The sequence below is a fragment of the Perissodus microlepis genome, chromosome 8 (assembly GCF_051167445.1).
Source record: "Perissodus microlepis isolate ML-2025 ecotype Zambia chromosome 8, ASM5116744v1, whole genome shotgun sequence".
Classification (NCBI taxonomy): domain Eukaryota; kingdom Metazoa; phylum Chordata; class Actinopteri; order Cichliformes; family Cichlidae; genus Perissodus; species Perissodus microlepis.
Genome location: NC_140468.1, coordinates 19910471 through 20165843, shown reverse-complemented (window position 1 = coordinate 20165843; position 255373 = coordinate 19910471). Strand labels below are relative to the sequence as shown.

General features: G+C 40.7%; 6 protein-coding genes across 15 annotated transcripts; 3 read left to right on the top strand and 3 right to left on the bottom strand.

Annotated features, from left to right (window-relative positions):
* Positions 1–81654: 81654 nt before the first annotated feature.
* Positions 81655–167011, bottom strand: trrap (transformation/transcription domain-associated protein). 3 transcript variants are annotated; one of them, XM_084938108.1, is made up of 73 exons: positions 166956–167011; positions 166207–166378; positions 165103–165152; positions 162116–162226; positions 161071–161175; positions 160739–160822; positions 159986–160042; positions 159677–159802; positions 159020–159097; positions 158637–158725; positions 157994–158090; positions 157154–157292; positions 156334–156412; positions 155501–155735; positions 155062–155398; positions 154719–154816; positions 154427–154621; positions 154130–154321; positions 153864–154029; positions 153524–153780; positions 153140–153340; positions 151756–151907; positions 150047–150246; positions 149570–149787; positions 149070–149267; positions 148584–148844; positions 148183–148344; positions 147843–147939; positions 147512–147633; positions 145935–146105; positions 145667–145735; positions 144392–144412; positions 143712–143831; positions 143121–143240; positions 142625–142789; positions 142278–142459; positions 141473–141671; positions 137010–137138; positions 135761–136027; positions 134337–134543; positions 130920–131078; positions 130427–130564; positions 129211–129321; positions 128357–128503; positions 126396–126609; positions 122516–122644; positions 121542–121691; positions 120087–120286; positions 119532–119653; positions 118172–118385; positions 117857–118036; positions 117436–117582; positions 117020–117139; positions 114778–115065; positions 114039–114176; positions 113830–113942; positions 113214–113349; positions 110862–111053; positions 108113–108308; positions 107245–107363; positions 106969–107115; positions 106187–106287; positions 103576–103777; positions 102213–102374; positions 97263–97353; positions 96805–97010; positions 95902–96163; positions 90497–90722; positions 89989–90206; positions 88962–89146; positions 87260–87463; positions 84946–85140; positions 81655–82788 (listed from the first exon to the last, which is right to left on the bottom strand). In XM_084938108.1, exons 2-73 carry the CDS (start codon positions 166304–166306, stop codon positions 82504–82506), a joined length of 11553 nt encoding a protein of 3850 aa, XP_084794234.1. In that variant the 5' UTR covers positions 166307–166378; positions 166956–167011; the 3' UTR covers positions 81655–82503. The 3 variants fall into 3 exon arrangements, with proteins under 3 accessions (XP_084794234.1, XP_084794236.1, XP_084794237.1); XM_084938110.1 differs by lacking the exon at positions 166956–167011 and adding an exon at positions 166874–166892; XM_084938111.1 differs by lacking the exon at positions 144392–144412.
* Positions 167012–170782: 3771 nt separating this feature from the next.
* Positions 170783–177109, top strand: nptx2b (neuronal pentraxin IIb). Its single transcript, XM_084938107.1, has 5 exons — positions 170783–171687; positions 172183–172402; positions 172715–172959; positions 173055–173234; positions 175645–177109. Exons 1-5 carry the CDS (start codon positions 171247–171249, stop codon positions 175873–175875), a joined length of 1317 nt encoding a protein of 438 aa, XP_084794233.1. The 5' UTR covers positions 170783–171246; the 3' UTR covers positions 175876–177109.
* Positions 177110–183206: 6097 nt separating this feature from the next.
* tmem130 (transmembrane protein 130) lies at positions 183207–191845 on the bottom strand. The gene is made up of 9 exons (XM_084938106.1): positions 191748–191845; positions 189524–189564; positions 189370–189452; positions 189113–189284; positions 188875–189020; positions 188375–188459; positions 188008–188210; positions 184206–184312; positions 183207–183821 (listed from the first exon to the last, which is right to left on the bottom strand). Exons 2-9 carry the CDS (start codon positions 189529–189531, stop codon positions 183681–183683), a joined length of 945 nt encoding a protein of 314 aa, XP_084794232.1. The 5' UTR covers positions 189532–189564; positions 191748–191845; the 3' UTR covers positions 183207–183680.
* Positions 191846–191867: 22 nt separating this feature from the next.
* Positions 191868–216500, top strand: baiap2l1a (BAR/IMD domain containing adaptor protein 2 like 1a). Of its 2 annotated transcripts, none has more exons than XM_084938105.1 (14): positions 191868–192176; positions 193353–193428; positions 193621–193707; positions 202789–202850; positions 203662–203733; positions 204485–204619; positions 207630–207782; positions 207875–208018; positions 208528–208648; positions 208960–209173; positions 210653–210712; positions 210834–210987; positions 214624–214664; positions 214764–216500. In XM_084938105.1, the coding sequence occupies exons 1-14, from the start codon at positions 192126–192128 to the stop codon at positions 214834–214836; spliced, it is 1443 nt and encodes a 480-aa protein (XP_084794231.1). In that variant the 5' UTR covers positions 191868–192125; the 3' UTR covers positions 214837–216500. The 2 variants fall into 2 exon arrangements, with proteins under 2 accessions (XP_084794231.1, XP_084794230.1); XM_084938104.1 differs by having other exon boundaries at positions 210831–210987.
* Positions 216501–218052: 1552 nt separating this feature from the next.
* On the top strand, positions 218053–233452 carry tecpr1a (tectonin beta-propeller repeat containing 1a). Its single transcript, XM_084938097.1, has 24 exons — positions 218053–218251; positions 221050–221289; positions 221812–221994; positions 222081–222203; positions 222293–222412; positions 222694–222868; positions 222950–223050; positions 223545–223646; positions 223771–223919; positions 224008–224603; positions 224763–224908; positions 224994–225149; positions 225320–225469; positions 225608–225765; positions 225864–226094; positions 228184–228280; positions 228483–228562; positions 228682–228738; positions 229013–229187; positions 229803–229938; positions 230079–230171; positions 230318–230424; positions 230641–230760; positions 231873–233452. The coding sequence occupies exons 2-24, from the start codon at positions 221065–221067 to the stop codon at positions 232014–232016; spliced, it is 3624 nt and encodes a 1207-aa protein (XP_084794223.1). The 5' UTR covers positions 218053–218251; positions 221050–221064; the 3' UTR covers positions 232017–233452.
* Positions 233420–246245, bottom strand: bhlha15 (basic helix-loop-helix family, member a15). Of its 7 annotated transcripts, none has more exons than XM_084938098.1 (4): positions 242289–242764; positions 242045–242138; positions 241200–241391; positions 234671–234760 (listed from the first exon to the last, which is right to left on the bottom strand). In XM_084938098.1, exons 1-3 carry the CDS (start codon positions 242670–242672, stop codon positions 241207–241209), a joined length of 663 nt encoding a protein of 220 aa, XP_084794224.1. In that variant the 5' UTR covers positions 242673–242764; the 3' UTR covers positions 234671–234760; positions 241200–241206. The 7 variants fall into 7 exon arrangements, 6 of the variants coding, with proteins under 6 accessions (XP_084794229.1, XP_084794226.1, XP_084794228.1 ...); XM_084938099.1 differs by lacking the exon at positions 234671–234760 and adding an exon at positions 240649–241035; XM_084938103.1 differs by lacking the exons at positions 241200–241391; positions 242045–242138; positions 242289–242764 and adding an exon at positions 245202–245441 and having other exon boundaries at positions 233420–234760.
* Between the last annotated feature and the right edge of the window lie 9128 nt (positions 246246–255373).

Here is a 255373-nt window from a genome sequence, read left to right as displayed (position 1 = left end):
CTGCTGCCACTCAGCAGCAATCGCATCTTCAATAATGTTTAAAGGCTGCATGAAATGAAAACCACAAAGCACCTTTCAGCGCTGCATTCTGAAGGCAAAGAAATGACTTTGGCAGCAAAGAAAAATGAACAGGCTCCTTGCTTTCCTGCTGCCCTCACCTCAGACCTATATAGCATACCACAAAAAGCCCATTTACTAAATACTGAAATGAGAGATTCTTCTTCTCTCGGCCAAACTATTTGGTCAGCTGGGTAATGTTTCATCCTTATGGCTAATTGGAGTGGCATTAAGGTCCCCCACACCCTTCCCAGTGGCTGTAAATAGGTTCAAAGAAGCAATAAACTACTATATGTCATATATGCATATGTTTATGAGTAACTAATCATGCTGTCCGTGATTACCTCTCTAGATTGGTTTATAATTAAAAAGGGCCCAGAAGACAGAGGGAGGGGGGAGGTTGATGGCAGTGGCTGCTGCACTAACACTGATTCATAAGAATGAAAGTGGAGATGACTTAAGAAAGGCTCTGTACGGGAATTTACCCAGTGGAACAAAGCATTAGTTGTGAATGTTAATGAAGCTGCTATAGAGGCAAAATTAAAACAACAGTGTAGAGATCTCTGCTAATCGGATGTGTGTGTGTGTGTGTGTGTGTGTGTGTGTGTGTGTGTGTGTGTGTGTGTGTGTGTGTGTGTGTGTGTGTGTATGCTGGAGATACATTGAGGAGGAAGCAGGAAGAAAGACACTAACAATGGATTTGTCCACCTATCCCCGCAGCATTGTCTATTGAGTCACATATACGATTGCTGTAATTCCCCTGGAGGACCCTAAGACGGACTTACCCCTATATTAGTGAGTAATGGAGGGTTAGCGAATATAAGATACAATGACCAGCGACATTTTGGGGGCCCCTTTAACAGTGGCTGATTCACAACAAAGCAAAAAGGTCCATCAGATTGGCCTCTGTGGTGTTTGATATCAGTCACGGCGTCAGCACCGAAGACAAAGTGATGCTTGTTGTCCGCCCAGATCTCGTGCCAGCCACTGCAGCCTGTGGCCCACTAGCCTGAGGTGAAACAAGCAGAGATGAATGTGTATCGATGTCAGTCAGACATGGATCACGGCAGTCGATGGGTCAGTGGTTCTTCGCGAGGCCTGTCATGCGCAATCATGGCTGAGCCCTTCAATTGGAATCCAAAGGAATGGTTGATTCTCCCACTTTTTCATTTTGTGTTGGTGTGTAAGGGGGGTGGGGGTGATGTGTCAACACATTTTTCTTTACTTATTTTTGTGCTGTCACAGGACATTAACGCTTCGGCTGTGGTAATAGAAGTGGACTGTTGTGAGATGACAATTTGCAACACCCAATTATTGGCCTCACTCTATTATTGAGCAGAAACACGAGCTTAAACAGAAACGAAGCGCAGCTCAAGAACAAGAAAAAAATCAACAACATAACAATAGCCAGACAAAGACACCTAAGTTTGGGGTTTCCAGTGTCAAATTTCAGCCTTTGTCTGGAACGCCACGCCTGAAAAAAAAACAAAAAAAAAAAACTTGTTTTTGACTGGTGTGCTTTCGGTCACAACCTATGATGCAACAGACTGATTGAGAAACACCATCCACTATCACATGCCATGTGGGAACACTATCAAAAGCACCTAGACCTTGCACAGACAAGATCAGGAGAAGTAGAGGGGCTGGGTATCCTAACAGATAGCTGACTACAGCAAAGGTCGTAAATATATAAGATTTATGTCCTCTACACTTCACAGTGTCTCTCAGCGAGATCACTCAGAAGATACTGAGATAGCGTGAGCCGCGCTCCTATCTGGACTATCGCAGTGAAGAGTGAGCTTCGCTACTGTACAAAGTCTGCCAAATCAATTCAGGGGAGAGGGGATTCAAGTCGAAATGATGTTTTCATTTTCTTAGCAGCCCTACCGTTTTATCGATTTCATGTAAAGAAATAAAAATTAATAAATAAAATAAAACAAAGATCTATATCAAAACAATCTGTGTTGTTAGGTTTTATTGCATTGTAAATAACAGAGACGCTCAAAGAATGCTGAATAGCAAAACAACAGCCAATCAGCTGCCACCTGAGGAAAATTATGAGCATGTCGTGTTGTTGTGCTAACACCTGCATGTTTATGAGGTTTCATTTATCTATTCATCATCTTGCTAAAGATGTTGGCAAGTGTATTTTGTTTTTTTTACCATGGCCTGTGACTTTAACAGAAATAAGCACGGCATTTTGATCTAGATTGAGCAAATTTGCACATTTGTAGTAGCGCTTATGGGTTTGGCACACTTTTTAAGTAGTTTTAAGTGGTATAAGATGGTGTTATGTCTGCCAATATAAAATATGTGTTTCTTTCCGTTCATTTAAGTACAGATTTGGCCTTGATAACCTGAAATAACTGCCCACAGGCGTTGCCAGGATGTCTGCCAGGTGCAAGACTTTCTTCTAGAAAGATTTTGTTCATGGTACACTAGATTAAACGAAAGTATTTTAAAACACTTTTGAAAAGAAGATATGATCCACGCGCCATGCTGGATTATGTCTCACACTCTTACAGAAAAGGGTGTATCAAATGAATGGAGCCATTATAGGCTGGGAACTTTTTTATTTTAATTAATAATTATTATTTTTCTAGATTTCTATACCTGTTAAATCCAGAATCAAATTTAAAATCCTTCTCCTCATATACAAGGTCTTAAATAATCAGGCCATCATAGTACCTTTTGGTACCAAGGGTATTTAGAAGTAGAATGGGAAGCAGAGCCTTCAGCTTTCAGGCCCCTCTTCTGTAAAATCAGCTCCCAGTTTGGATTCGGGAGACAGACACCCTCTCTACTTTAAATATTAGGCTTAAAACTTCCCTTTTTGACAAAGCATATAGTTAGGGATGGATCACGTGACCCTGAATCCTCCCTTAGTTAGGCTGCAAAAGGCCTAGGCTGCTGGAAGCATCCCATGAATCACTGTATATTTTTTCTTCACTCTCTATGTGTTTATACACCACTTTAAATTGAATCATTAGTTATTATTAACCTCTGGTTCTCTTCCACAGCCTGTCTTTGTCCTTTCTTACTCCACTCAATTCTAAGTTGCTCACAGCAGGGCTGCCTCTCCCTCAGGGTCTCTTCCTGTAAAAGGGGGTTTTTCCTTCCCACTTTTGCCTTCCCCAGTGCAAATTAACAGGTTGAATCACAAACTGACAGGCGGATCTCTCAAATCCCACCACTCTTTCAGCCATTCGCACGACCCTCTGTATCATCAGCGTTGCATATGTATTGTCTGCATAAATTCATTTGTCTGATGCGCCCTTGGTGTGACCAGGGCTGAGTGGGGAACAAGACTAATTTCCATCTCTGAGAAGCGCCGCACTCGCTGCATCTGATACGGCACATGTGAATGGATATTATAGATAACAATGCCCTCTGTTGGCCCCAATAAGCCTCACGACATCTTCGCTCCTCTCGCTCCTCAACCCTCCTCCTCATCTTCTTCCCCTCCTCTCAGCCCCCACCCTCCTCATCTTCCATTAACAGTTGCCCAGCTTGGGAGTCCGACGTGTAAACACAAACACTTTTAAACTACTACAATAACATCTTAGGTTAGAAAAAAATCCCAAGAGAGCTGGTGAAATTTTTAAAATAATCAGATAGCTTCTGAATGGCTCACACCCAACGCAGCGCTCTCCTTTCAGTTTCAATACACTTGTGTACTCGGTGCGGGTTGTATTCTTTTGTTATCCCTTTTCATCTATTTCGCTATAATATTTGAATGAATGATGAGCTCTTTGTTTACACAATTATCACTTGTGGGTGTCAGCACAAAGCAAGCTTGACATTTTGCTTGATTGCATATTAAGGGTGTATGCGAGATATGTGTGTCCTCTTTGTGATCATCACTTTGTTCTTAGTTACAGAGGGATGGAAGTTGTTGATAAAAAAAAAAATAATTGGCATCTCATTTGTAAGAAATGTAATATTCATAGAGAATTCATTGTTCCTCAAGATGATGCCTGGGGGCTTTAAAAAAAAGCACATCTTGGCAGCCCTTTACAGATCAGTACCTCTACACAAGCATTAGCGTATTTACAAAATATGCAGTGTATTCCTCCATGAATAATTATGACAAGATGGTAAACTAAAGTGGGCTGGGGTTTTTTTCTTACCCTAACCCTAACCCTAACCCTATCACAGTCACTGACCTGACAGCTAAAGCTACCTGTTGTCCTCCTGTTCCATATACAAAAAGCACCATAAATTAAACTAATAAATGAAGGGCTGTGTTTGTGTGTGTGGTGTGTGTTCATCTTTCCACTTCACACGTGTCATGCGTCTTGCCGGGGACACGAGGAAGTCCAGCACTGGGTTTGAGCTCCTCGCGTAGAGGTGTTCGGTCATGCTTCAATAACAGTCAGATGTGAAAACATTAAGTGACCCTTGAGGGCTGACAGACTTTACAGCTGACCCCAGCCATCTCCAGCTTAATCAACTGATGGAGATTTTTTTTTCCAAAGACGCTGCAGATCACCCTGCACGCTGGCCTGCTCTTGTATGAGATCTTTACCTGTGACTGCCAAGCCATCCATGCAACAAACACCATAAACATTTTTTGCCGAGGGCATTGTTATGCCCTCAATACCAGAAGGAACAAGTGGATCGCAGTGGCAGAAGAAAAGAACCGATCTGAGTCTCCAGCTTTAGATTGCTGGTAGCGAACACCACTGGAGTGCACACAGCTAACAACAAAACCTTTACTTGAATCAAACTTTCATAAGATCTCCTCCTTAATTTCTTCCAATGCACAGCGGAGAGCGTGCCGACTCAGGACATCACTGCACTGGTATACGGCAGCTGCACTAAGCAGGACCACAGGGATTTGCAGTGTGGCGCACAGCTGCCTACAGATGAGGAAATCTACTTGTCTAGATGTCAGAGAAGGGGACTCTAAGATTACTGGAGACCCCACTCATCCCCACTCACCGCCTGCTTTGAACTGATCCCCTCTGGCAGATGTTACAGGACTTTGCACTCACACACCACAAGCATGCTGAGCAGCCCCCCCCCCAAGCTGTTAGGCTCCCGAATCACCCCCCGTGTATTTATGTATTTATAGTTTACTACTGTTCAAATTTTTATTGCTACTTTTAAATCTCTCTTTTTTTTTTTGCCATTTAACTTATGTCTCTTTTTATTTTGTCTGCTTTTGGTTTTTTTTAAACGGAGAACCACGGGATGCCTACCTAATTTTGTGGTCTCTGCACTGCAGTACAACGGCACAAAAGTCTTTTTGAATCTTCAATCTAGAGATAGTGACAGCATGTTCAGTGAGCTGCAGCCAACGTCCTGTTGGTGTGTGTGTGTTCACAGACTGCAGTAAAACTTATTATTGCCCAATGTGAAGTTGTTTTGTACGCTGTCTTGCCTAAATACAGTTTTTTTTTATGTGTTTTTGTAACTGCAGTTGGAGTGGCAAAAAAAAGCAACTAATAAAAGTTGAGCTTTCCCTTAGTGTTTTTAACAATTCATCACACACACACACACACACACACACACACACACACACACACACACACACACACACACACACACACACACACACACACACACACACACACACAAATAATGTTATTTCCTAGAAGAGGACCTATAATAACCCATCACAGAACAGGGCAGGCATCAATAACAACAGACATGAGACAGCATGAAGGGAGGAGCTGGGGTGGGTTGCAAAGCTTGCAGAAGCACAGTGAATGTGAATGAATCAGCCTGTCAGCTGATGTGGATTGGCTGAGCTCAATTTAACTAACGCTTTGCTCACTGTATTTTTCTGATAGCTTTGCTTTAAAATGTCTCTTTTTTGCACTGGAAACTAGACTAGAGCCATGGCAGCAGGTCTGTGAAGCTAAGAATGGACATTGCTTAGATGTTAGCATCTTAGTATTTGCTAATTAAGAGCTCCAGGTTCTTATGTGCGCAAACTTTAATAATTTATTTCACATTACTGAAACCTAACTGAAATTTAGACTGAAGATGATGCACAATGAAAACAGTGAAAGGCTCACCAAAGCTGCCATTGTTGATTCTGAACATCCATACCATGCCAAATGTCACAGTCAAATATCACCACAAACATCTATAGGAATCACTGCGTTTAAACTACTGAAGTACAAAAAATATTGTAAAACATACATGATCTTACAGTGAGATACCAACCAACATCCCAAACACGCCATCACTGTCGTGTTTGTATAAAAGCTTAGAACCCATGAAAGTTTAAAGTCTTTGATTTCTACCTGCACAAACTGCTCAGTGTGAATAATCAATGAGCCTGCAGCTCATTTACTTATCTGACCCCTAAGGGATGAGTCAAAAATGAGAGGAAGAAGAAATAAAAGAAGTCCCTAGCGGGCTAAAAAATCTGGAAAGTAGTAAAGGGAGGATGCTTCTTTCCCCTTTAAGACTGGTAAATGGTGACACCTCTACTCTGGGGGCATCACTTAAAACATCTTAAAAGCCCAGACTGTCTGTGGCTATAATAAGATGTTATTGAAAAGAGATCTCCTGACCCAGTCTACTACCCTCTGCTATCACACTTTGGTACTGACTCTCCTTGCTTGCTCTACCTTTGGGGTTATTTTTAAGTATGTTTAGGAGTCACACAGTCAGCACTATACTTACCAGGTGTATGTCTTGTTTGGTTTGGGTGACTTCAGACTCCCGAGTCCTGTGGAGAGGAGGACAAAAATGGGTAGTGTATAAATGAGTGTTTTGAGGTTAGAGCAGGAGTGTGTGTATGTGTGTGTGCTTGTGGGTGGATACCTGGGTCACTAGGTACAGTGACCTCCAACCAGAGGCCCTCGCTGTGTCCTGCTGGCTGCTCTGTAATCCTATAATTAGAACTTGGGCGGACCACTTTAATGAAGGCTGGCTTGGATGGATTGCTGTTGCTGTTTGGATCATTTTGGTACGAGCGTGTGTTTATTTTAGAGTGTGTGGCTCTGTTGACTGCCAGGCCTCCCCAATATAGAGTTCACTGCTCGGGTCCAGATATAGTAGCGACCCTCGGCACCCTTCCTGCTCCTTGTTAAAAACAGTCATCTGTGGGAAATTTGTTTGTTAGCTTTCGCTCTGATTGCCCGAGGTACTCCTTGACCTTAAGTTTAACCAGTGAAGTTGTGCTGCATTACAAAAGAGACCAGTGCATTTTGCAGGAAATGATCTCTCAGTCTGGGCAATCATGTTTCACTGCTAATGTGGCAAATGCTAGATGAGAAGATTGTCACTGCTTTCATAGACGCTTTCATAGCTTAGCTTAGCTTAAAGACCAGGCCTCCGAAGATAATGAAATTCATTTACTTCTTGTGGTTTTATGGTGATTAGAGTTGAACTCTCAAGAGTCAACAAGGAACCACTGCATCACTTTGCAGGGTTGAATTAAACACCTCTGCTTAGCATTTTCTTCATATTTTTTGAGAAAACAACATGGTGATAACATTTCAGCATCTGGAACTGTGATATTGATAGATGCAGTGATATTATTGGTACAGACAATATCTTATTGCACCTTCTCATATATGATAAGCATTCCCTCTTTATTGGTGGTTCAGCCTCTATTCTTCCATGTTTTGCTCTCTCATAAATCTGGGACTTTAACCCATTTATTTCTACTAAAGTATTACTTTATACAGTCCTGTGCAAATGTTTTAAGCATCTCCAATTTCTTTATATTTTATAACAAATTGGAAATAAGTGCAGCAATTTATTGAAACATGCAAAGATTCACAGAATACTGTATATATACTGAGTTTGAAATTCAATCTTTGGTATGACCACCTTTACTTTTCATCGCAGTCTGAGCTCTTTTCAACAGCTTTCTTGCAATTTCTTTAAGTAGTCTTCAGGAATAGTTCTCCAGGCTTCTTGAAAGACATTCAAAGCTCTTCTTTGGATTTTGGCTGCCCTTTTTTCCCCCATTTTCTGTCAAGATGATAACACACTGCTTCAATAATGATGAGGTCCGGGCTCAAGGGAGGCCAGTACATGACTGATAGTGCTCCACTGAGTGTTTTTCTATCCAGGTATGCTTTTACTGCACTAGCAGTGTGTTTGCGATCATTGTTATGCTGAAAAACGAAGCTGTCGCCAATCATATGGGTTCCACCAGTTTCAACAACATCCACAACAGCACAAACTATGACCGTTGTAACTCTCTCTTGTCCTCCTCTGTCATTCTGACAATTTGAACCAAACCAAAAAAAAATCTAATTAGGTCCATCACTCCATAAAATCTGTTTTCATTACAGTTCTTCGTAATTTTCTCCCTGTTTCTCCTACCTTGAGTGTGTGTGTGTTGGTACATTGAATTTCAGAAGTCAGATATTCGTTTTTCATATTGTTTCAAAATTTAAATAAGAATTTTCTTATTTTTACCTATTTAGAGTTTTGAACAACTTTTCCTAACTTTAATCTTAAATTTAATTTAAAGTTTTAAACATTGCTCAGTATGACTACATTTCCTCTCTGGTACATGGCACTTTTTCCATCTGCGTTAAACTGCTTACCCTCACTCAAATGTCTGTACCTTTCATTCTGAATCTTATTTTTCCACATGCCCACATATTCAATTTCATGCAAATATTTGAATTAATCTCCGTAACTACCACGAGAGTGAAAAACATTCTTATCTTATGACATGCTCTTTTTGATAAACACATTTTTTTTACACTGTGTGCTCTTACGTGACCTCTTTCACAGATACCATCTCCTAAAATCAACATTTATATTACAACATTTTCTGAGTTTAGTGCCGACCGCCTTCACAAGGAGGTGGGCGTGCTCCAAGGGCAAAATTCTCATGTTAGGACATCAAAATAATGTAAACATCCAGATGGCTTTAAAACACTGAACTCTCGCTATTAATCCAGCCTTCAGACACATGTTTGTGTTTCTAATTGCAGCGGGAGTGAAAAAAATGGTTCTGCAGTAAATCTCAACAGTTATGACAGCTGAGCGAAAATAGTGCTAAATGGAGACAGATCCTGGAGTCATTAAGTCAAAATGAGAGAGAAAGAGATATCTCAAAGATTTGACTCGCAGCTACCGTTAGGAGGATGATATATGAACCTATTCGATCTGGGATTTTCACTCATAGTGGATGGTGTACAATGTACCCACAAGCATGTGCGCATACACACTCAACTCGCTGCCAATTCCACCAGCTCCCTGCAGCCCTACCAAGAAGCTTCCACACAATCACCTATCTTCTGACTGCTGACTTTGCAACTCATCCCACCCTCTTCTTAGTTTTTCGCTAACTCTTTATTTTGTTCTTCTCGTTTTGGCACACTCCTATAGACCTGTCATACAACTCCTCTCCTCTCCTCTTTGCTCCTCTCCTCTCCTATCCTCTGACTTCTCCTCTTTGTGCTCATCTCTTCACTGCTGTCGTGGCGTATCAACAAAGTCCCATCACTGTCAGCCAGCGAAACTGCCTCTGCTTTTCAGTGTGTTGCTTGGGTGTGTGTGCACATGTGTACTGCTGAGACACTTGTCTTTGTTTCTCTACAGGAGGTACAATCCTGGCTTTAGACTCACACAGTCTAAAGTTCGTAGGGTTATCGAAATTGGGCTAGCTGCCGTATAATCGTGTGCTACCTAGAGGCTAGCTATAGAGCTATGGCTAGGCTAGCTATGGCTAGGATAATATAAACAAATTAGCAGATCAAAGATGGAGGGCAATGCTAAATTTTTCCCCTCAATAAAAGTCAAAGTTTAGTCAAAAGACGGAAATGATACATAAACAACACAAGGTTAGTCATTAATATGTTGCTCGCTATGAAAAATTCCTCATCCTAAGCTAATAGCCACAGATATTCCACTTAGCCTCAGAGTGATTCTCTGTTCTCAGATTTTGTTTCTTGTCTTTTCTGAAATGTTCAGATATTTTGGTTTCTGGCAAACTGAGCCCATGGTCTGACGTTACATTGGAAGTTTTAAAAACTGAGCTTAAAGACAAGCTGCACATAAATAGTGCTAATAAAAAGCCAGAGAGGCTGACAATGATCACTGATTACTTTTAGGAGCTTGATTCTAATAAACAAAATAAGATACAAAGCCTTACAACATGGTAAACAGACAACAACCCTAATGAATGCAAAGCTTGGACCCAGAAGCAGGGCTGATACGTCATCACTTAACAAGCAAAAGGAACCTTCTACTGGCTGCACCAAGCATCAGCACCCAGGGTTAAGAAAAAAAGTATACTCGGGACGCACAGTGTAGAGTTAGGGTCATCAGTGATGATGACTTAGGCCTCCCAGGGTTAAGAGAAAAATATAAATGAACCAATCAAATGATCTTTGAGTGAGTGCAATTATTCCTTACTAATTACAATGTTTACAAATGAGTAAAGCACCAATCTATGTGATGGGAATTCCTATTAGTAATGAAGAGGGCTTTCATTACACTCTCATTTACCTAAGAGGCCAATTTCATGGAAGCAAGCAAAGTCCTTCTCTCTAGATCGTATCTTGTTTGTTTGTTTGTTTTTCATCATATATTGTCAAGCAAACATTTGGCTGACATAGTTTGGCATGGAGCAGTAATACCTTGGATGCCAGGCATTACTCTGATGTCTGTAAACAGACAGAGGTATCATGTCTGTTCACCACATTATCAGGACCATAACAATGGATTTGACACATTTTTAATTTACAGGAGGAAAAACCATCAGCATTTGTGGGTGTATCTTGTGTCTGTATACACTATGGTGTGAAAAAGTATTTGTTCCTCTCCTGATTTCTTGATTATTATTTTTTTGTCACACTTACTCATATCAGATCATCAAACTAATGTTAATATCAGACAAAGATAACCAGAGTAAATACAAAATGCAATTTTATAAACAGTATTTGTTCTTCTCATTTATTAAGGAAAAACAGTTATCCAAACTTAAATGAATTAAATGTGATTAAACACATTTATTGGAAAGCCGAGTTCAATTTCACGAGCCACACTCGGGTTGGATTACTGTCAGAGTTGCTGAGTCAACAAAGCACTTAAATAGGACCTGGTTGACAAAGTGAAGCAGGCTAAACGATCTCAACAAGCAACACATTGTCACAATCTGAAAAGAAGAAGCTAAGAAACAATGTTACTGGCATTTATTGGTCTAGAAAGGATTACAAAAATGGCATTCATTTGGAGAGTTCCAACATGAAAACCACTGCTGACCAAAAAGAACACAAAGGCTCATTTGCCAAAACACATGCTGATGATCTCCAAGACTTTTGGTTAAATTTTCTGTGGGCTGAAGAAAGAAAAGTTTAACTTTTGAAGGTTTGAGTCCCGTTACATCTGGCGTAAAACTAACATAGCATTTCATAAAAAGATCATCATACTAAACCTCAAACATGGAGGTGGTAGTGTGACGGTCTGGGGCTGCTTTGGTGCTTCAGGACAACTTGCTGTAAGTGATGGAACCATGAATTCTGGGATCTGTCAGAAAATCTTGATGAAGATTTTCAGCTTGTGTGCTGAAGCTCAACAGCACTCAGTTTACAGTGATCCAAAATATACCAGCAAGTTCCCCTCTGAATGACTGAGAGAAAACAAAATGAAGTTATCATGAATGGCTGTATGCAGTTCTTGCTGCCAAAGGTGGCACAGCCAGTTATTAGGTTCAGCAAACAATTACTTTTTCACACAGGGCTGTAGGTTTGGATAGCTTTTTTCCCTTAATAAATGATGTTTGATGATAGGAAACACACACACACACACACACACACACACACACACACACACACACACACACACACACACACACACGCATATATATATACATAGAGAGAGAGAGATACTTAAATGTTAAAATTGAATATGTTACAGAGAGACACGCATGCAGCAATGACACAGTGAAAGGGCACTGTAAATGTGAACGACACAGGTTATATTCCTGACATCAACAGAGTGTTAGATGCCCATCTGTATTCACAGCGATTAAAAGGTCAGAGCGTTGTCCTGACATTCTCTGCACCTCTGGAGCTCATACCCCCCCCCCGCCAGGTCGTGGAAATGTTATTGTAACTGAGATGCTAGCTGGACGGGGGCCAGTACGACACAGGAAGTGTGTATCCTAAATGGAGTTTCCATGAGATTCGGAGCGGCTTGACCTTTCAGTGATGGCCTCAATGTGAAGTACCTTCCCCTCAGGGTAAAAAGAAAAGGTGCGTCTGCTGTTTTCCTTTCCTCAATGGGAGCTTTATTGAATGGGGGAGTGGGAGAAAGAAGGGCAGCTTCCTCCGCTTTCTTTATCGAATGTCGGACAAAATTGTGATAAAGTCTCCTCGCATTTCTCAACCCTGAAAAGCAAAAAGTTGTTTGTTTTTGTCTTCCTTTACAAAAACAGGTCTCTCTGTGCAAATTCAATAGGAACAGAATAGGTATGAAGCCAGAGAGTAGGGGACGTATTGCAACACACTCCTTAATATTGGGATTACTGGCCATGAACCATGCCTGGCTTTATGTCTGCTCTGTCTGCATTTATTATTACATAGCTTTTTGTGATTTGCAGGATTTTGTTTTATGATATCTGTTGCAGCAAAGGCAGTATAGGATATTATCAGTTGTTGTAAAATATCACATACCTTGAAATATTACAACCTCATAAAATATGCTATACATCAAACTCTATTACTGCGAACGCTGTCCAATAGATAGCACACACAAGACCTCTGTCGCCTGTGGTTTTGTCATTTAAAGGATATATTGATTTGGCCTTACGCCAAACCATTTCTGTGTTATTTCCCTTAAGGCTGCAGTGGCAAAAGCACCCGTATTAATTTTGTAGATATTGATACTCTTAATAGGCACACAGGCACTCACCTTTTGGCTTTCTCTACGTAACAACCCATCTGTGAGATGTTTTAAGTTATTGTAGGGTTCTCATATTATTCTCACATTAAACCAAAGGAAAAACAGAGATCATTTAAATGTGTGTGTTTGCATTGGAATTAATTTCTTTCCTTCAATCTAAATTCAGTTGTCCTTTCCCGTAAAAGGTGTTGGTTGGCAGGTGGCTGGCCTTGATTGCATTAGACTGATGACGTGCTTAAAACGGCAAAGAGAGGGAAAAAAGGAGAAGGTCTGTTTTCTTGCCAGAGGTATAACAAAAAAAGGCGAAAACTCTTAAGTATGTGTGATACAGCAATCTGTGAGGGAGAGGATAGAGGTAGGATTAAGGGTGCAGACTGAGTAGAGAGCGAGATATGGCCGTGATAGAAATGATGATGTGAGAGAACACGAGTGGTGGGGGAAAAAGCACCTTCACAAAATATGAAATCAGTATCAGCATCTCCCGATCTCTTATTCCAACATCAAATAGCGGCGTTCCGACACTAATTTTCTGAACACAAAACAAACATTAAAGCCCTGGTTTTCTGTTTCCCTCAGATTATAGTGCCTTGGTGTGTCTCAATGAATTCCCCTCTATCTGATTCCCTGTTGTTCGCGCTCCCACCTGCCTGCCTGGGCTTTTTGCCTGAGCTTTGTTGGGCCCTGAGAGCAGCTTAATACCTGTGGCTGATCTTAAACCAGCAAAAGGCTTTCTCTCAGGCCTCCTGCTGCATCTCATTTCCTTCTACCGGAGGTCGTTTGCAGACGCAGAACACTAAAAGACAGAGGATGAAAACAAGGGATTGCTGTGTGTATAGGTCAGGTGGGTTTTTGTGAGCCAACAAAGGCTGTATTGTTAAAAGACTGATTTGAATCCTAAGCAATCACGTGGGGATGACTGTCGCGTCGATGTCTAAATATCAATGGTCTGACAACTGGTATAGAGCTCCTTGTTCTCAGTCAGCACAGATATGGACAGCAAACAGTGGCCCTGTTTTGTTTGGGTATCACACATTTTCAAAGAGGCTTGAATTCAGAGGAAGTGCCTACAGCGTCCAGTTGGTTTCTTGGCCAGTGGATTTTGTGCCAAGATAAATACAGTAAAAAGCCAGCTGATCTGTAACAGCACTTGCCTAAATGGATACCACTCCAAAGTCTTTGTGACAAATTCAAAGCAAGTACAAATATACTCTGTGGCCAGTGATCAAAATCAAGCCTAAAGATACAGACATAGCCTCTCTCTATCCATCACTTAGCCCACTTAAATTAGGGAAAGCAAAGGAAAATGGTTCCTGGTCTTTTGGTAGATCTTAGTCAAATGTAGGGGGGTATCAATGGGATTAGTGGTCTTCAATCATTCAAGCTTATTGATCCCCAGTCAGAGGAAATATCTGGAGGGCTAGTGCAGTATAGCCAAAGTGGGATTGATTGGGAAAATGGGACGGGTGATTTAGTTGATGCTTTCAATCTCTTTGAAGTTCAACAAACACACAACAGCCTCCATCACAAACACACATAGACACATGCACTACATTTAAAAGTATAGTAGCCATGCTAACAGCTCTCTCTAACAGCAGCAACCACCAGAGGTGAAAAATGAAGATACTGCACTGTATGAAAAAATGGCAGTTCCTCTGATGACCAGCATAGACTTGTTCCAGAAGGTACTCAGTCCGTTTGGACACCCATGGAACAATGGCCAACTATAGTGATTAGAATTAAAACCAAGAATACCAATCACAAAACAGTTTTTCTTTATTTCCCACTTCAACTGTATAACGGGTGAATTTCTTTTACACTCTATTTCGCTAAGACGCTAAGTTAGTGTGAGCCGACACAGGCAGCTCACACTAACAGAAACATCTAAGTGTGACAAAATCTGCAAAAATAAATAAATAAATAGAAAGAAAAATCAGAAAGGCGGCATTTAGTTTTTCACAGCACTGTAGTGCCACTCAATCCTGCCTCCAGCATGAATTACAATGCAAAGATCAATAAAACACCTGCATGCTGAACACTGCGTCGATTTGTTTGTATCACGCCGAACCTGTCTCCAGATTACAGCTCTGACAGCCTCCAAATCAGAAGGATGTCAAGATGCAAGCGAACACACCATCTGTGTGCTTGTTTTTAGCAACTGTGTAGCAGCAAGGGAGTGAAGGGCTGGTGGTAAACACAGGCCTAGTGTGTTTACCACCTCAAAGGTGTTACCACCTTAAAAACCCACCTAAAATTTGATCACAATGCATTATGAATGATACCATTTTCTCCCTTCACATAATTGTCAGCAGAACAGAAAATAATAGTATTTAAACACCTACTATAATTATCTCATCTCACTTTAACTCAAAGGTGGGTTTTTAAGAAATGTACATTAACTCCAAATGTATCCATTCTCAATGACTTGCAGCATACAACACAGAGTACATACAGTGTACAACGTGATTAAAAACATGAATAAAAAATTTGCAATATTGTTCATGCTCATTTAATTTTTTAACTGACATTAGATAATTACAGAACACAGTTTAAACACAGTGATTTTCTGTTCTGTTTACAAGTTTGTGATGGAGAAAAATACAGCTTTCCATAATACATTATAATCATCTTTTCATAGTAATTATAGAATCAGCGCCAATAATAAATATAGTGAATCCTTTCAAGATTTATTGTGGTTTGACCTCCTTCACTTCAGCAACCACCCACAGAACTTATATATAGATTCGTTAGGCCGTGAAATATCAACATGCACAATATGGGCTTCATAACTCTGCCCCACTTTGCTTTTTGGCTGGAGAAGAAAAGCTTCTTAGACTTTGTGGTTGAGCAGTCACTGAGTCACTAGTATTGATCAACAGCCTCTATCGACCTCAGTTCATTTTGTTCTATGGAGCAATAAAAGTCTAACTTGTTAATCCTTTTAAGTGGAACTAAATGATTTCAGGAGGCATCTTGCAGCAGGACAGATCTGCTATTTGTGTCCAAGCATTGCAACTTTAGGTGGTGGGACGAGATGAGCTGCGGCCACTGCAGCCGTCCTTCAGTCTGCCACATAGTGTGTAATGAAGCCCAGATTTTCATTCTTATTTGTCTTAGTTGGACCGCAGCCAGCGAGCAAGTCAAACGTGCATCATGTGTCCGTTGGTTAAGGTGAATAAAGTCTTTAGTATTCCTGGTGTGAGTCTTCTCTGCCTGCACAATTAAGAAAGCTCGGTCCAGTGTTGAAAAGAGAAAAGGCTCAGTAACTTGTCTGATTTGACTGTCAGCATGTTTGTCCAGCAGCTGGAGGGACACAGTGAACAGAGCAACAGAACTTCAAAACGCATATCAGGTTTTATATCATTGGTTAGTCCCTGTTTTATAATTTAATTCAATTTTAAGGCCTCTGTAGCTACCATGTTGTTTACATCGGCCCCTCCATCTTCTGTTCGGTTTGTTTAGACTGGACCTTGGTGAACGCTCTCTTCATCATATAACTGAAGCGAGCCATTTAGCACACATTTGTAAGGTTAATGTAGTCAATGTTCAGTTTTCTTTATTATTTAGAGGGAGAGATTATTACATTTTTCTTCTAAACTTAAAAAAATAGCTTCCAAATCATTATGCTTACTTTCAGGAAAATGGAAAGTAGACACATTAAACCTGTGGCATCTGTTATTTGATAACATACATGAAATATCACCATCATTATTGGCCACCCAGCACATCTGACAGATGGCACCCATCTCAAAATGGCTGTTGTTGTCTTATCTGGGCAGTGGCAGACTGAAATGTTAATGAGGCCTTTTGATCAACAGCAGCCCCGTCTGTCAAGCTAGCCTTTAAACTGATCGGTTTGTTTGTCCAGAAGATTAAGGGAAAAAAAGAAAAATACAACCTTCAGTCCATTGACCTCTTTGCTGAATTAAGAGATACAAATAGTTTTGTCTTTACTGCCAGTGATTGGTTTCATGGCCCCTGCTGTATCCAGGTATTGACTTGGTCTTAAAAAGAAAGACAGAAGAACAAGAAGTACTTTGATGGGAAAAAGGATTTGTACAAGAAATCCCAAATGGAGATGAGTACTGGAGAAAACGCCAACATCAGCAAGCAGAGAGTGACAGAGATTTAAGCCTGAAAGAAAAGCAGAAAGGAGAGAGGAACTGCCAAGAAAGAAAAGGAGGAAATTGAGAAGGGAATGAATATATTCATCTGAAGTTGTGAAAGAACAAAGAACACATCTTTGATGTTGCTCGTTCTCCAATGTGAAGATTATAACTTCATTATGAATCACAATAGAGATAGGGATGAACGGCTCTAGCTACGTGTCTGTCATCATAACTGAAACCCCCAGAGAGAGCATCTGCTGGTCAGTGTTAATATCAGAGATGATAGCAAATTGGTCCCGTGGGACGTTTTTAGAAATCCTGTTTAAGCTGTTCTGTTTAAGCTATTAAGTTTGTAGAGTCAGGTGAAAAAAAAAGCTTTCACAGGACTCTATGCAGTGCAGGGACTCGAGTCAGGATTTTGACAGCAACTTAATTTCTTTTTCAGCCATTCTGTTGATTTGCTGCTGTGTTTGAGATCATTGTCCTGTTTCATGACCAAATTTGGGTCAACGTATGGTTGTTTGACTGATGGCCTCACATTTGACTACAATACTCTACAATACAGAGGAGTTAATGGTTCACTTGAAGTCTTCAAGGTGTCCAGGTCCTGTGGCTGCAAAACAAGCCCAAATTGTCACCCATCCACCATCGTGCTTGACAGTTGGTATGAGGTATTTGTGCTTATATGCTGAATTAATTTTTCTCCATGTGCTGTTGCGCATTACTGCTTTTCATCTCATCCAATGTCCAAAGCACATTGTTCCAAAAGTCACACCAAGGAAAACTAGATCTCTGTGCAGCTGCAAGGGTAATGGACAATATTTTGGGGCTTCCTGCCTGGTTCAAGATATTCTGTTCAGTCCTCCAGCTCATTTAAGAAAAGGTAATAAACTGACAATAGTAGACAGTAGCTAGTGGTTGTGAGACAGCATTTTGGCAAATGCAACTCTTCTAATTCTCTCTGCATGGACTGTTTACCGGCATGCAAACAAACCCTGATCAAATGTGATGGATCTATAAAACTGGGTCTACAAGTAGGCCACATTATAAACAAGAAAGCTTCCATACCAAAATCTTGTCCCTCACCTGTCCCTCACCACATACTCATATGAAAATATCTATTTATAGAAATGAGAAAAACCAAGCAAGATTAAAAGCCAATGCCAAAAAACTAATGAAGAATTTTCAGACATCTGCATAATCTCCAGGAATCGTTAAAGACGCATTTCCAGTAAGAGAATAATAAACTTCCGTGACCAGCTTCCAATTACAACACCCAAGATGTCCTTGTAAACTGAAAACCAAGTCTGGAAATTAAATTAAGAAGAGTATTTGACAAGCTTCTAATTGAATACAAAAATATAGTGGTGGATTGCCTCCAGTGGAGCCAGAAGAACAAAGCCTTTTCAAAGCTTTAACAGGACCTAAACCTCAGAGAGAAAAGAAGATTTTACTGTGGGCAGAATACATTTCCAAAACAAGATTTGACATGTACCCAAGCATTCACCATGATATGCAACAACAGAACGTCACAGGGAGAAAAAGATGGTGCTACTGTCTAAACCACATCATCAACTTAACATCTTCTCTCCAGAAAAACACAAGTATGAACTCGCACTGGAGACACAGTGGAATTGGCTTCGCCTTGCCACGCTATCAGAGAGCTCAGCTGCCCAAGCTGTCATTTGACAACATGCTGAAAAAGAAATTCAGTAAAACCTCTCACTTTGGGTGTAAGGTGAGTTACATACATTTCATTTACAGCTGAAGTCACAATAAATACTGAATGCAATCTTATTTTAACCACCAGACTAGCTGTGGTTCCTATGCATCCATCCATATTATTTTATTTTACAGGCACAGGTTTGCTTCATAGAATCTGATTTGCTTCTTGCAACAGAAATATTACAACATCTTATAAAATAAAATTTAACTTGCGCTAATTGAACCTTAGGTCATATCTCTGTGAACCTCTGTGCTATCTAAATATTTCAGTCATATTTCATCAAGCAGAGTGCATTTTTCTAATTTCATTTAAAGTCCCTTTTGTATATGCATAATGCATGAGCTCCTATCCTTCACTTGCATAGACCGTATACAAAGTCCATGTTCATGTTGCAGGTTTTGAGAGCCCTAGTGTAGTGATTCACATATGAAAAGATACACATTTTGGGAAAAGATCTCACAATTATTCCTATACTAAATAAAAATAAAAAAGGTTTTCTATCTACACTGTTACAAAAAACATCTTTAAAAAAAACAGTAATATTCCAGCAGCTGGGGCGCCAAAATACTACCGTAAAATAACAGAAAATAACTTTCTCATGAAAATACAGTTATTTACAGTAATGAAAATAGAGTTTGTTGCGCTAATTTTACATGGGATTCTGCCTTTTCCAGGTGCTTTTAGACATTAAATTAGGAACATTTTAACGTGATCAAACAATGAAATTACCTATAAACAAGGTCAATGAATGTGGCAATATGAATCATAATACGTAAATGTACAGAAATATACAGTTAACAGTTGGTTTAAATAATAATGGATTGCATGCCCTGGGACAGACAGAGGCAAGGCTGCCATATCGCACCATCGGCCCCTCTGGCCATCACCAGTAGGCGGCAGGTGAAGAGTCTTGACCACGGACACAATACCGAGAGTGTCCGAGCCGGGGCTCGAACCGGCAATCTTCTGAGCACAAGGTGAACTGCTAACTCTTGAGCCACGATCGCCCTAAATCGCAATGATAATAATACTTATGTGATGTAACACAAGCTCATAGGAATCATGTTATATACTTTTCCATAGCATTACATTTGAATTCAACAGTTCAATCTTTCAAATAACGGACAGATATTTGTGAAATCATGATACATTTGTGAATCTATTTTTACAAACTAAATATGCATATGTACAAAAAAATATATTTAAAAAACAAGTAAATTGTGTTTTACTATATGTACAGTGATGTTATGTTATTTTACCTTTGACATGTAAAATCACAGTCTACTTATGTAAATTTCGTGATATTCTAGAAAGACAGTACAAAACTGTAAAATATACAGTAAGATACTTTGACATGACTATTTTTTGGAACAGTGTACATATAAGTGAAGTACATTTTCAAATTCTGTATCCTTCTTTAAATATGTCCTTAAGCTAATGCCTCAGTCAACAATAAAGTACAAGGTTTTCTCAGGTAATTTTACTTATGTCCACTGCAAATTCTTCAACTTCATTTCAGACAAATCCTGTTTTGTCCCTGAACATAGCTGGCTTTATAGATAAAGCCTGTGAGAGGCACGAGGCTGAGCAGCACAGATTAAAAACACTTCGCTGTTGAGTGTGTGAATAAAACACAGTGTCACGGTCGCTGGATTTCACACAAACACAAAAAAAACAGAATCCAGAATTTACTGAAAATACAGGTTGTCATCACTTTTTTCAGCATGGTTATGTTCAGCTTTAACCGCCCCACCCCTCATCTTAAGCTTTCCGTGTTTACATTTTTTGCCAGTCTACATGACAGTGAGTTTAACACATTTAAGCACATTACACATCCCGCTTAGGGTTTTATCCAGTTGCTAACATTTTGCACTAATGATTAAATCAAGAGAGCTTCATTTTAATTAAACTGATACAAGTACTCAGATGACTGGGTTGCACTAGCTTGGCTTGTAAGGTGCATTTATAATTGCTGCAACTTTGGCAGCCGAAATTTAAAACACAATGTAATTACTGGAGATATTGATACACTGACTCTTTGGAGTGCAACTGAACAGCTAAACAACACAATGTCAAGTAATATCATCTATGGAGAAATAAATGGGAATTTTATTTTACGATCAAAAGACCCCCTAAACACTTCCTTCCACTTTGCACTTGTATTGTAGCAAAGTGTAACGATGGTTCTCTTTATTACTTAGATAGACATTTACACATGAGTATCTTAGATAGTATCTGAATAAAACCCATCTGTCATGTTTTATTGATTGATGTTTTCTGTACTTGATTCTTTGCTGGTAGCCTGTCAGTTGGTAGTGATGAAGCTCTGCCCTAGGACTAGAAATATAGATTAGTACAGCAAGTTTGGTAAGGCCAATTGAAAATAATAGTTTTAATACAGTGTTTTAATATTTATGTAGTAAATTACTATACTATACACTTTATAGAATCTACCTACAATAGGAGGCGAAGAGTCTCCAGACATCCTGAAAGGCTTTTACAGGTTCCAGTTATAACAAAGTGTAATTGAGGAGGGGATGGAACGGGCATATCAACCCTTATTTTACATTAAAGGTTGATCAAGGCCAAGTTAGGCAATATTTATTCAATAGTTGTTGCTTTTTCTGCAATCATGATTTAATATTAATAAAGTTTTTTTTATGCAAGCTGTGTGTTAAGTATATCAGTTTAGTTCAGAAAGTAAGTTTTGTTATGGTTTGGTGAATTAACACCCGATGGTCCGCATCTCATCTCTGCCTCCTACTTCAACGAGCCAGTCACTTCAGGATGGGCAGTCGCTACTTTCTTTGTCTTTCTTTGAGTTTTGTTAAAACGAAACAAACCTCAAGTGCTCGCCTTACCACTATGGGGCACAGAGCTTTCAGTCGCTCTTCTCCTTGGCTCTGGAACTCACTTCCTTCAGCCTTAACCCTGGAGAACCCATGGGGTCAGAGCCGACCCCATTGGTTTTCTAGGGAAACCATGGGGTCAAATTTGACCCCATGGGTTCTCCAGGGTTAAGAAATATAGATCACAACACAAGTTACAACTGAAAAGCTACTTTTTAAACTGGCTTACTCTCTTTAATATAGATTTTACTTGCTGTCAACTCTTGTTTATTTGTTTTTTTTTTGGTTTGTTTTTATTCGTTGTTTTTTGTATTTTGCTGTTTTTTATATTTTAATTGATTAGAATCTATTTTAATCTACTGTTTTATTGATATCTTTTTCTCTTTGTAAGGTGACTTTGGGTTTTAAAAAGGCACCCTCAAATAAAATGTATTATTATTATTTTATTATTATTACAAGTGACAGTAAATGCAAACATTAGTAAGAGAAAGCTCATAGCCTTCCTTATTAACTAGTTACATTTTTCAAATGGAGTAAAACAATACTATATACAGTCATGTGAATGAGAAATGTTTGACAAGACTTGCAAAAAGCTAAGTCCACCAACTAAGTAACTAGCAGCCAGGTGTTGATCATCAAATGTACGAGATTAACTGATGATCAGCAAGTATGACACTCTCCATTAGCGTTTTGGCAGTTTGCTGGTGTGGAGCAGGAGACCAGGTATCTGCCACAGTTTTCAGAGGAATCAACATCCCAGGAAATTCACCATAAACTCAGCAACATCGTAGACTCTACAGAATCTAGGTGGCATGTTAAAAAAACGAACATGGCTTAGATTATGCAGAACCTGAACGAATTCTGAGACTTCTAGAGCAATGTCCTTTGACCAGATGAAACCAAACCAAACATAGGCTCTCAGTACAAACACCTCATACCAACTATTAAGCACGGTAGTGGAGGGGTGATAATTTGGGTTCGTTTTACAGTCTCAGGAGCTGGGCGCCGTTCAATCACTGAACTCATCTGTACCACAAAGTAAATGAAGGCCATCTGTCTAATAGCTAAAGCTTTGCCAAAATTGCGTCATGTAACAGGACAGCGATCCCACACATTGAAGCGAAACAGAGTGGCTGAAAAAGTCCAGACCACAACCTGAAATCGGAAATAAAATTCTGTGGAAGGACCTTAAGAAAGCTGAGCATATACGAAAGTCCACAAACATTAATGAACTGAATCAATGTTGTAAAGAAGAGAGGGCCAAAATTTCTCCCTAACAGTGTGACAGACTGGTGAAATCATATAGAAAGTGATTAATCCGAGTTATTTGCTGCTAAAGATGGTTTTACAAGCCACTGAATGATGGAGTGCAATAGAGTCCTGTGAAACCTCCCATTTCACATAACTGTATATGTTGTAAATGGACAGACATCTCAAATTTGCATTATATGAGTCAAGGTTTGAAGGTTTTGAAGGCTGTGTTAATACAGTTTCTTTTTATTTACACCAAAAAACCACTGAGAAGAGAGTCCAACAGTTCTCCAAAGTATTCCCAGCAATAAAATCAAGTGTACACATGCTATTTGTGTCCGCCTGGTGTAGAAACTGGTACTGGGTGTTAGATTAAAGGGTGAGGTGGCAGTGTCACAAGGTTATCAAAACTGACACCATGATTCATTGAATTAGCCACTGATATCCCCCCCGAGGGTGCGACTGTACATTCTGCCGGCCCGGAGCTGCCACTGTCCCTGCTTATTAGACCTAGATTATACTCATCCACCACCTCGGTGACACGCTGCACCTATACATAGCCTCACCATGTGTTTACGCAGTGAGCAACATGACTACCTCGTTGCTGTTGCCCATCACATTTCCTGCAAAGCTAGAGAATGCGCAGAGACATCCATAAATAGTAGCTTTTCATTACTGTGAAAAGCATCGGCCCATTTGACTGCTGTTACTAATGCTGTCGCCAGATGAGTATATTATGACTTAAAATTAAAGTGACATCCAATCTTTTTCACTGTCATTTGGTGACATTCCTGCTGCAGCTGGTGGGTGAAAAACCATGAGGCCATGAAGCTTGAGCTTTACAATTCCTTCAAACTCCACTATATAAATATCTTACGAGCAAGATAAAGAGAGAGTGGGAGAGTTATTTTTACATCGCCGAATCGAACTTTTGAAGCCGAAAGATTTTCTTTTCTCTTGATGGTGACAATCTTTTATGTTTAATTGAAGGACGTTATATTCCCCCGAGGGTCCTGAACTTTGTTGAGCTCTTGGCTTTTGAAAACATTGATTCCCGGGATTGTTTGAAGCATGAGCTGGTTTTCACGATAAACAGAGAAGCGAGTAGGCCACAGTACCTATCGCTCGGGTACAAAGACCTCAGCACTCGGGAAAGGGAAATGATAACCTCTATTATCCCCATTCAAAAAACATTTTTAGCGATACCTCTTCAGTGCTGTTGGGATGGGTGGAGGGGTCATGGGGGAAGCAAATGCATCAAGTGCCCCTCAACTGCACATCTAATGTCACTCTATCATTGTTCCAACATTAGATATACAATGTCTCATTTATCTCACTGTGCACTCCTCATTAACCATAGATTCTGAGATGGTCTCTGGAGGCCTAATAGCTGCAATTAGCAAAAGCTGCTCTGTAGCTTGAGTATCATGGCGCAGAACACCCAGGTCCTCCTCCACGGACACACACACACACTGAGACTGGAAGCCTGTCACTGGGAATTGTAGCCCTGGTGTGTTGAGTGAGAGTAAGACGAGAGCGAGAGACATATCCAGCAAGCTAAGGCAGAGTTTCTTGTGCATTTGCTAATAATGTTGGGCTGAAGGTGCCAAGCTCGATGTCATTGGCTGTCAGGATGAGGAACACCGGGCCTGGATTAGCAGTGGGTGTAGAGGGTAGGAAGAAAAAAAAACTAATGATGAATTAAAGCCTTTTTTTTTAACAAGGGCTTTTAAAATATTCACTTAAGTGGCCCCCATTAAACCGCTTTATCCGTTTATATATAATCTCAGCCCTGATGGATAAACAATTGACTTTGTGAAGGCTGCTGGCACAGATTTTCCACAATTTTAGTTTCATTAGTTAATCCTCATTTCATTAAGTGCTTCTAATTCACAATAAAGGGAAGTGACAGGTCCGGGTGAACAATATAATCCGATTATGGAATCCATGACCTGACTTTTAAGTGATCAGCATAGTTCCAATGTTTGGGATCATTGATTTTTGATGCATTATTGGAGGTCTTTTTTAAAAATGTGAATTTATGTGTTTATTTGTAGATTGATCAACTGAAGAATCGGCTACCAGGCATAGCTCATTTATTTTACCTAAAACTGTGCAGTGAGAAGCACAGCAGTGTTAAACCCACAAACCAGTGTCTAATTAATGTGTTTCTAGCTATAGAAAATATTTACTTGGACAGCATTTGGACAGCATTAGAATTTTTGTAATTTTCCCTATACTACATCACTATAATAGAATTTAATGAAGAACAATGCAGATGGGATTGAAGTGCAGACATTTAGCCTTATTGCGGTGCATTTTGCTCTCTTTGAAGGGAAATATCAGCATGCTCATGTTCACAATCATGATGCATCAGAAGGATACAAAGTGATCTTCCCATACCATCAGAGATGCAGCCTTTTGAACACTAGCGCTGATAAGAAGAGGGACCATCTCCTTAGTGTGGAGGATGTGGCATCCATGCTTTCCAAAAAGAATTTGAAATTTCGATTAATCTGACAGCTCTTCTGCGGTCAGATGAATCATTTTGCCTCAGTCCATTTTAAATGAGCTTTAGCCCAGAGAGGACAGCAGCTTTTCATGTTCACATATGGCTTCTTTGCATGATCGAGCTTTAAACTGCATTTGTGGATGGCACGGTGAGTGTTCTTGAACCCATGACTATATAGAAAAAAGGGAAAAGCATAGTAGGCCCCCTTTAAATTTTTGATTGAAAAGTTGAGCTTTGAAAAAAAACAAACTTTATATGCATTCAGAACATCAGCATCCCAGAATAATTTTACAATATTCTAAGAAGCTTCTTGTGAAGTGCGATGCTAGACCTCCTCAGTTTGAGGTCAAGTGACTGTGGAGGAAAGTTCGTAACAGTCAGCACACGTTGGTGTTCTTTAGGTCTGAAGAAATTCTTGTAAACCTTTGAGGTGGGTGAGAACTCATTATTCTGCACCACAAAGATGCAAACCAAAGGGTGAAGCAAGTCTCTGAGGAATACAGTTCTGGATCTCCTTGATCTGAGTCGGGTCAATTCACTGTAGGTGTCCAACTCCAGAGTCACAAAATCTGAATATTTCCACCACTGCGGTTCGCTGAGAGTTTGCTGCGATATCATTTTCTCTGGTCTTAGTCCCCTTACATACACCTTTCTGTTGCTGCCATGGATTGCAAACATGGATCAGTTGATCATCCTTTTCTCTGGTAATCCACTGTAAAATCCCGTCATGTATAGTCTTATTTCCCCTCCTGAGAAAGTGGCTCGTGCTTTGAGACACTCTCATCTCTTGATTCAAATCTTGGATTGGAATCTTGGGATGTTCTGGGTTTTTTTTTAATTCAGTAAAGTCTGTACCTGTGATGAAGTTGCTTTTCTAACTCTCAGAAAACAAAACCCATCTGCTGATGGTGCCCTCACTTTTGGTCTGCTTGATTGCGCTTTGGATAAAAGTGATCCAGTTTCCACAAAGTCTTTTAGAGGTCCATGCGCTGCCTCCTGAGAAGACCCTCACTTAGCCATGATTTGACACAGACAATAAAATGTTGACTTTTGATACTTTAATGGATGCAATGCCGTGTTTCTCACTGTCACAATGCTACTTAGTGAGCATTGTTCTGCTGGAAACTTGAGGCACAGCCAGGTGAACAATGGCGGTTGATTTATTTGAACAAGCCTTTGATGAGTAGATCTGAACCCCATTAGTCTCAAAATGTGAACTTGTTAACAAAAAAGTCAACATTATCAGTGGCATACATGAAAGTAAATGTGATATTTCTTCTTCATAATACATGTAACTTTCACTTTGTAAGTGTGAGTGTTTGTTTCAAAACTCAGACTAATGGTGTCAAAGCTTGAACTTGAGATGATTATTCATGCTTTTATTTCCTCCCGTTTAGACCACTGTAACGGTCTTTTTACTTGTTTTAACAAATCAGCCTTAAATCGTCTTCAGACTGTGCAGAATGCTGCAGCACGACTCTTAACAGGCACCAAGAGAAGATCTCATATTACTCCAGTTTTAGCCTCCCTTCACTGGTTTCATTCATTTTTTCATTTATTTGTTCATTTTCAGGCACAACAAATACCTATATTGAACATAAAATGCACAAAACAAAAAAACAAAAATTGCCTGAAAAAGGAGTGGGACGAAGAAAACTTATTAAATCCCACCCCTATACTCACTCATCAACAAAAAAAAAACAATAAACTTCCCGCAGCTACGCCCATCATTGCATACAGACCCATCAACAGCCCCGGGCACATACAAGCATCTAAACGGCAGCTCGCAAACAACAATTAGAGCCTTCATAACTGAATACAGAATATATAAATTATAAATTGCATTACCACAGGTAACAGGCAGTAATAATTACAAGTAACAAACACACATACATATACATACATACATATATATCTACACACACATGCACGTATATATACATACATACGCACACTCTTCTTTTTTTTTCTTTTTTTTCCTCTCTTGGAATCCATACCAGCAATGGTAAGAGAACAGACATTACAGAGCACACTAAAACCCATCATTGAGTATACTGTGACCAGACCAAGTGTTTGTAGAGAAATTTAAATCTATGAATATTATTGCATTGTTTCAATTGTAAACTCAGACTGTTCCAGATTTTCACACCACATACAGACACACAAAAACCTTTACGGGTTGTTCGAGTTCTGGGTAATTTGAATTCTCCAAAGCCTCTCACATTATAAACCTTTTCTCGAATTTCAAATCTAGTTTGTAAATTTGCCGGTAAAAGTTTAGTAAAAGCTTTATACAAAATTATGGATGTATTGTAATTAACCAGATCCTGGAATTTAAGTAACTTTGCCTGAAGAAAGAATTTGTGAGTATGATCTAAATAACCAGCCTTGTGAATAATACGCAGTGCTCGTTTCTGTACTGTGACTAAAGGATTAGTTGTATTTTTATATGTATTTCCCCACACTTCCACACAATATGTAAGATATGGAAGAACCAGGGTACAGTACAGAGTACGAAGTGCATCTTTATCAAGGAATTGTTTCACTTTATTCAAAACTGCGAGGCTTCTGGAAATTTTGGTTTTTATGTGTCTGACGTGGGGTTTCCATGAAATTTTATTATCAATTACGACTCCCAAAAATTTGTTTTCACTCACATTATCAATTGGTACACCTTCAATGATAATTGGTAATTCTATATTATATTTTAAATTACCAAAAAACATTGCTTTAGTTTTATTTATATTTAATGATAATTTATTTATGTCCATCCATTTTTTCATTAATTTTAGCTCCCTGTTTACGGTCATTACAAGATCAGTATAATCATCGCTACAGCCTGTAAGTTTTAGGTTTCATTTTAAAATTTTAGTTCTGACCTTTAGGGCCCTACATGGTCAAGGTCCCCAATATTTATCTGACCTGCTGAAACCACATTCATCTTCTCGAGCTTTAAGGTCATTAGATCAGAGACTGCTGGTGGTACCGCGCACTCGTTTTAAAACTCGTGGTAATCGGGCCTTTCAGGCAGTGGCACCACGGTTGTGGAATTCTCTTCCACTGTCTCTCTGCTGCACGGACGTGATTCTTTTAAAAAACAGCTGAAGACATTTTTATTTAGAAAAGCATTTGATTAATTTCCCCTTATGTTGTTTTTTATCATTTTATCTATCTGTTACATTGTTTTATATTTCCATTTCTTGTGTTGTAAAGCACTTTGTGATTTTTATCTGTGAAAAGCGCGATATAAATAAATTTTACTTTACTTACTTTACTTTGTCTGTCTTCCAGATGACAGCTGAGATAGGCTCCAGCTCCACGGTGCCCAAGCTGGATAATGATGGGTGGAAGTCTTCAACCTTTCTGATTATTCTCATCTTTATACGACAGATTGTTGATGTGGTCTCAGACACTATATATGATACCTTGCTTAACTCTCGTAATCACTTTTGTGCACACCATAATATGTAAATGGCCTCCACAAATTAGGGAGAATTACACAAGATTAAAATTAATCTCCTGTCTAAGTACCGTACGGGCTTAGAGGCAGGCACAAGTTAGCTTAGCATAATGCCTGGAAGCAAAGTAACGTGGCTCTTTTCAAGTGTCTTTTAGAGGTGTCTTTTTTTGGTGGTGGTTTTTTAAAAACAAGTGGCTGACTCCTGGGCTGAAAAGTGTAAGTCAGTGTATAAGTGCCAAAAACTGCAGTTCCTAGAGTGGCTCAAAGAGCAAGTCAGTGCCCAGAGACTCAAATATCAAACTGCCTGATTTAACAGCATTAAAAAAAAAAAGCTGTTTGCATGTTCTTAGTACATAAAATGGATTTTGGTCTCTACAGATACTTTACCTCTGCCTGACTTCCTAACGCTATTATAACTTATCTGTTTGATTTTGCAAAGGCTTAATTTAAATTTATCATCGCTTTAATTGACAGCATTTTACTGGGCTCCATCTCTGCTAATTCCAGTCTCTGAATCTTTCAGTCAGGTTTATGACCATGGGAGGGGCAGTTGGGAAGCTCATCTGTAACCGGAAGGTTGCCGGTTCGATCCCCAGCTCTCTCTGTCCTGGTCGTTGTGTCCTTGGGCAAGACACTTTACCCTACCGCCTACTGGTGTTGGCCAGAGGGGCCGATGGCGCGATATGGCAGCCTCGCTTCTGTCAGTCTGCCCCAGGGCAGCTGTGGCTACAACTGTGGTTTGCCTGCACCAGTGAGTGAATGAATAGTGGAATTGTAAAGTGCTTTGGGTGCCTAGAAATAGGCTGCTATTTGTTTCTGCATGTTTCGCTAATCAAGATTGCTAACATTAGCACTACACCCTCTTGTTTTAAGATTAGAAGGTTGGAGTCTTACCAATGTGGAGTCCACAAACCCCTGATGTTACAACCATCTTTTTTATGGAGTCTAGGGTTAAAAGCTGACCACAAATTGTATAAGTTGTTCAGTGTGTTACACAAATACTGAGCTTTTTTTAAGTTGTGCTTTTTAAACTTTAATATGTGAGATAGCAGCAGTGGACATTACCAGACAAGCTATTTCCCTGATCTATTCTCTTCCACTATCCTCCTGTGATATTTGACCCATGCAGCTGTGATCAGTCAGGTGATCTCAGAGTCCATCAGTATGAGTAATATCTTTCACATGTAATTAGTCATGTGACTAACTGAAAATGTAAAATTATGCATTATAACTACTACTTTGCTAGTCTGCTTTTAGAGCATTCTCCAGAGTAGCAATTCATGGGGTCCTTAGACACAAAGTTACCAGCATGTGTATTTGTCTCAGTCTAAGCTGCAGCTCTTTGTATGAGGACAGCAGTCACAGTCTGGCATAAAGGAGAAGGATAGAGGGGGAGCGAAGGGAGAAAGGGATGATAAGAAAAGGCAGAAGAAAAGGAAAAAGATGAGAGACTGATGCCCAATTTCTCTCTATCGGAAACCTTTGCAAGTCTGTACACAAGTCCTGAAACTGGAAGAAGGGAAAACGTGGAAGGGTGAGCAAAGGGAGAAATAAAAATAAAGGCGACAGAGGCAGTGACAGGAAGGGGATTTAATTGCTAGGACAACCGTACCAGTCAGGTTTAAAGCAGGAGCTGGAACAAGAAGAAAAACTAAAAGCTTGATGGGGACAGAACAAGGCCCAGTAATTTTCCATAGAAGCTCCTATTATCTGCCATGCTGTCTCAGAGCCAAGAGTCCAGTCCCTGGGGTATAGCTTGTGCCTCCCTTTAGACACACATGTGCACACACCAGGAGAAAACTCGCAAGCGGACAGACAGATAATCAGAGAAACACATGTGCAGCCATACAGAGAGACAGGCAGGCAGGCAGGTAGAGGCGGGCAGGTGGACAGACAGACAGGAGGGCAGGCCGGCAATGCTCAGGCACCCAATGTCCCCAAGCAGCTAGAGATATTGCTGCTCCACTGAACAGCATAATGACAGTCTCTTCTACTTCACATGGGCTGGCCGATGTGAAAATCTACTCATAGTCGTTCTTTGCTTCAATTCCATCAGGAGAATAGACTGCTGCTGCTGGCCCCTGCAAGGAGCAAATACGGCAGCATATGACTGTATGGCTAAATAGAGGGGAGGGGGGTGCCTAAGTAAACTTATTTGACGGCAGGTTAGTTTGGATGGTATCTAGATTGGGTTAAATGAATAGACAATTTTTGTTTCTGTGTTTGGGCAGTACTGCTGGCTGGGTAGCTAATAAAGGATGAGGGTTTGTGCGGTGCAAATGAGCTCAAGAAGCACACTACTCTCCACGGGGAGCTCAGAAAGCAGAGAGCTGTCTGCTAGTGAGGCCCCGCCACTACACGGCACACACACACTCACTGAAAAAACACAACTCATCCTCGATTAAGACTAATGGGTACTTTGTCAAAGCAGAGGTTTGAATCACGGCTCGAGATTCCTCCTGCATTCCATCGTACACGTGCACACACCCACTCACATTTATGTCAGTCACTTCCTCGTTTCGTTATCCAGATGATTCACAGGGAAATTATATCATCTGGCGCAATGATGCAGACTCCAGGGTGCGATAGCGCGTTTTATTTGGCCTGATAGGGTGGCAATTAGCCGCAAAATTGATGGGCAGCCGATCATACAAGGCTAATTAAACAGGCATTCACAGTATAGAAACTGGGCTTTGAGTTCACAGAGCTACCCAAACTGGTTAGCGCTGGTGCAAGGTGGAGGCTTTCATCATTTTTTTCATGTCCTTTTGCAGTGTTTTTACTTGCGGTGACTTACCTGAATGCAAACTAGTCACGGCAGCCCTGTTTGATTTGCTCCTGCCTGCTGCTGGTTCATGGTAATTTCTGTTTACTTGAACGTATATTTGCTTAGAGTATGTTTCTCCGAAGGTAAGCGTGAACCCGCGAAATGACTGAAGAAGTGTGAAATGAATCAATTAGGCTGCGACCACAGATGGGTAAATGTTACTCTTTCTTTGCCTTGTTTGAAGAAAAAGAAATTTTATGCACACTGCCCGAAGGCCTTTATTTTTCATTTTCAAGATTGCATAGAGGCTATTGTGGTTTTTAAATTACAGGAGTTGCAGGATAGTGTGTGCGTGTGGGTTTTTTTTTTTTTTTTTTTTTTGTGCAGAACAGACTCAAACTTTTAATGCACTATTCATTAATGTGCTTCTTCAGCAGATAGTGCGCTGAAGATAACCTCAGTCACTCACAGCTATGCCTCCTGCTTTTGGGAGGGAACCGAAAAAGACAAGAAAGCAATTATATCAGGTACTCTCTCTCTCTCTCTCTCTCTCTTTGTTCTCCTAGGCTGATGACAAATGGAGGAAGACGAGCAGAGCTGAAGGTGATGGCGTGCATGTGTGTGTGCTTATGTGGGTGATGGTAAGCGGTGGTGGTGGGGATCATGCTTCATTTCAGCTCATGTTATGGTGGGGGGAGTAGTGCTGACCAAGAGCACTGACAGTTTTTAGGGCTTTTAGCTTCCTCTCTTCCCTCTTAAATTCAGACTTAATGGCTACATTTTAGAGTGATGTAATGATGTGGGGGCCGTCTCTGTTTGGTGGTCAAGCTCTGCTTTCTAAGTGAGAACTTTTTCTGGTTATGCCGTGTACCTTTTGTGCCCTGCATCCCTGTAGCTGTGACTGCTTATCCCTGGAAATAAACCAATTAAAAGCAATGCTTGCCGAGAGATTAATATGCACAGTGGATAAGAATTACACACCTACACGTGGTACTTAGGTGACTCCACTGTTGCCAGTTCACAAGACGGCATTACTCAGGCATCGTGTTGCACCTGCCAAACAAGACTGACCAGAATGAAAAAATCTGATGTGTAATCACATGATTGCACAGGGGACACAACCCTGAAACTATTATGACTCTGTTTCCTCTTTTGTTTTCACCTAGTATAAAGCACTTAAGTCAGAACAGGTCACTCAAACATGTGAAGGCTATGCAGTCTTCACAGAGTAAGTCTTATGTTGTGTGCATTGTAATTCCCTCTGAGAGGATCTTGTGATCTGAGCTGCAAAACGCTGACAGGTGATACTGTGTGTGCAAAATGCTAGAAAAGCAGAACAGATAAAAAAATGTTCAATGTTGTTTTCAAGCCTGGAAAAGGTATTTCTTTTTTATTTCTACGTTAAGCAGTTCCTGATACACTTTAAATAACTATTAAAGTCCTTAAAGGTGCAGTGTATAAAATCTCACCACTAGATGGCAGATCTAGTCAACTGATTTCTATCTGGTCTTTAAGTGATGATGTGATGAATCCTGCTTCTGGGCCCAAACTACCCTGCGTTTAATAAGGCTTTGTGTTTTTAACATGTTTTAATGCTTTGTGTCTTGTTCTATTTAATCTCAAAAAGCCTCTAATTACAGTCAGTGATCACTGTCAGCCTCTCTAAGTTCTTACCGCTAATCATTTTAAAGCTCAGTTTTTAAAACCTTGCGATATAACTACAGCCCAGCCCATGCAGCATTATATGAATGACTAACCTCGTATTGTGGATGGATTATCTCAGTTATTCTCCTGACTGAAGTTCAGTCCATTTACAGCATCCTGCGATGCGATGCGATTGCATTTGTCCCTGACCACCGAGAATCCTCACGTTAACTTTTATCGAGTGGTTAGCGTTCATCCGCCAGCTGCACTGTGTTTATTATGCTAACATGGCTGTGTCACTAGCGATCACGTAGCGCATCGTTATATACCAGGTAGCCAAACTTCAGTAACCCTACAAACGTCACTGTTGTTTAGTTTTCTGTCTTTATTTATGTCGGAAGTGATAGCAGAGCTGTACATCTTAATTTGTTTCCAAAATCCCTCAGTCAGGACATGCTATATTGTATTTAGATGAAAGCTAGCGAGCTAACTCCCTGCAAACGTCTAACTTCGTTAAATGTCATAAATTCCATTTTCATGGAGGCCTGGATGTTAAACTTAATTGTTACACCTGTTCATTTTATTACAGATATAAGAATTTAGACAGTTTTTCAACTCTCAGTGATGCCACAGTGATCGCTTGACTTATGGACCTGCAGCAGAGTTTGGGCCCAGGCACGGCTAGTGACGTCAGACTTAAAGACCGGATTGTTTTTACCCCTCTCAATTCAAGAGCATAATCCTAGCTACGGCGACCGCTGTAGCAATATCAGTTGGTGTATTTTAAATAGCTTATGAAGGCTTAAAACAGCTTTTTGTTTTTTCTATAAGCCCACACAGGGTGACTCCTGTAGCCGCAAAAACTTCTCAGTCGATCTATAACCTATGAATTCTCTAATTAAGCGTCCTGTCTCACATCGTAAAACTTTTTGTGCATTATATAAACTATATATAGGTCGATAGATAGATAGATAGATAGATAGATAGATAGATAGATAGATAGATAGATAGATAGATAGATAGATAGATAGATAGAATAGTTTCACTTTGTAGGGTAGGATTAACTGTGATCATCAATGTCAAACACTTCTTCACCTGAAGCTATCAACACTTTAACATGATTTTCTTTCTCTTCTGAATAAACCTGATTTACTGCAAATGTCTAAAAAAAAGTCTTGAGAATTAGTTTTCATTATTTATTGATTTTACTGATCTAAATAGGTCATCACTGCAGGCATACACGATGGAAGTAATGCAACCTTGCAAAATGGTTTAAAATTCACAAAAAGTTGATCCTGACTTCAAAGATTCGGTTAGTTTCATCTGAATTTTGCCCTGGACTGCACTTTTTTAATACAAAATTTACATTTTACAAAATGTCAGCTTGAAACATCTTTAAATTTTGCAACAAATCTGCAAGTTTGAAATTAAATAATAGAATTAGCGCCTAGGTGTTAGCTGATAATGTGTGCCGGTGACAGTTCTCATTTCATGAAACAAATTCCACCATTGTTCGCTAGAAATGAGAACCTTGCTGTCTTTTCAACAACATTCAATGAAAACAGAAAACACTGAAAACGCCCGTGATTGGAGCTTTTGTATACCTTTGCTTCAGAAGCTCTTAAAACCAGAGTCAACAATGTGCTGCTGCTCTTGAATAATTTTCTGGCAGCTTTGGAAACATGAAAGATGCTTGTTGAGCTGCTTTTGTACCCTGACTGAATGCGAGGCTCAGCAGAGAAGAATCAGCTTACTCCGTGCTTAAGATGCGGCACATTTATTTTCACAGATGTCATACGCTAATGCAGCATTCACTCGACGACGATGCCGCATTGTTAGGAACATAAAGAAGATGCAAGATATCATATACTGGTACACGTAAGGGGAGCTGATGGCTTTTCATATCCGGTGTGACAGTGCAGTGATACTCTGCTCTTTGCTCAGAGAAGAGAGACTGAGAGAGAGAGAAAGAGAGATGGCTGGAAGAGTGCCTTTCATCTTGAAAAGATTTAGGGAAGCTTAGACAATGACTAAATTAAAATGATTTTTCTCTCTCTCTGTCTCTTCCACTCACTTCTTCTTTCTCATTTCTATCTTTCCTTCCAATTGTCTTTCAATCTATGTCTCTGTGTGTTTTCTGATTGATACACCCATTTCACAAAGATTTCATGCTTGAGGAATCCCAAATGGGTCTGGTCTCATGACAAACAGATCAATTTTTATAGACTTGAAAGTTGCTGGTCTTGAAAATTGTTTGACTATCTTCAAGACGGCCGCAGAATTTTGCAGCCGAGCTTTCTCGCGCGCTCTCTCTCTGAGTCATGGGCTTCATTTATTGTTCTTGTTGTTGTGTCGTTGTCATAAACCATGTGTGAAGGCGCTAATATCCGGGACTCTGCAGAACCTTTTGTGCTAAAAAGAATTTGCCAAGTTGAACTACAAAATGTATCAGAGGTTGGGGAAAAAATTAAAGGTTTCATTTTGAGGAGTCTGAACCACTGTTAAAAATGCTGATACAAAGACCTGCATGATGTGCTTAATGGTCTGGAGGCTTTTAATGTAAACAGCAGGTGGCAGAGGCTGTGAGCATGGTGGCTGCTCGGGGGTGGGGGAAGATGTTTCGAAGCGATTCACCTGCCTCTTTGATATACCATTGGCAGCCTGGAGTCACACTTCAACTCTGTAACTTATGCACACACACCCATGTGCACCTGCACAGTTACTCACATACTGAATGCTTTTTAAATGTTTTTATATTTTTTTTATAAAAACACATTCATTTGCATGCATGTGTGTGCAAGCACCCGCAAACAATGTAATTAAAATGCCCCGTGTCTCCACCTGCAGTGATATTCTTCGGAGCAGATTTTCACAGTGAGCAGAGCAGTCATGTCTCTAAAAGTGCTTTGATCACAGCAGGGTTTGCAGTGGCAAGGTGAGCAGCACATTTACATCTCAGAGTACACAGCAAGGTGAGCCTCCAAGCCTCACTGCTCCTTTGTGTGTGTGTGTGTGTGTGTGTGTGTGTGTGTGCGTGTCCATGCTGGCTTTTTATACTCTTTATAATGTCTCCTTTCTTTTATTATTTGTATGTGTGTGTCGGGACCATTATATTTTTATTAGGGGGATTTTTACAGTGGGATTTCAAACATATCATCAAGTAGTTCCTCTAGAGTTGACACTTTTCTTTTCTGCTACAGTAGTCCCAAAATTTTCCAGTGCTTCAGACTGCACGCTTTTCGTTTTCCAATCAAATAAAGGACTCAACCAGTGCAAAGAATTCTTGCATTCTTCACCCAGTGGGAACAGATCAACGAGTAACCAAAAAAAAATACAAATTTTAACCTGGACTTTTCCCAAGTGCTTCAACGGCAACAATGTAACTCTTAAACAAAAGGAAACAACAATGAATACACTGCTCAAAAACATAAAAGGAACACTTGATCATCACAGTACAGCACAAAGTGCTGTACTGTAACTGAAGTGATTCCATTGTGATTTACTGTGCAGTTTAACTAGCATTTACCCAAGAAGGTGAAGCAGGTTCACACTGATGGTGCTGGATGACGCCTGGATTTATACCTCCAGACCATCCAGCACAATCAGTTTGGCATGCTGGGTGGTGTGGAGGTATATTCTTGCTGAACGCAAGGATGTAAACCCCTAAAGGCCACCCTCATGAGGTCTGTTTCCATAAGTAGCCTGCTGCAGGTCATTTTGTAGAGCTTTTGCATGGCTCGTCCTTCTTGCACAAAGGAGCAGATACCAGCCCTGCTGCTGGATTGATGCCCTTCTACAGCCCTGCACAGCTCTCCTTATGTAACACCTGGTCTCCTGGTATTTCCCCTACACTCTTGATACTGTGCTGGGAAGAGACAACAAACCTTCTTGAGAAGGCACGTAATGAATGTGCCATCCGGGATAAGCACGACTACCTGTGGAACCGGAATGAACTTCACATACTGCCTCGTGCTTTCAGCAGTGACTAGGTCATTAACAAAAAGCTATATTGAAGAAAAATCAGAAGGAGGGATAAGGAGAGCGTTATGGTCTGTAGTCACCACCCGAAAAAACATTCCAGTTTTGAGGGTTTGTTTGATGTTGCCTCTTCAGTAACCAGCTGTTACTGTCTTTTATATCCAAGCAAGTGAAATGGATTCCTAGCTGGAGAGACCGATTCCCCAGAGTCTTCTCTCAGCTTAATTTTTGACCCTTATAGTTTTTTGGGTTGGGTTTTTTTCCCCAAAATATTAACAGCAATAAAACACTGAAAAAGAACCTTTTAACGTGTTAATGTTTCAACTGTTTCTAATCTAAAGTCTAAAATTCGAAATCGAAACTATTGCAGTGAAAAGATGGAGGAATAGAAGTTAGACAGTTAGTGGCATTTAGGAAAAAGTGTAACATCTGGACCGATCAATTAGTTGTGATTGTATTGATTTGTATTTCTGTACCTCACAACATTTTCATTTGTTCCTCGTGAGCCAAGTGGCAAATCAAATTTTACGTCAATTCCCGACAGTTCATGGAAGATTTTTGCGCCACCTACAAAGTCATGTGGACAATCGTTAAAACGTCCACGGCGACTTGCTCTGCTGCTTACTGGCAAAGAGCAGTCTTTAAGGGGCATTTCTAGCACGACTAATTTCTGGTGTGCTTTTTTTGTTCAGGCTCCGCTCGGAAGCGTGTTCGCAATCTCCAGCGCTGTAATCCTCCATCACTCTCACTAACAAGACTTTTCGACGCGACAAACAACAGAGGCCTTGAGTGTGTGTGCTTGTGTACCGTGGATGACAACATTTACCAGTCTACTAAATCCTAAGCGGGCAGCCACATAAGCAGCCAGAATGGTAGATTGTGCTCCTGAGAGCAATGACTCGTAACACTGATGGGGGGGACAGTAGGTGGAAGGACAAGTTGAGGTTGATTTACTACTCAGTGGAGTTGCTCTCCCTGCTGAGATGCTAGCATTCATTTACAGTGTATGCTTTCATCTTGCTTGCAGTTAGGTAAGTTTTTTTTCTTTCTTTGCTTTCATATAGTGCACAATTTGGACGCAGTGGTAATATTTTAATGATTTTTGAAGGAAGAACAGATTAAAGAGAGACAGAGGTACACAAATGAATCAGCTAACTTGCAAAAATAAAGGAGCAGCAGAAAGTCATAACGCTGGTTTATAGAGCAGAAGAAAACAGGTGCACGGTCCCATGGTGCTGCAACCAACCAGCTCTAATCAGACCTGGTAATCATTCTCTACTTGGTTTGTCCAGTCCCAGTTGGGGCCAAAAACAGGTGAGTCTGATTAATCAGCAAGCAGACGCAATTCATCTATCCCTGCATGACTGTTCTCAGCTGGACGGGATGGAGTTTATTCACCTTGAATCACTTCCATCTCTTTTAGAGTTCAACGATTTGTTGTGGTTGAGATTTTCTCCTTTGTTTGAAACGCTGCACTGTAGACACTTGAGGACATTTTAAATATTTTCCCATCATCCAGGCAAAAATCTCATCAACTGCTTCACAAGCCACTGACATCCAATACTAACCTTCAAGGCCAGTGGCACCACAAAAGTCACACAAATCTAACTTTTAAATACATTTCTTCCAAAAGAATAAGCAACGACATACATACGTTATCGGGGAGAGGTTTTTTCATACTGAGCAGGTCTCCAAAGGCATATCAAAGGTGTAAAATATTGTAACATAATTCTCTGTATGTTCGCTTAATAGAGCCGAGGAAGTGCACAAATATGTATCTTGATATAGAGCAAACATCAATATGCCTAGTGGACATGCTTCCTGATTGATTTTCAGCTGCAGTGGATAGATGTGCACACAGGCACGGAAGGTTATAGTCAGACAACTGAAGGAAACATCAGTCTGATGGCAACTACTTTTAATAGGAAACAAGAAGAAAAATTCTGCAGGTGCTGCTGAGGAGGAGGAGGTGTGCTTTATTTTCTGAATGTCACATGCCAAACAGAAGAATATCCAGATAATAAAATACTGCTTTTAATTAGATGCACTTCATCATAGTAACACCCCATGGACTAATTTTGCAATGCTCTGTCTCCTTATATAAACTACCTAAGCACATATGTCCTCCCTTATGAACCTATATAAGAAAACAAGGTACAATTTATTTCCTTAAAGGTACCATGTGGAGTTCTTGGCCTTTACTTGTGCAGTGGATAAATCTCTTTACAGTGGGTTCCCTGCTTTGTTAATGTTATGCAAGCATATGAGGATATATGTGCGCAACATACTGCCTGATGTTTTCTGTTGGCGGTGGTAATGCACAAAAAAAGTAGCAAAGGAAAACTAAGAAGAGTGCAACTAAACAAGTATGAATAACTATCAGAGCTTCGAAATTTTTGCTTCATATATCAAAAAATGCTCAATATTTTTTATGTGTCCAAACTTTACTACAAAAGTTTTATGTAAAGTGGAGCTGATTGAGCTGAATTCAATTCAATTCAATTTTATTTATATGGCGCCAAATCACAATAACAGTCACCTCAAGGTGCTTTATATTGCAAGGTAGACCCTACAATAATACAAAAAGAGAAAACCCCAACAATCATATGACTCCCTATGAGCAAGCACTTTGGCAACAGCGGGAAGGAAAAACTCCCTTTTAACAGGAAGAAACCTCCAGCAGAACCAGGCTCAGGGAGGGGCGGGGCCATCTGCTGCGACCGGTTGGGGAGACAGAAGGAAGACAGGATAAAGACATGCTGTGGACGAGAGCCAGAGATTAATAACAAGTATGATTCGATGCAGAGAGGTCTATTAACACATAGTGAGTGAGAAAGGTGAGTGAAAAAGAAACACTCAATGCATCATGGGAGTCCCCCAGCAGTCTACACCTATTGCAGCATAACTAAGAGAGGATTCAGGGTAGCCTGATCCAGCCCTAACTATATGCTTTTGCAAAAAGGAAAGTTTTAAGCCTAATCTTAAAAGACTAGTAGAAGGCACATGTTGATCTAAAATGAGCCTTTCTCTGGCAAACCCAGACTCTTTTCATCATATTTTTTTTTAAAATTGTACGCTTTCATCAAAATATTTTTTATATACTTTAATTTTAAGACTTCCTTTTCTGTCATTAGTTGGTCAATTTAAAGCAACAAACACAAACACCAAAGTAAAGTATAAAGAATTATTTTTCCCAAGTGGAACATGCTGGTTACCATGGTTATACATCCCACCTTAATGATGAACAGAGGCCTGTTGGCTGCATTCACATCTACTTTACTACACGACACTACAGGAATCCCCAGTGTATGTTACAATGTGATGCCTAAGAGCGCAATGAGCTACACTCGCTCCAAATTTGGAACCATGTCAGTGCCCTCTTTTCATCATCAGCAACAGTTTCTGTTAAAGATTTGTCTCTGGCATCAAGCTGTAAATTACATACATGCACACAGCAACAATAACATAACCAGGTAGTGTCTCAAGTAGTAAATTGTCCAGATAGTATAGTACACCTCTTTGTCCCTTTAATTTCATGTGTCATACTGTCTTGTGGTGAATAGAGGATGATGAGCAGCCTGGTGTGACAAGTAACAGCACCTGAACTCCCATTACTGCTGTCATGAAGAGCATATTCCACTGTAATGTATGTCATGACATAGTAAACTAGAAAGACTAGATAACTTGGGGCTGTGCCACGGGTAACAACATATTTCATAGGTTGCATCATGTGTTTCAACTCTAAATATATCACTGCTACTGGCAGCAGTGGTGAATTCTCTGCATTGCTGCATATTATATATACATCGCTGCAAAAAAAAGAAAAATGTTGCATTGGGCTTTGATGAAAATGGCTTTTTTTACATGGAATATTTTAGGTTCAAAACTTCCATTGAGCTAAGCATGAAAAAATACAGAAATAGATGCCATGGTCAAAATCACGTAAAGGTAGGATTCAAACACCAGTCATGAGTAATACTGAGGCGCTCGCAGTCCTGCAGAATTTTAAGCTGTCCATAAAGGGATAGGATCATTGTGCGGATATGATCGCTCTCTATTTCCCAAAGATTTTCTGTCCAGGTTGGTGGATAACACAACTCCCATTATCTCCTGAAACTCAAGAGCACCACCATAAACGACAATTTCGCCAATCAATACAGTAATTCCATACAGGAATATACAAAGAGTTACAAATGGGGTTGCAAAGGAGGGGGTGTGCAGGGAGCAATGTCACAATTTATTCCCAAGATGCATCGGATAAAAGCAGACATCAGTGCATCTGTCTGGCAGCGAGTATCAGTAGGAAAATGGACAGTTGGACATTTTTATCTCCTGGCTTTGATGTTGGTGAAGAGGCTGATGGACGTTCAAGGACAACTGCTGCACTGAGGGATGGGAGGGACTGAGAAGGGGTGGGACAGCGTTGGGGGGGGGTTAAAATATGGTGGTGTGTGAGAAGAAAAAGGGGTGGATGAGATAAAAGAGACACATAACAAAGAACGTGAGAAAGGAAGACATGGCTGCCTCAACACCTACTGGTCTTTAAACATTTACCTGTGCCTGCCTGTGCTGAGGGGGAGCAATGGCTGTTTGATTCCATTACACTTCTATTACAGCTGTAGTTAATGGCTGCGTCACAGTCTATTAACTGCATTCATCTTTGCCTCTGATATATAACAGGACATCAGCATTGAACAAAGACAGATGACTGTGGCTCCCTGCTACACCATTACCCTACATCCATGCACATGATGAGGTGGAGGACATGTGCACGCACACACACACACACACACACACACACACACAAGATTTACTACAAACCAAGAGGAAATGCACATAGACCAAACACACATCGTAATATACTGTACACTGTTACAAATGCTGTAATACAGACATTCATCTTTCTGTCCTCTCCTCACTAATGTAGCAGTGACAGCCACGCAGTCTAGTGTGATAACAGGAAATGGAGCGAGGTACTTTGAATCTAAAAGAACTGGCACAGATACGTCTGTATCTGTGAAATCAGAAGACGCCAGTGTAAACATATATTCAGTTTAGCAGATATGGCATGAACAAGAGAGGGGGGAAAAAACAGAAGGTATGCATGAGTGAGCGTGTTAGCGTATGTGGATTTGAGTTTTCATTCACGGCTCAGTTCCAAACTGCTGCCTCTATCTGACTGATCTGAATTACGGGAATGAACGTATCTATTCCAGGGTGTAACCTACTCCATATCACAGCATATTAAAAACATTACAATGCTGATAAGAGGTATGCAGTGAGAGAGTAAAAACACAAATTTAAGCTTTTATTGAACTGAATAGCTGATATTTTCCTCTCAGTTTGCTGCTCTGTGAAATAAACTGAAAATAGATCCGAGCAATACGAGGACAGCCCAGCCTGAAAGAAATCCTGACAATAACACTGTATATGTAAAATCTGATTTCTGATATGACATATATTACATTTCAGCTTTTGCCCTTTATTTTTCATGTACTGAGCCATGAAAAAAGTATTTGCCTCATTCCTGATTTTTTTGTAGTTCATATTCGTAACAGTTAAATGTTTCGGAATAGCAAACAAATTTTAATATTAGACAAAAATAATCTTTTTTTTTCTGCAAAACTCAGCTAAATTTCTGTAGCCACACCCATGCCTGATTGCTGCTGAAGAAACTCAAGAACACCTGACAAACAAAATCACTGAGGGTTACAAAACTATTTGGTGTCCCAAAAGTGGTTTTGGGACTCCAGTGAACTACAAACGGAGAAAACTTGGAACAGTGGTGAACGTTCCCAGGAGTGGCTGGCCTACCAAAATAACTCCAAGAACTTAGGCTACGTTCACACTGCAGGTCTTAATGCTCAATTCCGAATTTTGATCAAATCCGATTTTTTTGTCTGCTTGTTCACACTACAAATAAAATGCGACAGCAAACACTCTCTAGTGTGAACACTCAAAGCGGCCCGCATGTGCAAAAGCAGACTTGACACACAACGCGCTCTGTTTAGACCCAGAGCAAACAATATTGTTTGACTGATGACTTTACGTTTCCCAATTTTTGCTTTAAGTTATTTTGTTATTTACATAATAATGTAAATAACCTAATAATTATCCTTATTGCTGTTTTAGAGGAGCAGTGCTTCAAAGGATAGTTGCAGATTTCTGTCAGAATCTGCAGATTATACAGTACAAATAAAATGTTCACGTTTCTCCAACGATGTCTTCCCAACAGTTTCACTAACATCTACACTGGATGGCCTGGAAGCGTTCGCGATGTCTTATCGGGCGCTTCTCCGGCGCTGATAATTGGCGTCTGTCTTGTGTCAGTGACGTAAAAGACGGATTTAATGCGACCCGACCGTTCAAACAGCAGTCGCTTTCTAAAACATCGGACATGTATCGGATTCAGCACCACATACGAAAGTGACCCAGATCGGATTTGAAAATATCGGATTTGTGCCGTTCACACTGTCATACCATGATCGGATATGGGTCGCATAGGGTCAAAAAAATCGGATTTGATGTGCCTTCTCCTGCAGTGTGAACGTAGCCTTATTGAGGACTCATGCAGGAGGTCACAAACAGCCCAGAACAACATCTAAAGAACTGCAGGACTCACTTCTCTAAGAAAAAGACTGGGCAGAAACTGCATCCGTGGGAGAGATCCAAGGCGAAAACCACTGCTGACCAAAAGGAACACAGAGGCTCATCTCAAGTTTGCCAAAACACATCTTGATGATCTCCAAGACTTATAAAATATTCTGTGTGGACGAAGCAAAAGCTGAACTCTTAAAGAGGTTTGTTACCTTTGATGTAAAACTAACACAGCATTTTATTCAAAGAACATCTACTGCTGGTTAAACATGGCGGTAGATGGCCGCTTCCTGACCTGGATGACTTGCTGTAATTAATGGAACCATGAATTTTGCTCTCTATCAGAAAATACTGAAGGAGAATATCAAGCCATCAGTTTCTGACGCTTAAGGCCATTTTAGACAGTACAATGATCTGAAACACACCAGCAAGTCTACCTCTGAATGGCTTAAAAAAATAAACAAAATAAACATTTTAGAGTTAAAGTCTGGAGATGCTTTGGCCTGACCTTAAACAGACAGAAAAAACAAAAAGCGGGCCAAAATTCCTCCACAGTGATGTGAAAGACTCATTGCCTGTTGCTGCAAACGCTTGATTGCAGGTTTTGCTGCCAGGGTTGCAAAACCAGTCATTAGGTTTAGAGGACAAACAGAGTCAGGTAGGTTTGGATGCCTTCATGAAAAGTGGGCAAACACTTGTTCACGATGATGACTGAAATTATTATAGTTTAAAAACAAGTGGAGCAGTAATTAGTAGCTATCACTGTCAATGCACGAGTACAGCCTTTTGACCCGGCCTGCTAACCAAGCTAGGTTGCATTAGCTGATTACTTAGGCCTCTATTATATCTGCTAAATTTGGAGTTTCAATACCTAAGCCAACAAATCAATAGATTTAAAAAGCTATCGCCATCTTTCATATACAGATTATGATTGCGTGCACATTAAACTTTAATATCAACTATCTTTTTTGCACTGGTGAAAAAAATGTTAAAAATCCAATTAGGAGTCAAATTGAAGCTTTAATTCTTAGTTGACTTAGTAGCAGTGTTCACATCGTACATGTCTGCACTGGGGTGAGACAAAGGTAGATCAGGAGCTCCCTGCACGTTTAGTTAATTTCATAAAGGGATTATTCATGGTCTCAGCAGTGCCTTAACCGAGCCACTCTGAGATGAGACTCTCATTGCTTCTCTCCTCCCTGCTGGTTCTCGCTCTCCAGCATTAACCTATTTAGGGGAGCTTTCAGACCTCTCCATCACCCCTATACTCTTTCACTATTTATGAGGCCTGATCAATACAGAGTGGAGCACCTACATGAAAAATGGTTCTGGAGAAACCGCAGAGGAGAGCACATCAAAGACAGGCCTCCCTTGTTTCCAAGAGATACCACTCTCCAAATTAATATAACCTGATACACAATGTGAAGAGCCCAGACCCCACAATAAGAAAACAGAGCCCGGAGGCTAACACCCTGATAAAGCAGTTTTATATGACCCTTCTTCTTCCCTGCCTTCGTCTACACACCCCCTCATAAAGCTTTATCAAAAGCTAATTAAGCCAAAAACAATGAAATAACTCATAGGATGTCAGGCTCTGCAGAGCTCATTGTACGAGCCTCTTGGCAATAGTACCCCACAAAAATTATATTGTCACTTACCTATTAATGAAGACAAGTTTGCATGCACTCTGTGGTCTATTTTAATTTATATTAATTCTCCGCCAGCCCTCATTATGAGCATTATTAAGCTGCACCCGGAAGCAAAACAAGGCTTTTGACCTGAGCAGGAGTTGGAATAAATCTCTCTTAATCATTTAGCAGCTCTGAGCAGGCAAAATACCTTAACAAACAACCTGACAGAAAGAGGTATGTGAGGAGAATTTAAAGGATAGTGTTTCTATTTATTTATTTAAAAGTAGGTCCAAATGGCAGAGAATGAAGCAGAATCTAGAAGACAGCTATACCAGGGATGATAAGTGAGTTGTGCTAATTTACTGAGAATTTCTGCACAAATTTGGCCAGAAAAAAAGGACTTACTCAGTACATCACCTTTTTGTAAATGCAAGCATGACACACGTGTGGTTCAGAGTCTACAGTATTTATTAGGTCTCAAAGCAAAATTATGCAATCAAAATTACAGCTTTGCTTCAGCATTTATCACATGATGCACACTGGCCTGAAATGCATTTTTCCCTCATACAGAATCACTGGAAGAGGAGCAGTGAAACAGCAAAGCACATTTTCTGAGACTGACAAAAATATTTTCTTTTCATTGTCGGAACTGGGGCCATTCTGTCTGCTGGCATTTGAAATGCCACATGATTTAGGGTGGAATTCCTCTAGAATTAAATAAAATTTCTGCACATTTGATCTGAAATGATGAGGTACAGATAAGCGACTACACCCCTAAAAGTACAGCGTATTTTTATACAAAATGGGAGCAAGTTTGCTTGTTTTTCCACTAAATCATCTAAAAGTTAGAGAATTACTTAACATTACTTACAGTATTTATTTCTTCTTTCCTGTAAAATAGAATTAAATTGTAATTTTTGTAATATTGCCGTTTTACTCACCAGTCTAAACAGAACAGGCAAACTAACATTCATTTTGTCATGTTTCTAGTTAAATCAGCTCTGGTGCAATTACAGCTGGCAGTACAGCTGGCACAGCTGGGTGAAAAAACTGTAAAACATCTGTGCAAATTTTGCAAATGTAACAACTTTTTGTACTAAAGAACTAGTTTGGGGGTGTTTGAATCCCCTATGTGCTAGTAGCCTTAGATCTGCTGCTTCCGTTTCCTTCTAATCTTGCTTCACTGAGGAAGCCTAATATATTTTTTATGAAAGCCTGATAATTAATGTTGTTGACAGTAAGGTCACAGATAATGTCCACACCAGAAACCTTGCATCACAACACAGATTCTAAAAGAATTAATGGGCAACGATTGGCTAATGAGGCTGAAACTGCATCATTCCAGTCAATTTAACCAAACTGCCCTGCCTCTGTTTTGCATTGTGATCACCCAAACTGCAAAATGCACCTCAAAGTGCACTCGAGATTTTCAACAGCCGATTCTTTTCCCTAACCGAGACAAGCCTCGCAGACGCTCTTTTCTCCATCTTTCACAGCAGTCAAATTAGTGAGCCTACCTCCATCCACTACAGGAAGACGAACCTGTTGTTAAATGATCCATTCTCTCTTTGTGGGCGTCTGCTGTTTCCGGTCAGTGAAGAGTGTCTATTCTGCCGTGCTTGAGTCTGTAGGAATGTAACAGGGCTGACTGAATGCGGGTGGTACTCTCTGATTAGAGCGCCTGTATGTCTCTCTGACTGGCACAGATATCCGCACTGCCCACCTAACTGGTGAATTGGCTGACCACCTGTCCGAGCACCTGATTGTGTCTAGTCTGACTGCATCAATGTGGAATTTCCTAAATGTTTGTCTCTCTGTGCAAAAAATTGAATTTCTGCCTGAAGGCAGATGTCTGTGACCTGTCTGTCTGACAGCTTGACTGCTTGACTCCCAAAAATGCCTGAATATTTGACTAGTCGCTTGGTTGCGAACACCTGTCTCACCTCTCGCCTGCCACTCTCAATAGCTGTTTGCCTGCGTGAGCCAGAAAGTCAATCACAACACAATCACATCAAGTGACAGGAAAATTGGGATGCAAGGAACAGCCATTATTGATGGTTTTATTTTTGCGAGTGATTAACACATTCCGCAATCACCCATCAAATGTCAGAAATAAAATATTACGAAGCATCTGACAGCGCATATGCTATATCGCTCCGTTCAAATCGCTTCCAAACTTTTTGTCCTTCAAGCCAAAGTCATTAACTTTTTACATTACCTTTTACTGCAGATACCACTGGACATTCAAGGTTAAAAGCTCAGTGCCACTATGATAATCAGAGCAAGGGTAACTGGCCACAGTGTGGGCTGAAATAGATCTCTTGCTGAGCAAAAAAAAAAAAATGCATATAGTACAGTATTATTTTTTTATCAGGTCAAAAATGCTTTGTAAAGCATTTGCAATGAGAGACAATAGAAGGATGAATTTCTTACTGGGATAATGTGCAGCGGAGCTTCTTCCTCTGCGTGTCGTCTCTATAAATATTCAGAGCCACAGTCCCGGGGTCATGTTTGGTGCTAGGAAAGCAGTGGTTGTTCAAACAGGGTTTTGCTAGCGTGTTGCAAAAGGTTGACAGAGGTCATGTTGACTGAGTGGCCCTCTGGCCTGCCTCATTTCTTCTGTACATAATATTTAAAAGTTTTCCTGTTTCACTGTCTCTCACGCTTTACTTGGCAAAACCCTCTATCTCTTCATCTCTATGCTCATCTTACTGGCTACACGTTTTCTTTTAGATTTCCCCTATTTAATAACCTCTCAGTGCTTATTCCTAGAATTCCACTTTGCCTTATGGGAGAATGCTTGGACAAACCAGAAGCATGTGAGTTTAGCACAAATAGTCACCTTAATACTCTGAGATGTCCCCTTTTCCAGTTTGTTTCTTTTATTAATCTATTAATTAATACGCTTCAGAGGTGCTAGTTGCCATTTTTTTTGCTGGACTGTATATAAAGCATGGATGTAGCCACTGTGATGTGTTCGTGAAATCCTATTCTGAAGCCTCAAGCTGAGAATTTTGGTCATAGACATCCAGTTTGTTTGTTTTTTAAACTTGATGTGAAGAACAAGAGCGTGAAGACACTGCACTCACAGAATTTGTCCATTTCTCTAAAGCGTACTGTGTTCATTATCTATTTCACATGAGATCATAATTTACCAAACAAATATAAAGACAGTTTTAATAAGACTTGAAACTAGAGGTGTAGGACATGAACTCCTCAGAAAAAATATTTACTTATATTGTATAGCAACTGTAAAGTAGAGTAATTTCCCATAGATTTCTATATATCCAGAGGAGTCACCCTCTGCTGGCCATTAGAAGAAGTGCAGATTTAACTCATTTTGACACGGGTCATGTATCTCACCAGGAAGCTTAAGTTTTCTATTGGTTCAAAATGGTAGACGTATCTAAAACATCACCACACATCTATGAAAAAACTTGGACTGTAAAACTGAATTTATGAATTTATGATTCTAGATCAGTGCCTGTTTTAATCACCAGTGTGAACAGAACAGGCAAACTAACATTCATTTTGTCATTTTTCTATTTATGTCAGCTCTGCAGCAGTTACAGCTGGAACAGCTGGGTGCAGATACTGTAAAAGTCTGTGCAAATGCTACAAATGTAACAACTTTCTGTAGCAATAAGCTAGTTTAAGCTAGTGTGTGGTGCAATCTTTAACTTTATTTGTTATCACAGCATCAAGTCATGTTTTTCAGCCAAAACATCTGAATCCCTCACATCACAGCGGCCTCAGATCTGCTTCTATTTCTGTTTAATCTAACTTGACTAAGGAAATAGCTCTGAAGTGGGATTTCTTCCCATGCTATTCACTATATCCAGGGAAGTCGCCCTCTGCTGGCCATTAGAAAAAGCACACTGACACATTGACTCAAGTCTGGCATCTCATCAGGAAGCTAAAGGGCTCGATATGTTCAAAATTGCTCTTTGTCATTGGCTTAATTTTCACTGACCAGAATTCTACGTCCATCTTTTATTTACAGCCTGTTATTAAGCTTCAATTGCTTAGCTATGTGATCCTTCTTAATATTGCTGCTGACTTCCTGTAAAAACCTGCACTCTTCATTCCTTCATTAGTCCTTCATTCCTCCCTTTGGCTATCCTTTGTCCCTCCGCTTCTCTTTTTTTCTTTTTTGTTTTGTTTGTTTGGGTGTTGTTTTTTCCAACCCCTGCTATCTGCCTTCTGAAAGCCTCAGCCCATTCAATTAGCCATCTGGTAGCCTGGCCGACAGCAACAGCAGCAGTGAGACCGGCCGGTTTGATGATGCGACCTCTGGGTTCAGGACAGGTGAATGGTCCACAATCAGCCACTTTGATTACTCCCTTAACCACTGCAGAGCAACCAATTTACCACAGGGTTACCACTGAACCTATTAACCTGTTAGCCCACACAGCCACAGCGAGGAAATTGGATGCTGAAGGAGAGGATGTAATGTGGTGTTTTCTAAAGGAAATCCTGTTTGATTTCCATTAGATTTGCCCTTCAGCTGTAGAAAAATAACAACAGGAGCCAGTTTGTGTCCATGTAATACACGATTATCTGCGCTACAGTCACCAAATTTGCAGTAGGAATCTAATAGGTTACACTCATTCATTCAAACACCACTTTTGCCCTCACGTTAAATGATAAACACGTAGGTAATGTGGAATATCTTCAGCATGGATCAGGACACAGCCCAAGAGTTTACCTCTGTGTAAGCGTGTGTGATATTAAGGTGAGTAAGAACAGGAACCAGTTCGATTATGCTGCTATTTTTTCCAATTTGTTTTTACTTTTCAGTTACATGTTTGAAGGATTATTTTAGTGCTCCTAAGTACAAAATTGAAGATAACACCAATGCCCCCTAATAGCTTTACAATGATAGTTATTATTACTGCGAAGGATAGACTGAGACTGGCACTAGGCCATAGCTTAAGCTGTTATAAGATGAAACATTATAGAGCAACCATTATAAAACATTCCTCAAAAGCTGCAGAGAGCCAGGAAGCACCCACATCAGGGAGCCAAACACACTGTAAAGGAGATGAAATGACCAAAAAAAGAAAAAATAAAGAAAAAGGAAATTAACTTCTGGGCTTTTGCCTGCCTGCAGTAATACTGGAAATTGTAGCTCTACTGTGAACAATTTCGGCTCTACTTTGCACTTGGAGTCAATTACACTAAGCTACACTCCAATAGGATAAATGAGCCCAGAGGGGGGGAAAAAGAAAGCATGTCGGCGGAGATGTGCATGAAAGAAGGGACGGATCTGTTAGTTGTAGCAAGCGATCAGTGCTTTGTGAGAGATCTCACTGAATGCCAGATTAAGCTTCGAATGTTGGAAAACAAAATCCTGCTGTTACACCGATCCAACGGGGTCTGTGAGTGATGCCGTAACTTCAGCGACACATTTTCAGAAATCTCGCACATAAAAGTTTCAAAGCGGCAGAAATATGATTGTTTGAAGCGACGACAGGATTCAGGACAAATTTCAATACAAAGAGGCAATTATTTGGTATTATACTACTGGCTATTGTTTTAATGAAGTCATGTCATGTACCATGCATTTAAATGCCCTGTAACTTCCAAGAACTCCATACAGAATATGATAAGGCGGAGACATGACACATGGATATCCCAATCCCTCAAAGAGTCGGTTGTCTGTTCGGTTCAGATTCAAATGTAAGCCGGTGCACATATCTACTCGTTACCGTAATAAACACGCACATACGTACCCTTACTAATTATCTGTATCCGTAATGTGATGTGGCATTTGTCACATCCTCCGGAGTGTGAGTCACAGAAACGGATATTTTTGGCACTCATAACATCAGTAAGCGGAGGTTTCGTCCTCTTAAAAGGGAGTTTTTCTCCCCACTGTTGCCAAATGTTTACTCATAATGGGGCCATCTAATTGGGTTTTGGCTTTATTACTGTTCACCTAATAATATAAAATACCTTGAGGAGACTGTTGTTGTGATTTGTTGCTATATAAATAAAGTTGAATTGAAGTTAATCTGTGGAGGTGGAAAAAACGTCTTAAATCTTCTTTTTGAGCCCAGGTTGTAAAACCTTTAAGCATTTTTTTTTAACAGATGATGATCAGTGAGGATTCTTCATGACCAGTTTAATGTCCCAGTGACCACTGAAGGTAAAGTTACATTGCTGTCCCCATTCGTTTAGACTGGAGCTTGGTCTTAAAACCCCTAAAGTTTCTGCTCAGCGTCACGAGGGTGGCTGCTGAACAGCCAGACTTGTTTCTAAAAGCCTTTTGATCCAGTCCTCTTTAAAAGTGTCAAATTATTGACTGGAATGACCTCCACTAATATGTATGCAAGTGAACTTCAACACTCCCTAAATATAACTTCAATCTCCTGATCCTAACGATGTGTCTTTGATCTCTAATCAGAAATAGATATTTCAGCGTCCTTAAAACACTCTCATACATATCCTATCTTGGAAAGTTGAACTTATTAACTCTCAGTGTCCTGTTTTTCATATTGGTATAAAATTTAGAACGACACTATCCACTCTGTGCATGTCATGAATCCATAAGTGTCTCTAATTTAGGACGGAGGAAAAGGCGGGCTGCAGGAAGGTGACCCCAGCTGTGCTCTTAATCATCAGCTGGTCCAGATGAGGTTAAGAATGGAAATTGGCTTGGCTCTGTAGTGAATCTATTATCATATCTCCTCACCCTCATCTACCCTTCTTTCTTTGTTTCTCATCTCTGTTAGTCGCTGTTTTACATCTTCACTCCCTCGCCTCGTCTATCTGCCTCCTCATTTTCATTCACTCGTTTTCTTTACTCTCTTTTCCACCTTCATCTTTTTTTTTCTCTTTGATGTTTAAAAAAATGCCTCAGCATATTGATAATGGGATTTATTTAAATAGTCTTTCCTAAAGCGAAGGACATTCTCTGTGACATCTGCAGTAATTACGTTGAATCATGTTGATGATTGTCCCGCTGGCCTGTGTAATCCTAGAGACACTTACCGACCAACAGTCAGACTCTCGTGGTTTACTTTGGCTCCGAGCTGCCGCCAACTGTGGTCGGCATTATGTTGACCATGTGTTTGATACTTCTTCAGGGAATTTTGGCACTAGGAATAATGAAATCTTTAGAATTTGGAAGTTAGAAGGTCAAACTACAAGGACATTGTGACTTCGCACGTTTTTAGTACATTTGCACAAAACATTTGATCAGTGGTCATGAAAATTTGAATATTAATGATCAAGAGACTGACCTCACAGCCCATTGTTCCTTCAGTGGGCTAGTTTCAGTCATTGTGCAAATGTACTGTTTATAAGGTTGGAGAAACGCTACGTCCAGATAAACAGAATCAACCTTTTGGGGACTAACAAAATGATAGTGATAGTTTTTATGGGTAACATATTTTTAGGGTGTAGTGCGTTCTAAGCCTAAATGCAAAACCTTTTTTTCAAAAAGCCTTTTGATTTATTGTATTGTATCTCAGTTGGCCTAAAGAGCTGCTTGTTGTTGTTTTAAGGAAAAAAACAAAGAATGTTTTTTTTTTAAATAGTAAAAGAAAAAGTTTTCTTAACCTCCTAAGACCCGAACTCTTTCATGGCATGCATTCTTAATTTCACTTTGCTATTTGGCCTTATAGAGTTCGATAGAACTTTATAAAGTCACAACTGAGTAATGACCAAAACTCTTTATTTGGTGTCTGAACACAGCAGCATTTTACCTGAGTACAAAAACAAAATGAGAAACAACAATTGTCCTCCTTTGAGCAATATGGCTCATTTGAAAGAACAAAATTTTTTATTGTAGTCTCGACAACCCAAAACATGATCTTCCCATATGTGGACACCAGGTCCTAGGAGGTTAAATCACTGATGATGTAGACGACTAAAAAATGCATGTCTCAAATATAATAGTTTTGGTGTTACAGGTCTAACTGTATGTGCTGCTGTAGCGAATCAACTCGAAGGCTAGATTTTAGGAACGGTTTAGGCACAGGGCTCTAAAGTGCAAGACCACAAGGTAGAAAATGTTCTCTTCTTCCTTTTTCTAACAGCATAATCTTTGCTTATTTTTCAGAAAATTCAGCAAATTTTCCAGAAAGTCACGCCGCTCCCTTCCCCCGCTCAAAGGACTCAGAGAGTATGAGATTTCCTTTCACTATAAACACTTGTTGGTTCATTAGGAACCTGTTGGAATGACTGACTGCAGCTTGTTAGGCTGATTAAAACATCACGTTTAATTAGCGGCTGTATCACGGCTCACTTCACGGCTGCTGTAGCATCAGAAAGATACAGGATACACTGGAAGTGTTAAAGTCCCTGCGCTCTGTCTGCCATGTTGGCATGAAGCCTGACAGTCACGAGAGAAGTGAGTGACAACACACTCTACTCCTTGTTGTATGACTGTGCTAATAATCTATCCAGGGATTCCCAGAAGTCTGGACCTCCGTTTTTTCCTATTTAAGGCTGATTTTTCCCTAAAATTAGCAGTTATTAATCAATTACCAATCTGTAAGAAGTCAATAGGTTCATGTATGAAAAGTTTGATGCTTACAAAGAGGATGAACAATCAGGCATACTCATTATGTTGTAGGTACAAATTTTATTTACTTATTATTTTTTACAAATTCTTATTTTCCAAGAAACTGGAATGTAGGAAACTGCATGTCTGAAAGTCAACTGTAAATCTCAGTTAAACCCTATCTGTCTGCAGCAATGCTGCAGGATACATTTTGATAATACATTAATATTCAACTCATTCCCTGAAGTTCATAGCTGTAGGTCAATCCACTTTATGTAAACACTAAATTATTTTTTTTTAATCAATAAAGAAATGTAATCAAGCAGTGCTAATAATTAGAGAGAGTTAGGGAAATGAGAAGCTTGCTGCAGGAAGTAAATAAAACATTTGATTTAAATAACATTTTAACCTGTGGGGCTGCGTTAATTTGTTCACACCGATTATCCCTATATGCAGCCGGCATAGATTAATGAAAACTGTGGCAGGAAGAATGTGTTGAGCTGGAAGATCAGGCAGATAGCTTGTTATTGTATACTGAAAACACTGAAGGTTTTCAGGAACACAAAACATATCCTGCCATTGCATTCAATATTATTAACTATTGGTTTGTATTTTCCAATACTGATAATAACACACTGTCTTGGTCTGAGCAATCGTTCTCCAAACTTTCTGAAGGTCCTTCTTTGGACATTGGCTATTTATTCAGTCATTTTCAGTCTAGTCCTTGAACCAGACCATTTTCATGGAATGTGTTATCACTGACCTATGAATTATTCAAAAATGTATCTAAGTCAAGGAATGGCATTTTGTAACTAGCAGCCTGTAACAAAACCTATTTGTTTGTTCCCAATTTTTTCATTGAATCTATGAAAAATATCACAGACAACACAGTTTAGCAAACATAAAATACTGTTTTTGCATTAACAAGGAAATTTACAAAGAGCAAATCTCAGCATGGTGTGCAGTGTGTCTTTACACCGCATTCCAAGTTATTATGCAAATTGTGTTTAAGTGTCATAAAGATTAAAAAAGTTGTTTTTCAATTAAACCCATGGATGGAATTGTGTCTCAGGGCTCTTTGGATCACTGAAATCAATCTCGGACACCTATGATCATTAGTTTGCCAGGTGTGTCCAATTAAAGGAAAAACAACTAAAGAAGGATGTTCCACATTATTAAGCAGACCATGATTTTCAAGCAATATAGGAAGGAAAAGGATCTCTCTGCTGCTGAAAAGCGTGAAATAGTTGAATGCCTTGGACACGTAATGAAAACCTTAGATATTTCACAAAAACTTAAGCGTGATCGCCATAATGTTAAGAGATTTGTGGCTGAGTCAGAGCACACATGGGTTCGTGCAGATAAAGGCAAAATGAGGAAGGTTTCTGCCAGACAAATATATTAGATTAAGAGCGCAGCTGCTAAAAGGCCATTACAAAGCAGCAAACAGATATTTGAAGCTGCTGGTGCCTCTGGAGCCCTGCAAACATCAAGGTGTAGGATCCTCCAGAGATGTGCAGTTGTGCATAAACCTTATATTTGGCCACCCATAACCAATGCTCACAAGCAGAAACGACTGCAGTTGGCCCAGAACTACATGAAGACTAATTTTCAAACAGTCCTGTTCACTGATGAGTGCAGTGCAACCCTTGATGGTCCAGATGAATGCAGTGGTGGATGATTGGTGGACGGCCACCATGTCCCAACAAGGCTGCAACGTCAGCAAGGAGGTGGTGGAGTCTTGTTTTGGGTTGGAATCACAAGGAGAGAGCTGGTCGGCTCCTTTAGGGTCCCTGAAGGTGTGAAAATGACCTCTGCAAAGTATGTGGAGTTTCTGACTGACCACTTTCTTCCATGGTAGAAAGAGAAGAAATGTGCCTTCCGCAACAAAACCATCTTCATGCAAGACAATGCACCATCTCATGCTGCAAGGAATACCTCTGCATCATTGGCTGCTATCGACATAAAAGGAGAGAAACTCATGGTGTGGCCCCCATTTTTCCCTAACCTTTGGAGCTTCCTCAAGCAAAAAAATATGAGGGTGGGAGGAAGTTCACATCCAAACAGCAGCTCTGGGAGACTCTTCTGACATCCTGCAAAGACATTTAAGTAGAAACTTTCCAAAAACTCACAAGTTCCATGGATGCAAGAATTGTAAAACTGCTATCAAATAAGGGGTCCTATGTTAATATGTAACTTGACCTGTTAAGATGTTTTTGATTGAAATAGCTTTTGATTTCAGTAAAATTGATCTACTAATGCTGCAAATTCAACAAATGACCATTTTCAATTCTCTACAACCTATAAAATGTTTTGAAACTCTGTGTGCGTAATAATTTGGAACAGTGCATTTTAAGTTTTTTGTTTTTGAAAAACATACTGATTTTCATTGGGAGTTTTGTTCAGTAACATTTGACATGCTGCCAATATTGTAAAAGCATCAATCGATAGAAAATCACACAATACGACACTATCAGTCATGGATTGGCCTCATCAGAGCCCAGACCTCAACATTGTTGAAGCAGTGTGAGATCATCTTGCCAGACACAACAAAAAGCTGCAAACATCCAAAGAAGAGCTTTGAATGTCCTTCAAGAAGCGTGAAATTACAAGAAACCTTCCTAAGAGAGTTTGGGCTGTGTTGAAGAACAAAGGTGGTCATGCCAAAATATTGACTTTATAGTCATCTCAGGCACACAGCTCTGGCTTTGAGCAGAGAAGCCCCGCCCACCGTCAAATGTTCTAATGTGAGGGGCAGCCAATCAGAAGGAAGCTGAGTTAAATAGACAGGTGTTAAGCAGTGCAGTTAAACTAAAGTTTAGTATAGGTTACTCTAGTATTTTTCCTATGATTCCTAAACACATCCATTTCTTTAAAAGCTAAAGGTCAATTTACATAAGTTTTAACTGCTAGTCCTGTGATAGACTGTACCACCTCTTGCCCGGTGACAGCTGAACTAGATTTTAATGCTTGTTCCTAATTATTTATTTGAGGCAATCTTCAGCCCACAAGTAAAACCAACAACAGCAGATGTGCAGAGGATAAAAGATCCTGTTAGGATTAAAACTGCAGGTGATGAGTGAAGAATAGAAAACTGAGTTTTGTGCAGCACCAGTTTCATCTGTAGGAGAAACGGACAGCCCTGTCCAAACTAATGTTCTACTTTAAAACAGCAAAGACATTTTCTGATCTCACCTTCTTTAGAAGTTTGTTTTCCCCACAACATCACAGAAGTTTTCCCCCTAACTTTGCACATGTGATACTCACCTAATCAGACATTTTGAAAGCTCTGTTTTAGTTCACATCTACTGCGCTTGAGCAGTGAGAGGTTTTGCGGTGGTTTCTGAGTAATCGTTCTGGAGTCATAGTGTCAAGTGGATGTGAGATACAACACTGACCTTTCGTGGCCTTTGCAAACACAGTTCTGCAAGGTGAAAAGGTTGCAAAACATAACTCAAAGGCTGTTGGCACGCACACGGCCAAGGTTGTTTTTTGTTTCATTTGGAGTCCTCGGGGGTTTTGACTGTTAGTTCACCTAAAGCCTCGTTTCTGAAACCAACAGGAATCCAAAAACAGCTAAAATTGTTCACATTTCTAGTTTAGAGTACAGCTTTCTACCAGGCCCCTGCAGCATGATAGCCAGTTAATCAATACATGATCTGATGTTAATTGTTACATTATATCCATTGATTTGGTGAGAGTTTCTCAGCCTCTACCAACATCTGATACAAGTGCAGAATTGATTCAAAAGTAAGTCAAAAGCAGCGAGTGAAGCACACAACCTGAACAGCTTCACAGCAGAATGAAACTAAAAGTTCTGCACATACAAAACATCTTTGACTGTTCAGACATGTTATAATCCAGAGACGTCAGATTCATTTTACATAGTGAGCCATATACAGCTCGATCCTAAATGAGCCAGACCAGTGAACTCCCCTTTCTGCCAGCGTAAAGTTTGCCATTTAGAAAAAGATAAAGAAGGGCGAATTCAACAATATTTCTTAGTGTTCTACATGATAAAGAAATCCTCCCATAGTAAATGAAAGAAATGTGTCAGTGATTTAAAATGTAAGAAATAAATGTGTAAAATTACAGAAAAAGAGAAGATTTCTGTTGTTTTTTTTAACTGTATCCACTGTAAAAAAAAAAAAAAAAAAAACTGAACTCAGTAGATCATAAAAAACAGGAACCTTTCTGTCATTTAATTGTTTATCTATTACTTAATTACTTTGGTGTCGGTGGCCATGGGCAGGGATGGACTGGGACAAAAAATCGGCCTTTTGACTAGAGACCGGCCCACCAGGTATTAAAGCCATAAAGCCTTTGAATGAAAACAAATGCTGGTATATGTATGATTTCTATACATTTTACGTCAGATAAAAACTTTGGTTGTAAGATTCAGATAATTATTTCATAATAGCCAGACATTTTAAATGAGAATACGAAAGAAAAGTATTTCTTTGTGCCCCCCTTTCCCTGTCAATGCCCTACCTGCCCCCCTGGAAAAACTTTGCTAGATCCGCCCCTGCACAGTAACCAGCTGTCAGCTGCTTAGAAAAGGATGCTGGTGTTATTTGTCTCTCAGAAACAGTTCATAACTTCCCTTCAACTCATTCATGTCACCTAAAAGGTAAACATGTTTCTCCATCACCTGTTCAGCTCTGATGATTCAGTAAGGACATCTCCTGGTTTCATCTTCATGTTTCCCTCTCACCACATATCCAAACCGATATCCTGACCAGCAGCTTTTACAGCTGTGGCTCCAGCAAACATCAGCTGATACTAGAAATTAATGTTAAATAAATTCTAACAACAGCTGATCAAGTTTATACGTGCTGCTGTCGTTTAGCGCGACATCCGCTGGTTTCTTCTTTCTGGCGCAAAGTGGGCGATAAACAAACAAGAGAGAAAAGCCGATCAGCTGATCACTGATCAGTTTTATGATTGAAGTAGCAACAGGAGAGGGAGGGGGAGAGAATGAGAGAAGAAGAGGCAGCTGACAGCGTAAAGACACAGAATAACTCCAGCTTTGTGTCTTTTTCATTCTAGCTGAAGTCCGGGACAAACTGTGTTCCTTCTCAGCTCACGTAATATTTTCTCTCAATGCGGGACGATTCTGTTTTTTAAGGGGCGGTTGGCAACTCTACTAACTAACCTTATGAATAAAATAAAGTTCACTATCAGTAACATCAAAGCACCCACCCAGCTGTATAGAAACTCCGTTATGCTAGCTAGTACGCAGTACAAGTTATTGTAACTGACTGTAAAAAGTCAGCACAACGAAAATAAACTCCACCTAATCTTGGTTCATATCTGACCCAGATAGACTGCAGGTCATAACTTCTTACCTGATGTTCAGTTCACCTGACACTCGGCGGCCGATTCGGGTCTCTCCTCCTCCTGCCTCCCCTTTCCCTCATCCACCTGCTCGCCTCTGTGGAAGCTCCGCCATAGCCACCACCAAACAACTAACTTATTTTTACACACTGGCCAGCATCTGGCCAATCCTCCATATGTTTCCACTGTGAACAGCAGGATTAACCGGGGACTCAAGATCCGTGCATTTCTTATGTGAAGATGGAAACTCATTACAGGGAACAGACTTACTGGTGAAAAATAGCAGAAGAAAAAGCAAAACTAAAAATAAAACAGCTGATGAAATTTAAACTGAGCTGATAAATATGATCTTAAAGTGGGAAGTGTTTTGATAAAGGCCTGAATGATGGATTAAAAGACAAGTGATTTAGAAAAAGAAGATGCGATGTTTGATCAGAAGCAAATTAATCTGGAAAACATCCATATCTGAAATCTTTTCGCCGTTCATAAGCTTTAAATGTTTTTACTGGTGTATTTATGATCATCTCCATGATCAGATACTATCACACAGAAAGCTCCTGTTAATATGAATGAGCTAGGGCCCCTATAGCTAAAAGGACAAAAGAAATCTTTCCAGCCACAGTCATTTATTCTTCATGGTACGAGCTTGTAGTGGACTTCTCTAACCTTACATATGCATAAGTGGGAAGCTAGAGGTGTGGAGAGTGTTAGTAAACAAAACAGAGCAGGCATCAAATGTACTAACCCGGCATCGTTTAGCACTGCCTTAATTCTTCATGGCACAGATTCAACAAGGTGCTGGAAGCAGTCCTCTGACATTTTGGTCCATATTGACACGATAGCATCAATGTAAATCTCCTGTTCTATCCCACAGGGGCTCTGGATTGAGATCTGATGATTTTAGAGGCCACCGGACTACAGTTAGCTCACTGTCATGTACCAGTCCCCCTGATTTACATTGAGATTGAGCTTTGTGGCATGGTGTGATATGGTTTGAAGCAGACATCAGCAGAATGGCCGATATCGAGACTCATCTGACAACCAGAAGATTTTTCCAAGCGTCTTTTGTCCAATTTTGGTCAACCTGTGTAAACTGTGGGCCCTGTTTCCTGTTCTTGAGCTGCAATAATTCATATTCAGCATTTTTACTCAGCTCCACGAGGTGCTTTAGTACCTTTGAGCATCTCACAGATCTCAGAAGTGTTGTTTTCCCTCACAGTGTGGCAGTTACCAATTAGGTGGTGAATATACTGGAGCAAAACATTTTTTGAGAAGCTGGTGATGGCTTAAAAATAACTTTTAAAACTTTTAACAAATGCACTGATAACAGTTTACATTTTTCTTCTTCTTTAGCATTTAACACAACGGACCATCTGCTTCCGTCTCACCCTATCCCTAGCATCCTCCTCTGTCACACCAACCTTCTTTTTTTCCACCTTCACTACATCCATGAAGCTCCTCTGAGATCTCCTCCTGGCTGACAGCTCCATATTCAGCATCCTTTGTTCAGTATATCCACCATCCCTCCTCCACACATGTCCAAACCACCTCAGCCTTGCCTCTCTAATTTTGTCTCCAAACCGCTTAACCTGAGCTGTCCCTGTATTTCTAATACTGTCCATCCTGGTCACTGTCAATTAAAATATTCTCACAAATTATAATTATAATAATTAATAAATGGTAAACTGATAGCTAACCGAATATTAGAGGAGAGATGAAATAAAACTGTATTAACATTGTGCGATTATGGGGTCATGACTATTTGCTGGGAATGCACACGACAAGGATGAAAAAAAAAGCCATTACTGAACAGTCAAAAAGAGGAGAGGGAAACATTGAGAGCAATAAAACACATAAATGGAGCATCACCAAAATTAAGGACCACACGTGGCAGTAATAGTGAGGCAGATCCCACTCGTTTTTATCTTATAGGGAAGCCCGGCCTAATCTAACCAAGCAGAATGTGAAAGTAAACAAGTCAATACAAAACCAAACAAAAAACCCAGAACACAAACCAACAAACCACAGTATTTTGGTTGAACGTCTTTTAATTTCTAAAGTGGAGACTGATGCCTCCAAACCCATCTCCTTAAACCAACTCCTTCATTAGGTACACATCTTTAGCTGCTCGTTAACACAAGTATCTAATCAGCCAGTTACATGGCAGGAACTCAGTGCATTTAGGCATGTAAACATCGTCAAGATGATGCTTTGAACGTGGCATGGTTGTTAATGCCACAGGCTGGTCTTAGTATTTCAGAAACTGGTGATTTGCTGGGATTTTCACAACCAGCTCTAGAGTTTAAAAAGACTGGTCTGAGAAAAGTAAATGCCCATTGAGCGGTTGTTCTGTGGGTAGTTCTCTGCCTTGTTGACGGCAGAGCGCTTCATGCTGTCAGGAAGGCAACAGCAACTAAAACAACCACCCACTGCAGAAGAGCAGAACTGGATGGACAACACGTCAGGCGATGATATGGCAGCAGAAGACCGCACTTCGTAGCAGTTACATGTGCTTTCAAAACGTCATTTATTACCTTAGAATTTACTGCTTTACTGTTGCATCCAGATAATGTTCACAGACGCCTTACAAACCAAATACAAACAATTAAGGTACATTATTAATTATAATAATGGTGAAATAATTTATCTAAACTGGAGTTTAATCAGCTATGGCAACATTTATTATTAGAAACTGTCACTGATGCATCTACTCGATGACTTTATGTGGTCGCAATAATAGAATAAAAATGTAAACATTTTCACTTTATAATAACACACCGGGCATTTTTAGGTTTGTCACACATCATCCACAAAAAAAAGAGCCAATCAAATGACAGCAATCCCTCTTCTTTCTGCACTTCGTTCTTCCAAATACAATTTTCTTCTCAGGAGTGAATGAGAATGCAATTGCAGCCCATTCACCGCTTCTCATTTCACTTTAGATTCGAGCTCACAGCTAAAAAAAAAGTTGAGCCAAAATTATCCTCGGAGAACACATCACCTCCTCTGGATGATAAAAGGTAAAAGTAAAAAAGGTTCTGAAAGGAATTTTTGAAAAGCAGTCATGAATAGCATGTTTAAAAAAATATAAAATAAAAAATCTCTGGACCACATGGATGCAATCAGAGCCTCTCACACCTCCCATTACTGTGCATTACAGCACAACACATTAGGGAAGCAGCATGAATGCACAGTAAGAAATTATCACAATTAACGCATTCATGTCTAAACCACAGTACAACAGCTTCATTAAAGTGTTTGATGCAAAGTGCTTCTTTTTGCCTTTGAGGGGGATAATTTCCCATTATGCTATCTTGCTAGCATAGCAGCTAAGACACCCTGCCAAAATAGCCACGGTGAAGAAAAAAAAAAGCATGCAGGCTGATAATACAAACAGATGCCACATGAAAGCGATCACATCCCAAACATCAGTTAGACACAATTTACTTGATTTCCTGCAACTGCCTGATTTTGTGAATAAGTCAGTGAGAATGTATCAATAGGAGGAAATAACATGATTCACTGCACTCTAATTAGAGATTCAGTGAGATGAAAAGGGAAGATTTGCTTTTTGACATGGGTCACCCACAGAGAAACACAAATACTATCTAAATGTCATCAGGCTCACTGTAGCCACAGAGCCTTCGCGCGATAATGCGCGCGGTGAATTCATTATTTTCATCTATTTTCATCTATGTCCCATTATAACTCCGTCAAAGGGAAGTGACTCACACGAGAAAGAGAAAGTGGAAAAGCAAAGTAAAAAGCCAGAGTCAAGGAACATCTCTCAAACACGATATGCTCTCCAGAATGAACGGGGTCTAATTTTAATATGTCTCCTCAGACTTTTTCTTTTTTCCAAGTGAGATCAAATGAGACAATCTCTTTACTGCATGTAGCTTGAAAACTATCCGCTCCTAAGACTCGGTGGCTAAAGCTATCGGAGCGCAGATCAGTAATTACTGCAAGTTGTCAACAATTTATCACAGTGGCCCCATGGGGCCCCCGCACGGAGAGGCCTGGACGGTGCTGCACACGCCCGCGTTAACGCTCGCTCGTGCAACGTGGCACAGCAGAGGCACACATGCACCCGCATGCATGGAGCCTCAAAGACACATAGTTGTCAGCGTGACAGGACATTACCTTCTGTCCTTCATGATAACGCCGAGCGCCTTCAGCATGGTTTTGTATGGCTCTTTGAAACACTCACGCTCACACACATAGCAGGAGCCATTCATTCACAGAACAGTTTATAGACCAGGAGGAAAATTGTTTTCTATAGATATCCTTCTTTTTTTCTTCTATTAAGGTTTCATTCTGCAGGTAAACAAAGCTCTCACGTCTCTGCATTATCATAAAAACCAATTAAACAAATATCTTTTGTCCACTGATTTGCTTTTAACCTCGCGGGTTTATTAAGTGTAACACGAGTTTGGCTTTTGTTCCTCAATGAGCAAATCGAGGCATTATTTAGCATCTAGTGGCGCCGTCAATTGTCAGAAACTTATCGCAAACTATATAACAATCCATCATCAAACAGCTAAGGTCATGCTGTAAGTTTACCCCGCTCAGCATGCACACGAAAAACATGAAAATGCATGCTGACACCTGCACGCATAGCCTCCTTCACCAGACTGTTAAATGTGATTTATTAAAAGTGACAACAGCATCAGTGTTTTTAATTATTAATAGGGAAGAGTCCACGGGAGTCATTTCTCAATCCTCCCCACAAAGGTAATAGGGTTATTTGTTGTGGCGGAGGCCCGTATACTATGATTCATTTGACAACCGTCCCTTGTGTCAAGTGGAATAGCAACGGCACATAGATAAGGAGGCTATTCTCGGTGATCCAGTGACATTGACCTGCCTTACAGGAAGGCACGCACAGCTGCACACATCCACATTTACAAACACAAAGCCACACACTCACACACACGCACATTTAAACTGATTTGATCTGCCAGACAGTATTACGCGTCCTCTTACCGAGATAGAGACACTATTACACAAGCTGAAGGTTAACATGTGACCCCTTTTAAATTGCACCTCGGCCGGACGGAATAAAACCAAACACATTAAGAGGTTGAATGAAGGTTAAGTGATGTTAGTCTAACTGTAATATCCGTGTGTGAATCTGAATGCCGATGCCAACGAATTCATATTTATTCAGATTTTAAAATGTGTCCGTGAATGCAATTTTGCATGGTTGCACACGGTGTTTATCATTCAAGACATCTGTCATGCTGCACAGGGGTAGGCACAGCGTTTCAATCTGTGCTAATTACAACCCTCCTGTGAAGGAACACTGTAGTCTGAAACCTTTTCACTGCTCTTTTTGCAGGACTGCAGGAGCCCAGAACAAATTAGTCTAATAGCCAGAAAGTGCCTCCGACGCAGCAGCAGAGGTCAACTAGTTGGGAAACGTAGTCAGCTCAGCTGGACAAGGACAAAGCAGAATGTTGCTCGTGTCACTTCATTTGGATCGGCCTCAAAGATGTTTCTGAACACCGGGCAAATGCAAATTAGAGGCGTAACATAAATATTTCATAAAATCTTTATTTAAAAGAGGAGCTACTATGTTCATTTTCAGATCCATATTTTAATTCTGCATTCTAATAATTCAAATGTTATTTATATAGCACCAAATCAAATGTTTTATATTGTAAGGTAAAGACCCTACAATAAAAGCAAACTACACCATGTGTCTATTCTAAATCTTTCACATATCAGCACATAATTAAAAAAAAAAATCACCAGGCCTTAAAAATGGGTAAATACAATCTGACATGAACTACGACACACATGCAGCAAAAGTTCATGGAAGAAATTCACAAATCGATGGGGCTGCCTTCCCTAATTACCCATGGAAAACTTTGATTTTGGCAACAGTTTGGAGAAGAGGTGTAGCTAAGAAGTCCAGTTAATAGATCCTTTTCATCTCCTACAGCTAACGTCAGTATACAAAATTAAATAAATAATTACATTACTTTCCATCAACTTCCCTCAACCATCAAAGTATAAAATTTCCCATATTTTAAGCTTTAAAATGTAATTGGGATGGTTTTACTGCATGCTACATTAAGAAATCTAAAGTAACCAGGAAATCCATCTGTGCCTGTGTCTAAGATCACGCCCCTGTGTATTTGTTTATCCCTCCAAATCCATCAGCCAACCAAATTAAAACTGATATCTTGGTGCTGCAGGCTTCCCAATATTATATCCAATCAGGGACAAAATTATTCAGCAAAGGTTGTCTGCTATAGTTGGAATAGGTGAGGTTGCATTACTGGGTGGGCACAGTGAGGGCATAATCAACTATAAAATGTGTAGTTATGTAGTTATATATATATCTATATATATATATATTATATTATGTATTGCACATTCATATTTATCTTAGCTGCACGCAGTCTGGACAGGAGTCGTTATTTATCTGTGACAACCTGAAATCAACCCAAAGAATTATCAGCACTAAAATTATTCTGCAGCCAGTTTAAAGTTTAAAGTATTACAGTTATCTCTCATGGAAGCTACAATACATGCTTCTCATGGAACTATACAGTTTAAAAAGAAAGAAAACTATGAATTTTCCTGTGTTTTAAAAAAACAAAATACAAATAAAATTTTAAAAAATAGACTATGAATTAATGAAATAAAACCACATGTATGTATAAATATACATATACAGTTTAAAACTTTCTACTTAAAAAGAGTTTTAAAATGTGGTCACAAATTTAACATGATTTCACGAACATGCAAAGAGCCATTCACAGTCAGAGCAGTACGCACAGTCGTAGACATTGTATCTGCAAGCCAAACACACCAACCTTAATAGCATTAGTTTGATAATTCACCACACTAACTCTACTCCAGCTTGGCACTAAATCTTTATGACCAGACATATTGCATATAGTTAACAGAAGCGACAGCTACTTACTAAACTGTTACCACAATCTTCCCTCTTATAATAGATGAGAATGAGTTTGGTAGCAAAGCTAATGATTGAGGCACCGTCACCTTTTTGCACAATAGTTAGCGTTCAGCACACGTGCTTCTTTGGATGTAGGCAGATTTATTTATTCAGCTGTCAGATAGATTTGGGGTTATTTGTTTGTTTTTCTTCTCTGTAGAGTCATTAAATGATTTATTGGTGACAGGGTTACACAAAAAGACGTACATATTACCACTGTACATGTTGTATTGCATACCATTATCATCTACTGTGTCTCACTGTGAGACTTTGTAGCGACCCTTTATATTTACTGTTATTATACGATTATTGTATAGTATTGGTCTTAACAGGGGTAGTTCATGTGCGGGTTAAGTTCTCCAAATGAGGTATCGGCATTCAAGTAATTACGCTTTATTTATCCAGCAGTCCACATTTATAGCCGAGAAGACCATCGATGCATGTGCAAGTGCAAAAGGCTGTTTACCTAATAAAATGTACAGCTATTACATAGCTCACTCTTAAGTAAATATAATATAATTTCAAGCTACTTTAGAGCTACATAACCTCTTTAGACATGCACACTACTCTGATACTTAGTAACTTACAGACACCGCAAACATGCTGTTCGCCAAAATCTACTATTTTACTGCTTTTATTGTTAATATAGAACATGTCTGTCACAGAGCAGTCCACATTTAACTACTCATTACTGATTGTGTTTGTGTTTTGTATCACAGATTCTTTTTCAAGATAAAATTCAGCAAAGAATCAAAAGTGGAGAAGAAGACTTCCAGAAAGCATCTGGCCATCAGTCTTTACTGGATAACAAAAAATATGTGAACCTGCTCTCATCTGTAAAGATAATGGGGTGCCAGTGGCAGACCAGCTGTATTCTCTGAGGAATGCCAATTGATCTACATGGTGCTGGGCTGTGAGCAAAAGTCCCGCTAAAGGACATCAGACCCTCATGGAACCCTCAGGGAGTCTGTTTCTGGCAGGCCGGTCATAAATACACACATGAGTAGCCCACTAGAGGTCATTTTGCAGTGGCTGTGGATGTTCTGTTCCTGTTTGCACAAAGGACTGGTCCTGCAGCTGGGCTGCTGCCCTTCTACAGCCTCATCCTACTCTCCTCGTGTAACGACCTGTCTCCCAGTACCTCCACCACATTCTTGCTAGTTGCTAATTTTTTTCATTTCATTTTCTGTTCTCTTTATTTGGCTCCTAAAAAGCCACTAAACATTTTCATTTGTATAACAAATTGTACATAATTTTGAATTTTGTCATCAAGAATGTTGAAAGAAGGGGAAATATTTTCTCTTGTGTTCTATTTGTTAACAAGATTAAGTGTTGAGAACAGTGATGGAAGGTGGGATGAGGGTTTGAACCAGGAACCCTTTTGCTGTGACCGTGTGTAACCACGGTAACACAGTGCCATGCAAAAACGCAACAACAACAAAAAAAGTATTTTAAATATTTGAATAATCTTACACTTCACATCATAGGTTTTATGCTCTCAGCTATAACAAGTCTCACTGTCACACTAAAAGAAAGCTGCTTCACATTCATTCAGACATTTTCTAATCATTTCCTATATTTCCTCTCACGCTCATCCTTCAGCATCTTCAAAGTTAAAATGTTTTTTCTTCTGCAAATGTCACGGTGAGGAATATTGTCACCAGCCCTCCTTTCCTTCTACCCTGCCTCTGTCTCCATCTCCCACCACGCTGCTTCGACAGGCAGCTGAGCCAGAATTACACAGGAGGTGAGGACTAATGAGCGGGTTTGGAGCATTTTCTCATATCTACCCAGATGAACCTGCAGGTCTCCTGCTTCTCCAAACCTCTCTTATTCTGTTGTTGTCTCAGGTTTTAAAAGGGGTTTCTTGTTGTCCTTGCTCTCACTCAAACTGAGACCCAAACATCAGACTCTTAATAACATTAATAATAACATAACATAAAATTTTAGGTGTAAAACTAAGAGGCATCTAGGAATCCTGAATCGAGCCGTGACCTTTTAATAATAGAAACAACAGCAGCAATTGTCACAATAAGGTGAGGGGTTTGGAAAGGACTGCTGCCTGATCATAGGTAAATAAATATCAATTTCAGGGTTCCTGCATCTGAACATTCTGATATTAACATTTTTTTATTCTGCCCCACTTAATAAAGACCTACAAACCCCCGTTTCCTCATCAAATGAATCACGCTTTTCTCTTTTACCAGCACTCTTGTGGAAGAGACATCATTGATTTTCAATTACTGAACGCAGGATATAACTGGCCTAATATGGAAATCTTGTAAAACGTTTCACTGGGGATTGCAAAATAGGATTTGTGCTAGATGTGAACATTGGACTTGCAAGGTAATGGAGGATATATCCTTCCGAATATCAGGCAGACAAAAGGATTTGCTTTCACAGAAAATCTTTCCGACCTTGTTCCAAACCCATTTGGAGGTGTAAATTCACCACGTTTCACTCTCACAAGTCAAATTTACCCCTACTCCCTTGATAATTTCTTCCGATCCATCACCCAGCATGCTGATGTGTTGTTAGTGTTTGTAGCTACCGTGCAGCTGTGTCTGCTGCAAAACATACAATCAACCGGAGGCAGACCTAACAGACGCAGAAGAATTTATTTGGTAAACAGGGTTTTATTTGATTTCCCGTTGTGCTGCGGCATACAGTGCAGGGGAACGATATTGTGTTCATTACTTTGTGTGCATTAGCAAAGGCATCTAATGGTTTATGCATACAAGGCCAACAGCGGAGGGCTCGGATGATTTAAGATGATGCTCATTTTATGGAAATCAAAGCAAAAAATAAGAATAATTCTTGTAACGCACAGACGCCTCCCCTCCTTCTAGTTTTGTGTCTTGCGGTTGTCTCTGTCAAGACAATTCTCTGCCTTCCTCACCCTCTTCCTCCCCTGATCCTTCCTCACCTTCCCTCCATCCCTTTTTCTTGTTGCTGTCAGAACGCATTAGGACTTTGCTAACGAGTGACTTAAATTAGGATCCCCCACAGTCCTATCCAGGTGCGGGTAATGAGGTGGGAAGACAGGAGATTGGGGCTACCCCCCTAGTCCCCCCCAACCACCCTTCCACTCTTTCACTTGCTAAACAACAGAATAAGATTTTTCACTGTGTTCCAGCAACACATCAAAATATTCCCCCATGTCCCTTAACAAGGTTATATGCTGGTGATGTGACAGACAAAATGAGCATGCCACAATTTTGGACATAAACTGATGAACAACACAAGCACTGACACTGGCGCATTTGTGACAGCCATTATTTGTTATGTATTGCTGTGGATTTATGGAAACTAGCACGGCAGACAGGCTTAATGATATGGAAATTGAAGTCGTAAGTTTGGGAAATGCAGTCATGAGTTCTCTTCTCAAGGCCATCAGTTAGATCTGAGCTCCGGTGGCTGATTGGCCGTGATCTGTTATCGTCCCTGTGGCCTGGCCTCTCACAGACAGGCTAAATAGGTGGTCTCCCTCCACTGGAGGTGGAAATGAATCTGGCCTCAGATCCCCACTCCTTTTCTGCTCCCTCTAACACCCTGCTTGTCTCCCCGTCTACCTATCTAGGCCATCTCACTTTGTTTGACGTGATGGATCCAAACGGAGAATGTGCATGTCTGTGTGTGTGTGTGTGTGTGTGTACCTCTGAGCCAAAGCTTCAACTTTCTAAAAGTACAGAATGATCGACTACAGCACAATTTTATTGAATCCAATTACCTTCAATTCTTTCTCAGGCTGATCTGATGCTCTGAAGCAGCAGTGTCAGCTAAACATTCAGGGACTCACATTTTTCCTGCTCTTCATCACTGTCCTTCAAGCCGCCGTGACTTATCAGAAGCAGCAGAGGCCTTGACAGAGTGACATAGTCGCAAATGATGGTCATGATCTGCCTTGCATGAAAGTTTTGAGAAAAACTAATCTTATTACCATCTCTCCTCGCTGCCTCAGCATGTTTCTGGTCCAGGAGCTTTTACTGTTTGAGTTACAGCAGGAGAAGAAGAGACGTGGAGCTGGACTTTCCATATATATATATATATATATATACATATATATATACATATATATATAATAAGGTTCACTTGTCTTTCTACTGGGTTGCTAAGCTGTCACTCCATATACACGGCTTTGCCTCTTAGCCTCTGCACTCCTTTATTAAACTTTTTGCAGGAGGTCTGCTGTGTGGGGATAATAATGTTAAGTCAACTTGAGAGCCCTGGATCTGAAGGAAGCTGCAGAGAAGTGGCCAAAAAAAAGGGTTAGCCAGAGAATAGAGTAGTAGATAGAAGCGCACTTGTGCATTTACATTAAGCTAGTTAGCTTGCCTTTCTAGATTCCTAGCTGTATTGTTTCTGTACTGCAGGACCACTTTTTCAGTAATTAGAATTGCTATTGTTTTTGCTTTATTAAATTAAACTAGTGGTTCAGTAACATTTACTCAAGTGTTTTACCAACTGGAGGCATCAGTAATAGGGTTTTTGCAATTTGTGCAACTTTATACTTCTATTCATCAGGCGCCAGGTTATCTTGGAGCTCTTTGCTCTCAGACTGCTGGCTTACTTGTGGTTCCTAAAGTATCTCAAATTAGAATGGGAGGCGGAGCTTTCAGCTTTCAGGCCCCACCCTCAGCCTAGTTCTGCCAGAGGTTTCTGCCTGTTAAAAGGGAGTTTTTCCTTCTCACTGTTGCTAAGTGCTTGCACATAGGGGATCATCTGATTGTTGGGTTATCTCTCATTTATGCCTTACAATATAATGTGGCTTTGAGATAAGTGCTGTTGTTATTTGGTGCTATATTAATTGAATTTTATTCCCAATCACGCCCCTCTAGGTAGCACTGTTGTTGTCCACATGAACGTTGAAGTCTCCCAGTAAGACAACAGAGTTCCCAGATGGAGCCCCCAACCTGAAGGTGCAGGGAACAAACCCTCTTGTCCTCCAGAAAAAAAACCCAACCCTACAGACAGAAAGCTGAGGGTATACTAAGATACCCACCCAAGCCCACCGCCCCACTAGACTGAGACAGAGTCCAGCCCCTCTCCAGGAGACTTGCTCCAGAGCCCAAGCTGTGTGTTGAGGTGAGCCTGATTATATCTAGCTGGTACCTCTCAACCTCACGCCCTAGCTCAGGCTCCTTTCCCACCAGAGAGGTGACGTTCCATATCCCAATAGCTAGTCTCGGTAGATGGGGATCAAGCCGCCAGGGGACGTCATTGGCTGAAAACATGGCACACATTACACCTGACCTCTACAGAGCCTCCTGTGGGTGGGCTAAGCCATATTTGGAATATTATTTAAGCACACAGACGCATGAGTGCTATTAATATCATCAATTTCCATGTAGAGGAAAAAGAAAACGTGAAATTCCAAACAGTGTTTTTTATAATCGGTCTTTAGTGATATTTAAAAATCCTCATAATGGATCTGACTCAACCATGGATAAAAAAAAAATCGATATCTGCTGCCACAGAATGCGAAGCATTGTGGAAATCTGTAAATAAGCCCTCTTGTACATATACTGTGATCTCTAATGCAAAGATTTGGACCTGATCAAATAGATATGAGAAATCTGTCACAGATAGAGGTAGATCTATCTATCTGTCAGGGTCTCACTGGAAGCTGACTGGACATACTGGACAAGCTCCAGCATGCTGTTGTGTAGAGAGTTGGTCCCCAGTAGCACCTGGTGCTTTGTCTTCACTTTCAACAGCTTCCGTCTTTGTAGCTGGCTCCCTTCCTTGACACAAATCTCCCCTGCGGAAAAGAGAGAAGTGAATTGGTGTCTGCCTTCCTCTCAGGTACATCCTTCTCCCACCTACACACTTCTCTTCTCTTCCCTCCTCCTCCACTCTCCTGCAATCCGCTGCCCACTCAAGCAGCTGTCAAGGTGAGGCTGTTTTACATGGTGAGGCTCCAATGCCCTTGTCCAATTTCACTTTAGAGTGAAGCTGGGCTGAACATGCCAATCCTGATATTACCAAACAAATTAAATCACGCGGTTGGGCGCAGAGAAGAGGGAGAGTGCTGAGGATGCCGGGATGAAAGAGGGGAGGGAAGGGAGGGAGGAGGGGGAGCAGTTGTCAACTGAGCTGAGCAGCTTTCTGCCTGCTCTGATCAGGACATCCTATGAGGAGAATCACTAATTGGCTTGGGATGGAGGGAAGCACTGGAGGGAGACTATTCAGGTGCTGCTGGCCTTGTCCTTAACAAATCCATGATGGTCAGCAGTTAAAAAAAAGAGCAAACTATTTCAGCTTGAGGGCCATAATATGCTTTAAATACCCTATTCTATCAAATCTTAAATGTTTACTACATCACGACCTACAAAGGTTGCACTCACATTGCGTGTGCAGTGCACTCTGGGTCCATAACATGAACCGGCTGCACTCCAGAGCTATCATGACAAGTTCTCTAAAAGTCGAGATTATAAAAAGTATGAAAAAATGTCACCGTGCGCTGCTCTTGGCTGAACTTCCAGGTTGAAGGAAACGAGTCCTCATTGCTTTCCTGTCAAGAAGAGCAGAACGGAGCGGGGAAGAACTTGGGGAGGGAGATAACTTTCAGAAAAACTCGTGTCTTCAGACAGCGACTAAACAATGGCTGTAAGAACCATGAATTTGACTAGGATTAAAATTTTTAAATGAAAGTATTAGTAGAGTCCATGCATATTTTGGAATTAGGATGTTTTATCGTTATGTTTATGTTTTGCACAGCGACTGCTAACATCCTGATTCTTTACCAGTCTCGTCTTAGTTTATGTGCTGGCATGCAAACATTTGCTTTGTACTTTTGGCTCAATTACAAAGTGAGCCTTTATATGAGGTTTTGCAAGCATTTCTAGCAACACCACCTAATAATAAAGCAATGAGTGAAGGAGATATAATGAATATCTTCCCCAGGTTCAATGTTAGCTTAGCTAATGGAGGCAAAGCCAGGCAAACCATCGACGGAGATGACCTGATGTTTCCATTTGGGTCATTTTAAGTCCCTACCATGGCTAAAAGGCCACTTTTAAACTTTTGCCATCAAAGCCTTTTAATTCATTCTGAAATCCATTAAGAAACAGGGTTGTCGATTTCCCCACCAGAGTCGCATTCGGTGCAGAGCTTCCTGACTCCAGTCGCGCTGCTTTTTTATTTGAAGTGTCTAACAGGGAGTGAGTTTGAAGAGGAACAGCAGGTGTTTTCTATCTCTTATTAAAGGGCTGATTCTGGGAAAACAACAGGATGCGAAGACAGGCCATCACCACGTCCGAGGCTGTCTCTTGACTGGAAAACACGCTGCTTTGCTCTTACAACTTATCACCTATCATACAGAGTTTGCTGCCTCCTATAAGACACATACCAGGGTTGCTTATGGGAAAGTGGCAAATGTCTAATTTTAACTTGGAAGCAGATAAAACTGACGCACCAAAAAGTATACTAAGACACAGAAGAGCTCGTCTGATGACTCAATTGTAAGCTTGTGTATTTGGGGGTGAAATTTTCTTCAAGTAAATGTGGTGCACTTACTATTTATATATTTAAAGAAGTAAATCTCATCATGGGACCATATCTCAAAGCTGATTATTATGTCTTCTATCCTTCTATTGTCTTTCTGCCATCCTCATTAACCTGCTCTCTCCTCTGATTGATCCCTAATTGGCTGATTGGCTTCAGTAAGTGTATCATTGAGAGGGTCACCGGGTCACTGTATGAGGCCAGACAAGGTGATGAAAGTTAGATCCGACTCGTTTCCTCTCACTTCTCCATCAGCTCTGGCATTATCTTTCTGCTTTTGCATTTTTTTTGTTTATTAGTTAAGAGTTTATTGTTCATTTCCAGCAGTGCTGCTTTCAGTTTTGGTCCTATTAGTTGAGTTAACGAACACTAGTACAGGGAGTGCAGAATTATTAGGCAAATGAGTATTTTGTCCACACCATCCTCTTCATGCATGTTGTCTTACTCCAAGCTGTATAGGCTCGAAAGCCTACTACCAATTAAGCATATTAGGTGATGTGCATCTCTGTAATGAGAAGGGGTGTGGTCTAATGACATCAACACCGTATATCAGGTGTGCATAATTATTAGGCAACGTCCTTTCCTTTGGCAAAATGGGTCAAAAGAAGGACTTGACAGGCTCAGAAAAGTCAAAAATAGTGAGATATCTTGCAGAGGGATGCAGCAGTCTCAAAATGGCAAAGCTTCTGAAGCGTGATCATCGAACAATCAAGCGTTTCATTCAAAATAGTCAACAGGGTCGCAAGAAGCGTGTGGAAAAACCAAGGCGCAAAATAACTGCTCATGAACTGAGAAAAGTCAAGCGTGCAGTTGCCAAGATGCCACTTGCCACCAGTTTGGCCATATTTCAGAGCTGCAACATCACTGGAGTGCCCAAAAGCACAAGGTGTGCAATACTCAGAGACATGGCCAAGGTAAGAAAGGCTGAAAGACGACCACCACTGAACAAGACACACAAGCTGAAACGTCAAGACTGGGCCAAGAAATATCTCAAGACTGATTTTTCTAAGGTTTTATGGACTGATGAAATGAGAGTGAGTCTTGATGGGCCAGATGGATGGGCCCGTGGCTGGATTGGTAAAGGGCAGAGAGCTCCAGTCCGACTCAGACGCCAGCAAGGTGGAGGTGGAGTACTGGTTTGGGCTGGTATCATCAAAGATGAGCTTGTGGGGCCTTTTCGGGTTGAGGATGGAGTCAAGCTCAACTCCCAGTCCTACTGCCAGTTTCTGGAAGACACCTTCTTCAAGCAGTGGTACAGGAAGAAGTCTGCATCCTTCAAGAAAAACATGATTTTCATGCAGGACAATGCTCCATCACACGCGTCCAAGTACTCCACAGCGTGGCTGGCAAGAAAGGGTATAAAAGAAGAAAAACTACTGACATGGCCTCCTTGTTCACCTGATCTGAACCCCATTGAGAACCTGTGGTCCATCATCAAATGTGAGATTTACAAGGAGGGAAAACAGTACACCTCTCTGAACAGTGTCTGGGAGGCTGTGGTTGCTGCTGCACGCAATGTTGATGGTGAACAGATCAAAACACTGACAGAATCCATGGATGGCAGGCTTTTGAGTGTCCTTGCAAAGAAAGGTGGCTATATTGGTCGCTGATTTGTTTTTGTTTTTGAATGTCAGAAATGTATATTTGTGAATGTGGAGATGTTATATTGGTGTCACTGGTAAAAATAAATAATTGAAATGGGTATGTATTTGTTTTTTGTTAAGTTGCCTAATAATTGTGCACAGTAATAGTCACCTGCACACACAGATATCCCCCTAAAATAGCTAAAACTAAAAACAAACTAAAAACTACTTCCAAAAACATTCAGCTTTGATATTAATGAGTTTTGTGGGTTCATTGAGAACATGGGTGTTGTTCAATAATAAAATTATTCCTCAAAAATACAACTTGCCTAATAATTCTGCACTCCCTGTATAGGGCAAAAAACAGAATCCACGACTCACTATGGTTGGTTCTTCTTCTTGTTTTGTTTTCTTTCTATATAACCATGTTTTCATTATTAAAGGTTTGTTGAACCACAGCAGTGTCGTGACATCTTATATGTTAAGTTCCTCTGAGCCATGGATTTAGGGAGTGTAACACTGGAGAAAGTGTGAAGGACTTTAAATTTTATTGGAACATTTCTCATTGCTATAAAAACAACGGGAAGCCGTAGACTTTTCCATTAATTAAAATAATAACTGTGGTATGGAGCAAGAAAGGCGTTCGCAGAATCTGCAGCACTTGTTTGTGAGTATAAATGTGCTCTTTCATAGCACTGTGGAATTTTTAAAAAATAATATTAATAACTAAATAAAACAAGTCTTCTGTTGCCATAAAGTGTACGTCAGCTTTTTTGCTACTGGAGCATTTCAGAGACCTCTCACCCATGGGTTCACACAGTCACCAAATCCATCACCACAACTTGACTTACGGGTTTGAGAGCCTTTCTAGTGCCTTTCATGCCGCATTGCCAAGGGCAAGTACATTTCTAGCTTTGTACCTAATCAATGTGTCCAGCAGGAGCGGGACACCGATCGCTACTGCGCACAAATTGATTTCTGAAGCAGTGTGATGTGCTAAATAGTGTTTGACACCAGGAATCATGTAAACGGCGGTCAGGCAGTCACTTGTGTGATTAAAACAGGCTTGGATTTAAGGAGAAAATGGGCTTTTCTATTAAATGAAACTGAAGGGACACAAGTAAAGACAAACTGAGAGTGAAACAGGATTGAGTTAGAAGAAGCATGTTTAAAGGGAAAAGGCTCAGCGAGGCTCACTTTAGCACTACTACAAGTTCAGACGGTAAAAGAAATAGAACAAGTATAAAACCAGATACAACGCGAAGGAGCGCAAACCTCCACCAGGGCAGCTCTCTCTCTGGGCAGTACTTACTTTTAAGGGAAGTGTAGTATGTTTAGAGATGCTCTTCTGCATACTGCCGTTGTAACTAGTGGTTATTGGAGTTACTGTCGCCTTCCACATCATATTCAGAGCCACTTAGGTCACCTTTCTTAATCATTCTGATGCTCAGCTTGACTTTTAGCAGGTTGTCTTTACTATGTCTACATGCATAAATGCATTGAGCTGTTGCCATGTGATAGGCATGTTAGGTACGTATAGCTAACAAAGTGGGCAGGTACTCTGAATACAATAGAATACAACAGAATCAAATAGAAATATATACAATATATACAAAACAACAGAAAGGCACACATTGAACAAAGTGCTTGAAAGTAGTGCAAAGGAGTATAGAGTCTGTATGTGAGTGGTCCGAGTGATGGGGGTTACTCAGACTATGGCTCAGATGAGGTGGGTGGGCAGAGGTGGGGTGTATGTTAACAGTCTGAATGTAACAGGGGGGAAAGCTGTTTCTGAGTCTGGAGATGTGGGACCTGATTTACCTGCAGCGCCGACCAGAGTCCAGCAGGTCAAACAGGTGGTGGGAGGGGTGCAAGGGGTGACCTGTGATGGTCCTGGTTTTCCTAGGACGGGAGGATTATGCGCTTCATGTCTGAAGTGTACCTTCCCTTCATGCACACTTGTACTAACACCACTGAAGTGTGCTATTCAGGGCCGAGCATACTCCAAAATTAATCATCTTCTACTTCAACACACCAGCCAGAAGGCTTGTCTGTACTCCCTTTTTATTTTCGACTGAATTTTAAAAGAAACTTGATACTGAGGATTCACAATACAGCACGCTGTAAATATAGAGCAACATGAAACACTGCACATGAAAAATTACAGACAGCTTAAATAAAAAACAAGGAATCAAAGAAGGTTTTGGCCCTTAACCTACTTTTAAAAAGCTTGAAATTCCACATACGTGCACCTAAGAGAACCTAGTTGATTTATTTCTTTTTAATCAAAGATGATTTGAGCTTTAAAGCTAATATAATTTTTTTTCTCTCTGAGATGAAGCCAAGTTTGTGCTGATGAAGTTAACTACCTACAGGCTCCCAGTCTCTATGCAATTCTATTGCCAAAAAAAGCACCGTTCACTCCAAAGCCCTCTGCTGTCCCTCTCTGCAAAATATATCAGAGCAAGTTTCATTCACAGAAGTGAGTCGTGGACGGGCCTGCCGGATCACTGTCACCCTGACAGAGAGAGTGACTTTGATTGCGTACCATGCTGCTGTGTGTACAGCTTGTGCAATTAAAATCATAATGGCAGATTTTCGAAACACAACTAATGAGCTCAACTCCTCTGAGTGGAAATGCCATTAGAGGTCCTAATGGGGCTCATTCTCCGAGCAACAAAACAATTCCTCAGCTGTTAGATATGAGCTGAGCTGCTTCCCTGGCTGGAGATCAGCACACAATCGTTTTTTGATTAATACTGTTTGTTTACATGAAGATACAAAGAATCGTCTCCCCCCACTGCGCTGCAAAGCCTTATACATTGTGATATATAATTGAATGCTGGCTGCGAATCCTGTTCTTGAACGATAAATTGTGCAGCGAGGCAAGGAGTGGATTAGGCTGTTTGGTGAAGTACTTTTTCACCTCTGTCTTTTTTTTCTTTTCTTTTTTACGCTCAGTACAGCTTCTCCCCAGACTCAACATCTACTGTACGTTTTCATTACGCCGTATCCAAATGTGTCTCTTGTGAAATATTATAGCGGCTTAGTTGCGACTTTGCTGAAAAATTTCCCTTCTTCCACTTCTCCGTTAAGCTCTTTCCCCTACCCTCCCTTCAGCCATCCTCCACGGGGCTGAGGATCATTGGAGAGGGGAAGATTTCATCATCTGGTCCTGCCAGGATCTATTCCTGCTTTGGCATGTCCTTTGAGAGATCTGTTCTGTGCCAGCACTGATGATGATCCAGGCTCTACACCTCCACTCCCAACGGAGCACATCAATCACCTCCACTCCTCACAGTTCTGGGGAAGGGAGGGAGGCGAGGGAGATTTTGTGTGGTGGCGATGGTGCTGGTGAAGCCTTTGACTCCACTCATATGATGCGCAGGAAAAAGGGAAATAAAGGTGGAGACAGAGGTGTGGGTGCCGTAGCCGTCACCTCTGCTCCTGTGATGTCTGCCTGCACTCGCAGGATGCCGGGAAAAGAGCCCCAGGAGGCATTTTATGACACATCGCAGGGGAGGTGGTGGGGACGGAGGGTGGTGGGTTTTTGTATGTCTGTTGTGGATTTCATATGTCACGTAATCTCTTTAAAATCAGAACAGACACCTGAGGCGTGAAATAGATGCCTGTCCCTACAGAGGACACCCACAACTGCACACACACATAATTGTTCAAAGAGATTGGACCCCCCCACCCCACCCCCCGGGCAAAACCCCCCCCCCCCCCCAAAAAAAACGACTGAATGTGAGCCTGTCTCCACCGAAGTTAATCCTTTCATCATGTTTAGCATCTGAGACTTGACATAAATATCATTTTGTTTTTTGGAGAGTGTGATTTGTTTCAGGTCACTGAGTCCGTGAGTCTGCTGGGAAGTGACACAGCAGCCAGTGAGATGATGCAGCTGATGTTATGAGCTCTTATATCTAGAGATATATATCTTATATTCTTATATAAAATCTTATATCTAGATATAAAACATATCTAGTTGTATATCAAATACAACTGTAATGAATATATATGCTGTGGTTTGTAGATGCACAAAAGCAAACAGTCATTATTAGACCTGCTCAGCTTCTTTTTAATGCAAATATCTGATCAGTCAATCACATGGCTGGAGGTCAAGTATGAACTTATGCATGTAGACATGGTCAAGATGCCCTGTCAGAGTTTAAATTAAGCATCAGAATGGGAGTAAAAAGGGTGATTTAGGAATATTTGAGTGTGCCGTGGTTGTTTGTGCCAAACAAACTGGTGTGAGGATTTTCCCACACAGCTATTTCTAGGGTTTCCAGAGTCAGGAAAAATATCCAGTAATCGTCAGTTTTCTGAGTGAAAAGGTCAGAGCATGACCAGATAGAAAGGCAAACAGAAACTAAAATAACCACTTGTTACAATGAAGAAGAACATCTCTGAATGCACAACACTGACAGCAGAAGAAGACCACACTGGGTGCTGACAACAGGAAAGTTAGGCTACATTTTTTATAGGCCAACCAAAATGGGACAATACAAGATTTGAAAATGTTGCCCATTCTGATAGGTGTTGATTGAAAGTATGGATCCATCCTGCCTGGGGGATCTTTTTGGCAGAGGGAGCAATTTGGGCTCCACAGTACCAACTGAGCCACGACCTACATACAGGATTGTTGCTGACCATGTCCATCCTTTTATAATCAGAGTGTAGCCATCTTCTGATGGCTGTATATAGCAAGATAATGCACAATGTCACACAGCTCAGATCAGCTTACAGTTTTTTTTGTTTACTCTGCTGTGCAAATAGCCTTTGTAGTCACCAGATCTCAATAGAACATCTTTGGGATGTGGTTAAATGAAGATTAACAGCATTAACAACAACTATTTGGGCCTGACTAAGATGTCCTATGGAATTACCTAAAATATTTCAGATTCATGATACCCAAAGGACAAATCCTGTGTACTTAGATGATTGTGGCATACCAGCTCAGTTAGACATTCATGGTTCCATGTGATCTATACTGATAGTGGCTCAGCAACTATTGAATAAAATGCTTATAAAACTTGGTACATATATCCATACTTACCAGATGATACGCCCCCCTTCATCTTATCCAAATGAATTACTCCAGTTTGCATTTTTCCCCTGCAAAACTAATTATGTAAGGATGCTAATTACAGCATGGCAAAGCCGGGTTTTGTAATGTCTGGAAATTCAGGAGCATCAAACATGTTACAGTTATTGTTTGAAAAGGAGAAATGAATTCTTCCTTAAACACGTCCTCTATCATGTTGTTAGCTTAACAAAAACTTAGTCTCATTTGAGGGTTTGTGGGTTTAAGCATGGTTAGGGTTGGGTAGTTGCAGAGCTACATGACTTCAAACATCTGACTCACAATGCGAGGAAAACAAGACGAGCTTCATTTCAGCTCGTCTTGAAAACATTTCCAAGAATGTGCTAAAGCCAAGAGAAATCCAACAGGGGGAGGAAAAAAAATCCAACATTTGTATAAACGATCACAGATGCTTTCTGTATGTACAAAAGCAAGCACCTACCAAAACACTGCAGCCTCTTATCCAAGACACTTACTGAAATGACAGCTACAAAGAAGGATGTTCACGGTGAATGTTGGAAACTAGCAGCTGCTGCGACTCGCAGACCAAACGCTCTTTTCTTTTTCTTGTGTGGATCAGAAACCTTTGGAGGAAGTGTGTAAACACGTTGAGAGGCAGAGACTGTTTCTATAGAGGCAAACAGAGATATAACCTTTGTTTATGAGTGCAGGCGGGCCGGCTGACAGTGTGTATAAGTCAAGCGAGGCCAGCCCACTCGGAGATCTGCTGGCACGAATTAATCAAGCACCGGCGGTGGGACGCCTCGCCACACCTCTGCAGGACTTTCTAACCAAAGCGAAGGGGAATGACCACAAGGTTACTGTACCTCCACGAGACAGAAGGCACGCTCTGATTCAACACTGCTGGGAAGAAATGCCTCCCCATAAACGTCTGCTAACTGTGAACAGCCAGGATGACGACAATAGACTTTTTAAACATCAGAGAACGGTTCGTCTGGAGTCATTTCACAGCAAGAGTTATTACAGCAATAATATCCAAGAGTGCGTCCTTCAGGGTGATTATGGCTGTGACAGTGATGCAATAGATGTGAGGCACAGAGGCACATTACTGGCTCTTATTGCTGTTTTACAACTCGTTTAAAAAAATGGGGAGAAGACTAATTGTTAGTTCTGCTTCATGGTAATTGTGAACACAGTTAAAACTCATTTTTGAGATTCATTGGTTTCTTTACAGTGTAAAGAAAACTGCAGGAGATTACAAGAAAAAGGAGCCAACACAGCTTCTCTATTAAACAATGAGCATTTTATTACAATAAAATGCTTATTTACAAGGCAAGAGAGAATTCTTCTGTTGGAAACGGTACAGTACCTCTAAAAAAATAAAAATAAAAATAAAGGGGTGGGGTGGGGGGTGCGAATAGCATACACAGGCAGCTTGGGAATTACATATTTGCATTACAGTGGTCATATAGCTTATTACAGCGCCAGCTGAATCCAAAAAAAAAAAAAAATGTGGAGAACAGAAGCTTTTTACACAGGAATCCTCTGACATCTTAATACAGTTCAAGCAGTGGATGAAATAAAAATCAAAGAGCAACATCTGTTATTCACAGGGCAACAATACTCCTCATTTAGAAGGTATAGCAAAGAAGCTACAGGTTTGGGAGGACACATGAACATCTGAGAAGAAAACAAATCAAAGTGGAAACGTTCCAAGAACTTGATGCGTGTAAAACACGTTGCAAACAACAAACAAAGTGTTTTAATTAGAAACTTCCACAAGAGTAAATGAGTGGGTACCTAAACAAATCCTTGTAATACCACTTTGTCACAGTAAAGAGAAGGGCCGCTGACATTACGCGGGATCCCTGTCATTCTGATACAAAAATAAATATACAATGAAGGAGGCTTGTGTGTTTTTTCTTCTTTTAAAATAAAAATAAAAACGTAACTGTTGAGAACACAGGCAAGCTCTGACAACCAGGGCTTTTGTCTCAATGCGAATTCACTTTCCAAAGAGCAACATAGATGGTAGCGACCCTTGTCTGTTTTAATCAAACTAAAAAAAAGTGTTTCCCCTTCATCCCGTGAACTCCGCTGTGCCTTTTCTCCTCTCTCGCCTCCGATTTCTCAGAGCCAGGGGTGCCAGGCTGGATCCATGCGACACAGATTGTCGAGGCTGTTTGCTGCAGCCACCAGAGTGTTGACCTTACTCTCGCCTCCCTCGAACTGAGCCAGGTTATGGAGGCGAGTCATGATGGCCGTGACGGCCTTCTGGACCAGCGAGACCAACTGCTGGGAGTCCATGTTCTCTGGCTGCCCGGCTGGGGACAGGGGAATGGATGTGTCCTCCTGGGTCTTTTTGTGCCACGCGATGATCTCATCACGAAGGACGGCCTTCAAGATTCCATCCACCTATGAGAGAAAGGAAATCAGGAGGTCACTTTCAGGAAACAGATTCATTTTTTAAGAAATATACGAGGTCTAGAATTTAAATCAACATCCTGATGATAAAACATTTGATTACTAAGGATTGACCACATCAGGATGCAAACAGACTTTCCCTTTTTATAATGCAATGCAACAAATGATGTAAAAACTGAAGTTTTTATACTGCAAACTACAGTCATAGAGTTTATATGAAGCTCTCAAATATATGATTATATGCCAGTCTCCTGGGCAGTGTGTTCAAACAGTCTGTCGTGGAAATGAGAGCAGTGAAACGTGACAAAAACCTCAGTTTATTTAAAGTCTCTGCTAATTTCAAACATACATATAAAACAAAGCTGTTAACTCCAATTTAGGGCATGGCAGTCATCTGCAGGGAAATCTCTGAGATGTTAACAGCTCATTACGGTGACACAGATCTGAAACGCATAACCATCAAAACCAAGACCTGGCAATCATCGCCTGACTACGTACACGCCGTTCCCTACCCTCACCTAAAGTGTTTATTCGGTTTCAGACGGCACTAGACTGTTTAAATAGTTTATATCTGAGTGGATGATTGTTAAGTGTTTGTGTTTTCCTGTGCTCTGTGGTATACCTCTCTGCTCTGGCCACAAGCAGCACTGGTCTCTGGCATTCGGTCCCAACTAGTTCACATGGTCAAATGTTCTGTTTATTTGCATCTTAAGCGCTTCTGTGTCTGGAACATCAGTCAGACTTTAAGTATGAGCTTGACCCATACGCAGACACTGCAGGCCTGTCATTACTGCCCTGCTTTACATATATTACACAACCCAATGACTGCTACTGTTTTTCACTGCTTTGTTTTTAGTTAAGCCTCAGACCTAAACCCAGAGGAAGTTCACCAAGTTTAAGTGCCAGGCAATATCTGGAGAGCGCCGCAGGAGCTTAAATTTGACAACAAACCGCAACGCTCGAGTCACAGCGAGCAACAGCAATGGCAGCCGACTGACCCCACTTCTTCTAAAAGCTTCCAAGACTCATGTGAATAAATTATATAAATTAAACAAATGTAATTCTTCAAATATATCTGAGATTTAAACGTAAACTCAACATTTTTGACAAGCTCGTGTTACTGAATGTTTTAACGGTGATGTGCTCCTTAATTTTCACGAGCCTAAAACTAACACAATGAGAGAGGTTTACAGTTAAGCCATGGTCTTTTGTGCGACGGTCAGTAGAAGCCAATCCCCTGTGTCATCTTCTGTGTTATCTTATTAACAAACTAAGGCCAACATTGAAGCGACAAAAAGTGCAGTTCCTCAAATGACCACTTGAGGTTTTCTGCAGAAGTGAATAAATCTCCTCAGGCTTGCATTTTAAAACAAACACCTTCAGGGATGAAGTTAACATGTTAGCCTCTGGAGATCATTTTTCACCCTCATAAGAACTGTTTAAGGCATAAAATTAGGGGCATGGCGGCACTAATAAACAGGCCGAGGTTGTAGCCAGAAGCAATGTGATAGACCTCACCTGTGCTGAATCACTGAACTGGATCTCACAAATATTATTCCAAGCTCTGAGGTACAGACCATCCAAAAAGCAACTGTACTGAACCGTTTTCAGCTCATAATTTAGCATTTTATTTGTTTGTCCAAGTACGGTCACTTCCAGCTCCATGGAAAAAAAACAACCTGGTTTGGATATGCATCATAAAAAGTGAAAGAGATTCAAAAGTGTCCCTCCCACCCGTCCACTAAAGTTAAACCTCCAATCAGAGGCTGTAATCAATCCATGTATTACTTGTTAAAGTACAGGATTTCAAAGTGCTGTGATTTTATGGCTGTTCACCTGTAACAATCAAAACACACAGACTGTTAGAAAGAGCGGATTCATGAGTTTCATGTCGTTGGCAGGCAGTGTAACAGCAGCAGTGGCTGCAGTGACTCCAGACATGCTTGCACAAGTATGATTATCGTATGGATGCATGCCGTGCGCCTGGAGGGGGAAACAATGAGCACTAGAGTTTTGTCAACTTCATATTCAGCCATTTAATTTCAAGTTCACTGCAAGCTTCTATGTCTATTACCCATTACTTTAAAAAGCCGTTCTGATACACTATGTAGTGTATTTAAAAAGAAAAAAAGAAAGCAGATGTGGCACCTTAAAGTTTGGCTGTGCAAAGCACCGAGCCACAGCGATCATCGAGGCGGTGAGTGGGCCAGAGACGCCGATGGTGGTCAGGAACTCAGAGATGTTTGGCGTCAAGCGGAATGGAACGGGGCGATTAGCATCCAGGTCACCCGTGGCGTCATTGATGTCGAAGCGGAAGTAAGAAACGTTGAGCTTTCCTGTGTCCTGAAATCAGAGGAGGAAATAAACATAACTTTTATACAATGGCAAAAAACAGAAAATAATCAGGAAATATAATTTTCTGCAGTGTAGTCCACATTCCTTTAACCACATTAGCACCAAGAAAACAACTCCTCGTCTTCAGTAAAGCTGGGAGAGCTACAAAACAAGCTCATGCCAACAAAATGGCTGCAATTATTGATCTTCATGTCCCAGAAACAGTAACATGTCAAACTATCCGCAGCACAACATCTATAATCCTTAACTCACCTCCACTGCCCCCTGTTCCCCTCCCCCTTTGCTCTCTGCTGACTTAAATATATACGGCCGAGTTTCATCTTTTAAGCCTGCATTTATGTGCGAAAAGGCCGCTACACAAGCGACCATTCCAGGAAAGATAAGCTCCCTTATATGAGAAAGTGAGTAGCTCTGACAGCTTTATAGCAGAGCATTTCATTCCAGCTCGTGCTTGCGCTCCTCCTCCTCTGTCTGGCCTCTTCCCTCCCTCCATCTTTCTCCTTAACACCCCCCCCTCTCTCACCTACATTTCATTTGCTCCTCCAAGCCCCAGCAGAGGGCCTAGAGGCAGTGGGCTGAGACACCAGCAACTCCCAGAAGGCACAGATAAGCCTGCAGACTGTTGGCTGTGAAGGCAGCGCTCAGAATGCTAAAGCACCAGACTAGTGGTCAGCGATGGCTTCATTTAGAGGCCGGTGTGAAAGGAATGATGCAACATTACTGTGCAACGTGAAGTGACTCGGGGCTGCGGGCTTGACGGTGAGAAACCTCAGTGGACAAATTCCACAACAAATGAGTGAAGACACTTAACACTGTAAGGAAATTCAACTAATTCTCAAGGCATGATGGGATGCTTTTACTGACCCTTTTTTTCCACAATGGTGTAAAGTATCATACTGGATGTTTTGTGATATTCTGGTGCAAAATGAAGATGAATGTTAAGAAAAGGAGGAGGGTTATTGTTGATATCTGGATACAACCTTTGCCTGCAAACTATAATGATGAAATAATGCCTCAAATGTCATTGAGACTGGCCCATTTTTACGTTGTTCTGTCGTTTAAACGAAGATGTTGGATAAAAATGCTGCCATTGACGTCCATTTCTATCGTCACTGTATGAGCTCAATAATGGCACACGCCCACTGTGCTGCTCTGCACCATCCAGAAAATAATATAATTTCCTTGAGAAGCCCCTGTTCATTTATTGAGCTGTTGGTGTCATGTGTCATTGTGACTGGTGGAGCTGTTCCAGGGTGATGATACAAGTGATCTGACTGACAAATAGCGAATTTATTAAGCACCACGCCCTCCAATTTATATTCAGTGTCAGTGAAGATGCCACTCTGCCTGTGGTGTTTGTACTTGTTGTTGATGTGTAGTTAAATTTGGGCTTATAACTGAATTAAGGACCTATAAACATTGTTTAGCAGTATGCTTGGTGCTGATTCCTAATTGAGCTCTATATGAGTCAACCTTAAGTAAAATACGGTCTTTATTTACTCAGGATGAGGCATTGCCGCGGGTTGTGATGTCCCGTCCTTGCACACACACTCTCAGTTTGTGTGTGTGTTTATATGTGCATACACTCTTCGCACTAAAATCCGCCTGTGTCTAATGGGATCTGTGGAGTGGAACAGGCAGAAAGGGGGCTTAATACTAGTGCTTAGCTGCCCGGAGGAACGCCTGTCAGCAAAGGCCGATTAGGATCAGAGGGGAGGGGTGGCCGACTGACACAATCATCTTTAATAATGACTTTGAGAAAGCCGCCTGCAGACCCTGAGCAGCAGACAGATGTGTGGAAGCGCACACAAACATGGCCTCTTCAAATTGAAACGTCTTTGATAGCTGAGCAGTGGGACTGAATATAACACTCTGTCAAAACATCCTTTGCATTGACAGCGGCTGGCTGACTGATAGGCCTAGCGTGAATGTCATGGGGGAGAATGGTAATTCATACAGCCTGATATGGAGAGGGTAATGGAGATCTATTAATGCATCTAAGAGTGTGTATAGCTATTGAATTTGCCCCTGTCAAACTGATTTCACTTTCTCCTTCACAGGAAGTCCAACACATTGCTGTTTGTGTGTGCTTGCGTGCATTTCCCACCTGTGCTATCTGCAGCATCTCAGGGTTGAGTCTGTTGAGGTGGAGCATGAACTCTGCCAGACCAATGAGGGCCAGCTGGATGGTGAACATCTTTCGGAACGTCCAGTAATCAGTGGCGTTGGGGAACGTGTGGAGAGCCCACTCCTTCAGCATGCTGCGGGGAACCATGTTGCCCTGCACCTCTTTGAGAATGTCCCTCAGGACCTGGAAGTATACCATGAACAAGGATTGGAGGTTAGTTGGGCAGGTTCTTCTTTATTTGATACATCAATTGTCTTTTGCCATCATTATGAATTGCACCAGAGGTTTTGGTGGGTTCTCTTCAATAGCGTTATCTGACTATGGGAACGTCTCCTGTGTGACCCCATCAGCAAGCTCAGCGATGGCCATGTTAGGAGAGGCTGCCCATGTTAGGAACCCCCTCCCTCATTTAACAGAGTGACATAGTGTGGGATCTCATTCGAAAACCACTTCTCAAATCTCAAGAACTCTGTTGGCAACTGGGCACTAAACTCAACTTTCAAAGGTTTTGAGCGCACCAATGGGACACTAGCACTTTGTTTCCAACATTTCAGTTCTACACGAGCTCACAGTACTAATACTATTAGTGCTAGTGTTAAGTGGCAATGCTTGCATCCTGAAGAGCAAAAGATTTCCCAAAGTGAAGAAGCAACACTTCACTAATCATGGCTGCAGCTAACAACCCAAACGGAGGCTAGCTTGCTCGGCTAACCTGTCATCATTTTTCCTCCCTTAGCTGAGAGGGAATGGCCAGTGAGTGGCTCAACTTGTGCACAGCTCAATCAGGATCACAAACCATACTGTTGCAGTTGGTCTGTGGTGATTACTTTATCATTGCTTCAGGTCTTGGCTTAAAACTGTAAAGCCTTCTCAATGTGTATTTGGCAGCTATTTCACAAAGTCACAGTGGTTTTGAGGGAAGGCCATAGGCTAGCATTATGTGATATGGCATTTCATGAATGCTGCATGCCTTAAATTACTCACAGAAACAACCGGCTCCATTGTGAGACCTTCGCGTGATATTAGCTGCCCTCTTCAGTTCCCCATTTGAACCCCTATAATAGGTTGATAAAAATTGCTTTCCTTGAAGACAGCTCTATTGATTACTTTAGCCTCAGCTAAGCGTGTAGGGGGGATCCATGCTCTCTCAGTGCATCAGACATGAATTCATTTCTCCCTAGATAACACAAGGGTCAGCATGCAGCCTAACCCCACCTTTATCTTCAACGTTATAGGCATGCTCCCCTATAGATCTGCCTGCGTTTTAAGTGTGCATTAAGCTCAGCAGGTGTAGGAGAGAGTCAGGCGGAACCCAAGGGCTAACAATCTAATATTTTTGCAATTAGATGACATAACAGCTTGCAAAATCAATTTGTTCTTTTCACTTTATTTCATCACTTTTTAGAGAAAATCCTCCCCATCCAGGGAAAACTGAAATCTCAACAATTGCAGATTTCCAAATTAACTTGGGGTTTGAGGGTTTCTTTTCAGGCTGAGAAATTAGTGCATTTCTTATGCTACATTAATCATTTAATATCAATTATTTAAAAATACCCACAGAGCTGAAAACAATTTTCCCCTTAGATGATTAAAAGTTAAGTTTAGCTCAAGTGTGATGTGAAATTTCAAATCAGACACTCTGGATGCATGTTAATGCAGAACAGTACCACAACACAGTTACCTGGTGGCTAGCTTGTGTGCCTCTAGCCTGCACAGTGGCCAGGCGATCGTAGTACCGGGAGATAGGGTTGTCATGTTCGATGCCCTTCTTGGCACAGCGCTGCTTGTAGATTTCTACCAGTGACAGAGATGAAGGATTGTCCTCAACTAGCCGCATCTGAGGCGACACTGCCACCACTCGGGGCACTGAAGAGATGGAAGAAGGGAGAAGGAAAAAAAGGTGGAAAACAGGCAAAGGAGAGCAGAGGAAGGAAGTAAAATAGAAAGAAGCACAAGAGAGAAAAATAAGTGGGAGGCAGTGATGGGAACACAGCCACATGAGTGACGCAGAAACTGTAAATATTTGTCTCCGCTTGCTAGATAAACTCTGAGTTACCATTGGAAACCTTAAACCTGCAGCTAAAATACTCTGGAGTTTGGGAAAAACAACACTGAAGGCGTGCCTTCAGTCAACACCAAGCAGGGTCAAAGAAGGTAAAAGGCTGTGCACAGGTCACGCAGTAGAAGCAGTCCAGACATTTACATGCAGTGACACCTCAAATCAAATCAATACCAGCCATTCATGTTGGAAGGAACTGGGTTGGTATGGGCTGTTTAATGTTGTGTGCAGATTTCCCCTTAAAGACACCAATGAGCAAATAAATGTGTAAAACAAACATCTGCAGAGAGGCAAACCTCTTATGTAATCTCCTCACATCAAGATACTCAAAGAAATTGGTTAAAAAGCAGTATTTTCCAATATTGGCCATGTTGACTGATAATGATATACTGACAAGACATAGGATTTCATGTTTTTACATCTCTGTTTTCATATGAAGGCCACTTATTTTAATATTGAAGATGTCTTTGTTTTCCTGGCACCAAGGAGGAAAATAACAACTAACAGGAAAAATTATTGGGATTAGTTACCAGCCAAAATACTATTTTAAACATCAGTATCAAGCCACAATTTCACAATCAGCAAATCTCTAAACAAAATCATCCCCTTTCTATTCCTAAAATGCGCCCATGCCTCATTTTAGTCATACCAGTAAAGAAGAGGTGCCTCTTGGTGGTCTCCTTTCTCTTCTCAAGACAAGGGTTTAGGAGCCGGAGAAGCTGCAGGACTCTTTCCTCTCGACGTGACTCAGTCAAGCAGGCATCATTCATCACCAGGTAGGGGTAGATCTTTCCATTGTGGCCGCGGATGTAGAGACGGCGTGCCGCGGTATTGTGTTTCTGAACAATTTCCACTCTGGGCATGAATCTGTACAGCGTTTCAGAGGAACAGAATCAGAGCATTAAACAGTGTGGGAGAGAGGAAGGGTAGAAACAACTGCGATACAAGAATGGCACTGGAGTACATGTGGAAGCCAGAATTTAAAATGAAAGGCTTTAAGATCAGGATAAGATCCCCGGGGGGGGAAGCTCCAGTAAAAGCAGGTCAATCTGACAATCGTTAGCCACTTAAATAATTTACTAAGTACCAACCATGACTACAGCAAATTCCACATGTGCTTATTAGCCCGGCTGCACTCGTGTAGAATAATGATGTACCTTGCAATCTTGATGTAGTAGTGTGTGGGTTTGGGCATTAGGAATTCACCCGGAATCTCAACTTCAGCTGTCTGTGCAGAGAAATTGCTGAGGAAGCGACACTTCTCTTCAATGAGGAAGAACTTGGGCAGCTGTTTGGTTTTCGCCTCCAAAATCTTGATCCACTTCTTTAGCTTGGAGATGAGATTGTGAAGCTTCATGGAGCCTGGCACACTGAAGTCAAAGTCTGTAAGGATGGAGAATAGTTATTTCCTTTACCCATTCATAAAAAACAAAAACAAACAAAAAAACAGAAAAAAAACCTTGACTTGTAGTGAAAGCAGCTTTTAAACAACAGGTCCTTTGACAGTTTGATGTGAAGATAACTGTATAAAACCACATGCAACCTCTGAAAGTGGTCAGATATAATCTGCATGTGTGCATGGGGAAAAAGGAGTATGTTACAGTTGTTCCTCCTAAATGAACTACCCTCAAATTCCCCTTCGGCAAGACATTAATCCCCTAAGTGTTCCAGTGGACCTGCTTTACATCACCAGCAGGACAAGACTGTAAAACTGAGCAGTGTGTGACCTTTAACCACCTATATACAAAAAATGTAAAATCATTTTTAAAAGTTCGCTAAAGCTAGAAACTAGAGACCAATCTGCGCTCTGAGAACGTTCCTACTCAAAGCAACGTAAAACATAACTAAGAATAAAAAAAGAAAATATATTTCAAAGCTTATACATCAAATGACATTTCAGTGTTTGCAAGGTCTCTTTGAAACCACATATTAAGATTAATTGCAGTAAGATCTGGGTGTTGTTCTAATCCAGTAACTAAAAACACCTCGTTTTACTCTTATGGCCTACGGCAAGGCAGCAGTAACACACATTTACATCTGGGAAACGGCCTTTTTAAATATTATGTTGCACTGTTGCCCACTCCACTCCAGCAGTGCCTTGCTTAAGGGAACGTCACAGATAAGTTATTCATGGCAGCACAAGGAGAACTGTTTGCTCTATTGACTTAAAACTCCCTGTCGGAGGCCAGGAGCTGATTAAATTAGTGCCATAAAAATGAGAGTCTTAAAGTATTAAATTCCTGTTTCAAGTCACAACTCATATTGCACATAACATATTGAGATGAGCTGCAGCAATAACAACGGAAGGAGGGGAAGTGAGCCAAACAGGTTTTCCATTTTAGACTAAAGCCCCTAGGACAATTCTGAAACACGAACACACACATACACACACCTAAACACACACACACACACACACACACAGATGTGCACTCGACTACCTCTCCTATTTCAGTACACCCTGTTGTGCCGCCTGTTATAATGAATCCATGAAACTGCAAGGCCTTGCCATTTCAAACCCGTTCAATCTCTCCCAGAGTGAGACCTCCTAATACTTTAAATAAGCCCTTTAAAACAGCCAATGTTCTTTTCGGAGTGGCCCTATTTCGCTATCTGTCCGCCTGCAATTCACCTGCCTTGATAGGAGAGGTAAAATTGAAACAGTCCTGTGAAAATTGCAGCCCGACAACAATTCAGCACCATAAAAGTGTATAATGCTTACAAATAGAAAAGGCGAGGCACGCGCCACTGTTTCAAAGCCATGAGGAAATACAGTAATTTCTTTCCATCTTCATCAAATATAAAACATTCCCTCTGTTTAAAACTGGAGAACCGTCACAATTCATTTAAAAAAAATGAATGAAAAAGCTGTTATCATACATGAGCCATCTAATACTTTTCCTGATAGAATCAGAGATTAAGATCTCACCTTTCATTATAAAATTTAACTGCTTTAATGTGGTAGTCATCTGCATTATGTTTAGGACTCAATGTGTGAACAGAGACTATACGAACAGAGACTATCGATAAAAAAATCGACGCATTACTCATTTTGACTAAGATCCAAATCGGAAAAATTTAGTGTAATTTGCAGGCCGTCATTAAACAACAAGATACAAGTTGTACAAACTGTGATTACGCCAATTTTAAGAGAGTGGACATATTCCCTCCTTTTCATGTATTTAAATCCTGCTCCTCAGATGTGTGCCGACAATGTAAGTAGAGTCTGTTGCTGAGAAAAAATGTCAGGATTGCTCTGTACCGGGTGCAATACTGAACGTGAGTGGATAAGGGAATTATTTTCAGTCCCCCTGAACTTATATTTGACCCCTGCTTGGTGGGGAATAGGATGCTGAGAAAAAGAGTGCAGTGTGGAAAGTAGCCAGGCTGTTCTCTGACCTGTGTGTAGAAGTCAGTGCTGCTATTCTGCCTTACCTGGCTGTGCCAGATGGTCTACACTGCTGAAGCCAGGTTATAGATTGTGGAGCTGGAGGTGGGCCACCTTTCTATACAGAACCATCATTTCTTCATGTACTGTCCTGGCCCTGGCTTGTGCCTGGTTGACTTTTCTGTAGCGAGTAAATTCTGCTTTCTTATGGCAGACTGGTGAGCTAAAGTTTTAAAGGTTTCAGAGGTCACAAACATGCAGTATGTTTACACTTAAGACTTCTCACTAAAGACTATATAAAGTTACACAGGTGCTAAGCCAAACTGTTCAATTTAATTATAACACTTAGATTTAACTCTTTAAGTCTAACCAAGAGGCAAAAAATTCAAAATCCAGGAAATGTGTGTGTTTTTGTTTTAAATATATTAAAAAACAAAACAAAAAACCTTTTATAACAAAGGTCTCTGGAAGAGATCCACTGCTAAAACAGTAACTCATGCAAATAGCATTCTTCGTAATTGGATTTGAATGCCTCCCTGCTGCCAAATGTTATATGTGCACACATAAACCCATATTTTCCGGCCCACAAACCCTGTGAAAGCGAGTGAGCCACTAACGTGGTGCAGGGAATGGGAGCTTGGCTGCTCTGCAGTTCCATAAACCCTGTTTGTTCCACTCTGGAGGGCTTGTGTGGTTTCGGTCTCTGTCGGCCCTGCTCCCGCGTAGCCGTAGGGACAGCTGCCTAGTGACGGTCGGCAGGCACCCTGCGAGGCAGAAGCCCTGGTGACGCCTAGCTGCGTGAGCACAGCTGGCGCCGTAACATCTGGTAAGATTCATCATCAAAGTGCTCATTCTGAGTCTGAGCTCTGTCTTGTTTGTGTTGTTCATTCAATCAGTCTGTACACAGCTCCCGAGCTTTTACCCACCAAAGCCACCACACCTGTCTTCATGGTTTCTCACCGACTTCACATTAGTTTTCTCCTCTCTCTTCTTCCACCATGCATATTAATCTCGGTCATTTTCTATGTTCATCAGGTCTGGTTAACCTGCATTACTACTTCTTATTCTGTTTTAGTAAGAAGACATTTTCCCCCAGCTGCTTTTCATACACTCGCTCTCCTTGTCCTCCGTCTCAGGGCCAAACACATTAGCCGCACTGGCCAGGCTCAGTACTAGTTAAACGGGAATAGCAGATGAGACTAAAGAGCAGGCAGGAGGAGTTGTTTGGAAATGCAACAAATAAAAGGAGGCGCGAGTTTACTGTGGATGCAATTCAGAAAGAAAGCAGAAGAAAACACAAAGGTTTATGTGAACACTGAAACCTGGAGGGGTCTTGCAGATGGTCCATGTTTGAACTGTGTTTCAACTTCCTTATGTAACACGGGAAAACAGACACGTGGCTTCCAAAAAAACAGGAGAATGATTGTTTTGAGGTAACGTCTCAGAGGGGGTCTTGGCTAAAATAAAACAGTACCTGCCTCGCTGCATTCCACAGCTTTCACATGAATCTGAACACGCAGGCCAAAAACTGACCACAGGTTTCATTTACTGCCTTATAAGCATACACAGTGCATGACAGGAATTCGTCTTTTTAAATGTGTTAATCCATAACTGGGAAAAGATCAGAGACTTCCTCTTGTTGCAGAGTCTCATTCAAGCCATTAGTGTCCATGTCTAAGCACTTCAGAGAAAACATCAGGAAAGTAGAACGAATTTTCCAAGGCTCCAGGATATAAAAAAAATAGGGAATTATAAGAAATAAACTACATGCTGTCTAGAATTCAGCTGTTAATGGGCCATCTCAATTATGGCATTCTATTTGACATTAATGTGCCTGACACTGGAGGTCTGCCATCAAGTAAAACAAAATACAGACAAAAAAAACAAAAGATAAACACAAATAAAAGATGCAACTGGACAAATTCAGTAAATTCTTTTCATTGCTGCTGTATCTGAGGACTTTAGTGAATCCACACTGACAGTAGTTATTTATGTTAGTAATTCACAACCAAATCTATTCCTCTGTAGGTTTTCTATAATAACAACAAAAATGCCAACCACTATATATCAGGAAAAATGTTTTATCATTATGCTACAGCAGCAGTTAGTTTTGGCACAGCAGACACCTGGTAAACAATGCTCAACAACAACAACAACAATACAGCCAGTACAAGTTTCAACAACAAAGCACCTGACTACTTATGAAACATTTACATTTCAGTAAAATGCCTCGTTTAACCAACACAATTTTATGGAAAAAATTTTTACTCAACTTTTTGTGGTCTGTAAAACCTGAACTGAAAACCGGCTTCACCCTCATATAAAACCCTCGAAAGTAATAAAGTTGTTTATTACAGGGTATTTCAACAAGTTGATAGAGGGTTTTACAGACTTTTGAAAACCCCCAATGAGACAAGAGAGAACTTGAAATGTTTTGCAGCTTCCAAAAGAGCAGGAGGAAAACAAGTCTTCTGCTTTACATCATCAAACTTTGATGAGTTGTTGATATCATCACCGCAATGCTGCACAAGCTTAGAATAGAAATGCTGCTGCCTTGTGTATAATCAAACCCGGCGTGGGCGTGTGTACACACAGTGTAATAAAGGCACAGACAGACACACATGCAAACACCTCTCTGACCAGTCACCAGCCCCAATCCTTCCCTAAAATCCAATCATCTAGTTGGAAACTTTAATTACATTGTAGAGAACCAGTGCTCCAGCTGCTCCGAGCGACAGCGGCAGCCTGCTCTAGCACAGATATGAACTGCACGAGTGTCTGTGTAGATATAATGTGACCGGTTCAATATACTGTTACAAAAGCCAGCCATACACCTGACTTATCATTTAAATGAGTATAGACGTACAGTCGCACAAGTGCTGCTTTTGTTTGCTGAAGGGCGGCTGGTGTCTGGTGAGGGGCTTCAGTGAGGAGAGCTAGGAGGTGTTGTTGGTTTCACTACGTGGCCACTTGTCACACCTTGTCATACTCTCACAAAACAGCTTCCCCCCCACACACACACACTTTATGTCTTTTCATATTCACTCAATGGCTCTGACAAAGCTTGAAAACTGAAACTGAATGTAAACATGGAGAAACAACCTCAAACAAAAACTTCTTCAATGCTTTGCCTTTCTGTATAGCTCTATTTGACAGTATTTATAAAAGCCAACCAACCTGTTGTGAACTGTCCCTTCATCTTTTGGAAAACAGGATCCTGGGCTGTGGCTTGGGCCCGGCGGGCCAGTGACTCAGAGGCAGCGCTGGAGAACATGTTGGAAACATTGGAAACGTTCTCCAAGCCGACTCCAAAGGTGCTAACGAGCTTCTTGACAAAGTTGAGTGTGTGGGGCGTGATCTTGGCATCAGACACTGCACCACTCTTTTCAAAGGCCACTGAGTAACATTTCGCCAGGCCCTGCTGAAGCTGCCTTAAAACCTGTAGCGAGAAGAAGGAAGAAGAGAGAATAAAGAAATGCTGTAATGATATGGGAATTATTAGAGACATCCTGTCCTTACAGACTTAGACATAAGTCATTTCCTCAGGAAAAAAAAAAAAGATGCAGCAATGTGACCAAATTGAGGGAAAGAAGGAAGGCAATGACTATGTTTCCCCTGCTTGCCCAGTGGAATGATGCATAGAGCCTGCAGCTGCTGCCCAGTGCCCCTGATCATCACAGGTAATCACACAGATACACACTCATAGCATCAAACTTCCAACCCTAAATCCCTTGCCCCATCCTACACGCTCACAGCACCCATCCATCACTTGTCTACTCCCCTCTTACTGCATCACCGTCTGCCAGACTTCCCCTACAGCACAGAATAGCTGCTGTGTGTGGAAGCTGCTTAGCAAGGCTAAAACTATTTAAAAGTGCATCAAGTTCAGTTTGGACAGACGCACCTCATTATGTGATGCATACATGCTTAGCTTTAGAGTATCACATGACCCTTATATACAGAAGATGTTCAAACTGTCATACATGAAAATTCTCAATGGCAGCTGTAATATTTTCTCGCCTTCTGATCTTCTGCTGCAGCAAAATCTGTTCTGCACCTTTTATTACTATTTTTCCTCACCTCTTCATGCCAGTTCTCTCTGAACCACACCATCTGGTCTACGATGCCCTCCAGGGAGGAAAGCAGTGTGGGGTGTAGCTCCCGCTGCATGTGCATTATACGGCTGCAGCGCCACATCGGGGCAGTGGCCCTGATTGGCCCTGGGTCTGAGGCCCCTGAGTGAGGCTGGGCCCCAATTGAACTGGGCTGCTGCTGTCCAGATGAATCTGGGAGAAAAGAGTGGAAAAGAGGAGAAAGCAGTGGAGAATTGATGGATTAGAAGAATGCAGAAAATCAAAAAAGTGGGGAAAACACAAGATGAGGCCAATTCAACACTGTCCTGATAAATTATTAATAGATAAGGACTTGTTAAAAACAACAACAACAACAACAAACCAGAAAAACAAGCAAAAAACCCCACCTTTTATTGTTCAAAGTGTGCTAAATCAGGCAACACACTACACGCACTGTTTACTTACCACTTTTGTAGCGTTCCCTCTGCTCGATCTTGAGAGTCAGGTAAAGGGTGCGGATGGGGAAGTAGACAGCCTGGGGGTACACTCGTCCCACCTAGCAGATAAAAGAGGGTCACAGATTACATTTCAAAGACTCCCCCTAAGGACTGCAAAGGAGAGAGAGAGGGGTGTAGATAGAGGTAAAGAGGGAAGCGATAGAAAGAGAGACAGTGAGAGAGGGACAGAGAGATACTGTATGCCTATATGTGTCAGGGTAAGAGAGTGAAAGAGAGAGATCATACAGATACTGTCAAAGACCTGTGCTCTTACAGAGGGGGTGTTTGAAGCTTTGAGTCAGTGGAGTTAGGGGAGTTAAAAACATGTCATGGCTGAGCTACAAAACTCAATGTGACTGATGATGAAACTGCCTTCAAGACTTCCAAGAAAAGTCACCGACACCACTAGAAGAGTTAATGGTCAAAGTTGGGACATAAGAGGCTATGAGTTTTAAACGCACAGCAAATTTACCTTTAAGTTACTGGGGTGCAAATCCTTTGATAAGTAATACACCAGGTGAATTCAATGATAGTCTTTTATGTATCTGTACTAAGCCACTAAGTCATCCATTCTACCATCAAAGTATTGTGTTTTTAAAAAACAAACAGTCAGTGAACTCAAACTGTTGACATGTGGAATAAATTCTTCTTGATGTTATAGTTTTTTTATATTCTTCCATTTATAATGAAATTGCATGATTGGCTGTTTAAAGTAGCTTTACATTATTCATAATTCAAAATAACCCATTATAATCTTCTACTGGGCCTTGGGGCAGTCCTACAGTTCATCTTCTGTCTGAAACAAGCTGTTTTAGTCCCCTTGCCCCTCCCCCTTTAAGACAACTTTCTTTTAAGTGGCTGCCCCTTGTAAACAGAAGCTTTTAACAGCAGGTCAGTGGGACTATAATTTGGTCATCTAACATAACTGAGATGACCATATTCTAGGTGCTGGCATCATAATTTGACACTGCCCATCTTTAATATGAACATCCACCATGTTATCAGGATACATTGGAGAGAGAATACGCATGACAGATGACAAATTATTGGGGGGGAAAAAACAAGTCAGTGTTTGTGAAAGCTTACGATGTACCAATGTGACTGAGCTTCAGTTAGCTTTTAAAGTTGGTCACACTGATTTTCTTAAGAAGACATTTCCCTCATTTGGTGTTTTAATAACAGTGGTAGGGAATGCTGTCTAAGAAGTTTAAAAAAAACCCCAAACAAACAAAGAAAAGAAAACAAAACAAAACACCAAAGCTGTTAAATAGGGTGTAAGAAAGCATTCAGTGACCCCTCATACCCTATGGATGGGTGACCGTACTCCCATCAGCATAGGAATATTTCATCTTAGGATAAAGGCGATCACTCAGAACAGCTCTGTATTGATTTACTTTGACAACAAGACCCAAACCATGCCAGCAAAACACAATAACAAAGCCACCAGGTGCCCTTACTGCAGGGGTAAAGAATTCAGCCTTTCCTTCAGCCTGTAGTTTGCAAATACAGTTCGCATTAACTTGTGACAGAAGATTCAGGTGAGTCTTCAACTAAAGAATCTTATTTTGTCACAGTTGCCCTTTCTCAGGGAGGAGGTAACACATACATTGTCCACTCACTTGCAGTTAATGCACTGAACCTTTAACTGTACACAGGAATCATCTGACATCGCACAGACGTTGTACTAACAAGCTGGCAGGTTGGACACTTGCGCGGTCACATGCACCTCTGCTGGGTGATGTCTGGAAAAGTTCAGGACTGCGGTGTGAATGTGCAAACAGCATCTGAAAGCTCAGATGGTGATATGAAAAGTGTTTGTTTCGATTCACACTGTTTAAACCCTAAAAGTCTTGAACATGCAGTAAAACCTCTGACCAAACATCCATCCACACATTTTCCCGTGGCTACAGTCTGAATTCAAGTCACATTTCACCAAATAACACCAGAATGAATGACAACCCGTGCAAATTGCAATGTAAAGGAATCTCTCTTTGGATGAGCACCGTAAACTTGACACTGATATATGACACATACTCCCTGTCACAGCACAAAGTGAGTGCTTCAAGGCAGAACATGAGTTGTGACAAACCTCACAGTATTAAAAACTGTATGCCAAAGTAAAACAAGCCTAGCCACAGTTTTGCTGAACATTTCAAATACGGCCAAATTGGAGAATTGTTTTAAAAGTGCAGTGTAGCTGCCTGCAGGGCAGAAAAGAATAAATCCAAAAATCCAACAAAACTAAGCTCAATGTGGCTAACGGTGGGCCGAGGATCAGTGGTTACAGAGAGAGGGCTACAGTAGTGAGACAGAAGACGACTAGAAGACTGAGGATAAATGGATTTTGGAACCTCTACGCTTTCTTTAGCTTGACCCACATTCCTGTGACATCTAGCTGTCTTTAGAAAGATTCTCAGATTGTACAAATCATGATTACATAAAACTGAGTTCAAGTTGAAAATGGATTAGCCTGTGGCTATGTAACACACACTTGTACATCTTCCTTAGGTTACCAAAAGAACCGTTCCAGATCTCAGCTGGTCTGAAAATCTTCAAGAGACGTGGCTCCCAAAAGGAATATAACTCTACACTGGCCCGAAGGTGGGGAAGAGAGAGAGACAGGAATAACAAGGTAGTGAAAGGCTGTGGCCGCTTTGGGTTGAAGCCTAGACATTTCAGTGTCTCATAAAGTCATAAAGGCAAACAAATGATTATTTAATTAGGAAAAACTCTCCACTTCCTCAACTTAATGTGATCCTTGCTCTTAAACAAACACATACATGGGAACTACATATACTATACATATCTAGCAACATTAGTATACCCACTAATATTTACTAACTTTATATGTTGTACAAAGAGTAAATATGCTGTTTTCACATTTTTCTTTTTCAGTGTCCCTAAAACAGAGAAAATGACTTGAAATGAAAAGTACAATATGGAGCTGACAAGTGAGATGTCAAGAGCAAGTGGAAGAGGGCGTGCTAAGTGTCAGCTAACAGCTGTATTAAAGATGAAAGAGGAAGGAAGGCAAAGAGGAAGAGGAGGAACCAGAGATCACCGCACTAATGGGAAGATAAGAAATGTCATAATTTGGCACGGCTGAGGTGAGCTAAGGGGAAGAGGGAGCACGCCAGACACGGTGCAGGCAACGAGGGAGGGAGCATGTGTGGGAAGGGGTGCTGAGATTCTCTGCTAACTTCTGATTCATCTTCCCGCCTGCCCCCAGGCGCTCTTCTCCTCACCTTCATCAATATTTCAACATACGTTTTTTTAAACATCCCGCCGCCACAGAGAAACTCTAAATAATTCAGTCAGGCGAGAGGGATAAAGAATGCCATGCATTAAAATGTGGTTTGTTCTTTACACAAAAAAGGCAGAGAAGAAACGGGTGTCAACCTTTTACACTTCAGTCATAATAGCATGAAAAGGCGGACCAAAAGGAAGCTTTTTATCAGTTATGTGTCATGGTCTAATATATTTTAAAAAGATTTCCAAAAACCTATACAGGAAAATGAGGGTTTAAATACTTGGGATTTCCATCAGTTGTTCTAGAACTGAAGAAGCCTCTTGGATGAGAATCATCTTTAAAAATAAAAAAAAGAACCTCCACAGACACTAAAACAAATGAAAATAATGCAGCAGGTTTCTACAGTTGGGCCTATATTTAACTGTATAATATGTATCACAATTGATACATGGGTTTCTGAGAACTCTATCTCATCAACATGATCAATACTTGCCATAATTTCAAAATGTTATGGACAAAACCGTTTTTTGTTTGTCTAAAATTAACATTGTTGTTAACAAGAAGTTGCCAAAAACACCCAATGTATCAAATGCGATAAAAAAATTTAATAAATATATAATAAAAAATATATTATACTCAACATGATATAGCAAAAACATTTTTGTGGATTTTGTCATAAGGGTTAATAAACATCTCAGTTCCCCAAAAATCTGAATTTTCTGGCTATTTTGTGATGGGTTGGGTCTTACAGGGTTAACGGCTAACTTTCATAAATGCTATTTCTTAATGGGCTTAACAACCAGCCATCAGTGACATGTTTCCTTTTAATCTGCATACTAAAAAAGTAAGAATGACTGCTAAAGTAAAGTAATCTTCGTTTCTTCACACTCACATGGTGATTATGATGCTACTACACACGTGCCCAAGGGCTAGAGGGGGCCTGTCAATGTAGGCCAATTTAAATTTTAATAAAATGCTTGGATATGGGTTTATATATATTTTGTATTATATTTTCCTTCTAATCTCTAAGTATGTTTTTTTTATTCAGCTATCCAATGTGTGACACTTTTTAACTTTATCAAAGTCACTTTAAAACGTCGCCTTTTCACTCTCGTCTTTTTATCCTCCTTCACAGTTTCCCTCACATCCTCCATACAACATTCCAGCTCTGTTGAGAGGATGGCTGTTTGTTATAGCAGACTACTCTTTGAAGATCACCCTCTTCAAATTGTGCAGAAATAATACTCCATTAAGCAAAGCAAATTAGTCCTTGGTTTAATTACTAGCTCTGTTCCTGCAGTGCGGATGCGTTCAATATTAACTTCATAATCATTTCTTGAACAAATAATTTAAAAACCAATTCACCAGGGACTAGTAGAAGCCAATAAATTGCTGTAAAAGGGGACACTAAAAGAATCTGGATGCTTAATTTGGTAAATAGAAAGCAGGAGAGAGACTACTTTGGCGTAAATGCAGTTAATTTATCTTGATTAGAAAGACGTGCATAAGGACTGACGCTTACACACTAAGCCAGATGTGCTGCCCCAAATGCATACAGAGAGCCAAGCAATACTAAGATTGATGGGTGCAGCAAACATCCAGACCCACTGAGAGCTGACCACAAAGATTTTTGACTGAAGCACAAATAGAGTTTTGCAAAAGCCTCACCTGACTTATTAGGTTAAGCAAAGGCTTTCCTTCTGATCCAACCAGGCAGGTCAGAAGCTGTGGTATCCATGCCAACCACTGGATGGGTGGGACTCCAATACAGTACTTGTCAACAGCATCGGCCAGAGTGTTCTTGTCGTCAAAGCTGAGGAGCCACAAGACCTACGGGTGGAAAAAAAAAAGTGTTAGAAGGTGGGATGAAAGTCAAAGATAGTTGGGGAGAAAGGACAGAAGCAGAGAGAGAAGAAACAACAAATGTGAAAAAGGTCACATAAAAGGTCAATAATAACAGTCACAATTATTTACCTACTGCAAAACACCAAATCGCAAGGTGCAACATTGCTACCACTAACCAGGCGATTGCTGTGCAGAGCAATATACGAGTGCATCTTGGCAATACTCAGTATGATCAAAGCTGAGCCATGTGGTGGTGATCTCTCCTCCCCTGGTAAGCTTGTGTGTGTGCATTATGATGAAGACATTATCCCCCCACCCCCCTTCCTGTTTCTGAGTACACAGATTGTGCATAATTACTGATAATGACTGGTCACCTCGCTTCATCCATCAGGAGTAAGCGCTGCCAACCCACTTTGGCAGTACAATACTTATGGGTGGGGTCACCAGAAAAAAAACACAAAACAAAACAAAAAACACCATTTAATATGAAGGTGAAGCTGGCATTAAATTATTTAAACAGAAATCGATAGTAACAGCCGATCTACACACACACCAAGGTGGCTCTGTGCTGTGGTAACTTTTCGAGAGGCTACACTGAATGAGTTAGTGTCCATTTAAGAAGGTAGGATGGTTGTTAGCAAGAGGTTCCATCTCTTTACCTCCTAGGCACTGCCTGCGGAGCTGCTGTATGGGGGAAATCGGTCAGACTGTTAGAGAAAGGTCAATTCATGTAGAGAGTCATGAGATTGGAGTGTCAGGGGATGCCATTAGTCTGTTGACCCCAAGTGCCAGAGGATGGCCTTCACTCCACCATCGATCTACCGTGGGAACCCATCCCTGCTGCTAGACTGTAATCGATCAAATTACTACTCTACTTTTAACCATGGCTGAGCCTGAGAGGTGGAAAAAAGAATGGCTTTCTTCTCATTGGCAACAATAATGTATGGGGTAGATGAGGTCAGGAAACTAGAGAATGAAAAGTGACTCCCTGTTGTAAAAAAACAAAACATGGCTTTAGGCAGGAAGGTTGCTGGTTTTATTATCAAGCAAACAAAACATTGACGACTGAAATCAAGAGATAAACAAGCAACCACAGAAATGTTGCCATTATCAGCATTTTGCAAGGAGTTTTACCAACCAAGATGATCATACAAATCCCTCCCCAGCATCCCACTTCTCTTATCACCTTTGCGAGGTACTTGCGGGACTTGCTCTCATTTTGGTGGCGGCAAGCATGGAGGTAACAGGTGATGGCAGAGACTCCCAAGTGGAGCTGACGATCTTTAACGAAAATGTTCTCTAGGTAGTCGCCCCACATGGCCCAGGCTTTCACCAGAACGTCATGCATCTGTACTGCTGCTGAAAAAGCCTTATTTGCCTCCTCTGACCTAGAACAAGAAAGAAGGGAAAGGAAAAGTGTTAGAGGGTGAAGGGTATATTACCGTTAATGAGTGTCAAGGGCAAGTGAGAAAAGGGAGGTAGCTGGGGGAAAGGAAATAAAATTGAGTGAAAGGTGAATCAGAAGGGAAAAAAGAAAAGGAAATAGGTAGAGATGCTGAAGAGAGCAGCATGTAAGAGGAGAAACGGTGGGAGGTGATCGAACAAGAGAAAAGGAAAAAGAAGGAGTGTGCGAGAAATGTTGATCACATCTTGAAATATTAACTAAACATCAATAAACCACAGATTTTCAGCAGCTGTAATCTTCAGCGTTTTTCATCCCAGTATGAATTAACACTTTTGTTTTACTATGTGGCTGCAGTATCCACAAGCACACAATCGTAATATTCATCCACACTCCGCTTTCATATAAACCAGACACTGAACCAAGGTTTTACGCTCCCACATCGCTGCTACATTTAAGTTCTTTTTGCTGTCACTAAAGTTGTGAAGCAAACAATTAGTTTGATTTATTTAATTCGGTATTATTTGGTGTTTAGTCTGAATTCAAAATCATGACGCATTCAAATTTGGTTTATATTGACTTGAATTTCCCGGTGGCTCCTTAAGCAAAATAGGGCGCTAAGAGGTTTAAATGCAGACGCCAGCCAAAAGGACAGAACCATCTGCTGTATTCACATGAGAAAGAATTGGTCTCTTCATTTAAAAAAAAAAAAAAAAAAAAAAGATAGTTTGGTGGAGTTGTTTGTCATTTGACTTGGTCAGTTTATTGGGTATGGTTTTGTTAATTGTTATTTTTCAGTATAGTTCTGTTAAGGTGACCTCTTTTGCTTATGGGGCCACTTATTTCTTAAAATAGCTTATTTTCTTGATGACGGACTCTTGATACCATCCTTGGGGCTTTTTTTGTGTGGGTAAAATAAAATCCACATTTTATCTGTGTCTGCACTTATATTAACTATTTGGTCTCATGGTATTATATAATATATCTAAAACCTAACTGTACAGATATAACTTCATATCTATCCATCCATCACTCCATCTTAATAAATTCTTGACAACTTCTATTGTGGTATTGCGGTCTAGCAATCACACACTTAAGATTCAATACACAAACTATTGAAACAGACAAGTAGACTCTGGCAACCGACCCAAGTTTTGACTGCAACATTTATGCTGACAGGGAAATATATTCTGAATCATCAGCTATTTTCACCATGCCAAGAAGCTTCTAACTGTTGGCACGCAGTCTGAATAATTTTTACACACCTTTCAGCCTCTGATTAATAAATAAGATGCAAGCGGCACCCTGAGACGCACTACCCTGCAGTCAAAACAAGGAGACAGGCCTGTCAATGAAAAAGTCTTACTGAGCTGAAGTTGGTGAATGGACCTCCATTTCAGGAGTGCTTCCAAAACAGCTCTGCCACTTACTTGCAGTGAAATGTCTCCCAAGCCAATCAATTAAAATGTGTTATTATAAAAGGCATTTGGCATGTGATTAAAAAACGGGAGCTTGATTGCTATGGGAGTCAGAGCCAAAGACCCTCCAGTAATACTTAATGGGGTTTCCTCAGTCGCTTTGTGAGTGTTAAAGTACATTAACGCTTTCTGCTAGCCGGCTCAACAGGAGCACAGTCACCCAACAGACTGTCAAATATTTGACACCCGTTTAATTGACTGATCCCAAAATCCTTAGCACATGTGGTTGCACATGCACACGCACACACATAAGAATCTCTGAACCCCTCACCCCCACTCAGCTGTTAATTCTCCCCTGGTGCAGGGGAAACTTAATGATTGCAATAAACCCTGCTGAGGTGGAGGCAAGTTTTGCTGATCCCAGAGATTCCTGTAAATTGCCTAGAGTTAATTATTGAGCTGCATATACATTTAATAAGCCTTCCTCAATTTGTCTTTCACCCCTCAGGACGCCATGTCATGACAAAATGACGGGCAAAAAAAAAAGAAAGAAAGAAAGAAAAAAAAAAAGCTGGTGCTGAAGAGGAAGGAATGTTAAAGAGTGTGGCTGTGGGTGTGCAAGGCCCAGCTATACATGGAGAGAGCAGTTGTACACTCCACAGCCATCCCTGCAGCGAGAAACAAATTACTGACACCTGATGGCAAAGATCTCATCTAAGCCATGTCACATGGGTTACCTGCTAACAGAGCTTTAGAGGTGGATTACTCTGAGGCAAGAATTGCCAAGTAAACATAACTGCTATGTACTGGCAGGATGAAACACCCACACAGTGTCAAGGGACCACTGACACAGTTTCAGGGCAATGTGATGATGAATAAAGGGAAGGCAGCGCCAGAAATAAAAAAAAAAAAGAAAAAGAAAAAAAAAAGCACAATGCATGAAAGGCCATCAAAGACTAAAAATCTGGTTAACATACTTGTTGATTTGAGCCAAGAACATCCCCTTTAGAGCGTAGAACTCGGCCGTCATCTCCTTGGTGAAGTACTTCAGGTTGGTTGACTCTATCACTTCTAAACCCTGACAGACAGACGCCAGAACAACAAAAGTTTAACTTCAAACAAAATTGCAGCAGGTAAATTTTCATCTACGTTAGGCAGAAGATTTCTCAAGAAGTGCCACAACGTTGTGTTTTAGACAGAGCCATAATCACAGGTGAAGAACAAACAAACTGCTCACTGTTCATTAAGAAGTAAGAGTAGAGGTGTTAAGGGAACTAAACTTCCATTACGGTGAGCCTCTGATTAGGTGTCCCCTATGTACTGCTGTGACAAACGATGTGTAGCAGGAGAAATAGACAGAGAGAACCACAGATGAGATAGAAGAGAGAAAGGGAGAGAGGGAGAGAAGAGTGTCTACTGGCACTTTTAATGACTTGTGGTGTGTTGAACTACTTCTATTAATCAGAGCACTCCATGGGCTTAAGAGCAAGCTCCTGAGTTACACACTCTCTTATAAGTCTCACTGCTATAACTTGTCACCTAGAGCCACGCCAAACACTTATTGCTCTTTCTATAGCTCCCACTCAAAGTACCTCTAACTATGCCTCGAGCTACTGCTGACAGATATCAGCCCAAATACTTAAATTACTAACGCGTCAAATGTTTCCATGAAAGGTGAAAATGATATATGCAGAAGGTAGCAGTCGCTTCAATTTGATATAGAAGCAGAAAGCAGAACACATGGAGCTTTGTATCTCACCTGCATGCACTCATTCTTGCCCATGACACCTGCCAACTGCAGATAACACTTGACCTGCTGCCGGATCTTCTGGAAACAGTCAACAATGGGCACTGTGGGGATGGTATGGATACGACTCAGAATGTCCAGAGCCACATTCACCAAACCCTGGGGGGAAAAAGTGCGATAGGTTACAATTATTTTTCTTTAAAAGATGGATGCTAAACGTGGCATTGATCTTTACAGATTGCATTTATTCATTTTAATAGAAGTCAGTTTGTCGGCTTGAACCAGTACCTGTTTGCGAGCTATCTTGCCGTACTGAATGATAGCAGAAGCTGAGGCATGAACTCCCAACATGGCGTTGTTGTTGTTGGGATCGTGTTGTGTGTTTGTCTCATATGCTGTCACAATGGCTGTGGACAGACAAAAAGACAAAGAAGCATTTTTTTCCCTGCACAATTGATAAAGTTGATAAAGAAAGCTAAAAGAGGGGCGCTTAGGGCAGTCTGAAGGGTGGGGAACTTCTAGCACTCGAAAGGCTCTGCTGTCATAACGCAGTGGAGGGCACTGGGGACACTAAACGTATTGAACAGTAAATGAACCATGGCGATGAATTTCATCAAGAAAATTCCATTTCACTTTAAGTTTGAAGGCTGTCATGTATAAATGAAGTGGATTTTATTGGCATGGTGCTGCAGAACCACCGCTATCATTATTTCAGTGCCTCTCAGTAAGAGTTGAAGCTCAAGTTGCTTGAGACATCACATTTTGCAGTGGCTGCCTTTCTGAATGGTTTCAAAGTCACTGCGGGAGAGAGCTGAGCACTGAGCAAGGTAAACATGTGTGTCTGAGTGAGTGTGTGTGTGTGTGTGTGTGTGTGTGTGTGTGTTGTGTGTGTGTGTGTGTGTTGTGTCCTGCAGTGAAAGAGAGAGTGCTTTAGTGGGCTGACATTTGGCAAGGTACTGAGACCCTGAGGGGGTTCTGCACGTCATGGCCTTTTAAAGAAGAGCCCTTCCTGGAACTAGTGGACACCAAAGCAGCAATGTGAAAGTGTGTCTGCATGAGTTTGGCATCCTGTAACACGTGTACAATGGCTAAATTTATGTTTCAGTATATCATGGTCTTGCATTTAGATGCAGTTGTGTTAGAGCACGTGTCATACCTTGGTAGTGATGTTGGCGCCACATGAATATGCTGCTCCAGTGCGACAGGTCGTCCGAAACAATAGGCAGTCGGTTCCTCCATGTTTTCACCACAGTCTTCATGTCGTGGAGGCTGGTGTTGCGGCCGAGGTTAGCCGTCTGAAGCCCTGCATTAATTTGGGCCGCTTCTTGCAGCTCAATGATCTGCTGTGCAGCCTGGAGAGAAATGATAACTAAAACTTTTTTGTATTTTTGATTCAATATTCATGATAAACTTAAACATGCCTGCCTGATTTCCTGCTGAAAGTTTTATAACTAAGAAGCTTTCAATAGGAACTTCTTTTACTATCTTATGATAAAATAAATGCTGACTGCATGAGAAAGTAAAGTTAAAAGTAGTTGAAAAGCAATACTTATTTATTTAGCAATGACATCAGGGTAAGTAACCCTCGCCTATTGTTAAGACAAAACAAAGCGAAAAATCACATATTCTGATACCATAGGGAGCTAGGGTTACCGCAGAGGGTTCAAATAGAATGAGAAGAGGTTTGAGTGAGGGAGGACTGATGGAGCTGTACATTACCACTTTAAATTGAACATGTAGAATTTTATTTGAGCATCTGAAGTAGCAGAAATATATCAAATGGTTGTCTTGCTTGCAATAACTTTTTCTTTGATGTCGAGTTAAAATTTTGTGTTGCCAGGTCTGCTCCTACAGTCAGCGTTAGAGATTTGGTCCAGAACGTACACCAGCTGATCTTAATCTTGTTAATATTTTGTATACACACCTAAACAAATGTAAACATCCATCCAGACTTCCTTGCTTAGTTTGCTCTGTGAGATATACACATTGTCCATCTGTCATCAATAACCGTCTTGTCAAGAGAATGTTTCAGGGGAGTTTTTCTCGTCTTTTCCTATTTTTTAAAATTTCACTTATTAGCTGTTATAAATGTGATGCTGATGGATCATTAAGTCGGTAATATCAACCCACCAATAAATTAACATTTAGAATTTCGTTAACAGAAAGACACGAGTAGAAGCCATAGCTCGAACAAGAAGGGTGATGGCAAGAAAGATGGCGTGACTGCTGTGTTAACGGAAAGGAGACGCTAATGTAAAAGCATGGAGATTAAAAAGGATGATTTAAAACGCAGCAGAATGAAGGACTGTTAGTCTATTGAGAGATAAGGTTAACAAAAAAAAACAACATCACTTAATCTAACCACATCCAAGTCATTTTCTTGAAACTCATAATCAAGTATGAGGTCTAACAGCTTTGGGGGAAAAAACAGCAATGCCTGCTCAAAACAGTGACACTCTTTATGTAGCAAATATCATCACATTATGAACTTTTACACTATTTATTTGTAGATAATGCTTTCAGGCCAATATGCCTCAATTATTATTGGTCAAAGAAACCTTGTGATCCTGCAGATTGTTAAAATGTCACAGGAACAAGAACAAAAACATACTTTGCAATGGAAATACAATGCAGCAGTTTTTTCTCGTGGCAACAAAATTATTTTGCAGGCAAAATCATTATGCCTTCCTACATTATTCAATAGCTAATCTGCTTGGATGTACCCCCCCCCCCAAAAAAAAAAAGACACGGAGATGGGGAAAATGTGAAAATGATAAGCGAGGGCTTCTATCTCATTCTGTGAAAAGAGGCCTCATTGATTGGCCCAAAGCAGCATTGTGAACATATAATCAATCATTCTATTATAACTACTCATCAATCAATATTAATGCCAGCCCTCGTAATCAATAGTGTGGATGATAATCCATTGATCGTCAGCCACTGCTGAGAGCTGGGATTTGATGATAACTTGATTCAAATAGTAGTTGAACCTCACTGTATTTGCAGAGTCTGGGCTTCTTGGTCTGTAAGGCTCATGGAGTCGTGAATTTGAGATATAGAGTTTGGAATGGAGATTTACAACAGGCCGCTTGGCTGGGCAGAAGAATAAATAGCTTGTTTTCCCTCGGCTAGGCTAAATAATTGGACTCCACATATCCGAGCACATGCACGAGCACGAACACACGAACACACACACACACGAACACACACACACACACTAACGAGGAACATAGTTGCACAATTCAAATACCCATTTTGAAAAGATAAATGTAGTAAATCAGAGCAAGCTGAAGACTTAACCCCCCATTCCGGAATGAAATCTCCCAAAACAAAATAAATTAGGCCGTACAATATTTTTCACAATTATCTGTTAATATCAGCTGATGGCCCATTTCTAACCTTCATTCAGACTATCCCATTCATCATGTAAATGTAATTCTGCTGCAGGTATTTAATCAAATAGTATCTGATGGCAGGGAAGTAATTACAGCCATTCTAAACTAACTCTTTATTCTTCACTCTTTCTCCCCGTGTTCCTCCATTCTGTTCACTCTCCACCTTTTTCAATTTTCAGTCCCTCAGTCTGCCGTCTTTTTTTCCACTCTCCTTTTTCATCTTTGCCTTGTCTATTGTAATCTCTTGTGGTGGAATCAGAGAAGCTTGAAGGGTTTTTGATTTTTTTTTTTAATCATCTGTCTCAATTTTACAAGAACGGAGTGAGAAGGTGGGGAGGGGGCTTATCAGCATTTCTCAACCGCACAATGTCTTAGGGCCACAGACGGTCGCTTGACATGCATCTATTCAAGTGCTTATCACAATAAACTTATTTTCCTCGGTACCATTCTTGGTCATTTGACTACGTCTTTGGTCTAAATCCAAACTCTTTATGTGTTGGGTATACTGACCTGAAGCAATGGCGTGTGCACATGGGAAACAATGTGAGGCAATCTCCTCCACTCACGAATGGCCAGACTGGAGGCCATCTCCACCAGCCGTTCTATGAAGTTGAGCTGCTGCTCCTCTGGGTTGCAGATTGCCAGGTAGCCACGGTGCATGTTCACCTTCCAAGCCATCTCCTTAGGGCAGCTCAGCTCCACCTGGAAATTCATACAGTAAGAAAATGAAATATTTAAACAAAAATTAATGGTAGCAACTTAGTAGAACAATCACAATTTTGATTCAAATTAGCATACTTTTGCTCAATGACAGTTAAAAGATGAGATCAGTCTCGTACAGCAATGGACTTGTGTTTTACTATAATATACCTGCCACGATAATTTACAAGAACAGTGCTGTTGTTGACAATCTATACGTTTCCTTTGTTCATCAGCATAAATGTGTGTTTTGAATCCATCTTATCGTCGTTCTATAATCTACTATCTCTGGAAAATGACAATGAGAAACATATTTCTCTTGCATTTTTTTATGTTGAAAATAAATCTACTTTTCTTTCCCAAAAAAAAAAGAAAATAGAGGGAAAAACACAGGATAAAAAAAATCTTGTGAAAAGTGAGTGTCAATTTCATTTAATGTCATTTTGGTAAAACACAGGCTATGTGAATAACAAGTGCACAACGTTATGCTTCAAATATAAATATACATATGTAATATAAATAGCTTGAAAGAATTAAGAATTTCACACATGAACTTTTGACAATTTTGTGCGTTAGGTTGGGAGGTTTAGCAAACATTTACATTCTCACATGTACTGCTTTTAGGTAAATCCCAGAGGAGTTCATATTGAATTGCCTGTTTGTTTTCCTGTGTGTATTTGTCGCCATAATGTCAAGTAGAACAGCGCACACTCTTCACAGTGCTGTAGCAGTTTTAATTACATGAAAACATCTGAGGGGAAAGGGCCTGTGACATTTTCCTTGTGCAATTTAGTACTTAGACAAATATACAACAATATTGGTTGCGATTTATTTTGTGAATGGGTTCAGCGGAACTTTTGTACTAATGACTAATAAATTTGACACGCCTGACACAGAGGCGAAGAAGCAGAAAGGGCCTTGCTATTGATTAATAAGCTCACCGCATTAGCATCAAACAAATAACACCCGCAGGGAGGCTCCTACGTCACACCTGTGGTCTGCTGTTGTGCGTTTATAAGTGAGCAAGAGACACAGAATGACAGAAGGCCAAAAGGATAAAGAGTGAAAAGAGCAAGAGAGTGAGGAGGTATAGGTGTGTGCATTTGCGAAAGCTCTTCCGATGCTGGAGAAAATTACAGTGATCGGTCAAAGCACACTTATCGGGGGTGACGCTTGATGAATATCCTGGAGACAGGGCCGCCCTTATCAAGAGCCAGCTTTAATTGAAAGCAGGGACATTTGGACTTCGCCTCTGAGCTGGTGAGGAGTGGGCATGCAGGCAACTGAAAGCCTTGCTCCTCTCCTCCACCATAAAACAAATCACCCTGCAGCAGATGCTGGGGTAATTATTCACACACACAGCTGTCGTAAATATTAGCTGTTGCAGCCAGAGCTATGGAGCGAGGGATGAAGAGATGGGGGTGAAAGTAAAAGTAGGGTGGGCAGTAATAGTAGAAAGAAGACCAAGTAAAGAAGAGAGGTTGGGGAGGCATGAGACAAAAGAAAGAGGAATGAGTAAACAGAGGAGGCAAAAGAATGAAACAAGAAGGAGGGGATATAGTGAAGCTGGTGTTGGCATCCAGACAATTTAATTAGATGTCACCTTCGGACAGAGCTGCTCAATGGATTGGTTCCAAGTCTCCTTGAAAGAGCAAAGTAGGAGTATTTGTTATATGTCAAGTACTATCACACGCCCGCCACCCATCTATACTTTGTTTTAGGAAAACATGAGGCCAATAAATTCATGGACTAAACAGCTTAACTGCATTTCCACAGCTTTATGGCCGCCACTCTTATTCTTCCAGGGTGTGTGAGGTTACAGAGAGGTCAGACAGCACCAATATCAAGTTTCTCTACCTCACACTAACATGAGGCCTGGGTTTAATATCCAGGACTGCACTAGTAACAGGAGTAAAATAAAAAAAAAAAAAAAAAAAGAAAAGTTTAGTGGAGTCTGTCTGGTTCACTGGGTTCATGCCTACAGGCTCCACTGTGTCTGTGACTTTGTTAGTGACAACTTGCGGTTACTGTTTCTATTTCCTGTGAAACTGTTATTGGTACCTTTTGAGGACAGTGAGAGAAGAAATCTATGTGAATGTGTGTAGAAAGAAATACACACACATATATATAAATACGTATATATTGGAACTGTGCACCCCTCACCTGCACCAGAGCCTCCTTCATAGCAGCCCAGTTGGAAACCCTCCAAGCACACTCGAGCACCAGATAAGGGTTTGAATGGCCTTTAGACTGGCCGTATTCAGTCAGCGGTTCCCACTGGTTCAGTTCCTTAGAACAGCTAAAGACAAAGGAGATGAGAAGTTTAGCAAAGATTACATTTTCTATACTTGACAATAACATTTCTTCAGGTTTTTTTATTTGCTCAATCTACATTGCTATGCCATTTTTAGGCCATGTTTTTAGCATCAACAGGCTGCTTTGCAACTCACATCCTCGACAGCTCCGCTTTTCCTTCCTGTCTCTCACTTAATCAACATGTCTGCTTTGTTTTCTACAAGTCTTTTTAAAAGTCACAATGTATCATTTAAAACCCTAAACATACTTTCCAAGCGTTACACATTTCTGTGTCCTTTTCATTTTAGGAATGATCTTCATTGTAAAATGCAGCAAACACCAAGTAAATTCACAGCACTTTTTTTTTTTTTTTTTTTAAACAGGCACACATAAAAACACAAGAGACAGCTGGATTTGCAGGGAAGCATGAGGGTCATTTCTTGTCATGACTATCTTGTATGGACTTAAGAAACATAAATCTTACCGTATCCAGTGGTCCTCCCACAGCTGGTACTCTGGGAATACTGCTGGGGAAACATTGCTCCTCTCGTGCTCTTTTCTAGCCTTCTCCATTGCCTTCTCGTAGCTTTCCTGAGCCTGAATGGATATGTTTTGGGTTAACAAAATAGACATTACAGTATAACAGCACCACAAATTACTACCTCAGTGAGTCTACTTTAAGCTTCCTCTCACCTGTTCAAAGAAGCCATGCTGCTCATAGGCAATGGCTGTTGCCGTCTCAGGAAACTTGCACCTCTTTTGCCACAGGCCTGCCCACATGTCCTCCTCTTGGAGTAGAGAGTAGAGCTCTGCCAGAGAGTCCAAAATCTCCTATACGGAAGAAGAACACAATGTGGATAGAAGCAGAACAAATTGGATCATCTGCAGTGATCAAACTGTAAATTTAATGAGAGCAGATTTGCTAATGAGTCTAGTTCAGACAGGATAAGAGGGAGATTTTCCAGCTTCAAAGACGAGGCTGCAGTGACGTGACAAATATATGTTTAAACCCTCCACTGTGGAAAAGAACCACTAATGAAAGGAACAGCAGCAATAAGCATGAAAGAGCCAAGTTCATTTTATTTTGTTTAACGCCTGACTCATATCAGTCCACCAACTATGAGAGAGATATCTGCATATCTGTGACCCTACATAATTATAGACCATAATGCAAAAAAGATGCTTGGGTTAGAAATATACTTTATAGCACAATTTATCCAGCAGAGCAGATATCTTTAGCACATGTAGTAGAGCCTGCACAGCTGAGAAAATGGCAATGACTTCAGGGTTACGTTGATCGTGTTTCGCAATATCGGAGTTTATTTACTCAATAGAATTCCTGATTTTATTGGACTTTTCTTTGTCTTACAGAGTCCTGATTGTTTAAAAAGCCTTAAAAAGTCAACACACAATCTAAATGAAAACCCATTACCTGCTGAGGTGGCGTGATGCTCTCCTGTTCATAGAACTCTGTGCTCTGCTTGGGTTTACTGTGCAGACTAAGACCTTTTTCAAAGGCCTGCTGCTCCAGCATGAGAGTGGAACGTAGCCAGAGGTTGTGAGTCTTGCCCAAGTACTTCAGGACACAGGGACGGATGGGGATAGGAGGTACACACTGGGACATGGCTTCCACAAAGCAGTTTAGGGCACTCGGCTGGCAGTCCCTCTGGGCCTGGTGGCTGCCACTACAAAGGAAAGGACTCATCTCCCCGGACAAAGCCTGGAGAGGAGAAAAGGCGAGATCATCAACTACCCAGTATTACTTTAGCAGCAGTGCTCGATACAACATATTGACAAAAGCATTGAATTGCATGTACGGGATGCAACATGATGCCATTTTCCAGTAAGAGAGTGCTGTTCAAAAACAGGAAAAAAGAGGTAGAGGATAACACATAAGAGGAATGGCAAGGGACAAATGACACAACTGTATGCTGCTTTTCTGTATCACACCACATCATGATCAACAAGTTAGTCAAGACCAATCAGTGAACCATGTTGCACTTTTACATACATATCTACGATATTTTCTGCAATACTGCAAAAACATGGTCACTGCATTAGTAATTAAACCACTTTGTCCAGCTCTTTTTATAAGCTGTCCTTTTTTAAAGTAATGCAACTTTGAAGGATGTATATATTTATTCAATACAATGTGAAAATCAGTGAAAAATGCATAATATGCTAGCTTGAGTTGCATGCTGCCACTCTTTGCAATCAGAGACTCACACATTTGGACAGAATAGACCTTGAGTATGATCATGGGGTTAGTGCTCTGAAAATCATGACTGACACACTCTGATGTATTGGTAATGAATGCAATTTTCGCTGCCCAATGACAGCATAGAGTAATTTATGCCTTAATGGTCACTTTAATTAGACTGGTGGTGAACGCCAACGTGTCATCAAAATCCTTCCGATGGAAAATATACTTTTCTGTCATTCCCTTGTAAGAGTCAACCCAGGGATAGAAAGGCTCAATTGCAGTAATCTTTCCATTTTTACCATAAGTTGGCATAATCGCTACATAAAATGCAGAGACAGGCATCAAAATAAATAACTTAAGTATTTGTGGCTTGAGGTCTGGCATAGGAATAAATTATTCAGAATCTGACTAGTGACTGCATCTCGTTTAAAAGTTGAATCACTTTTAATTATTTTGAGACAGAAATAAGACGCTGCCTGTTTGCACAAGTTATTGAAACAGTACAGAAAGGCACGTGTTTGTATACGATGACCACAAAAAGAAAATGTACACGTTAACTAGAAATAACATCTGTTGGTTTTAAGTCTCTACCTGCTAATCGAGCTGCAGTTTACATCTACTGACATTTAATAATAATGTGAACACTTTAAAGGAATTTCATAGCGGACACAACAAGCTTAAGGGAGCATTTAAATAATATTTCTTTATGTCTTTGGATGAACATATTGCTATTGCTGAAGCTAAAAAGAAATCATCATGTAAATCACAATGCAGCATGCATGTCTTTCTCTTGACTATTCACAGGATATTGGATGGTTTGGTCATGCATGTCACACACTGTTTTTGTCCAATCTTGCTCTGGGAGCAAAAAATAAAAGAAGAAGGAGGAGGAGGAGGAGGAGGAGGAGGAGGAGGAGGAGGAGGAGGAGGAGGAGGAGGAGGAGGAGGAGGAGGAGGAGGAGAAGAAGAAGAAGAAGAAGAAGAAGAAGAAGAAGAAGAAGAAGAAGAAGAAGAAGAAGAAGAAGAAGAAGAAGAAGAAGAAGAGAAGAAGAAGAAGAAGAAGAAGAAGAAGAAGAAGAAGAAGAAGAAGAAGAAGAAGAAGAAGAAGAAGAAGAAGAAGAAGAAGAAGAAGAAGAAGAAGAAGAAGAAGAAGAAGAAGAAGAAGAAGAAGAAGAAGAAGAAGAAGAAGAAGAAGAAGAAGAAGAAGAAGAAGAAGAAGAAGAAGAAGAAGAAGAAGAAGAAGAAGAAGAAGAAGAAGAAGAAGAAGAAGAAGAAGAAGAAGAAGAAGAAGAAGAAGAAGAAGAAGAAGAAGAAGAAGAAGAAGAAGAAGAAGAAGAAGAAGAAGAAGAAGGAGGAGGAGGAGGAGGAGGAGGAGAGGAGGAGGAGGAGGAGGAGGAGGAGGAGGAGGAGGAGGAGGAGGAGGAGGAGGAGGAGGAGGAGGAGGAGGAGGAGGCTAATAAATTATACTTACATGCTGCTGTCTGTCAGACAGGATCTTCCAGAGGCGAGGGAAAAGCTGGACCCAGGTCCTTTCAGCCAGCGGTGTGGAGATGTGACAGAGCTGAACCAAGGCGTTTAAAAGTGCCCCCGTCTAACACAGAAAAGAGAGACAAATGAAAGCTTCTGGCTGCTGATTCTGCAAGGCACTGACTCTTAATTCATGCCTTTAGGGCTCAAGAATATTGCTGACATTTTCATCCTTCTTGGGGGTTAATGAATAATACCACTGGAACATGAAAATGTTTTGAAACTATAATTAATTTAATACATAAAACATTGTTTTTGAACTGCAAGTAGTCAACCTTGGATGATCTCTTTAATTTTGCCTACACTCTATCAAAGTTCAATTCATTTCATCAGCCGGTCAAAACTGAAGGAGTGCCTTACCTTGACTTCCCGTAATGAATCAAGAAACTTGTCATGGCGGTTGGTGAGCATGTGCAGTTGGTTGCCTGTGTCTCTCTCTGCTTGCTCCTTAGTCTTGGGAATGGCTGTCTGGTCACCTGGTGCTAATTCTATGTCAATTTCTACATCCTACCAGGGGGTAAATGAGGAGAGGAAAAACATGTATTGTTGTTCAAGCTTTGACATTTAGTCTTCGTGTTGGGCTGTTTTTGAAAGAACATTTTATCAACAGCTTCTTGATAATGGACGAATGACGACAACAGAGACAATTTTTAAGACGAGCAAAGAGGCACAGCATTACTCTTTTCTTAGACCCACAGTATGTAAAAACTCCTAATGGGGTAATGTGGCAATTTATGTGGGACACGTTGCGAGGCGTTGTGCGCCTGTCTGTGTATCTCACCTCCTCTTTGGTCTCGGTGTTTTCCCTTTCGCGAGGCTCCTGCTTGATGTGCGTTGCCATGGCAAAGGCGGCACGGTCGTGGCTGTCAGCCAGGTTGATGACGTTTGTGATAGATGGCAGCATGGATCCCTGGCAGCTGGTGCCAATGATGGTGTTTCTTTCGCAAACTGCCAGTAACAACTATCAAACACACAAACAGGTGCAAAATACATAAAGGAAGATTGGTGACGGTTGGTGGCAGATAACCAGCACGTAGATACCCGCAGAATAAAAACCTTACGAAGCCTGCAGAAAGACCCGAGACCCACCGCATACCTCTATGCACTGTTTGATCCAGAAATGGCTGCCCATGGCCTCCCAGTTCTGAGAGCAGCAGATGTACAGTAGCCTCTCATAGACGCGCCGCTTCATAGAGGCATCAAACACCTCAAAAAACTTGGCTCTGATCATTGGCTGACTGCAGCGAAGCCCTGAAAGGAAGGCTGGTTCCAACTTTGATGTGATGTCGCTTCCTGAAAGGCTCTCATCCCTAAAGGGGCAAAAGTTTTGTGAGAAAGAATCTGAGATGCCTATTACCAAAAATGTTCTTAAAAATGGGATGTGTGGGGGTGGGGCGATTAGCGCCCGAGTTAGAAAATGTCACCATTAACTTGTAATACAGAGAACTGCACACACAGATAAAACTCGGTGCCCCGTGCAGCTGAGAGCTGTTGGCAAAACATGTATATGCCACTGAAACAATGCAGGAATTTGCAACTTGGAAAATACTCTTGTTTTTACAACTTTTTGAACTATTTCTTACATTTGGTGTGGTTAAAACTGAATATTGGGCAAAAGTCTGCATCTTCGACAATAAGACTGATGTAACATTACCTACCTAACTATTGAAACAACAAATGCAATCGTTTCCACGTCATTCTACAGCACTGAATGTGCTCCGAAGCGATGATTCATAAAACAGAAGCAGCGAGAGAGTAGGTGGGATGAAAAGAATAACACGGTGCCACAGCTGCATGTTGCTCGTATTTACACCGTCCTCATAATCACACTTTGCGCTGGCACAGCTGCTTTATCCTTCCATTATCATTACTTGCTGTCCATCATGGCTTTACTGCTCATTTTAAATCTTTTGGCATCAGGATGCGGATATACTGGGCTGATTAAATGTGTATGTGTAGAAGATGGAAAGGTGATGAGGGCCACAGTTTGATGAATAGCCGGCAGAGGTGGTCTCTCACCTTTGACCACCACCTGCTGGGTGTCCTGTCATCAGCTAGCTGAATACTGATAGTACTGTAATCCTATTATCAATCTTCATCAGTCAATCTTTTCGTGGCCATCTTAAATTTTCCAGCTTTTAATTGTTTTTGTTGTTTTTTTACAGCTACAATGATTCTAAATTAGTTCATCCAGTTCCTGAGTTTAACAATCTTATTATAATTATTACCATCGTTAATAATTAACTTTTAGTCATAAAAAAGGAAAGGTACACTTCTGGTACTTCAAGCTTTTCCTCTTCATCTTTATTTTCCTTTTTTCCCCCTGACCTAACCTTCCGTGTCTTTTCCCCGCCTCAACCGCCCCCGACCTTCACTTCTCACGTTAAGATGGATGCAAGGGCGGTGTGGCGTCAGTGGCGTGGCCATTTAGCCATGTGATGAATGACGGTAATTACCTGTAGACGTAATTAACGAGGTCCAGGAACTGGGCGTTTAACTCAAGTTCATCAGGGAAACGCTTCTCTATGTAGGTCATCATCTTCACCAGCAAGATGGATTTCTCACGCAGGTTTGGCATCTGAAAGGGAAAGAAGAATCGGGTAGAAAGTAAGATAAAGGAAAAAAAATATTATGAACAATAAACAGACAAATAGAAAGGTGTGAGAAAAGAAAAATAATCTATTCTCTATTCAGTTGTTTTTCGCAGCTGCACCTGTCTAGCTCAGCTGTGTGCCCCTTGCTCTTCTTCAGCTTAAAAGAAAATGAAGACCAGAGACTCCTCTGTAGGTATTATGCTAATGCTAACCTTACTAGATTTAGAAAATGTGCTTCGCTTGTTGTTTGTCCAAAGGTTTCACACCTTTCACAACTTTGCTGATTCAGTTCTTAATTTACACCTGTTTTCATAAGAGGAATTATGCCAGGATCTCTTGAATACCACATTTGTTTTTGTTTTTTTCCTCACTTAATACTGTTTTACTGTCTCACACCTGAACAGTCCTCCTCCTTACCTGGTTGGCAGCCATTGGAGAATTGTTTTTCACCCACTCTTCCACGATCTTGACAACAGCACGGAGGATTTTGGGGTCAGGAGACTTCTCAATTAGGGAAGTGAGGATGACCTGGATAAAGTTCTTCCTCATCTCCATGCTCATGACGGACAATCGTGTCTTCACCAGGTCAAGACTGAGCATTATCAGCTCGCTGGTCACTATCAGAACAAACACATGAAAATATTCAAAGGCAGGGCCGAGACAAACTACAGAACAGATGCATTTATCTGTGCATTTATCCATCTTCCTTCTATTGCACATTTTCTGGCCTTCAATAAATTGAAATGACTTATCTATTTTTAAATGGTGGCAGCAGTCAGAACTTCACATTTTCAATACAATCAGGATGGAACTACTACAGTTAAGCTTATTAGATTACTGAAACGTGAATAATCTTTAGAGGAAAAAGCCTAATGGTCAGAAGGCCTTTGGTCTTAGTGACTAACTGTTCACGGTGGACAGTTAATGTCTGTGTTTCCCGATACAGTCATTAGGGACCCATTTAAAGCACTGATAGTATCTTACAGTCATTACCTCCTGTCTGAAGAGTAGCAACAGGAATTATGCACTGCCAGACTTTCTGAAGTTCAGAAAAGTAAATGAACAGGAAACCTAAACAAGTGTTTTTCCCTTTCACCCCCTCACGGATTAATATAAAGGGCAAGTTGTCAAGAGGTTCTGTGTCAAACTGTGACTACCCTTTCAAACCCCACAGCAAAAGAGCACAAGGTGACCATCTGTTGATACAAAAAGAGCAGAAGACAATACAGACTGGGAACTAGAGCTGAGAAACATTCCCCGAGAAAGCATACTATCTGCACAAAGGATCTCTCCTGACCACAAGAGCTATTGAGAACACAGCTGGGGCTATTGATATACAAGTTTTGATACTGTCTTTCTACGGAAAGAGGCACTGGTGGGACACCTGGGATATATGAGCTTTAACAATCTGAGAAAGGCTGTGATGTGAGTCTACATTCATGTCTGTGTTGTGTCCACCTCACACACAGTCAGCTCCTTGTTGGACGTGGGCTGGGGGAAAGTACGAGCAAAAACTTCCCCAATAATGTCAGCCAGGTGTAACTGCAGCCAAGTAGAATAAGTTCAGCTGAAATAGTAGTGGTTATCTGGTGCCAAGTTTGGAGAATAATGGTGACTAATATGTTGTGAACTCAAAATCTGAGTTAAATATTAAGCAACACATAAGAGACTGTGGGCAAGGAATAAAAAGGGATAGAAAGAAAACCTTGCGAATTTGTGAAACTGCATGAATTTGCACAAGAGAGCATGTAACTGTTGCTCATATAAAATCTACTGAATATACATGGCATACTGCACATCTTTCCTATGTGATTACTTTTTAAATTGCATTTGCCACTGGCTTCCTCACATCTTTCCACTGTATTTATGTACCTGTGCTGGTTTCAGTCACCCCTGGGTTAGCCTGCTGGGGGCTCAGGTGTTCCCGCACCATCTTCTGTAGTGAGCGCATGAACACTGAGATGAGACGGTCAATGTAGCTGGCATTGTAACTGCAGGCTGACTTCAGGATCATCAGTGTCCCTGTAAGACAAATGAAGGCAGAGGGATAAGAAGTATGGGAAATGGAACAGTTTGACAAGAAGCTTCACTTCTCTGGGGAGAGGTAACAGACACAGACACCTGCAGTCAGCTTGTGTTCATTCACGCAGCTTGATATATATATTTCCCCCCCTCAAGAGTGTAACAGAGGCAGAAATAAGAATGAGTAATGTTCTTCTTTGTTGCCGTTCCCTGGAGAGGAGACAAATGTTAAAATGTCACCCCCTGGCCAGACGGATGCATCACATCGCTGTGACTTTACTGCAACAGCAGGATACAGAATGCTTTTTTTTATTTTATTGACCACCACTGTAATTTTAGGAAACTGCATAAAGCAGCATTACCTTTGGACTGCTCTCAAATAGCCATTTATCACCTTGAATGGCCTATATTTTGAAACCTACTACATATTTCATCTAAAAGAAAAAAAAATGAAAGTCTCTTTGAAATAAGCTTTAATGAAAGCTTTTTCTATAAATACTCTGACATCTGGGTGGATAACAGTAATGTTTGTACAGGAAGAGTGGCGGAAAGCAGCAATCCTTCCCAAGACAATCTTTCCCAAACCGCTGGACTGTGGCCCCCATTTAAATAGACCAGATGTTAGCCCGAGCAGCAGAGCCCATCGGCTTGCATTTTAACGGCCCACTCAATGGCTTAACTGGTAAAAGTAACCAAGGGGCCGCTTGGTGCTGTAGTGAGAGTAGGAGATTGACTTTTTTTCCCTTCTAAGTATATATACCAACAGAAGAGTAACCAAGGGCAAGAAAGGAGGAAAAAAAACTAAACGTGAGAGCTGGTCTTACCAAAGAGCTGCGTGGGGTTAGTGTTGGTTGTTGCTTTTTCATAGTTGGTAAGTCCCTCGTAGATGACCTTGCCCACAGCAGCATATAGACACTCAAGTTCCTCATACTTAGATGCCACATTTGATGTGCCTAGAAAAACAAAGCAATGTTTGTTTCAAACAAAGAACAGCTGAAAATCGAAATCACTGCCGTGCAAAGTGACGCAGTTATATTGCTGCAAGGAATCAGCATCATAATGTATTGATCACACTATGTTTCAATTCAATTCAATTTCAATTCAATTCAATTTTATTTATATAGCGCCAAATCACAACAAAAGTCGCCTCAAGGCGCTTCAAAGATACAGAGAAAAACCCAACAATCATATGACCCCCTATGAGCAAGCACTTTGGCGACAGTGGGAAGGAAAAACTCCCTTTTAACAGGAAGAAACCTCCGGCAGAACCAGGCTCAGGGAGGGGCGGCCATCTGCTGCGACCGGTTGGGGTGAGAGAAGGAAGACAGGATAAAAGACATGCTGTGGAAGAGAGACAGAGGTTAATAACAGATATGATTCAATGCAGAGAGGTCTATTAATACATAGTGAGTGAGAAAGGTGACTGGAAAGGAAAAACTCAATGCATCATGGGAATCCCCCGGCAGCCTACGTCTATTGCAGCATAACTAAGGGAGGATTCAGGGTCACCTGGTCCAGCCCTAACTATATGCTTTAGCAAAAAGGAAAGTTTTAAGCCTAATCTTAAAAGTAGAGATAGTGTCTGTCTCCCGAATCCAAAATGGAAGCTGGTTCCACAGAAGAGGGGCCTGAAAACTGAAGGCTCTGCCTCCCATTCTACTTTTAAATACTCTAGGAACAACAAGTAGGCCTGCAGAGCGAGAGCGAAGTGCTCTAATAGGGTGATATGGTACTACAAGGTCATTAAGATAAGATGGGGCCTGATTATTTAAGACCTTGTATGTGAGGAGCAGGATTTTGAATTCAATTCTGGACTTAACAGGAAGCCAATGAAGGGAAGCCAAAACAGGAGAAATATGCTCTCTCTTTCTAGTCCCTGTCAGTACTCTTGCTGCAGCATTTTGGATTAGCTGAAGGCTTTTCAGTGAGTTTTTTGGACATCCTGATAATAATGAATTACAGTAGTCCAGCCTGGAAGTAATAAATGCATGAACTAGTTTTTCAGCGTCACTCTGAGACAGGATATTTCTAATTTTAGAGATGTTGCGCAAATGGAAGAAAGCAGTCTTACATATTTGTTTAATATGTGCGTTGAAGGACATGTCCTGGTCAAAAATGACTCCAAGGTTCCTCACAGCGTTACTGGAGGCCAAGGTAATGCCATCCAGAGTATGAATCTGGTTAGATACCATATTTCTAAGATTTTCAGGGCCGAGTACAATAACCTCAGTTTTATCTGAATTAAGAAGCAGAAAGTTAGCGGCCATCCAGGTCTTTATGTCTTTAAGACATTCCTGCAGTTTAACTAATTGGTGTGTGTTATCTGGCTTCATGGACAGATAGAGCTGGGTGTCATCGGCATAGCAGTGAAAATGTATGCTATGTCTTCTAATGATGCTGCCTAAGGGAAGCATGTATAATGTAAACAGAATTGGTCCTAGCACTGAACCCTGTGGAACTCCATAATTAACCTCAGTGTGTGAAGAGGACTCTCCATTTACATGCACAAATTGGAGTCTATTAGATAGATATGATACAAACCACTGCAGTGCAGTACCTGTAATACCTACAGCATGTTCTAATCGCTCTAATAGGATATTATGGTCAACAGTATCGAACGCTGCACTGAGGTCTAGCAGGACAAGCACAGAGATGAGTCCACTGTCAGAGGCCATAAGAAGATCATTTGTAACCTTCACTAAAGCTGTTTCTGTGCTGTGATGAGCTCTGAAACCTGACTGAAACTCTTCAAATAAACCATTCCTCTGCAGATGATCTGTTAGCTGTTTGACAACTACTCTTTCAAGGATTTTTGATATGAAAGGAAGGTTGGAGATTGGCCTATAATTAGCTAAGACTGCTGGGTCTAGAGATGGCTTTTTGAGTAAAGGTTTAACTACAGCCAGCTTGAAGGCCTGTGGTACATAGCCGATTATTAGAGATAGGTTGATCATATTTAAGATCGAAGAATTAATTAATGGCAGGACTTCTTTGAGCAGTTTTGTAGGAATGGGGTCTAAAAGACACGTTGATGGTTTGGAGGAAGTAATTATTGAAGTTAACTCAGAAAGATCAATTGGAGAAAAAGAGTCTAACTTAACATCAATGGTACTAAGAGTAGCTGTAGATAATATTACATCTGTGGGATGATTACTGGTAATTTTTTCTCTAATGATAAAAATTTTATTTGTGAAGAAGTTCATGAAGTCATTACTAGTTAACGTTAAAGGGATGGTTGGCTCAACAGAGCTCTGACTGTTTGTCAGCCTGGCTACAGTGCTGAAGAGAAACCTGGGGTTGTTCTTATTTTCTTCAATCAGTGATGAATAGTAAGATGTTCTGGCTTTGCGGAGGGCTTTCTTATAAAGCAGCAAACTATTTCTCCAGGCTAAATGATGATCCTCTAAATTTGTGACACGCCATTTCCTCTCCAGATTACGAGTCATCTGCTTTAGGGTACGTGTTTGAGAATTATACCACGGAGTCAGGTACTTCTGATTAGAGACCTTAGTTTTCACTGGAGCTACAGCATCCAGAGTCGTACGTAGTGAGGAGGTGAAATTATTAACAAGATAATCGACCTCTGTTGGGGTAGCGTTCAGATAGCTGCTCTGCTCTGTGTTGGTACAGGGCATTGAAGATGATAACAGTGGGTGGATTATATTCTTAAACTTAGTTACAGCGCTTTCAGAAAGACATCTACTTTGATAAAATCTACTCTCCACCACTGTGTAATCAATTATTGTAAATGTAAATGTTATCAGGAAATGATCAGACAGGAGAGGGTTTTCAGGAAACACTGTTAAATGTTCAGTTTCTATGCCATATGTTAAAACAAGATCTAGAGTGTGATTAAAGTGGTGGGTGGGTTCTTTTACATTTTGAGAGAAGCCAATTGAGTCTAATAACAGACTAAATGCCATGTTGAGGCTGTCATTTTTAGCATCTACATGGATGTTAAAATCACCCACAATAATTATTTTATTTGAGCTCAGAACTAGATTAGATATAAAGTCTGAGAAATCAGACAGAAACTCTGTGTAAGGCCCAGGTGGACGATAGATGATAACAAGTAAGACTGGTTTCTGAGTTTCACAGCTGGGGTGGACAATGTTAAGCATCAGGCTTTCAAATGAATTAAAAGTCTGTCTTTAGGCCTTTGTCGAGAGTGCTTTAAAACAATTCATACAATGACCTAAAACAGATGATGCTCTATTCATTTTGCATGGAAAGATGCGGGACAGTTATTCTCCCATAAGCATCTCTCCATATTTCAAAATGACACACAATCAATCACATTAAATTGCACATATATGTTAAAAACACAACCAATTACAACACTACAACAAAACATTAATTTAAACAATTACTTACAGAAATGGCACGTCTTATGAATAAAAATACAGGACTTGCAGCTTTTATAAGTCATAATTTTTTTTGTAATTATGCAAACAATTTTTGTTGGTTGTATCATAATTAGGTTTATAAAATCCCCAAATCCCATGCCAATGAGTCTCATCACTTAATCCTTTTGGGGAAGAAAGTTTGTAAATTATATCACCAGTATAATTCACTTCTATTTATAATTTTATCACAGTGTGGCATGACGATTTCTCAGAAAGGAATCAGATATATAGTGTTTTTTCCTGTGTGCAGCTGGTCTGGCTTCCAGTGAGAATTTAGAAATAAATCATTGCAGCTTACTAGGCTCAGTTGGGAAGATACTCATGAGACGAGAAAGAAGGGAGTGGACAGCACGCAGCACTTTGGTATTGCCGCAGGTCATGCACGCAGCGATGCCCCGCTGGAGCGGCTTGAAGTGAGCCAGGACGGCTGGGGGCTGCAGCACTGTCAACAGGAAGCAGAGAATCTCCAGTCCTGTGCAGATGTTGGAGATGTTCGCTTGGGCTGGCTGCTCCTGAGAGGTCAAAAAGGAGTAGACACTATAAGTGGAAGGTCAATGAAACACATTTTTTTGTATTGCTCTTAAAACAGATAGAAATCCATTTAGACTTTTCAATAAAAGCCTCATATCTAAAAGAAAATATTGATATGTATCTTTTTAGCCAAGCGCCCAATGCTAAAACAAAGCAATATAGACAATAGTGCAATTTCATCTGCAGACAGATGAAACAACTGAGTTTTTTTTATTCGACTCAACTCAGAAATCAATACTGCTCACAAACACACACAAAAACAAGGCATTGTGATGGCTGTTAAACCAAAGATCAATGGGCAGCATCGGTTCCTAATTTTGTCTAAATTGCAAACAAGGTTTACAATGGCAGGGCCAAGAGGGTAATCTGGGACAGATCCATGGCACTGATCTTGCCTAATGAACAAGGTGACTCTGGTGATAAGGCTCCTGCTAGATATTAGGGTAGTATTGATTTGACAGTGCATTAACAGAAAAGGAACTTGTCGCTGCAGGAACCATGCAGATGCAGGCATGCCTGTGAGACTGTACATGTTTTGTGTGTCTCTCAAGTTACACTCCAAATACAACCTCCTCATGCCACTCCCCCAGACTCTTAATCACTGCTGCGCCGAGACAATGAGATGATAAAAGATAATCCGATTTACAGCATTGTTCATTAGTCTGAGTAAGGCGGCTAGGCAGGTAGAGCGAGGTCCCAAGGGGGTGGGCCTGCGTACATCTGCATAAAACCTACAGAAGGCCTTGTTTGTTAGACAATCCCCAAAGGGATATGGAAGGGCCGACTGAGTTTGTGTGAATGTGTGTGTGTGTAGGGAGAGAAAAGGGTGCGGCCGATGAAGTGATCCCCAAAAGAGAACAAGGGCAGTACGTGACAACTGGCAACGCGTGGTGATAACCTTGTCTGAACAGTGACGCCAATCAGACCAGAGAGATGAGGAGGAAAGGAGACATGGATGAAAAGAAAGAAAGAGAATAAAGGCTGCGATAAGAGGCTGGATGGAAAAGAGATGAGAGGAGGAAGTGGTTAGACACAGAGGGAAAGGCGAGGACAGATGAACAGAGTCACAGTGGGGCGATACAGAAAGCAAGGATGAGGGCTTTAGGATGTAGAGGGGTTTTGGGGGGTTTGAATGAGAAGGCACAGGCCAACCCGGATAGAGTGCTGTTATCTCACCACTGTCATTATTTTGTCATTATGGTGGTTGGCGCCTCACTTCATGCATTACTGATAACAGACAAAGGACTCTGAGGTGTTAGAGCAAACACTAAGACGGAGCTTAAGCGGGGACAGGGAAAACTTCTCTGGGAAGCTATTAGTTATCCTCAGCTGTTTGCTGCTTATTGCTTGGAGCTTGAACAACAACACAAAGATTGAATATTTTGATTTTATTCAGACTAGTTTGACTGAAGTACTTTGAAAAATTCTTTTACTAGTAAGTCCAAACAACAAACTTACATGAATACTCTACACAGATATAGGTTTCTTTTTTAAACATACCCAAACAGTAATATTCACCATGGTTAAATAGTAGAAACTTTTAGACCAATTATTACTTAGACGGGTCTGAACACAGTCAATGACAACTGATTACTCAGAAAGGCAGTGAAGAATAACAGCAGTACTGACAGGTTTCACACCTAAATTATCACCTTGTATGGATCTGGCAATATGAACCATGCATGAAGTCTAATGTAACAATCATTCTCAAAGTACATGCCATCTTACCACTGTCATTAGCAGCTTGTCAAACCATTGTAGCTTCAGCTCAGCACGAGGCCACATGTCAGGCCTCAAGGCTGTCTTCATCAGGCTGACACAACGGCGAGACAACAATTCCCCTGGAGATCCAGCCACATTGGTGCTATCGTTCACCTAGAAAAGAAAGGAACATATTTGTCTAGGCACTTAATTCATGCAGCTGGAGTTCAAAAGAGGCACAACCAGGATGGATACCATCTTTCAATCAACATTCCCTCTGCAAACCTTTATAGTGATAAGCATCCACTTTAGAGAGGTATCCTTGAAAAACACACTGAATCCCTATCAGCGCTAGGTGTGATTTCCTTTGGCTGATCACAATCCCTCGGGCCAGTGAGGACATAATTTTTCTACTGGGATCAATTCAGTATCGCACTACACTGTTATCGAGAGGAATACAAAGAAAAGATTATGTTGCTATAGAGTGTTCTGTGAGCACCGAGTGATCCCCAGCGGTTATAGGGAAGGTTATATTCAACAGAGATGCTTGGCTGAACAGTGAGAATGAAACTTGGCCCAAAAAATAAAGTAGGAAAAGTCAAGGTGAGTGAAATCTCAGCAGTCTATTTCAGGCCTAGTAACCAAGGTCGTCAATGACTCTAGAGTGACTCCATGTATGTGTGTGTGTTTGTGTGTGCGTTATCCTCACCCAAACGAGTGGTTAGAATAATTGTGCCTACTTGGAAGGACTAATGGATGGCAAAACACATGTATTGTGTGTGTGTGTGTGTGTGTGTGTGTGTGTGTGTGTGTGTGTGTGTGTGTGTGTGTGTGTGTGTGTGTGTGTGTGTGTGTGTGTGTGTGTGTGGCTGAGGTCTTACCTGGCAAGCAATCCTGATGAGGAAGTTGACCACAGTGTCTGTATGTTGTTTCTCAACAGGTTTGTTGTGCATGCTCTCTGTGCCTGGCATGGACTGGCTGCGGCCAAATACCTACAAACACCAACATTATAATCTGTCAAATATATATAAACTTTTTTCTTTTTTGACAAAAGAATGATTACAGAAAGTTGTCAAAAGCAGAAATGCTGTACAAAGGGTTTTTCGGTCTACAAAAAGGAGGCTCCAGCCACAATAAGTCTGATAACTTTTCTGACAACTTTCTGGGCAAATAATGTTTCCTCAGCTTAAGCAGAAACAAATTCTGACAAGTTAAAAAGACGCATTTTTATCTTGACATCACAAGAAGAGGCACAAAAAACAGAAATTATAACAAGAGCACAAATATTTATTACAATAACCTTTAAGTATTATTTTTATTTTTGTAAGTGTCATTCATCCTTCCATCCTCTTAAAAGTTTTTCCAGTTAAACATTGTAGCTGGGCTGGAGCCTATTCTAGCTGTCACTGAGCGGGAGACAGGTTTTCACTCTGTTGCAGGGCTAATAAATCTGTGATCTGTAAATCGACATACTTTAAAGGATATTTACATTTTGGAATTCATTATGAACACTTTAATACATAAAACAAGCTTTATTTAAAACGTGTAGTTACTGCCCAATTATGCCCTCTAATCTACGACATGCAGACATTAAGCTGATTGTGGCAGAACTCCAGATGTGTCAGGCAACATCACGAGGCAATTTCAGAGTCTTTAATCTAAGTATAAACTGCCTTTTGAAAGATTGGCATTAGCGCAAATTAACAAATTTGATTAAAATTTTGAACAGGCGCTTTTTACAACAAAGGTATCCCAAAAGACCTCAAAACAAAAGACCACTGAGGGATATGATGAAGTATATGTGGCGCTGCCATACTGCTGTAAGACAAGCTGGATAACAGCAACAACTCTGCTGTCAATCCTGTTAGCAATTTTTCCCCCTCAGACTCATTCAATAAATGACTGTGGAGACAAAAAAGTATAACTGGCTGTCTTATTAGTAGCTTTCAAACTGCACAACAAACACCCTTAGAGAAGCAAGTAACACAGGGATATCAAGTGAGAACTCTGAAGGTAAGACATTCTGTCTGGGGCACGAGGGCCCATCAGTCACAGCCACATTCGTCTGGCATCTGACTAATTACTAACTGAGCTCACCGTGGAAGCAGCTCCAGTTGCTGTACGGAATCTCTTGACGTCCTGTCCAGCCCCGGCGGATTCTAGAGAAAGGCCTCTTTTCACAGCAGCCCCACTGGTCCCTTCACCACCAGGACCTACTTCAGCCTCAGATTCTGGCTGTTGTGCCAAAGAAAGGTACACACAAGAAAGGAGGAGACAAATCCAATTGTTAACACAATATAACCACAATATGTCTCTTTCTGTACAATGCAATAAAGCTGAAGTTTGTCACTAGCTCATATCGCAACGTAAGTAATGAGCATTTATGGTACACGGCTCAAGAAACGCTTTAACTGCTATGATGAATAAGGTTTATTTTGTGACTTAATGAGCATCTTCAGTCTGCAGGAAAAAGATTTTTGTGAGAAGTGAGAAACATAATTTGGTGACTCTGTATGTCAAGATCCTAGACGACCATCCCAAACTGGTACTCCTGACATCAACAGAAGTCAGTAAAAACAATGTGGTTTACCTGCTGGTCTTTGATCCTCTGCAACTCCCACTTGATGACCACCTCAGCCAGGTCCACAGCCAGCTTCCTTTGCTCTATAGTCACACTTGGAGTGAAGCCCAAACGCTGCATTGCACTGATCATGTGCTGCACCAGGTGGTGTCGGACAGGGTAATACACCTAGAGGGGGGGGGGGGGAAGCACCAGGTATAACTTTGAAAAAGTATCATAATGCTGAAGTACTATAAACAAGCAATATTTTCATATCCCTTGTTCTGCTAATATTCAATTGACATCATCCACGTTGACATCAGAGCACTCCAGATTATGCAAAACACAGGTTTGTATTGGTTTTGTTTTTTTGGTGCATGTGGGTTTTTTTTTTAAAAATTCTAATTATTTTGTAACTGTTAGAAAACAATTACTTAAGTCGTCCTTAAGTCCAAAAAGCCTCATAAGCCACTATTTCACCACAATACATTTGAAATCCTGCAATTACCATGTGATTGAAGTGGTGACTTAATGCAGTGCATCTGTTAAATCACTTCAACAGTTTAGAAATTGCAGACAATGTTATAAACAGTCACTCCACAGTTTTTAAAGAGCTTAAAGTTGTGTTACTGTTGAATAACCTATGGACGTAACTGTATGATTAAAAGATAGAGTGTCACAAAAGCTTATGTTTAATATTATATACAGAAGCTGTCAGGAGGGACTGGCACATTTTTTTCCACAAAGCACCACAGACAGAGAGCACCAATGGTAGAGTTTAAAAGAGGCACAAAAAGTGATTACAATAGCCCCTAAGGCTAACCAGACGAATTTAAACGTCAGTATAAATTGCACTGTGGCTTGGGGCGTGCGTTCCTTTCATCTGTATCTCTCACAACTTGAACCTTTACTCTGTAAAAACCAGATGAAGTCTGGAAGAGTGGAAAACTAGTGTGGATGACAAGATTACGGGTTTAAAAAAAAAAAAAAAACAAGCTTGTTTTGCATGAAGTGGAACCACTTAAACTCTGTGAGACCAAAAAAACCCCATTACTCATACAAAAACAGTTCTGTCGTACTTGCAGCCCAAAAATGTGAATTCAAAAACACGTTCCTCAAAAAATTCAGAAGATCTTGTCATATTGTGTTATGTTTGATACTTTGCTTAGATTTAATTAAAAAGTTGAGTTAGGTGCCTTTTGCATGCTTGAATATTCACAGGTCAGTGTTAAGAGGCTTTAACTTAAAAAAAAAAAAAAAAAAAAAAAAAGACAACAGAAAAAAGGCAGCCAGTGTTGAAAGAAAAAACCTTCAGAAAGCCTGAGAACTACTGCTCAAGCCCACTTAAAAAAGAAACAGGAAAATCCGGCTCCTTGGAAGCAAAAAAAAAAAAGAAGCAACGACGAATGCCTCGAGACTTCTGCACAGTATTGTACGAGGCCTTCTTCCACTGCATTAGCAACAGAAGAAGCAACCAAACAATGGCCTACATATGTCATTTGCTGCAGTATCTTGTTCCTGTGCTTCTACTAGAATCACACAGAACGACTCCCAGGAAGCTTATCCTTGTGCTAGCTCCATCTACTGCAAAACATCTGGTGTAAACCAGGGTGTCAAACTCCTTTTACATGGCGGATCACATACAGCCCACTTTGATGTTAAAAACGGGCTGTACCAGTGAAGCCCCCTTTTCTATTAGTATAAAAAGTTACATATTTAACTGTTTTTCTATATGATGAAGAAAACCTGCTGCAGCAAAGAAAGTAATCTGTCAGCGCAACTCTCTGAACTTAATTTGTAAGAAATAAAATGACAGAAAAAGTCCTGGTAGCTCATTGCCCAGACTGTACAGATTAGTTTTTTGGTTTTTTCCCTTTCTTTTTTTTTTTTTTTTTTTTTTTTGTTGTTTCGCCGAATGTGGGCAGCGTACGTTTGACACCCCTAGTCTATGCACAATGCACTAATATATGGGAGGTGGACAAAAATAAAGGCAAGTCCACACATGTACAGGAAAGGTTTGTTTTTCTGTACTCCAGACCTTCCGGTTTAGATTTTAGGGTGATAACACATGCAAAGTTAAATGGGGTGCTCAATCACTTTGAGACTTTTAGTCAGAATAGGCAAACTCTGACATCAAATTCTTACTTAGTCTCAAGGACATGATGACACACACTTAGCCCAACTCAAGTGTCACGCTCAAGAGTCACTTAGCTTCCGAAAACTGAACTGGGACTCTCAAACACACATGCAGACAAAGGAGCTAGAGATGAGATGTCTATCTGAGGGCTTTTGTCAGTGTCAAAGAATATTAAAGCTTCTCACTTTGAGGGTAATTATAGTCGATAGAGCAGGACTTCACAGCCCCTTAATGACAGAGTGGCTAAGCCCTGTCCATCACGTGTGCACACAGACAAACACGCACACAATCTCTCCATTTCTTTATCAAACGCACACGCACAAAGTCTCTCATCTGTCTGTCATTATCTCCTCCCCAGTGTAATTATGCTGATGTGATTACATTAGATTAGTCATCTGGCCCAGTGAGAGCGGCCTGTCAGTGAGATAGAGAGGGAAGCTGAGGGAAATGTCAGTCTTCTGCTAAAAGACTGTCGCTCTCTGACTGGTGAGGCGGTGAACATCAGCTGAAGAAGCGAGAGGGCACAAGTGTCTTTCAAGTTTATGGAGGAAAGCGAAAAGCAAGCTCAATGATCATTTGCTTTTGTTGATGACGAGTCCACATGAGCTGCTCTTTGACTCTACTGATCACTGCTGTGAAGGGTGTGTTTAATGCTGTATCTGCATTAAGTCAACTGTGGACACCAGGCGGTTGACATAATTAGACACGAGAGTCCAGCTTTTGACTTGATAACAGAGCAAAGTACAAATGATCTGGCTACAACCAATATAGAACTGAAATTAACAAAAAATCATAAACATTTTTAATTGGTCTACATAAGATCATCTACATTTTAATGAGTATGCTCCTTTCCCATTAGGAAAGATGTGTCATGTAATTCAGGGCACTTAGATAATCAGTAAAATTAGCACCTCAACAGTCTCCCCCCCACGTGGTTCCCTGCAGTGAGCATGCTGAGAGGAGAGCCGGCAGAGACACTAAATGGATGTCTATGTGTGCACTTGAGTGGCACTTAACATCTCAGTATGTGTAGTGGCAGCTTACCTCGAAACACGAGAAATCGTAAAACAGAAAACGCTGATATTTTACTGTCATCCTCAGAAGCATATTACTTTTGCTATTATTAAGTGGTCTAACAAATCTGTCATGGGTAATTTAAATGACAGAAGGCAGTGCTCCATCCATCCCAGGAGGATATCATGGGGACTCAATACTTTTGGTAGTGGTGGTCTGACATATGGAAGTCTGCTGCTGCCTAAGTTGCATTAATGTGTATGCTTTTTTTTTTTTTTTTTTTTTAAACTACTCACCCTGAAGTGTTGCACAATGAGATGCAGTATGTGAACCAGCTGTGGTACAGTATGCCCCTCCTCCACAATGATTTTGCGAGTCCAGTGCGTCAACATCTGGTGGCCGTCCTCCATGCGTGCAGGCACTGCCGGAGTCAGGATGGCCATAGCCTGGCGGACTATGGCCCGGGCCTCCATTGTGTGGGCTTTCAACAGGCTGTGGAAGACCTGTACAGAGCAGAGATCGCATGTCTAATTTAGTAACATACCATATACTTGGCTAAAATTTTACTGCCCCTTAAAAGTGCTGTTTTCCTGCCTACACATTTAGAGAAGATAGAAAAAGCACACAAACCCCTTTCTCACACACACACACACACACACACACACACACACACACACACACACACACACACACACTTTCATCTTCCTTACAGAGTTGGAAAAAAAACGAAAGAAGCTGATGACAGGCATAAATTCAAATGCTTCATCACTTGAGTTGTTAAGCTGGCTCTACAACTGCCCATCAACACCAGATACAAAATTTAAAAGTGGAGTAATCTAAGAAGTGATTTTTCTTGCTGCAAAGGCAACTTAACAGATTCAGTCTACCTTTGACTATTTCAAAAACTCAACATAAAACAAGACACACAACTTATGAATAATAATATGGACTTCTAATCAAACAGGGATTTAACCATCATTCACGCTCATCTGTTAGATGCATGAAAGCAGGCAATACATCCAGCATTATGTTACTTAATATCTAACTCGAAAAACAAAAGAAGATCAGACCATGCAGATGGCACTCACAGCACTCAAGACTGCCATCTGCATGGCCTGTTCCTGCACTTCTTACTCCCTTGCCTCTTTGCTAACCCAGTCCTTTACATTCCCTCTACCTCTAGACGAAGACAGCCTTTGATTAAAATCTCTGTCCATGTCAGCCACAAGCCTGCACAGGATCTCAGAAGTCTGCCGATGAATGGATTTCTTTCTTAGTTCTTTCTAACATCAGTACATCATAATCTTCTGCAGGCTTGCTCTTTAATGTGACTGCATGCAGTTCAAGCTCCTGCAGCACTGAAAGTGATATGTAAATATTACTAAATCTGACGTAGTAAGACCGTCGTCTGAAACTTTTACAGAAAAACCATTGAGGTGCTCATTCGGCCATGAAGCTGACACATTCAGAGGCCGACAGATTAATGGAAGTGCATGGATGAAAGGGGCTTTAGTGAACCAGGGGCACCCAAAATTGTTCCTCTGACTTCACAACTACACAGCATTTTCTTCACAAGTGTGACTCAGAAAGCAAAGGTACCTTTCTAAGTGTACGCCGTTTTCTACTGTGAATTCATCTGCTGTCTTCCATTTTCAAATCCATCTTTTGTCATTTTTCTGTTGTGTCCCTTTTCAGCATTGAAACATTTATTAGCTCTCACCTGCAGGACAATCTTCTTGTGAATGGCAAACTTTGCGATGATGTGGGCCAGCAGTAAGTGACCACTGTATTTACAGGCAGGATCAACGCAGGCTTTGGGCAGAAGGCACGGCCAGGCAAAAGTCATAAGACGACGCAGCTTGCTGTTGCGTGACTTGTTGTTGTCATGAATATGGTGGGGAGCGTGCTCCACTAGCAGGGTGGAGAACTGCAGTAGGCAGATTCGCAGAGAGTCCAGCAGGTCAGCCTGCTTCTCCGGGTCCAGAACCTTGGAGAGGGATAGGAAAGAAGTGGCATTAAAAATTGCTGGGCAATACAGAAAAATGATACTGTTTTTGCAATCTATAGCAGAATTGGCACAGAACATTTTCAGGAACTTGACTTGGTGGGATGTTGTATTAACACTACTAAAAACTTAAAAACACATAAGAAATACTTTAGCCCTGTTATGCTAATTCTTAACAACTCCAGTTGGAGATCAATAAGTCTCCTCATATGTACATAAACAATAAGCCGAAACTCACTCTATTGAATAATCTGTACTTAAATTTCTAGAGTGTAACACAGTTCATTGATTCTGAATGACACTTTACAACAACACAATCTAATTTTACATATACTAAAAACCTTGCATCACTCAAACCACCCAAATACCAATTCCCCAAAGAGAACGTACAGAAGACAGCACAGTACATAGGGAGACAGGGAGGTGAGGTAGGAAATCAGTTTTATCCAGACTGTAGAGGAGCTATTAGCAGCCATTAGGATTGGTGTTAGTCAGTGATGAGATCTGCCACAGTACAAACAAACATGCCGACCTTTAGCATGGTCACAATGTGACATTTACACCAGAAATTATAGTCTGATGAATCAAACGTGATAACAAAACAGAGAGGAGCTTCTGGGAGGAAGAAAGAAAAATCAAAGACATGTAGGGAAAAAAGGAAGAAGAAAGAGATGAAATGGCAGTAATTAAAGTGTAAGGCCATGAGAGAAGAAGATGACTAAATAGGATGTAGCTGATGATGACTCAGAAAGGAGAGATGTTGGGCTGATAGGACATTATGAGAGGAAATGCAGCAGGTAATGAAATCAGAAACAGGAACACAAAGAGACACAAAGTCATGAAATAAACAGACAGCAAGGGTTGTCTGCTGACTGTGAGAAGAAAATGGTAAGAAGAGGAAAAATATGAATAACAAGAAAATAAATCCATGTATTTTATGGATTTAGACAGATAGCATGTGTACCTTGGTGATGAAGACACTGGTAATGCTTTCAGGGTTGTCTCCTTCAGGGTTGGGCGGTCCGAGCAGCTGCTCACCTTCTCCCTTCTCAAAGCTATACAGGAAGGCTGGATTCAAGATGTGCTGCAGCACCTATTAAAGAAGAAAAGTGGAGTTTACAGCTTTGACCCTTTCAAGAGAGATTACAATGAATGATTCCACCGATAGCACACTTTCAAGAAAGGAGAAACTAATCAGTGAAATCACCTAGTGTACCCTTTTCAAACCTACATTAAAGAAAACCCTGCACACAATCAGCCCTCAGTGGCAAATACATAAGTGATGACACGGAAAGGGGCAGGAACAAGAAGAGATTACTTTCAGGACTGATAATAACAGCAAAAAATAAATAATAAAAACAACTGGATTGTAGAGAGAGAGAGAGAAAAAAGACACATTTGACCACAGCAATGTCAAACGTGGCACCAAATGATTGCAATAAATAATTTAAAGAGCAAAAAGAAAACAATTTCCTCTCTGAGGCAAAACTAAAGAAACAATGTATTTCCTTAATTAATCTACAAGCATTTAAAGCAAAAACAAAAGTCAATAAGATTTAGAGTATCTTAACAGGGAATGTGAATGAGGTCTTGATTCGTTTGTAAAATCCGACTAACCCAACCACTATGCAGCTAACGACTGCATTTATTAAAGAAGCTGCTATCTATTAATGAACACCCCTATTCAATCCATCACTGGGAGGACAGGGCATCGCTCAGTGAAGAATGAGCTGTGGTAGCATATGTTCCATCTCCTCCATTAGCACAATATTCGCCCTCTTTCTCACACGCTGAACACACACTGAGCATTACTCTGTTTTTCAGTGTCATCTATTCCTATTAATTCTAAGCTTCTCTGATATCAATCATTGTACGATAACAGCATCATTTTGTAATGCCACTGATGATGTGCTCCTGCAGGAGTTCTGGGCGAGTGGCCTAGATCACATTCTGCAGGTGTCTTAATTATCTTAAATTCCATTTTCAATTCACATATAACAAGTGTGTGTGTGTGTTGCAGTGCCCATAGATTTCCTCTCTGAGCTCAATTAAGGGGAGCTGTGATAACTGGGGTGGTGAGTGGTGGGTGGTTGAAGGGGGGTCTTTTAATGTCTTTATATAAACCAGAAAAAAATGAATGGCTCGATGCCACAATGAATGTGTAATGACGACAATCACTACTAGATGTAAACAGTACATTCATTTTACACATGACTAGATAAAGAGATGCAGTCTCCCTTTGAGTGCACATAACCAAGGAGAGTAGATGAAGTTAAGAACTCGGCTTCAATAACGTGATTCACTTAAAATGGTTTGATTATTTGTTTGAATAATAATTATGTTAACTAAAAGACAATGTATGTTAGTAATAGAGTTGCTCAAGAACAATATTTTGAATGTGAAAAATCAAATTAATTTTTAACAATCGTCTTCCTTCATATAAATGATCTAACTGTCAAGAATCCTTCATCTTCCTCATCGCTGTTTCGATTATTGTGCCAGACAGGGTACAGGTATTAAAAACTTGTACACATGCTTACTGTTTAATGTCTCTACTCGGGGAGGGGGGGATTAATTGTACATACTGTAAAAAAATGTTCTGGAAAATCCTACAACACTCTTTCTCATGTTGGAACAAAGAAGCAGCAGAAAGCGAAACAGATGCACGGCACATCATAAATTTCATATATTTGTTTGTTTGCTCGTCGACTGGAGATGGATTCTGCAAATAACGAAACGCCTTTGAATAGAAGAGCAGTACAAAAATGGTCTTCTATAAGAAGTGTTTGGATAAAACAAAAAGAAGGAACACAGCAGCAGTACCAGCAGCTCGGGGTCAGGCTGCACTACCATAGATGATTCATTGCTGCTGTCCCATTCTGCTGTCTCTCCCCTTCTCTCTCTCTAGACACTCCTCTGTTTGAAATACTCTCCTAGACCTTTCTGATGTTCTATACGAACCTGAATTTCTAACTCCTAGATTTCCTGAGAAACTGCAAGCGCACAGACTCACACACTTTCCTATGATAAATGCTACAGGCAATTATTTAAATGTCAATGGAGGCAACACCCACGCTCATTCTCATGCTCACTACTCGTACACCAATCAACACAAACATATTCGCACAGAAACACATCACGCCTGTCAGTCTGGGTCTCTGCCTCATCTGCTGCACACCAGCGGAGGACAATTAAGGCGGAAAAACAACAATAGGAGCAAAATTTTGCTGGGGGGGTGGGCTGAGCGTGGTGGGGTGCTGCAGCTCTGCTAGCCAAGAGAGTAAACCTTGCTGAAAATTCTAATGCAGCATTTCCACCCAAAAAGAAAAATACAGAGAAATGAGCTGGCTGAACTCTCTCTCCTCTGCCTTTATTCTGCCTCTCATTTTCAGAGCCCGTTTGCAGCGCAAGGAATGCAAACTGAATACAAGCAAAAGGGACAGGTGCAGTGAGCAGCACCAGAAACACAACTGTTTGTCCTTGGATTTTAGTGGTGTGTGTGCACATGGCATGGTGTGCCTGTGAGTCTACAGTTGTGTGTGCCTACCACACAGCCATTTGGATATGTGCTATTGTGTGCCAGGACAGGCCTTCCCCACTGACCCGTTTGTACTTAACAGCAGTGCTGTTGCTTCTCTGTGCCAGGTTATGTGCCATTACAGCTGTTCGAAATATGTGTTTGTGGGTGTGGGTGTGTGTTTGTGCCGATGCCTGCATGCGGGAGAGGGAGCTTAATTAAAATGCAGCCTGAATGACTGTAATGCTTGCAGCAGCAGCAGGTCAGGTAGAGACTACAGAAGCATTCATCTGTGAGCCTCTGAGGTCCTAGAACCAGACAAAATGACCTTCCCCACTCTATCAAAGAACTTCTGGTACAAAACACTAACTATAAAAGTCACACAGATCAGGTCCCTATATGCTGCATGTCCAACAGTTGAGAAGGAAAGTAATCGAGCCGTGGAGATGGGGAGCTTATGATGAATCTGATATTATTAAATCTATCTTTCTACAATGAAAAAAAGCCCAGAACATAAATCTAGTGTTATTTTCAATGTTTTTTTTTAAATGATCATATTTATCAAATGTGTTTTGTTTTATTTTTAATAAGGCTGCTTTATAGTATTAAAATTGCTGCATCAATGACAACAAAATGTCCTTAGAGTCCCGTTTTAAATTGAAACATCTTGTTTTGCAAAATCCAGCTTTTGTGGACATGCAAACCTGAAGAACTCCACTACATAAAACAAAATAAAGTCCATGATTGCTTGTGCAGACACTGCATCATGGAGCAATAAAACCAAAACATGACACATAACATGCTGCAAAATATTTGCATTATGGCTCGATATCATTCATTCTGGATGCGTGCCCACACATAATCTGTGTGTGCTATTCAGCCGTGGTCAGTATGGGCCACAGATGTTAAAGTATCTAACAGGAATGGTATTACATATCCACCATCATAATAATAATCCCTCCACACACACTGCCAAAGCACCTTCCATCCATCAATCGAGTGCCTATTCTACACCAGGCCAAAGGGGAGCTGCAGCCTGTTTCACTTCAGCATGGGGTGGATACATCTGGATGGGTCAGTCTTTCACAGGATTAACATGATGTTTGGTCAACAAATGTATTTAAAATGTGCAAACAGTATGAGATTTCTGGTCAGAGGTGGAGGGATGACTGTTTTAAATAGTCTTAATTGCATTAAACTACACCATTCAAACAAATATCCAATGAATTTCAGTTGATTAATCATTTATTGTCTTACATGTGTGTAACGATGAATACATAAAATTCCAAAATAAGCTTATATTTAAAAATAACATAGTACCAATTTTAAAATCAGATATGCTGTCTTTGCATGATTTTCAGTTAAATAGAGGAATGGACTTATTTGCAAAATATTTCACTTTTTCTTTTCTCTCTTTTTTTTTTTTTTTTTTTTTAAAATTGGGTTGTAGGCATTTATCCCCATGAGGCACAATATGTTGTAAGGAAGCGTAGGCAGAGGTTGGGATACTGTGCGTCGTGCTGATTATAGAGACAGAAGTGCTGACCTGAAAGCATATTTAAGTGCACCATCATCGCTAATGTGAGTTACTACATCTGGCCTTGTGGATGCTGCTCGTGTCATCATAAAAGAGTAGACAACCAGTCAGATACTTTAACTACAAACCAGTATACCAACAGTATAGTGCTTGTTGTCATGTTATACATTTACTGATTGCGCTATTGGATCAGTTTAGGCTGCACTGCTTTTTCAGCATGTCATACGCAAAACTGTATTCTACCTCCAGGCATCATTTCAATGTCAATTTCAAAAGAGGGTAAGAAGAAAGGTACAAGTCAAAGGGAATTTCTAAATATCTGCAGCCTGTAGTTATAAACTAACGTTTTTCGTCCGATTGGACGTGTACATACCTTTGCTTTAAGCTCATCGTTGAAGTGGGGATCATTAAACTCAACGAAACGGAAGAACAGGGCACGTTTCTGAGGAATGGAGTAATTCTTGGGAATTTCCTCCTCCATATACTCCTTCAGGAAGGTCATGTTGCACAGGAAGCGACCCGTAAAGGCCCTCAGCAGCTGGAACAGCAGCTCAATCTCAGAGTAGTTACGCCTATTAAGAGAGAGAGTGGATAAGTTCAGTGCACAGACACAAAGAGATGTGGCTAACGTTAACAACGGGGACACTATAAAACACAACTTTCAAATAACCTTAGAAACCAACGCACTGTTAATTAGCCACTTTTATATTTTTTTTTGTAAGCAGAACTTTGTTTGTCAAAGGAAGGTTGACTGAACTCATTACACTAAGCTAAAATTACTGGCTGAAGTGTTTGGGGGTTAATTGCAAGGTCTGAAATAAACATCTGCTAAATGCCTAGTGCACCAAGTGTGCTAGCACTTTCTCAGTGCTCACACAGAAAGGAAAGGGTCAGAAGGTCATTTGTGATTGGAATGTCACTTGAGTAAAGTTGGAAAATGCAGTAACTTTAAAAATGTGCATTATTAACCTGTAGTGCTCACACTACTGAAACTATCAACTAACACTCTAATGGTCACTAAGTCTTCAACAAAGCTCATTAGCACTGCCTGGTTGCTGTTTTTGGGGTTTCACATCAGTCCACTGACAATATTTCATATCAACAGGCAAATTCAGTGTGCAACATCTATGAAAACTGCAACATTTCATTTTCATTACAATTTCAGCAAATCTACTTACTTGCAGTAGCTTAGCAAGCAATAGGCCAGCAGCTTTGGCTCCTTCCAGTTAGTGGCTGCCATGTTGTCTTTGCGATGTCTTTCCTGGAAGGCCTCGCTGACCCAGACTCGCCTCAGCTGGCTGACCAGGGAGTGCTGCCCTGCAAGCCAGCCCTCATCATTCTTCACTATGATGCTAATAATCTGAACAGATGTGAAGATGAACGAGGTTAAATTAGTTAAGGATAAATAACAGAAATATGAGTTAAGCTGTATATAGATTTGGATCAAAAACTGCCGGGACATCCCTGAGTATAACAACTGTGTGAATGTGAGTCCACCTTAAAGAACAGACTGAATTCTGCATACCTTAATAGCTTGAAACTGCAGGTCTAGTCTGGCTGTGGCAGTAGAGGGAGATCCAGGTCGAACAGTTGCTGCAGTGCCAGCAGAAACAAGCAGGGGGACGAAGCGGTTGGGATTAGAGGCCAATACGTCTCGTAATGGCTTGGCATCCTTGTGTTTCAGAAAACTCTGCATGTGAACAAAAACACATACTGTAACTATAACACAAAAGAAAATATATACTATAACAATAGACTACAAGGTCCACCCCATTCAATCACCAACAGTGCATAGCAGATATACAGACTTGTGATACTGAACGATGAAGAAAATTAGGAAATTTTACTGGAGCAATCCATCTCAATTCTGTGTTAATAGGACCACTGAGGCTCGAAACACTCAATACATTTCCGAATACAGCCCATTGCAAATGCAACAAAGAAGCAAAATACATTTTTAATGGCAAATGTGTCAATGAAAAGACTGAGGGGACGGCTACTTAGAGCTCCTATTGTCTGACCATGAACATGCGGCTCCACTGGGGGTCGTTGAGTGTAGCCTCCATCATGAAAAGCTCCACTGTCTGAGATGGGTGACGCGTCAGGAACTTGATCAAAGGCTCCCTGAACGGGCTGCCAGCCTAGTGCGAGACAAAATAATGAGGAAACTGAAGGAACATAAGCAAAGGAAACAGCCTGAAGAAGAAGGGATGAGAATTACTTCACAGTAAATATGGACTCCATCACTTCCTTGTAAAAATTTTGATTATAACATTTAATCCTGCATCCTCTACATCACATATAAAGCATTTCTTTCCCTCTTTTATTGTATTTATTAAATAAGACCCACCACTTACTTTCTGGCCCCATTCACCCTCTTACACATAACCGGAATAACCAGAAAAGCATGTCTAATTTCTGACATGTCTAAATCCTTAATGATAGATAATTTGTTAATGGAAGAAACAACTAAAGCCTCCCTCTTTTTGAACTGTTTGGGAGCGATCTACTTGCTAATCATCCAACTGCTTTCACTGCCTGCCCGATGCAGTTTTACACCACTGTTAGACATTACCTACAACTCCATCTACATAATGCAATTGGTTTCCTACCTCTATGAGCATGGCCCTCTCAGTCTTCATGACCACCTCTAGTAGAGGTTTGACTAGAGTCTGCGGTGCCGCTGGGATCAGGTGGAAAAGGTTAATGATGGCTGAACAGATCTTCATCTCCTACAGGAAGATTCAAAGACATACAACAAAGGGAACAAAGGAGTGGATGAAATTCTTGGACAGATGAGCTGCACACAAACATCATTCCTGACAGACAGTCTTGATCGACAGCCACTGTGGAAAGACGAGGATGAACCTCAGTCAAATGACTGAAAGTGCAATTCATAATTAATAGGGTGTTAACTTCCCACAGGAAAGGTGCAGAGTACCACACACACCAGCTTTTGGATTAGACTCTGGATTAGACAGAGTAAAAACAAATAAAAGGAGCAACATGGTTATTTTATAAATCCTATGACTTTTGCGCTTCCAAGATGCCAGAAGGGAATAAAAGAGCAGAATTCAACATTTCTAGACACTCAAAATTAGAGTTAGAGTGAAGCTGAGATGATGGTAACAATTCTCGAGATGACAACAGACACATGGACACATAAATACAGGGCAACTCCACCACTACCATGACATTGGCTCAATTCACCAGCACAACACTGGATCAGACCAAATTTCAATCACTGACAAAGAGTTACCAACAGAGGGCGCAACACCGGGTCGCATCTCACCTCAACACCTTCCAACGCAGGCTGTGCCAGAATGGGAGACAATGATCAGAGTCAGCAGAACAGCATGTGTGCTTTTTTTGTGAGGCTATCTGTTGTCTGTCTTTGTTCAATATGGAAGGTGAGCTGATAAGATAGGGGGATAATGGAGGGGCAGATTATCGCAACCTTTACAAGTGACCGCAGGAAAAACTTTTCTCAGCCTCCGGTGAATAAAAAGGCAAGGGCCACATTGGAAATAGAGGTCAGCTAACATACTGATCGACTGATTTTTTGGCTTATCGAGGACATACAGATATTATATATGTTGTCTGATACACATGGACAAGCCCATCATTTTTAAATTCCAAGATAACTTTAATATACTGTGTGTATATATATATTTTTTTAATTTTAGTTGGGTAACACAGAATCAATGGAATAAATACTTAAGTAGCTGAAACAAAGTCTACAGAGTGAGGGTGAAAAGAAATAATCATATTTCATGCATGCACTGTGGTAAGTTTTGTTTTTTATCTGTCACAAAAACTCTTCCTCGTTACTACACCCCGTCAAAACCCACACATCTTCACACCATCCTCTTCGTCCCTGCTCCATTCCTCCTCCCACACTTTTCTTTTTCCTTTATCATAATTGACTCCCTGACCCTGGTTCTGCTTTCACTTCCAGGTCTGCTGTCAACGGGCACAAAGACCAAAATTTGGAGGGCATGAAAGACAAAAAGCCAATTTGCATCTAATTAAAACAGAACACTTTCAGATGGGTTAGGATGAAGTCACACAGAGTAGGGAGCAAAGAAAAAAAGGCAGGTGTTTTGCCCAATCTTTCTGTCACCTCTTCTCGCTGCCTTTTACAAGGTTATCTGCGGGGAGATAATGAGGAGACAGAGTACGAGGCCAACCACAGCCTGCCTGGTGCCTAATTAATCATTGATTGTAATATGGACACTCACAACTCACAGAGAAGGAGGCCACACAGAGAAGGGGCACTGCATGTGACTAAGGCTTTCTGAAAACAAGGGGCAATTTCTCATTCCCTTTTGGTAATGGTATTTGCTTTGGACATAACAGATGACCTGAACAAATATGGCGCCAGCAGACGACCGTATCAACATGGTCCTAGTGGCCATGAATGCTTTTGTACTGCACTGAAGCAGGATTTTAAAATAAGACATACAAAAGAAAAGAAGACAAATACATGTCAAGACTGTACAAAGATTCCCATCTGTGGTATTTTTGCAGTTTTACACGTGGGCAGATCTGAAATGAGTTTACTTACGCTGCCATCGCTCCGCTGGCCTCCTTTGTGTGTTATTACAACTACCTCCATCCACTTCCGCAGGTGTTGCTGAGAAAGAAAAAGAAATAAGATTGATCCTGTGTTTAAGTAAGGTTTTGATAGTTTTTAGTTTAGTTTTAGTCAGCTAAGTGCCAAAAAGTTTTAGTTAACTAAAATAAAATCAAAAACTAGTCTTTGAATAAATAAAAGCTGATGCCTTAGTATTAACCTGCCAGTTTTAACACAGAATTCGACTTAAGTTTCTCACCATCATCTGGTCACAGAATTTGTCATTGAAGGAGTTGGGGAAAAGTCGTGTGACAGAGGTCAGGCGGTTCACCACATTGAGAGTCAGGCTGCGGTAATCACCCAGCATCATCAGTAATGGGCGCATGTGAGTGTGGATCTGATCAACCTCAATCGTGGCACCTTCCAAAAACTACAAGAGGAGAATGGACAAAGTAGAAATGTTCAGCAACAAGACAGTGACGAGTGGTTCGTTTTCCTTGATTAATAATATAACACGTATACAACACTCAAATATTATTCAGATTTGTGTGGTGATGTTTACTAAAGTTTTGGACACAGTGATTTTAATTTCACCTCTATATTTTTCCCCCTAATCATGAGACTTTTCAGGTTTTCTAGCCCCGTGAACTGGTCACTACCCCTTGTGTCTCCATTAAAGTAATAAGGCCACTCAAATGACAGCATGTTGAGCTGTAAACGAGCACACATGCCAACCAAACACTGATGACGCACACCCACACACACACGGGAGGGAATGATGCATGGCAGCCACATTCATTTTCCTCTCAGCGCTGAGAACAAACACTCCATCCTGTATCGATCTGGCCATGGCAACGCTCATTAGTGCTAGCAGGGCAGAGATGAAAGAAGGGAGGGAACAGAAAATGGCAAGGAAAAAAAAAATATCACAGGATAGTGAAAAGGAGTGATGGTGGCAGAAAAAATAAATAAATAAAATAATAAGGACACATAAATTGATAGGAGAGGGGACAAAGAGCTTGGAGTAAATAGATAGAGGCTAAGATGGCATGGATACTTTAATGAAGTATCCAGAGCTGGTTCAGGGACAGTGTGATAAAACTGAGGGAGGTCCACAAAAAGATGGAAGTGGGTGCGGAAATGATATGAGGAGAGAATTAACAAAGACCTTACAAATAAAAAAAAAACTATGTATAAAGCAAGAAATGAGAAGAAAGGAAAACAAGATAATATACAAACAGAAAAATAAAGAGGTGAAAGAGGAAAAAGTGACACGGTAGAAGGCCATTTCAAAGGTGCAGAAAACCTGACTCTGAAATCAAATAAACGATTGTGACTACATTTAATTATCAGTTCGTGGGTAGATCACCTCATAGTTTAACCAAACAGATTAATGCATATTTTAAAAGGTTACGGCGTCAAGTCTAAGCTCTGCTGTGGCTCCAAGGGAACTGCAGTTAAATTAGGTGCTGTAACACAGATACAAGCTTTCTCAGTAATCGATAAAGTCTTGAAATTAATTCCAAACAATTCAAAAACAAAGCAGTCGCCAGGATAAAGAGCTCTAAATAGAAGAAGTTAAATAAAGACGTCTCACAAGCAGAAAAACACAACTAAAAGTAGGAGACATTTAGCCTTGCTGAAAATTTGTACCACATTGTGATACTGTAAATTAACAACAACAACATGAACCTGGCATCATGATTTCTAACAACAATATTGAGAACATAAAAAGTTATTCATCTCTTAGAAAAGCATTTTTTATATCTAAAACTACTACAAAAAAGGAAATTTAATTGAGGTGAAAAAATTAACATGAAACGATGTAACACTGACCTTCCTCATGCATCCCTCACCCGCCTCCTGTAGCTCATTGTTGGTGGAGTTGAGGGCTTTGAACAAGGCAGCAATGATCTTCTCTCTGGACTGCGGCAAGTAGTTACAGGCTGCCAGGGCATCTAATGAGGATAAAGAATATTAATGACACTCTACACTTGCATGAATAGACTATAATAATAGTCTTAAGATGTGGTCTACAGTACTGATTTAGACAGGGATTTTAAGAAGGTTTAAATCTGACATGCACACTCACACATGCACACAAACACAAAAGAAGAGTAACCATCCCTGGTACACTAACAAACAATGCAGAATGGGGCCTACTTACTGAGGGCTGCTATACGGAGGGGAACCAAAGAGGGAAGGCTCTTGTAACAGGGCAGCTTCATCAAAGCAGCATCCTCCGCCTCACATAGGTTCAACAGCTGGATAGTGGAAAAAGCATAAATATGACATAAAGAGCAGAGGTGAACAGGTCAGTGATCCATTAAATTAGATCAAGCTTATATGCACCGTGTAACAGGATAAATACTTAAAACAGATGAGCCAAAGCCAAGCAGCAAGTTTGAACCCACAATATTGTTTCTTTCAAGGTTAAAGTCCTAACAGTTGCATTACTGTGCAGTTCACAATTAAGAAAGTCAAAATGCTCTATGCTAATGACTCACCTCTGTGTAGAAGACCTTGTGTTCCATGACATTAAGGTCCATTGTAAAGAGGCGGGGCTGCAGAGTAGTGCAGAAAGTATTACCCTCCATCAGGCCGATTTGGGCATTGGCAGGCTGGTGACGCAGCAGGTGTTTCTTGGGAGGAACCATATCTTGCAAAACCTAAAGAAAAGACAAACCCATGAAAAAGGCCCTTGTGTTGTCATTACATTTATATTTCAACACTCATCTTTAGATAGAGATAGAAAATTGGCAATGTGTACACCTGCTGCTGACAGAAAGTAATACTGCAGCTTTTTATTGGAGGTCCTTCTATTCATGAATGCAGTGCATTTAACAAGCAACAGCAGCAAAGTATTAATCCAAATTTAAGGTTTAGAGAAAACTGTTAAGACTTTTACCTCTTTGTGTGGTTCCATGATCACAGTAACACTCTTGCCAGTGACCTGGGCTAGCACCTGCAGGGAGTGCATTGCCTGCTTTCTAACAGTCGAGTTGGGGGAGGTGACCTCTCGGACCAGGTCATGGGTGACCATGTGAAAAGACTTGTCCTGTGCAGCTAGCAACTCCTCTGTCTTTTCTTCATCTTTCAGTGGAGTGGCACAGCGCACCAGCAACTGCTCCAGGGTGGTCTTCGCCATGGCTACTGCTCCATTTGACACCTGTGGATTAAAAAAAAAAAAAAAAAAAAAAAAAGAAATGGGGAAAAAAGAAAAATCAATAACTTAATAAATACAAATGCTTGAACAGGAAGAAGAATGACATGACAAGTTATACAGTATATGCTGACAGCACGTGACAAAAAGCACAACCAGGTAAATCTTTGCAACCACAGTTATTTAATAAATAAAATAAATGCATAACAAGTTGTAATCAATTGCTCTCACCTCTCCTGTAAGGTCCATCATGACAAACAGCAGTGCTTTGAGAAAGGTGAGCTGGTTTTGTAGCACCCAAATCAGAGGCAGTCTCTCCATAAGGAACTTGATTGACACAACACCACCAAGCTTGGCATACCAAGCTTGTTCATAGCAGCAGGCACACAGACGCTCCACTATGTAGGAGAAGAGGGGCAGCTGGCATGCCTGGGGATGTAGAAGCCAGGGTAATTAAGGGTGATTCCCATTTAAAAACTATACACGTAACACAGTCATTATTGCAAGATGCTAAAAAATGAATTGAATTTGATCAGAGGCTAGTTGGATATAGAGTTCAAATTTCAATATGAAAAAGAGTAATCAATTTGGCAGAGTATTCATTTTTACGAGGATGACAGAATGAAGTCTTAGCTGGGTTAGTTTACCACAAATTTGCAGAAAAACAATTCATGCTTTTGTTAGACTGCTAAATAAGTGAACCATATAATGCCCTCCTCTTAGTAACGTACCCTCTCCTTAGACCCAAGGATGATGCTGGCCACGTCAAAGATTACGGCCAGGGCGACTTCCCCGATCTTACACAGCTCCTTCTCCTCGTAGGCCATGCAGATAGCTATGGCGTCAATCAGAACAAGCGGATCCATGCCCTGTGAGCCATTCTCCTCGCTGTGGAACATAGCTGTGCTTGGCTGGCTGCCCAGCTGGTAGCACGGCAGCAGGAAAGGGCCTGGGTTAAAAGAGTAGGACAAGAGGAAAGGAATCATGTTTCATGTCAAACATAAGAATGCTACAACTTTACGATAAAGTATGTGTAGATTTTAAACGTCAATTACAATCATATGTATCACAGGAAACTGGAAAGGAACTAATTTATTTGAACAGCCGAGAATAAAATGTTGATCACAGGGCAAAAGTGAACACTGTTAAATATTAGATCTATATTATCTACTATTAGATCTATAGTACAAAGAATACCAGTCCCTTACCACACTGCTGAGCCACAGCAACCATAGTATAATGGCGAATCAGGCTGGCTACAAAGGGCAGCGCGCTGGGCCTCAGGTCTTTTATCACAGCAGACATGAATGCTCCAGTCAGGGCCTGTTCAAAAGTTCGGCGGGCAGGTGTGTCTTGTGCCTTATAGCGGTGAGAAATGATGACACTGGGGATCCACTTCTCAGTAAAGCTAATGAAGGAGAAAACCAAACGATGAATGGGATGTCTACATATTAAAAAGGATGACATATTGTGGCAGTGGCATGCAAAATTTCTCAAAAAGCCCAAAAGCAATGTAATATGCATTCACACAACATTTAAATGTATATATCAATATCTATTGCCTGTCTACAGTCAGTCTCTTTGTTCTTAAATTTTCTGTCTCCTTTCTGTTCCTTCTGAATTCTTTTTGTCCCTGTTGGTATTTTTGTTATTTAATGCAGCTGAAGGCAACTGAGCCATGATGTGATTGAGCGGCTGCTTTCTCCATGCTTGAGCTTGTGTTTTATAATGCCACATGCCAGGGGCAGACCTGATGGATCGTCTCATTTTATTATTGCCATTTAAAAAAAACTGCTCTTTGGAGAACGAGGGAGAAGGAGCGTATGATGCTGTGGGAGGGAGGAGGGGTGAGAAAATGGCAGTGGGCATGGTCTACAGAATGTCAGATCAATTGCCCTTCACTCATTTTGGGGCATGCCACAGTATCACTGCTTCCTTCTTCCAATTTGGCATTTCATGAATTGCAGTGGGGGAGGGGGGGGTCTCCCATTCTTCTATACTTAGATTGAACAAACACTGAGGCAAAGAGAGATGTTTGAATGATGATGAAGGGAGGGGGAGAAAAAGAGAGAAAATCTTTCAAGTGAGAGAAAAGACAATGCAAATCGCGACGACTGAAGAGGCGATGGCACAGCCCCCGTGATCGTAATTGACACACTTCATTACCCCCATGTGCACAAAGACGTATTTGTGGGCATATGTGTGTTAGTGCATAATGACAGGAGAGTGTAAGGGGCATGGTGTAGAATAAACAGACAGGGGAAAGTCAATTAGCCCCTGCCCGGGGATCAATGATGGTAATGTGACTAACCCACCCGACAACAACCTTCTTTCCTGTTTGTCTGTTCATATATGGGTTTCCGCCTTGCAGCAGAGCCTGCCAGAGGGTGTGTCTGCAAATGTGTAATTAGCAATGCCTGCCCTTGAGAGGGAATTGATGAAGCAGTGTGGGGTGAAGACATCAAGGAGGAAAGAGAAAGTGGGACATGTCAGCAGGTAGCAAGACAGTTGGAGGCGGTGGAGGTAATGTACATAAAAACCTCATGTGAGTGGGAGAGGGCAGACAGGAAAGGTGAAGTAGATGGCAAGGTCAACTTGTGCCAAGCGAAGGTAGAAAAAGGTAGGTGATTAATCAGAGAGTCTGGCTGTGTATGTACTCGAAGGTGCAATTTTATCACTTAAGTGGAAAACCAGTGTAGCAGATACAGCACCGTTTGTCAACTCATTTATCCTAGATAAAACTAAGTGAATATAAACACTTCCTTAGGTAGTGTCAATGATTTTTCTTTGGTATAAACTCCAACACATCTATAATAGAGCAAATAATTTATTACATCAGGAATGGTACCCAGGTGCCATGTGGCAACAATATTAAAGTGTATGCTCCAGTCAAATCAAAGCAAGAATGTTTACTCACTTGGGATGAGACAGAAGCTGGTAGAGCGAGTGCTTGTTGTCATCCAGACTTGTCATGGCCACCAGGAAACACTTAATGACCTCCCAGGCCTGTCGTCTGTAGTATGGCTCAGTGTTGGCACTCTTCAGGCAATCTAGGGCTGTCTCAATCGCCTTAGAGGAAATGCAGCAAATGTTACTTCAAAATCTTCAACATTTTCATTCAGAAACTGCAGATTTCTCCGACTCACAATTCCAATATCCTTAAAATTATTAAAATGGGAATTAAATTGCATATGCTACATATGTGATTAATTGGGAGAAGTAACACAGAGCACCATCTGGTTGAGCAAAGGTCATTATCATTTCTACATTATGGGCTGTCAAGCCACGGCAGCCAGGCACTTAAAGGGAGAAAATGAACTAATTAACGCCACTCAGAACAGGGAAGAGAACATGAGGAGGAATACAACAACTGAGAGAGCATGAGAGGAAATGAAGGCACAAGCAAAACTGAACTGTCGACCTGTCAGTGGATTACTATAACCGGATGTGTTAGTCAGGACCGGGCCTCTAACAAATCCTTTAGTGATTAGATATAACTTTTAAAAGTATGATGTGTTGGAGAAGATTTCTCAGCTGATATGGTAAAAGACAGTTGGACAAGAGCTAAAGAAGACAAATATATTAAATTCAGTTACACTGTGCCATTTCTACCTGTTGTACCACACCAAGTTATGCATACTTGTATTTTTTTTATCTCAGTCTATATAACAGCACCTTCAGTTGCCCTTCCCTAATGTGCCAGCAAACCGCATGGCTGCATCTCAAGCCTGCCAGAGAGTTATGCCTTTAGCCATAACATGTGGCTGTGCAGCATGTGACAGTCTGTGTGGGTTTCTGTGGGCTGCCTGCGCCCATGATGATGATGGCAAACACGCAGACTGATAGCCAAAAAGAAGGAGCAGCCATTAGTGAGAGTAAATAATGCCGTCATGGTGGCCCACACTAGATTGATGATTACTGACTGGGGATGAGGAGGAGAAACGAGATGAATTTAATTACCTGGAGGACACACACATCTCCTCACTCACTTTCTCTTTCACACACACCAAACTGTGACAAAGACATATTGCTCCCAGTGGAGAACAATAATGAGGAATATCAAACTCTTCTACGTTTAATTCTTTCCTTCTAAAAGTAAATCAAAAAAGGAAAAAAGGGGAAGAAAGAGTCCAACTGGTATAAGAAAGTGCTATAAAGTGAAATACTCCCAAATCTTTTCTCTTTGGCAAAAAGCTAAACAACATTGAGGATAGCATAAGGCCTTTTCCTGGCTCAAAATCGACCTGTGAAATATCTACAAAGAAAAGAAAAGGGCACAAAAAGACCTGATCATATTTTACCTTCTCCATGGGTAGCTGTATGGATGCTTTGCAGTCAGTGAATTCAGCCTTGATGCTGGGCCCCTGGACCTCAGTCACTACATAATGTAGTCTCTGAGACTCCTTGAGCATCTTCCTGTTGCTGCCTCCAAACTTTCCCAACACCCGATACGCTACATGGGAGATGCTTTCTGCTGGATTACGGAGAGTACGCCACAAAGCCTGGAGCAAAGAGTAGGAAGGGAATAAACTATAAGTTTAAGAAAAAACACCAGGTACATTGAGGGGGAATGTGGCTATATGGAAGCTTTTGAGTTATCCTTGTATATAATCAATAAAACATTTTCATTCTCTTCTATGAGAAGAGAAAAAACTGTAATCATTATCACAAAAACAACACCCTACCTGCATGAGTTCAGCCCTGACAGGTTGGATGTGATCGTAAAGGAAGTCAGGTTGTAGGTTGTCCACACACAGCTCCAGGGTACGAAGGCCTTGGCTGACCAAAGTCTGAGAGCCGTTGAGTGCAGATACCAGTGGATCCATTAGCATGGGTAAATATGGCAACAAGGAGCTCAGACGCACTGGCACTGTCAGACAGAGCTCCACAAACAGGTCCTTCATGTGCTGCTTGTGAAGGCCACTCTGCAGCATGTTCAATCCTAATAGAAATGGAAATAGGTGCTTACAAGATTTCATACATGAGTTGTCTGTAATTCAGAGTAATGCTGTGTGTGGTTTTTACCTTGTAGCAGGTTAGGCAGAAGGGGTAGAAACTCTTGGTACAGAAGGTCGTGGCTGCCTCCACCAATGGAACGGAAGAGAGCACGGAGAAGCAGGAAGTAGTTGTAGGGCTCCTTAGCTGATTGAGCCAGTTCCATGGAGCTGTTTACTATCTTGTGGAGGTGCGGCTGATCAAAAGGTAAAGTCTTATCAGTAAAACATGGCAATGGTACAGTGAAATAGTCTGCCACTACGCCCCCAAAAAAACTAAAAGAAATATCCATTTACCTTGAGCATCTGCTCATTCTCAGCAGCAAACAGTGATACTGAGCCAAAAACAAGTTTAAAGAGCTTGAGGTAGAGGTTTGAGAGCTCAACATTGGAGCCCATCTCTGGCAGTCTTTCAAGAAGATACTCTACTAGGATCGTGGCAAACAGAGCAGACGTTGAGATGTTGGCCAGGAACGAATTTGCCACGATCTAGAAAACAAAAGAGAACAAGAAATGGAATTTGAGCAAGTGATTAATCAAGACCGAAGACCTTATCCCATGTTATTTTCTCTTGATAGGTGAGACAAGACATACCTGCAGTGCGTAGTTCTTCGAGATCCTCTCCACCATGTAGGGAACAGTGGTCTGAAAAATCTCTTTAAATGTAAGAGGGTTCATCATGGTGAAGACCCCAGCAAAGTGCTCCAAAACTTCCTTCTCCTCCTTCATGCGTACAGTCTGGCAGTTAGCCACCCTGATGTATGTCTGCTGATTATTTGCCACCTGCACCTGGTCATGATACACATGAATTATACCACTACTTCATGATTGTCTGTTATGAGACACCATCACCCCTGCAGTACAGTCAGTTTTTATTAGGTTGTACCTGGTAGATGTCCAAGGCCTGCATCGCATATTTGACCAGCTTAATGTAGATCTGAGTCTCCTTAGGCTGGAGCTGCTTGTTAGGAATGAATTGAGCCTCTGTTTGGGGGGGGGGGGGGGGGGGGGGGGGGGGGGGGTGTCACACATTTTGAGATGATAAAATCTTGAATTTCCTTATGAAATTATTGTTACATGTCCATTTATACATTTTTCTAGATGCTTTTTAATCAGGCAAGAATAGTCGAGCATGTGGGATTTTATTAGATATAAATAGGTTTGCAATAAGTGCCACTTGTGCACAAAGTTACTTCTATTCCCCATCTTTGTTTTGTGTCCCCACTCACCTCCAGGTGCCTTGCAAGAGGTGATACCCCAAGTAATTGTCTTCACTCCACACACTAAGGTCTTGACCAAACTGCGGCAATCCGACACCTGAAAGGTCTGCTTGTCTTCCTTCTCACCACCTCGGTCAAAGGGCGTTGCAGGTGGTTGAGGTGTCACAGTAACAGGAGTTGGAGGAGCAGGTGGTGGAATGGCAGGGGTGGTGGATGGAGTGGGTGTGGCTGGCACCGCAGGTATCGCCCCTGGATCAACAACACCCATCTCTGACTGAGGTTTGCATTTCTTGAAGATGGACACAAGCTGGTAGCGTGCAATGGTGTGAAATTTAAGTACAAACACCTGTTGATAAAGATAAGGAAAGAGGGAAAATTTTCAATATTTCTCTAGCCATATGTCTATTGAAATAAATAAGACTTTTCAATTGATCCTTGTGCAACCCACCTCCAGCATCCTCATCAGGATGTCTCGCCCATTTCCGTTCTCCTGCTCTGATTTTGAGCGGATACAATCCACCAGGTTGAGCAGCAGCTTGCAGGACATGGTCTGAATGTTACTGGGAAGTGACTCGTCATCAATGTTTTTAGCGAAGAGCTGCACAGCTAGAGATAAATCTGTCAGGGTCAAGTTCTGGCGCACATGATGCACCAGGTCTGCTAGTGTGCTGTAGGCCAAGGGTCTAGAAAATAAGACAGACATGTAACTGTGACATTTGGAGGTGAATCATAATCATATTTCATTACTAAATAGTGGTACAAACTGAACAGACTGGCTTAGTGAGGAAGCCGTATTTTCTAAAAGGCAGAGAAAAGCAATCAAAGAGGCTGAAAGAAGAAAAGGATATGGAAAGTAGCTTTGGGATGAAGAGAGAAAGGGAGAGAGAAGACAAGCTAATGAGTGACAATGATAATCCTGCCAGATCTCATCCAGCTACCGTGCTTCCTATGTATTACTAATGTGAAATGACAGGCATTTTGTTGATGAGGTGAGCTAGTTTGGCAACTGAGGCGGGTCAAGGAGGCTTTGCAATCGAACTAAAGGAGGATGTGCAAGCAGCCTGCACTCTGGAGATGAGGGTGTACATGACAACTTGACAGTGCCTTCTGTGCTGCAGTGTTTTCAGTCAGCTTCCTTGAGAATTTTGCAGTACTGAGAACTACCTGATTAATATGCTAGGGCACTTAACATGCACTTGGCTGAGAAATCATCCATGAGAAAGAGGCTGTTCTGACACAGAGGAGTTCGAATGATCGTGACTACACATACAAAGAACTTACCTAAGCGTCTCCCGAGCAGTGTAGCCAGAACCGATGAGGATGGACTCATCAAAAAGTTTGTCCATACATGGGATAAACTCTGAAACACAATGAAGTAGATATTGTGAATTCAGAGCTGATAGTTGCACCTGAAACACCAGCTGATGGGTGACAGAATTAAATAAAAGCAGTAAAAAAAAATATATATTAAGAGGGTGTTACTGGAAATGCTTTTATTTGTGATTAATACACGAAAAAAAAACTACATGCCATTTGGTTTATTTAATATTATAAATTTAGCACTGTGCCTGACACTGCTTTGTCAGCAGGAGGTTAACAGCAAACACCTAACAGCGTTGGTAAATCTGCCACAGAAAATAAGCCAAAATCAGTAAAAGTGGTTTGACCTGCAGCAGAAGTAGTAACTTGCAGAAAATCATCCAAAATGTGTCGTGCTATGTCAAGGCTTCACTGATGGATGGTTGTGCTTTCATTCCATTTCATCTACAGTCTCACTTTTAACCTCTCAGTCACCAATTCAAAATGAGATTTTATAGCTACATTTTGACAGCTAATAAAAATTTTATTTTGGAAAGTCTGAAATGTGTAAGCTCAAGTATGCCTTGGAAAGGATCCAGGCTGCTGGTGTTTTTGACTAGAACAAACACATTAAGTAACACTTAGCATTAACGTTTTAGAAAAAGGCAAAACATGTCTAGTGTCAAAAAAAAGAAAAAAAAAAAGAAAAAAGACTTTAAGACTGTAAAAAAGATTTTCAAGACATCAAATCATTCTTTGTTAGGATGGATTACACAGAATGTGTTTGTGTCCATATACGTACGGCTACGCAGGTCAGTTGTGAGGATGTGCTTGGCTGCAATGAGCAGTTCTTTGCGGAGATGAGCAGTCTCAGAGGGGCAATTGGTCAGCAACTGCAGCATACCCTTTACCATCTGTTGAGAGTACTTTGCTACCAAGTCCTAATATGGTAGACAAACACATACAGTATGATTAATGATTAGGATTATTTTAAAATTGATTATTCTGAGGGCAGTCACACACCAAAAAAAACAAAAACAAAACAAAAAAAGAAGGCAGTAATAATACAAGGAAAATCTTTTTCAAGCTCTTTCTTTGCAATGCACGCACACACACACACACACACACACACACACACACACACACACACACACACACACACACACACACACACACACACACACACACACACACACACACACACACACAGAGAAAAGCTTGCTAATATAATTCCTGTAAGTGGGTTCTAATTTCTGTCAGTGTTTTTGAAATCAGTACAAGTTGTCTCAGAATGTTTACACACAGTGAATAAAGCAGGTGGTAAATTCAGAGAAGCTATTTGTGCTATTATTATTTATTATTATTATTATTATTATTATTATTTTGGTTCAAAAAACTAAAGCAAGTGTAACTCAGTTTTAGCTTCGTTTTTCCATTGTCTTCCAATTACTGAACAGAAAATAGTACACCTTTTCCTGCCAATCACAACAGCTATGTGCAGAAACAAAATTCAAACACGTGCAAATGATTCACAACATCATGACACATACAAAGATGCATCTGAAATTACATTTATGTTACTTCACTCAGCAGGATCAAATGACACTGTTTTGCAGTGTCATTAACCATCAATAAGAAGTACCTGGTAGATTCGAATGATGTAGGCCAGGAATGACAGTGTCTTGATCTGGGCAGCAATGAAGTCTGCATACAGCTCCTTGTTATAAAGCTTGTGTTGCCTAAAAAAAGAAACAAAAAAGTCATTTAGTCCCATCAAAACACTGATGACAGTGTTAATGATGATGTATGCCTGCAGTAATTACAGAGGTTAAAATCGTGGGAGTCAATTCTACAAGGGTGACTTATTTGCTTGCGTCACAGCTATTACTGAATGAAGCAGAAACTGTTTCTCTGTACCTGCTAGAGACTGCTGAGGTATTTTGTGTTAAATTAATTCTGCTCCATTTCCCTTCTGTTCAGAATGCTTAACAAAATCCTATCCTCACCCAGAAAGGTCTCGCATCTTACTAAAACAACAATTTTTTACCTTCCCCAAGTAGGTTTTAGCAAGCAGAGAGCCAAGCAACACTGTCAGCTAACTTGGCATTAGCAAAAAAAAGAAAAAGAAAGAAAGAAAAAAAAAGGAGGAAAAGGAAATCAGTTCCTCAAACCCATTTCAAAGGCTGTAAATTGGAAATAAAAATTTATTACTCAAACTCGTATCTGAGATACACTCCCACAGCTCACACAGCTCACACAGATGCTTTTAGCCAGATATACTTTACCTGGCCTGGGGAGACACTTGAAGCATGATGGTGTTCATGATGAGAGGCACAAATTCTGACACCACATTGTGAATGTTTAGTTTGTACAGCTGAGGAGACAGAGCAAACATACAACCTGAGTTACTACACAAAAAAACCCCTCCAACATTTTGATATATACATTGTAATGTATATATCAAAAATACATTGCTATTATTTAGTGTTTCCTTTGCATTTAGATTACAAGTTTTAAACATAATATATTATAAAATGTTTTATAAGCAAGGAAACGTCCCATTTTGAAGCAACCTTCATTCTTTTTTTCTCATTCTGGAACAACATCGCCTTATTTTCCTGTGTGAACAGATGCGTATATTACAAATGTTCAAGAGTATTACACTCACTTGATACATCAGCACCACTATGATAGGCAGCTCTGCTAGCACCTTGAGAGACAAGGACCCCCGCGGGATGATGGTGTGCTTGAGGCAGAAAGAAAAAGACAAATGTAAGTCCTGAGTGACACACAAGCTGGACATAAAAACTGTTTCCAGGAAATGCAATACTGCTGCATAAAGAGGAGGTAAATAGCTCAGTGGAGTAATAACAACTACTGTTTGCGTTCACATTTTCTGGATTTTTGGAGTTATGCTTCCACTATAGTTTTTGTCCAATGAAGACCAGAACTCATTTTAAGGAAAAGAGTTTATGAAATTTACATTTAATAATGGACAAAGTTTCCCAGCGAGACAAAAATTCTATGCAGCATCAGATTAAACTGACAAAACTGTATGGCTTATAAATGTTCAGTTTACCCGGAGCAGAGAATTCATTACTCTAATAATGCTGAATCCTTGTGTGTCTAAAATGTAAAACAGGTCGCTGCTTTAAAAATAAGAGCACAATGTATTATTTAATACATTTTATATCATGGTTTTGTTGCAGTTGCTCTTATTGTATCAAAACAGTGCACTACTACCCTCCACTGGCTGCAGGCAGTACTGTAAAAAGTAGACAGTATTAAAGTAGAAACAACAGCTAGAAAGGGGCGGTTAGCTCACTGTTCGTGTTTCACTATCTTCCCTCTCAGGTGCAGTCTTAACCAGCACTGATGTGATCATCCCCACCATTTCTGGTGAGGGAACTGTGTTCTCTGCTATCACCTGTGGATTCTCAAAATACCTCGCCTAGAAGAAAGTAGAAAAAGAAGGAAATTACGACTTGATAAAGATACAGGTGGCAAGGAAGGCGAGCAGTGAGAGAAAACAATGGCAACTTAAAAGTGCTTTCACTAAAAACAGAGTCACATCAGAACCAACACTTTTACTATCACTATACCCAAAACCACCTGCTGAAAAGCCTGTACTTACAACAACTTTAGGAAGGTCTTTGTAAATCTGCTTCACAAAGTCCAAAAAGTGGTGAATCTGGGAAGAGAAGAATACAGTAAACATGTTGATCTAATACACACAAACTACTTAAATGCTCTATTTTTCATGAAAAAGTTACACAAGTACTTCTGCCCCTGCTGTCTCTCATTCAAGTCTTGTTCTTCTAAACATGTTTAGTTTGCATATTTTTATTGATCACTGTGTGTTTTAAGAGATAAAGTATTTACTGTATTTATTAATTATGACTCATCACATCTAATGACCATTTATAAAAAAATGTCCTTCAAGACATCATAATATTTCTTCATTAAGGACAACATTTATGTAAATGGCCTGCTTTACTTAGTTCCTAAGGACCCCAAAGCGTTTCACACTACATTCAGTCATTCACCCATTCACACACACATTCACACACAGGTGATGGCAAGCTTTATTGAGGCGAGGCTGCCGGACACTGGCGCCACCAGTAGGCAACGGGTGAAGTGTCTTGCCCAAGGACACAACGACCGAGACTGTCCGAGCCGGGGCTCGAACCGGCAACCTTCCGATTACAAGACGAACTGCCAACTCTTGAGCCACGATCATTATGACCAATGATCAGGTTTTTTTTTAACTGATTATTAGTTAACTAAGAATTCAGACTGAAGACACACATAATATCAGCATCATCACTTTCTCAAATGTCATTACAATGCCCAACAAACTTTAAACACAGAACACAGAGATGCTCACCTCCTGAGAGATTGGAGGCCGGAACTGTTTGTGCAGCTCAATAATGATGCGAAGGCATATCAGCACATTTTCCTCACTTTCAATCTAGAAAAACAAACAAACAAACAAAGGGGGAAATATAAACATAAAAAGCAGCCACCTGACTTCGTGTGTGCAATGCATAATTACATATATGATAAATTACTAATTCCTACTATTCACAGTGAGTGGTAAAAATCAAACATCAAGATGCAAAATATTTACAGTAAGAATATTGACAATATAATTTTAAAGCACTTGACAGGTACAAAACCATAAAAATCAAGATGTTGTAAGAAAACAGGGGTTCATACCTCCAGGAAGCGGAACATCACAGAGAGGATGTTCTTGGTGTGGGGACGAAGGTGCTCATTTGTTGGAATGCGATGGATGATTTCCAGCACTAGCTTTCGCAATTGCTTAAAAAATTCAAATAAAATGAAATAAATAACAGGTAATCACGTTTAAATTAAGAATTCAAACTTGATTACACTCATATCATTTCAATTCAGTTCAATTTTATTTATATAGCGTCAAATCACAACAGTTGCCTCAAGGTGCTTTATATTGTAAGGTAAATACCCTACAATAATACAACTTTGGTTAAATCCAACAGTCACTAAATTCATTAGATGTGTTATAATGAATTTCATTGACTAATGTACCACAAACATTTAACAGCTCTGTAAGGGGGGGGAAATCCATGCTTAAACAGTAAGTTTGGGTAACTCAATCAATCAATTCATGCAGCTTTCTCTGGTTCTGCAGTTCTGTTCATCCATCTACACTGTTGTGCTGTCAGGTGATAAGCTTTGTTAATATTAGCTGTAGATTTTTCTGCACACTACTGAATAGAACGGAAATAAGTTAAAGTAACTCAGTCACTCAATTTGTGCATTTTCCTCTGGCCTGCAGTGCTGTTCATCCATGTAGATTGTTTTGGTGTGAACTGATTAGCTTTGGTGTTATCAGTTGTAGAGATGTCTGCATTTAAAAAACACTTTCCTTGTGGTGCTCTAAGCAAAATCATGACTCAATTACTGAAAAGAAAGGCACAAGTCATCATCCTCAGGGTCACTGAAGGAGCGACTTTTTCTAATGTTTACATAGAACAACCAAAAGATGCAGCTAGCTAACAGTACAGCTCAGAGACCACTATCCAATTGATGGGTCTAGTTCAGTTATCCATTGATTAACATTTCAGTAATCGTGTCCTGTTGATTTAAGCAAGTGGTGCTTTTTGTAGCAATAAGATGTGCTATTAGTTCTATTATAACAAAGAGAAACCAGACACCTTTACAACAGGTATGTTAAAGACTCACACCAATCTAGATAGATAACACATCTTTTTAAAGTTACCTGTGTTGGTTTTTCTTGAAGAAACTGCACCTCTCCATCCTGAAGAAATGTAAGGAAGCGAGGGATGATATGTTCTAAGAAGGTGGAGTACTGAGGTGAAGAGGTCACATTCTGAAATAGTCAAGTACAAAAAAAGAGCAACTTTGTTACAAGCATTTTCATGTTTCTGCAGGCTTACATTAATACATTAGAAGTTCTCACCTGATAACCTAACATCCCATGGTAATGACCAATAGGGCTTCTGGTGTAGCCCGCATTACCAAGCTAATAGACAATATTACCTATACCAATACTTTACTTTATATTCCATCTGTGGGTCTTTGTTTACAGTACAAATATGAAGGCAAGTCAATTTTAAATAACAAAACTGTGTTATAGACAGTTATTTAGAGATTTCCTTTTTCAAGGTTTGTTTACCTACATGCATCCAAAACCCACTCAGATATCATTTCTCATCACTAATGGTGCCACAAATCCAAAAGTATACTAGAAAAATTTGCATCTCTCTCTGTCACACAAACACACACACAAGATCCAATTCAGTCAACCAGTCTAAATATATTGAATTTAAATCTTACAATGAGATCATCCCATAAAAAGGCTTTCTCTCTCTCTCTCTCTCTCTCTCTGTCTCACACACACACACACACACACACACACACACACACACACACACACACACACACACACACACACACACACAGGGAGAGAGAAGCAAGTTTCTAGCTCAGTCAAGCAGCCTGGGAGCTGCTGAATTTGAATCCACCAATCAGAGAGCCTGTGCACTTTTTCCCGCCAAAACAGGTGCACGCAGCACAGAGAGACACAGGATCTTGCAGTCTATTTCTCATAGTGACGACTCCCCTCAAACAAATGACCATAATTTCCTAACCGTAGGGGCTAGAACGGTCATTCTTACACCGTTTTGTTCAGAAGAGATTAGGGAATCTTCAAGTGTTGACAATTTATCATTAAAATATGAATTTTTAGAGATATATGACATGGATGACTTGTTGACTTAGAAGCCACGAATTCCCCAATATGCAAATTTGAATGCCTCAGCCCACATATATGATTGGCTGGCTGGGAAGCCATGAAGGCCCCAATATGCAAATTTGAATGCCTCAGCCCACATATATGATTGGCTGGGAAGCCGTGCAGGCCCTGATTTGAAAATTTGAATGTCTCAGTCCTCACAGAGGATTGGCTGCCTGGGGACCTGGCAGAAATATATAGAAATAGTATGATTAAGCATAAATACTACATTTAGTAGAAATACTATGTTTTAGCACAAATACTATAAAAAGAAGAAATACTATAATTTAGCAGAAATACTATATTAAGCAATATAAATATCCTATAAAAATCCTATAAAAAGCAAAAATACTGTACTATGATTTGGTAGAAAAATTATAATTAATCAGAAATACTATATTTGGCACAAATCTTATAAAATAGCAGAAATAGTATGATTTAGCACAATAGTAATAACTTAAACAGAAAAATTAGAAAAGCAAAATGGACAGCTGAAAAAAGGGTGAGAGAAGTTTCTAGCTCAGTCAAGCAGCCTGGGAGCTGCTGAATTTGAATCCACCAATCAGAGAGCCTGTGCACTTTTTCCCGCCAAAACAGGTGCACGCAGCACAGAGAGACACAGGATTTTTGCAGTCTATTTCTCATAATGACGACTCCCCTCAAACAAATGACCATAATTTCCTAACCGTAGGGGCTAGAACGGTCATTCTTACACCGTTTTGTTCAGAAGAGATGGGGGAATCTTCCAGTGTTGACAATTTATCATTAAAATATGAATTATTAAAGATATTTGACTTCTAATGCACCATAACTGAGTAGAGCAAAGAAAAAACTGCCTTGACTTGCCCTCAAACAACGCTTTCTAACTCTAAATCTACTTGGAGCATCAATATCATTCTTTCACCGTAAGGCTTTGGTGAACAATCATGGAAATTTTCAGGTCTCTGTGGAAATCCATTAAAAAGATATGACGAGAGAAAAAAGTGGTTCATTTCCAGAGTTTGAAATCTGAAGAAATCTGAGCGAAGGACGAATTTCCTACCCTCAAACAAGTCTAACTCATTTCAGAACGGTAATAGGTGAGAAAATAATTCTTGAATTGTGAGCGTCAGGAGTGTCTGAAGATATACTGGGACAAGCCTCATGTCTTAACTTTTCTTCGTTAAGGACATATGACGATTCGAATATGCCTCTCATTACAGAAATCAAGCGGTGATTTTAAACAAGCTCTCCATTGACTTTCTATGGAGAGTTTTGCGACTGTGTTGGTCTGAGGAGATTTGCCAAAATTCTATAAATCCCACAACAATGATAGTGACATTTTCGGAAAGCCAGCAAAAATACCTACGTTTTGATGTATAATTTGTGGAAGTTGAGTGAAAATTGAGCAAGTAGCAAGAAGTTGTTCGGACATGAAGAGAAGACTGCAAAACCTTCAGTGGCACACTGGAAGCCAAGTGCATAGCAACCATAACAACGCATGTATTTTGTGAAAAATCACAATTTTGCAACTGAAAACTTTAAGAGGCATAAAAGTAAAACGGTAAAAGATTTGAAAAAGCTGATTTATACCTGAATAGCCCAATAATTTGAAAACATTTTAAAGTTTGAATGGTTGTTCTAGGTGAAAATATGAGGAAGTAGTTAAGTTTCAAAAACAAGCAAATTTTAGCAGAATTGCAGAAGTTTCCCATTCATTTCAAATGAAAGGAAAAAAGCTTAATATTTTAAAAAGTATAATAGTGAAAAATACCAAAAGATATAGCCGTCATTAGCAGAAATAGCAGAATAGTTTAAAATTTGAACGGTGAAAATAGCACAAAAATTGTGGAAGTAGATCCACGGCGAAAAGTGTACAGAAACACCAAGAAGGAACTCAATAGTGTGGATGCTTAAAGCATCCACACAATGAATCTACTCCATCACAGATTGGAAACATTCATCAAACTCACCTCAAAGTTCTCGCTGACCTCCTGCATCATCTTCAGTTTAGTTTCATCAGCTGGAAGTTGAAGGACAAGAGTGTCACCATTAATCAAACTTGCTAATGATACAGTTCCAGGTGTCATTGTTATCTCCATGTGCTCAGCAGGGGCTCTCAGATCTTATCAGTTTTACTTTCAGCGTCCAGGGTAATCAAATGGTACATCAAGAATCACACAGACACACACGCACACACTCACAAGCACTCTCCCACACATACGTACCTTTGACTGGACTAAAGCATATCACTCTCATCACATCGCTCATGCTAAGCACAGGGACCTCATCTGAGCAATTTTGGACACACCAAACAGGAGTAACGAGCTGCATCTAATAACTAATGTGCATAAGAAATGTGCATTTCTCACATTAACTATTCCCTTGCCCATCAAAAAATGTGTACATTTATTATTTCATATACTAATTGCAAAATTCTGGGTGGACCCTGAAGTTTAAAGTAACAATTTCGCCAACAGCCACTGCTACTGATATTTCGGGATTTTGTTGTTATTGTCATCTATCTCGCTCTTTATAAACAAGGAATCAAGGAAATCTGCACCGTATAAGATAACTGAATCTTTTAAAGTTGCTCAGCTTCTCATCACATTACCTATGAACATTTAGCTTGTGCAAAATTGATTACCGTTAACTATTGTCATTGGCAAATGTCACTCTCTTTTTGATTAATGGCAAATATCAGTGAACAAGGCCAAAATCAACTGACACGTCCACAACACTTTTATAAAAAAAAAAACTAATGCACACACACATCTTCCTCCTAATAACCGTTAAATATGTATGCCAAGTATCCATACTTAAATTGGATAATGCCTCTAAATCCCAACAATTTATCTGTAACTGCTGGATTACTGTTGGATAAAACCTTTTAAACCCATAAGGCCATTTATGTGTTTAGAGGCTTAAAAATACATGCAGCTATTCAAACAATAAATCTGCATTTGAAACAGTAATCCTCACAAAATCAAATAGATATTTTCTAAAACTAAGTAAATTTTCCCAGATTTTTCAAACATCTGACACCAAAAAATACACAGCAAGGTTTATGAACTTACGTGTGTTCGCATCTGTTAGAGCTGCCACAAATTGCAGGTACTTCTTCATAAGTGTGGTCTGGTCCACCACAGTGGGACTGGGCGCGGGTACAAAGGCCATGGTGGCAGCACGGACAGACTGGGATGCAGTCTGCACAGGTCTACGCGATCACTTTGAGCTCATGTACACTACCTGCAAGAGGAGATAAATTACTTTCCTTATCTTTGCATGCAAAAAAAACAAAAAACAGAATATGTATCTGATGAGCATTCAGGTAAAATTAGTTTGTAACAGGAAACCTGCTGCGTCCCACCAACAAACCGGTAACGTCCATAATAAATAACATGCCAATAAATGGGCGCAGAGTGATGACATCATTATGCATCAGCTAGCACAATTTCTGTGCACTCTAATAGCGTTTGAAAATTTAAATGAAAAAACTTGGGGTTTCGGCATAAAACTGGAACCAATGTTTTGTTAAGACGCATTACAATCTTAATGATTTACTCAATGAAACACAAATTTATACACATTTATTTTAGAGAACCAGCTGTCGAACGGCAATGCTAAGCTAGTTTCGTTAAAGAAAGAAAGCGCTCGCGCATCCCAGATCATTAAACTCCTTTAAAGAGACTATAAACAAGAGCCACAAAAAAATAAAGCACATTTGCTTCAACTAAAACCTACCCCAAAACACCAGTATCTAAGACTCCAAAAAACTGCTCATATTTATCCAAAGTTTGTAAAAGAGAGCGAATCTTTCACTTACCAGACAGGAAACTGTCCCTCGCCTGTATGCGCCGTGCTCGCGCTCCCCTTTGCGCCCAACGATGTGTGATATCTCTCCGCGTAATGCATATTATAGATTCTTTTTTAACAATGAAATATGGTATTATGATATCTGTTTAGCATTTATATGTGCAAAATAGTGACAAATTCGTTATTCAGCTCTACAATAATACATTTTTTAAATGAAAAGCTGTTATCCTAGTACCCGCGGAAGAATATATAGTGTAAAACAGTAGCTATAAGACCATCATTTTCGATGGTCTTCTGGCTCCTAGGCTTTTACAGTAGAGGAAGTAGTAGGCTAAGTAACATGGTTCCTGGGGGTAATAGGCTTCCCAGTGGGGTAGACGTTTCACCTTGAATAAATATAATATCAGTGGTCTTTTTGCAAACAATATATATTCAAATATAAGCAATCATTAATAGAGGACTTAAAATAGAAGTTTGTACTGATGGCTTCGTTTTAAAAATAGGCAATTTGAAGCTTCTTTTTTACTTATTTTTTTAGTTATATGGATACCTGCTTGCCATGCTATTCCACAATACTGATGGGAAAATACAATACAATAAATAACTACTGTAATTAATAACAGGTCGTGAGTTTGCATTTTGGAAAGCCAACACACATGTAGATGCCTTTCAAATGTTAGCAAAATAATGTTTTAAGGGGTGTGTTTACACGGAGTTGAACAGATTTTGCATCAGTAGCAGTGCTGGAGGACAGTAAACGTTGTCCAGGGGGTTATTGCTCTACATAGCAAAAGATCAATAGATAATATTAATAACTAATCACTAGTGTATGCGGAATTGTATTTAATTGGCCATGGGATGGAGTGATATTTAATCTGAATTAAGTTTGACTAATTTGTTCCATGTCTTCGTGTTGCTTTTGTTAGTTATCGTGAGCTGTTTTAACCACAAGATGGCAGCCTACTGAAGCTGTTTCTGGAGTCTATCCATGTTCTGAAATTACCAGTGCTCAAAGTAAAGTGAATGTGATGCCATCCTTTATTAATAATGAAATGTCACAGACTGCAAAGCTTTGCAAACGTGACACATTACTCTCACCTGATGCCAGGTTATGTGATTTTTACGGAGAGCAAAAGTGGAATCTTATGCTTTAAGTTGTTTCTTTGTTGTTGTTCTTTTTTAAAATTAATCCAGGGATCCAGCAATGACCTGACACTGACATGAGAAATCAATCTGGCCCTTCAGTTGAACTCTCACCTGTTCACTGAAGCCTCAATAGAAATGCTCTCAATGGAAGACATTCAAGCTCATTTGAATAATACAAACTCTGTTTTTGCCTGTATTCCCTTCACCTATTTCCCATTTTCCCAGCAAAATATATTTAAAAAACTAAAGATGCCCCCATACTTTGCCACCTTACTATTTTTAAAACAGCCCCCGACTTTCATTTTGACCACATTAAGTTGCTGTCATGCACGCTTTTGTGGTTCATAAATGACAGTGTAGGGATAAGACTTGAGATTTCTTTTCTTTTTTTTTTCATAATGCTTGTTTTAATAGCTCTGGAAATAATGAAGTCTGGTTGAAAGATGATCATTATTTATCTTGCATAATCTATCAAGCATGTGTCCTACCCACAAGCTTTGCTAATGGGTTTTAATTCCCTCCTTCACAGCCCTCCTCATCCTCCTCCTTCCATAGACTGGAGCCACTGGCACAAAGACTGCAGAATGAGATATCCCTCTCACTGAATGCCACATATGATGTAAGAGTTCATCTGACATATAATATGACTTTCTCATTCTCCTTTGCACTCTATGTTCCCTAAGTAATAATGATCTGCTAAAAGATGTTTGTCTCTGGCTTATTGCGCTGTCCTGTTTGTTTCATCAGTGTTTTTTTTTTCTTTCTCTCCCTGATGGGGGCTTTATCCTGAGAGGGAAGAGTGGATGACACACTGGTTTCCAAAACCACTCATCTGTCCATTAGATATGTGTTTTTCTCAGTGCTCTGCAGCGACTGGTGATGCCCTTATGATGAAGCCGCATCGCCCCTGCATTATTTCTTCCATAGAAAGAAGTGCACTTTCCTTGAGACTGGTTCTGAATCATCAACAATACCCAAAAATCTATTCATGCATCTGAAGCGCCCGTGGACATTCACTCATTTTTTTTTAAATCACTCCTGAGGTCTGTATGAATAAGAGACATGTTCTCTGTGACACAGGCAAACACTCACAGCAGAATCTCCTCCACGGTGAATATGCTTGTTAATGAAAATCATAATTTTGTAACAGCACTGACGTCCCAAGTTTGTTGGCCGTTGCCGGTAGGTGAGTTATGTCTTTATCCTATAGTAAACACAAAGTAGATAGTGAGAGTCAGCGTTAAAGCGTTTGTGTTTAATCAAGACGTGTGCACGAGCACAAGCAACTGAACCCCATGGGCAAACTAACAGCGTTGATGGTCAGTCCCTGCTGTCCATTACTGCTTTAATCATCAAACAGATTTGCAGTAATATTCTCTGAAGGTTTTGGGGCCATCGTCCTGCTGAGCTTTGCACTGACATGAACTAAAACTACGAAAGGTGCCAAGTATCAAACTTTAATTGCTTTAATAATATTAAACCAGTGAGTTCTAACTTTTATGGCCTATAAAAAGAAGCTTTGTCTGGACTGGTTGAAACCTCCATGACACAGTTCAAATGTCTGAGGTGTTAGATGTTTTATTGGAAAAAAAAGAAGAGGACCAAGCCCAGTGATTTAAAAAATGTTCTAGACAAAAAATAGAACAATCCGGGTACCACACTTATTTTTTTCTCCACAGTTTTCACTTCCATGTTGATTTTTTGAACGTTAAGTTGCCTCTTGGTTGGAAACCTGACTATATCTAACCGTACTTATGTACTGTATGTTGTAACGTTACCCCTAACTTTACTAAAGCTTGCATGGTAATTAAAAATTGTTCCAACTAAAGTTCCAAGAGTGACAATAATTGTTGCTCTTAATGAGAATTTTTCACAAATCTGGTTGGAAGACAGCCACGAGTTCTCTGATTCATGTGCTTCCTAATGAGAGAGCGTGATGAGTCAGACGTGACAGCTTGCGATGCCTTCATTTTATTTAACATGAAAATAATTGTAAAATGTTTAGTCTTTTACCAACTCTGCATGCAATTATCTAAGTCTTTGATCGTATCTTTGGAGAAAATCAAAATCTCCACGAGCTTCATTTCTGCTGTTTTAAATCCCAGAGTTGAACAGTTTTTGCTCAGCACTGCTTCCATTTTATCATCCCCTAGTGTAAAACAGCTTTGATTGACTTTGTGGTTTGGATCATGGTTGGATGCTATCTTCAAAGCACAGTGGTAGGCCTTCCAGTCAGCACAACAGGCTTTATTGACCTTTTGCAACTAGGCAGGCAACTGTTGTTAATTGTTTACCACCACATCCTGTTTCTCCACCGTTGGCTTTATTGAAGAGACTCACCTGCATTGGGAATCATTTGTTATGTTTTTTCGCAGCTGCAATTCAGTCTCTAAATTGCCTTGAGGCCACGTGTGTTGGTGCAATGTTTGAAAAATTGATGCATCCAAACTGAGATCGATTCTTCTTCTTTTTAAATTTTTTTTTATTGATTTTATTGCAGGACTTCCATAAATGTGTTCTGAAGTTATTCTATTGTTTATTATCCATATACTTCAAATTCTACCACATACAGCGCACACTCACACATATGTCTGGGGATGGGAACCGGGTAAAAAATAAAGCATGATAACGTGTTGGATCATAAGGCATCCGTATGAAAATAACCACGCCTTCTAATCGACCACACCTTTCAATCCTATCAATTTCCGACAACGACTTCGAGTCTTAGAGTCTTAATCAGCTCAACAAATCATCATTTAAGCAAACAGTTCACCTAGACTCGGTGACGTCAGCCTACTACAACACATCCAGGACTTTTCACAGACACCTTTTTTTGGTAATCCTCTTTATCGAGAGGAGCTGTCTGATCAGCACCACACTGTGCGCTCCGTTCGTGCCAGGAATAGTTCCGTTATCACAAGCCACATTAACAGGCTTACACTCCCCTGATCGCATTTTCCACTCCTGATTTTGCCGGTCGGACATCATGTCGCTACTTTGTAAAGATAGTTATACATGATGCTTTTTGCGCAGACCCGTTTGGAGTACACTTTTACGCACTGAACTCAACATCGGGCTCGCGTTGGAGTGCTGAGAATTTAACTGTGAGGTTTTCACCTCTTTCTTGACCTCTCTGAGCGACACAAGCTGCCGGTATGTTTTCACTCTTGTCCGGGATGTTATGTTTTTGTGCTCTGGGATGTGGTCAGCTAACAAACAGGCAGGCGGACGATGGAAAGCGCTACATTTGCCGGGCAATACCCCTCACGGGCGATGCCAGTTGCCCTGTGACTTTGCTACCCGAGTTAAATGCCGGGGGTCAAGAAGAAGAGCTCAGAAACACGGTCATGCAGCTAAGGGAGACGATTTTACAACAGAAAGAAACGATTTCCAAACAGATTGGCACCATCAACGAGCTTACCACCAAGCTTTCTCTGTGCGCGTCAGCAACCACCGATAGAAAGTACGACAAAGGGGGAACATGGGGCAAAGACAAACAAAACACGATGGGGGACGTTCCCGGGGATCCAAATGAAACTGTCGACAATCTTGGAAAAACCATGCAGGGGCTCAAGGACCGACTGGAAAACCTTGAGGTAAGAATCATTACGCAAAGCATTGTGCCAAAGCCCGAGCCTAAAAACCTGGTTTGATTACGGATTACGGATTTAAGGGGATTAAAACAAACTGTCGATTCGCACAAAAGCAGAGCGTGACTTCTAAGAATTGTTACTGAGTTTATCGTGGAGAATCAAAACAGTATGTGGGAAGAGATTATACAGCTAACTGGTTAATTTCCTGTGATGCAGGACCTCGTGTGACTTGCCTTCACTTTGCTTGCGAGTCTTTTGTTCCTAGTCTTACCATGACTACCACACAGTATGAAAATACTCTGTTTCAAGCCCAGTATGTGCCTCCCACATTAAAATAAATGAGTGGATTCTCACGACAGGAGAGGAAAACTGACTGAAAGACTTTTATTTAAACTCAATCTGTAAACCTGCCAATCAGTCACACAGAAGCTCACAGCTCTCAGGGGGGCTTAGTGCACATCCTGCTTATGATAACTGGTGATGTTGATCCTTCCTTAGCAACAGCAAATGCGGGCCAACATATCTGGAGCCTCGTTCCCCAGTGAGCTCCGTGACCTGCTGCAGCAACGTCTTGGAGAACTGGAGAAACAGCTCCTGAAAAAAGTCAGCACCTTGGAGGCGGAAAAGAGCATGCTGTCCAATGCTACAGCTGCCTACAGGCTGAAAACAGAGAGCACTCTAAACGCATTGGTAGAGAGGATCAATGAGTTGGAGAAAGGTACAGCCAAGCACAAACTCACATATTTACATTACAATAGCTGTAGAGAACAAATCAAGAGGAAATGTTATTTTGAGATATAAATAGGTTTCAATGGCATACAGCACATTCAACAGATTGGATGACTACACAGAGAATAGTGCCACACGAAAGGAAAATTACAAGAGTGGAGAAAGGCTGCTGCCCTCTGCACTCAGAATAGTCAAGATGATCTTATGAATCACCAAAGGTGAAATAAGGGTGAGAAGATTAGCCTCATGGGTCACCTCTCCCTCCTTACACCACGGGTCTTTTCTGTCGATCTTATTACAGGCGGAGGAGACTTCATATCCCCAGAGCAGTTTAAGCTGTCCCTGCCCCAGCGTACCAACTACTTGTATGGCCGTATCACCAAGAGCTTGCCAGAGATGTATGCTTTCACTCTCTGCATGTGGATCAAGTCCAGCGCCAGCCCTGGCATAGGCACGCCTTTTTCTTACGGTGTACCAGGGCAAGCAAATGAGATTGTGCTGATTGAATGGGGCAACAACCCAATTGAGCTTCTTATTAATGACAAGGCAAGTAATTAAATCAGATTGAAATAGTGATTTAGTAAAAATCATATTTGTACCAAAACACACGTTTCAAAATGATAATGTCTTTTTGACCCTAGGTTGCTCAGCTTCCCCTGGAGGTTCGCGACGGCAGGTGGCACCACATGTGCATCTCTTGGACCACGCGAGATGGTCAGTGGGAGGCTTACCAAGACGGGGAGAAGCTGGGAGCTGGTGACAACCTGGCGGCCTGGCACCCCATCAAACCTGGAGGAGTGATCATCCTGGGGCAGGAGCAGGTAAAATGATGCAGTAAAATCTTTGATGAATGTCTATTTTTAGATTCATCGTCAAAAAAAGAATGTGTTGCAGCTATGTGCTCTCAACTCAACACGCTCACATTACTGCAAGAAGAAAATAACTTGAAAATGCTGTACCAAGCGCTTCGACTAATAAGACGCACTATTTATGAGGTGTCTCTGCAAATTGCAGATGGAAAGAAGAAAATTACCCAGATTTAACGCGGCACAAATGAGATCCAGGCTGATTATCAGAACAAAACAATTAACAGAAACAACAGTGAATCTATCACTGCCCACAGATGCTGAGGTCGCTAAATGAATCAATGTATTATTACCTCTGCCAAGCAGGTAATAATGCATGTTTTTATTGACGTTTGTTTGTGTCCCTTTTAATGGCTTTACACAAAACCTGCCCAGTCTATTTTCGTGACACTTCGTGTTGAGGGAAGAAGCCATTAAATATTTGGTGTGCATCCAGATCCCTCTTTAAAAGGCATGAATGGCCGTTTGCTGAGGCTTGTGGTCTTTGAGTGCTGTTATCGTTTTAAAAAAAAAATCGTATTACTGTTCAGTTCTGTAGGGAACATTTGGTATCCAAATCACTGCAAATCAAAGTTTACATAGCAGCATGCAGAATATTTATGTGATTGAAGGGAACCTAATTTCCACTTCCATATTTATATTCTTGGTTTCTGTTAGAGTAGCTTTGCATGATTCACAGTACAAAATAACTCCTCAGTTCCTCCTCTACCTGAGACGAGCCTTTTTACTCCTCTCCCTTTATAACCAGACTCCTTTTAAGCCAGCTTTCTTCTGAATGGCTGCCCCTTGCACTCTGTACAGTAGATCGGTTGGGACTGCTATTCTCACAGCCAGAGTTGTGTCTGAAATGACCATATTTAGTATATCCACTGTCTTTGACATCATACAGATTCAAGACTAGAAAAAACAGCATAACTCTGAGCATTTGGAGCCCTCTGAAGCCTGATCCTTCAGCTCACAGGGATTACTGGCACAAATGCTGACTGTTGTATATATGCATCAACACTAAACCTATAATTTTCGGTCTGTTAGTTGGTAAGTCAGTTTGCTACCTTGCGCAATACTGAAATATCTGAGCCACTAGATGGGCACTTGAAGAGTACATACATCACCGAAGCCGATGTCAGTTCTCTATCTTGATAATAATAATAATGGATTGCATTTATATAGCGCTTTTCGAGACCCTTAACGCGCTTTACAATTCCACTATTCATTCACTGTCACATTCACACACTGGTGGAGGCAAGCTACAGTTGTAGCCACAGCTGCCCTGGGGCAGACTGACAGAAGCGAGGCTGCCATATCGCGCCATCGGCCCCTCTGGCAAGCACCAGTAGGCGGTAGGTGAAGTGTCTTGCCCAAGGACACAACGATCAAGACAGACAGAGCTGGGGATCGATCGATAGGATTCATGAAATTTAGCTTGGTAGTTTTATCATACTCTTGATTGCAAACACATAAAACCACTGGACTTTATAGACTACACCTAAACTGCAGTGCAGTGCAGACAGATGACTGTGTCAGATGATTGCTTCAGGTCTTCAGGTCAAGCTTCTCAAAATTGTGTGAAGATGGTGTGAAAAGGTGCTTCAGCTGTAACAAGGACCAGCTTGACCAAGGTCAGGAGAACTGTTTGTCTAAGGACTTTGCACTCTTATCTGTCTACCAAAAATTTTTCTACCAGATATGACAAATAAATATTAAGTATTTTTCATATTTTCATTTTGAAATCAACAGTTTTAAAATCTGTGTCCTAAGTTTTGTTTCTCAAGCAGTTTATCTGTCAAGGGAGAGAGATTGAGGCAGAATCTGGATGTGAGGCAGAGGCTGGCTTAAATAACTGAAGGCGAGCCTTTTATTCCAAAACCACAGGAGATCACAGCAGGTGGCACACAGGGAAGCATGATAGATGCTTTGCCAAAGTGACATAGGAAAAACAGGACTATACAAACACAGAGGGCTGAACAAAGGAACACAGCGGGAACTAAAAGAATAAAAATGAAGGCATGAACCAAAAAACAAACAACTAAAACTGAAAATTAAAAGAGAAGAAAAGAGTCAATAATATCACAAGAAAAAAAATGCAACCTCTGTTAAAATAATAAATTAATCAAATCAGGATCATATTTGTTAGTGTTACTAAATTATGAAACATAAAGTCTTTACAAAATGACAAATTTCTTAGAAAACAGATAAAGGACTTGACCTCGTCTCCAAGAGTACTTTAAAAGACAGTACAAAAGTTTAATGAGCAGTTCATTCCCACTAACTGGCTCTTCCTCCGCACTGGAACAGGTAATCACGTTTGATGATGTTGTTGTCGATGCGGTTTAAATTCACATCCTGCTGTTTATGGCTCTTCCAGGACATGGTGGGCGGGCGCTTTGATGCCGGACAGGCTTTCGTGGGCGAGCTGAGTCAGGTGAACATTTGGGATCGCGTTCTGAAGCCCGTCGAAATCCAGTCTATGGCCAACTGCACTTCGTACGTCCCTGGGAATGTCGTCTCCTGGCTGGCGAGCAACGTCGAAGTTTTCGGAAGGGGAGCGTTCAAGCGGCCCTTGGAGATATGCCAGGAGAGGTTGCCCAACGCTTAAAAAAACCTCTCAGCCTGTCATTTGATTTGTTAATGTTTCCATCCATTCAACTTTTTTTTATTTTAAGTAGTCTGTTCATACTGTGAGGCAGCTTGTTCATTTTATTTTTTTATAGTTGGATGCTTTTCGTAGTCTGGTTTACATTTACAGCTTTGAGATTACTGAACCAATTCTGAAAAAGGACAAAAAAAGCCCCCCTGAGATTACAGCTGTGACATTTTGACCGTTTGGTGTGATCCAGCGTTCAGGGCCACACATCTAAGTGTGTATTGTTTCGCCTAGGCTGATCACAATCACCTCTGCTTGCGGTTTCCAGTGGCAATTAGAGCGCTCCTTAGTGACAGCAGTTTCTTCATCACGATTAGGATACTTGGCTTCAACAGCCGTAGTAACATAATCCCTGGTGATTGGTGCTAAGACGTAAAATGACCCCCCCCCCCCCCCCCCACACACACACACACACACACACACTCACACACTCACTCCGAAGCTCTGAAGTAAAGAAAATCCACTCTAGTGCAGCACACTTGTAGTATGACAAACACATTAAGGTTCAGAACGACGTTGCCATTAACATGTGAGCGAGTGTTGCGTTCTGTGTAGGAGGAAAGATTAAAAGGGTGGCTAATGTTATGCCACCTCTTTAACCAGGCAAGAGCACTGAGCCAACAGCAATCTGATCCTCACATGTTTGGCTCTTTTAAAGGGATAATACTAAAAAAAAAACCCAGAAAAACCCAAAGACCATATTTCATTTGGCACTGATGGATGAAGCACATCAGCGATTGAAATAAATCTGTGTAAGACATGCTGCTGATTTCATTTTATAGCTTACGTAGTGAAAAACAAAAGTGGGATGCATATCTGTCACCAGTGCTGCTGCTCATCACTGTTCTCTCTTCCTGGCTTTTTCCATCATAGGAAATGGTGAATCATTTTGAAAACATACACACAGCTTCTGTGTTGTGAAGACGAAGAGTAAAAAAATCGATTAAAACCTTATAACATGTGCTTGAATGTAAATTTGAATGTAACTTTCCATTATGTAGCGTCTCTGTCCAGAAAAAAAATATTTTTTTTAATGTGGTCTGTTTTTAGCACATTTGTAAGGCTTTCTCCACCTTGTCCTGTGGCCTTTTCATAGAAGTGCCATTAAATGTTTTCTAAGTGTTTCCAAATGTTTACCATGTACAGAAAATGTGGAAAATAAAGATAATTATTCCTGCAAAATGAATTTACAAGTGAACACAAGTAATCTCTGTGAGACTTTGTTTAAAAAAAACATATGAATCTTATATGCCAGTTTTAAAACCATCTTGTTTGTGACAACGGTTAGGTGTCACACGAGTAAGACAGACTTACTGTCTTACGGCTGTTCAGACTCTGATGGCTTCAGTCAAACAGCAACAGATGTCCCGGGTGGATTTAGCAACTCTTAACAGATGAGAAAGGTCAGGGGTGACATCACGGACACTCTTTATTAGACAAGTCTGCCACAGCCTTGAAACTACACGACACACATTCATTATTTGAGTTATTTAAGTTTAAGTTTCACTAAAATCCAGAATTATGAAATCATATAGAATACCATCTTTTTATATGTTAGCTTAGCTGCCCAGCTTGAGCAAAACAAAGCAATCGGTTAAGTTTGACAGGTGAAAAATATTTTTTGCATTTCTCAAAACCAAGAATTGTCAAAACCTGTTATACTCTAAGGGTATTTGAAGATGGGAATATTAACTGTGCTCTTGTGGATTAGTAGCGAAGAATAATTTATATAATTCACACAGGTTGTTTTCAGGAGAGGTAAGCATTTAAGAAGCTTAGGCTGGTCAAAAGAAAGCAAACCCTTAAAGGTTCAGGACATAATAAAAATAAGCTGGTTCTTAGCAGGTCTTAAAAATGTAATAGACACACAGAAGCAGTGTGTAAAAACTAAGTACACCCTTCCTGCTTCCACAGGAATTAAGAGGGTAAGTATCAGCCAGATGCTGCTAATCAAATCCACTTGATTAACTGATCATCAGCAAGTGTGGCCATTTCTATGAAAGCAGAAGCTTTTGCAGTTCGCTGCTCTGGAGCATTCAGGTGTTTGGTAACACAATGCCAAGGAGGATAAACATCAGCAAGGATCCTAGTAGAAACAACTATTGCTGCCCATCAATCAGGGAGGGGTTATAAGGCCAACAGATTGAAGTCCATTATCTGCCAATCTTCTCCGGACTGTGCAGTGCTCAGAGAAATTGAGCACTAGACAGTGAGTACATTGGGAAGATTGCCACAAGTCACAGTGTGCTTAGTAAATACATGGAAGGACAGGCCCCTGCATGATATGTATGACTGGCAGATAGAGCAAGTAGCAGACATCCAGAAATCCTACCAGTGGCTAGACAAAGCTGAAAGACACCAAAGAGGCAAAAATCATGGCAGCACAGGAACAACCAAGTACAAGATCCATAGAGGCTGCGGTCTACCACACCAGGCCAGACCCCAGGTGCAGGCTGTGTAAAGATGCCCCTGAGACAATCCAGCACATAAGAGAAGGATGCAAGATGCTAGCAGGCAGAGTATACATGGAACTCCATAAACAAGTGGCCAGCATAGTATACAGGAACATTTATGCAGAATATGGCCTGGAAGTTCTGAAGTCAAAATGGAAGAGGCACCCAGTGGTGGTCAAGAATGACTGAGATAAGATCCTGTGGGACTTCCAGATACAGACAGACAATCTGGTGATGGCTAACAAACCGGACATAGTAGTGGTAGACAAGCAGAGGAAGACAGCCGTAGAGATAGATGTAGCGATACCGAATGACAGCAACATCAAAAAGAAGGAACACGAGAAAGCGGAGAAGTAACAAGAGCTCAGAGAAGAGCTCGAGAAGATGTGCAGGGTGAAGGTAACATTGGTCTAAGTGGTAATCGGAGCACTTGGTGCAGTGACCCCCAAGCTAGGGGAGTGGCTCCAGCAGATCCCAGGAACAACTTCCAAGATCTCTGTCTGGAAGAGCGCAGTCCTAGGAAAAGCTAAGATACTGCGATGGACCCTCAAGCTCCCAGGCCTCTGATAGAGGACCTGAGCTTGAAGGATAGACTGCCCGCAGGGACGAGAGGGGGATTTTATTTTATTTTATTTTTTGTTGCTTTCTGTTGGTTTCTTTGTATTTTACCATGCCTGAATCTGTGCATGCATCCATATCAGTCATGGCACCTTGCCAATCAAGCTTGGTTGTGTTAGATTATAACTTAGTAATTCACTCTCTGGTCACTCTAGCAGCTAAAACGCAGACCTTGAAGTTACAAAAAGATGGTGATGAAAAAAGAATCAAAGTTTGAAATTTGAAAAGAGAAAAAAAGAAGCAAAAACAAACAAAAAACAACTCCCACATGTCTAATTAAGTCATTAAATTTTTTTACACATCAGTGATATGATCCATACTGTATGTATATTACATATATGTTCATATGTTTACATTGCCACATCCAAACCTCAAACATTGGTTTCAGTAGATATGAGTGAATATAACAGAGCTGAAATTTAATGACAGATTTTTCTCTTAAAAAATGCGAACAGCTGCAGACATTAACTTTTTTTTAGCTCAAGGTCATCCTGATATTCATCTTAGCATCTGCATCTCCCCGCAGTGTCTTTGACAACCAGCATTCATCAAAACACTCACAATTAATAATGCTGACATCTCTAACAGAGAACACACTATCATTAAACACCATCAAGGTAAAAAACTGAATAAAAATAACGTGACTGATGCCAGAGGAGTTAGAAAAGATTCAAAGACTTTTCAAAACTTTTCAAAGGTCTTTTGTTGCCTAACCATGCCGTATCACTACTTTGCTTTTTAAACAAGTTTTTGCTATGCTCACTAGATCTGGCCTGAAAGACCTGTGATTGTCTCAAGCCTCGTGAGCTAAGCCTAAAAACAAAGCCAGAGGAGGCGATTGAGTCTAGAGCCATATGAAAAACAAAGTACACCCTCTTTTTATTCTAAAATATTGCACATTAGTACACACTCAAAAATAATCTGTCAGGGTTTGGGTCCGTGACCCAGTGTCTTGAGTTTATTTTTGATTTTCTTACGTTATTGTAAAAATGCTAGTTCTTGTTCTTGTGCTATTATTTCGTCTTCTCCTCTTTGTTTAACATTTAGTTATGCCCATGCTTGCATCTCCCTGTGCTTCATGTCTACCCAGTCTGTCATGTTTCTTGTCTGTGTGTTTCATGTTGTCAAGCTTGTGTTATTATGTCTTCGTCTCTCCATGCTTCCTGTTTTATTTTGAAAGGCCTGGTGTTTCCATGGCTGTCTCCCAATTCAGGGTCTGCAGCCTTAAAGTACGCAGCCTCAACGATCCTCAAGGGCCGCGTACTCAAAGACCGCTAAGGCCGGAAGTGCGAGGCTTGTGAAATGGGACGGTCTAGCCTCCGTTGCGCTGCCCAGGTTGCCTAGCAACCATGATACTAACAGCTGGAAACGTGTCATACAGCTTTGTTTGACAGAAATGAAGGAGAAAATCTTTTGTTCATTTGTTTGTTTGTTTCTACATGAGCTTTGATCATTCTCTGTAAGATTAAGGTCAGCTATTGAACGGTGTATATTTTAAAGTAAAGGCTTTAAAACCAAGTTAGTACAAACGTCACTAATGTCACATAACTTTGCCGACATGTGGCCAACAGTAATGTTTAATGTTCTTCGTTATTAAACATTTGCACATAAATAAGTGACATAATATTCAGTACTTACTTAAAGTTTATTCTTCGGGCGCCCCTCATCCGCCGTTTTTTTTCGGCAAAATTATCCACACCCACCGCCGCGCTATGCATTCTGGGATATGTTGGGCCACGAAGTCTACACTGCCACAGCCTTAAAATTCAGGGAAATGAAGGACGCATTTCAGGGCCGCATTTCGAGCAGCCTTTGGATTGGGACAGGCTTCGGCGCGCCGGTGTGACGTAATCGGCCTTGAAATGCGTACTTTAAGGCTGCAGACCCTGAATTGGGATACAGCCCATGTTTAGTGTGTTAGGGTTTTACTTTTCCCTGTGGCCTTATGATCATTTGTGTCAGCTGTGTCTCCCCAGGTGTTTCCACTTCCCTCATTACCCTTCTGTCCTCTGTCATCCTCTGTTCAGCGTTGGGTCATCTGTCTGTCTTGCTACGTGTTTCTATGAGTCTCGGCTTTTCTCTCAAGCTCCTGTTCACATTCATGCCCTGATTATCTCACGTTAGAGCTTTTCATGTTCCAGTTCAGGCCATGTTCATGTCACAGTTTTCATGTTTTAGTTTTTCTCAGTTTAGGTTTCCAGGTTAGTTTTTCTCCAGTTTGCCTTGCCTTGTTTTGACATCATAGCAATCAAATGGCTCGCTTTTTGTTACACTTCGTTTTTCTCCCGTGTCTGCATTTTGGTCCACACCTCAAACACACCGGTTCTACAACTGCTTAAAGACAGATGAATAAGATGTGACGTATTATATTAGGTATTTATTTATTTAATAAAATAGCACTGTGTGTGTGTTAAACTAAGTACACCTCACCACATGGTTCACTGGTACAAGCTAATGAAGTAATGGTTTTCTGTATGACTTTATCTCACATTGTTAGGAAGTTTAGCCCATTTTTCTTTGCAGCAGTTCTTCACTTGTCCAGTTTTCTCATTTTAAGAATCTAGCTAAAGCAAACAAGTGGAAGACAAAGGACGAAGTAAACTATCAAGATCTAAATATCATGTCCTTAAAAATATGACAAAAATTGAGCAAAGACCTAAAAGAGGACCCAGAGATACATTTGGAAGGCTGTAAAGAAGTCATTCATACAGAAAGGAAACAGATCAAATTGTCATTAATATATATGCAGGACGTCAGAGAGCTGTACAACAGTGAGTGTCTACAGCCATCTGTAAGATGGGTTGGAAGCACAGAGTCCAGAGCCCAGACCTCAACATTATTGAAGCAGCCTGGGATCATCTTGACAGAACTGAACAAAAGGCAACCAACAGCTAAAGAAGGGCTTTGAATGTCCTTCAAGAAACCTAGAGAATGATTCTCTAAGACCCACTCAAGAGTATCGAAAAATGTGTTTTTGTGTAGAGTTAGCATTTTCTCCCCGTGTTTACATGGTTACTGTCATGGTCCTGAGTCTGTCGACTCAGTGGTTTTGGTTTTGATTATTATCTTATGTTTTAGGTTCATTCTTGTTAGGAATTTCTTGTTCTCAGGTTTAGTTTCTGTTTTGTATTTCGAGCTCCTTTTGTTCTATGTCTCCCTGCCTGCCTGGTCCCGCGTCTTTGTGTTCCCTCCCTGTTGCCGTATCTTGTGTTAATCTCGTGTCTGTGCATACCTGTTGTATTTCCTGTTTTATTTTGAAGGTCCTTGTCTTATGTCATGTGTTCAGTTTACGTTTCCCCTGTCTCGTCAGCCTGTCACCTCCTGTATCCCATTCCCTGATTGCCCCTGTGAGTATATAAGCCCTGTGTTTTCTCCTGCTTGTTGCTGCTCCGTCTGTGTCTCCTCGAGACTCCCTGTGTTTCTGCTGTATGATAGTTTCAGGTCAGTTTTGTTAGTTTTCTCAGTTTAGGTTTATCTGTATGCCCTTCTCCGTTCCTCCTGTATTGTGTTCACCTCACAAAATAAAGCTCAATCTCCACATCTATGTCAGTGCCTGCATTTGGGTCCTTACCTCACCTCCACACAGCCTGCCTCACCAGCCGTGACAGCTTCTCTCTAGCTTTCTCCCACAGTACAAAGACACATATGGCATTAGGTTAATTGGTGATTCTCAATTGACCATAGGTGTGACCGTGAGTGATGTGTGTTGTGTTAGCACTGCAGCAGCTGACAGATTAGCAACCTGTCCAGGGTGTTGCCTGCTTATTGCCCTAAGACAGCTGTGATAGAAACTCTTGAATTGGTTAGATGAAAGAAAATGGATGAACAGGTTGATTTCCTGTCCAGTGACACCAAAAACATGTTACCTACCACAACCTTATTGAAATTCAGTTCATGTTCATGACATGATCCAAATTTCAATGTAACATTCATTCATAGTACATTGAATTGTATCAATATAACTGATACAAAACACAAGGTTTATAAAAGATAAAGAGCTTCACATGTACTTTCTGTAAAGTTCTAAGTAGAAGTTGTTCAGATAAATATGCTCATTTAAATTGTGAACCTGAGCATCAGGCATGATAGGACAGAGTCAAGTATTAGCTCTCTGCAAAAAAAGAAACCTTGCACAGCTGTGCCTCAGCGTTTAGGACTGCAAGTTGAAGGTCAAAACAAATATTTAATTGTTTTTCTGGAAAGTAACACCGACGCAAAGCCTAGATTCATACATCAATTAAAAACATGGAATAAATGAGTGGTCCAATCCATTCACAGCATGATCATTAACACTCATTGTTTAAACATGACCTGCGCTTGAGCTGTTAATTTTTTATGAGTTTATTTGAATGTCAGCCTGAGTTCTGTGACTCATCAGTTGATCGCCATCATTATTTTATGACAAACGCAGTGTTTGACCTATTAGCCTACTGAACACTGGCGGTGAAACCACCAATTAACCCAGCTTACAGGATAGTTCTAAATACATACAGGCACTTTATTTCTTCTACTTTTTTCAAAATGCCATATCAAGCTACTTGATCATGCACATATTAGCAAAATATATCTATAATCACACATGCAAGATATGCAGGGTCACGGTTATTAGTAGTTTTAGATTTTTCTTTGCCAAATACATGTGTATGCAGCCACAATAAGAGGGCAGAAAGAGAAGCAGTGTGCTGGTTAAGAGCGGCCTTGAGTCCCATATTGCAACAGGAGTGGCTCTTTCTCTGCTTTCTCAATGTTGGAGAGCTTTAAAAGAATTAAGCTTTGACCATCAGATTCTTGGTTCTTCAGAAATACAGCATTACTGGAAGCAGCAATCTGCAAAATGACATTTACCAGAAAAACATCAGCCAGCTTCAAAGTTGCTTTTAGATAAAAATGCAGTGTCACAGTTAAGTAGGTTCAAATATCTGAGCTTATGTGGTTTATAGTTTGTTGTTGTTCAAGTGTGATTTATTTCTGGAAATAGGCAGCCTCCTTGTGGTCATACACAGCAATTAACTGCAATCACTGGCACTCATTGAGCTACTGAAAACTAGGATAACAGGCTATTTGCTTAAACTCTAACCAGTGGGATACACAGTATTGATGAAGTACATAATTTTATAATCATTTACTAATATGGCCCTTAAGGTTTTTGAAGGTTTTGCATTGTGCCTTTATCTTGTTAATATGTGGTTAATGAACCACAAACATGTGTACCTTAAGTTTGCTGTGAAGATGAGGGTGACAGGCGATGACTGCGATGAAGGAGAACGTTGCCACAAGAATGGCAGCACATGACAGGATGAAGAAAATTTGAGCACCATCTGTAATTAAGGAAGAAAGAAGCAGACAGAGTGATGGTCTGTTGTTAAAGATGCAGTAAAAACAATTATAAGCAATTGAAACAATTATATCTCATATACTTATTCCATGAGTCTCTACTCTCCATGCTACACATTGTAGCTAGAATGCTGTGTTGGCTTTTTATTGTAAATGAATATGGTGGTTTTAGCAAGCGTACAATTTTCTTACTGGCTTTATGACCCTGTTTGGTATAATGATAGAAGAAAGTGAGGCACTCTGTTGTGTGTTAAGTAGCACAACACACTCTAAAACTGAGTCAAAAGTTCCAAATTTGTCCCAGAAAATCTGTGTTTCTGAGTAAGTAGGAAGCGGACGCTAATTTTGGCTCAACAGAAACTTTAGTAAAATCACAACAACGAATCGATTGAGGACAGCAGACATGTTCGGACCCGCCTACTCTGATACGCTTGGATTCCTCCATTTTCACTCTTTCATCTGTGTCTGTGGAACTAACACAGCTAAACAGCACATGAAACACCTCATGACACAGCACAGCTGACCTTTGTTTCAAAATATTTTGCTGTGTTGATTTAGATTTATTGTGATTGAGTCAAACTTTATTAAAGCAGAAGGTACACGATGACTAATACAAAAATAGTTCATATTTAGAGCCAAGAGAACTTTGCAAATGGCCTTAAACTTGCTAATTCATCTTACAACTCCAGTTTCAAAAAAGTTGCTGGTCTAGTTTTGTTTCATTGTGTTCAGTAGCATGTGTATGCTTCCACATGCAATAATGCTTGGAACTTAGTGGGTGTATATGTTCTGATGCTGACGACCAATAAGCAGCATTAACATTGCAAATGGTTTTGCATGTGATGTCTGCAGGCAGTTCACTTTAGGCTACTAAAAAATCTTTCCAATAGAACTTTCAAGACCAACATTGCATTGAAAATGCATTAAAGGGGAAAATAATTGACATGAACATCAGTTCAAAATTCACAGTAAGGTAAAGCATGTGAAAGTATTCATCTGAAATTTACGAACATTGTCCAAATATGCTTATCAATGTGTTTACAACCTGAAACGTTTGGACCAGCTATGACACATTTAAAGTGCAGTTTCTGTGCAATTTCTATGAGCTAAAGGAGCAATGGTAAAAAAAAAGGCAAAAATGCTTTAAGGATTTTTATTAATAAATGTTAAAAGTTGCAATGCTGGATAAAATGTGAATAAAAATAGAATGCAGTGATTTGAAAATCTCATAAACCCACACATTATTCATAATAAAACTCATAAAAAGTACTGGCTTATTTTGAATTTGATCGCAGCAGCGCATCTCAAAAAAGTTAGTTCCGGAACAGTAAAAGGATGGAAAAGTAAGTGGTAATAAAAGAAACCGCTGGAAGAACATTTTGCATCTAATTAGGTTGATAGTGGTTCACCAGTAAGCAAAAACTGCATCAAGAAATTGTGGAACGTTCCTCAATGTAAAATTGTGAACATTTTGAATCATCAATATCTTTAAAGGATAGTGAGAATCTGGAGAAATCTATGCGTAATGCAGATCTTGTCTTTAGGCAGGATCATTGGACGGGCTGAGGAAGCTCTATCATGCATGAAGACGACGTATGTAAAAATTAAGTCAAATCAAGAAACGCTGCCATCTTCTCTGAGCCATTTAACATGAACTGAAGCAAAGTGAAAAAGTGTTCCGTTATAAGACAAATCCATTTTCTTTCACTTATCTGATTCAGGGTTGTAGGGGGCTGGAGCCAATCCCAGCTGTCATGGGGCAGAAGGCAGGGTACATCCCAACACAGGTTGCCCTTCTGTCACAGACTAATTGGCTAACAAAGAGAGGCAAACATCCATTCACACTCACATTCATGCCTATGATCAGTTTAAAATCATCAGTAAGCCTAAACTGAAGCATAACTTTGTATTCTGGGGGGAAGCTGGAATACTTGGACAGAATCCAGACAAACACAGGGAGAACAGGCGTACTCCACACTCAAAAGGTCCCAAACTGCAACAGCGAGGCAACAGTGTGTCACCCATCATACAAATCAAAGTTGACAGCTGTTTTTGTGCAACATGGATTTCACGTTCTCTGGACTGAAAAGGAAAGAGACCTTCTGGCCTGTTATCAGCACTCAAGCCTGCATCTCTGATGGAGCTGCAATAGTGCCTATGGAATAGCTGCACATCTGGAAAGGCACCATCAGTGCTGAAAGGTATGTAACATATGATCCATCCAGAAGGTGTCTTTTTTGGAGAAGGCGTTTCTTATTCAACAACACAGTGCTAAACCCTCACTGCATCTCTTACAGTAGCATGGCTTTGTAGTAGAAGAGCACAGGTGCTGAATGGGCCTGTCTGCAGTCAAGACTTTTCACTGGTTAAAAACATTTGGCACATAATGAAATAAAGAATGCAACAGAGTAGAGGACTGTTGAGCAGCTAGAATCCAATGCAAGAATGGAGCAATGTTCCTCTCCCAAAGCTCCAGCAGCTGCTCTCATCAATTCCCAGATGTTTACAGACTGTTGTTAAAAGAAGACGGAACTCTACACAGTGTTGAAGATGGCCAACGTTAAATATCACCTCATATGGCATTTCTGACAGTTCATTCAGAAAAGAAAACAGACAAGATATCAAATATTTGCTGTGCTTTTGTTTCATTTATGTCTCCCATTCCTTCAGTTATCCAGTAACCTTTTTAATTAACTCTGAGTTAATAAGTGAAAATGAAACCTCTTACTACAGGCTGCCACAAAGAGAGGAAAATGCAGCTTTTGCATTTTGTGTTCCATGTTATACTTTTTGAGTCAGTAAAAATATGGTTTTCTACACAGGGTGAAGTGATTTGTCATGCGGCATAAACAGATTGTAAATGTTATGGGAGTAATTAGGGAGTCTTAAGGTTTGATCATATGTGAAACTTCAACCTGCCTCCCTTGTTTTAGATTAGTAAAGCTGGCCTGAACACCTTGGATGTCCCCTTTTTTTTCCAGGTTGGCCCTTCAGGTTTACCTATAGCAGCAGTCAGTTGGCTTCCTGTTAGGTGCATTTAGAAGTCATTAAGCAGAATCCATTCTCAGCACTCAAAACTGAATATGCTGCTGAATCGTGAGCTCCTCTGTGTCATTTATGATCAAGTAGCTTGGTTCCGCTAACTTTCCCAATAAATTCATCTCCCGACTCCTCGGTACTCTGTAGTACTAATGAAGCTATTAGGAAGATGCAGTCTTATGTTGATGAATGGGGCCAGCTTTCCAAAGTTTTCCGGCTTTCTTAACTTTTATTTCTGTTCTTTCTTTATTCTTTTGTATTTTTCAGCTGTGCTTTGGTTAGGCTTTGATTAGGTTCTGGTTTTGGTTAGGGTGTGAAAAGTTTACTGCTTGAGTTAAAAAACAATGATTAAATCCAGCAGAGCAAGTCTGGCAGGGAGCACTGAACGTACACTTTTCCCGTGTGAGTTTCAGCTGTGTTTTCTGATATCATGACAGTGCATTTTTTGACATTATCCAACACATTTTGTAACAAGGTTTCCTCTAAACGATCCTCTGCCCTAAAAGCATTTCGCTGCCACATCAGTTTATGTCTTTTCTTTCTCTTCTTCCCTATGTCCTCTGCTTTAATGTCACAGAAAGCAACATGTCTGCATTACATGCCTGCAGGTATTTCTGCTGGTGGGTGGGCGGATACTCACTGTTTCTCCTGACGTAGAGGCTGAAGGAGGTCTGCAGCTTACTGATTTCGTTCCGGACACTGATGTCCAGACAGTGGTAGCCAGCAGAGGCGAAGGTGAGGTTCAGTTTCAACATGTTGTCATACAACATGGTCAGCGTGCAGCCCTCCGTCATGTCCGGCATGCAGTTGGGGAGAAAACGCCAGCAAACCCATATGGGAGGACTAAAATCACACACAAACACACACACAGGGTTGAGGAGCTTTTCTTTATAATACAATGACAAAATTAATATTAAATAAAAAGCTGAATGGAAAAGAAAGGGCACTATTCAGGCTCACACTATTTTAAACTTGCATTGATCTAATATATAGCAAATGCAGCTCACCTTCCATCAACATGAAAAATCAGACTGGCGTCCTGTGACACCTCATATTCTGATGGCCCCTTCAGCTCGATGTTCTTGATGGCATCTACAAATAAGTTTTAGCTATTAGTCATTTTGTTCTTTAGTGGGAAAACTTTACAGAAGTGTTCTAGTTTCCCCACACAAAGACCACAAAATCAAGATGATAGCATTTTGGAAATTTTTCCCTACATAAATCACATTAATTCAACTTAATTTTACTCTATCTACGCCCCTTCTGCACCATGAACTCCCTCCCTCAAGTTTAAGAAGTACTACTTTGAAACCACCTTAACTTAGAATTGCTACCAAATCTGCTTTCTTATGAATCCTGATAGTTGCATCAGGTCATCACGTCACAGTTCAAATGAAATTTTCCAGGAATGTTCAGCCTACAGCAGACTGCTTTTTCCTATTGAAAATGACTGAAAATAATTTATACAGGAATATATTAATGCATATATGAATTCAAAGCCACAAACCAAGCACTTGAACCTCTGTGGAGTAGACTTCGGTCACCGGAGGTGAATATTTGGTCACATTTGCTCCCACTTTCAACCACATTGTGTAGTTTCCTGATTCTGGGTAATAATAGCGGACAACCGGCTCAGTGCCGTTAATCACTTGTCTGTATCAAAGATCAAAAAAAGAATATGAGACAAAGAAAATCATCTCTAACATTTTTTTTTAATCTATATTTAAAAGTGTGAGAAATCATACCCGTTCCCTAAGTCCCAAGTATAGGTGAACTTTGCTGAGCTGAAATTCTTTTGGGGATCAAAGAGTTCAAACATAGTCTCTGTGGGAACATCTGACGCCAGTTCACCTCTGTCTCTCACGTAGGTGGCATTTCCCTCCATTTGATAGAAAACAAGCTTCCCTTCAATATTTTCTAGTCAAAAGAGAAGCTGTATTTAGTTGCGGAGTCAAGAAGAATGAACAGTAAAAGAGAGACAGATAGAAAATGGATGACATACTCAAATCTATCAAAGACTCTGTAGTCTCTGTTCCACCCAGGAGAACCAGTATGGGAAGCATCAACATCCACACGATGTGTTTTCTGGAAGCACGCGTATGAAAGTTTGAAAACATGTCAGTTAATGATGTTAATGTGGTGGATGTTCGACTTACCCGTCCATATCTGCTCGTCCTCTCACAGTATGAAGTTAGTTCTGAAAACAGGAGTCGAGTGACATTGGGGAGAAAGGATGGAAGGCTGTTACTTCTGGTCAGTGAGATTCAGAGATAAGAGCCGTAAAGGCTTGAAATCATAACCATGCGTTTCAATCACATGGATGATGAGCAACAATCGGCTTTTGAGTAGGTGGTTCCGGCCTGGGTCACATTACTGTCAGTTACATGGGACAACTTCTTAAATGTGGTGGGTTTATCTCTGTGTTTATCGGATCTGGAAATTATCATCAGCTCAACAAAAATTGCACAACTACTGACTTGTTACTGGGACAGTACTTAAATTGAGTTAACCCTAAAGAAGACTGAAGCATGAAATAATTGCCTGAAAATTTTCATTTTTATTTTTTTAAACTTTAGTGTTCATCAAACCTTCTGACATTTTTTTTAAAGAGAGAAGTTAATTTGTATCATTTTTGCTTCATTTGGCCTTTTTTTGCAATTGTAAGAGGGTTACAAAAACAAATCACAAAAACATACGAGATATACGTATGAGATATGACACACTGGATGTTACAGGTTTACTGTTAATTTTCTTTTTTTCTTTGTATTTTTTAAATCTCTCTTACATGCAATGTAAAACATGGAATCTGGTCAAATGACATACTTGGTTATTTTCCTAAATGATTTAATACTCAAATACCTTTCATTTAACATTTTTATGAGGGTAAAACATCAGGTATTTAGTGTAATTTAACTAACTTATAGATAAAATCCTAAAGGTCTTGCTTCACTTAGAGTTTAATTTTTCCCTCTTTATTTTGCACACTCTGTCACCAGTAGCAGTTAAGGTTGCAATAAAATGTAAAAAATGTATAGAAAATAATTAAACTTTTCATTTGTCCATTTTTTTCACACACTTGTGTTTTAAATATGCGGTTACAGAAAAAAAATCACTAATGTGTAGCAAGATGACATACTGCTGAGACCTATTGTTCTGGAAACTACTACAAAGGTGGGTTTGAGTTCATCTGCAGGTGTAGTGCTGCATGTCTCTGGACAAATTTTACCATGACAAAAGATACAGTTACGCAACTTTACAAGTCCATTGCTGATATCTAAATGAAGGCTAGTTTCAATGATGGGTGTGGTTTGCAACTCACTGGCATTGAGATTGCTGTGATTACCTCACAGAAGGTTCAGATAGTTTTAAAGCTTGTTAGTGTGGTGGGAGATCTTAGACCATTTTTAAGCACTGAGAAAGCAGCAGGCTCAGTGTAAATTAGCATAAATTGTACCTGCTTTGAACTTAACTGCACATAAAGTGAATACTCAACTGGAGTGTGACAGTTGCATTCACCTCTTAGTATTCATGTTTATAACTTCCATGCATCCATCCTCTTCCACTAATTCAATTCAGGGTCATGGGGGAGTAAATATATCAACAGCACATGCATGTACTTAAACATAGCATGCTGGTTTGTGAACTATACACATATTGTGTATAAATAAAGATACATAACGCAAGAGAATGGTGCAAATTGCATTGTTAAATAATATGTACATTACCTGAAGGTTTACAAGCTGATCCTGAACATTGATATAGTATGTGTCAAAATATGGCAGTGTATTTTTAACTGTAAATCAGTCCGGATTTACCACTACTAGGCTTGTGATTCATTATATTTTTCAGAGTCTAATAAAGTCCTAGTGTTTTGTACTACTGCTTTGGATGGATAGGTCTTCCTAATTACTCATTAAAATCCCCAAACATATAGCCAATCGTTTAAGAACTCATAGGTTGATGGGATATTGATGATGAATCACAATTATATAGCCCACATAACATAAAAAATATACCCACTGACCTTTCATGTACAAAGATAATATTCTGATGCATTTCACCTGTTGAGAACTACTGATGGTGTATTCAGCATTAGAGGTTAAAAATCGCGACTAACTAAAGTTTAAAGAGAAGACTAGTTTGAGTTGAGAAATAATACGAGTTCTCGTTAAAGTACAGATTTCCAGTAAACCTTCTACGATTTATTCATGGTCGAAAACTTCCTTCGTCACTGTGACAGTACTAATTATTGTACAGCAGCGCCCTCTCCAGGCCAAAAGCAATATTATATCTAAAACCCACTGACAAAATACGTCACATTTCTATGGTGTTTTTTGCTAAAAGCCCTGAGAATCAACAGCCCACAGCTTTCTAACTCACCAGCTGGGAAATTTGACCTGTGTAACACCTCTTGTGACGTCACCCTCCTCCACCACCACCACCCTTCCGCGCTGCCCCCCCCCCCCCTCTTCGCCCCTAAAGGCACGGGGAAGTCTCTCGGTGTCCCAGTCAGTTCGTCCGCCGCCGGCTGCACGAGCGTTTCAGCTTGCTCGCGTGCACAGTGTACAGACACGGAGCAGGATTCACTGTGGGATTTATTACTCGGACCGAGACAACTCCTGGATTACCAAGTGTCTTTTTGTTCTCCGCTTTGTTGTTATTTTTTTATATTATTTATATTTATATTGTGTGTATATATATTTTTTTATTTTTTTATTTTATTTTTTTAATTCTGAGCTTAAGAAACAACCTGCCGTGATGGCTCGGGATCCGGAGCATGTGAGCAAGCTCACTGAAAGTACTTTTAAGGTGAGTGATGCATTCAGCATTTAAGGATCAAACCTGTTTTGTTTTATTTTTATTTTTTGGGAGGGGTTGCTTTTTTAATGTAGTTCACTTCAGGTGTAATCAGAAATTTATAGTTCGGCGAGTCTGCTTTGTTGCTTTTCAACAGTGGCTGTAAACCACAGGTAAAGTACCATAAAATAATGAAGTGTTTCCCTTACCTTTTGTTACCTCTTGTTTCAAGGACCTGTTTTGTGAGGGGGTGGGAAAAAGAGAAACTGATCGAGCAACTGAAACTTTCTGTTGTTTACCAGGGGAAAAGAAAATTCAACAATGCCACTGCCACAGCAGGGACACTCCCTGTTATTAAATAATTTCGTAAATCACAGTGAACAACAGCAGTGTTAAAGCTTCTCACAGCTCAATCAATCTGCTGTGGCTTTATCAGAACATCTGAAATCACTGGAGCAATAATTTGAGTGTAATCTTGATTGGTTGTTCCTGGCTAATCTAATCAACATTATACTTCTACCTCTCAATGGTGATAAGCAGTGAGCCTTCACTGTCTATGACCTGAAGTAGAAATAGACAACAGTTTAGAGTAAAAGTTTAAGTATGACAGTTGGGTTGGATTTGGGTGCATTTTGAAGTGCCCTCTCTGGTTTGGGGAGCAGGGAAAAAGAGACTGAACTAGTCCTACCTGTAGTTTACTGTTTTTCCTCTCAGCTGCCCCCCACTTATGTAAAGCCATACCTGCCCCCCTTCATTGTTCTATTGAGAGTGTGCCAGGGGAATAGAGGCAGGGGGTGAGCAGTGCTTGATTATTGGGAGATTACAATAGAGGGAGGGGGAGATGAGTGGTTTGGTGAGAGTGATGAAGTTGGTGCTGCAAATAGCTGGGACTTTGTGTGGGACTTCGCTCTTTCGAGGGAGTTGCATGGCATACGTGAGGGGTCAAGTTAAAGATTGAAAGTTTTATTGTTCTCACATGGAGATATTTATAGAGCAACAGCACAAACACTTGCTCTTGTTTTCATGGATTTCTCTTCTCCACCCACTCCCACAAAAATAGCCTTATGAGAGTTTTATTGTTAATGACGAGACCTTTCAAAAAGGGGAAAACAAGTCTTAAAGTTAAAGTTGTTTGTTTGCTTTTTCTTGCTTTTATCCACAATAATAAGACTCTGCTCTTTACCCCAGAATGTAATGGAGCAGTTCAACCCAGGCCTGAGGAACCTGGTCAACCTCGGAAAGAGCTATGAGAAATCAGTCACAGGTAAACACAGTTTTCACCCTCATGAGGGACAAAAGGGCATAAGCCCGTAATGGTCCGTAACCGCTACAATGAATTTTGGTGTACCTCAGCTGTTTTTACACTGGCAGCACTTTTAAATGGTCAAAGCAGAGCTATAAATGATCCTGGAAATCGTCTGGAGCTTAACAGTGTCTTGTCTGTCTGCCCGCACAGCAATGGCTCTTGCTGGAAAGGCTTATTTTGATGCAGTGTCAAAGATCGGAGAAACTGCTATCGTGTCTCCAGTCTCCAGAGAGCTCGGTGAGTATTATGCAAATATACTTTAAATCTACCTGCAATGTGGGAGCTCTCGAGAGGGTCTGTCTGATATCCATGCTAGAAATGTCTCTGCTGTGAGATTGAAGCTTTTAAAAGAATGTGACTCTAAACTTCCTCTTATGTTTAAATACAATTAAAGGAATAGTTGGAGATCGTGGAATAATTCTTTTATTAAAATTTATTTAAAGTTAATGTCTCTACACGAAAGTAAGAATATAGCCAGAAGTCATTAGCTTATTATAGACCTTGAAAACTAAACTAAACCAACAAAATCCACTTTGCTACCCCAAAGAACAATTCACAAATATTCTGTGTTACTAATGTGCAAAAACACTAATTTTTATCTTTACAGCAGGGTTATGTCCCTCGCTGTTGTCAACAATTAGTTTGTGAAAGACCATTTTGAAGCCTCAGTTTGAGTATTTTTACAGTCACCATGAAAGACCTTGAAAGTGTGTACTCATACAGTAGAAACTAGCCGGAAAATGTCTGTTTAACAGATTATAATACCTGTACCCTGAATCATACCTTGTTCAGTTGTCCCTGTTAGAGTACTCATGTAAGTCGAGGAAGTCGAACACATTTTACATGGATCCCACTTTAATCTTAAGTGTTCTGGTAGTTTAACTGCACATTTAATCCCAGAGAGGACTTGATATATGCTAAAGAAGTGCACGTCTCAGTTTTTCTACATGATACATACTATAGGAGTAAATTGTATGAAATAAATTACAAAACATTTTCTGGTAGCTCGTTGCCCAGATTGTGCTGTAATTAACAACAATTACTGTTAATGTGTTAATTCACAAAAAATGTCCTTTTTTATTTATGTATTTTACTGTGAACACATTGTAAAACATAAGGCCCAGGGCTGATTCTGGCCGCTGCTCAAAATTATAATTTTTCAAAATAAGCATTGTGCTCTATTAAATAAGACTTAAAATTAGTAACTGAGACCTTAAACACATTAGTAAAGTGCGTAGTCATGTCATAAATCAAGTGCGAAGTAACTTCATTTTCTCATAAATCTATATACAAGCCAAGTTCTTTTTACCAACCAGACAAGTCGCCCCCTGGTGGCTAGAATGTAGGTTTAAAGTACTGTAGCAATGGATTGACTTTGCAGACTTGAAGTTTAACACTTGTGCTTTGATTAATATCAGTGTGACAGATTTATTTTTGTTAGCTTGGGAAAGGGCAAGCTAACAAGTATAGGCTTCCTGTTTTCCTCTTGATTGCTCTATTTGTACTAGCTGTGCAAAAAAAACACAAACCTTACACCTGTACAAGTTGACAACATTTGATAAGAAACCACTTTGTTCCCAAACATTTTACATATATTTTCCACATGGTTGAAGTTTCTCTTGAAATGATGCTAAACTCTCTCACATCCTGCCAGTATTACGTGAGCTGGACACGTATCAAAATGCTCTTTCCTGCAGTTTCAGCGTAATAGTGACACGTTCTGCTTGCATCACCCAATATGCAAGTTAATTATACAAACATCTGAAAATAACAACGCTTCAACCCTGGGGGTGAGGTACTTAGCAGAAATTCATTATTATGTCCTGTCTATCTCTCATTCCAACAGAAGCACGTTCTCTTTTCAGCCTCCTCTCTGAGGCTGCCATCGAGCACGTACAGGTTGTTTTTCATCCATCCTCTTGAGTCATCTCCAATTATTCTATTAGTGCTGAAATTTGGAGCCGACCCGCTTTGTTCGGGGGGGGGGGTGTCATATTGCAATTCATTAAGTTGCTTTTTGTATTGTGCTGCATCACTCTGTAACGTCGGGCTTTGCAGTTCGGCCTTTTTATGAATCAGAGTGATGTGACAGGAAATCAGAGCAGGGTAGTTAAAAGATGATGCTCTGTCAGTGTGTTGTTGTTTTTTTTGTTGTTGTTGTTTTTTGTAAAGGACTATTGTGATGACAGTGGTTGTCTCCTGTGTTGTGATTTCTTCGCTGTTATTTCTGAACAAGTTTTCTTATTTTAAATCGAATCTGCTTTCCTTTAAGCCTTTATTAAGCTTTGATAAGATCTTAGACTAAAAATCAAAGAATTTTTAGAAGAAAATAAAAATTTCAGTGAAGGACAAAAGCAGTCGTGGTAAAACACAGAGATGAAGAATGCGTTTTAATGCTAAAGTAGACTCCCAGACAAGATTCTCAGCCTTTTCTTGCTCAGTTTCTTTTTCTGAATTTTGAGGATAAAACTCATAAAATTAACAAACAGGTCAAAAAATAAAATAAAAATAATGGCTTTTTCCTTACAGCATAGACTGAAAAAAGAATAGTGCAGCCCATCTAGCTACAAAGTGGCAACTCACACAATGGAAATTTGTATTTTGACATTCTGACAAGGGCTGAAATGTTTTAATGTAATCGGAGACGTCTCATACTGCGCTGTTATGAAATGCTGCCCATGTTTATTAAGGCGCTCTTGTCAGCGAACAATAGCAGTTTTCATTTCTTCATTTAATAATATGTTGGTGTTACGTAGCATTGTCTGAGCATACCAGAACCGCTGAAGTGAAACAGCTTTACGAACACTAAATTCTACTTTCTTTCTTTTTTGTTCTCTTTCCTGTTGTGGAAAGTCACAGATGGGAGGACTCTGAGCTTTCTAGTCAAATCTAGCCTTATTGAAACAGACCCCTTCTGGTTAACAAATGCTCAAGAATAGAGTTTGTGCTACATGGTTTGTGTATTCTTCCTTTAGGTGCATTCATCTGTATGTACTTCCATCACGTTATGTGACTTCAGTCATAAAAAAATCAATTGACTTTGAATAAGAATGAATACAGAAATGGCAGGTGAAGTGTTGAACTCCAGGCTCCGTGGCCGTTCCTTCACCGCCTGGCGTAGACGACATGATGGTGTGAATTCTCTCACCCACTGCAGCACGTAGAGTTGCAAACGTGCTGAACAAACAGACAGACAGGCAGATAGACAGAGGAGACCGTCTACCCACCGCTGATCCTCATCCCCCTATCCCTCCATCTGCCTCTCCAAACGGTCTGAAAAAGAGGATGCGAGTGTTTAATCTTTATTTACTCTAAGCAGCACGACTCTTCAGAATGAGGCACCTGATAGATTACTCTGCACTTCTCTGCTGCAGACACCTGTAAAGATCTTTTCTCTGTAGCCATAGATTGTTTTGTGTTTTTTTTTCTCTTCCTCCCTCAGTGAATGGCACAAAGCTCGTGCGTCACAGAGGTTAGCAGGTATTTGCTGAAAGCTACCCGAGGCTTTTACTTGGGTGCTGCTCAATTTCTCAGATTCTTGCTGTGATGGATGTGAAAGTAATAAGAAAAGAATTTTTTTTTCTTTTTGAAGAAACACTAAGTGCTCAGATGAGTGAAAGCCTTTAACCTGTGTCACTCTTCTTGCACTCCTTTAATTTCATTTAGTGGATTCATAAAAGGCAGCACTGTGGGGAATTCACTTTATCAGTAAGTTCCTTGGATAATGAGCTTTTCAGCCATGCACTCTTTTTGTCCCACATCTTCTTCCATCTGTGATCATTCAGTGCACTGCTGCTACTAACTACTGCTGTCTGTCTCTGCATAGCTGGTTTGCAGACTGCTTTTGCTACTCCTAAATTACATTTCAGCGGGTCATTACAAAAAGTTTTCTTTTGATTGATGAATGTCATATCCAGTGGGTTTACATTTCGAAATTGCCTATGCATGAGCAAATGGCCGGACTCCACAGGGAGCTATTCCACTTTGAAAAGCGGCAGGTATCGAAAGGCTGAAAATGTTACAGGCGAATGAATAGCACGAACCGCACCCCTTCCACCTTTTCTCTGCACTGTTTGTCAAGCCTTAGTTCATTTAAAAAATAATAATAATATTGACGTAAACTGTCTGCAACAGAAAAATGGTTATGTCAGCCAGAATGATTTTTCTTTCACTTTAGAGAGTGAGAATTCAGAGCTGGGAGTCTGAGTGTGTCCTGCTGATAGCTTTTGTAGCAAGTTTCTGCTTTTGAGAGGCACCATTTCTTCTGGAGGCTGGTTAATGTTATGGTGAATAAGACTTTCTGGCACTTCAAATATCTTTTTTGTAGCTGTTTCAGAGGATGGCTTTAATCTTTAGACATGACACTTGGTAAAGCCTATGTAGTCAGTGTGCAATTAAGCGGTTGATTTTTACTAACAGGCAGAAATGATTCAGAAAAGTCAAAAATGTACCTTGTTTCGAAGAAATCCTGCCCCTCAAAAAAGAAAAAGAAAACACGTTGCAAACTTAGAACTGCAATATCCTACAGTGTTGGACTTTAATGAGTAAAAATGTGTTCCTCCTTATCAAATGTATTTTTATGATGCACGTTTTAGCTGGAGTGATGGTTAAGCTTCTTTAAGTGTCTCAGAAAGGTATGCTGGTGAGTCAGTGTGCACTTTAGCATGACCCTGGAACCTGATCAGCTTAAAAGGAGCAGTCATTTTTAAGTCATTAGTAATACCTGTGTCTTTCCTTTGGTGACATACCAACATTTTTTTTTTCTCCTGTGGAGAATCATCTGTGATGGCGTTTCTTTTTTGGCCTGGCTTTTTCAGGGCAGCTGTGTTTTTAAAAGCGCTGTTCTCAAAATAGTGGTGCTGTGATGCATTATTTAAGCCCATTTTGAAAAATCAAAATCATTGCCATCATGATTGTGAAGTAATAATGGAATAACAGAAAATTATAGAAGTTGAGGTAAAACAAAAGTTTAATATTTCTTGAGAAAATGTGTTTGTTTCGTTCTGGGAGTTTAGCAAAACGATTGATGTCCTCTTTTAATTCATATGCTGTAAGTGGGAGAAAATGGTTGGGTATAGCATGACTAAATTTATTGTGACCACGTGCAATGAACTTGCAATCTCATTGCGTATGGCTGATGAATTGTGATAATTAGCATAGACTGACTGAGATTGGAGCGTCCTGGCTGTCTGTCCGTGTTTAAAAATTAGACAGCACTTACTTGCAAACCTTTACCAGTCTGTGAGAGCGACTGCAGACAGTCCAAGTCAGACTGCAATTGTGTGGAGACAGGTTGCTTCATCCCAGGTAACCTGTGGAATCGCCTTGCCTTCAAAAGTGGTCCCCCAGAGGCTCTCTGGCAATTTAGCTGACACAGGTACTAGCTTATTGTCCTCAAGTGTAGAAATGTCCAGCTCAATCAGTGGATTTTTTTTTTTTTTTTCCAATTTCTTCTTCTTCCCTGGAGACAAGGAGGTTGCTGTCCTATTTTTATTCTAGTGTGACTGCGCCATTAATTTACGATGCAGCAGCCGGAGATCGTTAACTTAGTTTAGTTTAAAGACTGTAAATGAGAACATTGCTAACACTGTCAAGAGGTTAAAAAAAAATCTACCAGCCTACACCTCAAAATCACATTTGGACTACTTTTACATAACATCTTATTTGTGTTATCTTTCTTACTCTCATACAGAGATTGGCTAAGCTGAGAAATTGAGGCTGAAAGTTCTTTACATTTATTTGCAGACATGGTGTATATCCTACTGTCTAACCATGGGCATGATTGAAAAAATGAATCATCCAAATTAAAGTCTTAAAACCTAATATCACAGCGTATGAGAAACTAAACAGCTGACATTGTGCTTGATATGAAACTTCAATTGTGTATACTGTACATATGATGATTGTTTTTATGTAACAACCTCAACTAACCTCATCTAACCTTTAGAAGTCCTTTGAAGCTGGTGTTTAATTTAATCTATTAAGAAAACTGAGACTCATTGTGCTCGGGGTATTATTGGCTCTGGTATTAATAAATGATATTCTGTACTCTGTGACGGCAAGTCATTGCTCTTTGTCAAGCCAACTTACACTGATATTTATTGTCCACAGACCAAGTAGATATTTATTCACTGTAACTACTCAAACCATTAAACAACATTCAACCAAAAAATGTTACTGTGGGTGATTGTTATTGAATAGAAACTTACAATCAACACCCAAAATTGCCTTATGTAAATGATGATGATGACTGAAAGATTCAATCCATAATGCACTAAGCAGATAAGCACCTTCATACGTGTGAACTTTGAAGAATTGACAAAACTGCCTCACTTTAAGTGCCATTTGTTTAGTCATTCTGAAGCTTTTGATCTCTTAAAAAAAAAAAAAAAAAGGATATTATAGTAATCAGTAAATGTTTGCCGAGCTATCATATCTGTATTTTCCTGAGAAGAAAAAATGTAAGCACATTTTCTATAATTTATTTTATTTGTAATGCAACTATTTACTTTCTATTCATTACTTACTACTTTAAAAAAATGTCTTCTTTGTTTCTGGCAAACTTTCAGCTGGCAGTGCCTAAAGAATCTACCTTGGTGGATTATGCCAACACCCAGCTGGCAGTGTGAAGGGAAATCACGTGAAACACTAGACGTACTTCATTTAATGTAGTCTACAGTTGCACTTTGTTCATGTAGTCATCTGGATGGATGAATTGCATATTGCGGTTCTCATTATCATTCTCGATATCATTGATTACAGTGACATCATTATGTTGATATTAAGGGAGTAGCTCCTCCATGGCAACCACCAAACACAATCCTTGTCCCACCTTCATTGCGATGTTTATAACTTGGATCCTGATTCACACAGGAGGCGGCCATGATTCACTGCAGACACTGCATGCTTGCTGGAACAAGCCCAGTGATGTGTCTCAGTGATCAAACTGCGTTGCGAGACGATGGCCGATGACTGGGGACACTTCCTGAGCTAGTTGATTGCTGTGTACACTCGTTGAATGGGTGAAACATTAGTTTGATCAAACTTTCAAACAAAGAGAGTCTATGCTAGAAAAGTCAGTGCCGCTGTTTGCCATGCCAACATCTCCTCATGTTCCTTATCTAACTCCACATAGGCGGGATTTATTTTATTTTTTTTGCTTTTTTGTTGGCACAGGGCATATCCGTCTCATAAAAAGAGTCACCTGTTGACAGTGTCTAAGGCCTTGTCTACTCTGCGATGTATCAGCAGTTATTCAATAGTGCCAGTTGTGGAGACATGGTGCTGTTTGAAGTTTAACATAATCTCAAAGAAATGTCTCTTTAGGGGTTCATTTCAGCCTTTGCTTTGTTTTACAGCGCAGTTGGGTTATAGTTTTTCTTGCTTTGTTTAAGCTTCAGATCCTCCAAACAACATGTGTTTGATTAAAATCCAAAGGTCATTTAATGGCGTCGTAAGACACCTTATCTGTAATATACAGGCTAGAGTAAATTCTACATGGACTCAGCGGGTGTTGAATGAGGGGTTCGGCATTAATAATAGTGAATCACAGGTGTGAATCATGTGTGCTTTTTCCACAAGGATCTTTTCTCAAACTTGTATTAACCTGCAAAAAAAAAAAAATGTGAACGTGGAGTTGTTCATTTGAAAAATTTGAGGGGAAGTTACACTGATATTCAGACACAGATATTCAGATGAACTGAAAAGCCCCGTTTTCTATTAAAATTATGTAGTCAGTTACAGCTTTTTCATAATTCCATTTTTGGCACTCTAGCTATGAAGACTTTTTTTTCTTTACCTGCACTTAAAAAAAAAAAAAAAAAAAAAAAAAAAGAAAAAATCACAGACGTCATACATTGTGCTGTTTTTCTTAACTCTGATTCAGTTGTTCATGTGATAGGCTCATGCACCCTCTGATGACTTTCTGTAGCATTTATCCTCACTGAGGCAGGCTTTCACACCTTGTTCACCCCAAAGGTGAAACTGGCAGGTGTACAATGGCCTCTTTGAACCCCGCCGCCTCCCCCTCCTGGCCTTTCTCAGCCTCCCCCTTCCACCCCATGTGGTCTGTTGTTGAGGCTGTGCAAACAGCTCAACATCCAGTGGCCACCCCCCCACCAACCCCCGGGTCGAAACACAAAGGCAGCATTTACCAGTACGTTCTGGTGACCTTCAGAGGGCAATGTTGTTGTAGCTGGATGCTGCCTGCTGGACACAGACGTACACTTCTGTATCGTTACGTTTGTTTGCTCTGAGCTGGGGAGGGGGTGTCATATAAAGAGGAATGTCAGGTGTTGGATCGAATGTATATGAGTAGGTGTTCAAAGGTGGAGTGTGCTGACCAGGGTGACTTATAGAGATTTTTTTGTTTTCACCTAAAAATGACAAAGTGAAACTGATGCTTGTGCTTTGTACACTTTCTTCACAAGGTGTTGAAATCCATGTAGGTCATTCACTTTTGCTCTTTTCCCTCATTGACTATCACATGTTCAGAAATGAGGCAGAGGGTGGGGGGTGAGGTGTGCTGTGCATGTTTTGCCGGTTTCACCAGAGCATTTTGCCCTGTAATAAACCTCGACTCTAGATTTCACCCAATTGTGATAGAGGTAGCAGTATAAACTGCTTAGCTATGATTGTCCCCTTCTGTTTACAGTATTGAGTCACTCCCATTGTTTCATGTCATATGCTGCTCGGTCTGTGCTTTAGCCTGTCTGTGAATGGAGACTGTTCTGTAATCGACTGCACAATACCAGAATGTTTCATAGGAGATTACTTATTGACAGCTGTTCAAATATTGAAAGAAGAGAGGTCATCTGTAAAATATGGACTGTAACAAATGTATGACAGGCTTGATGGATTTATACACAAAGTTTCTGAAAAAGTAATAACTGTTGATATTATGTTTTCGGATGTGTGCCTGCTGGTTTCCAATGCTGTCTCCTACCCCTCATAAAGAAACAGGTTAAGATTCATGGTATTTAATATTCGAGGATTTCCTGCGCAAATTTTGATTAAATGATCGGCTACCTTCTTGTGTCCCTATAGTAAATGAAGTTAGAACCAGCAGTAAAAAATAAAAATAAGGTACCTTTTTGTGGGTGTAGAGCAAAATAATTCTGTCAAAGGGTGTTCTAACAATAAGTCTCTGCCAGCAACTTTAAAGCTCAGTAAACCTTTTGTCAGTAAATCATTTTTAGAAATATGTACAAACCTTGTTTGGGACCAAGGATTGCACCTTGTGGAACCTCACATGATACACAAATCAATGATTAGATGTAATTACTGAAATACTAAATCTTCTCCTGAATTTTTCCTCAGGTGTGGTTCTGATGGAGATTGCAGAAGCCCAGAAGAAGGTCCATAATGACCTGGAAGAGAACGTAAGTACCTTTTTTAAAGAAGAAGTCATATTTTTATAATTACTGTCAAGTCTCTCACATAGCATTTTTAAAATATGAGTATCAAAGACGGAGTCACAAAGTAAGGAAGTATTGCAGGGCAAAAACACAATATGTGCTGGCCTTATCCTGAGCAAGCTATTAATTACATTAATTACTAGCTAGAAGTATTTATGGCCACAATGCTTATCTCTAAATGTTAGTAAACAAATGCAGAACTTTTTTTTTTTCCCCCTCTGTACTCTCGCTATCACAAGCCTCTACAAGCTTTTGAGTTTAAAATCGTTGTAAGAAAAAGTGTCAGAACTGCCGACAAAGTAGAAAAGCCACATGATTATTTTCCGGACCTGACGCCTTAGGGCAGGGGTGTCGAACTCCAGGCCTCGAGGGCCGGTGTCCTGCAGGTTTTTGATATCACCCTGGGTCAACACACCTGAATCAAATGATTAGTTCATTACCAGGCCTCTGGAGAACTGCAAGACATGTTGAGGAGGTAACTTAGCCATTTAAATCAGCTGTTTTGGATCAAGGACACATCTAAAACCTGCAGGACACCGACCCTCGAGGCCTGGAGTTCGACACTTGTGCCTTAGGGTAAAATGCCTCAGATACCTTGTGACAACATATAAACGGATGACAAGTATTCCCAAATGAAATATGTCAACAACTGAAGCCATTATCAAATATTCCAGAAGATCACTCCATGCTTACTGTACACAACGAGTGATGTGACTGAACTGAACTGTAACTTTGATGTATGTATCAACAAATTTGTGATGTTTCCTCTCTGCAGTTCAAGAGATTCCACAGAGATGTTATTATCGAGCTGGAGAAGAAGACAGAGATGGATGTCAAATATATGAACGTAAGTGTCTCCATAGAGAAAACAGCGTTTTTCTGTCTCTAATCCAAACACAGTCACAGTATGAAAGATGAGCATGGCGACCCTGACATCAACAAGTATTTTTAGATATCACATTTTGAACCCTTAATTTTAGCATTTTGATCATAACCAGTAGTTTGGAACACAGGGTAGAGTGCTATGTTATCAGAAATGTGTACCAGAGTTTAAGCTTGGATGGTCTATTAGTACAAATAACCACAGTGCAAGGCATATTTGTATATAATAACTGCATTACAAATCTTCCAAAATCACCAACACAGGTCGAGAGTTCAGTGGTTCTACTGATCTGAGGAGAAGCCCAGCAGGAAGCTACTAGTGACAAGCACCTGTCAAGAGGTCTACATGTACTTAATGTGGCCACACTCTAATAGTACACAACATTAAGCTTTTATTACAATTAAAGCTTTGGTTGGAAGTTAAAAAGAACGGCTGGTATAAAAAGAATTTTATACCAGCCTTTTCATACCACATGTTGAGTTCTGTTGGAAAGATCACTTTTGGAGCTAGCTAAATTGGTTATTTCAGCAAATGCAGTTTTAGGCATTTCTACTTCTTCTTTTTCCAGAAGTTTCCTCTTGCATACAAAAACCTTGTTTATGTAACTATATTTCATGGAAGCTAAGCGTCCCTAAGGGAAGCATTGATGATGGTTTAGTTCTTCTTGTTTGTGTAGTGAAATGTCTGTTTTCCTCTTGTTAAATGACTCCTGCAGGCCACCTTCAAGCGCTATCAGTCAGAGCACAAGGTGAAACAGGAATCCCTAGACCGTTCTCAGACAGACCTGAAGAAGCTCAGGAGGAAAAGCCAGGGAAAGCACTCATCCAAATATGACCTCAGAGAGAACGAGGTGAGCTTGAAACAAAACCAGCTCCAATCTTTCCTGAACATTAAAAGGCGACTGTGTGCTAATACTTTGGATGTTTTTTAAAGTATGTGGAGTTTGAATGCTGACACTCGGCTGGCTGTGAAGACTGGATGACTAGTATAACATTTATTTGACAGGGTAATGAATTGAGGCCAAGGCTTCTCGTGATAGGGATTAGTTTGCCTGTAATGTTAGGGCAACTCATTGGAATGAAATTCCACGTTTGCTTTCCAGTTCTTCTTTTTTTTTTTTTTTTGTATTACATAATAGCGCCACTGATGACAGGCGTTTGAGAAAGGACACCCTTGGTGTCTTCAAATGTTTTGACTGGGATAAAAGGGCATTTTAAAAACCTTTCATGTAGTAATAAAACTATCAAAGAAGTTACCGTGGTCAAAGCTGCGTGCAGTTCACCTGTTTTTACATGGTGCACAATAGAACAATCATATGGCTTAAATGACTGTTTTCATAGAAGGTACACACACCCATTTTTGTACAAAGGAAAGCATGCATGCAGGCACAGATTCAAACCCTGTTGAGATTCAGGTTGTATTGGATGCAGCACATCAGATTGGTCTACTAATAAGTTTCATTCATGTAAACCACAAATGTAAGCAGTGATTAAATAAATACAATTCCATTTAGAAAAACTTACAAAAACAGTCAAAATACTGTTGTTTTAAATATCCAGTTATTACTGACTGATGGACTAGTTAATTTGATTAACTTTGAATGCACTCAGGTGTGTGTGGGTGTTGTGTTGGTATATAAATACTACCCCTCCATCATTCTTATCGTTGATTTGCATTCTGCTCAGAAAGTTTCCATCATGTAATTATGTCTTCTTATGACAACAACATAGAATCATTTCTGTGGCTTTTTAACCTTCAGTCCACTCTGGAAAAAGTGGACTGATATGCTTATTGTGAGACGTAGTGTGATGCATTTATCTAAGTACGGAAGCTTAAAGTGGAGTCCACAGTAGCGTCTACAGGTATAAGCTATTTACATTTAAGTATTTGAAGATCCTTTTTAATAAAATGTTCACAACCAACACCAAAAATGAAAAAATTATTAAAATGAATGTCAGTTCAAAGTCCAGTTATGTAAGGCAAAGTAAGAAAAGTGTGTAGCTGAATTTATCATCGTTATTCAAATATGCTCACTAAGGCTTTTATTATTATTGCTAGCATAATGCTTCATAGTTGGTACTGTACAGTGCTGTTCATCTGCATTGTATAAAGACAATGCTAATGCTAAACTGGATCTACAACGACAGCATGGCTTCATAGTAAAAGTAGAAGAGTCTGGGAACTTGCATGCCTGCAGTCCAGACCTGTCACAAGTTGAAAACATTTCAATCATCATAAAATGAAAAACATGATAAAGCAGACCCAGGACTGTTGAGCAGCTATATCAGACAGCACAGAGCCTGATCAGTAACTCCTGTCTGTTTATTCTGACTTTACTGAGTTCCTGGCCTTGCTATGATGGATAGTGTCTAAAACTTGTGTATTATGAGATTCTTTAAGGAGTAAAAACAAAGAGCAAAAGAGATCTAAGTGTTCTAGGTTTGCCTATACAAATGTTGTGTTTTCCTGCTGCTAAACTCTGTATCAGTCCTCTGTTTATCTTTGCATTTGAATGGCACCGTTTAAAAGACACCCATACAATAAGCCATGTTGTCTGGGTGGAGCTTGATAGCCTGATCCTGTTTCTCAAGCCGGGTTGAAACTGGGGCCTTTCTTTCCACAGAATGGACTTTTTCATTATCTGATAAAAATGACACCAGTGAGCTACATGCGAGACGAGTCTAACTGCCCAGCTTTCTAATAATGTGTAGGGCTCGAGTAAGGGGCCAGTAATGAGCTCAGCCCTGGCGGCCTGCTCTTCCACCTCACGTCTGGGCAATTTTAGTGGTGAAAATGGGAAATAAAGAGCTTTGATTCCGTGTCTGAGAGAGAGACACACATAGAGGGAATGAGACCAGACAGTAGGGGCGGGTCTTTGACAGAGCCCTTAGAGATAGGCTGCTTTACCATCACCATGACAACCTGGGGGAAATGAAAAAGATTGGGGGAGTAGGTGTTGAATAAAAAAGGGATGGAGTGAAGTTTGGGAAGTTTATTTTAAAGGGTTCAGCTGCCTGTGTGTGCGGCGTGACGCGCAGACTCAGTCTCAGGCTCTCTGTAGGGAAGGGGAAGACTGATTTGGTCTCCCGCTGAGCTAAGATTGATCCAAGAGCAGCAGGAGACTCAAATAAACTTGTCCCTAAGTGCAGGGACTTTGACTACAAAGCTCATTAGGAGCGTGATTTGTGCATCTAACCTGAGCACCCAAACAGCTTTTGCTCACAGGGAGCCATCAAGAGTCAGTTTTCCCAGTCTTGGGTGTTAAAGCAACAAAAGTCCCCCGATCAGAGGCGTTGGCACCTGGTAGCAAAGAATTAAATAAAATAAAATAAACAGCAAGTATTTTCAATAGTCACCTTACTCCATTTAAAAGAGGATTTTATTTATGTTGCAATTATGGCCTGATACAGATGTGACTGAATATATATGTGTATATATAAATGCAAAGTTTAAAAAAACAAAAGGGATAATGCATGTTAAAAAATTGCAAAAATACTTAATTAAATGGACCTATATTAATACTACAATAAATAAACTACAAATAGAATAAATAAATGGACATCAATATTAATGATAGTAATTAAGTTAATAGCTCCACCCACATGTGGTTAAACCCTTTTGTTTGTCATAGTCTTTCTTCGGACATTTTTTGAACTGAGATAAAGATTATTTTGAACTGTGAATCATGCAAAGCTACTCTAATACAGCCAAACAACAAAACTATGGAGCTGAAAATTGGCTCAATAGATCCTCTTAACTATAAGCTCATCAATGCATTTAATGAACCCGATGAAGCACAGATTAAATTGTTGTTATTCACCCTATTCTGTAACCTCTTGTCCTGTGACCACCTTCTGCAGTACTTGCAGACTATCTCATCACGCCAGATGGACATGCAGAAGTTCATTGCTGACGGCTGCAGAGAGGCTTTGCTGGAAGAAAAGCGACGCTTCTGTTTCCTGGCGGACAAACACTGCATGTTCTCCGGTCAAATTAGCAACTTCTATGAGAACGTAAGCAAGGACAGAGATGAACATCCAGCACAGCCGCATCACACCTTCTATAATGGATCATTTAACTTGCTCTCATTCTCTGGTGCTTCCAGGCCAAAGAAATACTGTCGGTGAAGATCCCCACCTGGCAGGAAAAGTGCAGCGACATCACCAAGGTGCCAGACTCTGTGGTGAGCATGATAGAAGGGCTGTCCGTCGTTCCACAACAATCACCGCTGGTTGATCACTGTAACAGGGTTAGTTTGATTTTATTATTTGATTTGTAAGTGTGAAATTTGTAGATGTTAAGCATTCTTCTGTCATGTATTACCTTGTTCGATCACATATTCTCATCGTACCATGGGGGTAGTTTAGATTAAAACTGAGGATAGAGCATGCTGTAGTGCAGAACAAAGCATTTGTAAAAGACTGGCCCTGCGGGGTTTTTATCTTCTCAAGTTGTTGTGTTGTAGTTTATCTTGTTAAAGTAATGAAATCTATTGTATCAGATGAAAGCTGTTGTGTAAAGTAGTAAGACATGGGTGATTGTTATCAGCAGGAAATCTCAGATGTGTTGTTGCTGTTGTGTGGTGTTAAGGTCCAGTGAGGCAACAGCTGTTTAGTGCTTCGCACGGAGGAAGAACATAAACTCCATTTACTGTGTGACTGTTTGATTATAGCACCAAGGACCTGTTGAGATCTGAATAATGCCAATTCACTTTGTCATATTGATGCATCCGCTAATCAGTCTTTGTGCTCTCTTCAGGTCACTGTGGACTCTGGCCCTCCTCCAGCACCACCCCTCAAAGCTCAGTTCAGCCCACTTGCCAACATGTTTAATCAAGAGCCCACATTTCCATTTAACTCCTCTTCAGACCACAACTCAGGTAAAGTTGGCTTATGTGAACTGCATAAATAAATATATAATCTTTATTGGTGAAGATTAAATCAACTTTGTTATCTACATGATGTGTGATTTTTATTTTTATTTTTTTTTCTGTCTAAAATAGGCCAGACTCTCTCATATTTTCTGTATAAGTGTAAAGGAAAAATTCTCATGCCAGAGCTGTCCATTAAATAGCTGCAGAAACAGCTAGCCATTCCCCCAAATTAAAAAAACAAAACAAAACTGCTCTTCTTTTACAACGGTTCAACAGAAATCTGGCAAAGTCTCATTTCTAGTCTCTTCTGCCTCCAGATCAGGGCAGTATTGGAGATGGCAGCCTGTCGAGATCTACATCCCAGTCATCTGGTCTGAACGTGAGCAAGAAGTTCCGGGTTAGAACCATTTTCCCTCACACAGCAGGCAACAACGACACGCTCCTGAGCTTCGATGAAGGCGACATCATCACTCTGCTCATCCAGGACGAGAAGGACGGCTGGTTGTACGGAGAGCTGGAGAAGACGCAGCAGTGAGTCTTCATCTGCTTTTGTATTCAGGGCTGTGTTGACGGCTAAGAAAACCTGAGCTTAGTCTCCACAATCTCATTTAAAGTTACATTTTGTAATCTGGGTATCGTTCATTTTATTCACTCAATAGATTTGTTGTCTACAAATCCCAAATACCTCTAGTTGAATATTATTTTTATTTATTCCTTTATTTATTAATTTTTAGGCAATATCAAAACATTAAAGGTACAGTTTGTAAAATCTCACCATTAGATGTCAGTGAATTGCAGATTGCAGTCAACTGAATTCTGTTTTCTTGTCCCTACCAGTCCCTTTCAAGTGCATAACCTTAGCTACGGTGGGCGCTTTAGCGTTTTAAAAAAATGTTAACTTGTTGGTACACCTAAGACAGGAATGATACTTCTGTTACAAGAAAGACGTAGCAGTCGTGGCACACGGGTGGTTTTTTTTTTTTTTTTTTTCCCCCACATAACTCAGCTGACAGTACAAGTTTCTCTTTTGTGCTTTTGCTGCTTTGTCGTGCTACACATGCCTCAAAATACAGAGTATGTCCGGTATGTTCAACACGACAGTCGTAAAGCCTGATCTTAGCTCACTCACGTACACATGCAGAAAAACGGGTGCAAACACGCAAAAAACCCCAAAACAAAACAAACCGGGAGGCATCTTCTCATGTAGATTTTACAACAACAACATTTTCCTTCCCCAAACACGAGGAAGGAAAATATTTTAGCTGGAACTTTTATAAATTCCAATGAAGTCAGACCTTTTTAGCAGCTGTGATTACGTGTCACCTCCAGAGAAGGGGGAAACATGTTCACAGGTGCTAAATGAAAGATCTCCCTGCTTTTTATTCTCCTAGACAAACATAGCACCTGTTAGCTTTGCATCCACTTGTACAAAGGATCAGGCTTGTTTATGTACAGCAGGCTGTGTTTGCATATGTGGCTGCAGCAGCATTACCCTCCTTCTGTGTATAATTACGTTCATATTCATCCTTGCCAGATCACTTAGGGCTCATCATGCAGGATTATGGACTGCTTTCAGTTTGCGTTTGTCCCACTTTGAAAGAATTTACACGAGCCTTATCTGCTTGTTGTGCGTGGCATTAAGCGGCCTTTTTAATTTCAAGTGATTTTAATGCAGTCAATGGCTTTTTTTTTTTTTCCTTTTCTTTTTTTCCCCCAAGAAGAGGCCGTGTTGGGAGAAATCAGTGCTTTCTGTTTCTTAGCAACAAATCCACTGCACTGGTCTGATAAGCCATCGTTTTCTCCAGACGTGACTTGGAGACAACTTTGGAGTCTTGGTGAACAAAATCTTCTATTCTGTGTCTGATGTTAGAATTTCATTCAAGTGTTTTGTCTGCTGCGGTGATTCTCTATCGTGATGGATTCCAGATGACGGCTAAGAAATTGCATGACTTGTTATGTAATTTTATTTTGACGTTTTTTAAAGATAAAACGATGTGATTCTGTTCCCAGGCGGGGCTGGTTTCCCTCATCCTATTGTCGAACTTACACTGAGTCGGTGGTATCAAATAGGTAAGAGGTGACAGAGCATGCCAAGCATTGAATCAATAACTTCTTTTTTTTTTTTTTTTTTTTTTTTAAATTTCACAGCTTCTGTTGGATAACTGAAGCTTTTTGTAATGTGTCTCAGTAGTAATCTAGGCACGCCGGTGCATCGTCTTAGTACGATTAGCCTGCCAGAGACTGAGGAGGAGGAGGACGAAACAGTGTTGCTGCCACCACCAGACTACAGCGACGACGCCCCCTCCCGCCCGGTCGTCCTCTCAATGCCTTCGCCAGTAAACACGGTCAGTATCAGCACTCGATTAAGTAAACCACCTGTCATCAGCTGTATCAGGAGCATTTCCAGAGCGTGACCTGATATCTTTTTTTCCTCATGTTTTGATAATTCGGGTTGATATGACGTATCTTTAGGTGGCAATGCTTTGAAATAGTGCTGCAGTTAAGCAATTTGAGTTTTGTAGGTATTACCAAGAACACGTGCTCTAGAAGAAAACGGATAAACAACATGCCTTTACACTGGATGTTTTGCTGTAACACAACAAGCATGTATGGAATTTGTGCAATTTCACAAATGATTGATTTATAAGGATGATCAGGGTTGTCATTTAGGGAAGCTGTTCAGTGAGTGTGCTACTCAGCATTTTTCTGAATCTGCTCTGTAGTTTTCCATTACATTGTAAAACAATAAGTATACTTTTTTTCTGTGTATTTCACACTGCTTTTAACAATCTTTCACATTATCATTTCTGCTCTTGGCTTTGTATGGCTGCAGCTATCCTTGATACGGTCGTCTAATTCACACATCTCTTGGTGTGAGCACAGAAGCTGCTGTTGAAACCTTTTGCTTGTGAGATGTAGCCAATTGCAGGAAAGCTAGCCAAGAGAAGCTAAAACAGCTTTATTGAAAAATGAGCATAATGTGTCTCCTTTAAGCGCTAATATTGTTATGCTGACATGCTGGGCATTTAAAAATATTTCATTTAAATTTTATTTTGAAAAAAGACCTATACAAATTATCAAAGACCCCGCAGTGGCAAAAAACAGCCCCTTGAGATCATGATCTATCCAGCAAATTCAGTAATCATTTCCAGGGGCCTTGAAAGCTAGTGCAAGACCTGCCTTTGCCATTCAAGTCCATTCAAGCAGCGTCTCACTGAGCCACCTTTTAAAAACAGGGAGGTGATGTCGATTTCCAGTCCAATAAAATTAGTCTGTTTGCACCAATCATGCCTTCCCTCAGGGCTTTTCTATGATGGGCCTTGTTCCATCAGATACTAACATGCTGTTAAGTTTAATATTAGGCACCAACACAAAGAACAGCTAAGAGTGACGGTTGAAAGCTTGGAGCGAAAAGAGTAGCTGCTCGTCATCTTCAGCCCTCTTTGCTATTAGAAATAGGTCTGAGCTAACTGCAACCCCATATCTCACACATGCCCTCCCCTCTCTCTGTTGAGTTTTGACACCCAGTCTGTGAACAGAAAGGAGTTAGTCTGCTGAAAAATCCAGAATGCAGTACTTGTCAAAGGATTGTCAAATACGACATGGTATGCTGTTCAGAACAGCTGTGCCTCAAGCACAAGCAAGTTTTTAGTTACTGATTTCAGTCAGATTTAAAGAAAGGTTTTTTTTGGGGGGGGGTGGTTTTTGGTCAGCTGTGGTTCTCTCTTCCACTTTGGACCACTCTGAACCACATGTCAAACTCTAGGCTACTTGGAGATAAAGAAAAAGAACCACCAGAGTCATTGTGATTCACAAAAATGAATTTCTGCAAAGTTTGCATGGGAGTCTTGATATATTTAAGTCCTCAGCAAACATTGCACTTTGTAGAGACATTATAAAAGCTAATATCCTGCCGCTGCTCTGTAATGTGACATGCATTTCTCCCCGGCTGCTGCTCATTGGCGAAGTTTAATGGCTGAAGTTTGTGGAGTTAGTCATCATTTTAACACAAGGTTATTTCTTCCTGATGGGACACGTGCCCTTGCCCTGAGTCGTCACTCCACACCTGCACCATAAATGCCATCATGCAGGCAGAACTTTTAAGTCGAACTGATCGCGTCTTATCAACATCTCCTTAGTGCGCAGTCACCGGCTCCACGCCCTTGAAACGGCACAGCTAGAAGCACACCTGTGTTCTGTAAACAAGGTTCAAGGAAATGCGCTATATTTATCAAGACTATAGTTTCCACGAAGTATGTTTAATCTTCAGAGAAGTCACATTCAGTAGGGGCCTGTTTGTAATTTTGACAGATACAGGCATGACCGCGGTACCTAGAAGAAAAGTGTAAAACAAATCGGAGAGGAGAAAAAGGTGGTAAAATACTCCCAGACAGGTTTTGACTAGAGAAGAGTTACAGAGGGAAGCATAAAGGATGAGAGAGTACAGTATCAATTTAATTTTGTGACTGTGCTGTGCTGCCTGACTGGAAATGAACTATCTGTTGAGCCAGCAGGCAAGCCCAGGCACACTTCTTTCTCATCACCTTCCTTTCTGTTCTGGACTGTCTGTACTGTCCTCTGAGTTTGCTGCGTCAGGGTTTCACTATGAAATATACGACAGTGGGGGAAATACCAGCTCAGCGTACCCCAAAATTTTACATCCTGTTTGAGAAAGTAGGAGCTACAAATTTACCACCAAAAAAGTGTTTATGTTCAGATCAGCCCTATCAGCTAGCTATCAGTTACAATAATAGAACCCCCTGGGTGTCCTGTGAATTGTGGGAGGTGGGACCTCTTCCAGCACATCCCAAAAACGATCAGTTCATTTGGGATCTGGGGCTTTTTGAGGTGGGGTTAGTTTGTGTTCCACTACAAAAGCAACTCAGGAGTGTCTCAAGGAACACATTGTCCTTCCTTCTTACCATATCCACTACTAGGAAGTGCTGTTGCCATGGGGGTGTGTACACTGCCTGGTATGTGACAAAGGAAAAGCTGTGCATTATTCTAACAGTGCACAGTCACAATGGTCAGGGGTCACTTTACATCATAGTTGATCAGTGTGTGTTGGACACAGTTATATTCTGTGCTGTTTGAGGGGAAAAATTGCAGGACACCTTTAAGCAAGGTTAGGGAGGGTTTTTTTGTGACATAATCAGTTGAACTGGAGAAGAAATACTGTTTTGTTTTTTGTTTTTTTGTTTTTTTTTTTAACACAAATTTGATTGAGGTTTTCTCTTTGTGAAGCAAATCTGTGCTCATTTATTTGTGATTCATCTAATCAGAAGTAAAAGTTTGCTGAGAACTACAAAAAAGCCAGGATGTTTCAAACAATGAATGATGAATGTAATGCCTTAAAAGCCCGTCTGTGGCTTTAAGAACTGTCACATTTTTTGTTGACACCTGGGTGTTGCCTTCTCTCTAGGGGAAAAGATGGGTAATGTCTGTTTCCTACAAAAAACGACAACAAAAAAGGCCTTCTCATACACATAATAAAATTATCTGCATTTGCTGATGTGGTCTACCATGAAAAACAGAAACCACTGATGGTTCATTTTAAAACGTTTTGTCACGGGACATATTGTGTGACTACGGCAGCCCTCGGGGCATGCAGCTCAGAGATTTCTGCTCCTGAACTTCGTTGTTTTCCATGCTCACCTTTCACTCTGCTGGCAGTAAGATTATCACCACCCTAAGGTGAGAGGGGGTAAAAAAAAGTGTTTCAATTGCCAGCCTTTCTAGATTGTCTAGATTCCAGGTTCAGTGAGTTCTGAGTTTTGTGGTGTAATTATATGTCAAAGGAAGGCGGGGGGGGGGCAACTGTTGATGGGAAGTCTGATCAAACTAGTCCGACAACTAGTGCTTTCTTAATAGCTGGAGGCAGTTTTTGGAGATTGCAATGATGCCTGTTGAACTTTGTGTTGTTTCCATTTTGGTGACTTGAAGTTAAAGAGTCATTTCTTCTGCTTTTTCTTTAATAACAGGTTTCTTTAGTCAACGGGACTCCAAAGGCTCCTTTTCTTGCGTGAGTGACACAGCTGGCAGATTTTCACATATCCATATGACTAATTAAAACTCTATTTGACAATAACCTCATACATCTTTGTTCATTTTCTTTCCGCAGAGGAGGGAACCCCTTTGCCATGGTCAAGCTGAAGCCGACTGTCACAAATGACAGATCTGCACCACTCATCTAACTCTAAGCTTATTAGGGTGGTGGTGGGGGGGGGGTTCTTCACCGCTGTTATGCCTTCAGGGGACTCTTGTACTGGAATCATACAACCCCCTCTGCGACACACTGACTATCTCCCCAACCCAACATCTCACTAGCCTGCATGCTAGTTTTTTTTCCTCAGTACCAGCGCGTGTTTTATCATCAGCCACCACACGATAACCCACATTTGGAGATGCGGGAATTGTGAAAAACTGGACAAAGAAAGTGTTTGGTGTGCTCTTCTGGTTTGAGTTTGTGTAACAAGTAAACATTCACAACAAAATGAACATTTAGACTTCCCTCTGATCCATATCGTTTTAGTAAAAGTAGCATTTAAATTGGTGAACGTGTTGCATTTCCTGTGGCTGCTTTGTAGTGAAAGCCGCGATGTGATCTGCAGTGCCATTAGAAAGTATTTGCTTTACGTTGTTTACCAGGAACTTCATATGACTCCTGATACTGAGCGGCGACAGAAAACTGTAAACAGTGAGGCTGTTATCAAAGTAATCAAATTGCACTGAATTGCAGTCATGCGTCTTTAAAGCAGTCCAGAGAAATCCACTAGAAGATTTTCCTCTGTCACTACCAGGAAAAAGTGCACATACACAGCTACTCCAAGTAAACAGGTTGAACGACCATTGCTTTTTACTCCTCAGTCGTAAAAGGCTGATGGGGTATTGTTGTCTACAAAATTGTTGTTACTGATATGCTATTTGGTAGATGAAGTCTTTGTTTTCATTTTGGAATGAACCGGTCTCTTTATTGCTTTGTAAGACACTCGGTCAGGCTTGTTTCAATGAAAAATGATGAGATCCAGATGTAAACCTTTGCTACCTGATACTGATGAAACAGACAAGCATACAGGTTGTCTTCCTGACTTGCCAAAATATCCGTATCTTTAGTTCTTTCTTTTTTTTACTAGTTATTTTAGCTTATTTTACTAGTTTGTTTTTTTTTTGTTTTTTTTTTAAATTTGTCAAGGTATTTAGTTGTGAGAATGAAGGGAGAGTGATATTGGGAAAGAAGGGGTTTGTCATTGGATTAAAGGCAAAAACACTAAGTCACAGTTTTGAATGACAAAGGTATTTATATATAAAATAAGTTTGTATGAAATATTTAATAAATCTGTAAACAAAAGTCAGACACGGCAGTCACCACGCTCAGTCCGAGCCATGGATGCTACTTTTTTGTTGTTGTTTTTTTTGTTAGGCCTGACTGCTGCTTTTGCATATTAAATGGATAAGATGACCTTTTGATGAAGGGAATTATTTCACTCCTCATTGTTTGTTTCGTAGTTGTTATATGTAGCTTCTGTGCACAACACAGTTTATGCAAAATGAGAATGTACTTTAACGGCAATCATTTGAAATGTGCATAAGTAAAATGACTCATTGTTTGAAATCTTCAAAGTGTTATTTTGTGAGGAAAATGACTTTTTCCCCCATGAATTTGCTTTTCTGAGTTCAGCTGTATGATGAGCAAGTGATTCATAAGACAGTTGATTGAATCGTATTAACCCACTGATGTAAGTGAACCCATCACACTGCCATAATGAAACATGCTTTTCTTCCGAGTACCTTGCCACTGTGTTGACCGATAGTCTTTTTTTTTTTTTTTTTTCAATAAAACATAAAGCCTGAATGTTCATTTTCTGTTGTCTTCTCGCTAATTTAACTGTCTGTTAGCTGAAATGAAAGAAAGTGATTATAATCATAACTTAAGGACTGGAGTGAAAACAAGTGAAAAAGCAGCCAATGTCCAAAGAAAGACTGGAGAACTATTGCTCAATGAAGTCTGGCTCCTTAGAAGCAAAATATAAATACAAGAGAGCTCGGGATATTTGCACAGTAGGGAGACCTGGGATAGTTGTAACGTGGGTCAGTTGTAACACTTCCAATTTCTCCAATCAGGGCTAAGTTTCAAATGATGTGACTCATCCTGTGCATGCCCAATTCAGTTCTGCTATCACATGTGAAAAATCAGCACATTTTGTCAAACACAGACAATTTAACACGAAAAAAAGTAATTTGTATGCCAAAAAGTAAGTTTTTCTACTTTATTTCAATTTCTAATAGCATTATCTGCTTTGCAGTTAAGCTCATCAAACTTAAATTATGTTATTTGTATGTCTATGGGGATATATTCTGTGTAGGTCTTTAGTGCTAATGTTTTAGCTGTTGGCTGTAATGTTAGCTAGTTCATGGCTATAGGAGTCTGGGTCAGTTGTAACAGCAACAGTCTGGGTTAGTTGTAACAATAATGCAGATGTTACAACTTACCACACTATTACTTTAACTTATATTAAACAAGTTGGGGCAACGACATCAGCAGAGAGAGGTTCACTGGTCGCTTTTGTATATGCGGTTAATGCCATTGGCAACACAATTCCTCCACTGTTTGTGTTCCCACACATACATTATGCAGACCACTGTGTCAGAGATGGACCAGTAGGAAGTACTGGTAGTGGAAATAAATCAGGATGGGTGCAAGAAACAGATTTCCTCATCTTTCTGAAGCACTTTGCAAACCACACCAAGGTAAGCCATGATAAAAAGCAATGGAATTGTGATGCTGGTGAACAACTACATTTTTTCAGCTTCATTGTTATGTTCAAAATTGGTGCAAGAGTTGTAGGTTATAATGCCCACTGAGCCAATGAGACCAAACTCAAGGAAGACCAACCAAAATGAATGAAATATTCAGTTGCAGAAAATTCCATAATTTGTCTTTTTTGGGGGGTTGGAATATGTTCAAAAGCTAGATTTCTGCATTCTGTCACACACACACATAGCTACATAAATGGCTCTAAGTGCATTCATGTGTTGAATAAACAAAGATTACATGTTAATGTTTTGTTAGTACCCTTATTTCATTGTGTTACATTTTACCCCAGGATATGTTACAACTAACCCAGACTATGGGGTTAATTGTAACATTTCACTCTTTGTGTTTGAGACCATACCATGCAATGGGTAATTGTGCTGCAGAGAAAATAGCTGCACTATTTAATAGCAGAGACATGTAAATACTTTGCATTACATTTTGAATCCACTACCTTAAAAGAGCTCCAATTTACAGACAGAAATGTCAAAAATGTTACCACTATCCCCGGTCTCCCCTACTACTCCTGAACAGCCTGAACATGAATTATAGCTTTACAGCGCCCTCTGCTGCTTGTCTGCTAAACAGCAACTCTACAAGCGCCTGCTGCCACGGAAACTGCCAGTGGGAACAGAAGTAACAGCACTTCCTGTTTCAAACTGAATCATTTCTGCTGTGAGTGAGCAGCTACGGCACACAGAATGATTCGGACAGCTTACGATCCATCTCCACTGCATGAATGAACAGCTGTGACTTCTCACCACCGCCGACAGCCGCTTTATGAGAGGAGGGTCAAGGTTGGCTGCTTGAACTCTTTCAGTTTGCTATTTCTATCGGGCTAAGCCCGTAAGCCTGTACCAAAACAAGCTGAGCATCTTTAAATCATAGAGCTGGCTTTACTGTACACGTTCGTTTGGGGGCATTTCATTTCACATTTCCCTCTCCTGTCAGTCGCCTCTACAGTAAATAGTCCAATATTTCAGGCTAATCTTACACCGTTGCTAATAGGCAGCTACGTACTTTATTACTTGGTAGTAAGCCCCACGGGTGAACAAGCGCATTCGCTTCAAACGTGTGTGTGATATCTTTATGTATTTTATTGTTACCATCAACCTGGTGTGTGCTGCATGTACAGCTGTGAGTGACAGGATACGCCTTGTAGCAGCAGCGTCCCTACTTGTTACGAGATGCTGTGAAACAGTTGACTGCCACTTAGCTAGCCAAGAGCCCACTCTGTGATCTGTGTACATTTCACATACAGGCTTGGTTATTACAAATGCCACACGTATAGTGTGTTAAATGTGGGTCAGCAAATTGCGCTGAGAAGACATCGAGCAACGCAGTGCAAAGGTCATCGCCACTACAGCGCATGATCCAAACAACTAGTTTACAGATTGGTAAACAACTGTTCTCTAAGGAGGCCATTTGGCCCATATCTCCCTATTTTCCACACACACTTTGTTCATATTTGTGTATAATTGTGGCCTGCTTTTTCCTTCTGTACTGTTGGTGGGTTATGTCTTTAGGCTCCTGCTCATTTTAAATTGTGTAGTATGCTTTGCTTGATATGCAGTGGTCATAAAAAATATATTTATACTAATCAAGCATGACATTCTGACCACTGACAGGTGAAGTGAATAACTCTGATTATCTCTTCATTATAGCACCTGTTAGTGGGTGGGTATGCTAGGGAGCAAGTGAACATTTTGTCCTCATAGTTGACATGTTAGAAGCAATAAAATTGGGGAAGCAAACAATTTGAGTCAGTTTCATAAGGGTCCAATTGTGATGGCTAGATGACTGGGTCAGAGCATCTCATAAACTGCAGCTCTTGTTTGTTTCTGGTCTGCAGTGCTCAGTATCTATTAAACGTTGTCCAAGGAAGGAAAAATTGTGAACCAGCCAAGGATCACAAATACACTTGGGGTACAAAGTCTGGCTGTGTGGTCTGATCCAGCTGAAGAACTACTGTTGCTGCTTGTAGAATAATTTAATGCTGGTTTGGTTCTGGAAAACAAACAAACAAACAAACAAACAAAATCGAGTCCATCACAGTTTGTTGCATATGGGGCTTCATAGCTGCAGACCAGTCAGGGTGCCCATGCTGACCCCTGTCTACGCCTGAAAGCACCACCAGTGAGCATGTGAGCCACAAAAGAAGATGTGCCTAATCTGATGAATCATGTTTATTTGATATCACGTGGACGGCCAGGTGCATGTGGGTGCTTTGGTGGGGAACACCTGATACGACGATGGACTATGGGAAGAAGGCAAGCCGGCTAAGGCAGTGTGATGCTTTGAGAAATGTTCTGCTGGGCAACATTGGGTCCATGTGGATGTTACTTTGACACATAACGCATATCTAAGCATTGTTATAGACCACGTACGTGCTTTCATGGAAACAGCAGGATAATGCGAGAGGCCTGAGTACAGAAAACATTCAAAAATTGAGACAGATAAATAATAAAAGACATGATCACATATTAAGAAAAAGATATGCAAAGGAAGTTGCAGATAGACCGATGCAACCATTTAAAATGTTCCACTGAAATCAGAGAGTACAGCTGCATTTTTAAATTTCTTTGTAGCTCTTTCCATTATTTATCAGCGGTATGAAGTATTTCAATCCAGGTTTTCTAAGTTCAGACTGATCAGGAGGTACAGCTAATGTTAAAATGTCCCATGAACTGACATTGTAAGTACTGGTTTAAATTCAATCAAGGAGCAATGGTAAGCTAAGGGAATCTTGGGAGCAGAGCCTTGTAAACAAACATCATACAATGCTGCTCTCTGCGATTTGCTAGGGAACACCATCCCACTTTTTCATATAAGATGTAGTGTTGAGTAAGAAAAGAATCACTTGTGATAAAATCATAATGCACTGCGATACAGTGAGGGGAGATTGGTGGGGGAGACAGATGGACTGATATAGTGTCTGCAGTATTGTAGAATCACTGTATCCATCTGTTTACTGTGAAAGCAAAACTGTCAGTTTTACTGGCTGATCGATGTTCCTGCTTTTGTTTATAGTCACGTATGTTTTGGAGTGACTGAAAAAATGAGATTGCAGATAGAAGCAGCTGAAACGTGTTTCCTCCAAAGTGTCTCTGGGCTCAGCTTTAGAGAAAGTGTCAGGAACTCACTCGTTTACAAGGGGATTTAAGGTGTTTTAACCATCTGACTAGGATGATGTTTCACACATGTCTAAAAGGGAGGGACAAATCCCATGCTGGCATCGGAACACCATGGTGTCCCCCAAGAGAGCTAGAGGAGACAGCCAGGAAGTGGGAGTTCTAGACTGCCGGCTCCACGTACAAATCCACGCATGGACCAACTGTGAAGGATCCAAATTGAGTTTTTACTGATCTGCTTAAAGTGTCCAACCCTATCTCTGAGCCAATTTCACTTATTTTTGCCATGTCCAAAACATTTTTATGAGGCCCAGTGTATTTAAACACACACTTCAGCATCTTTACACAGCAGCTGATGCCAAATGTTGTGGTACACGTCCCAGTGTTATAGCCATTCATTCTGGGAAATTGTACAACGTAATTTCAAAGACACATTATCAGCATTAACCCATTTTCTTCGTCAGGTTCCAGGTGCAGCCATGCCCGTCTCCCTGCTGTGGGCTGTGGACGTCTACGGGCGGGTCTACGGCCTGTCCACGGCGGGGCAGCAGTGGGATCAGTGCCGCGATGCCCAGATGGAGTTCAAGCGGGTCACGGCGGCACAGCAGTGCTGCTGGGGCATCGCCTGCGACAACAACATCTACCTGAACGTTCACGCTTCCGACCTGTCCATCCGCTACCAAGAGGAGACCTATGAAAATCAAGTGGGTCTCTGTGACTAGTCGGGGGCTGTCATTCTTTAATGACTGTATTTACATTAAAATAAGTTCTTGTAAAAGCCAAGAAATATGTAATAAGGAACCCACATTATTCGTCTGTCTTTAAGCAAGTTTATAATACCTTTTCTTTTTATTATTATTGCACAAGTAAAATTGAAAGTTAAAGTTCCCCATTATATGTTCAGCATCCTCATATGGCAGAGTCCCACTTCTCTGTTGCTAAATCCACAAGCCATTAGGCTACGTGCTTTAACAAGTGAACCTTAGAAGCATGCTAAACCAGTTTTTAATGGGAAAAAATTCTCACAGTGCAAGATCACGAGACCTTTTTTAACACTGCTCTTTCAGACTATCCCCATTAGGTCGACACTCAGTCATTTTCATTCTTGTGGCTACATCTTCATGGGATATCTCACTAAAAGTGCTCTTGTTTTCCCTTAATATGAAATAAAAGGCAACACCACCGGCTTTAACGCAGTTCACTTTCTCTGCCCAACTTTTTGTTAGCGTTGGAATCCCGTAGACGGTTTCTCTGAACGTTTGCTGCCAAGCGACCGCTGGCAGTGGAGCGACGTCACAGGTCTGCAGCACCAACCTCTGGACAGCTTCCTGCTGCCCTCCAGCAGCTGGGAGTGGGAGGGTGACTGGTATGTGGATGAGAACTTTGAGGGAGAGCCCACAGAGAAAGGGGTGAGTTTAAAAAATGTGCGTCTGCTTCAATTACTGCCCTTTTTTCCTTTCTCTTGTGTGACCTGTTCAGATGTTTGTGTTTCCAGGGATGGACCTATGCCATCGATTTCCCTGCCACCTATACTAAAGACAAGAAGTGGAACTCCTGTGTCCGTCGCAGGCGATGGCTCCGCTACAGGAAGTACAAAGCAATGGACACCTGGGCTAAGGTGGGTGTTACTGCATAAAATATGCATGTAATGAGTGCTGATGGGTGAATGTGCGTTTTAAGTTCTTGTTTTCCTTGTGTGCATGGCAGATCCCCTCACAGCACACAACTCTACCAGATCCCTTCAGCGACATCAGCTGTGGAGGTTGGGAGATTAGTGAGGAACCCAGGGGCCGTCTGTGTCTGTGGGCTGTATCCCTGCAGGGCAAGGTATAGATTATATATACAGGGCAGCACCTACCTTGTTTTAGGTATCAGTGGCAATGTTATTATGCTGCTATATGCTCAGATTGAGAATTTCTCGACTGTTGAAGTAATTTGTGTTTATTAACTGTGTATGCTTCAAATCATTTGCTATTAAAAGCAGAGTTAGACATTAGCAGCATGCTAACTACTTTAAAATGATCCTGTCTCACACATACATTCGTGTCACACCAAAATTGTTTGATACCAGCTCTTAATTTTCGGAATCTGTCTTTGTCTCTGTTCAGGTGTGGTTTAGAGAGGGAATCTATCACCATAATCCTGAGGGCGCTTCATGGGAGGAGGTGCTTCTACCTGGAGAGGTGGTCCAGATCAGCTGTGGCCCAGCAGACCTGGTCTGGGCTGTGCTCTGGGAGGGGCAGCTCATTGTCAGGGAGGGCATAAGCAGAGACTGCCCTAAAGGTACAGATAGGCTCACTGATGAGAGGGTGACGTGGTGTTTCTGAGTGAATGTGTTGAGAATTAATATTTCCTGCAATCCAGGTGCCTCTTGGGCAATAGTGGAGTCTCCCAGCTCCGATGTGGGAGCTACACACGTAGCCGTGGGAAACAACGTGGTCTGGGTTGTGACGAAGGACAATAAAGTAAGAAAGTGCTGCAATCACGTAAAAAAAATCTGCTTTTAATCAGTGGAAGTACTTCCAATAGATATCTTTGCCTGTTGGCAAATAAGATTTAGCATTTTCCTGTGTCAGTGGCTAATTCTGTTTGTCAGTTTGCACTAGCTGAATGTGCAAAGATGGCAGTGTGACCAAGCTAAAGCTTTCAAATGTTTCACTTATTTATTTATAATGAAGATTTGTTTCTTTCCTCAGCTCAGTAAATGGAGCATAAAGACCAACAAATGCGAAGTAAAAGAACAGAAACAAATATTAGGAGCTGCTCTGCCAATCTTTTACTTTAATAATCTGTGTTGGCACTTCACAGTTCACTCCTAATTTCAACACTGTGACTGACACAACATGAAAAATGTCTAAACATAGTTAAACAGGCTTGTAACAGCTTGTTGTTAAAACTGCAGGGATTAAACCTGCGATGTCTTCAGAATACCTCTCACTCTACACTCCTGCTTTACCAGGTGTGGTTCAGGCGTGGCGTGAATTCTCATAACCCGTGTGGCTCCGGCTGGATCAGCATGGTTGGAGAAATGATCATGATCAACGTAGGACAGAACGATCAGGTGATTCAGTGTCCTCAGTGTAACTGCTGGGAATCTTATAAGGACTGCTACATGGCTTTATTACGGCATGTTTGCAAGTGATGCAGTAATGCTGAGGTTTTCTGAAAGTTGCTGGTGTTCATAGGTGTGGGCTATCAGCTCTGAGGACCGAGCTGTGTACTTCAGACAAGGCGTGACCTCAAGTGAGCTGAGTGGGAAAACTTGGAAGGCTATTACCGTTCCCCGAGACGGAGACCGATCCCACTCCAGCGCCAGCGCAAACAGCCTGCAGAGGTGGATGCGCCTCAGAGGACACACACTCTAGTTAGCTTTTTAAAAATGTAATAATAAAGTTAATTCTCTCTCTGTCTGTGTTTCTCAGTGCTGGATGTTTTTTCTGTGGTGAGGTGCGTGCTCCGTCAGGAGCAAGTGATGCAGAATCAGACCTAGAGAAAGGATCTGCAGATGGGCCCGGTTGCCTGGTCACCTCCACCTCCCCGGATACCTTTGTGGACGCCCCATCTGACCCGCCCACTGACACTCCCAAACCCCGTATCCCCAAGGTCACCAGCGACAGCTTCATCTCTGAACTCGTCTCCGATCGAGAATCGGGGAAGACCTCGAGAGATGTTGGAAAAGCCACTCCCACTGTCCTAGAGGAGGACACCATCTCACACGAAGGAGATGCCAAAGCCCCCTGCGCTGGTGTTGCTCTCTCTCCTAGCCAGTCTGGCAGCCCTCTTGATACTCAGTGGAGTAATGTGGATCTGGAGGAGGCACAGAGCCAGCAGGCTCAAACTGGAGCAGTGCTGGACTCAGCTGACACCTGCAGCTTGTCCTCAGTAGCCACGTACACCCTTGCCATGGAGGATCCTTATGGTGGAGACGAGCACCCTCTGTGGGCCTGGGTCAGTGGAGGAGGCTGCTCTGTGGACAGTCACTCCCAGCTCAGCTGGTTTAACTCTGTGAACACTGCATGTGAGTTCAGTGAGCTAACTCACCGGTGATTGAACGTTTAGATTTTTATGTAACTTTAAGTAACATGTAACTTGTATAAAAGGATGTAAAGTCAGTGCTTATGCTCAGTTTCAATGAAGCTGCATTGATGTCATTATTTTTGTCCTTTTATTCATCCAGCCTTAGTCCAGTCAGTCCAGTCCATGAGTTTGTCAGTCAGTCCAGCCCAGACGGCAGCTTGGCGAAAACAAATCTTTGAGCAACTCAGCGAGAGGACCAGGAGAGAGATTGATAATTTCAAACATTATGAACAAGCCATAGAACAGGTACCTTCTCAACCATGCACTTTACCACCCGTTTCTTTCATTAGCATGTCATTTGATTCGTTCACTTGATCCAATCCTGTTGCAGTCTGTGTGGGTGAAGAAGGGAAGCATGCAGTGGTGGAGAGACTGGAAGCCACATAAGTGGATAGATGTTCATTTTGCCTTGGAGCAGTTCTCAGGACCGGAGGGCAACAAGGACGGCATCCTGTTCATCTATTACAACTATTATGAGGAAAAGAAGGTTAGACGGAAGTGTGCGTTTGTTTAGTAAAAAGGTGTCTTCCTTAAGTTTCATGTATTAACTTTTCTTTGATTATCATTTACCGCTGGCTGCGACATAACACCAAAGCAGACTGGCTTGCTAAAGGCTTACTGTATATTTCAACTTCTCTTTGCTAACACTTCTTTCAGTACCTGCATGCCTTTATCAATGAAGTTACCATCCTGGTTCCTGTGCTAAATGACTCCAAACACACTTTTGCCATCTATACTCCTGAGCGGACCAAACAGAGGTGGCCTATTCGATTAGCGGCTGCCACAGAGCTGGAAATGCATGATTGGGTGGGTATGGAAAGAAAAAATAGCACAGTGGAAAGTAATAATGTAATACTATGCAGCATTTATTCATGTATATCATCTAAAAATTTCATTTTTTTCTCCATCTTTGCCTCCCTCCGTCTGCTCTGTCCTGCTCTTCAGCTGGCATTGTTGAGTGTGTCATGCTGTGACTCAAGGGGGATCCAGGGTCCTCCCTCCAAACAGGCCATCTGGTCCATTACCTGTAAAGGGGACATCTTTGTCAGTGAGCCCTCACCTGGCCTAGAGGCCGTGCCTTACCCGACACCCTGCGACCAGATGTAAGAATGAGCTGCACGTCACTAGACTGATGGCTTTAACCTTCTGATATATGACTTTCTATTCTAACCACTTAGCTATATTTCTTTCCTCTCTGCAGGTTCTGGCGGCAGGTTGGAGGCCATCTGCATATAGTGGAGTGTAACAGTGTTGGGATAGTGTGGGGGATCGGCTTTGACCACACAGCCTGGATCTACACCGGGGGCTACGGAGGAGGGTTCTTCCAGGGATTGGCAAGCAGCACAGATAATATTTACACCCAGACGGACGTTAAGAGCGTTTACATTTATGAGAATCAGCGGTGGAACCCCGTTACTGGCTACACCAACAGGTACTGTGCAAGAGTGGAGCTTCTGTCGCTTTATTGTTGGAAAGTGTTGTCAGAATATATGCGATAATTTGTTTTGTAGAGTTAATTCTGCTATGTCAAGGACACAGAAATATCCAGTCTAATACCTAGCTGTACAATATGTCCACTGTGTAACACAAAGTCAGTTAAACTCCAGGGATACCAATCTGTCCTTTTAGGAAGCATAAGAATTAATTTAATCTAAGCTGGTGCAAGTACAGGAGCAGGTGCACCGGAGAAGCAACAATTCAATTCACTTGTATTTATGTAGCACAAATTCACATCAACAGTCACCTCAAGGTGGTTTATTTTATATGGTAAAAACCCTACAGTAATACAGAGATAACCCCAACAATCCCACAACCCCCTATAAGTAATCACTTGGTGACAATGGGAAGGAAAAACTCCCTTTTAACAGGAAGAAACCTCCAGCAGAATCAAGTTCAGGGAGAGGCGGCCGTTCCCATGGCCGTTTGGGGGGTGAGCGGAGGGAGACGGGACAAAATAATTTAATGATTACTAATGGTTAAATGCAATCGAATATAAACACAAAGAGGTAAGTGAAGAAGAAATACTCACCCACTACAGCCTATTGCAACTAAGTTATGGTTCAGGCTTAACTATAAGCTTTACCTAAAAGGAACGTTTTAAGCCTGATCTTGAAAATAGAGAGGGTGTCTGTCTCCCAAATCCAAACTGGGACCTGGTTGCACAGAAGAGGGGCCTGAAAGCTTACTTGAAAACTCAAGTAAGCCAGCAGTCTCAGAGTGATGTGCTCTGTTAGGATACTGGGAAGTCTCTAAGATCGGAATTTTAGAAAAGGATTTTAAGAGGGAGCCAATGAAAAGAAGCCAGTACGAGAGAAATATATTCTAACTGCTTCCTGTCAGTGCTCTTGCTGCAGCATTCAGCTGAAGGCTTTTCGCCGAGATTTCAGAGAAACATGCTAATAATGAATTACGATAGTCCACCCTAGAGGAAATAAATGCATGAAATAATTTTTTAGCATCACTCGAAACAGGATGTTTGTAATTTTAGTGATTGCACAAATGTATGAAGGCAGTTCTACATATTTGTTTTATGTGATCACTCCTGACTGAATTTACTCTAGTTTTGCTTTTTGGCATTTACATTGCACCGGTAGTACAGCTTGTCTAACATAGTACACGCATAAGTAAAATTGCAAGAATGTTTTGAGAGAGACAGAGCGTCAACCCAGCAGCAGGACCGGTATTTGCTCCTTTGTGCTTGGAGAAAAAGGAGACCTACAAAAATACTTCTAATAGGCATGTTCATGTTTCTGAGCAAAACTGTCCAAAACAGACTCTGTGACGGTTTCATCCTTTAGTGGGACCTGTGCTCATACCAGTCCTGCTCCTGTGTTGATGCTCTTTTAGGGCCCTATCCAGCACTCCTTCTGTAACAGCCCATCTCCTGTTATCTTCTCTGCACTCAGACAAATATAACTGTAAAGAGGGGAAATTTTCACATGTAATAAATGTAATAGATCTCATACATTTGTTAAAGCTGCAGTAGGTAGAGATTTAAAAAAGGGGAAAAATAGGTGTCATTTTTTATATAAGCCTCTCCCTGCCAACACCAGCAGGTGCAGGTGTTTCACTAAAAATAAGTTAATCGAGAATTTCTGATCCCATTTTCTTCCACTTTAACTGTTACAACAGTGGATTTTAGGTTTTTTTTCATACTATTTACATTCATATATGTGTGATTCTTATTTTATTTTTGTATTTTGGGGGGAGACGGAGCCCAGAAAAGAAACAGGATCCTAGTTTCCACAAAGACCAGCTGATGAACAGTGTACTGAAAGGTTGCCTAGCTACACCAAAAACCAACATCTCATCAAGTCCATTTGAGATTTCTTTATTTTATTTTATTTTATTATTATTATTATTTTTACATAAACCGAGCAATTGTAGAAACATTTAAAACTTTGCCATTGCACTCTGATGTGACAAATAGACAACATATTTTAACAGTCATTTCAGCTGAATCACGTTGTTTTGATTTGTGTGTGTTTTCTGTCATTGAGCGTTGCTATTCTTTCCTTTAGAGGCTTACCAACAGACCGCTACATGTGGAGTGATGCTTCAGGACTACACGAGTGCACCAAAGCAAATACAAAACCTCCCTCCCCTCAGTGGACATGGGTAGGCAAACACACCCACAGTGGGAGATTCCCCGTGTTGATCTGTAACCTTCTCTGTGATAATTACAGTAGCTGCTATTCTTGCCTTCTAACCATTAGTTTGAAAAATACTACTATCTTTTCTTAAATATATCACAGATAAGGGGTGTGGCCAGACCTGCAGGTGCGTTGAGTGTTTCACTTCCCCTGTTTGCTGTTTTCAGGTGTCAGAATGGGCTATCGACTACAGCGTGTCTGGCGGGACGGACAGAGAAGGCTGGCAGTATGCAGCTGATTTTCCAGCGTAAGTTTCATATGCTGTTCCTGAAACCCCACCTGCTGCTTCACTTGGTTCAAACTATGATCTTGATTTATTTATCTTTCCTTTAATTCATTCTTTCGCTTCCCCATGTGTCTGTGCAGGTCATATCATGGCTATAAAACGATGAAGGACTTTGTGCGTCGTAGGCGATGGGCAAGGTACTATAAAAAGCATCACTGGCTTATTGGTCTGTGCACTATTTATTCAGCAGGTACACAGCACTCTGAAAGTTGCCATCCCTGTGTTTGTTTTTTTTAATCAGACTGGGACAAATGGGCCATAATCAGCAAAATATATTATGGTGTTAATCATATAACGTTTGTTACTGTAGAATTTTAAATTCTGGAGAAAATCTGAAATAATGTGCAGGAAGGTATTTAACTGAAGAGATTTGTTGTCAAGGACACCTCTTTATTTGGCCTTAATGCGCAGGAAGTGTAAACTGACCACTACAGGACCTTGGCAAGAAGTTCCCCCCATCGCACTAAGTGATGTGACCATCCTGCCATGTGCAGCTCAGAGCACCGTGGACATGGTTCCTGTGTGGGCGATCAGTAACAAGGGCGACGTGCTTTGCCGACTGGGAGTCACCGCCCTGACGCCTGCTGTGAGTCATTAATAATATGCAAGCGGACACCAAATGAACTGGTTTAACATCTTTGGAGAGCCACCATTAAAGCTTATTGTCATTTCTTCCGCTTGCATAACAAATGCACGCAAAGTACAGAGAGGTGCATTAGCACGTTGTCACTTATTTTTACTGTGGAGGTTCTTTTAGTTCTAATGTGGGCTTCTAGTGTGGAGAGTTTGAGAGATGTTTGCATTTATTTCAAATACAAGCACTTCAGTCAAAAGAAGATTGTAATTTCTATCAGCAGGGCAGGCATTAATGACAAGAAATATGATATGATGATAATGATGACTGACTAAGTCAGACGTTCCTGGCTGTGGGTTGAAAAGCGGCTTGCAGCATGCAGATTTGCCAGAGTTAGGGAAGCTATATTTGGCTTAATTTCTCATTTGGAGAAAGATAATTATTGTATTATTTTATGCTAAATTTATTAGTGCTTCTAAAGACAAAAAAAAGAAAAAGGAAAAAAAAGAAATTATGTTTATCAGTGGACCAAAAACCTCCAAAGTTTCTTTTATTTCTGTTTATGAACATCTGAATATGGAGAAGCAGGTTTTTGAGAGGTAGTGCTTTCTCTGTCTGCTCTCTCAGGGATCTTCATGGCTCCACGTGGGAACAGACCAGCCTTTCAAGTCCATCTCCATTGGGGCTGCCAGCCAGGTGTGGGCTATTGCCAGGGACGGATCTGCCTTCTACAGGGGATCTGTGTCACCACAGAACCCGGCAGGTCAGTGGGGAAAAAATGAAAACTGAAAGTGAAGGCTGAAAATTGTAATTACATTTGTCATGTCTGCATATTGAAATAAAATTTACTCAAGCAGATGCATTTTACCTGTGTTTTATGTGTGCGGGTGTTTCCCTCTGCAGGAGATTGTTGGTACCACATCCCGTCTCCAGCCAAACAGAAGCTGAAGCAGGTATCTGTGGGAAGAACATCGGTCTACACTGTAGATGAGAACGGTAAAGCGCAAAACGCAGCACAGATTTTTATTTACAGCTTAGGTTTATAAGTTACTTTTATAGATGAATGACGTAGTGTGTTCTGTTTTATAGTTCCTGGTATGTGTTTTTTACGAGATGTCTGATGTGGGTGTTTTTCTATCAAGGTAACCTGTGGTACCGACAGGGTGTGACCCCCAGCTACCCTCAGGGCTCCTCCTGGGAACACGTATCTAACAATGTCCGCAAAGTCTCTGTAGGCCCTCTGGACCAGGTAGGACATTATGGCACCATCTTCATCCATTTCATCCTTAAAAGCTGAATGCAGTTAACAGATTTTACCTCACATGTTTATAGGCATGGATGTTCAGACTTCTTGTCTTTCTCATTTTTGGCGCTTGTAATGTAAAAGTGATTCAGTTCAGTGAACACGTACCACACCGCGTGTTTATTTGTGGGTGATTTTGTTGCTTTTGTTTTGGGGCTGCAGGTATGGATCATAGCAGACAAGGTGCAGGGCAGCCACAGTCTAAGCTGCGGGACGGTGTGCCATCGACTCGCAGTCCAACCCATGCAGCCCAAAGGACAGTCCTGGGACTATGGCATTGGGGTAAAGAAACCGAACAGTATGACTGTACAGTGGTGGGAAATAACAGTTTCTGAACAGTTTCTAACTTCTATGCTAGTTTCATTTTAGTGGAGAGAAAGAATATCAACCAAAAAACACATGATCTTGATTTATTTATCAAGATCCTCAGTGTGCTGAAGTCGTCATGTACCCTTTGCAGAAAAACAGCTCCAATATGAAAGCAATTCAGTTTCCATCCAGGTGATCAGGAGTATTTGCGATTGACTGGACTGATTGTAATCTGTAATCTTACTTCAGTCAGTGATTTGCAAATCAATTTATAACTTTTAACGTAATATGTTTTTTCTGGATTTTTGGTTGATATATATCTTTCCAGTAAAGTAAAACTACCATAACAAATTAGAAACTACTTGTTTCTTCGTGAGTGAGCAAACTTATTCAACATGAGGTCCAATAATTTCCCCTACTGTATATGTGTCATGAGTGAATTGTCACCATTTTTTTACTGATCCTGTCCTTCCCAAAATGCAACAAAATAAAGGCATATTGTTATCACAGTAATGCAGCAGTTTATTGGTAGTTGTTGATATTTTGAGCACTGCAGTCTCCAGCAGATATATTTATACATCACATTTTCCCACAGACTTAGATTTTTTTATTATCTGCTGAAGTTTGTCTCCTTGTTTTTTAATGCTAAAAAGCATCATCAAGCATCCTGTGCAGCTTGTTCAAGTAAAGTAAACGCTGCACATAATCTGGGGTGTGTTCAACATGCTAATTGTAATATTATTTTCTTTTGGCTTGTTTATTTTTTTCATTAAAAAAGAGGGGTCACATTTTATATATGCAGTTTTATGGGGGATTTTGTTTTAATATGAGTTGGATGGGAGGTGTTGAAAACTACAATTACCAACACAAAGTATATCAAGCTTATTGCTGTTTGAAAAAAACAACAACAGTAGAGTAAATATCAGTTCCTGGAACACTTCAGTCTTCATGTGCAAACTGCAGTAGAACAACAACAGAAAGGTGTGGCTTCCAGTTTTCAAGGCTTTGTTTAGTGCTTATAGACAGATGGTAAACAAGCTTATCCTCAGTAATAATAATTATCACCCCTGTGTCATTGTTTTTAGGGTGGATGGGACCATATCACAGTGAGAGGGAACTCTGTAGAACCGCCCCACATCCGTCTTCCCTCTCTAACAGACACCTCATCCCCTCGGAGCCTGCTGGAAGTCAGGAACACGGAGGTCGACAGCAGTACTTCAGGATGTTAGACAAACACAAATTTGTGCACACAAACTGTATAAAAAGAAACAAAACTCAGATTACCTTTGTAGTATTTTTTTAAAGCACAGCTTATTTTAACACTGGAATAGCAAGGTGATCCTTAAATCCTTAGGTTGGAGTTTTCACACCTTGTGAGCCGGTGAAACAGAGCAATGGATCTCAGACAATCAGAGCCATCTCTGATGACAAACATGCTTGTCTGATCTGTCCCTGTGTTGTTTTTCATTTGTACTAGACATTCATGTGATGGTCACGGCATTTTTGTGTATGTTTCTGTAAGTGCGGTTAGTCTTTTGCCATTGAACTTAGTGGTCTTAATTCATTTTTGTCCTTATTTATTAATCAGGATGTGATGTTCATGATATGTGTGGTTTCTGTGTATAGATTACCACAAAAAGTTAAGGTTAGGTTGGTAGGGGGGGTTTATATGAAAGATGTATATTTTTTAAAATGTGCTTGAATTGTAGTTGAATAGTTGCTGGACCACCAGCTTCAGAATGAGTGTTATTTTGCATTTTATCCTGTGAGCAACAAGTCAACAGGGCCAGTTAATGTGACGCAAGTTTTATCTTTGTTTACTTGTCTGCTCCTTTTGTCTGCTGATCTGGCACAGCATCGGCACTACTGAATACTTTTATGTGCATCTATGTGTCATCTTTTGGATTCTGAAGACAAGAATTGGGGTGATTATTGCATGTAAAAAGTCAGCTTGTGAGGTAAACTGAACCCACTGTTAGCTGAATGACACTGGCTGAGAGAATTGTAAAAATACCCTCCAAAACACGCTGTGTAATTAGCATTAGTCACTTCTAATCAGTCAAGTATTGTTTCTAGACAGATCGTAGAGGTTTACCCATGGACTGCTATTTGGTGCCAGGATGTAGCAGCTATTAGGACACCTACACTGGTTTAAACTTACACATGCCTTGTGCAAAGACTTCTGATGTTATTACCTAAAAAAAAAAATCTATCATTATCATGAAGCGTGTACACTGGTGAATATTGTAAAAAAGAGGAAAATTACTGTAGTCTTACAGCTGAAACACTCAAACTGAACCTTCCTCTTTCTCAGGAGTGCTGCATGCTGTTTACTTCCTTTGACATAATGGTTGTAGAATGACTGAGCAGTAAGGGGGGAAAAAAATTATCTTTTGTTGCAAGATTGCAAAATACTAGTATCTACTCACTATCGTGGCAGTTGTAATATTACACGGACTACTAAACATCATGCACGGGCATCAGTTTATGTCGATAGCTGCTTAAATGCACCTTCGCTGTCTAAATCTGCTGAACTATTTGTAAATGTTGCAAGTGAGATCTCTATTATCTGTGAATACTGAACATTGTGTGTGGTCCATTTGTGTATGGTCAAAAAAAGAAACAGTCTGTGTCAATAATAAATAAATGTATTTATTAATAACAACTTCTCAAATGTTTTTTTTTCCCCGTTATGATGTTTCACACAAAGTTTGCAGCTTAAACACACATGGAAACACAGCAGGGAGAGGGGATAAGCAAGTAACATACACGTTAAATAGCATCTGTGCCTTTAAGAACTCTTCTGTGTGCAGAAGAGAAATGAGCTACATGTTCAGATCAAGGGTGGATTATCATTGTGAGCGCTTTCTTGCAACAACACCTCAATATTTAAGCCTTCTGCTTGGTTGTCTTTCTTTCATGGATGCAACAGTTATGGCTCGAGGTTACACTGAGCAGGTTTCTCAAGAGTCGAAACAAGAAGATGGCAAGATAACACAAAAGAGAACAATCCCCTTCCCCAGTTTAAACCACAACACGCAAGAAGAAGAAGAAACAAATATAAGGGTGGAAAAAAAGCAGCCCTTCTTTCCTGGGCACATACATTACACAACTATGGTCCATTTGGTTTCACTTTCCAGTCTGCATTCTTCATGTCTGCTGTATAAAATCCATCCATATTTTGCATGGAGTTCTGCACAGCCCACCTCTTGCTAGCATTTATTAGAGGTCTGTGATCTGGGGGGGGGGGGGGGAGCCCACTTCCTACAGAAAACACAGCTGAATGTCTCTAAGAGTGTGACTGTAGGAAGTGGGTAATGTTTGATTTGTCCAGCCCTCCTCCTGGTGGCTCCCCTTGCTTTAATCTTACTGTTAGCTTTGCTGGCTGAAGCTATGCATGCTGGTGAGGTATTGGGTGAGACCTTCCTCCCCCTCTTCCTCCAGGTGCTGCTGGTAGCACTGGAGGAGCTTGGCAGCGCTGGCCTCTGAAGGGACCCCGCCAGCAGGCAGGCAGCCCCCTGACATATCCAGGATGATGGTGGTCAAAGCTTTGATGTAATTCTTAGCCAGGGTCAGCGTTTCGATCTTGGACAGCTTCTTCTCGGTTTTCACATGCGGGATGGCCTCGCGCAGAGCTTGGAAGGCGTTGTTGAGTTTGTGCATGCGCTGGCGTTCCCTTTCGTTGCTTTCCAGTCGACGGATGCTGCGCTCTTTGGTGCTGGAGCCGTGCTTGCGTCGCCGGCCTCCTCCCTGCCTCTTGCCATCGCCGCTCCTCAGAGAGCCCCTCCAGGAGCCACGGATCCGGACCGAGGCCTCTGAGCCTTCCTGCTCGCTGGAGCCCGGCTCTGTGTCTGGCTCGAATTCCGGCTCCGGGTCGGACCAGGTCCTTCTGGATGGCTTCACAGCCTTCCCTTTGGATTTCATCTTGCTACTCCTCTTATCTCTGACAGAACAGATCTCAGCTTCAACAAACCTGGAAGACAAGATAGGAGTGTTAAGGACAAGAAAAAAAGGGTATAAAGTGGCCCGCTTCATAGTTTTCCTTCAGTCAGCTCCAGTTTAAACAACTTGGCATCCTGTTGTATCTAATCAGACTCTTGCAGTGTGAAAACTCCATGATGTTGTTCTGTTACTCCACACCTCTTACCCCACAGTTCAGAGATAATACCCATGTCAAGGTTACACTCACAAAAACAGACCTGGCAGCTCACAGCAACAGCAAAGCTTTTTAACTTCACTTTAACTCACTGCATAGTTTGGCTTCACATAATAAGACTAAACCATCAGCTCCTAAACTTATTTAAGAACAGGTTCTATTACTATTCTATATTTTAAATGTGAATTTACAAACAGTGACAGTTTAAACTATACTATCACACGCTGTCAGATAAAGCTGTTTTACATAGATAAGTACGCACAATAAAAAAAACGGGTATTTCTCCATCATCGTCATTATTTCCCTAACCTCAGCTTAATCACACCAACGGCAGTGCTGTGACCGATATGAAGATGAGCAGACACAAGTCAAATTCACTCACAACACAAATGGAAGGGAACTAAAAGCCTTACCTGGGAAATTATACTAATATTCTCCTTCCTGTTTCTTTTTACAGAAAAGGCGTCAGCATGCAGCCGGACATGATCAGCGACATAAAGTCAATTAAAGGAGCAGTGGGAATCAGGGAGCGCGAGAGCAGCACATCAGCGCGAGGCTCACAGATAACTGTCACACGTGAACGGCTACCTGTTGCTAACAGATGTACACGTCGCGCTGTTCAGCCAATCAGAGAGACAGCCCTTTCCCCCGCTAGCTCCGCCCTCAACCCCAAACCTCCCAACAACCTGCTGCTGTTGCTGCAGAAAGTCACGCAAGAATTGAACTTACATTTATACTAGGATGTTTTTTATTTTTATTTTTGGGGGATTCAGATTAACTTTGGCTCCCACTAATGTTTTCCAACGATACTTAGTAGTTGGTGGAAGCAGCATTCAAATCCAGGGATAGTTAGGTGGTTAGGGAGACAGATCTACAGGGAGTGCAGAATTATTAGGCAAGTTGTATTTTTGAGGAATAATTTTATTATTGAACAACAACAATGTTCTCAATGAACCCAAAAAACTCATTAATGTCAAAGCTGAATGTTTTTGGAAGTAGTTTTTAGTTTGTTTTTAGTTTTAGCTATTTTAGGGGGATATCTGTGTGTGCAGGTGACCATTACTGTGCATAATTATTAGGCAACTTAACAAAAAACAAATATATACCCATTTCAATTATTTATTTTTACCAGTGAAACCAATATAACATCTCCACATTCACAAATATACATTTCTGACATTCAAAGACAAAACAAAAACAAATCAGCGACCAATATAGCCACCTTTCTTTGCAAGGACACTCAAAAGCCTGCCATCCATGGATTCTGTCAGTGTTTTGATCTGTTCACCATCAACATTGCGTGCAGCAGCAACCACAGCCTCCCAGACACTGTTCAGAGAGGTGTACTGTTTTCCCTCCTTGTAAATCTCACATTTGATGATGGACCACAGGTTCTCAATGGGGTTCAGATCAGGTGAACAAGGAGGCCATGTCATTAGTTTTTCTTCTTTTATACCCTTTCTTGCCAGCCACGCTGTGGAGTACTTGGACGCGTGTGATGGAGCATTGTCCTGCATGAAAATCATGTTTTTCTTGAAGGATGCAGACTTCTTCCTGTACCACTGCTTGAAGAAGGGGTCTTCCAGAAACTGGCAGTAGAACTGGGAGTTGAGCTTGACTCCATCCTCAACCCGAAAAGGCCCCACAAGCTCATCTTTGATGATACCAGCCCAAACCAGTACTCCACCTCCACCTTGCTGGCGTCTGAGTCGGACTGGAGCTCTCTGCCCTTTACCAATCCAGCCACGGGCCCATCCATCTGGCCCATCAAGACTCACTCTCATTTCATCAGTCCATAAAACCTTAGAAAAACCAGTCTTGAGATATTTCTTGGCCCAGTCTTGACGTTTCAGCTTGTGTGTCTTGTTCAGTGGTGGTCGTCTTTCAGCCTTTCTTACCTTGGCCATGTCTCTGAGTATTGCACACCTTGTGCTTTTGGGCACTCCAGTGATGTTGCAGCTCTGAAATATGGCCAAACTGGTGGCAAGTGGCATCTTGGCAGCTGCACGCTTGACTTTTCTCAGTTCATGGGCAGTTATTTTGCACCTTGGTTTTTCCACACGCTTCTTGCGACCCTGTTGACTATTTTGAATGAAACGCTTGATTGTTCGATGATCACGCTTCAGAAGCTTTGCAATTTTGAGACTGCTGCATCCCTCTGCAAGATATCTCACTATTTTTGACTTTTCTGAGCCTGTCAAGTCCTTCTTTTGACCCATTTTGCCAAAGGAAAGGACGTTGCCTAATAATTATGCACACCTGATATAGGGTGTTGATGTCATTAGACCACACCCCTTCTCATTACAGAGATGCACATCACCTAATATGCTTAATTGGTAGTAGGCTTTCGAGCCTATACAGCTTGGAGTAAGACAACATGCATGAAGAGGATGATGTGGACAAAATACTCATTTGCCTAATAATTCTGCACTCCCTGTAAGTGTCCTGCAGGCTTGTGTGCTTTAATATCTGTGCTGTTCATTTGAGAAAAAGCACAAATAGCAGTCAGAACACGACTATTCAGTTCAGAAAGTGAAATACGTGGAGCACTTTTATAAAATATTAACTAAATAATTGGTTGAATATGCGTACTTACCATTCACAAGTTCCAGCTGACAGCTGATATTTGCATAGATTCTGAGAACAGTGAAAATTTGTGTGCCGTAGTTCAGTGATGAAAAAATATTTAATTGAAACCCTTTCAGTGTTAGTTTGGCCAGTTTACCTGGTGAATTAGGAATATATTGATGTGATATTTTTGCGTTTCCTGCTTCCCATTTCTAGAAAGTGTAGTTGTTTTGCAGTTGACAAGCAAAATGTTAAGGATTTACTGGCTAACTAATGTAACTGAGGAGTTTTACTTTACTGTATTTCATTAAAAAAACAATTAAGGCAATATAATGAGATTGCAGTGGTGGAATTGAATGGTATGGTCTAATATTTTAAAAACCCTTAGAAAAACTGCTCTTTTTTCCATACTGATATGCCGATAACACGCTCAGCAACAGCATTTCCAACTGTGAAATGCTTTCATTCAGGTGAATGTAAGTAAACCTTCTTCTTTTTCTGTTAAGCTGCAGACGTGCTCTTACCTTTAAGACAACCGTAGTAAAGTTAGTTCGTCTGAACAGTTAACATATTTTCCATTGTGACTTATCACCTTCTGCTGCTTCATTTGAATACAGTCCTCCAGGCTACAGCTGAATGTAGGCCTCATTTAAACTTTGCTCCAATATTTGCTTTTCAACAGACAAACTTTTTGAGCTTTTTGCATTACATTACTTCTGATGGACAGCCTCAGGCCACTAGAAAACTAAAAAAACACACACATTACAAAAAAACATGCCATAAAAGAAAAGCAGAACAACTGCAATTATTAACACGCTCCTTCTTCACATGGAAATGTGATCTGCAGTAATCCAACTGTTTAACTTGGCAGCCTAATGCAGCTGTTGGCAGTTAGGATTACCTTATGTTGTGGTAGCAAGACTACAAAGACAGGGAGGAGTCACTACGGTGAGGTATACTGACTGTTCATCAGTGACTGCATTTGCAGTGTCTGCAAACATCTGGAAGATTATTGACAAACCCTGATGGTCTTCAATTCCACATTTTGCTTCAGTGACACATATACACAGGCAGAGAGACTCACAAGGTTAAATGATTGCAGTTATGCTATCGCAGTGCATAGATACTGGATGTTTATATATCAGGTGATGATTCCTCATTTGGGTAGGTAGGAATACATAAAAATTTAAAACAATGTTGGGGAAGGGCTTAAAGTAATGGGGCAATGGGCTTGTCGCTTCAAGCTACCTGCTTTTGACATTTGAGTTTTAGTGTTTTGAAATTCAATGTGGCGAATGAGAGGTGACTCTGACTGTGAATCTGAGACACAGTGCAGGCTTGTGGGACAGCAATTTGTCAGTCATAAGACTGACCCTGCTTTATCCTCCCTTTCCACTCTAAAGGCACCCATAATTTCCAGAATTAACATCACGTTTGATTTGGGGAGGTCTGAAGCTAGTGATGGAGAACATAATCTGATTAGAAAGGTGTTTACTGAGTTCAAAGGTCAGGAGTGCCCGAGGGCTGTTTTCTCATAGACTTCTACAGTATCAGTAAAGTATTCAACAGTATCTATCTTTTAGAAACCACAGGAGTTGCCCCTGACTGGCGTCCACATATGTGGACATCACATTTTGGGTTATTTAGACCAAAATACTCAGTTTTGCTCTACAAGGGCCTGATATCTTGGCTCTTATTTTTCTTAAAAACAAAAATAAGGTAAAAAAAAAAAATCTGGTAATTCTTTGTTTTTACATTCATCGGGCCCCAATCAGCCCAAATATAAAAGAGAAATTAAAAATGCGTGCCGTGGAAGAGTTCGGGTCTTAGGAGGTTAAGACACATCCACATTGGCCTCACTTTTCAGATCTGGACACTATGAACCAGTTATGCGTCGGCGGCACACATTCAGCTTTGTGTGCTTATTCTTACTATATGGCCTGCACACTCACAAGACCTAAACAATGGTGTTGCTGTTTGTGACGAAACAAATCTCTAGAAAACATACAAAACTTCATGTCTATACACAGAAACCACACTGCTTCATGGCAGTTGGCCACTACATTTTTTCTATTCAACAAGTTAATGGCTAATGGATTTCTTATTATTTTAGTTACTCCCTTTAGGGGTCACAGTGGATTATCACCCTCTATCTCACTCTATTTCTATCATCCACCTTGGTCACTTCAACCCACTACTTGTCTTCCTTTGCTCCATCCATGAATCTTCTCTGAGGTCTTCCTCCTTTCCTCCTGCCTGGGAGCTTCATCTTCAACATCTTTGGTCCAATCTTTCCTCTGCACATGCCCAAACCATCTCAGCCTCACCTCTCTAACTTTTTCTCCAAACCTCTTAGTCTGAGCATTAACAACATTAGCACAGTGTTGGGATGTCACAGACACAGCAACGTTACAGGTGTGAAGCTCCCAGCTTTTAGAAGCAAACACTTCCAGCGTTTGATGCCCTTGAGCAGCTTGTGTGTGTTTGTGTGTGTGTGTGTACTTCTATTACTCATGTTGTGGGAACATAAACCTGTTTACACAGTCACACAGTGGGGACTCGCCTCCCATATAAGGACAAAAGCCCCAAAAGTCCACATAATGTCAATCATTAGAGGATATGTAGGAGGACGCTTGGCTTAAGGTTACTATAAGTCTCTAATAAATGAATGGGATTTATTTTGATGTCTTCTAAAGAGGTGTGTGTGTGTGTGTGTGTGTGTGTGTGTGTGTGTGTGTGTGTGTGTGTGTGTGTGTGTGTGTGTGTGTGTGTGTGAACAGTAAGACAGGTCCTGCCAGGTTTCCTTCCCTCCTCAGGTACATTGTATCTAATCAACCAAACCTTGCTGAAGTTGCCTCTGTGGAAATATTATCTTTGCGCTTTAGTGTGCACAGTTTCTGCCTCCATTGGCCCTAAGGCTTACACTGTTTATTTTACCACAGCTGCTGATATGTTCTGAGCTCAACACACTTCAGTAATGAGGCAAGCAAACAGGGTCCCCGCAAGCATGCTCTGTTTGAGCAAAACAAACCGTATAAACAACATATTTTCTTCAACACCAACATTAGCCTGAAAATTACAGCAATTTAAAGATAAAGTGCGACTGCAGAAGCACACAGGAGTTTGTTAAACGCACGTAAGTTTGAGCAGCCGTGTTTCTGTTTCCTACATCAGGTCCAAGGACGCAACCTGGCATAAAGAGTAGCTTCCAACGCAGTTTGCAGCTGGAAAGGCACCAGCACTCTTATGCAACTCTTATTTGCCATTATTTGACATCATGGGCAGTAATCTTGTCATTACCAACAACTGTGAAAACTGAATGCGCTGTCAGAGAGTCCTGCTCGGCTGTGATGTCATGAATGACAAGTGCGCTGAATCTATTTGGAGCAAAGACGGAGTGAAAAAAAAGCTATTAAAATCCCTGACTCATCATAAAAGGGGGAGGGCGGGTAGGAGATGAGTTAGGGTGAAGAGGAGAGATCTGGACGATTAGTCAGTTTTTCCATTAGGCCAAGGCTGGCTCTCTGAAAGAAAAACAAGTGTGGATGTCACATTAGGCCATGGCGACAGTGAGATGGCCTTAGGCTGAAGGCAGACATTCTGATAGAAAGGCTGTCTTTACTTTACCACGTTTCATAAAAATCACCACATGCAGCTCAGTATGTGTGTGCATTTGCGTGTCACTCACCCTTATCTCACTCCAGGTCGGACTCAGTGACATAGGTGAGGAAAAGGCAAGTTTGGGGTAGACAGCCATTCTCTGGTCTGGACTGGGTGGTCCGGTTATGTGTCTGCAGTAGGCTGTAGGGATGAGAGTGCCCGTCATTCTGAAAATGGCAGCTCTTCTCCAAAGCCGAGAAGTCATCCTCCCATTCGAAGGCTGCACGCAAAACCAACCACATGCATAATTAGCCACTCTGACAACTGTGTGATATCCTGCAGTGCACGGTGCAACCCTTGGTCTTGTTACATTGTCATAAGCCTTTTGTTTGATACAGATAAAAAGATAAAACTGTTAATAACACTGCCAAATATTATTTAGAATTATACTGCTGTTGCTGATGGTGATAACATCACCATCATATTTTATGAGCTCATTGTTCCGTCTCTCTGTAAATAAAAAGGAAAAAATAATGTAAAAAAAAAAAACACAGTAACTTAAGTGTAGCATTACTTCAGTCAAACTGATGACATGGCTGATACCCTTATCTCCGACAAATTGATAACTGTCATGTACGCCAGCCTTTCTACAGCTTCATCTGCAAGCCACTTTGCAACCCACCTCGAGCCCAGCTCCTTCTTTTCATGCCGACCCCAATTTTGTTGCTATGGATACCTGCAATAGTGAGGTATTGCTACTGCTCTCTCTGCCTCAGCTTTACATGATGATACTACTAAATATAAATTACAGCATGAATGAATGTGTTAAGTAAAAGTGCAATATGTTTCACTGGTACAGTGTGTGTTTTGCTCTTTTTCTAAATAATGGCATACAATCTACAAAATCACTTGTGTAATTCTTGAAGACATTACCATTATCTTCTAATGTGACGCCTGGCAGGTTGGAGGAATAGCTGCTCATCAGAGACGTGTAAGACTCAAAGTGCATGTCCAGAGTTGGACTCTCCTAAGAATAAACAGGAAGTATTCAGTATTCAGTAACATGGTTGAAACAGTCCTGTTAAAAACATTTAATAAACACATTATTAGCTACAAAAAGATAAAAAGCCTCAAAATGCATTAACATAAAGGTTAAAGTAGAACAGGAAATCAGTACCTGATCAAACAGGTAGACAATGACATCATCATCAAATGACACACTCTTCCTTATTTTCACTTTCCTGTCCTGTCCGCATGATTCTCCTGGATGATTGTAGTTTTCAGAGGATGTTGGAAGTCTTCTTTGGTTGGCAGTATTTAAATTGTCTCTGTCAACATTTTCCCTCTGGTCATTCTCAGAGTTAGTGTTCGGACAGAAGGGGCATTGGGCAGTGGAGCTTTTCATAGCTGTCGTATTGTTGTTGTCACTGATAAGACAATCACTATTCCCAAGAAAAGTATTGCAATTCTGCAAGGAGTAAATGTCACTAAAAAGTTGTGCTGGCGTACAGTCATCGCTGAAACTGATAATCTTATTGTGGTGATCTTGGCGGGCGGCCATATTGAAATTCTTTGTGTTAAAACTGTGTCCCACACATTTAAACTAAGTCTTGTCCAAGTGGGGAATCTGTACCAAAAAGATCAAGCAAAGCAAACGCTAGCTGCTTGATCCATCAGCGCTGGCAACAGAGGGAGAAGGATGATGATGCTGTTACCAAGCTTGATGGAGTCAGTGCTCCTCCACGGTTTACAGGTTGAGCAGCATCTTTGAAAGCAGAAGCAGGTGACTGGTAGTCCCTCCTCGTCATCCTGTATCATCTGACCTGAGGACATCCACAAATGAAGCTCTTCATCCCTGTATGAATGATTCACAATGACTCAAACAGCTTCACCTCAAACTAATTAACGCACTAACCTACTGTCTGACCACCTACATGTGTTTCTTGCCTTGCTGTTGTCGTGGTGATGTTTGTGCTCTCAGCATATTCACAGATTGGCAAATACTTCAATGAATACAGAGATAATACAAATTATATTAAAATAAAATTCATTATGTAGGCCAATACACTCACTATGTTATAGTTATAATTAAAAAACCCAATCTATATAGAATATAATTTTACTGTTTGCTCATTTTGTAAAGTCTTGTAGCCAAACTGATTTTACCAGCTACAGAGTACCAATGTTTGTTCCGCTTACTCCAATATTTACAGGTTTATTTACCTAAGAATTTATTTATTTATTTACCTTGGGAGTGGAACAATTTATTATATTTTGTACATTTAGCATACACTATTAAAAATCCAGACATGTGACTAATGAAAGAAAGAGTCTTGAACTTGTGACTCCCTAAGCGAGGGAGTTAAACCACTTTGTTGTGTTCTGAGGCCATGTTTGAGTTCTACTTGGAGTATTAGAGGGAGGGGCCACTGCAAATCATCATAAAGTGATTTACCTTTATCCTATGATGAAATATTTCTATCCTATTAGAAGACTTTACACTCCTACATAGCACCTATGGTGCACTGATTTAAATACAGAAGTTTCACCCTTGCAAATATTTTTGCAAGGAAGCACCCCCCCAATTCATGCAGCATGACCAAAGATTTGATTCTGCAGTCATGACAGAATAAAGATGGGAAGAAAGAAGTAGTGTGAGGACCAAGCTACAACACGCATGCCTTTATTTACACCTCCAAATAAGTCCATATAACAACATTGGACCGTCACTGCAGTCCAGTAGGGTTGGAGAGGCATGTAACAAAGGAAGAGTCTGAAAATTATGTGAATAACATGTTTGAAGTCATCAGATCTCAACCCAAGATCTCACTTGAGAGACTGGTGGCTTTTTTTTTCTTTCTTTTTTTTTTAAAGAACGGCGCTCTGTCATTCCTGAACAGTTCCAGAAACAAAGAAAATCAATTGCAAGGAACAATGAGGCTGTTCTGGGGGTCATGCTGGCACACTTAATATTGGGTTTTCCTTTAATATGTCACCAATCTCCACAGTTTCATCACCTACCAGTTAACGGTGTTGATAGCACATGCCACTTAAAATTAAGTAGTCAGTGCTCAGGCTCAAATTGCCTTTTAAAAATTATGCCCCAGTAGTTTAAATATTGAAATGGACTTTTTATCGCCTGGCCAAAAACACTTGGATGTTGATGGTGTGAGGATGGAACCTGTCGCAATTTTAAAAATATGACTAAAAATGACATGCATGCTTTTTCTAATTAAGATTCTCTTTTGTGTCTCCTCTAAATACAATTCCTTGGCAGTGTCAGCTTATTAAGGGTTCAGTTGCGGTACCCAGACATCCATTCAGTGTCTCTCAATAACAGGATGTGCTGAAACTGATTTGTCAGCCTTTGCCCGTTGGCTGAAGCAGCGACCGCAGATGCACGCATGCACACAAACACGTACATTATTTGAACACTCACTCCTGAGCCTGAATAAATATCGAAGCCCATCCGTCCACGGAGACAAAGACGCAATAGGAAACTTTCACCGCTCTGCAGTAACCAAGCAACCACTGGATGAGTGACTCAGGAAAGGAAGAGAGGAGCTGACTCACAGCAGCTGTGACGTAAACGATGTGAAAAGACACACACACACTCTCATGGTAGCACACACACGTATGCAGCAGGCCGTAAAGCCTGTAATCTGCCCTGTTTCGGGTAAATTAACACCTCACTGTGTAACAGGTGGACAGACTCGGGATAAGATTATAAAACTTCCAACCAGCCAAATCATGAACAGATACCTCAAAGGTCTACAAGTCTACACTACACATTACACCCTTAGTGTCTCCAAATACTACACAGACTCCAAGGCATTATTAAAAACCAAATGATACCTTTTCCTTATTCCTTTGTTAGTGCATTTCCTCTTAGAAAGCAAGTTCAAACTATCCAATGAAATCACCAGTGCGGCTCCACCCCCGAAATGTTTTAACTCTGTAAAAATAAAGAGAAGAACCTGCTTATCAATTCATATGCGTTGCTGCATCATGACACTGCATAATGTGTTGCACCATAATCTCTGAGCAGCAGCAGCAGGCATGCACAGTACCAGCACATTTCATTTCTTACCTTGCATTCAGTCGGCCCAAGTAAGTCCCCTGATTTTAATGCATTGCAGGAACCTTATCGAGGAAAAAACAAGAGAGATAAGCTAAGCATACTGAGACGAGAGAGAGAGAGAGAAGAGACGGAGAGATGCACAGAAAAGCAGTTGGTGGGGGTTGGATGTACAGTACACTCTTCCGGGAGAATTCCCGGCAGCAGAGTGCAGGACGGGGATCAATAACTTATCCCGTCTAATGTAACACATCTGTCCTTGCTGATGGAGAATAGCAGCAGAGTGAATGTCACAGTGACATGTAGACTTATAGAAAATCTGTGGTACTTTGTGGCTGTTACATTATTCTCAAAGATGTTACAGCATAAAATATGTTAACACGTGTGTGTTGGCAGCATTTCTTTACACTTTAAATGAAATGATAAAGCATTTCTTTATGTTTTCCTAGGGAAATGGAAAATAGGTGCAATGATTTGTTGAATTATGTGCAAACATATATGGAGAAACAGTACATAAAGAGAAAACGATTTTAACAAGTTTGAAAGTCAACATTTGGTTATGACCACCTTTATTCTTGCCTGAATGCTCTTGGGGAGCTTTTCTGTAATTTCTTTAAGTAGTCTTCAGGAATAGCTCTGCAGGCTTCTTCTTGAAGAACTTCTTTGGATCTTGGCTGCCTTTTGTTCTGTCCTCTGTCGAGATGATCCCACACTGCTTGGATAATGTTGATGTCCAGGCTCTGAGGATGCCAATTCATTTTTTTGTCCAGGTGTGCCTTTAATGCACTGGCAAGGTTTTTGCAACCATTGTCATGTTGAAAAACGAAACTATGAAACTGTTGTCAGTCAAACTCTTCTAAGATGTATTACAGTATTAGTGGATCAAAACCTGACGGTACTTTTATGTGTTCACAGTTACACAACTTTTAACAAGACCCTCAACATCACTGACAAAAAGCAAAAAATGCAACTCCAAACCATTACAGTGTTTTCACATGGCTGTACCTCTCACTTTCCTCTCTCCTGAAAAAGAGCATTGGAGCATTTTCCAAGATTTTTAGTAAATGAGAAGTAATTTTGTGACACACTACACTGCTGACATGCACACAAAGTAGGGAAAGTCAAATCTCAGAAGTAGAACCATTTACAGCTTAACCTTAATATTTGCATATTTGCCAACAAAAGTGTTTCCCTTGAAAAAGGAGTTTCAAATAAAAACACAACATGACCAAAAACTAACTTCATGCATTAGAGTAAAGTGTCCAGTTTGTGTCTGACCTGCTGAAGATTAAAAAAAAACTGTCTCCTTAGCAGTGAGTTGGTGTCCTAAGAGTATATATTCTCTTATATATTCCACGCATTTGTAAGGCCAAATACTTGGAAAGACCGCGACAGTCTCATGAGTATTGTTTCAACAATGAATAGCGCTCCCTCTAGAGGTTGGAAGCAGAATAGCAGGCAGTTTTAGGAGCCGTTCCTACTGAAAACTGGAGACCTGGCATAAAAAATAAATACATTCAAACCCTGATATAATAATATGAAATACACGTCCTACTTTATACATATTAGACTGCTAATGTTGCTGTAGGCTATAATATGTTTCACCTACAGATGGAAATAATATTAAAGCTGCTTCTGCTGGATCATTGCAGCTATAAATAATAGGTTTACCACAGCTGTTGACACTGCTTCTGCACATTGTTCCCCTTTTTTTCTGGTTTTACTTTTTATTATCACCATACAGCTTTTCTGTTGACTTAGTCCTCCCCTTGGCAACAAAATCACTGATGCTGGAGTTCTGCTTTACACACCCAGACAGCATCAGGATGTTGTTCCCAGGAGGAAACAGCATTCACCATTCAGTCCATCTCTGCTTTTCAATAGGAAAAAAAAAAGATGTGAACCAAGCCAAAGAGACGGACAGATGGTGTTTCCATACAGAATCCGTCCTTTTTGCTTATTGCCAAACTCCTCCTTCCGCTCATTTCACCAGTGTAGAGTCGTCTTCCCGGGCATCATGTCGCACGGCAACCTTCACCCATATCAGGTCAGCCAGGGCACCCTGATTGCTTACAGTAGGGGAGAGCGGGGTAAGTTGTCACACGGGTAAGTTGTCACACTGTTCATAACTCCAACACTAGAGGCTCTATCTCAAAAATGAAATAGCCACTTTGTGTGACTTCTTCTTCTATAGTCAACCTCCTGTTCACATGTGGTCAAGACTGCTCTAATCTGAGGTGAGCACATCTTTTTTATTTTTTTGACCTAAAAGGAAAAATAAATCACTTTAAATTTTCTTCAGTACAACTTTGTTAGGTATAGATGTTACAAATTATTATTTTACACAAAATAGAGGAGACATTAACGTGTCTTTTGATACTTCAGCTGATGTGCTATGTTGAGCTAACCCTGACATTTAGCCAAAATTAGCATAAATGTCAGTTTGGGGCAAGTTGTCTCATTAACTTTGGGGCAAGTCGTCACATGTGACAACTTGCCCCAGTACAAATAAATGCTCCAAAAAATTGTGATATTGTAATTCATTTGTATTTGTAATAAGGTTTTTGAAGAAAGGAAGGAGAGGCAGGAATTAAGGAAGGAAGGAAGAAAGTAAGATGGTTCGAAATTATCAACGAAAGACAGAGCGTGGCAGAACACCACCTGACATTATGTTAAAGGCAGTCAGGCAGGTAAAGATGCAGAACAAATCAATCAGAAGTACAGCAAAGGATTTTGACATAAATTACCGTACTCTAACTCGGTATTGTCAAAAGATTACCAGAGAAGAAATTGAAAGTCAGACAGCCATGCCAACAACAATGGTTGGTTATACAACGCCAAGGAAGATTTTTTCCCCTGATTTGGAAAAGCAGCTTGTTGAGTATATTACTAGGTCAGCTGACATTTATTTTGGTCTGTCACCAAGTGAGGTCAGAAAGCTTGCCTACCAGTTTGCTGTGGCACACGAACTGAAGTTTGTGCCTTTGTGGGCAGAAAAAGAAAAGGCCAGCAAAGAGTGGTTTACAGGCTTTTTAAAGCGGCATACAACATTGTCACTGAGAAAGCCAGAAGCAACTAGCCTTGCCAGGGCAAGTAGCTTCAACAGAGAGAATGTCAATGCTTTCTTTGACAACTTAGAGAAAGTGTTATGCAAATATGAGTTTGGACCAGGAGACATTTGGAATGTTGATGAAACTGGGGTCACCACTGTACATAAACCAGACAAAGTGTTGGCCAGACGTGGATTCAAACAAGTAGGGTCATTGACCTCTGCTGAAAGGGGAACCCTTGTCACACTGGCCTGTGCTGTCTCAGCCATAGGGAATAGTTTACCTCCATACTTTATTTTCCCGCGTGTCCACTTCCGTGACCATTTCCTGATCAACGGGCCACCCGGCAGCAAAGGAGGGGCAAATTCCTCTGGGTGGATGAAAGACACACACTTTGTTGACTTCCTGCAACATTTCAATGAACATACAAAGTGTTCAAAGGAGAAGCCCTGTTTACTCCTTTTGGACAACCACGAGTCTCATCTGTCCATTGATGGACTCAATTATGCCAAAGAAAATGGCATAATCATGCTGTCATTCCCACCCCACTGCTCACATCGGCTCCAACCATTAGACAGGTCTGTCTACAGGCCACTAAAGAGGCACATCAACAGCACGTGTGATGCCTGGATGAGGAACAACCCTGGGAAGACAATGTCTATTTATGACATTCCTGGGATTGTGGCAATTGCATATCCTCTGGCTGCAACCCCATTGAACATTCAGGCTGGTTTTAGGGTGGCTGGGATTCAACCTTACAACAGAAATGTATTTCTGGAAGCCGAGTTTGCACCATCCTACGTCACAGATCGCCCTATTCCGGAGCCTGCCCTGCCAGGCCCCAGCACTACCTCTGCACTGCCAGGCCCCAGCACCAACTCTGCACTGCCAGGCCCCAGCACTACCTCTGCACTGCCAGGCCCCAGCACTACCTCTGCACTGCCAGGCCCCAGCACTACCTCTGCACTGCCAGGCCCCAGCACTACCTCTGCACTGCCAAGCTCCAGCACCATCTCTATCACGAGCTCACCCTTACCCAGCACTGCAATTACTGACAGCGGACTACCAACTCCAGAGGACATCCGGCCATATCCAAAAGCTGGCCGCCGAAAACCATCCAGCAAAGGAAGAAAACGACGCAAATCAGCAATTCTAACCGACACGCCAGTGAAGCAGCAACTAGAAAAAGAAAAGAATAAGGCTGAATCTAGCAAAAAGCTGTTTCAAAAGAGAGGGACGCGAGGGGGGAAAACATCTGGACCTATGAAGAACAACGCAGCTAAAAGAAGAAAAATAATTCAAGAGTCATCATCAGATGATGAAGAGTGCTTCTGCCTTGTCTGTGTGGAGCCATTTTCAAACAGTTGTCCAAAAGAGACCTGGGTAAAATACGTAAAATGCAACAAATGGGCCCATGATGCTTGCACCTCAGGCCAGGCAATTTATGTGTGCCAGAATTGTGACTCTGAAGTTGAGTCTGATTAATCAGAAATAGGGCATCTGTTTTGTTCAGAGGATAAACATGTTAAGTAAAGCAAGTTATTTGCAGCATTCCATTCAGTTATGATGGATTTATGTGCAAGCCAGAGAACATTTGAGTTTAAAGTTCAAACTAAAGTTTTCTTTCTACTTAATGTTTTGATTAAAATGTGTATTGGATTGAAATAATTGTTTTTTTCCAAATTCTCTTGGCATAATTGTTCAAATTTCCAGTTTTGGTTTGAATTTAACAATTAAAATCAATAATCACAATTAAGTATTTGTGTTCTTATTTTAAGATAATCTAGTGTGACAACTTACCTGCCGATGGGGCAAATTGTCACAAGTGCACATTCTCCATTCAACAGTCTACAACTCCGTAATGAGATAAGATATGAAAATGTAATGAATACATCATATGTGCCCGAGACTTCCTTCTTTCATTTGGTGAAACATTTATTACGTTGTGATGTATAAAAGTTAGTCAGTGTGAAAAGTGTGACAACTTACCCCGCTCTCCCCTACAGTGTTTCAGTACAGTCAACATTTTATTTGACTGGACTTAGCAGTACATATGAGAATGTGATGGAGTGGCAGAGCTGAAAGCCTTCTCACTGGCACAAAATGCGAGCTTGTTCCGGTCTATTTCACGTTCTATTTTCACATTGGAGCAATGATGAATGTGTCCTGTCTGAGTTTCCCATAATCGGATATGTCGACAGCTTCTGCATCCAAATGTCAGATGTATGATGCAGCTTTAGTTTCGATCAAACAGGAAGAAGGCCGGTAGCTGTATTTTATTATTTGCTGTAGTTTATTATTTCTCTAAATTACTGGAGAAGTGATGATAGTCAAGCTGGCTTATTTTGGGCCAACTCATCATGGCACAACCTGTGACATCGTTTGGAGCAGGCATCAAGAAGTGAAGGAAATGAAAGACAAGAATTAGAACTGTGTTAAGCTCAAAAGGGGGGACACAGTACAACACTGACTTGACACATGTGACTTGAAGAGCTTTTGAAATTCATAATTGGCTAGTTTGGACTGGCTTTGGGTCACCGCTCCAATTGAGTTGTAAGGAGCACAGTGCATGCCAAGAGATCTGTGCGACTATCCTTTTACACTGTAGGCGCAGAATCATCATATCCAGCCGGCAGACGGCAAGTGACACCAAACAATCCGTGAGAGGAGGGTAATTGGAGATCACTGGGCTTATTCTGAGCGTGCCAAGTACACGGTGCTCAAGACCCCTGAGAGAAACATATGGAGCTCCAGTCCCTAAAGCCACTGTCTTGGCAGCTGTGGAATGAGACACGGCAAAGCACTGTGGGTAATGTACAGCAGCATCCAGTAAGAATGCCGCTGGTGCTCTTTGCAGCCTTTATTTGGACACGGCTCGGTCTCATGGGCACAGATGAGAGAAGCTGAGAGGGAGTGAAATGCTACACTAAAAAAACATCATAAAGCGTAATAAATATGTCACCCTGTTGGTTTAAGGTGTGCAGTCCTAGCAGTAATAAAACTGTAACATCCTCTTTTTTTGGAAAACTGTTTGAAGGAAAAGCCGGTGTGCCAGCTCTGCATCTGTGAAATGAATGACTAAGCTGCTTCACATCAGCTGTACAGTGCACAGCTCCCTTTGCAGAGAGAAAATATTTTAATAGTGGCTTTTATATGAACACGAGTGTGTAATCTGTCTCGGATCATGGGCCCTCTGTTGACAGCAGTACACCTGCTCTTCCAGATCTCTGAGGACACTGCCAGTCTGTCTGAACTAGCCAGTGCCAGGGGGCATACTGTATTGGGGAAGGCGTGACTGTGTGTTTGAATAAAAAAGAAGCAGACAGACAGATATAGGATCCAACAGGAGTGTATGAGAAGCTCGGCTCTTTGTCAGGGATGAGGTGGAGTTGGGTGGGATCTATCTGAACTCATTCTTTGGTGATATGAGGACATAAAGTGTAATATATTAGTCTAAAAAATGTAGGCTACTTCAAGAATGACTTGCACAGGATGGGAAATGTGAATCATTTTAATATATCCATACTTTAATTAGATATTTAAGCCACGAGCCCATTATTGTTCTATTTCGGGCATGTCAAACATTTGGCCTGGAGGCCTCCAATCTGATACCCAAATCTGGCTCTAGCTTTTTCTGTAAATTTACACATTTGTTTATGCCATTTTAAGGTCAAATAGTTGAGATATTTCTTTCATTTACTACAGAAGCATTTCTTTCTCATGTAGAAAAACTGGTGTATACTGTTGAAACTGAACCGCTTTATCTCATATTAAGATCTCTGACAGATTAAATGTGTGATTAAACTTCTTTACACTGAAAGCAGGGGGGTTTCGCCGATCTGGCCCACTTAAGGTCAAAAGTGGCGCATGGTGCAGAATTACATTGACATCCCTGTTCTACTTCCTTGGGATTACTAATTAGACCTGGCCTCTGAATTTGACTCCATAACCACTAAATAAAGGAAGAAGTGAAAAATATGAAGTGAAAAAAAGTTGAATGACTTTATTTAAGGAAAATGACATAAAAACACAAGTTTGCTGATGCAAAGGAGCTGACCTTTATTAAAATAAACTTTACCTTTAACATTTTTTTGTTAGTGATTAAAGAAAATCACAGATTTAGGCTTAAAAAATTTTCATCTTATGAAGTGGATGTTTTTTTTTAATACTGGTACAGATCATAAGAAACATTGAAAACAGGAGAATAGTCCAGCCTCCTACCACTTGGTGGCAGTAGAGTGTAAAAGTTAGCCTCAAGTGGCGTATTAAAAATTGCTAAATACTTTATTTCACACACTAACACACAAACTGTAAAGCATCCTAGCAGGGAAAATTGGTGATGCTACATGTGCAATATTTGATTTTCCAGACATTCAGAGCAAGGAGGAGAGTAGCTTTTATTACTTAAACCGCTACATCAGCCGGTTGGTGCAACCAACAAACCAAGTGGTGAAAGGCCTGCACCTGTCTGTCACTTGGTAGCTGTCGCACTTATCTATGTAAACACTTACCTCATCCAGTGCTGTAATCAAAGTGCTGCTAAGGGCGCAGCTCAGCAGGGCAAAGTGATACTTCAGCATTAAAAAAAGTGAACATGCAGAGTTCATACATGTGAGAAGGAATTTCCTTAAACTGTCAGGACTGCTGGCGAGCCAACGACAGAGAGAAAAAGTGTTGAAAGGCTTGACTGTGACCTCTGACCTGTACATACACACTCACATTTAGGCACACATACTTGAACACAGCTGCGGTGCTCCTCGACTGGTTTGAAGTGTTTTTGAAGGAGCTGAGTTTAAGCACTTGTTGACAGAGCTCTAATTTACACACACACACACACACACACACACACAGGCACACAGACACACAGACACACACACACACACAGACCTGATCAGATAAGAGCAGATCTGTTTCAGCGGCTAATCTTAAATGTGATGAGATTTACAGGGGCTTGTGGCATTGGAATATACATAACTATCTTTATTTGGGAATCAAGCTCTGCCCAGGGCTATATCCTCTATCTCACACTATAGGAACAGGAAACAGGACACTATGCTTTCATGATGAATCCTTTTATATAGTGGCTTGTTTTGGCCTGTAGTTCTCAGCAGTTGTTGGTTGGACCCTGTAGCAAACAATAAAGCCTGGAACACTTACATAAATCACTGTCTGTGAATACAGTTCACCGTGCCATCCTCGAATCCAGGTTAAAGCTCTGTAATGCAATGAAGCTATGTGTTGGCTGATTCAGAGACAAACCTCACTTAAAATGGACTGAGGCAAAGTGGAAATAGTGACATGCCTCGGTTTAAACATTTGAGATGTCTTCTAAAATATGGGTTTTTGCAAATCAATGCATTCTCTTTTTAATTACATTTTGCGCAGCGTCTCTACTTTTTTGGAATTCTGTTTGTATATAATTACATTACCATAGACTATAAAGCATTGTTCAATCCACTTGACACACTGTTACATTGAAAGGCTACAGTGTTAACCAGTTACCACCTCCAAGCAATTTTTAGGTTGCTACTTTGCACTAAAACGAACACCAAGCGACACAAACTGCCAACATGTAACTGAACGTCAAGGGCTGTGCTTTGGCCAAAATTATATGTAAAACTGCTCCTCAGACAGACCACGCAAAAGAGTGTCTCATGTCTGCTCCGACATGACCTGGGCTGTTCCCACTGGCTGCCACTTGCTGTCACTGAGACACTTTTTAACAGGGCGTGGGCAGCTCATGAGCAGTAAAACAGCTGATTTGAAACAGGGTTAAAACCAGGGACATTGTAGAGATAGCATAACAGACAATCTATAAAGGATTTCCACCTGAAGTTATTTAATTTCTGTCATTTCCTTATTTAAAAAAATGTCCCCTTTAAAATGTAATTGTTTACGTGTCACACAATAGGTATGTTATGTAGTGCTGTGCATCCATACATAGACCTACTTTAATCAGGAGGCAAATCAAATTCAGGTGGCACTGGTCTGCGTTCACCTGAAGCCTGAGAAAGGGAACACTCTTGTATAATATCCACACTGGAGTTAGTTGGTTGTGGTTGCTAGGTGTACTAACATGGGCTAGAGTAAGCTCATACTGCAGTGCTTAGACCAGGGTGACACCCCCAATATGTACATTATAAATGTCAATAAGTCTTTGAAGCATTATCACAGTTTACTTACTGATTACCCCACAGGGTACCTTTCTTGTTATTCATTATAAACATATTACATGTATGTGTGAGTTTTATAGCTTTAAGCAACTTAAAGGCAGCAACATGAATACACACACTCAGGCAATATGCTTTGGGTTCATTCAAAATTGCGCACACTGTCTCATTGTACTGCATACGCACACTAACCAGTTGCACAAGAGTGCATCAAAACAGTGCATGGATGAAATAGAAGGGCATGCACACATGCACATACACACCGAAAGCCACAGACAATCACACATTTAGTGCTGAAAGACAGGTGCCAAAACAGAAGCACAAGACTAAACTGTTCCAAAGACAGAGGTTGGTGAGCAGTCCTGGAGGGTGGAGTTTAAGAGTACTTTTGGAGGGCTGGTCTTGGCTGAATTTCAGAGTGTCTCTGACATGCCCACACCGCAGCTGGTCAGATAGAAATAGTCAAAGGTGTAACTGAGCCCAAAAAGAGGAGGAGCGACCACTTTCCCTGGACGGAAGGACGAACAGGGTGCCTCTCTCACTCATGTCTGAGAGGCCGAGCATTGCAGGCATTAGTGGGGGACTGAAAGATTTAGTTTAGCATCAGTGGAACATCAAGTCTAACCTGATGAGCCATCATAAATAAATAAAGCAGATAAATGATATCAGGATTTGATATCAAGACTGTAAAGTGCTTAATAAAATATATAAACATGATTAATAGTACATTTAGCAAGTGATTCAACTGATCAGTCCAGATTTGATCAATCCTCTGACTCTTCAAACCTTTTGGTAACATTCAAGAATTATACTACAACTAACTACAACTGAAAATTAGGCTTCATGACAAAGTAAAATGACATCAAGAAAAAACGTGTCCAAGGCCAAAAGAAAAAGGAAACTAGCCAAAGGTCCTGCGGGAGGTGCAGGAAGCCGTAGAAGAGCAGGGAGCGCATTGTTCCAC

Bases quoted from the DNA above. Each gene is read 5' to 3' on its own strand.
- tecpr1a (XM_084938097.1), top strand. From the start codon at position 221,065: ATGCCCGTCTCCCTGCTGTGGGCTGTGGACGTCTACGGGCGGGTCTAC. The intron at 222,413-222,693 runs GTATAGATTATA...GTCTCTGTTCAG, and splicing joins CTGTATCCCTGCAGGGCAAG to GTGTGGTTTAGAGAGGGAAT. The intron at 225,766-225,863 runs GTAAGAATGAGC...TCCTCTCTGCAG, and splicing joins CCGACACCCTGCGACCAGAT to GTTCTGGCGGCAGGTTGGAG.
- bhlha15 (XM_084938098.1), bottom strand. From the start codon at position 242,672: ATGGCCGCCCGCCAAGATCACCACAATAAGATTATCAGTTTCAGCGAT. The intron at 242,139-242,288 runs GTACTGATTTCC...GTTTATTCTTAG, and splicing joins TTGTCTACCTGTTTGATCAG to GAGAGTCCAACTCTGGACAT. The intron at 241,392-242,044 runs GTAATGTCTTCA...TTTTGCGTGCAG, and splicing joins CGTCACATTAGAAGATAATG to CCTTCGAATGGGAGGATGAC.
- nptx2b (XM_084938107.1), top strand. From the start codon at position 171,247: ATGTTTTCACTCTTGTCCGGGATGTTATGTTTTTGTGCTCTGGGATGT. The intron at 171,688-172,182 runs GTAAGAATCATT...ATCCTTCCTTAG, and splicing joins ACCGACTGGAAAACCTTGAG to CAACAGCAAATGCGGGCCAA. The intron at 172,403-172,714 runs GTACAGCCAAGC...ATCTTATTACAG, and splicing joins GATCAATGAGTTGGAGAAAG to GCGGAGGAGACTTCATATCC.
- tmem130 (XM_084938106.1), bottom strand. The intron at 189,285-189,369 runs GTATGTCATCCA...TCTTTTGACTAG, and splicing joins AGAGTCTTTGATAGATTTGA to AAAATATTGAAGGGAAGCTT. The intron at 188,460-188,874 runs GTTTGTGGCTTT...ACTTATTTGTAG, and splicing joins CACAGAGGTTCAAGTGCTTG to ATGCCATCAAGAACATCGAG.
- baiap2l1a (XM_084938104.1), top strand. From the start codon at position 192,126: ATGGCTCGGGATCCGGAGCATGTGAGCAAGCTCACTGAAAGTACTTTT. The intron at 193,708-202,788 runs GTGAGTATTATG...ATTTTTCCTCAG, and splicing joins TCCAGTCTCCAGAGAGCTCG to GTGTGGTTCTGATGGAGATT. The intron at 208,019-208,527 runs GTTAGTTTGATT...TGCTCTCTTCAG, and splicing joins TGGTTGATCACTGTAACAGG to GTCACTGTGGACTCTGGCCC.
- trrap (XM_084938108.1), bottom strand. From the start codon at position 166,306: ATGGCCTTTGTACCCGCGCCCAGTCCCACTGTGGTGGACCAGACCACA. The intron at 147,634-147,842 runs GTAAGTAGGCCC...TATCCTCATTAG, and splicing joins CCTCCGTATAGCAGCCCTCA to ATGCCCTGGCAGCCTGTAAC. The intron at 136,028-137,009 runs GTACACATGCTA...TCCCTCTCCAAG, and splicing joins CCAGTGTCTTCATCACCAAG to GTTCTGGACCCGGAGAAGCA.